Source organism: Myotis daubentonii, chromosome 18 (assembly GCF_963259705.1).
Source record: "Myotis daubentonii chromosome 18, mMyoDau2.1, whole genome shotgun sequence".
In the NCBI taxonomy this organism is placed as follows: domain Eukaryota; kingdom Metazoa; phylum Chordata; class Mammalia; order Chiroptera; family Vespertilionidae; genus Myotis; species Myotis daubentonii.
In genome coordinates this window covers 17,098,435-17,386,792 of record NC_081857.1, presented here as the reverse complement: position 1 = coordinate 17,386,792, position 288,358 = coordinate 17,098,435, and the positions used below count along the sequence as shown (strand labels likewise).

At 39.1% G+C, this 288,358-nt stretch overlaps 2 protein-coding genes and 1 pseudogene across 3 annotated transcripts; 2 read left to right on the top strand and 1 right to left on the bottom strand.

The window, feature by feature from the left end:
- The first annotated feature begins 33,173 nt into the window (after positions 1 to 33,173).
- LOC132220512 (ferritin light chain-like) lies at positions 33,174 to 34,039 on the top strand (annotated as a pseudogene).
- Positions 34,040 to 56,018: 21,979 nt separating this feature from the next.
- PTGS2 (prostaglandin-endoperoxide synthase 2) lies at positions 56,019 to 62,870 on the bottom strand. The gene is made up of 10 exons (XM_059675596.1): positions 62,670 to 62,870; positions 61,957 to 62,073; positions 61,694 to 61,837; positions 61,035 to 61,178; positions 60,428 to 60,609; positions 59,682 to 59,765; positions 59,310 to 59,556; positions 58,728 to 59,014; positions 58,217 to 58,364; positions 56,019 to 58,068 (listed from the first exon to the last, which is right to left on the bottom strand). Exons 1-10 carry the CDS (start codon positions 62,752 to 62,754, stop codon positions 57,659 to 57,661), a joined length of 1,848 nt encoding a protein of 615 aa, XP_059531579.1. The 5' UTR covers positions 62,755 to 62,870; the 3' UTR covers positions 56,019 to 57,658.
- An 81,373-nt stretch (positions 62,871 to 144,243) lies between these two features.
- PLA2G4A (phospholipase A2 group IVA) lies at positions 144,244 to 276,253 on the top strand. Of its 2 annotated transcripts, XM_059673257.1 has the most exons (18): positions 144,244 to 144,391; positions 169,248 to 169,350; positions 182,673 to 182,754; positions 204,556 to 204,704; positions 205,355 to 205,468; positions 217,834 to 217,871; positions 221,261 to 221,402; positions 230,258 to 230,394; positions 235,840 to 236,062; positions 237,001 to 237,115; positions 243,708 to 243,845; positions 243,928 to 244,020; positions 246,362 to 246,433; positions 251,132 to 251,374; positions 256,193 to 256,377; positions 264,768 to 264,963; positions 266,424 to 266,581; positions 275,641 to 276,253. In XM_059673257.1, exons 2-18 carry the CDS (start codon positions 169,318 to 169,320, stop codon positions 275,770 to 275,772), a joined length of 2,250 nt encoding a protein of 749 aa, XP_059529240.1. In that variant the 5' UTR covers positions 144,244 to 144,391; positions 169,248 to 169,317; the 3' UTR covers positions 275,773 to 276,253. The 2 variants fall into 2 exon arrangements, with proteins under 2 accessions (XP_059529240.1, XP_059529239.1); XM_059673256.1 differs by lacking the exons at positions 144,244 to 144,391; positions 169,248 to 169,350 and adding an exon at positions 182,394 to 182,552.
- Positions 276,254 to 288,358: the final 12,105 nt, after the last annotated feature.

Below are 288,358 nucleotides of genomic sequence, written 5' to 3'. Positions count from 1 at the left end.
TGGGTATGTGCCCTGATCGGGAATTGAACCGCAGCCTTTCAGTATACAGGATGATGTTCCAACCAATTGAGCAACACTGGGCAGGGATCCCCTCTGCCTTCTTAAACTGTACTTCAGTTTAAGATTCCTCTCCTTCATGCTCATAAAATGGGTGCCAAGTACACAGCAATTGCAAGAGAGGAAAAGAATGCCAATTCCAGAGTCCCCTCAAAGGAGTCAGGAAATATTTTTCGTATATACCTCACCTTATGTCTCACTGTTACCAACTGGGTCATCTGAACAAAAAACTTTGCACACGGTGTGAAATCATGCCAATTAGCTAGAGTTGAGCCAAATTCAAACCATAGCACCAGGAACGTGTGGATATTTAAACAAAAACCGGGATAGCTATTGAAAGAAACAAAATAGATGGTAGCTAGGCAATCATAATGTCCACTATATGTGGAACAAAAATTCAGGACAGAAGAAACAGCTTGGATAAAGTGACAAAAGAAAGAAAGAGCATGCCCTGGCCCTGGCCCTGGCCGGTGTGGCTTAGCTGGTTGGAGCGATGTCCCATGTACTGAAAGGCTATGAGTTCTATTCTTGGTCAGGGCACATACTGAGGTAGCAGGTGCGATCCCAGTTGGGGCATGTACAGAAGGCAACCAATCAATGTTCTCTCTCACATTAGGTTTACTCTCCCCCCCCCTTCCCCTCTCTTTAAAATTGATAAGCATATCCTTGGGTGAAGAGTAAGGAAAAAAAAAAAGAGCAGAGCCTGTTTAAACTGAATCTCTAAAATTGATATGGCTAGAACCCCGGAGGTGTAGTGGGAAGTGGAGCAAATGAAATTGGGAAGGAAGGCAGGGGCCAGCTCATAAAAGCATCGAAAAGGTAATGATAAGAGACATTATTCTGTAGCCATGGAAGGATTCTCTGAGCCAATAGTTAATTCTGAACCATTGAAGGATTTTAAGCAGAAGACTCTCATGGTGAAAATTATATTTTTGACAAATATTTATGGTAATATAGAGAAGAATGGAAAGGAGGAAGTTGAAACTGGGAGCAAAGAGAACTCTAATTTTGGATAACTGACCTAATACCTCTGAGTTTTATTTGTAATATGATAATAATTATACTTCCTTGCTATGAGGATTAAATGAGACAGGTAATATAGCAGGTAATGCAAACTTGGTCAAATTCATTATCTACACTAATAAAAGACAAAGATGCTAATTGACCGTACCTTTGCTATGCCCTAAGCCATGCCTGTCAGCCAATCAGAGTGACTATATGCAAATTAACCCAACCAAGATGGCAGCCGGCAGCCACGGAACTGGAGAAAGCCAGAGGCTTGGTTGCACGGGCGATGGAGGAAGCCAAGCTTCCCGACAGCACTGAGCTGGCTGAGGCCTCTACTCATGACAACAAAGTTTCAATTATAGAAGACAAATAAATCCCAGATACCTGCTTCCAGTCAGCTTCCACTGGGAGTTTGGGTGGCTGGGGGTTGTGGTCAGCCTGCAAACAGACATCGGCCCCTCACCCAGGCTGGCCAAATCCTCACGGGGTGAGGTTCCCCACTGAGGGGCTTAGCCAGCCTGCAAACGGCCCTCAGCCCCTCACCCAGACTGGCCAGGCACCCCAGCAGGACCCCCCACCCTGAAGGGGCTGTGGCCAGCCTGCAAACGACCCTCAGCCCCTCACCCAGGATGGCCAGGCACCCCAGTGGGGACCTCCACACTAGAGGAGCTGTGGCCAGCCTTCAAACAGCCATCAGCCCCTCACCCAGGCTGGCCAGGCATCCCAGTGGGGACCGCTACCCTGAAGGGGCTATGGCCAGCCTGCAAACAGTAATCAGCCCCTCAACCAGGCTAGCCAGGCACCCCAGGGGCGACCCCTACCCTGAAGGGGCTGTGGCCAGCCTGCAAACAGCCATCAACCTCTCACCCAGGCTGGTCAGGCACCCCAGGGGGGACCCCCACCCTGAAGGGGCTGTGGCCAGCCTGAAAACAGACATCAGCCCCTCACCCAGGCTGGCCAGGCACTCCTATATAATAAAAGGGTAATATGCAAATTGACCCTAACAGCAGAATGACTGGGAATGACTGGTCACTATGACACACACTGACCACTAGGAGGCAGATGCTCATTGCAGGAGCTGCCCCCTGGTGGTCAGTGCGCTCCCACGGGGGGAGCTCTGCTCATCCACAAGCCAGGCTGATGGCTGCCAGTACAGCAGTGGTGGTGGGAGCCTCTCCTTCCTCCACAGAAGCGCTAAGGATGTCCGACTGCAGCTTAGGCCTGCTCCCTGCTGTCAAGTGGACATCCCCCAAGGGCTCCCGGGCTGACAGAGGGATGTCTGACTGCCAACTTGGGCCCGATCCCCCAGGGAGCGAGCCTAAGCCAGCAGGTGGTCATCCATCGAGGGGTCCCAGACTGCGAGAGGGCACAGGCCGGGCTGAGGGACACCCCCGAGTGCACACATTTTTGTGCACCGGGCCTCTAGTCTTAAATAAGAGTCCATTTTCTCTCTAGTGCACATGGCATGATTAGATGGTACTATGTTTATCAAAAGTACAGTGTAACTGAAGGAAACAATCATACCATGTCACTATTATTGATTATTTGTAATAGAGGAGATGAAGAGAAGTAGAGAGGGTTGAAGATATATCTCAGAGAAAGAATCAGCAGGGTTTTCTGATAGTTTAGATATAGAGAGTATGGAGAATGGAGAAATCAATTAAGCCTCCTAGAGTTTTTGGTGTGAGCAACGGGATAGATTGTGATTTTTTTCTACTGAGATAGGAAAGCTTGGGGTAGAGGTGTGAACCAGGTGTTATTTTATGCTTTTAATATTTTAAATTTGAAAGGTTGATAAGATACACAAATCGAAATGCCAGGGAAGAAATTGGATGTGCAAATCTGGAGCTTAATGGAGAAGTCTTCGGAAATACAGATACGGGATTTGACAACACATCTGTAGCAGTTACACCAAGGGAACTGTGAGATAAGCTGGGGAGAGCCTGGGAAGGGAGACTGCAGAATCTGAAGACATCTACCCTCTAGGAGTTTAGTAAGGGTGGAGAACTCAGCAATGGAGACTGAGGAGGAGAAGGCAATGAGGTAAGGAAAAAAGTCAGGAGCTTGTGAATTTGGGAGAGGAAAGGAGTGATCAGCTGTGTCAAACTCCCAGGAGAGGCTAGGTGAGGTGAATACCAAATCCACTGTGTTGAACAGTATCCAGCTTTGGATGTCCTTAACTAAAGCAGGGCTAGCGGACTTCTGGGTATGGAATTCAGATAGAAGTGGGCTGGTAAGGGAATGGGAAATGAGGAACTGCAGGCAATATAAGTAGACAATTTAAAAAACCACATTGTAGAGAGGGAAGAGCTGATCCATATTTTAAAAATCTCTACAACAAAGGAAATCTTTCAAAGAGAGCTGAGAAATCAGATAGGATCTAAGACAGAATGTAATAATAGGAAGATTTTGTTGTTGCTTTAGGGTAAGAATTCTAAAAGATAATTGCCCATTGATGGAAATGATGCAGCTGGAGAGAAAGGAGCTAATAAATAAGGGAGCAAAGGCTCGGAGCAGATGTGAGTTCTCAGACCCAGGCTACAAGTGAGAGATTAGCTTTGAGGGGGCTGGACACATCCGGCCTTGTAGCAGAAGGGAAGATGCAAGAGATGATTCAGAGGCAGAGGGGCATACAGGTTTGGGGGGAAGATCAGGGAGTGCTTGACCGATCACTTCATTGCTTGACTTGGCACGTTGGGACATTTCAGATGGACAAATCTATGGGTTTGGACAAACGTATAGTGACATATGTCCATCATTATAGCCTACATAATATTTTCACTACCCTAAAATTCTCTGTGCTACGTCACTCTCTCACTGCCACCCTGGCAACCATTGTTCTTTTCACTGTATCCATAGTTTTGCCTTTTCCACAATATCATCTAGTTGGAATCATACATTTTGTATAACAGTCCTTTATCAATGGGTTTTTGGGAAATATTTTCTCTCAGTCTGTGGCTTGTCTTCTCATTCTCTTGATATTGTCTTTTGCAGAGTAGAAGGTTTAATTTTAACAAAGTCTAGATTATCAATTATTTCTTTCATGGATTGTGTCTTTGGTGTTATGTCTAAAAAGGCATCACTATACCCTAGTCATATAGATTTTTCTCCTATGTTATCCTCTAGGAATTTTATAGTTTTGTGTTTTACATTTAGGTATATGATCCATTTGATTTTATTTTTGTGAAGAGTATAAGGTTTATGTCTAGGTTATTTTTTTCTTTTTCTTTTTGCATGTGGATGTCCAGTTGTTTTAGCATCATTTGCTGAAGAGACTTTCTTTCCTTATTGTATTGCCTTTGCTTCTTTGTCAAAGATCAGTTGACTCTATTTGTGTGGGTCTGTTCTGGGCTCTCTGTTCTGTTCTTTTAACCTATTTGTCTGTTATTTTTCCAATATCTGAGATATATGAAATGTAAATGGGGCATCACTATCTCACAGCTTTGAAAATCATCAGAACATTAACCCAAAAGAAACTGTAGTTTTAGAACCAGAACCAGGCAAACTCTGTGGGTCCAAGCAACATTATCTGGAACAGAGAGACAGAGGAACAGAGATCATAGCTGATCCCCCTGTGATTGTGAATGGCTCACTTAACCTCTCTGAACTTAAACTATATCTTCTATAAAGCAAAGATCATTATACCTGTCTTGAACAGCAATTATAAATAATAGCAATAAAGCACTAGAGTGGCAAGTTCATGGTAAACTCAGTAACTACTACAGCTAATACTATTACTACTACTACTATTAATCCTCCTCCTACTACTTATTGGCAGTTTTGGATACTTTGGTTAAAATGTATACCGAAGGACTTTTTATTTTGATGATGACCATGAGCATATTTATAGATGTTACTTACCCATGACAAAGACTTGTCATTTTCTCTTCTTTCTAATTAATGTGAGAAACTGTGGGTAGAAAACTAAAATACCAGTCTTTGTAGCTAAAAATCATCTTAAGCAGTGATTCTGTGTTTGTATTTCCCCGTTTCCCACAATTATCGCTGTATACTCTAATGATAAGTAGTATGATACAAAGCATGGGTTTTTATCCTTTTTTCGCCCTTTAACTGTCCAAAACATCCATTTTATTAACATCCTATGAAATATTTTTTTTTTCATTATATAACACCTGAATGTTGCCCAAACTAAATTTGCTAGTGACATCAACAAATACGGATTTATTTTATAAGGGACTTTACTCAGGAAGAATCAAAATAATATGTAATCATTAAAAATGTTGTACACTGCCGAAACCGGTTTGGCTCAGTGGATAGAGCGTCGGCCTGCGGACTGAAAGGTCCCAGGTTCGATTCCGGTCAAGGGCATGTACCTGGGTTGCGGGCATATCCCCAGTAGGAGATGTGCAGGAGGCAGCTGATCGATGTTTCTCTCTCATCGATGTTTCTAACTCTCTATCTCTCTCCCTTCCTCTCTGTAAAAAATCAATAAAATATATTTTTTAAAAAATGTTGTACACTAAACTATTCTAATTTGTAAACATGCATGTTGCACTTGTTAAATCTTAGTAAAGTCCAGCTATGTTTTATTTATCTTTTAGGCTCTGGTTCAAATGCTTCAAATAAGACAGCATTGAAATCAATGCTGTTTCTTATACTCTTTTAATGTTTATATGTCGCTGTTTGGAGTCAGTGATGGTTGCCTAGTAAACTACATTGCCATTTAATATAAATGCTTAAAATATGACTAATAAACTGCCTAGGCTATAGTGGAAGCTTAATTAGTAGTTTGAACTAGTTAAAACACTTTCCTTCTGAGGATTCATAGCCGTCATGATTTATGCAGTGAGCCTTTCACTCATTGTTCTTCCTATCTGGAAGGCTTTCCTGTGTACTCAGTTAACCTCTGCTTCTCTCTCAGATCTCAGCTAAGAAAACACTTCCTTAGGGAAGACTTCCTGACCCTCCCCAGCCTAAGACAGGTCCCTTGTTACACTTTCCATTAGTACTGAATATCCAATGTCCTGACCAGCAATCAAACCTGAGACCCTTCAGTGCACAGGCCGACACCTAAGCACTGAGCAATGCGGGCCAGAGCCCTAGAAAAATATATTTGTTTACATACACATATAAAGTACATTACAATATTTGGGCCATTAGTATTTTTTGTTGTCCTTATTGAGTTTGGGTTATTAGTCACTGTGGTGCTTAGTAACTTAACTAAAAGAAATGTATTCCACTACCAACAAATCCTATATAGCTTGCCAAGGATTTGGTCCTGCGTTTCCTAATGTAGTGAGACAAATTTTAAAATAAAACAGTGCCATGAGTAACAGTTTCTCATAAACCCTTTCTAAGATAAAGGGATAAAAAGAAACCAAAACATATAAATGAAAAAATTAATCATAGCAACAAGAATTATTGTGCAAATATATATTTTTAAAATATATTTTTATTGATTTCAGAGAGGAAGGAAGAGGAAGAGAGAGCTAGAAACATCAATGATGATAGAGAATCATTGATTGGCTGCCTCTTGCATGCCCCTACTGGGAATTAAGCCCACAATCCGGGTATGTGTGCTTGACCAAAATCGAACCTGGGATCTTTCAATCCACAGGCCAACGCTCTATCCATTGAGCCAAACTGGCTGGGGCATATTGTGCAAATATTAACATGGTGTTGTCAATGCATATTCATTACATGAAAAAATTGTTGAAAAGGTAATAGTAAATGAAAAGAATTTGGTTGAAAAATTTCATATTCTATAAAATTTTAGTTTTGTCAAATATACATATATCAGAATGATTAAGAAAGACTAGAAAGTAATGTTATTATGGGTGATTATTATTTTCTTATTTGTACCTTGGCAAAATTCATTAAAATTAGTATCTGATGCATTTTTTATCAGAATAAAATAATGAATATTCTTACTCCTATTTCAGAAAACCTTCCTTATTTCATCTCAAAGCTATAAAAATGAATTAACTTCTTAAAACTTTTCACCTTCTACCCCACAACCACTTCTTCCATAGATTATTCTTTATTCATGATCTATAAAAATTAATCTTTTCAAAATGTAAACTCTTACTTTTCCAAATAATATCCTTTAAAATAAGTGTTATGCTTAACTTCATAACTAAGGTCTCATAGCTTTAGCAATGGAATAGCGTATGAAAGAAAAAAATGTTGGGTTTCATAATAAAAAATGTCTTCTAAAAAGTAATTAAAAATCTTTTTAAGTGTTAGTTGACATTTTGAAATATTTTGTTTGAAATTATTTTGTTTGATTATATTAACCACGGAGTCTAACCAGGAAGTTTAATGGTTTACCATCATGTTTTCTTTTTTAAAAATAGTTGACACTATTACAGATGTCCTTTGTTACTCCCACCCCTTTCCCTCCTCCACCCAGCCCCAGCCCTCCCTTCCCACCTCTGGCCTTCACCACATTGTTGTCTGTGTACCATTCCATTTTCAGTAAAATACAAACTCCTTACGATACCCTGGGTTCTGCCTTCTTCATCAGGCACAGTTCATACCTCTCTCCTTGTTCCCAATGTTGCAGATACTCTGGACTCTCTTCTGTTCTTTGAATAAACTCAAACTCTTTTGCTTCTCCAGGTCTTAGTATTTGCTGTTCCTTATATATGAAACCCATTTACCAGGCTTTTTCACATGGCTGGAGCTGTATCTCAATTCAAACGTCAGCTTTCAGAGACATTGCATGCTATTATATTACCCTGTCTGTTTCTTTCTCAGCTCTTATCACAGTTTAGTTAACTTGCTTAAATTTACTTTTTGTGTATTGCTTTGTTTCCTCAGTAGGAAGTGAGCCCTATGAGATAAAGAAAGTTGTCCTTCATTTCCCTAGGGTCAAGAATCTTGACTGGTAGAGAATAAGGTAGAGACCCAACAAATATTTCTTTATTTGAGTGTATAAATATTAGGTGATGGCTTTCCCTACCTTCCAAACCTCATATTATAAGGAACTTGAATATAAAAAGAAAATTGCGCAGATGAACTTTAAGTAATTTCTGAAATTTAGCCAAAGAACTTTGAGTTTCAACAAGAATACAGCTGGATTATAAAGTTCTCATAAAATAAGTATAAGAGATGGAAAAATCTAACCACTACAACATATTTCCAAATGTGTTAGGATGTCACAAAATTCCATAGGAATCCTAATATTTATTCTGAAAGATTTTTTTGCAGTTACTTCTGTACTTTTTAATTTTAGAGTCACATGCACAGATTACAGCAAAAGTCTCCTTCTTCTTTATCAATTGCAAATATACTTATATTTAGAAATACTTCCCTGATCTCCACTATGTGTTTCTTTGTCTTACAGTATTTACATGGACATGATTTATACCTATGATTACACCATGGCTTATTTGTGACTTTTGTTTGGATATACCCTTTATTTATTTGTCTAGCTACATGGGGATTTTTCCACCACAATGGAAGCATTTGGGATTTTCCAATCTTTAGTCCTCAAATAGTTCCCTTTAAATTTCTCATAATTAAATAATTACATTGTGGGATGGCCCCATGACCCCTTTCTATAAATGGCATACTAGAAAACACCTGGCAAGAAGTATTGTCAGTGTCACTACAGTCTTTCTTCATGCTTGGTGACTCACAAGTAACGACCCAAACACCAGTAAAGGAGAAGCTACCCAACCTAACTATAAAATTGTCTTGTAGCCGAAACCTGTTTGGCTCAGTGGATAGAGCATCCGACTGTGGACTGAAAGGTCCCGGGTTCGATTCCGGTCAAGGGCATGTACCTGGGTTGCGGGCACATCCCCAGTAGGAGATGTGCAGGAGGCAGCTGATCGATGTTTCTCTCATCGGTGTTTCTAACTCTCTATCTCTCTCCCTTTCTCTCTGTAAAAAATCAATAAAATATATTTAAAAAATAAAAATAAAAAAATAAAATTGTCTTGTAGCTGTAGCTGTCTTGGCAAAGTTCCTATTTCCTGTTTATGCAAAATACATTAATTCTTAGTTTCCTATAACACTATAGGCTTTGTGTCAACATGCTTTATAATATGATGACTTAATATATGATGAAATGCAATGTATGCCTAACTCTAACAGAAGTTACCTTCCATGTTAACTATTTAAATTTTTTTTTTAAGAAAGAAGTTTTATAGGGAGTGTGCAGAGTTGGAAATCCCCATTAGATTAGGAGTTTAATGAGAAATTCAAAATGTAGTGGATGAGGCTATTGCCCCTCACTTGTCCTATGAAAATAATTTATGCCATGAATTTCTCTTCCTTATCAGAAGTCAACATAAGGAAGATTATTTAATAAAGTTCCAAAGTTTGAACAATAAAATATTTGTCCAAAATAAAAGTGAAGGTAGCATTCATACAAACAAGATGAGTTTTTAACCCTTAAGCACTAGTTTAATCTTCTTAAATTGCATCAAATTTCTCCAAAATTTTAGTTCTCTCAGAGTAAACTAAGGATAAGAAAGTATCCAGAACTTTAAATAAAGTAGGTTTGGTAAAGAGTCTGACAAAAGGTTGATTAAAGATGATGGCACTGACTTTGTTCCTGAGAGGACACTTTAAACTTCTCTGAGTGAACACACTAAACTTCCCAGACCCGTTGGAAATTGTCTCTTGAACCCAAGTCTCTTAGCCATTTTAAGTTTGGGGAATACATATCCAGGGACTTAAAAGCACAAAAGGATTTGTGGCTCCATAATAGTCATAAAGATAAGATAAAATGATGACTAGAAAAACAATAAATTAAAAAATCATTAAAAAGGAATAAGTTTAGAATGTTAAAAATTTCCTGATGTTTCCCTAGAACATAAGTATGTATGACTCTCCAGGTGAGGACTGTAATGTACTGATTTTTCTAAATGTAATGGACCATGGAACAATTTTGTCTTGGGACATTTGATGAGAATAGTGCCTCAAAGACTAGCCTTTATTAAATTCTGCTGTGATGTCAATCTTTTCTTATTCAGGTATTGATTGGCCTATTTTTAAGATATTTTTTCTCTTTGATCACCATCTAATTCATATTGCTAATGGTACCAACAGGTCATTTAAACTAAACCACAGCCAAAGAAGAGATACAATCTAAAATAGTTTATTTTGCTAATTATTTGTAGCTCTGGCTTTTGGTTTTGATTTTTAATTTTTTTGACTGGGTGAATTGGACACTTGTTTGATTGACTGTTCAGAAACAGCACCCTCGCTTTTTGAGCAAACTTTCACTCTCTTTTTTCTGGGAATTGCCCTTCCTTCTCCACCACAGCATGGGAACTGTGCTGTTCTTACAGTGAGATCCTGCCTCTTGGCCAGAATTGTGAGATTGTAGGTAAAAAAAAAAAAAATAGTAATTAAAAAATCAGAAAAAGAGAGAACAGTTACTGACTGAATGAATAAACTTCAACCTCGGGCTCTGTTGCCAGTAATGTTCTGTCATATACACTTGGAAACAAGAAAAGTAAGCAGGAGATAGGGAGGAAGAACAACGGGTGGGGGGCAGGGGGGATGCAGGCAGAAATAGAGATAGAGATAGATAGAGAGGTAGATACATAGGTAGATAGATAGATAGATAGATAGATAGATAGATAGATAGATAGATAGATATAGATTGATTGATTGATAGATAAGGAAGAATTAGAGGAGGTGGAGGAGAGAAGAAGAGCAATGAAGCAGTTTCAGAGATAAACAAAGATGAATATTGGGAGAGACTCTGGAGTTAAATTCCCATTTCAGTTGGCTTGAGGCAGCCATAGCCTGTCCTTACGTTCTATGAGAAAATAATACAGTCCCCTTTTTGCTTAACTAGCTAGAGTCCATTTTACTTATAACCAAAAGAATTATAATTATCCTATCTAAGCATAAACAATTGAAGTATTGAGTCAAATCAGAGCCATTACATCTAATTTACAGCAATCATGCTATCCATAGAAAATTCAGATTTTATTTTTTCAACTAGCATTTAATATTTGAATCGAGATCCTTTTAATAGGTACAGTTTGCAGAAAATCCTAGATGAGCTATTATTTTGAGGAAATGAATCTTTAATCAATTAAGAAGAATATTGAGTATATACTTTCATTTTAAAACCCTCATCTTTAATTTCGTCGGCTTTTGCTGCCTTGCTGTTGTCCATATGTGTGCCAGGCAATAAGAATAAGAAGCGGTTGCATTCTAGGTGGAGATAATGAAGTAACAGTATAGCAGCATGGTCCGCTGCACCCGGTAATGTGAGTCTCTGAGAGCCAGAGACTTTGGGAGCACAATGGCAGAAGGCTTTAGAAAAAAGACGAGATTTGAACACAAACTTGAGCGATGCTTAATAGAAAAAGGGAAGGAGGCATTCCAGGAGAGTTACCAGTATGGAGAAAGGCAGAGAGATGAAAGCGAATAGCATGTTCCAGAAATGGTGGATGGACTATTTTGACTAGGATATAAGAAACTTGAATGATATGAAAGTGGAAAGATTGGTTGGAAACAGATTGTAAAATAGTCATAGGCAATGGAAATCAGTAGGTTTTCATCCAATAGAGGGACACATATTTGTGTGTGTGTGTGTGTGTGTGTGTGTGTGTGTGTGTGTGTGTGTGTGTGTTTTAAGATAACTTTGGGGTTATCATGAATGATGCAGATGGGAAGATACTGGACAAAATGTATTATTGTTGATTATTGAAGACATGACGAATGACCAAACTGAGGCTACAACAGCGGAATTCATGAGAAGGATTGTATTTCAGGGCATAGTGTAATAACTGATGTTGGAAGTTTGAGAATGAAAGAAAAGTTGACATTGTCTGAGGTCCTTCAACAGCCAAGTACATGGATGATGATATTAACAGAAGCATAATGAGAACTGAATGAGTACGGAATGGAAGCTGGTTTTGAACATGTCAGATTGAGATGCTTTGGAATAACCCAGGTTTACATATACAGTAAGCAGTTAGATATACAGTGGGGCCTTGACTTACGAGTGTCCCGACTAACGAGTTTTTCGAGATACGAGCTGTCTCTCAGCCGATTTTTTGCTTTGAGTTGTGAGCTAAAATTCGGGTTACGAGCCAGCTTCAGATACCCCACCGCTAGTTGGCGCAGCGAACGTCACAGTGAATGCCACAACATCATCCCAGCATCATGTGTCTCACTCGTTCACTTTGTGATTTGACATATGAGTAATTTGAGTTACGAGCTCCATCACGGAACAAATTAAACTCGTTAAGTCAAGGCCCCACTGTACTGTATAGTAACAAATACTCTCCTTGTTATAGAAGTGATGGGGGCTAGAATTACAAGACATGGAAATCATTACCCTCATCTGAGGAACACAGCAGGAAGAAAACCAGGAGAGAATAACTAGCAAAGACAAGAGAAACAGACTTTCAATGAGATGGTACCAAAGATTCAACTCCAAGGTCAAGCAAAATGAAAGTTGAAAAGTCCCAGTGAGTCAGGCTATGAGACCTCTCCATTATGATCAAATGCAGGGTGAAGGAGGACACACTGGACTTAATGTGCTAGCATAAGAGTAGTCTATGGAGGGTTTTCTCTTTTCTGTGAAACAAAAAAGTCTGTTTGTGGAGCCTATATATCTCTTGGATTCTCCAGAAGATTCAAACATGTTGAGGTTGTCTGTAAGACTGGATTGGAAATACTACCCAAAAGGAGTTTATTTGGGTAAGTAACTGAGGGATCACCAGCAACAGTATTCATTCTATAAATGAGTGAGTCAGCCCCAAGTCAAAGGGTCATTGTCACAATGGAAGGGTAATTCTGACTAAAGCTGGGGATGTGCTGTTGAGCTTGTCCCTTTATTTTACACTTGTCCCCACACACTTGTGCAAGAACCCCAAAAGAGGAGATGATAAAAATAAAAGAGATGTATTTTAAAACTTGAGGGGACAAAGGAACACTTCCTTGTATCCTATGCAATAGAGTGTAGCAAAGCTATGGGTTAGGGGAAATTTCTCCATGTGAGGCTGCTTTTGGAGCAGGTCGAGTTATGGACCCAGCACAATACCTGGAAAAGAGGGGAAGCAGGAGATATACCACAGTCAGAGAGGGCACAACAGGAACCAGAGTGGGGGAGGGGGGGCGGGAGCAGCCCTGCGGTTTGTGTGCTATTGTGAAGCAGGAACACCACAAACTCAGGTGCTTCCAAGGCTGAGATGGGGAACCTGGAGCCCCTACATTTGTGGCTGAGAGACAGAGGCAGAAAAATGCTGTTTCATTACGATTTTTATGGCTTTTCTTCTTGTTTAATGGAAATGCTCTACTTGGCCCTGTTTTTAAAATGGAGGTGTATGATTATTTTCATCTAAACAACTTAAATAAGAAAAAGAGATTCCTACCACTTTTCCTTCACCCAAATCAGGGGAGATTCATGAGAGTCAGCTCGTGTATTTTCTAGAAATTCTAAACAAATTACACTATAGTTAAAAAAAAAATGCTGTCTTGTTCATGTACTTTATTTCGATGTTGCATAGCTGGAAGTTTTATCTTCTCATTTAGCAGGTCCTTTATAGTCTTTAGTGTTAAATCACACTATCTGTTGCTATTCAACACGTTAGAAGTAACATTATAATAATCTGTAATTGCAGGGCTTTGCATAGATCTCAAAAGCTATCATTCCAACACCACACAGATAATACATTAACATAATATTATGCATTTTTATTTCTTTAAAAAGTGAATTTTACTCATCACATTACCTTGTCACATCCCATTTAATGTGGACCTAGAAATAGGAAAAGATTTCAGACTAGCAAATTGTTACACTTCAATAAGGACAGCTACCCTTATTTATGTGACTCAGTTGGGGAAATGTTTACTATTACACTAGACTCTGACATTTAATAAACTGGATAGATCAGGGGGAGGAGATAAATTCCAGTGAAGCAAGGAAATAGAGACAGAATGACATGAGCAAGATTATCATCAGATTAGAAAATAATCTCTTTCCTTGTCATCTAGGGAATAAAAGGAGTGCATGAACAGCTGAAACTTGTCATAACAAAGCAAGGCATGTGAATACTATCTCAAAAGCCACATTAATTTGCACAAAATAGGGAAAAATGAAAAAAATATGGTAATAGCTCTGGGTTGGTTAGAGCATCCATCCTGATATGCCAAATTTGCGGGTTTGATCCCTGGTCAGGACACATACAAGAATCAACCAATGAATGCATAAATAAGTGGTACAACAAATCGACATATTTCTCTGTCTCTCTCCCTAAAATCAATAAATATTTTTTTTAAAATAAGGAAACAAATAAATTGCATGGAAATTATGATTTGACTATCACAATTTTATAGTTAAAGATAATTTAATCTTAGCAATTTCCTTTGTAAAAAAATGCTATTTCCTAGCATTAGTTACAAGACTTCCTGAGTACTCTGAACATAATGAAAATTACTATATTCTTAGCATTTTTAAGATATAGTGAATATTTATTGGTTTGTGGCTGCACAAAATCTTCTACTTCTAACAAGAGATTTACTTTTAGGGGATTAACCTTTTCCTCCTTGGATAGAATCTTACTGGACAGTAATCAGTCGGCTTTGCCCTTCTCAGCCAAAAGTTGAGCACCGTTTGAACACTGAACAAGTACTTGTAGAGACTCTACTCTGACTGGGCTGTGTGCTAGGTACCTAGACTTTTAGATTTTTTCAGCCTTGATTAAAATTAGGCATTTCACACAAATCGCGCCATTTACATGCTATTACTTTCTAAATTGATCTTGAATGAGGTATGAAGAATGGGACTTTATTCATTCCATTGCTGATGCCTTCGTGCTCCCAGAAAGTTTCTGTATTTCCTACGTGTAGCCCTCAAAGATGTGCTTTGGTTCTTGAGTTTTCCTTAGCCTTCCTATAGGTTTTGTGATCTCCGACTGCCCTTTCAATATACTCCGATTTCTTAGCTTTAAAAAATCTGCCAATCAAGACTGGAACTTTTACCCTCTTTCCTTATCATAACCCCACGGTCTTGATTCCTCACTGTCTCTTCAGAGAAGTTTTCTGTACTTAGCAACAAAGGACTCCAGCTGATACCTACACTAAACCTTCCAAATGTGATCAAAGGGAAGACAACTATTTATTTATTCAGCACAAAAATATGGAGTACTTATTGTGTGCTAGTGACATAGTAATGGACAGACATTTGGATGGCGAACAAGCAAAACTTGGCTCTTTTCCTCTAAAAGCTTATAGTTTTCCTATATCATGGTGGCTCCGTGGTGTGTTAATATTCTGGGAAGAATTAGAAACCGGGAATGTGAAAAAAGAGTGGGAAGTGACAGAGAGGATTCCAGACTGAGGCTATAATAAAGGAAGAGGATAGAGGTTGTGTGGCTAATTAGCAGTTTTTTAAATGAAAGGAACTATGCGTGTAGATTCTAATAAAAAATAATTATGTATTTATGTGTCTAATTATTTCCCAGACGTGCTCCAGCTTTCTGCTCCTCATATCAAGTCCTTAATTCAGGTTCTCATGACTAAATGCTGAATTCATTAGCTTCGTCTAGTCCAGTGATACTATTCATCTAGAAACCATCCTTCCGTACACTACTCCTAGCTCAACTTTCACATCACAGTACTTCCAGGATTGTCTTTCTACTACGCAAACAGTTTATAATTAGTTTATAATTGAGTTTTCCTTAGCCTTCCTATAGGTTTTGTGATCTCCGACTGCCCTTTCAATATACTCCGATTTCTTAGTTTTAAAAAATCTGCCAATCAAGACTGGAACTTTTACCCTCTTTCTTAAGATGTTTCAGTAGCTCTTCATTGCCTGTGTAATATATGTGTGACATACAAAGAACTTTAATAATATGACATCCATCTGCTTATTCCATTATTACAGGAGGAGGCAGAATTGGAACCTAGGACTTTAATATTTAACAAAAGGCAATAGTAATACCTTATGTAAAGTTAAAAAAATATAAAGAAGAAGTACAGGAAGAAAATTAAAGAAAAAGAAGTCTTAACCATATTGTGGGAGCATTAAGGGAAAAACAATGAATTGCGTGGTGGAGTGAGGAAAGGATTTCATTTTGGCTGGTCAGTAATTTTCCCTGAGACTAAAAAGAAGACTAAGAAAGTGCACTTAAAAAAAAAAAGTGCATTCACACCCATAGCAGGTTCTTTTTGTTGTTGTTTAAATATTTTTATTGGTTTCAGAGAGGAAGGGAGAGGGAGAGAGAGATGGAAACATCAATGATGAGAGAGAATCATTGATCAGCTGCTTTCCTGCATGCCCCCCACTGGGGATGGAGCCTGCAGCCCATGCCCCAGTCGGGCACTTACAGCATTTTGAAATAGGATGGAGGGCAATGGATGGGGCTTGTCAGGGTTTGGGAAGGAGCAGGAGCTGAGTTGATTTAGGAGAGTTAAAAGTGTTTGGGCAAGTTTTGTGTGGAGTCAATAGGGATGCATTAAGGGGTGAGAGAGGATTCCAAGCATCAAGGGAGAAGGAGCTGGAGTTGGCAGGACCCATGGTGTGTGTGGTCATCAGAGTCCAGCTCAGATGGGAAGATACTCCAGGGCCAGGGCCAGGGCAGGCAGATAATCTCCAGATAAGGCTTTTAATAACCATTTTTGGGGAAATACACTTTCTATAAAGTTGAATGTAGTTTTAGAGTTGTAGTTTTAGGATTTTTTACGAAGTAGATTTTCAGGATAGAGCTGCCATGAGTCTGTTAGGAGCAGACTTGGGTGCCAAATGTGATTATTTAGTGTCTGGCAAGTGAGACACATGCAGTATAGACAAGATGCATTTTCCAGCCTATCCTATGCTATAAAGGAAACATAGGCAGTTTGTGGATGGGGGAAGTGGTGAAGTGATTGAAAGCACTTCGGGACTTGTGCAATACAAAGCCATTGTCACAGAAAACTCTAAATGCGTTTTAATCTTCAAATGCCGAGTTACACATAGGATTGTGCAAGGGCAGTGTCAGAAGGATTCCAGCCAGACAGCCATAATCATCCTGACGTACCTTGAGTCCTCTGCTTTTGTTGCTCCCAGGGACAAAGAGGAAGTATTTTGTTGTGAAAATCTGGCTTTTTGTGAAGAGACGAGGAAAACTGCATGCACATTTTAATTCAAGAATTTAATCTCAGCTGGCAAAAGCATCTCTCATTTAGTAGGGATTGAGGAATTTTAAAAAACATTTGTCCATGGGCTTAACTAATGATTCATTCACTTATTATTAGTATACTTGTTCATCCTTGAGTTTGAATGATGTGCTCAGTGGTGTTGGCTCCTCACATCCCTTTCTCAGTCAGAAACAGCCCAGCTTGCCCCAATATGAGTTAAGCCATTCACTATGTGAGAATGTACTGATTTAATTTCCACCATAAAAATTATGCATGTGCCCGGCCAGTGTGGTTCAGTGGTTGTGTGTCAACCCATGCATGAACCAGGAGGTCCAGGTTCAATTCCGGTCAGGGCACATGGCCAGGCTATGGCCTCTATCCCCAGTAGGGGGCGTGCAGGAGGCAGCTGATAAATGATTCTCTCTCATTATTGATGTTTCTATCTCTCTTCCTTCCTCTCTGAAATCAATAAAAATATATTTTTTTAAAAAAATATAAATGCTGTGTCCATTCCTCACGTTTCCTTATAGCTTTCAGACAAAATTAACCCAAATAAATCTGTACAAAGTAAATTCAAGCAACATTGATATCATTAATTTAATTGGGTGAGCAATGTTATGCTGCTCACAATGGGAAATCGGTGTTGACTGCTATGGCCCAGGTCCTTTTGCACTTGACAAGCTTACTAGTAGATGACCTTGTGCCATCTGTTGACTCACTTCTACTTGAAATTTTCTCACACTGTCTCACAGGAGGGTAGCAGAGCGTAATGGGTAAGGGTAGAGCCTCTAGAGCTAGACTGTCTGCGTGGCTTCACTTCTGCTTCTGCTACTACTTATTGGCTTTATGACCTTGGTCAAGTTACTTGACCATTTTGTGATGCAGTTCCATGGCTGGAAAATGGGAACAATAATAGTCCCTACAGCGTTGGGTTGTGATGACTTGATGAGTTAATAAGCTTGAAGAATAGAACATAAAATATTCAATGCATTATAACGGTTATTATTTAGACTCTAGGTTGTGATGTCATTTGGCATACACATACAATTTAATTTTTATAAACCAGGGTGGTGGCTTTGTAATGTGTCAACTTGGCTAGCCTGACCCACATTTCCCAGAAGGGCCCTTCTTGTATGTTTCTGGTTAGGCTAAGGCAGAAGAGATATTCTTGTGCAATATTTGAAAGGCAGAAGTGAAGCAGCGATTATTTTGTAGCTCACACACATTGTCAGTTATATTCTGGTTCACCCAATTTGTGTCAGTCAGTGGCCAGGCCTACAACTTCTCCACCTTCTCTTGGATGCTCCTACAGCTTCTGTGATTCCTGGGACAGGTGTATTTGTTTAGTTCCAGGGTGAAGCTGCCAACTACTCCAGGACACTCACTTGGCTAAGGCAGAGGCAATAAGAACTAACACTAGATTCAGTCCATTCTTGCAGCTTCCAGCTTGTGCTTAGGGGTTCTCCCCCATAAGCTTATTCTTGGTCTCCCTGATGATAGATTCATCTTTTCTCCCTCACTGCCTGCCTCATGGATTTTAAGCTCCAGCATCCACTGAAAAGACAAGGAACTTATAGAGACTGCTTCATAAACAGCTCCCTCAATTGTATAAGGTCAAATCTCTGTAAAAAGATAAATCGATAGATGATAGATAGATAGATAGATAGATAGATAGATAGATAGATAGACAGACAATAGATAGATCCCTAATAGTTGTGATTCTCTGATCAAACGCCAGGGATAATTAAAATAGTTTCATCTCACAACATGATCATAAATGAAAACATGAGCAAGCCCTATCCGGTTTGGCTCAGTGGATAGAGCATCAGCCCGTGGACTGAAGGGTCCCAGGTTCAATTCCGGTGAAGGGCATGTACCTCGGTTGCAGGCTCGATCCCCGGCCCCACTAGTCAGGGGTGTGCGGGAGGCAACCAACCAATGTGTCTCTCACATCTGATGCTGCTGCTTTCTCTCTCTCTCTCTCTCTCTCTCTCTCTCTCTCTCTCTCTCTCCTCCCCCTCCTCTTCCTCCTCCTCCTCCTCCTCTTCCTCCTCCCTTCCACTCACTCTAAAAATCAATGGAAAAATATCCTCGGGTGAGGATTAACAAAACAAACAAACAAACAATAAAAACTATGGACAATAAAATCATGTGGTACATCTGGTTATAAGGTGGGAAGTCATAAAATCAACACTAATAAAAGAGAAAAATGGTAATTGGCGTACGAGCTACCCTTTTCATTGGCTAATCAGGGCTATATGCAAATTAATTGCCAACTGAGATTGGCAGTTAACTGACAACTAAGATTGGCAGTTAACTGACAACAAGATGGCGGTTAATTTGCATATGTAGGCACAATGCAGGGAGGCGAAAGGGAAAGCAGGAAGAAGCCCCCTGCCACTGACAGTGATTGGAAACCCAGGGGGGAGCTAAGAGCTGGGGGGCAGGGCAAAGGCGGCCCTGGGGCCGCCTTTGCCCTGCCCCCCAGCCATGATCGGAGAATCAGGTGCCTTTTCCGCCCTGGCCAGTGATAGCAGGAAGTAGGGGTGGAGCCAGCGATGGGAGCTGGGCACGGTCGAAGCTGGCAGTCCCGGGAGCTAGGGGTCCCTTGCCTGGGCCTAAAGCGGAGCCCACGATCGCGGGGCCGCTGCCACTGCGGGTCCCCGCTGCCCGAGCCGGACGCCTCAGCCAGAGGCATCAGGCCTGGGCTGGGGGCAGAACCAGTGATGGGGGGAAATGAGGGTCCCCGCTGCCCAGGCCTGACGCCTCAGCCAGAGGCGTCAGGCCTGGGCAAGGGGCCGATCCTGCGATTGGAGGGTGATGGGGGTCAACGCCTGAGGGCTCCCAGTATGTGAGAGGGGGCAGGCTGGGCTGAGGGACATTTCCCCCCCCACACACACACACACCCAGTGCACGAATTTCGTGCACCGGGCCCCTAGTCTAGAATAAAATTATATTTTGGATGATTATGAAAATAAAAATTCACAATTTAAAAATTTTCATAAGGTACCCTAGATTATGTTGAATGATATTGCTGTAATTCATTCTTATTTGATCCTCTCCATAGAAAGTTTTTTGAGAACTTAGACAATTCTCACACTCCTTATCCCATTTTTACCACCTTCCTTTGTAGCAGACACTGTAGCCTAAAGCTTTTCTGAAAAAACATCAGAAATAAGATTCCTAAACTCTTCTCTCAGTCTCCAAACTTATCTCCTAATTCAAAGGAATCCCACCTCTCTCTCACTAACTCATTCTTGTTCCATTCAATCATTTAAAAATAACTAGATGTGGGTTGTTTTTATGCATACACACACAACTCACTGTCTTGCCTAAAGGAGCTGTGTTTCTAGAGAAGAGCTAGCAAACTGACAATGACAATACAGTGTGTTTGAGTGCCATGGTGGAGCCATGCCAGGACTGTCATAGAAGAGGATTTCAACCCATAGAGGGCGCTGGAGAGAGCTTTCTAGAGAGGGAATACTTGAGTTGAATATCAAAACATAAATGAGGCTTAGCACTTCCTATCATAAGAATGCATGTAATACTATATGTAATACTTTAAACAACAAAAGGAAAAAATATACAAACTAATATCTAAAAAACTGAAATGTTAACATTTTTATCATGAACTTTTATATAAAATTTAGGTTATGTTAAAGTTTACATAGATATAGGGGTGAGGGGGAGTTAAAAATTTCTTAAATACATTTTATATGCCTAGAACTTTTCATATAAATAAAAGGAAAAAAAAGAATGCACGTCCCAAACAGGAACTGCTCCTTAATCCTGGGTCCTGTGAGAGGAAAATATGTGGAACAGAGCCACAGTGGTTGATATGTGGAAACATGAGGAAAATTTGATATTTGTTTTGAGTCCCTAAGACGTTTGAGTTGTCACTTCAGCCAAGCTGATTAATGTAAAATTTGGTAGTGGACTTGAAGTACTGCTATTACCAAGTACTTAAATGAGGGGGTACCTGATTCAGATTTGTATTTAAGATTGATCACATTACCAAGTTTTGGACACAAGATAATGCTTTTATAACAAGTTTAAACATCTTTTCAGCACTCTCTCAATGTCAGTAGTTTTAGGTCTTCTTAAGTATTTGGCATGTGGCCTAAAGAGAGCAGTTTATTATAATTTTTCTAATGAATTTTTACTCTCATCCTCTTCTTTTGACCATTACTTAGTTCTCATGGGCATACAGATTTTCATACCTATTTTGTAACTATAAAACTTAGATATTTATCTCTTAAAAGTTACCATGCAATGTATGGGTAACTGTAGTAGAGCTCAGGAAGTATGTCTCAGCGCTGCGGCTGATGCAATGGTGTGAGCACACTCCACCATGACATGCTTCCTCGGCACACCAGAAAGTAGCAACGCCGGCCTGAACTAACTCCTAGAGCCACGTGCACAGTACCTCAGCCTTTCAGCCATTGGTCGCCTATAGCAATGTGTCTCCCTCTGATTGGTCGCCTATAGCAACGTGTCTCCATCTGATTGGTCGCCTATAGCAACGTGTCTCCCTCTGATTGGTCCCCTCATGCTATATATACCCCTGTAGTTCCTCAATTAAACGGATCTGTGTCAATGAACCTGGTCCCCGGGGTCGTGCATGCAGACGCCCTAGTGCGTTGGGGCCCTGTCGTCCTCACCCCCGAGGGACCCACTGCTTCAGGTAACTAGACAAAAATTATTAATATGTGACTGTTCTTAGGCTTTCTCCTTTTCATGCACACTACAAAAGGCTTTGTCCTGTCCACTTGGTATCTAAAGACTATTCTGCAGAATCTGGAGTTCCCCTTTTGTTTTTGGGGACAACATAAACAAAACTCAGAATTCTTATTTTCCTATTCTCCTTTGACTATAACACTGTACCCAACTGAACCATGTGGGTAATGTAGGTTAACATGCTTGTTAGCTTACCCCTTTCTGACCTTCAGCCCATCCCTGACCCCTATTCCTAAGTTTACCTGAGCCACACAGTCTCTTTTCCCATCCTCAAGTATAGCTTCATCTGATTTCCCAGCCCTAATCCTGACCATGCCCAATCTTTGAACCTCACTTCATTTCACAAACTTACTCTGTGTCTTAATGGGGAAATTCAAGAATGGGGTTTAGATGTGGGTAGAGATTAAAGTGTTTGTGGCAAAAGTTATTGAATAAATTTTTTAAAATAGAGGGCTTTTTTAAGGTTTTACCAAATACAACAGAAAGTTCTTATTACAATGTCAAAACTTCCACATCAAATACTTTCTTTTATTTCTTTCTGCTTTTTTCACTTAGGAATGCTTCTCTGTAATTTGAAATAAATCTTTACAGGAGCATATCTGAGGTCTCTGGATTTTGCCCTGAGACTCTTTTTAAAAAAAAAAAAAATTAAATTCTTCATTGTTTAAAGTATTACATGAGTCTCCTTTTTCCCCCATTGGCCACTCCCCTTTAGACTCTTATGTGCTGTCCATAGGAAACTGACCTGAGACTTAAAGTTTAGCAGAGAGCAGAGCATTCATATTGGATCTGAAGACTGGTAATCTTAACCAACACTATGTAGATTGGTCAAAAAATTTAATAAAGCAACTAATTAAAATAATTCAATCCTAACAAAATAACATTAACTTGAGCTAATTCATATCTGTGTTTCATAAAATCAAAGTTTAAGAAACAAAGTTCAAGGACTAGTCCATGCCAATTATATTAGATTTTTTTTTTTTTTTTTAGCATCACACCATTTAAAAGTCACAGATTTAGAAAGGTCTTTAATTCTCACTCCTCCTGGAACAGCCTGAACACCTATCTCAAAGCCTTCTCCATCAAAACCCCCACCCGTCTTTCCTTTCTTTCCTCTGTAGCCATTCCAAGGATAAAAATCTAAGCAAACTTCTTTTGAGTCAGTGTCTTTTTCTCAGCTGAGTGTCTACAATTCTCTTTATCTACTTGCCCACGTTGGCGTTACGGTTCAGCAAAGCTTTGTTCCTTAGTTTGTCTATTTCTTAGTGACGTAGAGGTATTAAAATCTAAACGCACATTCTGAACATAGTCTTAGGCCAATGAATAATAGTCATATCTACCACATCCCAGTGCCAATGACGCTAGGTCTCTGGAACGTGGCTGTACTTATTTTCAATTATTTTTCTGATTGTGGGCTCACATTGTACTACTCTTCTGCCACTGCTTATAAAATCATTTACAGATCGCTTTATAGATGACATCTTTGAGTGGTATCTCTCAGATTAAAAATGCTTTTTAAAAAAATGATAACATTTTTTTTAACCCTCCCTAATTAGGAATATTTAATGGCATCTGTCCTTTTTGGGATGTTCAGTAAAACTGGTATGCTGTTGCTATTTTAGGGCAACCCCACTGTCAGTCGCTTAGCATGTTTATAAAACATGCAGTACTTTATCTGTGCGTTTATTAACAGAAGCCAGAACCGCTCATGTGCTCCTGGCAGGAGGTGCCAGGGCCCTTCTACCTATCACTCATCCTCAATTTATAAAGCAACCTGGAATTTTTCAGGGTGGGTCTTAATGCTTCTTTCAAATTTTAAATCCTCTTCTGAAATTCCTTATCTACACAAAGCCAAAACAAAGAGTAATACAGTGAACCAGGTTAACTGACTTAACCAGGAAAATTCATTTGCACCTTTTACTTTTGAAATATTGGAAAAATTTCAAGAAGATTAAATAGAGTCATCTTATAATGTGTTTTGAACACTTTCGGATCAAATTACTGAATATTGCCTTCCTAATTTTCATTTTATAAACTTGCATTCTAGTTGTTCAAGGAAACAAATTTTTCACTTTCATGCAATATGACTCTTAATGAAAGTATTAGCTTTTCTTTCAAACCATTTATTTACTTTTTTTTTCTCCTTGAAAGACTTTATTTTCTTGATAATGATTTTACTAGCCAAACAAAATATTTTTCTAATATAAAAAAAGATCATTCATTTAAGTAAAATTTATTATAGAAGCCAATAGTAAAATATATAGGCCTTGAAGTACTTTTTATTAGTTTTAATATACTAATTGAATAGCATATATTCAGTATAAAATATAACAGTATAACATTGAGAGTGGAAACAAACCCCCTCCCCCTGTCAACCTAATGGGAAAATGTTAAATAACAAGTGTTTATAATGCAATTTAATCTTTTTTTTTTTCAATTTAATAATTTAGCAAACCTCCATTGATCCCTCAGATCTTTTATCATTATTTCTAAAGCAAATATGTTAGAAAAATAAACAAGAAGAGTATGAAACAAAAAAGTGAGTGCTAACAAATTTTCCTAATTTTCTCTCACTTATTAAAAACTTCCTAAAAGTGTGACATTTCTTAAATCTACTCTCAGCTTGCTGGCCTGGAGCATTCTGAGAGAACACCAGTTTCTATCAGGTAATGAAAACAAACAGTTTACACAGACCAGCATGTGGTAGTAGCAAGATGCACCCATGTCTTCTGATGATCCTCTGGCTTTTTCCACTTATCTCCACTTTAAAAAATAAATCAATCAATCAGTGATTCTTTTGACCTCCATACAAACTGAACTTCAGGTATAGACTTAGGTAAATATATCCTACAGACCCTTTTGGGTCAATGCAGTAGAATCATGATCCAAGTGAAGATGTGTCTAAGGAAAGTCATTCAAGAAATTTATATCTTGTCCAAAAGTGGACCTTTTATTCCTTTAAACATCTGTCTATTCAGTGCTCATTACATCCCAGGCAGTAAGCACTGGGAAACTGCCGGGAGCCGGTCCATCCTTGCTGTTTCAAGGGACCTGGCATATATGGCATATGGTTCTTAATATGTTTGCTCACCTTCTTGGCGCTGTGTTTTAACCAAGGTCACCTCTCCAAGAAAGGTTGAATCCCCAGGTAGGGATTCTCCCCTGAAGTTAGGGAGGGAATAAAACCCCTCAACTAAGTGCCAGGCGGGTAATTAATCACTTTAACTAGGAACAATCATGCTTAAGCTACATAATCTTTACTCCCTGGAATGGAGATAAGAAACGCTCTAACCTTTGTAATAGAGATTGATAGGATTGAGTCAACTGGTATAAATACAGATGTAACAAGACAGAAAGAGACAGAACTCAGAACACAGAACCTACACTCAGAACCTAGGCACAGAACCTACACAGAATGTTCTCTAGAGACAGAAGAACTTCGCTGGAGAGAACATGGCAAAAGATCTTGGACAGAAACTGGCCTCAGAACCTAGAGACAGAACCTAGCGAGAGAACATGGCAAAAGATCCTGGACTGAACCTGACTACAGAAATTGGCAAGAGAACCTGACTAGAACCTGGTGACCGAACCTGGCTGGAGATCTCAGACAGAACCTGGCTGGAGAACCTAGCGAGGGAACATGGCCACAGAACCTGGCTGGAGACCCGAAGCAGAACCTCTCTGGAGATCGAGACCAGAACTTGGCTGGAGATCCTGGCTAGGCTGCTGATCAACTGAACGCTGTCTCCGTGTCCTTCCTTGGAACATGGACATAGAACCTGGCTGGAGATCCTAACCAGAACCTCTCTGGAGATCCAGACCAGAACTTGGCTCGAGATCCTGGCTAGGCTGCTGATCAACTGAACGCTGTCTCCATGTCATTCCTTCTTCGCCGACTCCGTCCATACCTTTGGGGACCCCTGGACCTGCTGGGGTTGGACCCCAGCAGGAAACCCATGATGAACAACAGACAGTCTCTACTGCCTCAAGCTCTTATACTCTAGTGAGGAAGATAAAGGAGAAAGCAAAAAGCAAATACTGTGATACAGTGAATTAAATATTATCCTTTGGAATTGCATATGGAAGGAAGAGGAGATTTCAAGATAATGTTAGCAGGGTCCTTGAATAGGGTGGGCTAGGGTGGGGTGGGGGAGAGGAATGGCTAGGAGAGGGCATAGGGTAATGGAAGGCTACTTCTGCTGCTGTAACAAAGGCTAAGGAAACAGTGACTGAAGCAGATTCAATTCACTTCATTTTCACCTAAAGTCCTAAGGTAGGTGGTACATGGCCAATAGGGCAGGTTGTCCCATAGAGTTCACCAGGGTCCTCAGGTGTGGCTTCTACATTGTGTTCCAAGGTGACTGTTCCACATTTGACAAGCAGGAAATGGAGAATGTGAAGGTTGGATATACTCTGTTTTTTAAAAAACCTGATTAATTCTGTTCACATCCCTTAGCCAGAACCTAGTTACATGGTCATACCCAGCTACAAAGAAAGCTAAGGAATAGAATCTCCTGCTCTTCAGCTGTGTTTCTACCTGAAACTTCTATTATGATAGGACCAGAGAAGAGACATTAAGGCACAAGTGGTCTCTGCCAAAGTCTGGCACTTCGATGGCCCCAAATCTGAGTGCACTGCCTTTTCACACACAGCACATTCACCCTTACACAAGGGAGCACGGACAATTATATCAATAACTTTAGCCATAAAATTATAGACTAGATGTAGGTATTATCCCAAAGTAGATTTGGAGGGAAAAGATAAATGTTGTTTTTGCCCCTTTTAAGGTGAGTGAGAATCAAGAATATTTCAATGTTAAGCAAAAAGGGTAAGTAGGAATTGAGAAGTTGAAATGTCAGAGAAAAGAGAAAAAACTAATGGAAGATGATTCTTGAGGGCAAGAAGGGATGGAATCCATAAGAGATGTAAAAGGAATGGCAGCGGATGAGAAATAGGACACCTTTTCCAATGTTGGAGAAGAGATAGTAAAAGATGGGTTCAGGGGTGGGCAAACTTTTTGACTCGAGGGCCACAATGGGTTCTTAAACTGGACCGGAGGGCCGGAACAAAAGCATGGGTGGAGTGTTTGTGTGAACTAATATAAATTCAAAGTAAACATCATTACATAAAAGGGTACAGTCTTTTTTTTTTTTTTTAATTCATTTCAAACGGGCCGGATCCGGCCCGCAGGCCGTAGTTTGCCCACGGCTGGTTTAGATGCAGTAAGATTGTAGATGATGAGGCATGAGATTGAAAGAAGCCTACTAATATTTAAAATTTTTATTCCATATATACACATAGAAAAGGTTCTTTAAATTTAGAGACATGTAGTAAGTTATGGGGTTCATGAGGAGTTGAGAATATTTGATTCTATACTAAACACAGATCAGTAGCCTTCCAGTAAAACAGATTAAGTCTTTCAGTTGCCAGGGAGTGGGAGGGAAAAGATGCTGAGAATGCGTATTACCAGTTTCCTAGGGCTGCCATAATGACATTTTACAAACTGGATATTAGAACAACAGAAATTTATTGTCTCATAGTTCTGGGGGCAAAAGTCCAAAATCACAGTGTCCACAAGACCATGCTCCCCGTGAAGGAACCAGGAATGGGTCTGTTCTAGCCCTCTCTCCTAGTTTCTGGTAGGTCCTTCATATATGGCAGCATAATTCCAGTCTTCACATGGCATTCTCCCTGTGTGTATGTCTCTTTTCAAACTTCCACTTTTTTATAAGGACACTAATCAGATTATAGGCCCATAGTACTCTAGTATGACATCATCTTAACTATATCTGCAATCTTATTTCTCAGTAAGTTCACATTCTGAAGTAGCGGGGGTCAGAACTTCAACATATGAATTGAAGGGCTGGGGAAGGACACAATTCAACTGTAACAGAGTGGTTCTCCTACACATAAGGGGATGGAAAGTTTTCAATAGTGAATCCTCTAATTCAGGAAGGGAGCTAATACCAATTAGATGCAGTTGAAAATAGAGTGGCAGAGATGGAGAGTGGAGTTATCTAGTAAAGATAATAATGCTTATACCCTAGGGTCATTATAAGGATTAAAGGAGACTACTAGTATAATATAAGACATTTAACAGTGAACCAAGAATATATGAAAAGCACTTGATAAATTAGTTAGGGATCCTGGCTTCCTTTCAATAGATAGCTACTACTATAAAAATAACACTGATCATAATAGTATTCTTCAATTTATTCATCACTTCATTGATAATTTATGAACTCACATCTGTGCTAGGCCCTCTGTTAAGAGTAGGAATATAAAGTACATTAAAATCAAATATTTGTTTAATGGATGAATGAATGATATTATCATCTAATTGATCAGAAAGGCATGTTGACAATTATGGGCCAGTGAAGCAAGTGCAGAAAGGCATACAAAGACCTATGGGAAGAACTGGAGGGCGAGGCATGACTTCAGCAAGACATAATAGTTAAATATTTGCCTATGCCGGCGCACCATTGGAGTGGTAGAAAATAGGCCACATTACTGATAAGTTTTGCAACGTTGGCTCAGTTACTTCATAGAGATTGACAGTGAGTGTACTATCTCTTCCCAAACTATGGTAGCATGTTTTTATATTGGCAGTTCCAAAAGCTAAGTGGTTGATTTCTCCAGTTTTAGAAGGTGTGAGTCAGAATATAGCTTTAAAGAAGAAAATAGAACCCATGCTACGTTATTAATAATATTTGAATGAGAATCCTTATGAAGCACATTAAGGTTTGAAAACGTAAAGTTTTTTATTACAAAGAAAGAGAACACATGGTCATGTTCATGGAAGCTCAGACAGTGAATAACACCTACAGCTAACTCTTGAAGCAAAGACAATAGTAATTTTTTTTACTCCTTTCCTTCCCTACCTCTTAAAGTCACACGTGCAGTGTCCCTTTCTTGGCCTGATGAAATCTGAGTAGAAAGGATATTTGCCACATCCACACAGAAACTCGATAAACCACACTGGCTCTTCCTGTCTCGCTGATCAAGAAACATTGCCAGGGTGGTGGTGCCTCAACAGTCTGCATTTCTAAGTGGCAACAATTGCCAAATACATGCACACACCTACATCACACATGTGAGTGAGAAATAAACTTTTATTGTGCTATAAACCGCTTATTTGGGGATTGTTTGTTCATGCAGCATAACCTAGCACATTCAACTGATATAGTAATTGAATGTTAAGCTAGCACTGGTATCTTTTGTGTATCAGTATCTTCGAGGGCACAATTTAGAAGCTATATTTTTCTTTCCCTCTTATCTTGAAATCATATTCAATTAATAGATGACAGAAAGGACCTCTTAATATTTATGAAGAATTTCAGGTTTGTCACCTCCTTAAACTATACAAACATTTTTGAGTTTTGGTGGCCATGCATTTTTTTTATCTGAAGAGAACTGTTCATAGTTTTTTTTCTGGTTCTTCTACAAGCCCATAACCCATACACAATTAAGAATAACCATTCTAGGAGCCCGAATTTGTAAATTCCTGCTTCAGCGCACAGTTGCATGACAACTTAACTTTAACTAGTAAACAGTAGCTAGTCAGGATATGAGTTGGAGAGAATGCTGTTTTGGAGAGTTTAATGAAGAGTAACTTTGTACAGATCTGTAAATTTATTAATACCCTGTGTTGACGTAAGAAATGTCCAAACCTGTAGACGATTTGCATAATAGTTTAGTTGAGCCAATCTGACAACAATTGCCAGGAAGCAAGATCTCAAATGTTCCACAGACTGACAGTTTTGCAGTTTGTTTATACCTTGGGAATTTAGGAGGGGAAGTAAGGGAAGTTGCATGAAGGTGGGAGAAAGCAAAGTACAGGATAGTTAACAAGATTACATGCCTCTATTGAGGGTGGTTACACCCTCCAGGGGTCTGGAAACGACAGTTACTTTTGTCATTTCACAGGTGTGTTAACCTAGAATGCATAGAAACAATGGACAGGGCATGCTTAAGGTAAAGATAAACCATTTACTAAAGAAATTATATGCTTGAACCCTGGCCAGTGTGGCTCAGTGGTAGAGCATTGGCCCATGCATGAAATGGTTGCTGGTTCGATTCCTGGTCAAGGGGCATGTACCTGGTTTGCAGGTGCATTCCCAGGCCCCAGGTTGGGATGCAACCAATCAATGTGTCTCTCTCACATAGATGTCTCTCTGTTTCTCTCTTTCTCTCCCCGTCCCTCCCTTCCACTCTCTCTAAAAATCAATGGGAAAAATATCCTTGGGTGAGGATTAGCAAAACACTTTTGTTGTTATCTTCATAGTCTTTCCGTTACTGTCAGGTATCATTATGCTGATTTCACACACACAAAAAAATTAACTTTTTTTCTTTTTCTGGGTTTTCATGTCATAGGAGGCCTTCCATGTTTGTATATGTAGAAATATTCATTGATGATTAATCACTATATTTTATTGATTAGTTGAGAGCTAAACCAATAAACAAGGTCTTTTTTTAAAAACAAAACAAAACACCTTTCTATTATCCAAAGCTCTTGTGTCTAGGGAGGGATCATAGTTTCAGAATGTTGGGCCTCTCTAGCTAGTTTCTAAAAACATACATTTTTGGCCCAGCTGGTGTGGCTCAGTGGTTGAGCATTGACCTATGATCCAGGAGGTCACAGTTCAATTCTCCATCAGGACACATGCCAGGGTTGTGGGCTAGATCCCTGGTAGGGGGCCTGCCGGAGGCAGCCAATCAATTATTCTCTGTCACCATTGATGTTTTTATTTCTCTCCCTTTCTCTCTGAAATCAATAAAAATATATTAAAAAAATAAAAAACAAAGGGGATAGAAAGAATAGGAAGAAATCAAGGGACCAAAAAACAAAAAACCAAACAAACAACAAAGAAAGATTAGGACACTTAGCTTCTTCACCCATTCCAGAAAGAGATCACTCCTTGTCTTTTGGGGCAATCCAGCCCTGTCTAGGGTTGTGTGTGTGTGTGTGTGTGTGTGTGTGTGTGTGTGTGTGTTTAACGCATCCGTTAATTTTTAATTGATTTCAGAGAGGACACATTTAACTGTGTTTCTATGTAATAATGCACTGCACACGTCAACTGTATATTGTTAATTTAAGCTTTATTAAATATACATCAATATCATGAATGACCATGTTGAAGGAACAACTGGGAATTTGATATGAAAATGTGCTTACCTGTAGTCCAGTGCAGGATTTTCATCAAAGGCCGCTTTTCTTGTTGGGAGGATCACTTATTCATAGGTCCATGTTTGTCCGGTTACGTCCCATATTTCAACATCTCTAATGTCATTGGTGGAAATTTTTATCTGGATAATTGTTCAAAAGGTTTTATTTATTTGCTTAAAAGACATGTGGAATGAGGTTAATAAAATAGAAAAGAAAAGAGCAAAGGGAGAAAAGAAAATATAAATATCCTAAATGAAAATGTATGTAGTCAAACTTCACATTTATCTCAGAAATTCCTGGCATACAAGGAAAAAAAGAGGAAAATATGGTCAGTCACAACAGGGCTTCCTAACCTATCATATCATAGTACAAACAACATTATCATTATTTTAATGGACGTGGTGGAAAAGAAAGGAACCCCTGGGATCCAGCTAACCTGAGAGCTGAGAGGATCAATATTTGGACACACCCATAAACACCCTGGGGTGCACTCGTGAGCCACAGCATCATAGCTGGAAAATCTGTTACATAGTTCACATTGCCAGACGTTAATTAGTGTAATAATTTGCTATTAGTAAAGAGGATTTTGTTTGCACGATTGTTTGGTTTTCACTGTTTCTAGGCATGGCCTTATCCTATGTGGCAGGTTACAGCATCATCCAGTTTTCCAAAGGAATTTCTGAGAGTAAGAGATGTAGGGCTTTCTTCCCTGCCTTCTAATAGAAAAGCCATAACGTTTCCCTTGGGGAGTACGAAGACCAGCCAGGTCTTCAGCCACGGCAATGAAGTATGAGTGTGTTCTGCCATTGCCCTGCCCTTCAAACCCTATGAATGGCCTGGAAGGGCAGGGCACTGCAACTTTGATGCCTGCAGGAAAATGGAGACACATTTTTATGTAAATGTAGACTTTCGAATACTGAACCAATATGCCTGCTTCCAAGTTGTGCAAGTTGTAACTGGCAGTATTTTGGAAACAAACCTGCAGGTATAATCAGCTACTAAGATACATAAGCAGAATATGTGGAAAATGTTTTTCTCCTAGAGGGCCTTGTGAGGGGTGTGGAGAGGAGCTTTTCAAATGAGGGAGACACCAAATCCTGTTGCCATGCAGGGCTGTGAACAACAGTATACACACTCCTGAGGGCTTTTCTTTAGAGGATCTGGGTTGGAATGAGAACAGCAGATGTCACATCCAATAGTTGCCATTGAAAAGCAGAGAAGCTAACCCAAGCCCAGAAGTTTCACGTCAACAGGTAGCTTAGCTGAAAGTTAGGGGAACATCATTATAAGTGCTAGTATTTATTACGTAGGTAGGTGATATTTCTTCTGGACACTTTTTTTTTTTACTACTTTGGTTTGAAGTAATGTGATATGTCCTTAAAAATACATTTTTATATTCTGCTTTGTGATGTTGGGGCTGGGACTTGGCTAATTTCATTTCTCAGATTCCTTTACCTGCTAGTTACTTGTTAAATTCTATCAGTGGGTAAATAGAAGGGAAAAGGAAGGAAGAGAGGAATTTCCGTTCCTTTTTTCAGTTCCTACCTCCTCACTCCAGCAGCAGGGGCTGCTGCTCCAGGCTCCGGCTTCTTCCTGAACTCATCGTGTTACTAAGAGGAACCAGCAACTCCCATGACAAATCCCTTGGCAGATAGAGTGACGCTTGTTCTGTTGCACCGACTTAACTAGGCTGTACCTCCCGGGCTATCTGTAACTTGCCAGTCACATCTGCTCCTCAGAAGCCCACACCCCAGTTGTGGAGAGTTTCCCAACAGCTTGGAGTACCAGGTCTACAGGGGTCATCTCCGTGAACTTCTGTGTCCCTACCCCCTGTCCTTTTTTCTGTATCTATAGCAGTTATAATCTCCTTTTTGCTCTTTAAACCTTCCCATGCTTATGGAAAGAGTTCCCTGGATTAATTAATCTGCCTTAGAAATACCCAGTGTGCTTTCTATTTACACAGGCCACAGGGCCCTTCACCAACTGCTGCAGTCAGAGAATGACCTCAATTGGTCAAGCCTGGGGCATGCCTACTTCCGTAGCTGGGGGCATGATTTTTTGCTAGAAAAGGAATAGCTAGGGAGAATGGCATTATGGACAGCTACTGAGCAATAATCATCATAAAGAGTCGTCATAAAAAATAGCTTTGGGCAGCGCACTCGGAGGTCCCAGATCTGTCTCTTGCTTCAACAGTGTTTGGACGGAACAGACCCAGGGACGCCCCTTCTTCCAGCCTCCGGCCACTCTCCTGCGTCTCATCCACTCACCACCTTCAGCACCACCCCCAGGACCAGCCAACACCGTTTTTTTTTCTACCTTAAACTCCTTATTGCCGAACAACCATGAGCTCCCAAATTCGTCAGAATTATTCCACCGAGGTGGAGGCTGCGGTCAACCGCCTGGCCAACCTGCATCCCGGGCCTCCTACACCTACCTCTCTCTGGGCTACTATTTCGACCGTGATGATGTGGCTCTGGAGCATGTGGGCCACTTCTTCCGCGAGTTGGCGGAGAAGAAGCGCAAGGGCGCTGAGCATCTCCTAAAGTTGCAGAACAAGCGTGGCAGCCGCATTCTCTTCCAGAATGTGCAGAAACCTTCCGAAGATGAGTGGGGCAAAACTCAGGACGCCATGGAAGCCGCCCTGGCCTTGGAGAAGAACCTGAACCAGGCCCTTTTGGATCTGCATGCCCTGGCTTCTACCCGTGTAGACCCTCATCTCTGCGACTTCCTGGAGAACCACTTCCTGGATGAGGAGGTGAAACTCATCAAGAAGATGGGCCACCACCTGACTAACATCCGCAGGCTGGCCGGCCCCCAGGCTGGGCTGGGCGAGTATCTCTTTGAGAGGCTCACCCTCAAGCACGACTAGGAGCCTTTGGAGCCCAGAGGCCTTTCCGAAGCGCCCCCCCCTCCGCCCCCCCCCGCCTCCCGCACCCTCCTGGCATCTCTGGCTTTTACCGGAGCCTCTTCCCGAAACTACTAGCCATTCCTTTAACCACCCTGGAGCCCTCACCCTGGACCAAATGAGACAATAAAGCTTTTTGCAAAAAATAAATAAATAAAAATAAATAAATAAATAATAGCTTTGTAATTTGTAATGGTCCACTGGGGAAATGAGGAAGAAGAAGATAGCAGGAAGGAAAGAAAGGAGAATAAGGGAATTTTGTTCTGAGATGGACATGCATGTTAAAGTGCTGATGGGAAGAGTTAAAGTTATGGGTATAAGTAAAGAGGCAGGGAAAGAAGAGATAATGGATGATGATGGGCTCAAAAGAGGGCTGAAACCAGATCTTGAATAGGAGGAGGGGTACACTGGCTACAATAGGAGTGAAGGAGGCTACAGTGGACCCGGGTGCAGGGACATCTGCTAGGAATAATAGGAGGAACTTGTTGGAGTTCACCTCTGCTAGCCTGTGTTTTCTCTATTAAGGTAAAGGTAGGCCATTTTCAGGGAGCAAGGGGAAGAATGAGTCTAGGCCAGAAGTTTGAAGAGAGAAAGAAGGTATGAAGAAGCCCTCTTGGAAAGGAGAGAGCAAGTTGGTCAGAGAAACACAATGGAATTACCAGGACTTAAAAAAAAAATTAAAATTGATTTCAGAGAGGAAGGGAGAGGGAGAGAGAAATGGAAACATCAATGATGAGAGAGAAGCATTGATCGAGCTGCCTCCTGCACGTCCCACACTGGGGATGGAGCCCGCAACCTGGGAATGTGTCCTGACCTGGAATTGAACTGTGACCGACTGGTTCATAAGTTGATGCTCAACCACTGAGCCATGCTGGCTGGGCAAGATTACCAGCACTATTGAAGGCACATTTGAATTTAGAAATCGTGAATTTGTAAGTGTACCAGCTTCCTTTCCTGTGTGGCTTTTTCATTTAAATTCTGACCATTTGTTTATTCTGGAAAAGAAGAGAACAAAAGGCAGAAGGGAGCTAAAGAAAAGAGTTGCAGTAGAGACACTGAGGACTGGAGAGCCTAAGGAGTTACAGGTGTGGTCCCATTGAGGGCATTCACACGAGCCATTTGAAGGAAGAAGGATATGGCCACAGAGCAGAGTGTTTGATTCAATAGTCTGATGGCTTATCAAGGTGATGATCATAGAAGTGGGCCCGTAAGGTAGAGTGGAGGAAAATTTATTGAAGAGAATTTCAAGGAAATTTTTAATTGCTAGGATAAGGCCTTGTGTATATATTCCATGCTTTATACATTCAACATTTATTTTTTTCCAGTTAAATTGTGAGTCCACTGAGAGCTGGTACTGTTTCTAAAATATATTTTTGTTCACCTAGAGCAGTGGTTCTCAACCTTCCTAATGCCGTGACCCTTTAATACAGTTCCTCATGTTGTGGTGACCCCCAATTTCATTGTTAAAAATTGAACATAATTAAAGCATAGTGATTCATCACAAAAACAATATGTAATTATATATGTGTTTTATGATGGTCTTAGGCGACCCCTGTGAAAGGGTCATTTGACCCCCAAGGGGGCCGCGACCCACAGGTTGAGAACCGCTGACCTAGAGCATCACAAAAGTTCCTCCTCAATAGAATACTTTGATAAAACACTATTCTAATGAAATAGTAAAAGTGGCAATTATAGGAATTTTTTTGACCTGCTAAATTGCCTTCAGGAAGATATGATTATTATGTTTTGCAGGTGTAGCATCTGGAGAAGGTAAATTACTTACTCAAAATGAGCTAACTTCAAATGTATAGAAACCTAGTTGACTTAAAAGAGAACACATTCTTCTGAATTTGTTGGAACACAAAACATTGCCTCCCCTGCCCCTACATGGATTTGTAAAATCAGTAACAAAATGGCTACTAATGGGCATAAAGTGTAGGCTCAAAGGGGCATGGTGCTGAGTGCAGTGACAGTCCAACCACTGGTGACTTGAGGGAAATAGGAAGTGTAAATGACTCCCATGTTGTCATCTTTCCTGTTTCAAAACCACAGGAATGGTGATGCTCTTCTCCTTTGCGCACCATTCCCCCGTCACCCCTCTTCCTTACTCCTATGCAACATTTCAGTTGCACCAGCCCTCTTTGCCTCATGTCCACCATGTCTGATCCCCTCCCCACACAGCCTCCTGAGACTTGACAGGTTTGGATTAAGCTATCAATGAATCAGTGCTTAGATAATTTTAAAAGTCACTCTTGTAAAGTCATGTTTCTTCAGAGTGACGTCCACATGGTAGCAGCTTGCATGTCCCACCTGTTCCTACGGCTGACTGCATTCATCTTGCTCAGAAACAGTTCATTTGTGAGTCGGTCACTCACTCTTGAGGTGGATTGAAAGTTATTTATAAAAGTGAAAGACCCAAAGTTTTCAAATTATTTACTTAAAAAAATAAATTTGAGAGGAAACAACTGAAATGTCTTTCAATGGGTGAATGGCCAAGCAAACATGGGTACATCCATGCAATGGAATACTGCTCAGCTAGAAAAAGGAATGAACTACAGTATTGTTCCTTAGAATGTCTTAAATGAATCTAAGGACATTATGCTTAGTGAAAAAAATCTAGTCTCAAAAGTTTACACACTATATGATTCCATTTACATAACATTCTTGAAATGGCAGGACAATAAAGATGGAGACTAGATTAGAGGACAGGGATGAGGTAGGAAGGTGAGACTATAAAAGAGGAGCATGAGGAGTTCCTATATGCTAATGGAACACTTTGGTGTCTTTTTTTTTTTTACCACCACACATAAAATTTTTCTTGTGATGAAAATTCTTAAGATCTACTCTCTTAGGAATTTTCAAATATGTAATACAGTATTGTTAACTATAGTCACTATGCTGTACATTACATTCCTAGGACTTATTTATTTTATAACTGGAAGTTTGTACCTTTTGACTTCTTTTGGACATTTCACCTACCCTTTACCCACTGTCTCTGGCAACCACCAATCAGTTCTTTGTATTTATGAGTTCAGTGTTTGTTTTAGATTCCACGTATACTAGTAAGTGAGATCATATGGTAGTTTTTCTGTATCACTTATTTCACTTAGCATAGTGCCCTTTCCAACCATGTTGTTTCAAATGGCAGGATTTCCTTTTTTATGGCTGAATAATATTCGTGTGTGTGTTTGTGTGTGTGTGTGTGTGTGTGTGTTTTCACATTTTCTTTTTCCATTCATCCATTGATGAACACTTAGATTGTTGCCATGTCTTGGCTTTGTAAATAATGCTGCAATGAACACGGGTGTGCAGATGCCTTTTTGAGTTAGTGTCTTTTTTCTTTTGGATGTAAATTCATAGAAGTGGAATTGCCAGATTATATGTCAATTCTATTTTTAAGTTTTTGAGGAGCCTTCATACTTTTTGCTACAGTGGTTGTACCAATTTATAATTCTACCAACAGTGTATAAGTTTTCCATTTTCTCCATGTTATTTACAACACTTGTTATTTTTTTGTTTTGTTTCTTGATAATTGCCATTCTAACAGTTGTGAGGAGATATCTCATTGTGGTTTTGATTTGCATTTTTCCAATGATTAGTGATGTTACGCACCTTTTCATGCGCCTATATGTATGTATGTACATTAGCCATCTGTATGTCTCCTTGGGAAAATATGTATTCTGATCCTCTGCCCACTTAAAAAATTTTACTAGATTTATTAGGGTAACATTGGTTAATACAGCTTTATAATACATCTGTAAACTCTATTTTGTTCTTACTATCTGAAGTCTAGTCTCCTTCTGTTTCCATGTATCTGACCCCCTTTTACCTTCTTCATCCTCTTCCCAGTTTTAATTAGATTTTTTTGTTTTGTTATTGAGTTGTATGAGTAGTTCTGTATGTTGATTGTGATGGAGACTACATGAAACTGTATATGTATAAATTGCACAGAAGTCTACACACAGAGACCAGCAAATGAGTGCATATAAAAACTAGTGATAACTAAATAAGGTGTGTAATCTAATTAGCAGTTGTGTTTGTCAGGATTCTTCAGAGAAACAGAAACAGAACCAATAGGATATATAATCTATTATTAGGCATTGGCTCATGCAATTATGGATCTATTACTAGGTATTGGCTCGTGCAACTATCAAGAAACCCCATGGCCTGCCATTTGGAAGCTGAAGACACAGGAAAGCTGGTGGTGTAGTTCAAAGGCCTGAAAACTAGGGGAACCAACTCCCATCTACCAGTGACTGGGTTTGACTGAACATTCCAGACCCTGTCTGCTTGTCTGCTTGTCTGCTTGGCCCTCAGGTAACTCTTCATTATTCATTTCTACTGCACTGGATAATGGTCTGGGACAAGGTCTGTACTTTCTGATAATGTTATTTGCATGCCACTCCCAGCTTAATAACCTTTTCTTGTAGGACCCTTCCTTTGTCCACTATTTTGAATTCAGTAATACTGCCCATATTCTCTCTTGGAGTAGGAGTACAATATTTTCTATCATAACACTGACCGCACTTTGTATTCATGCAATGCTTGCTTGTTTGCACATTTAAGTCCATCTCCCTACTAGACAGTTAGCCCAATGAGGGAAGAGACTATAGTATTTCCTTCCATAAGTGGGAAGCAAGCCATGTGTATGCATGTGCCTAGAGTGCACTCAGCAGTGGGAAAAGCAAGGACAAAGGACCTGAGGTGGGAGATTTCCTGAAAGCTTGTTGAAGAGTATTGAGGTCAATGTGGTTATGTAAAGTGAGCACCATGGAAACCATAAGAAATGAGGACAAAGAGGTGACTGGAAGATGATTTAGCGTCTTGTAGACCTATAATCATCAGAGGTGCAAAGAAGGAGTGATTGTTCTTTTTGCACGTTAATAGCCGCTCTCTCAGTATGGCTTTTACTCTATGTGAGATGGGACATCTCTGAAGGGTTTTAAGCAGAAATACATGATTTGACGTGTTTTAAGCAAAATTCTATTTTCTGATGTCTGAATATCTCTTTAAATTAAACAAACTTGAAGGGAAAAGAGGGGTTATATTTATTGGCCCCCTAAAATCTGCTATGTGTTGTTTTGTATAATTTCCTTTAGTTCCATTATTTACCATATTTAACAAATTAAGAAACTAAAGCTTAGGGAGGTTACAAAAAAAATACCCAAGGTCTTATAATTAGTAAATTGCAAATTTATGTTGTAAACCTAGATCTGCTAACCTCAAAGCTCACTCATTCTCTGAACCACTCTGCTCTCCTTTGGAACATAATCCTTGGAAGGAGATAAGGCTGTAGAAGGAGGAAGGGGGCGGTCTTCAGATTGTCAAAGATGTTGTGTTCTCTATATAGTACATGATTATATATTTTATCAGTCTTCTATCAGTCTGGCTTCCCTTCCCTTTCCTGCTCAGGTTATCATAGTATCTTCTCCCCAGGCCTGGGGTGGGCACCTGATATGTATCTGGCTTGTCAGAGTGACTCATTCATTCACCTATTCTGCCATGATTGAGCTGAGGATGAGCATGTGATTCCAACCAGGCCAACCGGAGGCTTTCATCTTGGTTTTTATTGAAACTAGAGAGCAGGATTTCTGTTCTGGGTGGTGGAGATGAAAGTATATAATCTTTATTTCTTCATGGGGAAACCAATTCACAATGGGAAAAAAATAATCTGGGTTGGCACTCTCCATTGGCAGTCAACTCAAGATGCTTTGCAATATAACCCAGAGCAGAGGTGCAAAGAAGGAGTGACTGTTCTTTTTGCAGATTAATATTAGCTATCTCAATCTGAAGTAAAAGATTTGTAAGTGAGTAGAATCTCTCTACCAGCAATAAGGTTTCTAAAGAAAGTTGATCTCCTCTACACTACATTTGGATTGAAGACCTTCATCTACTATTCTTCCCCTCATTCCATAAAATCAACAAACATTAAGATCCTTCTCTTTATAAAGTCAGTGGGATCAGAGCAAAAGAGATGCCCACACCTGTAACTGATAAGAATCCAAATAGTAGATAGATCCACAGTGGGTAGACAGTGCTTGTCACACCCCTGCCACTAGAGAATCTCCATCACATTAAGGTTTAATCCAGTCCTCTCTGTGGCCTATGAGGCCTTGGATGACCCAGCACAAGGCTTCCTTTCTGACCTCATCTTCTACTGTTTCCTTCCTGTTCACTCCACTCCAACCAACTGGGCTCCTTGCTGTTCCTCAAACACTCTGAGCACTCCCACTTCAGAATGCTTGCACATTCTGTTTCCTCTTTCTGAAACACCTTTCTCTCAGACACCCACATGACTCTCTCACTTCTTGCAAGTCTCTGTTCAGATGTCACCACATAATTGAGATCTTTACTGCACTCCCTTAATCAATAAACTAACCTAACTGAAATGTTATTTTTTCTAGTACTTATCACTACCTATTTATTTATTGCTTAATTGTCTGTCTCTGAAAGCAAGGACTCTATTGCTTTGGCCACTGTAGAACTCCCTACACCCTCCTGCATATAGTAGTGAGTGCTCAATAATTATTCTTTGATTGGATTAGTGAACATAAGTGTGCCATTTGTTGTGACATTATGATACTAATTGATTTGTAATTATTGCTGAATTATTCTGAGTTCCTTGTGTCTTTTTATTCTTACACTAGAGGCCCAGTGCACGAATTCATGCATGGATGGGGTCCCTTGGCCTGCCCGGTGTTTGGGGTCAATTGGGGGGAGGGGCGGCCAGCTGGGGGGCGGGACTGAGGAAGCTTGGCCAGCTGGGGGAGGGACTGCGGGAGCTTGGCCAGCAGAGGGGAGGGACCACAGGAGGTTGGCTTGGGGGAGGGACCACGGGAAGTTGGTTGGTCACAGGAGGTTGGTTGGCCACAGGAGGTTAGCTGTGGGAGTGCACTGACCACCAGGGGTCAGCTCCTACATTGAGCATCTGCCTCCTGGTGGTCAGTGCGCATCATAGCACCAGTCGTTTGGTCGTTCGGTCATTTGGTTGTTCGGTTGCTTAGGCTTTTATATATATAGATTAACATCACTAAATATTTTTCTTTTCTAAAATAAGTCAGGCACACACACACACACATACACAAGTGTAAGAACCACTGACTTGGTAGAGTGGTAAACATAGTTAAAATCATTTGGTGATTAAGTGAAGGATAGAATTAAGGGAGATAAAAATGTAAACAGATAATTATAATTCAAGCTTTGAATGCTGAAAGGTAAAATTAGACAAGTGGAAATGGACAAAGGTGCATATTAAAAATGTTAGGTAGTAATATCAGCAGAACTTAGAAATGTTTGTCAGGGATGAGTTTAAGGAATAATCAAGGATGACTTCATATTTCTAGGTTAGGCTAAATGGTTAGTGATACTGTTACTATTAAGGGGGAGGGGAGAGAGAAAAGAAAAGAGAGAGAGAGAAAACCAGAGAGGGTGATAATAATCATGAAATTAGTTTTAACAAGACTGACGAGGTAATGGAAAATGACCAATTGACCACTGGACACATGAGGCTGAAGGTCTGTGGATTCAGATTTTGGTGTCAGTCTAACAATTCACCAGGCTCTAAAAACAAAATCATCACTATCCCTCCAAAATTGCCCCTGTTCTCTTTTCTGTGTTACCTCTAGATCAGTGGTCAGCAACCTGTGGTCCGCGGACCACTGGTGGTCCATGAGGTCCAAAAGGTTGGTGACCACTGCTCTAGAGTGATTATTCAGGATTCACTGTCTTATGAATGGAAAAATGTGAAGTAACTTCTTTTTTTTTACTTATTTTTAAATTAAGTATGACTGTACTGAAATCTTATCATAAGAAAAATTATTTGAACCATTATTGCTCCCCTGAGCAAACCCTTTTAGCATTTAGTTTTTTTCTTTTAGGATTAATCTTCATATTCCTAGATATCATGCTTATACTATTTCTTGATTTATCAATTTTACACATATTCTATTAATTTCCTGTAATGCAGATGAGTTTTTTGCTTTTTTATTCTTTGTTCTTTCCCATTATCCCAATCTAACTTTTTACAATTTTGGTTCAGTCAACAGTGTTTACATTACTGTGACTCTATAAAAGACTCAGAACCAGTTGTGTACTGAGAGCCTAATTAGTTCTCCTTCTTTGCCCCAAATTTAGTTTTTCCTTCAGCCAAATTTACTGAGCTTTTTCATTTGCTTAAAAAATATCTATGCTTCATTTTTGCAAATATTCCATCCTGTTTATTATATTGCTATCAATATTATTTTCTAAAATCTCAAACATGTCAAATAATCTCTCAATTCTATATTTTTTTTCTGGAGACTCAATCCCCAAACCTGCTGAGTGTCTCACCCTGGTTCTTTAAGCTTCACCATCAATGTGGAACTGGATTTTATTACTGCTGTATTGGATACCTTGTTTAAAAAGACCCATTATTTTCTTGAGAGAGAGAGAGAGAGAGAGAGAGAGAGAGAGAGAGTATTAGAACTGTCAATAATAGGAGAGAATCATTGATCAGCTGCCTGCTGCACGCCCCACACAGGGGGATTGAGCACGCAACCTGGGCATGTGCCCTGACCAGGAATTGAACTGTGACCTCCTGGCTCCTGGTTCATAGGTTGATACTCAACCACTGCACCATATTGGCCAGTCTGATCTTATTCTAACTGCAGCAATCCTCTATTAGCTTCCTGTGAACAAGTACTTAAAGGTCATTTAATTTCACTTCCAGTTTTTAGCTCTTGAACATCTGAAAGTCTTATTTAGCCTCACATTTGATTGAGAATTGGCTATCTATAGAACTTCATCTTGAAATTCTTCCCTCAAAATGTAAAAGGTGTATTTCTACTGATTCCTGGTGTCGAGAGCTGTTCCTGTGAAGTCCAATACCATCTAATTTTCTCTCTTTTAATTGTAACTTACTTCTCTTACTTCCAGAAATTTTTCTTTCACTTCTTCATCACCAGTGTTCCAAAATTTCATAACATTATGGTTTCTGTCTGTTTTCATTTCTGGGCAGTACTCATGAACTCCTTTTCACTATAGAACATCTTTCTTATAATTTAAGCAAAATTCCCCTGTATTTTTGTTGTTTTCTTTTTCTAAACTTCCTTTTTATTAGAAGTTAGCTCTCCTGGATTTCTCTAATTCTTTCATCTTTTCTGTTCCATTTTCCTCACATATCTTTTATTCTACTTTCCAGAAGATTATCTTGAGTTTAGCTTTCCACACATACTGAATTCTTTACTGTTATAATATCATGTTTACTTTCCACAACTTTTAAAATTTGATAATTGGTTTATTTTCACAGTATTATCTTTTGTTTGAAGAGTTAGAATTTCTCATCTGAACATACCAACTAAGATAGGGATTTTGCTAAGTGAAGTCTACAGAGATTGTGGGAGTGAACCATGATATGTTTTAGCTAACCTGCCTAACTCATGCCCCTGCCTTCTCTGCTGCCTCTTAGCTATTGGCCCAAGGAGTTTTCACTTCTGCTCTATTTTTAGAAAGGTGAACTCCTGATGCACCGAAGGCCTAAATGTGAAATGCAAGACTATACAAGCAGTAAAATAGAATGTAGACCTTAGAGTGAGGGAGTTTGTGGCAAGACAAACAATAAAGAATTCATAGTTCTGACTTCATAAAAAAGCAAAATTTCTGTTCAAGTGAAGATAATATTGTAATGTTCTAATATACCAAAATTTTAGGAATCTGGATGGTGAGAATTTATGAGCAGGAAGAAAGAAAACTTGTAAGAGGATCTATTGACTGAAATAAAATTGAGGAATAAGCGATTAGGCCTATATGAGGTAGGAGTGTAACAATGTGTGAGTTAAGGTGGGAGAGAATTATTGGTGCGGAAGTCAATGGAAAGATCATGGGTTAAATTTTTTGAGCTAGTGCAGTGCTAAATGATAATAAAGGTTCCCTTGGAAAGGGGTGGATGTTGGATGAAATGCAGTAGAACTAAAAATCATAGACCATTGAACTGGGTTATCTACACAATCCCCATAATCTCTTAAAAGATGGGTAGGAATTGTGAGGAAATGAAAGACTGAGCCATATATCAAAATCCTCAATGTCTAAATAAAGATTGTCCAAGGATGATACGGACACCTTTAGGATTAGCTACTTTATTCAAAGAAATATCTCGTCATACTCAACTATAACTAATACTGGTTATTTATAAATGGCAACTCTTAGGATCAATGTAGGAGAAATATTTTTAAACAAAGGATCATTATATTGTATTTAATATAACCATATTTCTCCTCTATTTAATTTATCTATTTAGCAGACATCTTATGTAGTGTCAAAAATTTCCACTTCCTTACTTAACTGACTGTTGTTTAATATTTCAACCTCTTAACTTGTATGCAGATCTTAGTGTATCAGAGAATTCAGGGTAAAAGAAGATGAAAACGTGGGGAAAGCCTCTGAGATATGACAAGCAATCTTTTAAATCTAGGAAATTTTGTAAATTTTCCACAGATTTACAGAAGTCTTGCAATTATTTACATATCATCTGATTGCCTGGTCTGCTCCAGGTTAGGCTGACCCACTTCCTGGTTTGATAAAGATTGCTTGGAAGTCAAGAAAACACTGGCAAGATTAATGAGATTCATTCAGAGGAAGTACTTGACTCATTTTCTTTATGTTTCTTTATAAACATTTCCACGCCTATTCTTTACCTAAACCATTCACACAATTCTTGCCTCCCACCCCTCCAAAAAAATACCCCACTAACATTACAAAAACAAATTTATATTCTGGTTCTCCATGGATGGTCCTATGTCTGTAATCAGTGCCCACAATAGGTGAAGATTTTAAGAACTGTTTTTCTTTTTTCCTCTCTAGTCTGAGCAGGTCTGCCTAGGGCAGGCTGGCCAGTAGTGTGTGGGTTCTTGACTTTTCCCAAAAAAAGTTTCACAACACAAGCCCAGGTGGATTTTATTTTAAATTAAAAATAATTTTTCTTATTGATTTCAGAGAGGAAGGGAGATGGAGAGAGAGATAAGAACATCAGTGATGTGAGAGAATCATTGATCAACTGCCTAATGCACACAACCCCCACTGGGGATTGAGCCTGCAACCTGGGCATGTGCCCTGACTGGAAATCAAACCTTGACCTCCTGGTTCATAGGTCAAAGCTCAACCACTGAGCCATGCTGACAGGCCAGGTGAATTTTAGAGGATGTTTAATAAAGCTGAGGACAATGAAACAAGGAAGGGCTGGGGAAATGAGCCCAGGCTGGTCGGCTTTGGCTCACTAAGAAGTCAGAGAAAAGGGGCCCTTTGGGAGAGATTCAGGGTGTTTGTCCTGGATGAACTGCGGCTGCCCATTGCTCCCTGGTTGCAAGCCTCGTGGAGTCCCTTAGAGATTACAGATGCAAGCCTGTGGGAAGAATGGTGGAGGAGGCTCGTGCCAGCTCCTGGGAGGGAGAGCTCAGGCTGGGTCCTTTATCTTGAAACTTTTATTTCTCTCTTGCAGGCAGGAATCTTAGGGGAGGTCTTAGGGGAGGATTTCAATAGAATATTCATCAGCCTTATGCTGATGTACCACAATGAGATTTATTCTCTTAACTTCATCTTTCCTTGGGTGTGGTTGGCACAAATGGCACTAATTGGATTTCTGCTATGTCTCTCTGAGTAGGTGATTTAAGCTACTTACCCTCTGGTAGGGGAGAAGTGCAAATCATTTACTTGTGTCCCTGGTTTAGGGAAAATAGTCTTTTCTAGATGGCTGCAAACTACTGTTTTCACTGTCTGTCTCAGTTTCCCTATTCCGCTTGTCCTAGATTACTGGCCTGTCTCAATAACATGCAGTAAAAGTAATCCTGCCTGGTATACACCTTCCTTCAATCCTGCTGTTTGATTCTTCTTCTTACTCTATAGTCTATTAACCTTAATGACTTCCCTAAAAGCCCCGTTTCCAAATATAGCCACACAAGGGATTAGAATTTTTTTTCAATAACAGTTTACATTCAATATTACTTTGTATTAATTTCAGGTGTTCAGCATAGGGTTAGATATTCATATATTTTAAGGGTTATGATTATAACATATGGATTTGGAGGGGACACAAACAGTCCATAACACCAACACCCTCACTTTATAAAGTAGAAAAAGATCCAGAGAGAATGATAGAAATTCAAGATTAAAAAAGACCCAAACCTTGTTAAGATTAACCATTCCCCTGATGTTTTCTACCAAAACCTTTTAAATAAGTTGATAAAGTACATTCATGGCAAACTTGATCTCTTAGTTACTTGATTCTCAGTTGAAAGCTCTTTCTATGTTATTACTACCCTCTCTCCTTGTATACTTACTCTTTAATCTTTTCTAATTGTTACTGATTTCCTTTTACTGCAGGAATATCTATTACCCTACATTTAAAAAATAATTTTTATTTTTCAATTACAGTTGACATTTAATATTATATTAGTTTCAGGTGTACACTGTAGTATACAGATGGTTGTTCTGTAGATTACTTGTATTTTTAATGTGGTTGTGTGAGGATTAGAGTATTGCATTTACCTACACCACCATCTTGACCAGAAGACCTATTGCCCTACATCAAGCATGTCAAACTCAAAGGCTAACAGAGGCCAAATAAATGAGGCATGTGGCCCGCAGGCCATGAGTTTGACACGCTTGCCCTACATTCTTAACTTGGATCATGTTCAGAGGCCTAAAGAACTGTCTGAAGTTTTATGACAATTTTTGTGTTGTGGTTATTTGTTATTTTAGGTCTATAGCTTTGATCAGATTCTCAAAATAATCTGATAGCAAAAGAGTCCATCCTCTAAGCCATGTATCCCACCAAAGTGACTTAATCATATCAAAAGTTTTTTCAATGTTAGATGTGATATATCTACTCAGTTAAATCCCAGTAAGGAGTGTGTGTATGTGTGTGTATGTATGTATGTATGTAGGTATATGTGTGTGTGTGTGTATCCTATGTATTAAAAGCCTAATAAGCAAATTGTCTCAACCAGGAGTTCGACAGAGTTTGACTCCTCGCTATGACGTGCACTGACCACCAGGGGGTGGCGCGGAACATGGCAGGCGTCAGTGATGCAGGCTGGTAACAGGTGGCAGTGGAGTCGCTGCTGGTCCCAATGGGCCTGACGAGAGTGGGACTGTAGCGGGATGGTGGAGCGGTGGTGCCAGGCCAGTGTGGGTGCGAGCGGGGAACCGATCACTGCACAGACGGCAACCAGCAGCAGCAGCAGAGGGCAGGGCTGCCGCCCAACTCCCAGGTGCTGAGGGAGTCAGGTGGGGGGCCCAGCCCCGATTGATCACCCCCTACACGGGATGGTGGATGTGAGGGGGCGGTGCTGACACTTCCATTACAGAGAAAGGGCAAATAGCAATATTAAAATATTTCTTCTAATTATTTTCCTTTCAATGTTCACAAATCCGTGCACCAGGCCACTAGTATATATATAATTTTTGCTTATATATTTTTATTTTTTAATATGTATACACTCTAAAAGAATGATGTAAATCAGATTAATTATATATCACCTTACATTAGTTACCTTTTTGTTTGTGGTTACAACACTTGAGATCTACTCTTCACAAATTTCAAGTATATAATATACTAGAGGCCCAGTGCATGGTGGGGGTCCCTTGGCCTGGCCTGCGCCCTCTCGCAATCCAGGACCCCTTGGGGGATGTCAGACTACCGGTTTCAGGTTTCAGCCCGATCCCTGCAGGCCAGGCTGAGGGACCCCACTGGTACATTTGTGCACTGGGCCTCTAATATGCATATAAGATCTTTGGTTAATCTCTTCCTACCCTCCCCTCTCCCCCCTTCCCTCTGAGATTCATCAGTCTGTTCCATGTTTCCATGCCTGTGCATTGAGCATCTGCCCCCTGGTGGTCAGTGCTCATCATAGCTACCGGTCATACAGTCAAACGATCGAATGTTCGAACAGTCGCTTAGGCATATATATCCTATCTAATAAAAGAGAAAAATGGTAATTGGCGTACGACGATACCCTTTTCATTGGCTAATCAGGGCTATATGCAAATTAACTGCCAATCTTAGTTGACAGTTAACTGCCAACAAGATGGCGGTTAATTTGCATATGTAGGCACAATGCAGGGAGGCGAAAGGGAAAGCAGGAAGAAGCCCCCTGCCACTGACAGTGATCAGAAACCCAGGGGGGAGCTAAGAGCTGGGGGGCAGGGCCAAGGTGCCTTTTCCGCCCTGGCCAGTGATAGCAGGAAGTAGGGGTGGAGCCAGCGATGGGAGCTGGGCACAGTTGGTCGAAGCTGGCAGTCCCGGGAGCTAGGGGTCCCTTGCCTGGGCCTAAAGCGGAGCCCACGATCGCGGGGCCGCTGCAGCTGTGGGTCCCCGCTGCCCGGGCCGGACGCCTCAGCCAAAGGTGTTAGGCCTGGGCAGGGGCGGAGCCTGCAACCATGGGGAGCTGGGGGTCCCCTGCCCAGGCCTGACACCTCTGCCAGATGCCTCAGGCCTGGTCAAGGGGCCGATCCGGTGATTGGTGATCGGAGGGTGATGAGGGTCAACTCCTCTGGCCGAGGCATCAGGCCTGGGTGGGGGGCGGAGCCGGGGATTGGGGGGATATGATGGTCCCCTTGCCCAGGCCTGAAGCCTGGGTCAGAGGTGTCAGGCTTGGGCGGGGGGTGGAGCAAGCGATCAGAGGGAGATGGGGGTCCCCTGCCCAGGCATGATTCCTGGGCCAGAGGCCTCAGGCCTGGGCGGGGGCCAGAGCCAGTGATCAGGGGGAGATGGGGGTCCCCTGTCCAAGCCTGACACTTCTGGCGGAGGCGTCAGGCCTGGGCAAGGGGCCGATCCTGCGATTGGAGGGTGATGGGGGTCAACGCCTGAGGGCTCCCAGTATATGAGAGGGGGCAGGCTGGGCTGAGGGACACTCCCCCGCCACACACACACCCAGTGCACGAATTTCGTGCACCGGGCCCCTAGTATATATATATAGTAATTAACTACAGTCATCACTCTGTACATTAGGTTTCCAGAATTTATTAATCTAGTAACTGAAATTTTGTGCCCTTTGATCAATATCTCCCTTTATGACTTCTCTTTCCCCCAGACTCTGTTAATCATAGTATGGAATATTTTGGTTGTTTTCAGTATTAAGCTTCACTCCAAGAATAGGAAAAGGAATACCACAGTTCTGTAATAAAGAAAGAGAGGATGATAAAGAGTTTATTGAGCCTACAGGTTTTCCTGACTCTAGAAATCAATATTTTTTCACTTCACCATGTTGTGATAGTCCCCAGTTTGATGTGCTTCCTCCTTCTGGATCTTATTAAAGCTGTAGGGTACTGGACATGAAGCATGTAATCAGTTTTTTTCTCATTCTGAGCTGACATTAAGTTGGGGAAAGGAGGAAGTTTAGTGGTGCTGCACTTATTTTACAAGTGGGCAAGTGAAGGCTTTCATTTTCAATTTTCATTTTGAGAAGAAAATTATAAATTCTTCTTTAATAGCCCCCTCCAATCCACAAAAGAAAAAAAAGACTAGAGTTAATTTCAAGCAAGATTCATCAGAGAGTGAGCAGACAGGTGTAAAATGTAATCAACTTTATAGTCAGTATTTGCAGAGAAAATTTCCCCCAAAGGAAGATCTCTGAAGAAATTCAATGATAACTAGAGGAGCTTAAAGACTGTACTTAAAGCAAATATGTAAGATAAGATTTAAGACAAATAAGTAATAAGGACATTAAAGTAAGACACACACACTCTGCTAGTCTCTGTGGGATGCAGAAACAGGGACCATAACATTAACATGTAGCAGAAGGAGACCGAGTTCAATATGTTGTATACAATATATAGTGAGTAAATTATACATACTTCCCATCATAAGAGGTGGGCCCCATTACTCCCAATTTATTCTTCTCTTGTCCTTCTTAACTAATGTATTAGTGTTTTATTGCTGCTATAACGAATTACCTCAAGCATGGTGGTTTTAACAATACAAATTTATTATCTTACAGGTCCGTAGTTCAGAAGTCCTAAATAGGCCACATTTGTCCAAAATCAAGCCTTGCATTACTTTCTGGAGGCTCTAGGGGAGAATAAGTTTCTTGCCCTTTCAAGCTCCTAGAGGCTCCCCATATTCTGGGTCCCCTACCCTCTACCATTTTCAAAGCCAGTTGGTAGCTGGTCTTTTTCATATTCTGTCACCCTTACATTGGCTCTTCTGCCTTCCTCTTTCACACTTAAGGACTCTTATGATTGCATTGGGTAATCCAGGATAATTTCTTTATTTTAAGGTCAAATGAATTGCAGCCTTAATTCCATCTGAAGCTTTTATTGCTCCTTGTTATATAATATATGGCAAATTCTGGGCATTAGGAACTAAATAACTTTAGAGGAGGGCATGATTCTGTCTAGCACAACTACCAAGTTTATAAAACACTCTAGTCCAGCTGGCGTGGCTCAGTGTTTGAGTGTCGACCTGTGAACCAGGAGGTCACAGTTCGATTCCTGGTTAGGGCACATGCCTGGGTTGCAGGCTGATCCCTGGTGTGGGGTGTGCAGGAGGCAGCTGATCAATGGTTCTCTCTTATCATTGATGTTTCTATCCCTCGCTCCCTCTCCCTTCATCTCTGAAATCAATGAATATACTAATATGTGTATGTGTATATGTATATGTATATATTTTGAAAAGAACACTCTAGGTAATGTTTTTCATCATAGTCTGACAGGGCAGACTTTTCCTGAGCTGTAAAGCCTCTTATCTCCAGTCCCTTGTATCCACTAAACCAGTGGTCGGCAAACTCATTAGTCAACAGAGCCAAATATCAACAGTACAACGATTGAAATTTCTTTTGAGAGCCAAATTTTTTAAACGTAAACTATATAGGTAGGTACATTGTTATTAACTTAATTAGGGTACTCCTAAGGCTTAGGAAGAGCCACACTCAAGGGGCCACGAGCGGCATGTGGCTCGCGAGCTGCAGTTTGCCGACCACGGCACTAAACCAATTGAGAAACAAAGAACTATATTAAGTTACCACAGGATATGTGGATATTAATTTAGGAGTCTTATATAAGAAGAGGAAGTATGTAGCCTTCTCATAGTATCACTGAAGAAAATAAAACCAAAGAGATTCCTAGTTCCCAATGTCACAGAAAGCTAATATTAGAGGCTCATATTACATCCACTTTCTCTGATTTATATTCTTAATGCAGTATTATTATTAACACTATTTATTGTGATTGCAACAATAAAAAATAAGAAGTAATTTGCCTTTATTTATAATTTGGAATAGAACAATAAAAATAGCTACCTTGCCCGGCAGGGCGTGGCTCAGTGGTTGAGAGTTGACCTAGGAACCAGGAGGTCACAGTTTACTTCCTGGTCAGGGCACATGCCCTGGTTGCAGTCTTGATCCCCAGTACGAGGTGTGCAGGAGGCAGCTAGTCCATGATCCTCTCTCATCATTGATGCTTCTATTTCTCTCTTCCTCTCCCTTCTCTGAATCAATGAATAAATATATATATGTATATATATAATATCTATATCTATATATCGAACTTACATTGTATGACAATCCTGTTCCCAATTTATCATATATATATATATATATATATATATATATATATATATATCCTATCTAATAAAAGAGAAAAATGGTAATTGGCGTACGACGATACCCTTTTCATTGGCTAATCAGGGCTATATGCAAATTAACTGCCAACAAGATGGCAGTTAATTTGCATATGTAGGCACAATGCAGGGAGGCGAAAGGGAAAGCAGGAAGAAGCCCCCTGCCACTGACAGTGATTGGAAACCTAGGGGGAGCTAAGAGCTGGGGGGCAGGGCAAAGGCGGCCCTGGGGCCGCTTTTGCTGCCCTGGCCAGTGATAGCAGGAAGTAGGGGTGGAGCCAGCGATGGGAGCTGGGCATGGTCGAAGCTGGCAGTCCCGGGAGCTAGGGGTCCCTTGCCTGGTCCTAAAGCGAAGCCCACAATCGCGGGGCCGCTGCAGCTGCGGGTCCCCGCTGCCCGGGCCGGACGCCTAGGCCAGAGGCGTTAGGCCTGGGCAGGGGCGGAGCCTGCAACCACGGGGAGCTGGGGGTCCCCTGCCCAGGCCTGACACCTCTGCCAGATGCCTCAGGCCTGGTCAAGGGGCCGATCCGGTGATTGGTGATCGGAGGGTGATGAGGGTCAACTCCTCTGGCCGAGGCATCAGGCCTGGGTGGGGGGCGGAGCCGGGGATTGGGGGGATATGATGGTCCCCTTGCCCAGGCCTGAAGCCTGGGTCAGAGGCGTCAGGCTTGGGCGGGGGGTGGAGCAAGCAATCAGAGGGAGATGCGTCAGGCCTGGGCAAGGGGCAGATCCTGCGATTGGAGGGTGATGGGGGTCAACGCCTGAGAGCTCCCAGTATGTGAGAGGGGGCAGGCTGGGCTGAGGGACACTCCACACACACACACACAGACACACACACACACACACACACACACACACACCCAGTGCACGAATTTCGTGCACCGGGCCCCTAGTATATATATATATATAATTGATTTCAGAGAGAAAGGGAGAGGGAGAGATAGAAACATCAATGATGACAGAGAATCATGGAGTAGCTGCCTCCTGTACACCCCTACTGGGGATAGAGCCTGCCACCTGGGCATATGCCCTTGATTGGAATTGAACTCAGGACCCTTCAGTCTGCAGGCTGGCGCTCTATCCACTGAACCAAACCAGCTAGGGCCTAATTTATCTTTTAAAGGTAAGGAATATGAGGTCTGCTATTAACCACACTTACAGAAAGTGGCAGAGCCCAGGTTTGCCCAATTCCAAAGCCCATGCGCTGGCTGGAAGCATATAGGCAGCCTACCACCATGCTGTTTATCAGGAATGTGAAAAGTCATGTTCCTGAATGAAGTGATTTAGTCTAGAAATTCACAATTGTTTTTATAATTCTCAAGGATACCTCTATTTCAAGGGAGGCTCTAAATTTCTAAAAATGAAATAGAAGTCATGTTCTAATGACTTTGAATTCACTTTATTAACAATATTTATAAGATATACCCCCTTTTAAACAAATAAAGATAATCAATATGGTAAAAGGGAGAGCTGTATCAAAGTATTTGGTATAAACTTAGCAAAGCTGGAGATTTAATAAAATTATACTGTTTCTAACATTCAAAGTCTCTCTCTCTCTCTCTCTCTCTCTCTCTCTCTCTCTCTCTCTCTCTCTCTCTCTCTCTGCAACAGGCACCTTTCATCTTAAACAGCATTTCAGATAACACAACATTTAGAACATTTCTTAATAGTGATAAATCATGATAAATCAAGTCTGAGTAAAATATAGCATGACAATGTTACAGAAAATTTACATTTTAAATGGTTTTCAGGGTGTGGATGAAAGAAACATTCTTGTCTTTTTGCATCATCTCCAACTATTTTTGTCTTAAGGAGAAAGAATGTTAACCCATTGGTCTTTTTTCCTTGCTGCGTTCAGAATACTATGTAAGTAGAGAACACTCCTTCAAGAGCAGGTAAAATACACCCCACCCTGGTTTTGCGAATGTTGTCATCAGGAACAGATGTTGAGTAATAGCCAGAGAAAGTCACGCTATGCTTCTACATCACCTGTTAAGATCAGCCAGGTACAACAAAGGGCAAGGGAATGCTCTCTCCAGTCTTTTTTCTTTTAAATAATTCTTTATTGTTGAAAGTATTACATTTGCCTCATTTTTTCCCCATTGACCCCCTCCAGCCCGCCCCTGACCCCCGCCCCAGGTCCTTACCGCCCATGGACACAGACAATGGGACTATTCCAGTTTTTTAAATTTATTATGAATAAAGTCTCTATGATCATTCATGTGCAGATTTTTGCATGGGTATAGGTTTTTATTTATCTGGTATAAATGGCCAAGAGTACAATTACTGGGTTGTATGATGTGGTTGGCAAAATAATGGTTTTCCAAAGATGTCCATGTCCTAATCTCTAGAAGCTGTGAACATGTTGCTTTACATGGCAAAAAGGACTTTGTATATGTGAAAGAATTAAGGATCATGAGGAAGGGACATTTTCCTGGATTATCATCATGGGCCCAAAGTAATCAAAAAGGGCCATTTTGGGAGGGAGGCAAGAGGGTCAGAGTCAGAGATATTAGAAGATACTACCCTACTGGCTTTGATGACAGAGAAAGGGACTGTGAGGCAAAGGATGCAGGTGGCCTTGGGAAGCTGGAACATTGAGTCAGAGTCTCCCTGAGAGTGCCCAGAAGAAACACAGTCCTACTGATACCTTGAGTTTCACTCATAAGATCTATTTCTTACGTCTGACATCCAGAAATGTAGATATAAATTGTTTTTTAAAGCCAGTATGCTTGCAATAATTTGTTATAGCATCACTAGAAAACTGATATATATGGTAAGTAAATTTTCAGTTTTAGAAGAAACCACCAAACTAATTTTCAGAGCAGATAGTTCTGGTGTTTTTTGTGTGTGTTTTTTTTAAGGTTTTACTCTTTACTCAAGAATCAACACATATTTTACTTCTTTCATAAAGCCTCTTCTTATTTATTTGAGCAAACCTGAAGAAACATGGCTGGAGTACAGTGCACAAAGGTGGAAAATTGTAGTGGATGAGATCAGATAGATAAGCAGGGGACAGATCAGTGAGACCCTCATAAGATAGGATAAAGTGTTCAGATTTATCCATTGTGTAACAGGAAGCCACCAGAAGATTTCAAACAAGGGAGGGGCATATGATTTATGTTTGAAAATGACCACTCTCATAAGTAGAATAGTTTGGAGCACAGCAGTAATAGAAGAGGGAAAACTAATTAAGAAAATAATGCATTGACTAGGTCAGCAGTAGTGGAGTTAGAGAAAAGTGACAGATTTAGGATTTATCTGTAGGATATAGGCCATAAGATTGCTGCTAAATTGGCTATGGGCATGAAGAAAAGAGGGGTTCTTGATAACCAGGGGATGGTGATATCCTTAACTTTGGAATATTATTACTTTGGGTATATGGTGCTGAGAGGGAAGAGATGTAAAATAAGTCATGATTTATGTATTTGAGTAGAAAAGTTATCAATGGACAATTAGAGGTTGGTTCTAGAGACATAAATTTGGGTGTGATTAATTAGTGTTTCAGTTTATGAGCTTGGATAGGATTCACCTGGAAGAGTCCAGTTAAAGGAGAGGGGGAACAAAATACTTGAATTTATAGATATAATCGGATGAAGAGTTTTAAAACTATCTGAGTAGTAGCACTCTGTGAAAGTAGAGAAAGACCAGGAGGGGATCAAATCATAAGACAATTGTGTTAAATGCTACTGAGAAGTCAAACAGATTAGGAGGATGGACAAAATTAGTTAAGCTGTGCCAGTTAAGTACAATGGAAGGAGGTAGTCATAATGATTGGCAAAGGAATCTGAGCTAGGTGCATAAATTAGGAAATGTGGAGTTAATGGGGTGAAAAATACTGAAGTGATAAGGGTGATGGGTCAGTAGGCCTAGTGAAACTAGAGTTAGAAGTTAGAGTGGGAGTACTCAAATAGGTGAGCTGTAGGTGTTGGTAAAAAAGGAGGATACTTGAAATCAAGATTTGGATAGTAATTAATGATGATGAGATCAAAGTATATATGACCTTGGGAAATACGCATCAGAGGCATGGAGAAGGCTAAGGAAGAAAGAGGCCAGGCAGAATGGTACTATGTGGTCCATTTGGATATTGAAATTATCAAGATGTCAAGCGTAGGGAGGGTACAACAAAAGCCAAAGAGCCAGGTATCAATGATTTGCCCAACTAATTATAAAATCTCCCTCTTTAAACTTCCTTTTTAATTTTGTACCTTCTTAGTAATTCTTTTCTTATTCTTTGCTTTTATGTTTTTTTTTCCTTCTAGATTAGGCATTGAAAACAAGTTTTTTGCTATATTCTGTAGCATGAAGCACATGTTTTCCATATGATGTGGCAGTGAATAAGATTATAAATAGTGATCCTATGAAGCCTCTGTATGACTGAGGGCAGAACCACTTCATTAAAGGCCAGTCTAGTTTGGAATAGGTGGCAAAATACAAAACAATGGTTTACTTTAATATAACCCTTTAGAGAAATCATACGCCATTTGACAAAGATATATAGAAACAGTCCAAATTTATTTTAGAGGAGATTTTTCAATTCTTTAGTATAAAAATAAACAAACTTATCTCAACACTTGTACTTTACATAAATTTAAATACAGTCTGAGGCACCAAAACATTCACATACACATTCTGAATTCCTGGGTTCAGACAGCAAGTTGATGTTAATAACAACTTAGTTTTAAATTAGGGAAGTTAACAGTTTTTATGCAAGCCCTTCTAACATTGACTATTTCTTTTTCTAACCTTTTAAACATAAAATCTTAAAGAAAATTTCCCTGAGTTATTTCTCTTTAATGAGATTTCATCATTTCCCCTCTACCCACGAGACATGCTCTTAATTAATTACATAAATACTAATGTTATCCATAATCAGTGCTTGATTAAAAATATTAAAATCTACAGTACTTTGACTAATGTCTCTTCAATAAGTTATAATGGAATGAATTAATGTAGCATCCACCGGTCCTTAAAAAACATATAAAAGGTCAGTTTTATGGCACTTCCAGGCTGATAAGACACAGACACAATGTTCTATGGGCTGGTGTATAGGTGAATCTTAATGACATAAATTCCAACCTTATAACTCAATGTACCACAGTTGGGTTCCTGAAAAATAATTCACACCTTAATCCAATAATTTCTCTTGTAGTTTTCAAAATTCAAAGAGGTAATCCCAAAGAAGAGATAGCGAGGCTTCGACCCAGTTTATAACAATAATGTCCTAACAAAACATAAATAATAATCCTCAATAAATTAAGTAATGTACAGTACCAGAAAATGTCAGCTGACAATGAGATGTGGGTAAGAAGAAGCATTATCTTCCTGGGAACTATTCAGGAATAGTGTGCTTTTGTTTTTAAAGGAAAAGGACATTCCTTAGAGTAGGAATATAAAGCTCTTCTTGTCAAGAACCCCTTACAGTTCTTTCTAAGTCTCTTTGTAGCTTCTTCAGTTACACATAGTTAAAATTAAATATAAAGTTCTCTGTCTTTCACTTAACATGTGAGCACACCTTTTTATCAAGGCCGTTTTTTTTTTGGTTTTTTTTTGAGAGCTTTTGTTTTCTTTTATTCTTCTTAAGAGGAGCTAAATAGTAGTCCTGATCTGAGGTTTTCCTGAAAACTTGCAGAAGTTCAGATAAGAAAATATAGGTAGAGTCCAAAGAAAGATGAACTCATATCTTGAAACCAGAGAAACAAAATAGAAGAAGTAAGCTGATGAGAAGAGCTCCTCTTAGCAGAATGGCTAGAAGAAAATCAAAGGACCAGTGTGCAGGTAGTTGCTTCCAATGTATCGTGGAAGATACACTGTAAGAATCAGAATGGAGAAAGAAATGTGCAGCATTTTGCCATCTTGTAACAGCATTTAAATATTCATCTTGTAACAGCATTTAAATATGTGGCTCTTACTGTAAGTCTAAACTGAAATTCAAGTAAAAAGATGTCAAATGACATGTTTTTCCCTTTAACTCGGAGAAAAGACATCTTTAAATCATTGACACAAAAATCTTCACAAGGATAACCTAACCCCCTTTTTCCTTAACAGAAGTTAAGTCACATAAGGAGTTTAATATAAATATTAAATAATTAAAAGAAATCATTCATATAAATAAATAAATATGATCAATAGGCTTCTACAGTTCAGCTGAACGTCCTTTTAGTAGTACGGTAGGATTGATATCCTCCAGTCCAGAGTGGGAGGGGGTCGCATTGATGGTGACTGTCTTGGTGGGCTGTGGGTCCCCAACACTGAACGAAGTAGAGGGGCAGCCTTTCACGTTATTGCAGATGAGAGACTGAATGGAGGCAGTGTTGATGATTTTAAAACCCACTTCACCGCCAAAAGTGCTAGGCTTCCAGTAGTGAGGAGAACATATAGGATTGCCCATCAGTCCTTTCAAGGAAAAGGGGGCTCCAAGTTCTACCATGGTCTCACCAAAGATGCTATTTGGGCGAGGCTCTTCTACCAGAAGGGCAGGGTACAGCTCCATGGCGTCAATGTCACCATAGAGCGCTTCTAACTCCGCAGCCATTTCCTTCTCTCCTGTGAAGGTGACAGAGACAAGAGACACAACCGATGTAAATTTTTACAAAATGCAACAAAATAGTTTTACCCCTTTACTCAATCTGCTTCCAACTTCTGTGTTGTTTGCACTAGGCTCTTTGAATCTTGTCAGCTTAGAAACACTCACCTGTAAGTTCTTCAAATGATTCATAGGGCTTCATCCGAAAGCGTTTGCGGTACTCGTTCAGAGACTGGTATCTCATGTGTCTGCTCTGCTCAATTGAGGCCTTGGCTACTTTTCGTACTGCAACGGGAAGATTTCGACCGCCAGCCACCTGGGGAAAAGGAATTACATTATAAAACAACGTTTTCAGGCATATTTACAATTTCTATCTTAAAAGCCTTCCTTGGTACAAAGTAACTAAGACCTATGCTCCCAACTGAGACCTAAACTATTCAAGTTTGAAATGTTCATTTCTATCATCTCCAAGATTATAGAAAGTTTTTAAAAATACCTATAGCTAAGGTGTGATTACATGTTGCCATTTGATAACTGTAGACTCAAAGCTTTGACTTTTCAAAAAATGTTAGGCTTCTTATTTCTAGAAGAGAATTTAATTAGCAAACTAATTACTTTTCTTTAGTGAGTAAACAGACTAGTCCTCTGTTTTATTTTGTTTTTCAGTAGTAATGCTTACCCTGCCAGCATTTTGCTTGCTGAATGATTCAACAAACTGGGCAAGCCCATGGTCCATTAATAAAGAATTGTTGTAGAGAAACTGTTGATAGCTGTACTCCTGGTCATCAATGTGAAAGGAGTCAGGCAGAAGGGGATGCCAGTGGTAGAGAGTGTTAAACTCAGCAGCGATGCGGTTTTGGTACTGGAATTGTTGGTTGAAAAGCAGCTCTGGGTCAAACTTCAGTTTGAAGTGATAGCCACTCAAGTGTTGTACATAGTCTTCAATCACAATCTTAATAGTTTCTCCTATTTGCACAAAATAAAACATTTAGAACATTAATTCTTTCTGATCATTAACTTTCAAGCAACCAAAATGCAATTTTGTTGATGTGCTATTCTCTCACTTCTACTTTTTCATTTTTACCATGAATACAAAAGACAGTTCTATATTATAATCATGCTCATGGATTAAGTTAATATGGAGCATGTAATTTTATATTCACCACATTCCCCCAGAATGACTTAAAACATAGCAAAGGTAAAGGACTCGTTTTCTCCAGGGAAGATGGTTGTATTGAAATTATTTTCTTCTCTTCCTTACCTATCAGTATTAGCCTGCTTGTCTGGAACAACCGCTCATCATCCCATTCTGGATGCTCCTGCTTAAGCACATCACACACTCTGTTATGTTCGCGCAGCCAAATGGTGGCATACATCATCAGACCAGGCACCAGACCAAACACCTCCTGGCCCACGGCAAACTGCAGGTGTTCAGGGACATGAGGCGGGTAGATCATCTCAGCCTGGGTATCTTTGACTGTGGGAGGATATACCTCTCCATCAATTACCTAAAAAACAATGGTAATAAATAAACATTACCTTAAAAGTTAAGAAATACATTTCAACCAGAGATTTAAAAATATAAGCAAAGGGGTAAATCATAGCTAATTCTTAATGTTCAAATGGGACAGACCTGGTATTTCAGTTTTCCATCCTTGAAAAGGCGCAGTTTATGCTGTCTATCCAAAGTTTCACCATAAACATGATTTAAATCCACCTGGAAAATTATAAAAAAAATTCAGTTTGCTATTATTGAAGTTGGTCTTATATAAAGCATCCATGATATCATTTATTATTAAACTATTTGATGATTTAGCTTGCTTCAATGAAAGATATTCAATAAAACACCTTTTTCATAGCCACAAAATACTAAGTTAATATGTTTATCTATTGAAGCGACAAACCTATATATGTCTCTTGTGTTTAAAGGCATTAGTATCTCCTGTGCAGCTTATTAATATATCATATGCTTTGGTATAATGATATGGATATTTCCTTTAAAAGGCATCAGCAAATGTATTATTGATATAAAATTCTTAATAAATGAATTGAAACCCAAAATATAATGCTGCAAAAATTTCACCTTATCATATTTAAAGCAGCATAATCAGGGTACAAACATGTAGAAACATGTTTTCAAAGACATAACTTTGGCAGTGCTAATATTTTGAACTAAATATGAGCCAAATTATAAATATCTGTGTGTGTGTTTGTGTGTTTACTTAACCAGTGAGTTAAAATGAAACTCCACTAAAAATTTTATAGACAGGACACTTTTCAAAAAGAGGGTGAATTATTTGGTGTGGCAAATAAATACATGGTCTTCAATGTTAGCACCTCACTATGATTAGCTATATTTCTGATTTAGTTCTATCTTACCCCATGACCCAGTCCTTTAGTGAAAGCTGGTCCTCGCTTATGATCTGTCTTGAAAAACTGATGGGTGAAGTGCTGGGCAAAGAATGCAAACATCAAATTTGTGCCCTGGGGATCAGGAATGAACTCTCTTCTTATCATAAATTTATCCAGGATCATGTCTGAATCAGGAAGCTCTTTCTTCCCTGAAAAAACGAGAAAGCCAAGAATTCATCCATATATTCAAGGAAGCAGATAGTATACTGTCAATTCACCAGGGCCTTCCTCCCTTACAGGAGAAATAAGTTGTGACCATAATCATAATATAAAGACAGTTCGAAGACACCAGGAAGCAACTTCTTATTTAATAATTTTATCTGCTGTTTAACTAGTATGAGTCCAGTTTTAATGAAAGAATTCAAAAGCATTAAGATATTCCCTTTCATAAAATAGTCTACATGGACTCACAGTTTCAAAAAAATCTCCATAGATCTCCATTAAGAAAGGAAGAATTAGACTTTTATTAGCAAATAAATGATAATGTAGGGTCAAATGTTCTAAGTAGCAATCCACTCCTCCCCCCCCCCTTCCTCCCATTTCAATGCATCTCTCACTGCCTCCTCTCACTCACCTTTCACACCCATGGGAGTCGGGCAGTCATCAGCCACAGGAGGAAGAGCTCTGGTATAATAGGAGAGATTCGAAAAGGCTTCCCAGCTTTTATAGCTGTAGTGTGCATTATACGTTGGTGGGCTGTCAATCAAATCTGATCTGGCTGAAATTTTCAAGAGAAAAAATTTTGTTTAATTTGTTCCCATATGCAAGGCAAATCAATATTCATTTTTAAAATTGTAAAATGTGCAAAATAGCACCAGAGATTGAATTTAATTCCAACTATGATACTCTTTCAAAACATGTACACTTTTAATTCTAATTGAATTTAAAAGAGTGATTCATTAAAATGCATCTTTAAGAAAGTATATATACTTTACACAAGACCAAATGGTCTACCATCTTGATTTTTCAAGTAACCATCCAAGAAGCTTGGGAAAGATGTGCAGAATTGTAAGCAAAATTCTGACTGTGAGATAAAACTTTATAAACTGGGTGGGACTGAAATGTCTATATTTTTTGCCATTAAGATAGTAGACACACTAAAAAAGTACATTTAAAATCATTTTGACAAGGTTGGAAATATGTTTTTGGATTAGGTTTAGTAATCTGGAGTATTATAAAAACAATTTTTTTCCTTTGAGGAAACTGAAAACCTTAGAAAGATAATGTACTTACATGTCAGCACATATTTCATAATTGCATTTCTCAGGAAGGGAATATTATTGATAATGTCCCAGGCTCCCTTGAAGTGGGTAAGTATGTAGTGCACCGTGTTTGGAGTGGGTTTCAGGAGTAATTTTATTCTTGTCATAAATTCAGCTGCAATGAGAGAAAAAAAGGATGGCGAAATTAATGGGGCATATTAGAAGATGCAAATCTGTAAAATGACAACTGTATATATCCACCTTCCAAATGAGGGCACCCAAAGGCAAACTTACGTATTGAACAGTTTTCCCCGTAGAATCCTGTTCGAGTACAGTCACACGTATACTGGTCAAATCCAACACTCATACATACACCTCTGTTTTGGCAGGGGTTGGAACAGCAAGGATTTGCTACAATAAAAGTAAGGACAGTGAATTCTAAATAAGGATAATGGATATCATGTCGCTAAGCTTTTTCGCAGTAACGTTTTAGATGTTCAATTCAGCATTAAGGAGATCAAATAAGTAGCTCTCTCAAAATTAAAACGGATAGATCTAGGGAAACTCGCAAAGTAAAAACAGCTTACTTTTACAAACACTTCGCCCATCTGAAAAACAAAAACAAAAACCTGGGCTTTCCTGAGAAGGAAAGCACTAACTGGGGTATTTAAAACAGTTACTCCCACTCAGTAGCAGTGGGTACCACACACAAGCATTCCACATACATTGACCTCATCCTGTCTCATTAAAACGACAACCTGCAACTCAGTATCACTATTCCTATTGAGCAGTTGAGCAAAGAGACCCAGACCCATAAGACTGGTTCATGATAATCAGAGCTGGTGGCAAAGGTGGGATATCTACCCAGTTCTTCGGCGGTCAAGTGGTCCAATTTCTTGACAAAGTCTACAGACTCCCAATTCCGAGAGTGCTAAGAGTGAGGGGCCAGGGCAAGTCCGAATGGAGACTTGCGGGGCAGAACGGGGCGCGGGGCGCCAGGTACCCACCTGCAGCGCAGAGAGCCAGGGCTGCGCAGAGCAGCAGGGCGCGGACGAACATCTGTGCGGTGGGGAGCCCGGCTTGTGCGCTCATTCAGTGGATTGCGCAGGAGGATCGCTGGATGGAGCTGGAGGAGCGCTGGCGGGATTCCTGGGCGTACTCTGTGAGCGCTCTCTCGAGTCCTTTGACAACTGGAAGCAAATGGAGAGAACCTTCCTTTTATTCGTAAAAACTAGACCACGTCACGCTATGACTGGCTTTCCGCCTTTCCTACCCGCCCAACACCCCTCACCCCACCCCCCAACCCCCGCCCACTTAAAAATTGCGTAAGACCCGGGTCAGGGCAGGATTACCCACGCAAATGACAAAATCAGGGACTCGGGAAGCTGCTCTTTCTCTCTCGGCTTCCCCAAGGTGGGCGCAAATCCGATTGCCACCCCCTCGACACCCCATCCCCACTCCTATCTTTACCCTTTCCCCTCCATCCCTCCCCCCACCCCCACCCCCAGTTCCTCTGTCCCTGAGCTCCGGTTTTCGCCTTTTCCCAGCCTTAAGTGGCTGGACTAGGTTCGTCTGCTGGCAGGAGCGCCTGGGGGTTCCGGAGCGCACGTAGGGAATCCCCTCCCTCCCCCCTCCAGCGTCGCAGCGTCACCGCCGCCTTGTCTGGGTCCCCAGGTCTTTGGAAAGCCTGGGAAGTTGCAATCCCAACAGACCCAGACAGTCAAAGCCAGGAAAGACTGGCACGCTTTACACGTGTCATGTATTTCAAACATGTCAGGTTTCATTTTCATGACAACCTCATGCCTCTGACACTTTTAAGAATGTTATGTAGCTGAATTAAATATAATAGCTATAGTGAGTGTACATATCTGTAACTTCTCTTCATAGCTAAATTGTGTTTACCACAGGAAATACTGTTCTCCGCACCACCATCTGCTCCTTGCTTTTTGGAGACGAAGGAGGTAAATCCCTCTCCACAAGACGGCTCCTAAGCAGTTATCCAGTAAATCCTCAATTTGAGCCGGAGATGTATTCCCTCCTATTTCCTCTCCTTTCAAGGGTCCAGGACCTCCGGGGATGCTAAATGTGCAAAACATCTGCTTTAATGCATGTATTTCTTTGCGTGTGGTTTCCACCTTTTTGGTCACCAGCCCTTCACAGGAGATACAAACAAGAGGAGAGTTTAAAGGTGCCGGAGTCCATTCATTGTCTTCACTAGCTGAGTTTAGACAGAGACCCCCCCAAAAGCTAGTAACCTTTGAAGTCCTAGCAAAGGTCAGAACTGTGCACCACCCAGTTAATTTAGGTAATAATAGTTGAAGCATCCCCACCTTAGTTCCCTTAATTCCTTAGATACTTATGTAGATCCTTGTTGATTATTGTTAATCAGATACTCTGCCTACTCCCAGAAATCTATTGATGAGCTAATCAGATACTTTGTCTATTCCTGGAAATTGTTTGCTGATCTGGGTGTCATTGAAACCTCCTTACCCTAAGGGCTACTCCAGATCAATAAAAGATTGGAGCAGCCTGAGCAGTGGGGGAAGTCCTTTGGGACTTGCCGCCTGGTCCCCCAATATTGCAAAATTATCTCGTGTCTTTTTCTCTCATTTGTTGTGCGGCTCCTCTTTCAGATACCGAACCCTACTCCACGCAGAACGTGGAGGGAGTCTTACTCGACATAAAGGGTGTTTTATTTTTTTTGGGGGGGGGGTCGGTCTTCTCTGCCCATTTTTCCAAGATGAGATGTGACAGTGGATCAAGGTATAAGACTGCATTTAGGGACTAATTTTCTATTGTTTTGGAACATAGTTTGATGATTTGGATGGAATGGATGTAAAGGAAGGGTGATTTTTAACAATTTTGAACTTTCTCATCCTTTGTTTTTTGTTGAATAGCTATCTTTTGGTGGTGAGGGGAGAGGTGTGTGAAGGTGAACTAGTAAAAAAAGAAATTAGCAGTAGCAAAGTGGAAGAATAAAATGTTCAATGAAGCCATACGTTCTTAACATTGATGGAAAAGTACTGCATAACACCTGAAATAAAACCACATCAGGTACCACAATTTGTAGAAATCTTAAATAAAATAAAAAAAAGATACACTTGGAATTTTTTTATCCTATTGCTCAATCGACACATCTGATTCTACATGAGATACAACTGACTAAAATTCCATTTCGTCCAGGAAACATTGCTGTCTTCTAGTCATATTTAATCTTTCCATCTGTGATACTCCCATTTATTGTACAATCTTACATGAGTTTCAACTAAGAGCATAGGTCTTTAAAACAACCCTTTTAATCCAATTTTCTGTTTTTATTTTAAGTGAGCAAGTTGTATCTACTCAAATTTTAAATTGATTTTTAGGACTCCTGTTTCAAGCTTAGTTAGATGCCTTGTAAGAATCCATGCTCTGACTCTGAGAGTGTACTAAATTTTTACATGGTAATCCTGCATTCATTTTGAAGGTGGCATCATTATTAAACTCCTCATCAGGTCTTAATTGTATACCTGCTATGTATAGAGGTGTGTTCTGTTGTTGGCTGAGACTGAATTCCAAGGTGAGGACAAACCAAGGCATAGAGAATATTCATGTTTAGACTACTTGGAACTTGAAGAAATGGAAATCTGTCCCATAGTGGAAATTCAATAAAAACATCTATTTGGTTAAATGTCTTGGTTTAATCTGTAACTTTTGTAGCACAGTAGAGTGAAGAGAGTTTAATATACCTGTGCAGCCAGGAAAGAGTTCAAGGAAAAATGACACTTTAAGGTTGGACAAAGTGTTTGTTTGTTTGTTTGTTTTTAAAATATATCTGGCCCTAGCAGGCTTGTCTCAGTGGATAGAGCGTCGGTCTGTGGACTGAGGGGTCCCGGGTTCGATTCCAGCCAAGGGCACATGCCTGGGTTGTGGGCTCAATCCCTGGTAGGGGATGTGCAGGAGGCAGCCCATCAGTGATTCTCTCTTATCACGCATGTTTCTATCTCTCTCTCCTTCCCCCTTCCTCTCTGAAATAAAGAAATATGTTTTTAAATATAATAAAATAAAATAAATTTGTGTTAATTTCAGGGAGGAAGAGAGAGGGAGAGAAAGAGAAACATCAATGATGAGAGAGAATCATTGATCACGAGCCTCCTGCACACACACACTACCCCCCCCCCCCCCCCCCCCGGGATTGAATCCAAAGCCCAGGCATGTGCCCTGACCTGGCATTGAACCATGACCTGGTTCATAGATAGATGCTCAACCACTGAGACACACTAGCTGGGCACTAAACCTGTTTTATTTGGAAAAGTAATGTGATGAGTACTGTGCCATGATATACCCTAGAAAATCAGGTTTTGATTATGTAAAAATTATAGCTCTCACTTTTATATATAGTTAGTGTTTCTGTGTATATTTAGATAAATATATGTATCTGTTGTACTTCTTTTATTAGTCTCTGAAATTTGTTGGGAAATCATCTATTTGAAGGGAAAATCTTCCAGAGTATTCTGTTGCTTTTTACTGCCCCTCTTCTGCTACTTGAATTTTTATCAACTTCTTTTTCTCTATGACACTGTGAAGATAACTAGGTAGATCTTATGTCTGACATTATAATGTTCTTAAAAGGCTACATGTGCGGTGCTCATTTTAGATTTAACTTTCATGAATAGGCTGAGAAAAGGAATAAAATTGTTATTAATAGAAGTGATAAGCCATTCCTAGAAGTTAAAAGAAAATTGACAAAAGACTCTCACTACCCAAAATTCCAAATGAGCTAACATCTTTAAGAAAGACATTTTTTTTATTGCTCTTATGGAGTGCTGCCACTCAGACACGGAAGGATGCTTACATCCATCATCTGGGGTAAGGAGTTTCTTTCCATTTCCCTCCCTTCTACTTTGGTTGATTTGGGGACTCACTCAGAGAGAGTTGAGATTGCCCATAGTTGTTTTCATTCATGGCATCCTGGCTGGAAAAAGAGCTTTGCCATCTTGCATCAGCATTATTCTTAAAAGATAGTTTACCAAACTTATGCCACAGAGTATGTCTGTTCCTTTAAGGGTAGAAATGCTACTTATAAAGGACTATTTTAGTCCTTTAGTAAGTCTTGGTTATGTACCCAGTCCTGGCTACACAAGAAAAATTCTAAGGCTATAAATAAAGGTATATCCTATAGAATAAAAGGCTAATATGCAAATTGACTGAACAGTGGAATGCCCAGTTGCTATGACATGCACTGACCACCAGGGGCAGACACTCAGTGCAGGAGCTGCCCCAGGTAGTCAGTGTGTTCCCACAGGGGGAGCGCTGCTCAGCCAGAAGCCGGGCTCACGGCTGGCGAGTGCAGTGGTGGTGGCGGGAGCCTCTCCTGCCTCCGCAGCAGCGCTAAGGGTGTCTGACTGCTGGTTTAGGCCTGCTCCCCGGAGGCAGGGCTGAGGGACACCCCCCTCCCCCACCAGTGCACAAATTTTGTGCACTGGGCCTCTAGTATATATATAAAAATTTAAAAAGATATCCTTGTCGTATAAAACAATAAAGAAGTACCAAATAGGTTGGGATCCAGGCCAGCTTCACACACACGCGCCCCCAGCCCACTCGCCCCTCGTGAGGCGTCCCCTCCCCCTCCCCCTCTCCCTCTCCCTCCCCCTTCTCCTTCCCCTCCCCCGCCCACACACCCGGCTCTCCATCCCGCGCCCTTGAAAAACCCGCTGGGGGGGGGGGGGGCACCGGAAGCCGCCTGCCCGCGGAATGCGGAGTGGAAGGACGCCCAGGGGCCAGGGCGTGCCCCCCCCCCCCCCATGGGCAGAGGAGTCGCCCGGGGAGAGCGGCCGTGGTCAGAGGGGGACCCCGCTGGGAGCTGGAGCTGAGAGAAAGGAGGAGAGTCAGCGCCCGGGGCTCCTGGGCGGATGCGGGAGCAGCCGGAGGGCTGGCTAGGCAGAGGGCGGGTGTGGGAGGGAGGATTCCCTCTGCGGAGCGGCCCGGTGGCCCCAGGCGGCAGTCACCCCAGAACCAGGTCGGCGCTTGGCTCCAGCCCTCCGCTCCATTGCGGTCAGGCACGTGCAGGGTGCAGCTGGAAACCCCATGGAGGCGGGCAGGCGCCCATCCAGGATTCTCTGTCATCATCGATGTCTCTCTCCCTCTCCCTCCCTCTCTGAAAGCAATAAAATATATTTAAAAAGTAAACCATGAAGCAGGCAGGGTCCCCGTGAGGGAGGTGGGGAAAAAAAAAGTAGCCCTAGCCGGTTTGGCTCCGTGGATAGAGCGTCAGCATGTACCTTGGTTGTGGCACATCCCCAGTGCGGGGTGTGCAGGAGGCAGCTGATCGATCCGATGTTTCTAACTCTCTATCTCTCTCCCTTCCTCTCTGTAAAAAAATCAATAAAATATATTTTTAAAAAAACTCCACTTTTGTGAGTTTTACTTCCTGAAGCTCTTCCAGGTTGTCACAGTGAATAGAAGAAGAAAAAAACAATCCTTTTAGATAGTTGGCAGGGGAAGGGGAAAAGAAACCATTTTGAAATATGCCAGAATATTTTGTTCTATTTAATAAGGCCTGCACTCAAGAGAAACTTTTACCAAAGCCTAAACTATTGGGATTTTATCAGAGTTTAATTGACCTGGGGGAAAGGAAATACCCAACTTCAGTGCCCTTTAGCCTTCCACATGTGAGAAGGGAGAAACTCAGATGCCCCTCTGGCCATCTGTTCCATATAAGGTGTGGGAGTGGGGGACTGAGAACCACTTGTGACATTCACTCAGAAGCATAGAGTCACTAAAAGACGGGCCCTAATTATAGGAATATAGAAAGCACCTCCCCCCCCCCCCCCTTACCAAGGGCCTATTTTCCAGAGTTCCTTTTACCCAGTAATCCAACGTCCAGCTTTCAACAAAAATTTGCAAAGCAAGCTAACTGGTGAAAAATAAAAATAAATCAATAAATAAACTAAGAAAACACGATTGGAAGAGACAGAACACATATCTGAACCAGACTGAGATATGGCAAAGATATTGGAAATATGAGACGATGAATTTAAAACAACCATGATTAATATGCTAGGGTGCTAATGGAAACAGTAGACAACACGCAAGAACAGATGGGTAATTTAAGCAGAAAGATGGAAATTCTAAGCAAGGATCAAAAAGAAATACTTGAGATCAAAAACACTATAACAGAAATGAAGAATGCCTTTGATGGGCAAGTGAGTGGAGTAGACATGGCTGAGTGAAGAATTTCTAAGGATTAGGGATGTCAATAAAAACTTCCAACATTGAAAAGCAAAGAGGAAAAAAAGTACTGAAAAAACCGAACAATATCCAGAACTGAAAAAGTGTAACATATGTGTAATGGGACTATGAGGAGAGGAAAGAAATGGATGCAATATTTGAGGCAATATTGACTGAGAATTCCCCAAATTAATTTCAGACACCAAACCACAGATCTAGAAAGCTCTGAGAACATGAAATAGAAAAGTGTCAGTAAAACACAAAGATGTATCATAATCAAACTGCATAAAATGAGATAAAGATAAAATATTGAAAGTGGCTAGAAGAAAAAATATCTTACTGTAGAGGAACAAAGAATGATATCCTGCTTCTCCTCAGAAACCATGCAAGCAAGAAGAGAAAAGAATAAAATATTTAAAATGTTGAAACAAACAGAAAATATCATCAACCCAGAATTCTGTCCCTGGGAAATTATCCTTTAAAAGTGAAGGAAAACAATGATCTCGGACAAACAAAAATTAAGGGAATTTGTGGCAACTAGATCTGCCTTGCAAGAAATATTAAAAGAAGTTATTCAGAGAGAAGGAAAATACATCAGAAACTCTGATCTACAAAAAGAAAGGAAGATAATTAGAGAAAGAATGATTGAAAGTTGTAAAAAAGACTTATTTTTCTTATTCTTTTTAACTGTCATCCAAGGATATAGTTTTATTGATTTTAGAGAGAGGAAGGAAGGCAAAGAAAGAAATACATCAATGTGAGAGGGAAACATTGATCAGTTGCCTCCCACACATGCCCCAACCAGGGACCAAACCCACAACCTAGGTACATGCCCTGACCAGGAATCAAATCCACAACCTTTTGGTATACAGGGTGACACTCCAACCAACTGAGCACCTGGCCAGGCTATTTTTCTTATTCTCAATTGATCTAACACATAATAGTTTGTTCCCAATAATAATGAACTATGGACTTTGGATGATAATATGTTCCTGTACTAGATTCATCAGTTGAAACAAGTGTACCATTGTGGTAATGATGTTGAGAGTGGAGGACATGAGGGAGAGGGGTTAGGGGGTAAATGGGAACTCTGTACTTCCTGCTCAGTTTTGCTGTGACTTTAAACTGCTCAAAAAAAAAAAAAAAAATGAGCCCTACACGGTCTGGCTAAGTGGATAGAGCATCAGCATGTGGACTCAAGGGTCTCAGGTTTGATTCCGGTCAAGGGCATGTACCTTGGTTGCGGGCACATCTCCAGTACAGGGTGTGCAGGAGGCAGCTGATCGATGTTTCTCTCTCATGGATGTTTCTAACTCTCTATCCCTCTCCCTTCCTCTCTGTAAAAAAATCAATAAAATATATTTTAAAAAATGAACATTTACTAACTGCAAAAAGAATCCTAGCCTGTAAATAAGGACTTTTGAGTTTAGCTCTTTTCTTTCTTTCTTGTTCACATGTTTATTCTATCCCCTCACAGATGTCTCCCTGCATTTAGTGATGTAAGAAAACAGGTTGCCCCACATGTGCCACAGGACTGTTTTGCTGAAAGCCATGCATATTTGTTTGCCTAGGAATCATAATCATTGGTAAAATTCTTTAAGGTTAAATGCTACAGGCAGAATAGTATCAGATACTCATTTCTTAACCAAGTTCTCCCTCTGCCCTAGGGACAATGATTCCCTTGCAAAAATCTGAAGAACTTATTCTTTGCCTCATCCCTTTCATGTTAAGAAATAGTACTCACGTAAGGCCTTTTCCTCACTTTTTTGAAAGGACTCTCTTGTCTTAGAAGTTTGCATATTTTCCATTTGCTTCATCAAGAACTTCAGGGGTTCTTACCCCTAAAGCTATATCTCTACCCTGTAATCTAATCTGAATCTTAGTGGTACACCCACTCTTCCCTGTATTTCACACCACTCTTTCAGCTGTCCCCTGGATCTTTTCAAATGACCATACTGAAAACCAAACTCAGTTTCAACAAAAAGATATTTTCCTTTAATATTCTCCATAGGAGTTAACCGGCTTGTTGTGGAGCGCGAGTGACAGAATGACCAGAACTCCAGACTGATTAAAATTTAGAGAGCCTTTATTGACTGGCCAGTGTCTGCTCCTCCACTCGGGAAGCCCAAGAGAGAAGTGGCCCCGACCATCTGCAGAGTCCAATATTTAAAGGTGACAACTACATCCGTGCTCAGGTTCCCATAGCAAGCAAAGCCAAGTTACAAAAGCTCATTGCGTAGTTTTAGCCAAGCTATTCATCCTCCTCCTGTTATTCATTTCTGGGTAACGGAAAGGTCAGGACTATTCTTAATTTTGATCTGTTTGTTCTTTGTGGGCCGATGCTCAGGTGTGGGAGCTCAGTTCCTAGAAACTTTGCACAGGCTGTCAGGCTGCTGAGGTGGCTAGGGAAGTAAGCAGGCCTAAACATTTTCCTGCTCTGTGACATTCCCCACTGGTTTTTGGGCGACTTCCCTGGCCATTTTATCTGCGAAGGCGTTTCCCCGTGCCTCCGGGGTGTCAGTTGACTTGATGTCCTTGTCCTTTGCAGTGTATGACTGCCACGCCTTCGGCATCCAAAGGGCCGCAGGAGGGTAAGGATTTCTGGGACATTTTTGAGTTCCTTCCCTCCTGATGTTAGGAGTCCCCTTTCTTGGTATAAGGCCCCGTGAACGTGAACAGTGGCAAATGCATATCGGCTGTCTGCCTTTCCCTTCCCCCACCGTAGTGCTTGGGTGAGGGCTATTAGCTCTGCCTTCTGAGCTAATGTCCCACGCCCTAGTGCCTGCACCCAGATTACCTTGTCAGCTGTCACGACCTCTGCTCCTGCATACCTGGTCCCTTCGACCACAAAGCTGCTTCCATCAGTGTATAGGGTCTCGTCAGGGTCTGGCAGGGGCTGGTCTGTCACGGTTTGTGCTCAAAATATTAAATAAATGACTATGAATATATAATGATCAAGACAAAATTGATATAAAAATGTTGACTAGATAAAATCATTTTAAATACTCATGTAGTTTTGTTGTTGTTAATCCTCACCTGATGATATTTTTCCATTGATTTTTAGAGAGAGTGGAAAGGAGGGGGAGAGAGAAAGAGAAACATTGATGTGAGAGAGACACATTGATTGGTTGCCTCCTGCCTGTGCCCTGACCAGGGCTGGGGATTGAGCCTGCAAGCGAGGTGCCTGCCCTTGACCAGAATCCAACTTGGGACCCTTCAGTGTGTGGGCCAATGCTCTGTCCACTGAGCCAAACTGGTAGGGCAGTACTCATGTATTTTTAAAAATTCTCACAATAAACAAAATTAAAAGGAAAATTACACAAAGAGAATTTATTTGGGAAATAATTTTGATATTTATTAAATAAAGAAAAATTGCAAATGAAAAAGATCAAGCATACCAATAGGTAAATAGGCAAAGGCCATGATCAACTAAATCAACAAAGAATTGTTTAATAATCAGAAGATAAAATTAGTTTGTACCAAGAAGTAAAGAAATGCCAATAAAACCAAGAGATCATTTTTCCTGAAAATTTGATAATTTAATAATAAAATAGTGTTCATACATTGAGTTATGTTTATATACCAAGAACTGTTACACTTTTTATATATTTACATACATAACTGAAATAGAGTAAAGATAGTCACTGTTAGAAATGTTCTCAGAACGTGAGAAGGCCAGTATGCCTGATGGGAAGGGAGTCAAGGAGATCTTGGGAAATGAGGTCTTTGAGACAGTGGTATCTAATAGCTAGCAGGCACTTTTTTTTTTTAAGAGTGGCTATCTCTTAGTGGGACTTAAGGTCATTTTTATTTTCAGCTTTGTGCTCATCTCTATGTCTGTATTTTCTAAATGCATGTGTATTACTTTATAAAGAAAAAGTATGTTAATAAAAATTTATTCTTGCCCAGCTGGTGTGGTTCAGTGGTTGAGCGTTGAGCTATGAACCAGGAGGTGATGGTTCGATTCCTGGTCAGAGTACGTGCCCAGGTTGTGGGCTCGATCCCAAGTGTTGGCATGCAGGAGGCAGCCAATCAGTGATTCTCTCTCATCATTGATGTTTCTATTTCTCCATCTCCCTTCCTCTCAGAAATCAATAAAATAAAAGAAAACTTAAAAAAAAATTTATTTAGAAATGAAACATCACCTCTTTGGGATAGTACATTGTGTTCTGTTACATACAAAGAATGCCTAATTCTCTTTATAAATAACAAAGCACTTCTTTTCAGTATATTTATTATATTTTTTATTTTTAAAATCTTTATTGTTGAAAGTATAACATAGCTCCCCTCCCCCCCACCATTGACCTCTTCTAGCCTACTCCCAACCTCCTCCCCCCCCCGCCCCCCCACATCCCAGGCCCTCACCTCCCCATTGTCTGTGTCCACGGGTTATGCATATATGTATACAAGTTCATTGGTTGATCTATTTATATTTCTTCCTTCCATTTTCTTATCATGTACTTCTTATCTGCATAACCTAATTTGATGTACTCTAAAATATTTCAGTCTTCTTATATCAAAAAATCCCATTGTTATTTCCGACATAGCTTAATGAAAGAAACATTTAATATGAGAGATTGACCTTACAACTTGGACAAGTCTTATATTTGTTATTCCTCAGTCTCTTCATCAGTTGGTAATGATGATAAGTAAAACATATAGACTCCTTTGAATTACCAGAAGACATCTAAATCCAGTATGTTTAGGCTTCCTGAAATCTATGACTTGAGGTGCAATCTGGTAATAGTTGTGTCATGCCATTGAGACTTTGCATGCCTTTACATTTCCACTCTTCCATTTTTATCTTTCTAATTATTATTCTTTGAGCTATTCTCAGCTCAATCCTTGGGCTGCTGGTGATTGGAAAAAATTTTCTTGCCTACAGAAATGATCACAGGCTGATATGACATTCAGCAGTCCAGAATGTGTCTCCTTTTTTTGTGTGGTTTCAAAAACCAAAATTCCATTTAGGTCTTACATTCTTCATTGGGCATTTAAGCAAAACCTTACTCTGTAAATCAGTTGTTTTTATTTATAAGTGACTCATGTAATTTACTTTAGAAGCAAGTGAAAAAAATTCTATTTAAAGAGAGCCTCGCTACCAACTTCCTTTCCAATTTTTAAATGTAAAAATTGATTTAGAAAAACAAAGTAAAAATGGCAAAGTGACTTAATGAGTGCATTTAATATTTTCTAGATCATTTATTGGTTTGTTTGGTTTTTTTTTTTGCAAAATTTAACTTCAAGTAATCTTAGTACATTGAGGCAAATCTTATATCTATTTTATATTTTTTCATTCTATGCAATATCTGTCCTTTTTGATTGCTATATATGTTTTCACAAAATACTTACTAGGTGTCTTCTGTGAATAGGAGATATAAAGCTTATATCTGACTCAAAATTCTGAGCTTGGTTTTGAATTAATCAGACAGTGAAGGACTGGTTTGATCAGAGGACCAAGGCCACACAGCTAGTGAATTACAACTCTGAGATTTAATTATTCTCATATTTGCTTTTCCAGCCATATGAAATAAGCTACACAGCAGCAGTAGGACTCTATGTGGTTAAGAGTATGGGCTCTGGATTTAGGTTCTGCTCAATTGTTGTCTGGCCTTGGAAAAATTACTTCATTTCTCTGCCCTTTAGCTTTCTTACCTGCAAGTGGGGAGAAAAATATGATGATGGACATGAAACACCTAGAATTGTGCCTAGCATATAGTTAACACTCTGTAAATCTTAGGTGTTTTATATTGATATATATTTAGATGTTATTACTATTCATCACAGATGAAATCTATTTTGCTCTTTCTGTATGCAAGCCCTGGGTGAGGCACTCTTCACACATGCTCTAATGTCCTAGTGTTCAGCGTCTCTCTGCATTCATGAAACTATGTGGTGAGTTCAACTGCTCTAAGGGTGGCTTCTAATACTTCAAGTTAGTCTCCCATAGGAGGGATCCAAGGAAATTCAACCATGTAGTATGGTTGGTGGCTAACACCTTTGCTGGGTTGTTAGAAATGTTTTATTTTAATGCATTCATATTTGTCAAATTTTTTATATGGCTTCTGTGGTTTGAATATAAAGAATGGCCTCCCCACTAAAATATTTCATGGTTTCATATAAAACTGTTACTTTTTCATTTTATTTGCATTAAATATTTGATACATTTGGAATTTATCATCCTCTAATGAATTAGGTAGGAATATGGTCCTTTTTTCTTTATCAAATAGTCAAACAGTTGCCAATACAGATAACCAAACTATCCATATATTGCATAGCTTGCCATTTTTCACTATTGCAAAATGTGTGTGTGTGTGTGTGTGTGTGTGTGTATGTATATATATTCCTCTGTCTCTTTGAGTCTTTTTCTGAATGCCTCTATTGTATTGTTCTTTTCACTTGCTAATGTTGTACTGCTTTAATAACTGTAATTATATAACATACTTAAATATCTGATAGGACTAATATTTCATTACTTATTTATTTACCTGTTTTTCCTATCTTTATTTTTCCTTTTTTTTTTTTTAGAAATAATGTGTTTTTTTAAAAATATTTTTTATTGATTTTTTTTTACAGAGAGGAAGGGAGAGGGATAGAGAGTTAGAAACATCGATGAGAGAGAAACATCGATCAGCTGCCTCCTGCACACCTCCTACCAGGGATGTGCCCGCAAACAAGGTACATGCCCTTGACCGGAATCGAACCTGGGACCCTTCAGTCCGCAGGCCGGTGCTCTATCCACTGAGCCAAACTGGTTAGGGCTATTTTTCTACATAAATTTTATAGTAGGTTTTCTTGTTCTCTCAAAAAACATATTTGTATTTCAATGAGATTGTGTTGTATTTATTAAATAACTTTACAACTGAACAACCCTGAACCATCCTTTCCAAAAAAAAAAAAAGTATGCATTGTTATTTATTTTACTTTATTTAATGTCTTTGGCCATAGTTTTCATCACATAATTCTTACACATTTAAGTTTTTTTCTATATGTTTCTGTTGCTATTCTAAGTCAACTCTTTTCTTTACTGCATTTTCTCAAGTGGTTGTAAGGAAAGTCAGTTTTTGAAAAGTTGTTGCTGTTGATATTTGCCGAAACCGGTTTGACTCAGTGGATAGAGCGTCGGCCTGCGGACTGAAAGGTCCCGGGTTCGATTCCGGTCAAGGGCATGTACCTGGGTTGCGGGCACATCCTCAGTGGGAGATGTGCAGGAGGCAGCTGATAGATGTTTCTCTCTCATCGATGTTTCTAACTCTCTATCTCTCTCCCTTCCTCTCTGTAAAAAATCAATAAAATATATTTAATAATAAAAAAAGTTGCTGCTGTTGATATTTGTCTATTTCATTTGTATCTAGCCAGCTTAATGATTTTTTATTATGTCAGTTGATGCTCTTGAGTTTATAGATATATAATCATACCATCTGAAATAAGTGACATTTTCTCTCTTAGTCTTCAATTGTTATGACTCTTCTTTTTTTCTAATTACTTTGTCCAGTTCTTCAAAAAATGTATGGTAGTTATTAGCTATGATACAATTTGAGTTTTAATAAAAGTGTATTTGTATTTTATAATGTTAAAGTAACTATCCTTTCAGTTTTATGAAGATTATTTTGAATCAGTAATGGATGTTTAATTTTATCACATGTCTTTTGGGCATCTATAATGATGACTAAATGGCTTATTTCCTTTGCCCTTTTAATTATATTAATTATAGCAATAAATTTCCTAATAGTGAAGAGCTTCTTTTGGAAAACCCCTCTGAGTCAAGGTGAATCATTTTTTTAATAAGCTGCTGCTATTAAATGAATTTTACATGAGCATTGATAACATATGTGAGATGGACCTATACTTTTAAAAGACATCTGTGCCAGCTTTTCTTACCAATGCTTTATTTTGTATTGTATATTGGTGTGGAAGAAATGGAAACTTATTGTCACGGGAGTAGAAAATGGATTCACGAAAGCATTTGGGAGTCTCAGAGAATCTCTCAGAATACTGAGAACTAGAGTAGGAGGCTACCCTCTCCAGGGTGGTTTGGAGAAGACAGCACTCTGCCAATACTGCCAAGGCATCAGACATAATCTTGAACGGCCCCTACAAGAAATGCATGGCCGCCCAATGGCGCCACAGAATCGGATTCCATTGTTGCCTCTGGAGATCAGAAATGGCTGCAATTCTGCTGCCTGTTGTCAGATTTTCTTTGACAGGTTTCTGGTCCTTGAGTCGCTGGCTGACTTCCAGTCACACTGTGTACAGGAGTTTAAATATTAAATTTTCCCGCCTATGCAGTGGTCATGCCTATTCTGGTCATTGACTCGTTCCCAGGTCTGACTGACAGACAGGTAAGTTACCTTCCCACCTCATCCAGACCTTACTGGGCATGTACCTATTGTTCAGTCCCTTCCCCCAGCATTGGCAGGGAACAGATTTTAAGAATGTTAACTTCAGCATACATATTAACTAGAATTCAGCATTCATTCAGAGGTTTTGTTTTTCCTTTTGAGGCAAAATTATAGCACATAGTGAACAAAAATCTTAAGTGTATCTTAATTGAAGTTTGACAAATTGGTACACTGGTGTAATGCAGACCATGTTAAGATATAGAATGTTACCATCAACTTGAAAAGTTCTTTCATGCCCCTTCCCAGTCAGTTTTCACCTCTTCACCCTTAGAAGCATACATTATTCTGATACTTTTCCATAGTTGGTAAAAGTGATTCTTCATTTTTATTTGGCCTTTACTATAATAAAATTTTCTTTTTTTATTTAATGCTTTCTGTCTTGTATTCAATTTTATTTGATATTAATATTTTTACCAGTATTTTATTTTTCTTTGCACTTGCCTGCCATGTCATCTCTGTTTTCTTCCTTAAATTTTTAAAAATATGTGTTTTACATATTGCAAATAGTCAGTTATGTTTTAATAACTAACTGGAGTCATATATCTTCTACTTAACTTTTAGACAACAAATGTACTTAGCTCTGATAAATTTTGAAATATCTTTCCAAAATGCTTTTGATTCCTCATGGCATTTATAGTTCAGTGATTCTAAAATTGTGTCTATGTGTTATTAGTATCTGGTAATAACAATTCATTTTCTAATTTGAGAAATATAATCTAGAAGAATGGATGTCTATTTTTGTTGATCCCCAAATTTTCCTGTTTTTGGAATACCTGGTTAGTCATAGAATATATTGGAAACTAAATATATGTAAATACACATTTAAAGTAATAAAAGACAAGAGTCATATAGTATAGAAGATGGAGTTAAATAATATAACAACTTATTACATTCTTCAAACCTCATGATACTTAATTTCTCAGCAGCATAAGTTGCTTTTTAAAACTGTCCTTTTCTTGGACTTTTTTAAACAACCATCTCATGGCCTCTCTCCCATATCTCTGACTATTCATCACGCATCTTTTTAGGTTCATCTTCACCCGTCTTGTATTGAATTTCCTTCACACTTGATCTTAGGCCCTCTTTTTTCCTTTCTTTGCCCTCTCCCCAGGCTCAATTATATGCAGATAGTTCAGATATTTACATCTCTATCTAGTTCAGACTCCTCTGAGCTCCAAAGTTGAATATCTAAAGATCTACAATTTTCACTTGAATGCTACAGTGATACCTCAAACTTGGCATGTCCTTCTTGGAACTCATGGTTTAAGCACCAGCTGCCCTTTCCCTACCCACCACACCAAATCTGCCTGTCTTTGTTCACCTTTTGAACTAATTGTAGACTTTGTTATTTTGCTTCCTAATATCTTCAGTATTTGTGTGATTTATTTCCTTTAGATTTACTACCACTATCTTGGCTCAAGCCATAATCTCTTTCTTTTTGGCTTCCTTCTATATATTATTTCTTGCAACCAGAATGAGCTTTTTCAAATAAAAATTTGACAAGTCATCCCCTTGTTTAAAACCCTTCAATGTTTGTAGATGCTTTTAGGATAAAGAAAAAACTCTTCACATAGTCTACAAGGTGTCACCTACTTCCCATCTCAGCTTCCTCTCTATTACTCATACTCTCTCTCTTTTTTTTCTTTATTGATTAAGGTATTACATGTCCTTATCTCCCCATTGTCCCCCCCATCCCCTACTCATGCCCTCACCCCCTGGTGTCTGTGTCCATTGGTTAGGCTTATATGCATACATACAAGTCCTTTGGTTGATTCTTAGGATTGAATATTTATATAGACTCTTCTTTTTGCCTGGCATATTATTCCTAGGAACCCCTCTTAACCTAATTAATTTTATTTATCCTTCAAACTGCATTTGGTGTCAGTTTATCATGAAAGCCTTCTAATTATAATCCCTTGTATTAGGGTTCTCCAGAGAAACAGAACCAATAGAATATATACAGAGAGATTAATTGTAAGATATTAGCTCATGTTATTATGGAAGCTGAGAAGTCCCATGATTTGCTGGAAACCCAAGAAAGCTGCTAGTGCTCTGAGGACCAGTAGCACTGAGGACAGGAGAAGAGCAATGTCTGAGCTCAACCAGTTAGAGGAACTGGCATCCGAACTTCCTCCATCTTTTCATTCTTCTCGGGCTCTTGATGGGTTGGATGATGCCCATCCACCAATTCAAATATTAATCTCTTCTAGAAACACGTTTATAGCCATACCCAGAAATTATGTTTAGTCAGATATATGGGCATTTCATGACACAGTGGCCCTAACTTTTATGTGTTCTGTGGCCCAAGTTGACATAGAAATAAACCATGACACCCCTCATGGCACTGTATACCTTTTCTTCATGGTGCTACAACAGTTACACTTTTGCACTTATTAGTGTGATTATTTGAGTAAGAACCATCTCTCCAACTAGACTGTAAGTTTCTTAAGGAGGACCATGATGGCTTTATTCACCACTGTATTCTTACATGTATACTCCATCTAGTGATTGAGTGAATAATTGAAAGGGTGATAAAGGAGTATGAGTTTTATCCATGTAGATATTAAATGATCACATTGAAACTTAACATTACAAATGCCTCATTGTAACAGATAAACTGTCTACAAAAATGGTGGGTTCTCTGCAACATGCATTACATGTGAATTTATAACTGTACATTTTTATAATTGTGTGGGTGAGCTTCTCCTGCCTATGTTTTTATTGAAAAAGGTTAAGTTGTATAATCTCCTACTTGAAAATTACATTTACACTAACTATCATTAGAAAAGATGATTCACTTCAGTCAAATGATCTATATTCAGAAGTCCAGTCTTGAGAAATAAGTAAACAACTATGGTCCTGAAAGAGAAAATCTAATGATTCACACAATGCTGTATATTTCCACTCTATTCACTTCGTGTGGCATTAATCAGAATCAACAATTTTATGGTTCCCAAGTACGTCACTGCCATAATCACATTAACTTTGAGAGCAGCTTCAATGACAACATATATCATAGTTGCAACAAATACGAATATGTAGAAAAATAATATGTGGAGTGAAAATATTTACACAGACTTAAGTTCCAATTCTGGCTTTATAATTTATAAATTCTTACGTGTCAGTTTCCTTTAACTTGGGAAAAGTAATTTCTCATTGTGTTGCTGTGATAAATTGCTTACAAGGGCTTGGCCTAGTTTCTGTCTCATAGAAGCCAGTTAATACATGTTCCCTCTACTCCATCATTATTTTAAAGTAAAAAAAAAAAAGAGAGAGAGAGAGAAATGTTTATATTCTATGAGTGAATTGAGGATTTCTAAATATGGCTGATTATCAGTATCACCTGAGAAGCCTTTATAAAAAGGTAGATTCCCAAACTCTATGGTGGTACAGACTCTACAGGTTTGGAATGGAGCCCAGAAACCTATGGTTTTCCAAAGTTCTACAGGTGTTTCTGATGACGAACCAAACATTTCCACATGTGCTAGGGCATTGCACTCTTTTTATAACTGCCATTTTTGTGATGAGCCTGGTACTTTATTTCCATTACTCCCAATAATGGAATAATAATTCCATAACATTTATGTGGTACGGAACAATTGAATTTGTCCAAGTTAGGTTATGAATTAAGTGCTGATGGGCTCCAAAACTCATTTTCTTTTTTATTCTATATGGCATCTCTCTCTCTCTCTCAATCATTTAAAAATTCATTATTGGTAACTTACTCAAATTCTGTACGTTCAGTAGAATCTAAGATTGTATGTGAGAACTTGTCCTATGCAGGGAACATGAGGCAATGTTATGGAATAAGTAGTACCAAAGTCTTGGTGGAAGACCAAGGATGTATCCACTCCTGACATTCTAGCTTTGTGGCTTTAGACAAATCTATTAATTTGTCTGAGTTTTAGTTCCCTCAATTATAAAACACAGATAATACATGAGATTACAAGACTTTTGCCATGAGATTTATTATGATAATGAGATAATGTAATATAAAATGACATGAATATAAGGTGGTCTTATTATCTGAGTTTGTTAATCTTGTCATCATCCTATGTAATAAAAGCCTAATATGCAAAGTGTCCCCTCAACCGGGAGTTCAACCAGGAGTTCGGCCAGAGGACGGGGTTGGCCAGCCAACCTCCTGTGGCCCTTCCCCCTGGCCAGCCCTGCCTCGGCCAGCAGCCGCTAGGTGCCGGGAGCCAGTCCATCCTTGCTGTTTCAAGGGACCTGGCATATATGGCATACTGTTCTCAATATGTTTGCTCACCTTCTTGGCACTATGTGTTTTAACCAAGGTCACCTCTCTGAGAAAGGTTGTTTCCCCAGGTAGGGATTTCCCCCTGAAGTTAGGGAGGGAATAACACCCCTTAACTAAGTGCCAGGTGGGTAATTAATCACTTTAACTACGAACAATCATGCTTAAGCTACATAATCTTAGCTCCCTGGAATGGAGATGATAAACGCCCTAACCTTTGGAATAGAGATTGATAGGATTGGAATCAACTGGTATAAATACAGATGTAACAAGACAACAGGACACAGAACCTAGACACAGAACCTAGACACAGAACCTACACAGAACCTAGACACAGAACCTACACAGTACCTAGAGACAGAAGAACTTCGCTGGAGAGAACATGGCAAAAGATCCTGGACAGAAACTGGCCACAGAACCTAGAGACAGAACCTAGAGACAGAACATGGCAAAAGATCCTGGACAGAAACTGACCACAGAACCTAGAGACAGAACCTAGCGAGAGAACATGGAAAAAGATCCTGGACAGAACCTGGCTACAGAACCTGCATAGAACATGGCAAGAGAACCTGACTAGAACCTGGTGACTGAACCTGGCTGGAGAACCTAGCAAGAGAACATGGACACAGAACCTGGCTGGAGATCCTAACCAGAACTTCGCTGTAGATCCAGGACAGAACTTGGCTGGAGATCATGGATAGAACCTGGCAGGAGAACCTCTCTATGCTGATCAACTGAACGCTGCCTCCGTGTCCTTCCTTCTTTGCTGACTCCGTCCACACCTTTGGAGACCCCTGGACCTGCTGGGGTTGGACCCCAGCAGCTAGGGACCCTACCCGTGCACAGATTTTGTGTACTGGGCCTCTACTATATATATATATATATATGTGTGTGTGTATGTGTGTGTATATATAGCCACTTCTTGTTAGTTTGGGAATTAAGGAATAAAGCATCACCATTAAGCATTTAAGTGTATATATATATATATATATATATATATATATATATATATACACACACACACACACACACACACACACACACATATATATATATACATATATATATATATATATATATATATATATATATATACACACTAGAGGCCCGGTGCACAAAAATTTGTACACTCGGAGGGAAGGGAGGGCCCCTCAGCCTGGCCTGCGCCCTCTCGCAGTCTGGGACCCCTCGGGAGATAACGACCTGTTGGCTTAGGCCTGCTCCCGGGTGGCAGAGGGCAGGCCCAATCCCTAGGTGCAGCCCCTGGTCTGGCTCAGAGCAGGGCCGATTGGGGAGTTGGGGCGCCGCCCCCTGTCATGCACAGAGCAGGGCGGATAGGGAGGTTGCGATGCCACCCTCAGTCACGCTCAGGGTAGGGCCGATTGGGGGGTTGGGGCACCGTCCCCTGTCACACTCAAGGCAGGGTTGATGGGGAGGTTGCTGCACCATCCCCTGTCACGCACAGAGCAGGGCCAATCAGGGGGTTGGGGCGCTGCCCCCTGTCACGCACAGAGCAGGGCCCATCAGGGGGGTTGGGGCTCCGTACCCTGTCACGCACAGAGCAGGGTTGATCAGGGGGTTGGGGAGCTCCCCCCTGTCACACACAGAGCTGCAGGGCGATCAGGGGTTTTGGGCGCTGCCCCCTGTCACGCTGATCCCGGTGCTGGGAGGCATATTACCCTTTTACTTGATAGGATAGAGGCCTGGTGCACAGGTAGGGGCCAGCTGGTTTGCCCTGAAGGGTGTCCTGGATCAGGGTGGGGGTCCCCACTGGGGTGCCTGGCCAGCCTGGATGAGGGGATGATGGCTGTTTGCAGCTGGTCACACACCTCAGGGTGGGGGTCCCGCCTGGGTGCCTGGCCAGCCTGGTTTAGGGGCTGAGGGCTGTTTTCAGGCTGGCGGGTGACTGAAGCTCCCAACCACTCCTTTTTTTCTTTTTTTGTCTTTTTTATTCTGGGCCAGCTTTAGCTCTGAGGCTTGGCTCCAGCTCTTAGGCCTCCGCTGCTGAAAGCAGGTATCTGGTTTTTCTGGGTTCTATAATCGAAACACTGTTTCAACTCCTGCTCTGAGATCCCTGCTGGCTGAAAGCAGGTTTCTGGGGTTTTGTTTAGCTTCTATATTTGTAACAATGTTTCAAACTGCAAGCTCAGAGGCCGGCAGCGGCAGGCAGAGGCCGTCACTGAAGCAAGCAAGCCTCATGTTTGCTTCAAGCTGCCTGGCTGCCGGCCGCCATCTTGGCTGGCAGTTAATTTGCATATCGCCCTGATTAGCCATTGGGAAGGGTAGCGGAGGTATGGCTAATTACCATGTTCCTCTTTTATTTCTTTTGGGTGCTAAGTAATGAAAGATACGGATGCTAGTTTTCCAGGAACGTTGCCTGTTCCTGAGATAAACAGAAGCCACATCCTTTCTAGATAAAGAATGAGGAAGAAAGTTTGCTGGGGAGGGGGTGGGTACTGGACATTTTTACATTAGCCAGTTACATAACGTAATACTTAGTTTATAAGGAATAGGAGAGAGGGGAACCCTTGACTAAACTTGCCACTTTTGGGGACATGCTAGGTTAAAAAACTAAAGTCTAGAAATCATAGATGGTTTCGATTTTTCAGAGGCTTCTTGAAGGTTTGAGGAGAGAAGTCCCCTGACAACTTTAAGCTGTATATTTTATTTTATTTATTTATTTATTTAATATATTTTATTGATTTTTTACAGAGAGGAAGGGAGAGAGATAGAGAGTTAGAAACATCAATGAGAGAGAAACATCGATCAGCTGCCTCCTGCACATCTCCTACTGGGGATGTGCCCGCAACCCAGGTACATGCCCTTGACCGGAATTGAACCTGGGACCTTTTAGTCCGCAGGCCGATGCTCTATCCACTGAGCCAAACCGGTTTTGGCTAAGCTGTATATTTTAAAGTGTATATTCTTATCTTTATGTTAAGTCAGTATAGTAACTTTTAAAAAATTGATGGTGATGGGCAACAGAAAAATAAAGATTTCAGCCTTCAGTAAAGATCAGTTGCCACCATCCCCAAGTATCTAACAGTTTTATATGAAAATTTAGAATGGTTGAAACTTTTTGATAAACTTCCTGTAACTTTCATATCTACTTTATTTTTTTTTAAATATATTTTATTGATTTTTTACAGAGAAGAAGGGAGAGAGATAGAGAGCTAGAAACATTGATGAGAGAGAAACATCGATCAGCTGCCTCCTGCACACCTCCCACTGGGGATGTGCCCGCAACCCAGGTACATGCCCTTGACCGGAATCGAACCCGGGACCCTTGAGTCCGCAGGCCGACGCTCTATCCACTGAGCCAAACTGGTTTCGGCATCATATCTACTTTAAAACAAAATCTAAGAGAAAGAACTGATTAGAATTAGTTCCAATCAGAGAAATATTGGAAATATCTTTAAGATTTATCTGGCTCAACTGGTAGACACCAAATTTCCTGTGACTGAGTTTATCTTCTTTAGGAAACTAAGTGAAATAAACCATCTGGAATCTTCCAAGTGTGATTATCTCATGGGATGATAACCTCAAGATAAAATTATACGTAAAAATACAATTCATCGGAAATGATGAAACAGAGAGAAAGAGGCTGGTAAGGGGAATAAAATATCTTACATATACTGAAATGCTGATATGTCATTTTTTGAAGGATATAACATCATAATGTTGAATAGTAAAGCTGAGATGGATGTTTTTCTTACTGTGCCTTAATTTTTCATTAAAGGATGATGATTAACTATAAAATATTTAGTTTCTTAATTACCTTCACTACATAATATTTATCAAATGCTCACTAACCTGGGTTTTAACTTCTTAGAGTTTTCATTGTCTAAGAAAATATATCTTCCTTAAAATGTCTTAGACGATAGTAAGAGAATTAATTTTTTTTTAAAATATATTTTATTGATTTTTTACAGAGAGGAAGGGAGAGAGATAGAGAGTTAGAAACATCGATGAGAGAGAAACATCGATCAGCTGCCTCCTGCACATCTCCTACTGGGGATATGCCCGCAACCCAGGTACATGCCCTTGACCGGAATCGAACCTGGGACCTTTCAGTCCGCAGGCCGACGCTCTATCTACTGAGCCAAACCGGTTTCGGCGAGAATTAATTTTTTAAATAGTAGTTTTCATTGTGTATGAAGTTTAGAGTGAGATTTTTTTTTGGCATATGTTAACTATGGGGAAAGGAGGCACTAATAAAAATTCAATTTTTAGGCAAGGTGCCCAGTGTGTGTGGTATCAGGACATGACTTTTCAGGAAGACAGCAATAGAGTTTCAAACCCCAGATCCGAATGAATAGGGAATGAATAATGTGAGGGAACTGTGAGGGATGCTGTGTTTGGCAAGCCTGCTGCCTGGCGATTTGATATTTCAGGAAAATCAGCAAAGAAGAAGTAAGGTTTTAATTCATTCAGTGGGCAGTCTCTCAGGATCACAACACTGTGAGGAGGAGGCATGGTTGGCAAGAAGAAATTAGAACCTCAGGCCTATGAGGGCGAGGCTCTGGATAATTCTTCTATTATTAGTAGACAGACTCTGCTCCAAAGTGCAGTGTAGTTATGAACCTTCAGACAAGTGTGTTGAACTTGCCTAACATGATAGACCCTGGTTTTGAACCTTGGCCCCACTAGGTCAACAGCTTGTTGACCTTATTCTTTTTTGACTTTACTCACTTGAATTCTTCACAGTAATCTTTTTAAAAAGTATATATTTTTATTGATTTCAGAGAGGAAGGGAGAGGGAGAGAGAGATAGAAACATCAATAATGAGAATCATTGATGAGCTGCCTCCTGCATGCTCCCTTCTGGGATCGAGCTCACAACCTGAGCATGTGCTCTTGACCGGAATCAAACCTGGGACCCTTCAATCTGCAGGCCAACGCTCTATCCACTGAGCCAAACTGGCTAGGACTTTATAGTAGTCTTAAATAAGTAACAATTAATTTATCTTTTTTTTCCAAAATAAAGATTATAACTTAATTTACAGAATATTTTGCGTATTTAATATCATAATATATGAGAATTGTCTGGTGCCTATAACTTTACGACTGATATAGGCCAATTCATGAAATACAGAAAGAAACCAAAGAAACCCTGAAGCAACAAGTTGCTGCTTCACACAACCCTGATCCTTGCCCTTACCTATACTTATATTTGTTTTGTTTTCTATTAGATATAGTGCTATTCTCTACCTTCAAGCCATAGAATTGGTTTTGGTACTTGATTTATCCCTTTTTCTTTTTCAACTTGAACCCATTCCTCTTTTTGGGATTCCTCCTACCTTCCTATCCTCTGGATAGAAGGTAGCAGTGTGGGCAAACTTCTCCGGGATTCTCCCAAAACCCTTGGTACATGTCTATTGTCTACACAAGAAAGTACTCTGCACAACTCTTTGCTGCATTCTGAAGGACTGTGTGGAGGACATTTCTTAGGACATTATTTCTTGCTTTCAACATAAAGTGACATTTGGGAAATTCATTTAAAACTAAGTCCTAGGAAAAGATTATCTAAAACACTGTAATGTTTTCTCCATTTTGCTAACAAAAGAGGTGAAATTTATAATCTAGCTCTTTCTTTTTTGTTTGCCAGGAACTTTAAAATGAAATATGAAATAGCAACTATGCATGAACATATGCCCTACATATTTGGATTTCTGATTCTGACACACTAATTTAATTCATATTTACTTGATGTTGACTTTTTCAGATTCACTTTAAATTTTACCCTTTTATTCTAGGTAGTTTTCCCCCCCCTAAAAATTCCATTTGGATCCTTTGCAGGAAGAAATAGGAGATAAGAAAACAAATGATTACCTCATGCTGTCATTCTTATCGCTCTAACAGTAATTTTAATGTGTTATTTCCTCCACGAGGCCTTAAATCTATTTTAAAACTTATATTTATATTCTCTGAATCACTTATTACAAGCCAATACGAAGCATATGTGTGTTGCATGAAAGAATGATAAGTAGCCCCATTACTGGGAAAGGCAGGTCCTGGGTACTCAGTGCCATTCGTTCATTTATTCACCTAAGCTCTTAAACAACCACTTTGTGTCAAACACTCCTCTTAAGTGCTGGGGATATATTAACGTAATAGAACATTTGAAAGATTATTAGGACTTCTAGGACAGGATGAATGCCCTTTAATGGTAGGTGGGAAATTCAGGACAGGAAATTGGGACAAGGGCTGCCTCGTTTGAGCATGCAATGGTAAGAACAATTAGACAAATATATATATTGAGAGTGAATGCACTAAGAAACATACGCAAAGCCAAGCCTCTCAGGCTTTTGTGTCATACACAAGAATATAATTGATCACAAAGGGCTAAGATCCATAATAGATAAAGAATTCCTAAACATCAAAAAGATCAACAACTTAATAAACATGGACAAACAGGCATTTTACAGAAGAAATACAAATAGCCCATAAAAATATGGGAATCTCCAACTTCTTTATTATAGGGTATATGCAAATTGTAAATCCAATGTTCTACCTTTGAAATCCATCATATTGCCAAAACTTAAAAAGTCATTATCTTGCGGGCAAGGATATAGAACAAATCTGTTTGTGGTTAGAGGATCTGTCCCTCTAATTTCAATAAAAACCACCGAAACATTGAAAGGCAACATTGTTTTAGGATTGAAAGAAACTGTTTGGAAAACGACAATGAGACACAGTATTCATAAGACTTTGTACCACAAGAATAAGATATAGGTCTGTTTTATGTTTGTTTCACTGTTTTATCCCTATCATTTGCTACAATCTTTATATATATGGATGGAGTCTCCAATAAGTCTTTGTTGAATTATAACTAATAAAAATTAACTTCAAGTGAAAGAAGTCCAACTTTATACATTTTTTGAAAATATATTTTATTGATTTTTCACAGAGAGGAAGGGAGAGAGATAGAGAGTTAGAAACATCGATGAGAGAGAAACATCGACCAGCTGCCTCCTGCACATCTCCCACTGGGGATGTGCCCGCAACCCAGGTACATGCCCTTGACCGGAATCGAACCTGGGACCTTTCAGTCCGCAGGCTGACGCTCTATCCACTGAGCCAAACCGGTTTCGGCCAACTTTATACATTTTGAATGAGAATGCATTATCTCTTGAAAGAGGTTTATAGCATAATTTGTGTTTTTCCATTCTTATTTGAACGTGGTGAAAACTTGGGAAGTGGAAAATTCCAAATCCTTGGAGATAGTTTTTAAAAAATTATTTGATTAATAAAATTGTGTGATTTTAATCATCTCATTCAAAGGTTTATTGCTACTGATACACTCTAGCTGTTCTTACATTATAAATAGTGGAGGGAAAATTTAAAGCTTAGCTTAACAGTGATTGTAGAAAGGAAATGGTTTTAATGAAACTCTACATGGACTTTTCCTCATGCAATATTTTGGTTTATTCAGTCTCATATAGTGGATGTAGCACTGAGTTCTATCTTGCTTACTTGCCCCTGCCACCAAGTTCTGTGTAATTTTGTTTTCTTAACTTCTCTGGGTCCTTGTTTTCTCACGGGCCAGGTAAGACTCTTATGGCCTCTTACCTCTGTACAAATGCAACATATTGGCTTTTCTACAAGGCTGTGTTGGCAGAAGGAAACTTATTTATTGAATGTGTATTGTATACATTGAATTTAGTTAGGATTCATTTAGGACCTTAGGATAACATTGCAATAGTCAAAGATGTCCCAAATTATAATTTAAATAGTATATTTTATCTTTAGTGCATCCTTATCCTTCTCAGGATTCTTCCTCTGTGCTTCCATTGTGTTTCAGATTATCTTGTTGGATCATTGGCCAGACATTTGAGGGCTTTTTATTGCCTAACTCTCCTCTAAAATAAATAAATTAAGAAATCCCATAATAAAAATCTTACTGGAGTAAAAATGTAAATTTCCAGTTTATTCATTGATGTATGATACATCTGTAATACATTTGCATGACATTACCCAATGCCCTTTCCCCCAAATTGCTACAAATCCAAATCTGTTCCTCTTTTAAAGTTCAACTCAAATGTCACATCTTTCTGAAATCTGTGTCCTTTAGTTTCCTTCTTTTTTATTTCTTATCTCTTTTCTCTTTTTTTCTTGTTACCTGGCTTGCAAACTATCACTCAATTATTATCTTCATGAGGGCAGATACCATACCTTTTTAACTTCCTAAGCCAAATGCATTCTGACATTAAAAATAAGCACTCAAGCCTGACCAGCATGGCTCAGTGGTTGACTGTCAACCTATGAACCAGGAGGTCACAGTTCGATTCCTGGTCAGGGCACATGCCAGGGTTGCAGCTCGATTCCCAATGGGGGGTGTGTGCAGGAGGCAGTCAATCAATGATTTCTCTCATCATTGATGTTTCTATCTCTCTCTTCCTCTCTGAAATCAATAAAAATATATTTATAAAAGTAAGCACTCATATATACTAAATAAATGGATAAATTAGTGAATTAAGTAGGCAAATGGATTCTTTACTGTCTGAAGAAGTTTTTCTTTGGTACTTTCCCCTTTCCAGATACTTATCCAACATACCTTTTATTTCTAGTAGGCCCTATGATTTGTACCTGTTGGAAAGACAAATCTGAAATTGAAAGGTAAAACTTGTGTTTTAGCCCAAGATATTTCTGAATGAATGAATGAATAAATAAATAAAATAATCAAACCTTTTTCTAGATATTTATGAAGTCTTCGAAATTTCATTTGCCCTCTACTGGTATTTCCGTTAATCACAAATGAGGCTGGGTTGAGCGGGGTCTATTCTAAATACAATGAGAATTATGAATTTGTTTTGGTAGATAATAAATGTTCATAATGCTCTGACTTCAAGGGGGAGCTTAAGGAAACATAGTTTCTATTAGGTCTAGAGCTTTTGGTGAGGGTAGTAAAGAAATGTAAAGAGAATTGAGCTGCAGTCCTTTTCTTCAAATCTTCCTCTTGCACGTCTGTCTCAAGGAATTCTTGTGGAATTCTAGGCAGCCTGTGGGTAAGTTCATGTTCAAAGTGATCGTTCCTGTTCTTGTAAAACCAAGAAAGAACTGGAGTAGAGCCCAAAGAAAATACTGTATAGGCCTGAGGTTATCTAAGATAAATGAAACCAAACTACATTAGGGTGGAATGGGATTGGGGTTTGGACCCAAGACTTGAGCTAAAATTAAGAAGAGATTAAATTTCATTGGTTTGTATGATATGTTTCTTACCTTTTTAGCTGTGGTATAATTCACTTTTGCAAATGGCTAGTCAAGAGTTAGTGGATTTGTGCTTAATTACTTCTCCCAGGAGACATAACTAATAGGATGTCTTGGTACTTTTTTGGATGAAAGAGTGATGTGAAAACTGAGCTGGGGAGATTAGTTTTGTAGCAATGTTCAGGGACGATTGAAAGAGGCTAACACTGGAGCTGGAAAATCAACCAGAAGTTGTTTTGTTAACAGAGAATATGGTAATGATGAATCAAACCAGTGAGTTAATGGGAGTGAAGATAAGAAAAATTATAGGAAGAGGGTACTGTAATTGCATAAACACAGGGAAATAAACATAATAACAAATATTTGGTGTAATTTACCCATTATGCAATAGACTAGATTGCAGACACAAAGTTTACTTTCAGCTTAAGGAAAAGTTTGAAGAAGTTTCAAAATATGTGTTATTTCTAAGTAAAATATATAACACACATTATCTTAGTTTACTATGTTTCTTTCTTTTTTTAAATATATTTTATTGATTTTTTACAGAGAGGAAGGGAGAGAGATAGAGAGTTGGAAACATCGATGAGAGAGAAACATCAATCAGTTGCCTCCTGCACACCTCCTACTGGGGATATGCCCGCAACCAAGGTACATGTCCTTGACTGGAGTTGAACCTGGGACCTTTCAGTCTGCAGGCCGATGCTCTAGCCACTGAGCCAAACCAGTTAGGGCAGTTTACTATGCTTCTTAATTTTACATTCCTTCTATATTTATTTATTATTCTTTTATCCATTATTAAGATAAAAATACATGTTGATTTAATATGAATTTAAATCAACCACTAGTGTAATTGTGATTGGTAGATCAGAAAAGTTTATAAAGTAACTAGAATAGAAGCTAGCACAGAGTAAGTAATCTATAAACGTTAGTTATCTCCATGCTTGGTGCCTTTTTTGTTGATGTTGTTAATCCTCAACCAAGAATATTTTGCATTGATTTTTAGAGAGAGTAGAAGGGAGGGTGAGAGACAGAGAGAGAAAAAAAATCGATGTGACAGAGACACATTGACCGGCTGCCTTCCGCATTCGCCTTGATTAGGGCCATGAATCAAGCCTGCAACTGCAATAAGTTTCCTTAAAGGAATTGAACCCGAGACTCTGCAGTCCATGGGCTGACATTCTACCCACTGAGCGAGACCAGCTAGGGCACTTGGTGCCTTTTAAAAGCACTGTTAAGTTGGGACTAGATATATCTCCATTTAGACAAAAACTTGAAGCAAAAGGGGCCACCTAATCCCAAATTCCAAAAGGAGCTGATCCCCTTTTATAGGAATTCAAAGAAGATAGTTTCCTGTCCTTAGCTCCTCACCCCCTTTCAGAAATAAAATGGTGAAAAGTGAAGTAGCTTAGAGTTGATGGAAATTGAGGGTTTGTCTGAGGCAAACTATTGTGTTATGCAGTCCATCCATGTCAAGGGGTACAATGGGAGGGCGTCCTTTCCCTTCACTTTAAGCACAATGAGAGAGGATTTGTGAAGATCACTCGCAGAACTTTGTGTGGATCTCTTGGGTTAAAGAGACATAGAGAGTTTTTTCGATTAATTCATAGAAAAGGAAGTTCATAGGACAGAAGCTGGCTAAAACCCTCCCTGCAGGAAGAGCTGAGGAATGTTTGAGAACTGAAGCCTCCTGAGAGTAGGTCAGGATGTTTTTTGTTTGTTTGTTTGTTTTGTTTTTAAGGATCAGATTTAGAATCTAAAGTAGAAATTTTATCCTGGAATTGTTTTGAAAGAGATCCACTAGAGAAGGCTTCTTATAAGAGCCAGAGAGACAAACTCAGCAGAAAAATCCTGAAATGAACTTTTGGATGCAGAGGGGTCATGTGTTGTGATAAAGAGTGTTGCCTGAATCAAAGGAGGTGCAACATGATAAGCCCCACTAGAGCTCCCCGGAGGAAAACACACCATTTTTAACTCTGGCATCAGACAGAAGAGACCAATAGCAGATAATACTGGTGTCAGTCAAGCAGGACTTTTCTTATCTCTCACCTCTGCTAGCTATCCCTTCTTCGACCCCGGGCCTACTTAATGGAAGAAGGAAAATAAAAATCCTATTGGGATTTCTACTTCCAACCATGGTAGACTAGGAAATTGAGCTAATCCTCCCCTGCGAACAAAGAATGCATGGTCAAAATATTTTAATACGATCTCCTTAATGACATGAGAAAACTACAAGGCATTGAAGATGTCTAGGGCCAACGTCTGAGAGAAGAAGAAAACAGATAGCTAAATCCAGCATTCGGGGCTGCTTTTTTCTTAGAGGTATCCACTAACTCCAGAAAAGGTGACTGAGAGGATAAGATGGAAACTAGATTTGGACAGTCTCTCAGAAAGATCAAATCTGTATAAATATAATGGAAATTGATAAGCTGATTTAAAACTTACATGAAAATACTAAAGACCAAGAGTAGGCAAAACAAGCTTGAAGAAGAATAAAGTTGAAAACAAATACTGCCTTACTATAAAGTATTTGGTCTTGGTTTAGACATATAACAATCGATCAATGAACCAGAAGAGACAACCTAGAAGTTGACTCACACATATATCACTTGGCTTTTTTTTTTTTTTTTACAAAGGTGCCAATATAATTTAATAAATGATGCTAGAGCCAACTGGATAGATACTGTACAAAATCTTATACATTATAGGCCTAAAGGTAAGGATTAAAATTACAAAGCTCTTGATAAAAACAGAATGCCTTCTTGACAATGGGATGGACAAAGATTTCTTGTCAGGAGAATGATCCCAGTTCTGAAGACAGAGGTGTAAGCAGAATGAAAGTGACGAAGAGGATAAATCTGGGGTAAACCTAAATGGAATGACTGCATAAAACAACAAGAACAATAATAATATATTTGGGAATATATAATAATTGAGTTAAAATATAAGATAACAATGTAAATTAGGAGGAAAGTAAATGAAGGTAAGAAATCAGGTTTATATTAAACTTTAATGATACAAGGGTAATTCTAGGTTTACCACTGAAACTGTGTTAAAAGAGCCCATAGTGAGGAAAGAAATGGAATAATTTTTCAAAATTTGTTCTAGAAAAACAATAAATGATTTTCTGAAAATAAACACACTGTTGCCCTTCTGCATACACAGCATTCCTAAAGCTGGTGCCAAAGAGAGAGTTTACATGGGTAGCATGGCATGAAAATTATTAACCAGGGATTTCTTACTGTAAAAACTTCTTTCTACCAACATTAAATTGACATAAATATAAATAAATTACTCAGAGAGAAGCAAACCAAGACAATAAATGAGAAAGGAATATATAAAAGAGACAGAGCAAGTATAAAATGAATTAAAAAAGAGGTAGATTTAACATGCATATGTCAGTAATTACATTACAGAATAGATAAATCACAAACTCCAATTGAAGAACAGAGAATGTCAGATTGGATAAAAATACAAAAGGTAACTATATACGGTTTACAATACAAATATGAAGATACAGAAGTATTGGGAGTAAAAGGATGGATAAAGTTATCCTATTAAAAAACCCAAAAGATTATTATAGTAATATTATTAAATTAAGTGGAATTTAAGACAAAAACTTACCATAGATAAAGAGGAACAGTTCATATGAAGTTCTGTTTGTTAAGGTAGAATTACTCTAGTTTGAATGCACCTAGCAACATACTTCAAAATATATGAAGCAAAAATGTGCAGAGGTCTAAGGGGAAATAGGCAAATGCACAATATTGTAAGAGACTTAACACATTTCTATATTAAAGAAGGAGCAGACAATAAAATAGTTATTGGTATTTTTTTTACCTATCTCACCTTGAGGAAATCCCTCTAAGTCAATTTGTATAGCTCTAACTCTTCATTTCAATGTCTGAATAATGGCTTATTGTATGCATGTATCCCTGTGTGGCTTATCCTCTATTGATGGAAATATTCAATTATTTGCAATGTAAAACACATTGATCATGAAAGGAGTTGCTATGACTCATGTACTGAATCATTGAGATGAGTTCTGTCATGTAGTTGTTGCATTGTTTTAGAATATTTAATGTATTGCTGGCAAGAAAAGGGAGACTTTTAGGAGCCTCTCCCAACCACACCTTCAGCAGCATCTTTTGGGTGGTTAGTGACAGTCCTTGTACAGCTATCTACTGCTCTGAGGGTGAAAAAAGGAGGGGGTGGTGGATCAATAGTTGGCCAGTAGGAGAGGTAGTGTATCTTTAATGCCAAAACGCCACTTTGCAAAGTGGAAAAATAAACCATGTTTTTGGCATTAGACCCTACTTATTTTCCTTGATTCAATTTGAAAGAACCTTCTTTCTTTTTCAACTATTTTTTTGTTTTCTATTGCTTATACTCAAAATTCTATTACATAGTATTCAAATAATCAAACCTTTGGCCCAATCTGTCTTCCAAATCTTCTATCTTATATTATGTTCTTGCCAACTAGAACACTTCATCTTTTCCCAACATGTTCTTTCCTCAGCTTGGTACGTCCTCTCATCTACCTCTGTTGATATCAGCTCAAGGGCCAGCGTCTTCAAAGCCTTCTCTGTCTCTGGCTTCATTCTCAATAGAGATCTCCCCTCCTCTGAACTCATTTCATACATTAAATCTCTTGCATGATTTCTCACATACTCTATTTGGGCTCTGTGACAAACTGATTGCATGTCTTATTTTCTCTGTTAACTTATTAAACTTGTTAAAAAATAAAGCATCTCTTAGTCTTTAAATGGGATTAGCATACTGCCTTCATATATTTTATGCTCAGGAATATTGTTTAAACTAATGAATTAGGATTATAAACTAAAATGGGTATAAGGTAGTTGTACTTTTAGGTAAATACATAAGAACACAAATAAGAGGAACATCATTACCCTGCCTAATGGATTGTGAAGTCATAGCTAATTAGCTGTGATTACCAGTAACCATGGAAAATGTAAAAGGCTATTTGATTTTCAGAAGTACAAAAAATACTCAGATTAATTAATTCACATAGAAAACAAAATATCAAAATAAATGTATTTGGTTTAGATGAACTAATCCATTGAAATACCCTTCTTTTTTTAAAAATTTTTTTTTGTTGATTTCAGAGAAAAAGGGGAAGGAAGAGAGAGATAGAAACATCAATGATGAGAGAGAATCATTAATCGGCTGCCTCCTGCATGCCCCACACCTGGGATTGAGCCTGCAACCCAGGCATATGCCCTGACTGGGCATTGAACCTTGACCTCCTGGTTCATAGGTTGATGCTCAACCACTGAGCCACGCAGGCTGAACGAAATACACTTCTTTATGTTAAAATTTTTTTATTTTACTTATTTTTTAAATATATTTTGTTGATTTTTACAGAGAGGAAGGGAGAGGGATAGAGAGTTAGAAACATTGATGAGAGAAACATTGATCAGCTGCCCCCTGCACTCCCCCTATTGGGGATTAAGCCCGCAATCAAGGTACATGCTTTTGAACAGAATCAAACTTGGAACCCTTCAGTTCGTGGGCCGATGCTCTATCCACTGAGCAAAACCGGTTAGGACAATGTTAAAATTTTTTTAGAAAATTCTTCCAGGAATGGGCTAGCTAGACTCTAGCCAGCCGTGGGCAAACTACGGCCTGCGGGCGGGATCCGGCCCGTTTGAAATGAATAAAACTAAAAAAAAAAAAAAAAAGACCATACCCTTTTATGTAATGATGTTTACTTTGAATTTATATTAGTGCACACAAACACTCCATCCATGCTTTTGTTCCGGCCCTCCGGTCCAGTTTAAGAACCCATTGTGGCCCTCAAGTCAGAAAGTTTCCCACCCCTGCTAGCCGCTAGAGCATTGAGACTATTTTATCTCTGGGTCTGGCAAGACCATTCATCTAATGCTTTCTTTGTTTGTGTATTTTAGCTGTTCACTAGGCATATTATATATAAGAGATTAGCCTTAGATCTAAAATAATTCATATGCACAATTCTCAGTGGCTTATGTATTTTTTAGAAAAAAAAGGTAAATGTCTTTTGGTTAATTATACAATCATTGTAACATCTTTTTAAAATCCACATTCTACATTTGCTTTTTTAAGATGCCTTTTACATGGACATTTAAAAACCCAGAAAATTTGGAGAATTGTATTAATTATACAAACTCAGATTAATGAACCTTTTATATAGATATTAATTAAATGGCCACCCTCCAGTAAAGATCATTCACAACTGGACTATGAGATAATAGACTGGATTGTGAAGTGCTTGAAGCCAAAGGTCATGTTCATGTTAGTCTGAATTCCTGGTTTCTGGTGCAAAATTGATGTTCAATAAATGTTTACTGAATCGACAATGCGTGATTGAATAGGTGAATGAATGGTAATGTTACACTTCCTGCTAGCTGTAGAATTGGAAGTAACATACCTGTCAGTAGAGCAAAACAATAAGCTTCATCGCCAATTGTTAGACTGAAATTAAATTCTGAATATGATAGAGACTGCTTCAAGTAATTATCCAATGACATTTTATGAAGTATGATTAGTTTTAATGGGGAGAAATTTTATTTTTATGCTTTCTCCACCTTTTACTTCCATTAGGTGTTTAAGAACTTGTTTCTACTTGGCCATACTTTGACTTTTGGTCAATGATGATTCAGATGGGCACCCGTAGATGATTCAGAGGTATGTGCTACACCTAGGTGACCTATCATTTGCAGAATCTTTCCAGTTCTGACAGTGCCCAGTTTTGTGTAGAATGTGAATCTTATTAAGCCACAGATGTATGACTACTGGCCAGCAGGAACTCATTTATTGCACTTGTAAAATTAATTTATAAAATACTAACCTTTATGTGGAAGCCCCAGAATTGTTAAAAAATGTGAGGGTCAGGAATGGGCATTTCTTCTCCATTCCTTCATGCATGATAAAAGATAGTTTATGAAATCTGTCATATTTTTATTCTAAAACTATCGTTATCATTGTCACTCATTATTTGACACTAATTATCCATTATTTACAGAGTCCTATATAAACAATTGACAAAATAGAAATCCCACTTCTGAGGGGATTAAAATCTAATTGGGAATTAGCTTTTAAAAGTTAAAATCTAATTGGGAATTTCATGATACAATGCCAAAAAGTGAGATAGCAATACATTTATCTTTGTATTGAGTTCTAAATGAATGTGCCTAAACTATTTCCTGTGATAAGGTGGTAACTGGGTATCTATCTAGTTGCTAGCTACATTCAATTTGATCAAACTTATTAGTGTTTTAGGCTTTTTTATGAACAATATTAATAGCTGTCACAGTACTTAATTCTGGACCACATCTAGGAAAAGTCCTGTTACATTGAATACTGCCACCTGGATGCAAGAGTGGTCATTAGATAGGAGCCACCTTAAATTTCTAATGTTATATTTATGAACTTTCTTAAAGCTATACATTTTCCCCCTCATCTCAATGGAAGTTCCTGACATTTATTTCCTCCACTTGTAATTTAGATCCCACTTTCTCCTTCCTTCATAGGAAGGTCACCTCTCCAGCATCCTTCTTCCAGTTCCTTCCCATAAACATTTAGGTATACTCAAGTCAATTTCTTATCTAAGATAAGAAAATTCCTCTCCACCTGATAGCCCTGACTGGGAATCTAATCATGACCTCCTGGTTCATAGGTCAACACTGAACCACTGAGCAACACTGACTGGGCTCACCCGAAGGTTTTGAAATTGCCCTTGTACTTATCTATCTTCTTCTCTAAATTATCTATGCCTCGAAGGCAACAACTTGAGTGTGATCACTATTATTCCTTACAAAATAACTGGCAAAGAGAAGAGACAATATTTGGCAAATGAAACTTAATTGAATTGCCTATAGTGTGTGCCAAAGAGCCATCCCTGCCAGGTTAAAAAAAAAAAAAAAAAGGGTGGGTAACAGGGAGTAGCCAGATCTAGCAAGTATCAATGACACATCCTTGGATGACAAAGACTCATATTTTTACATCAGTTGGTTTAATGTCGATTCAGAGAAACTTGTTATGACAATACAAAATGAACAAAGAAGAAATCAAAGAAGAAATCAAAAGAGACCTTTAAATAAATGAAAATGAGACTGTAACAACTCAAAATCTATGGTAATGTAGGTAACAACTCAAAATCCACAGCAAATGTCCTTCAATAATCAGCATATTAAAAAAACTCTACAAGGATTATCATTTCTATTATCTCAGGTTTTGTATAGTTAGCTGATTGTTGCCCTTTCTCTAGAGCTATTAGGACATCAATAAAATCCCAAGTTAACATGCTATTTTAGTATTGTTTGATACTTTGATATATTAATCCCTAATGTAGAGCATTAAACCAATGACTACATTTATTGATGGGGAGAGCAGAAGGGAGGAGTAGTTAGCTTTTCTTTATTGACTTCTCTGTTGTTCAATTTGATACATGAACTAGTATTCTTCATGGAATATTTTTAATTCAAAAATGTAGTAAAGAATGATTACAGAAATGTCAATCCAGACAAAATTTACTTATCATCAATGGGGAACTACCTCTTAGTGGATATTAACTTTAGACTTTCTTTTAAGGAATTATGTAAGAAATAAATATTATAAAAAGAAAAGAAAGAAATATTGTAGATGGAAAAGAAACAATTGCTTAAAATTTACATTTATATTTAAAGCTCCATCTGTGAATTAGTTAAATAGATTTATAGTGTCCTAGGATGGTACAAGTTTGTAAGGTTTTAAAACTGTATTTTAGTCTTAGTTAATCAGTAATTTTTTTGCTATGTTGGTTCTTTTTCAGTTATATTTTTTTCCATGAGTAGGAGCTCTCAGAGGAATAATTATTTATGGTTTTGAAAATTGCTAGCTGGCAACTATTTATATTCATTAACTGCTAAACACTCAGAGGGAATATGTGCTTCGGGGAACCGGGGTAATTGTCCACACTAACCAAGAACAGTGATAAAACGTATGACAAATAAGACTTTCCACTTCTACTTCCCTTGTAGGAAGTTTATTAGCCTTTACAACCACGATGATGTTAGGAACCAGCACTTATTAAAAACCACTTTGTGTTGAAATACTGCCAACTTCATGCCAGCTTGAGACTGAAGGGACTGGTTGGCATTAAGCTAGTGGAGTCACCTTTAAGCTTCACTTGAGGAGCCACTACAGCAGTGAACCAGTTCATGAGAGAGCTAAGGCAGCCAGTATTTTCTAAACATTTCAGGAGTGTTTAAGAGTCTTGGTGAAAGGCTTAGCTCATCACAAGGTATTTCAGAAGTGAGGGTGTTGACAATATAACACAGGGCCCAGGCTTTGATCCGAAAGCAACTGGTATTTTGTTTATTACGACAGAGAAATTTAAAGGTGTTACCTTTCTATAGATGTCTGTGATAAAGCAGTTATGTACATAAAATAGATATAAAATTGACTATAGTTAAGTGTAAAGATTGCAGAAATTTGGGGAAGTCATTAAAGCTTTTTGAGTCTCATTTACCTTATCTCTAGTCAATGGGGCAAAAATGCAAGTCTCACAGATCCCCATAAGAAAAATAAAAAACAATGTATTTTATTGATATTTTAAAGAGAGGAAGGGAGAGGGATAGAAAGTTAGAAACATCGATGATGAGAGAGAAACATCAATCAGCTGCCTCCTGCACTGCGGGAAGTCATCCACTGTCTTCACTAGCAGAGAGGTGTGGACAAGGATCCCGGAAGGCGGGCGACCCTTGAGCTCTGGCAATGGTCAGGGCTGTGCACCCACTGTTAGTCCAGACAATGGTAGCTGAAGCAACTTCCCCATTTACTATTATGTAAATCCTTGCTGACGGGCTAGTCTGCCTGTTACTGAAAATTGCGTGCCTAAGGGCCATGAGTGTATCCCAAGCCAATAAAAGGTTGGCGAGGCCTGAGCACCAGTGGAAGTCCTTCCCCTTGAGTTGGACTTGCTTACCTGGCCCCCAGTATTTCCAAATTATCTCTTGTCTCTTCTCTTTCATTTGTGTGCGGCTCCTCTTTCAGATCCTGAACCCTGAACCACGCGGGATGTGGGGGAACAAACATTACACACTGCACACCCCTCACTAGGGATGTGCCTGCAACCAAGGTACATGCCCTTGACTGGAATTGAACCTGGGACTCTTTAGTCTGCAGACCGATGCTCTATCCACTGAGCCAAACTGGTTAGGGCTTAAAATACTTCTAAAAATGTAAAGCATCCCTGGCTGGTTTTGCTTAGTGGATAGAGCATCAGCCTGCGGACTGAAGGGTTGCATTTTGGATTCTGGTCAAGGGCATGTACCTCTCTTGCAAGTTTGATCCTCAGCCTGGTCAGGGGCGTGTGCAGTAGGCAACCAATCAATGTGTCTCACATCAATGTTTTTCTCTCCCTACCTCTCCCCTTCCCTTTCAATCTCTCTAAAACTCAATGGAGACCGAGCCAGGTTGGCTCAGTGGATAGAGCGTCAGCCTGAAGACTGAAGGGTCCTGGGTTCAATTACGGTCAAGGGCACATACCCGGGTTGCAGGCTTGATCCCCAGTAAAGGGCATGCAGGAGGCAGCCAATCAATGATTCTCTCTCATTATTGATGTTTCTCTCTCCCTCTCCCTCTCTGAAAGCAATAAAAATAATAATGAAAAAAATTAATGGGAAAAATATCCTCAAGTGATGAGTAACAACAGCAAAAAACACACACACAATGAAAATGAAAACTGAGGCAGCAATCAGATGAAACCAACTAGATGGTAAATACTTAAAAAAAAAAGAAAGAAAAGTTGTAGAGCACATGTTGGATCTTTTTTTCTGATATATTATCTGGAAGGTAAAGGAGAAGAGCAGATTAGCTTTTCATCTTCTCTTTTGACTACTTTTGCACCTAATCCATGGGATAATACCAGTAAAAAGGATTGCTAAGTTGTTTTAATCATGAACAAAACCATCCATTGCTAGTCTTCTCCAAAAAACCTGAAACAAATGACTCAGTAGAAACCTCTGTGTTTTCTGGGTTTGCTTTAGTATATAAAAACTGTGGATTTGCAAAGACACTAGATTATAAATATTTAACTTAATACAAGGCATTTGAATTGGTAGTCCATTAAACACATCTGCATGATTAGTGCCAAATTGGACATTTTATTGCACATTCATTTCTCCCCTTGGATATCAGAATATAAACCCAAACTCCTGTTTCCAATGTATTTATGCATGTTTGTGTATGTCTATGTGGGTTTGAGTGTTTGGTACTTAGCAGATTTCCACCCCTCCTCTCACCTCCCCAAGCAGACATTCAACAACTACTTCCAAGGATTTGTACTTATCATGACTAAACTAATGTTAAGAACAACATTTATGATGGAAAACAAATATCTTTCCTGTAAAAAGAAATGTCTAAAAATCTTTTGAAAAATATAATTTCTTTAGACCAGAAATGGTGACTATATGTAGCAAAAGTTTCAGGTAAGTAAAATTTTTGAATGTGCATGAGCTCAGATTTTGCACCTGCATGATGCAATTATAAATGTGTGACTTTTTCTCCTTACGTGTCGCATACTGTTGAGGAAAGAGTGAAATAGGAAATATATACAATGTAGTCACTGAAATTAAGTAACATCATGGAGATGGGGACATGAGGAAAGTCTATTTTTATTCTGACTAGCCTGGAAACTTACACTTTTAAAACTTTTCAGTCCTGTGTCAATGCCTGGGTATCCATCTGGATATATGCTAAGCCCCAGATAACCCTGTAATTATCTAGCTGTGGGACGGTGTATCTAGACCGCTTGACATCCCCCTGACATACATTATCCAGACTGCCAGTCATCTGACTAATAACCATCCTGGACCAAGAATGCAGGACTGATTGTCTCCAGAATCCACGTTTTACTATAAGAACTTTAACCTTTTCTTTCTTCTTCAGAACACTTCTACATTTTTGCCTAGCCATGTTCAAAGTTTGCAAACTCTAAGACCCTTCAGTAAATCTTTCTCATTCATTTCTAGCCAAAGCCTTTGGACTCCTTTTGAGTTTGTTCCACACAGTTCATGTGTCAATCACAGACGGACCAAATCTTTATATTCCTTTCTCTGTGTTTTTTGTTTTGTTTTGTTTTTCCTTTTCCAATACATACGAGGCATGTGTATTTTTCCTTGTTGAGAAATCAGCTATTTTTTATATATTTCTTTCTAAATTTAAAAATAGAAAGGAAAATTTCAAAACATCAGAGTCTTACAAAATATATAGCTGAAATATGTATATAAAATATGGCACTAAAATGTTCATAGTCATTATAAATGTGTATGCATTAACTGCTAAGTTACCAAACTCATATTCAGCAACACAGTTATGATGACTAATAACAAAATCAGAACTTTTAATAAGCAGTATGGTATTCTCTGATGTGGTCATGAAAATAAATCAGGTGTTCACATGCCCAAGGTGAGTGCTAATAGGTGCCTCCCAAATTCTTGCACGACCCTTACTTCCCCTGGGAAAATATGAAGGAAGGGATAGAAATACAGAGGACAGCGATGTAACTTGAATTTTGAATCTCCTTGCTTTTCACAAACTTAAATCAGCTTATTGCTTCTCATTTGATACATTGATTGATGCCTTTCAGGGGGCTAGCCATCAGTGTGGTGTCAACATCAAGTTCTAGTCTAAATCAAAGCTTTTAAAACTAGGAACTAGTTGAGAAAATTAATTGGTTACTACAGCATTGAAAGCAATTTATTGGCTGCCTAAGATCTACTGAATAGTATGTGGCAAACCTAGGTCAAGAAACAGGGCATTTCAGCTTAAAATCCTTTAGTTGCCAAGTAATAGAATTTAGATTCAGCATTATTCACATCTCTCCCAGAAAAGCAAAGCTATACAAAGCATGGGGGGCGGGGCAGGGCAGGGGCGGGGTCCCGGGTCTTGCGCGATTTCGAATGACGAAAAAGAATTTCTGAGGGTGGGGCACAGGTAGTTTTTAAAAGATCCTTAGGCAATTCGAATGCACGGCCAGGATTGGGAATCATTGACTAACTTTTACTCGTTTTTTTAAGCCCCTCTTTAAGATCATACTTTTTCCGGAAACTATTTTTGATACTCTCCCTTCTGTACCTTTTAATTTCTTGAAAGATACGCAGAATCTTGTAGTAAGACAATGAAGAATTAAAAAGAAAGAGGGAAAGTAAATGTTTAAGAACCGTGTGCCAATTTAGTCACCCTTACTCATTCAATAAAATCGTGAGTGTCTACGCGATGTTAGTCATTGCACGAGGTGATGGGTAAAACTAACATGATTGAGAAATGATGCTTGGAGTTTTCCATCTATTAAAGAGATTCATGTATAAACAAGTTATTACAAGATAACTTGTTTACTATAAGTTACAGTACTATATATATCTTGTGCTTCATATTACATTACAAAAGAAAGATTTTGTTGTTGTTGTCACTTAGAACACTGGTTCTCAAACTTTTATGCAAACTGGGAACACCTGAGGAACTTATAACGTGGTGCTTTATTGCTCTCTGGGCCCCATACCCAGAGATTCTCATTTGGTTTGGTTTGGAATCAGAATTTAAAACAAAACAAAATAGCACAATGCCTCCCTCGGTTATTTCAATGCATAGCACTGGAATGGAGGCACTGGCCTGACAGATGTCAAAGGTGCATTTGGGAGACAGGTTGAATGCTGGGCAAACAAGACTTAGTGAAGCCTTAATGAATTCAAGGCAGAAGATCTGGGAATGAACACACTGAATGACTTAAAGGCTCTCCTTAAAGGTTCTCTGTGATCCAGTGGAAGGGAAATCTTTAGAAGTATTCTTTGGCAACGAAATACAGAATGGAACACAGGAGCAGATACCTGAGATCAACTTGTCATTAGGCACAGTAGCCACAGTGCTTAGGGTCCCAAGAAAATATTTTAATTTCCTTTAAACGTAGGGAGAAATAAAATGAACTTTTAGGTCAAAGAAAATGTTTTAATATGAGTGAAGAGTGAAGCTAGGGAATACATAGAGTGAAGCCATTTTAACCAAGTTCCTAAAATTATTAACATTATGAAGGTTGAAGCATGAAGAAAAACTTCACTCTTGTTCTAACTAGCATGGCAGTGGAAACTTTTAAAAACTTTTCAGTCCTGTATCAATGCCTGAATATACATCTGGACCTCCAGACCTTCTAATTATCCCCTGAAGGGCTCACACATACATCCAACCTGACATCCATTATCCAAACTGCCAGGACTGACCATATCTGGGACCCGTTTGCTGGACACCGGGCATCCACCATCCTGATTGCCTGGCATCTGACTCATAACCATCCTGGACCAATCTTAGGGTGTGAATACAGAACCGATTATTCTCTGGAATGCACTTTTTACTATAATAACATATAACTTTTCTTTCTTCTTTGGAGTACTTCTGGGTTTTTGCCTGTGTTCCCGGTTTGCAAACTCCAAGACCCTTGAATACATCTCTTTCATTTATATCTTTTTTTTTTTTTAAATACATTTTTATTGATTTCAGAGAGGAAGGGAAAGGGAGAGAGAGAAAGAAACATCAATGATGAGCCTGCAACCTAGGCATGTGCCCTGACCAGGATCGAACCATGACCTCTGGTTCATAAGTTGATGCTCAACCACTGAGCCACACATGCTGGGCCTGTATCATTAATTTCTAACAAAGCCTCTGGACTCTCTTTTGAGTTTGTTGGAAAAATATGACTGTTCAAGAAAATACCAAGGCCTCAGGAAGAAACCATTATTCCTTGAACTTTAATTTTGAACAAGACTTTGGATGTTACAGAATGTGCTGTACTCATTCTTCCGCAGGAGCTGGAAGACGTGCATACCAGCATTGGCCACACATCTAAGAAACCTGAAGAATGTACACTATTCAGTCTCAAATCCGTGATAACTGTTGTCCATAAACTTTTTGTTAACCAATCCATCTGTTTATATTTAAAATATTTGTCCTTTATCTCAAATATGATCAGGCTAAATATCTGGCTGCTCATTTGTATTTTCCAGGAATTACCAAGTTCCAAAGTGCTATTGCAGCTGGGCCATTTGTGTAAAGGCTGGTTCTATTAAAGAAAGGGGAGAATTTGAGTTATTTTTAACCTATGAGCAAGTTATTTTTAATTGAGTCCCTAAAGAGAAGTTACATTAATTGTAAAATGGTCCACCCCATTTGAACCTTAACATCATTTGCTAGTGTCACTTCACCAGAAATTATGCTATTGCTTTTTACAAAATATATAGCTGTGGGTCAAAAATGATCTCCTCGCCTGGCGTGGCTCAGTGTTTGAGCATTGACCCATGAACCAGGAGGTCATGGTTTGATTCCCGGTCAGGGCACATGCCCGGGTTGCGGGCTCAATCCCCAGTGTGGGGTCTGCAGGAGCAGCGACTGATGATTCTCTCGCATCATTGATGTTTCCATCTTTCTCTCTCTTCCTCTCCCTTCCTCTTTGAAAGCAATAAAAGTATATTTTAAAAATGATCTCAAAAAGTAGCTACTAAACTGAGATTGGGAAGGCAGGAGAATGTGTTCATCTGAGTTGAGAGTTTCACCGTTGCTATAGGAAGGTCTGGAGAAGGACATAATGGAAGAATGGATCAGGTAGAATTAAAAAAGAAAAAAAAAGAATGAAAAACTGGATGTTCCTAAAGAAGTACACTTGAGCACTAACGTCATCTGACAGGCTGTGCGTCAATGTGACAGCATGGAATGAGTGGACCTTTAGGTTCCAGTGGAAATTTGGTATGACATCAGGTCCAGCTCTGAGAATGCTAAATAGTTTTTAGGCTGACTTGGAATAAGTGCCTAAGGGCATTTTCTGAAGAAAGCTCCAGAGAAGATGAAAATAGTCCATGACCACAGAGATGCACAATAAAGTAATAGTAATTTCAAGTAGTATGATGAATGATTGCAATAGAGGCAGGGGAAGAGTGATGGGCCTACTGGACTCATTGGCACAGTTTTGTGTATCAGTGATGTGAGACATTAGGACATTCTTTTTAAAAAAATTCATCTTTATTGTTGAAAGTATTACAGATGTCCCATTTGTTTGTAGGGTTTTTCCCCCCATTGACCCCCTCCATCCCATACCCACCTCTCCCAGGCCTTTACCACTCTGGTCAGGGGTTATGCATATAAGTTCTCCGGTTAATCATTCCCCTCCCATGCCCCGCACCCCCACCTTCCCTCTGAAATTTGTGAGTCTGTTCCATTTTTCTATGTCTCTGAATCTATTTTATTTATCAGTTTATTTTGTTCATTAGATTCCACATATGACTGAGATCATGTGATATGTATCTTTCTCTGACTGGCTTATTTTGCTTAGCATGATACTCTCCAGGTCCATCTATGCTGTTGCAAATGCTAAGAGTTCTTTCTTTTTTATAGCTGCATAGTATTCCATTGTGGAAATGTACCACAGCTTTTTTATTCGTTCATCTGTTAATAGGCACTTGTACATTCTTAATGTTAAAGGGAAATTATTAGCCTTCTGTGTAGGGAATGAAACATACAGAGAATTAGGGCTAAAAGATACGTTGGAGGTCATTACACAAAGCATCTCATTATTCAGGTGAAAGAAGCAGCATAGTGCAGTGGTTAAGAACATCGACTCTGGGCTCAGACTACCTGGGTATTTGAGTTCTATCACTTATTAAGCTACCTAACCCTTCTGTGTTTCAGTCTTTCCAATGGTAGAGCATGGGTGATATATTGTATCTTCTTTCTTGTTAGAATTAAATGAGTTAAGACAAATGGAATGCTTAGAACAATTAGCTGGCATGTAATGACTGCTCAATAAATTCTACCTATGTTTATTTACATTCCAGAAACTTGGGTATGCATTAGTAGGTGTAGACTGACTTATCTCCAGATTTCCAATACTTTTCCACACTGACCTTATTGGTATTTATACATCAGTTAAGTAATGGAACTTTGAGTCTTAGTTCTATTTTTGCCTTTTAAGTTTTGGGGGGTTTGGGTTGTTTTCTGTTTCTTGTATAATTATATTGACTCATATATTAGAAAAATAGTTAATTTCTTGTTCAATAAACTCAACTTCATTCTAAAGACTATTTAGAAGCTATTATATCTGTATCAATGGCAAAACTGACTAAGGCAACCAGTGCACTGAAATCTCTGATTATTATGATTGACAAACTCTCCGAGATTGTTTCTAAGTGATGGTGCATGAGGTAAGGCTTGTGTGTTCCTAAACTAAAGCTCAGTGTGTACTTTCTTTGTGATTAAGATATGTTTCCTGGTTGGAGGTAATGTCCCCCCATGACAATTGATAAGATTATGGATGACATTCTCTAAATCCATAAATGTTGATACTAGTAGAAATGCTACAGGAAGGGAAAGCAATACACCAGTAATATGTGTCTACCTCTCCATCATGGGGAGAGGGGGTTCAATACAAGCAATCTGTCATGTCACCAGATGATCACTCTGGTAAATGGTGCCATATAGAGGCCTTTGCATTGGTCTCTGCGATTGGCAAATTGGGCACTTGGCAGTGATTAACCAGATTGGCCTTCCTGAGTGGAAGTCTATGTTGTTGACCCTTTTCATGGTTTCTATCCTTGCTCCCTGGTCACTTTGTACATGAACACTTTGAGTGAAACTGGTGAGGTTGTTAAAAGAGTCTCACTGACATCCTGGTAAGAACCATTCTTCTGGTGAACATGTCCTTTGGATAAAAAATCCTCATACTCTTGTGCTTATCTTAGATGTTCATTCTCAAATCTCATTTTCTAATCTTCTTGTTACAAACTTCTAATTTTGTTCTTTTAAAGTCTCTGTCCAATTAGCTGACCCAGCTGGTGACTTGGCAAATAAACCTCCCAACTCTATTGTCCTTCATATTTCCTGTTGGTGTCTCCCATCAGCTAAACCATCTGAAAGTGAGAGGGGGTCTGTGAGTAGGCTCATGAGTCAGGTTCCCAAGGCACATGATGGGAAAGGGGGAAGGGTCTATCCCGAAGGTTCCATCTGTTAACCTGAGATTTCGTTCTGATACAAAGCACTACAGTTATTTTGATTGTTCCTTTGTGAAAAAGAAGCTTGCGTGCACGCATGCATATGCATTGCACCTTGTACGTTTTTATTTAGATGAAAGATAGAAATAAGATGTCAGTAAGCCAATGGTAAAGTAAAGATGAGTACAGTAAAACAGTTTCAGAGAAAGACCAGTATCTTAGAGTTACAGATGGAGATAAGATCTAGTGAAATAAACACAGGCTTTAGAGCAGCGGTTCTCAACCTGTGGGTCGCGACCCCTTTGGGGGTCGAACGATCCTTTCACAGGGGTCGCCTAAGACCATCGGAAAACACATATATAATCATATTGTTTTTGTGATTAATCACTATGCTTTAATTATGTTCAATTTGTAACAATGAAATTGGGGGTCACCACAACATGAGCAACTGTATTTTGGGTCGCTGCATTAGGAAGGTTGAGAACCACTGGTTTAGAGTTAGGAGCGCTGGTTTGGAAATCTGCATTTACCATAAAATAAATTTACTTTTAGTGCACATAAAATTTTCATCAAAATGGACCATATTATGGGCTATAAAATAAGTCTCAATGAATTTCAAAAGATTGAAATCATACAGAGTATATTATCTGACCAATGGTACTAAATTGGAAGACAACAGCAGTAAATTTTAAAAAACACCCAAATACGTGGAAATTATATATCTTGCTCCTAAACCCCTGATATGGATTAAAGAAGAAATCACAAAGGCAATTAGAAAATATCTTAAACTAAATAATATCTTAAACACAACATGAAGCAGCTAAAGCATTGCTTAGAGGAAATTTTATATTTTAAAATAATTATATTAGAAAAGAAGGAAAGCTTAAAATAATTTTCCTAAGCATTCAGTTTAGGAAACTAGAAAAATAAGTGCAAACAGAACACAAAGTAAGTAGAAAGGAGGAAACAATAAAAATAAAAGGAGATAAATAGAAGACAGATCAATCATAGAGGACCATCAATGAGAGCTGTTTCTTTGAACAAGTCAGTAACACTGACAAGGCTCTGCCTAGTCTGACGAAGAAAAGACAATGGGGACACAAAATAACAATATTGGTAATATAAGATCTGTGGACATTAAAAAGTAAATAATGGACTATTATGGATAACTCTATTCCAATACATGTGACAACTTAAATGAAACAAATTATTTAAAGACAAATTTTCAAAATTATCAAAAACATAGAGTTTGTCTATTAAATAATTTGAATTAAAAAATCTTCAATATTCCCACAAAGAAAACTGCAAGCTCAAATTATTTCACTGGTTAATTTTAGGAAGAAATAATTCAATCCTAAGTATTTTTTTTTCCAGAAACTGGAAGGAAAGGGAATACTTTGCAGTTTATAGAATGAGATCAATACTACTCTGACATCACAACCAAACAAAATCATTGCAAGGAAACTACAGACCAATAATCACCATCTTGGATACAAATAGCCTTCACAATATATAAGCAAGTCAAATCAAGAATATATAAAAATAATATTTATCATGATCAGGTAGATGCAAGATCAATTCAACATCCAAAAAATCAATGTCACCTCAATTGTACTGTAAATTTTATGGCTTGCGGATGGTTCTGAAAAGGAGATTAAGGGGTAAGAATGTGTCAATGCTTATATAGTACTAGGGGAAAAATGCAGCAAGAGAGGCCAACTATTTCTGGTAGGTAAAATGTTCCAGTCACTTGGAAGAACATATTTTCTGTTTAAATAGGGCCCATATTTATTCCTATACTGTTTTTAGGGATCTTATTCTGTTTGGACTTGACAATTTGATCAGTCTCCCTCTTGTTGTGGAGCATGGTGGCAATTGCTGTCTAATACTTTAACCCTGCTGACTTGCTTCTGTCATTATTTGCTTGCTAAAATAATAGAAAAGTTATTTTGATTTTCTGAATTATATAAATCATCCCATTCAATTGAATATCCTATTGATTGTCATTTGAATACCCCATTGGTTGTGGTCATACTGGTTTTAGAAAACACATTCCTCTGTACGTGGAGACCAGGACTGCACAATTACTCTAAATTGCCTCAGTGGCTCCAGATAACATGTTCCTGTTGACTCAGTGGTCCCAAGACCCGATGGCTCCAGATAATGCATTCCTGTCGACTCAGTGGTCCCAAGACCAGAAACTATAATTAATCTTTGTAGATAACTAATCGGCTCAATCTAGCTTCTGTAACAAACTGCTTTTTTGCTAACCAGATTCCTCATTCCTAACCCTGAGATGTAATCAACACCTTTGTGATTTTTGCCTAGATAAATCTGGTGTTGCGGCCATCTTATCACTATGAGATTTGGAGAGCAAAATGCCCCCTCGTAGTCCCGGCTTTGAAATAAATGTGACTACTTAATTCGACTTCTTGAGGTGTCCTTGTGTGATTTGTGGCTTACATTACAACAATTGTGAGAGTAATCTGTCTTGATTGTTCTATGAATGCTTGAAAATAGACCCTATCTACCAGGATTTGACTCTTGTCTTGTAGTATCTTGTAAAACTGTATGATAGGTCAAAATATATAAGTGGGAAGATGAAAGTTGAGAAATCAGTTAGCTAAGTGAATAATTGAGATTTCTATTTTATTTGATGTTTTCCCTGTTACAGCTTTAAATATAGAATTTATATGGTTCTATTTGAAAACAAAGCCTTTTAATTTAACTAGTCCTTTACCATTTCCTACTATTCTGGGATTCACAATCTAACAATGCAAACAGAAATGTTGACAAAGCAAACAACTAGAGTGTAAATTGATAAACTTCAATTAGACAATTTTTCTAAAGTGACCACTTTTAACCCTCTACTATTTTTGTTCTGTTCTTCTCTCTGATGATTGCTTGTGCATCTCTTTGAGTACCAAGGATCATGCTTCTGGAAACCCACGTCATGGTTGCACTTGTGAATGTAGGTGGTGTGTTCTCTGGTCACTACCTCGCTGATGGTAGAACAGCCCTTCTTCTTTTCACCTCCCTCCTTTGTGGGAGCCATGATGCCAGGGCCCAGTACAAGTAGAAACTAAGCTGAAAAATACAATAGAAATACATGGAAATTTGAAATTAAAATCTCTAGGAGAAATCAGGACAGCACCTTTGGAAAGAAGGACATATTTAATCTTTGGAAAACCTCAGCAATGAAAATGTTTGTGTGTTGGGAATGAATTAGGCTTTCACAATGTCCTGGGCACTTTTAAAATTCTCTTCAGACCCACTGTTGACTGGGCGGAAGAGAAGAGCTTTTAGTGTCCCGTGTAATCTCTCCCTGCTTTACTGGTATCTGTGTTTGCAGACCTCTGCAAACAGTCCCAGGCAGTTTCTGGGAGAAGCCTTCTTAAACTGCAAGTCATCTGGAAGGGCACTGAAGACCTCACTTGACATATGAGGGATGAGACTAGATGATCCACCATTGCTGGTTATAATGAACTCTGATTCAATGTATGTGTATGTGCCAGTGGTTCTCAACCTTCCTAATGCCGCGACCCTTTAATACAGTTCCTCATGTTGTGGTGACCCCAACCATAAAATTATTTTCATTGTTACTTCATACCTGTAATTTTGCTACTGTTATGAATCGTAATGTAAATATCTGATATGCAGGATGTATTTAGGCGACCCCTGTGAAAGGGTCGTTCGACCCCCAAAGGGGTCGCGACCCACAGGTTGAGAACCGCTGGTATATGCTTATCTTAAGTCCACAATACATCCTTTCTTTTTTTAAAAAATATTTTTATTGATTTCAGAGAAGAAGGGAGAGGGAGAGGAAGATAGAAACATTAATGATGAGAGAGAATCATTGATTGGTTGCCTCCTGCACGCCCCCCTCGGGGATTGAGCCCGCAACCCAGGCATGTGCCCTTGACCAGAATCGAACCCGGGACCCTTTAGCCCGCAGGCTGACGCACTATCCATTGAGTCAAGCCAGTTAGGGCCATGCTTTCTTTAAAACTTCTTTTAGAAAACATTACATTTACTTTACTATGTATGCCTCCTGAATTTAAAAATCTGTAAATTAAATTACAATTTCAGAAGAGAATTTCCACAAAACACATAACCAAATTAGGGCAGAAGCTATGCAACAATAATCCCTTTACATGAGAAGCCCATGCTAACAGATGGAGAGGCAGTCAGAAGTTTTTTTTGTTTTTTTGTTTTTTGATTGCTCGGTATTTCTTGCTGTTTGCTTCAGGCTGGTTGCAGCTAGAGTGATTATGTGACAGACTGCATCTGGTCCTGTCTTTTCCTGCCTGTGGGTAAGCCCTCTGTATCCCGAGGGATTTAGGAACCATAGCACCTGCTAGAAAACAGGTTAAGTGAGCCTTCAGGGCAGAGAGCAGGTGCAGGGAAGTCCTGTGGTTGGGAGTTAGAAAGGAATCTCCAAGGTCATTTAGTAAAAATCTCCCATTTTTCAGATAAGGACACTGAGATTCAGAGTTGCCCAAGGCTACATAGAAAGTGCACAGCAATCTGAGACTACTATTTTGGGGGAAATTTACATCATTATATTTTCTTCATTGACTCATGATTTACTTAGAAGTTAAGTTCCAAATACATGGAGATTATAAAATAGTTATTAGCTATATCAATATCTTAATATAAGGTCAGAGGATTTATTTTAGTATTTAAAAATTTTTGAGACCCCTTTTATAGTCTAGAATATGGATAACTTTTTGTAAATGTTTTTGCTTAAAATTTTATCTGGTGTAACATTAATACAGCTATATGTACTTTATTTTGATTGTTGTTTGCATGGTACACAACTGATTAGAAAATATTTGTAAGATGTACCTCTAAGACTTATTTTGTTAATTTAAAAATAGCTTCTAAAATATAGGCAAAAGTACAATTATGCCTTTTGGAATGGGAACAAGGTTCACAATACATGAATGAACAAACAGAACATCTACTACACGAAGTAGTACTAAATAGCATGTTCTTGTGTATATGTGGGAGAATGTGTATGTGTATTTATCAGGGTAAAGGTACACATCCAGATGTTTTGAGTAGTTTGTCCTGGGTAATGAAATTTTGGTAATTTTTCTTTTCTTTTTTTCTATTTATCTTCTAATTTTCTAAAATGAGATTCACATTTTGTGTTTTTAAAAATCTTTTTTAAAGTTTAAGAAATAGAAAAGAGTGTCAAATGCATAAAGAGAAATAAAGTTATATCTAGATGGAGAGAACTTTGGCCTTCAATATCTTTAACAAGAATAGTTTCAATAAGAGTGTGAGGCTGATGTTAGATGATAATGGACTTTAGAGTAGGAGGAACAAATTACTTTTTCATTGACTATGAAGGACATGAAAGGTGTGAAAACGAAAAGGCAGAGGCTAATTTGATTTTTATTTAGATTGAGAGGGATGTTACCATGTTTGTAGACAAAAGGGAAGAAGGAAAATGGAAATAGAAAGGCCAGTTCTTGGAGCCAGACAGAGAGAGGACTCAGGGCTGGTCTTTCTGTTAATTCCAAAAATTAATTTGATACGAATCATAAGCCTAAATGCAAAAGCCACAGCTATGAAGCACCTGGAAGCATAGGAGGATAGATTTGCAGATTTGTGCTAGGAAAATATTTCCTAAAAATGACACAGAAATTAAAAAAAAAACTTAAAAGAATGATAGATTAAATGCTAAAATTTAAAACTTCTGCTCAGCAAGAAACATTACTAAACAAATGAACACACAAACCATAGACAGGGATAAAAACATGACACATATATTTGAGGAAAGGACTGGTATTCAGAAATATACAAAGAATTTCAAGTTTTGATAATAAAAAGATAACCAACCTGATATAAAAATGGACAAAAGACTTAACAAATATTTCACAATAATGATCTATGAATGGCCAATAAGAACATGAAAATGTGTTCAACATCCTTACTTATGAGAAAAATGCAAATTTAAACTACCATGTGAAATCACTACAAAGCCATAATGAAATGAAAAGACTTGTAATTGAATGTTGATGAATTTTAATGCAATTAGAACTCATTGAAAGGAGTGAAAATGGCATAAGTGTTTTGGAAAATTGTTTGGTAGGTTTTGAAAGATGTAAATATACATCTACCTTATGATCTAGCAAGTCTATTTTGAGGTTTCTATTCAAGAGAAACAAAACTATATGTCTAAAAAACTTATACAAAGACATTCATAGCAACTTTATTTATAATAGACCAAACCTGGAAATAGTCTAGATTTCCATTAATAGAAGAATGAATAAAAAATATACAATGAAACAGCACACAGCTATAAAACAGAATAAATGATAGATGCATGCAGCAACATTATACAGAGTGACCAAATCCTGACATAAAGAAATATATATATATATATATGTCATAAAATAAGAAAAACTACTATATGATGGTTATGGAAATCCGAACAAAGTGGTCAGGAAGAGATTGACAAGAAAGAGGCATAAGGGAATTTCTAGGGCTATGATAGGATGTAAGTTATATGAATTTATCCACTTTTCAAAACTGATGATACTGTACTCTAAGGCATATCTAATTCACTGCAGCAAAATATACCTCAATAAAAAATTTTTAATGGCACAAAGCAAATACTAATGGGAAATTAGCATTTACAATATTAGATACTTTAATTTTTCTTTGGATATTCTACCAGGCAGGCCTTCTACACTATTGTAAAGGCCTTCTCTTGCCCCTCACCACCTCAAATCCTTCAAGGTCTTAAGTTTTTCTCTTCTTACTCAGTAGGAGATCAATGCAGAACGGAGAATGCCTGGCATCCAACCTGAAAGTCAAGATATAGTTTACTCTAGTGAGTCAGTGGAAATGCCAGAAGACCTCCTTTGCGCTATTGCTTTCCGACTTTACCAATCTATCATTATTAGGCTACCCTCAACTATGACTCAGTACACTTATATTACAACAGATTGCCCAGTATCATTCAGGGATTGGCCACCAAGTCTGCTAAGATGCATTTCTTCCTGGTTCATTGACTACTGTTTTTTTGTGGTCACAGTGGTCTTGCGTGACATGCGTGACATTTCTTCTGGCAGAAATGTTAAAGTCATAAGATTTATGTATAATTTGTGATGCAGGTTTTTGTTACAATTCATTCTTGTCACTTTCTCTTTGATCACGTGGTTCACGAGGAGAGATGATTGGTAGCTTTTAGTTTCCTAGGTTACAAATAAAAAGTCTACTTTAGTATCCTGTTGTGTTTTGCATTATGCTTTCTATGTTATTATTTACTCACTGTATGAGATTGACAAAATAGTGCTAATAAGCAACCCACTGTACCATAAACATTGTGCCCTAAGTTAACAGTATATCTGAACTCTGGGACCAAACATTTTCTTTGGGTTTTATACAGATATAGTCTATAGAGAGAAGATTCGGAATCTGAAAAAATTTGCTATAATTTCTGAGTATATGCATCGATTTAAAAAAAGAGATTTTTTTTCTGGGAAAGTTTGAATATGGTACCAAATTGCTGAGTATTACCACAGTTTCCAGGAGGCACTTCCTGTCCTTAGTGTGCGGCTTAACATTGTTTAGGTTTATAGCATGTAAGCAAACATTTGTCGACCTGGATTGTTTTGGTTACGCAGGGAACAAACAGATAAGTGAAGTGGGTTCTAATATCTATTCATTCAACATCCTGTGAGAATTAAATGTTTGAGGGGTTCTTTGTTTCCTGGAAATTCTTGTACTTACGAATCTTTAAAGAGAAAATAAAAGAACAGGTCAATGGATAAACTCAGGTGTAGCTGAACTGCAGTAATGACCTCTATTAGTGATCTGGCTGCGGAGATTGAATTTGCCTGAAGCTTACTCTCTCTGGGATTTATATGCTTGAGCTTTCTGGAACATGTTTTCCATTCAGAACTAAACACAGTTTTTATTATTTAATATTTATGTATCTGGGCAGCCAAAGCCTGCTGGAACTGACTCCCGGTGTGTTGACAGGTAAGGTTGATTGAAAGACACAAGCCAGAGATTTATAACATCATCTCTTCCACAATGTCTTCTCTGTTCCCCAATTTACACCACCCCTATATTATGCTCATATTATTAGATTTGCACTTATTAATGCATTGTATTTATTTTTGTAACAGTTTTTTTTAGCTATGACTCATATATCATAAAATTCACCCCTTTAAAGTGTACACATTGGTGGTGCTTAATATATTCCCAGAGATATATATTACTATAATCTAATTTTAGAACATTTGAACACCCCAAAAAGAAACCCCAGACCCATTAGTAGTACCTAATCCATTTTCCTCCTCCTCCAGCCTCTGGAACCACTAGTCTAATTTTGTCTTTATAGATTTGCCTATTTTGGGACATTTCTATAAATGTAATCATATCATATGTGATCTTTTGTGACTGGCTTCTTTCATGAATATAATGTTTTCAAAATTCATCTATGTGGTAGCATTTAGTACTTCATTCCCTGTTATTGCTAAATAATGTTTCATTATATTCACATACCACATTTTGTTTATCTATTTATCAGTTGATGGCTTTTTGGGTCATTTCTACTTTTTTGCTATAATGAATAAAATTGCTATGAAGATTTGTGTACAAGACTTTTTGTGAACATGTGTTTTTAGTTCTCTTGGGTAGATATCTAGGAAGGAAATTACTGGAAAATATGATAATTCTGTGTTTAACATTTTGAGGAACCGCCAAACTGTTTTCCATAGTGACTGCATTGCTTTACATTTCCACCAACAGCAAATGAAAGTACCAGTTTCTTCTCATCCTTGCCAACACTCATTACTGTCTGTCACCTTGATTATAGCCATCCTGTTGTCCATGAATTGGCATCTCATTGTCATTGTGACTTACATTTCCCTAATGACTAATGATTTTGAGCATCTTTTTATGAACTTATTGATCATTTGTATTTCTTCTCTGGAGAAATGTCTATTCAGTTCCTTTGCCAATTTTTAATTGGGTTATTTGACTTTTTATTATTGAATTATGAGAGGTTTTTTAAAATTATATTTTGGATAAAAGCCCATTATCTAATATCTGACTTACAAGCACACTGCATTTAAAATATTGTGTCCACTCCCAATTATGACTTCCTAGAAGATAAGGGTGACTTCTTGCTTCCCCACATTCTTCAGATTTATTCACTAAACCTGTTAGGAAATGTGTGTAATTCATTAAAAACAGAGTTGCTATAGACACAGTTGAAAAGTTGAAGTAAATAATGTATGTTGTTACCTTATCTGCCACTGAGTTTGTATTTTTCTGCTTTTCTAAACATCACCATTTCTGGAGTAACAACTTTAATGCCTCTCAGGCAATGGTTATAGTTCCTTCACTGCCACTCTTACACTGGTTCTCTCTAGGCTGGCAGATACCTTCAGGTATTTGTCTCCCTTTAAAAACTGTCTGTCAAGAGTAGGGATCGTGCTATGTTCATCTTTGTCACCAATGTTGCCAATGCCTTCATGCTATTTCTCAGACTTCCTGAGCATCCTGGTGCATTGCCTCTCCCCCTCAGCATCAGAGTCCCTGGTAGCCAGAAACAGAAATAGAATCTGCTTAAATTAAGCCGGTAGACATTTACTGTAAGGATAGGCAGAACCAATCAGAGATGGACAGTCAACCTTCCAGGTAAATATCCCCACAAAACCAAGCACAGAGGAGGAAAGATAAATTCCCCAAATGAGAGGATGCTCTTAGGAAAGGTGAATAAATTCTGAATAATAGATGCAACTAAATATTCTCTATTATTCACTTTCTGTTCTTCTCTATACCATTGCACCAAATGCTATTCTCTCAGGATGTCTATTAAATATTACAGTTTTATCTAAGAATGATAATTAATAAAACCTAATCCTTCAAATACACTTTAGTGTTACTATGTGATAACTCCCTCTTAGGGGTGCTTGACCACTACATGGTGAAACAGGATCTACTGAGGTGCTGAGGGAGCCAGATGAGAGAAGGCACCATGCACGGCATTCAAAAGATAGCAATGTATATCATTACACTAGTCTTTGATCAACATACCTGCAAATCTTTGTCACGAATCAAAGGCTGATTCACTACAATTGCTTCCATTGTTGCCAAATTATTGCTTTGAGGACAATTAGAAGAAGGAAATGGGTAGAGATGCCATTGTTCCTTTAATCCTTGTTCATTTCCTCACATTGGCTTTTGGATTGCAGCTGTCCACATTACTGGACTCAGATCAGTAGCTTCAAGCTGACCAGTCTGAAAGTGTTATCACATTTACTGTGTTCAATTAGAAACATACTTTAAAACAAAATATCTCTTATATTTTTCTTGCTCCTGCCAAACAAGGTTTTAGCTACCCAATGACTTTTAATTTATGTTTGTTTGACTGATGGTATTTTAATAGGAGATATCTAGGCACACAATTATGTGTTTTCTTCCTCTGTCTTACAAACTCCTTTCATTCTAAACTCTGGCATAAAGTAGACACTATAGTTTCAGAGTAAGATTAGAATCTTGCAGCAAAGGACGAACTCCTAAGAATAGTATTGTATTGACTTTAATCTTTTAGCAATTTGGAAAGACATTTAATTCTTGAAGTAGTTTCCTAAATATTCCTGACCTTGAAGATTACCAAATAATTTTTACTTAATTATTTTTAAATACATTATTTTTATAAGATGCAAGATAATTTTATTAAATGCTACAAAAAAATCACAAATATTTAAATATGTATTCGATAATTACATTTGAGATAACCAATGTACATTTTGGGATAAAAAATGTTATATTTTAATATAAAAATGAATACACTATAAAACATTAAAATTACTTCTTACAACTTGCTCTTTGGTTGCCTTTCTGGAGTCTAATGACCCCACTGTTGAACAAAACAAAGAAATATAAATAAATGAGAAAAGTTATGAAACATGGCAAGTGCAACAAAAGAAAAAATTTAAATCTCAAAGTTAATTAAAAACATCAACGATCAGTGACCAAGGAGGTTGGATTCACAAAGTAAAGCAATTTTTTTTTCTTCCTTTTCTTGTGCTGCTAGTATAATAAAAACTTGGGTGAAGAGGAAGTTATGAGAGGCGAATATAGGAAACACACACAAGAAATGCCTAAATAAAGTACTTACATGATCTGGATTGAAAAATACCAAAAGATAATAATGATATATTTTCTTTTAATTCCTTACTTGGCCTACTAGATCAAAAGATCATTTAACTTGTGATGCATTCTAAATCTGCTTTCTAATGGACTATTTGGCAAAAGTCAGGAGGGACAACTTTCTCTTTATTGAACTCAAAGGGAATTTATTTGCTTTTATTGTTTAAGATAACAAAATATTAAATACTCTAAGAAAAAGGTATCAAACAAAAATATTTTTCTGTTGTTTCTTTTATACTTTACCTAAGGTAAAATTAAGAATAACTATCAAACATCAATCCTACTGGTTCCTTCGTTCACTGCCTGTGAAATTGCTTTCTTTGTTGGAAAGGTGTTTTCTTTCCAATCAGTTATAACTTTTCTTTTTTACTTAGGGTTTGAAGAGGCAGGCTTCTTCTCTTCTCTAGTAGAAGTATTAGAGCTACCAGTGGCAATTTGTAATGCTCCTCTTCTTCCATGTGAAAGAACTGTCATGTAACAAATAACTGCGACCATTGCTATTGACCTACCAGAGAGAATTATCTAAAGGTCTTCAGGAATATCTCCCAATTCAGAAATGTGGAGTCTAGACACTCTGATCAGTAGTGATGGGGAATGTCTCTTTTGTGAGGTTTCAGCCTCTCTTCACATAGCCTTGAGCTGCCCTCGCTGAGGGAAGTTTTGACAGTAACATTTCTGTTCCTCTGTATTGATTCTCCTCACCCTTAGAGAGAATACTTCTGATTGTTTAACTTGCACTGGGTGAGCAGGAGCAACATTTTTTCAATGAGCAAAATTGTACTGTTAAAGATAGGTGCCCTGTTTTGGCCATTTTCATATTTCTACTCTTGGTTCTCCTGAACTATGACTATCAGAACTCAGATATTAATCTTAGTGCATTATAATATGTACTGGAAAACAATATAGGGGAGGAGAAACTTTCACTTACCCTCGAGGTTCTTTGGGCTGGTCGTGTAATCAAATAGACATGGGATAGATTGGCAAGGGAAAGTAACCACATTTAATACATACATGTGTATGGGAACCCCACATACATGATCCAGAGACCCCATATGCGCAATAGGTTCAGAGACAGAAAGGGGACATGGGTATAAAAGACAACCTGAGCTAGGGATGAGGTAAGGTGCATTCGTGTGGGGAAGCACAGGACTTGGTTGGAAAGTTTGTAAGGAGGAAACTCCAAAAGGTCAGAACCTCCAGGGGGAGGTGGCTGAAGGCTCCACCCCTGCCTGGACTTTTCCAAATAAGTCTGAGCCCCGGGGTGTTTACTGGAATCTTTATGCTTAACATTCAGACGTCCTTGCTTAAAGGACACTGCAGACAAATGTGTCTTCTCAAGAATGCTTACCCTGCTGGCATATTGGGGCTTTCAATAGGTCATTGCAGAATAAGAAGACCAGATGTTTAATTAAGAAAACTTTGTCCTGCATAAAGATAGGCTGAAAGGAGTGGTCTCTCTGATAATGTCCCATCATAGGCAAGGCCCCTAATTCAAGTTCTTTCAGGTAGTCAAGGGAGGGGCAGAAGTTTCTCCTGAGCCACAGCTAAAGTTGCCCCAAGCTCAAACAATCCAATACCACAGAAGCACATCTTGGGGTGACTAGCTCAAGCCATACTAACAAGTCACACTTTATCAAAATAGTCTATCATTTGAAGTACTTATGAAAGCACAACGGAGACCCCGTTGGAACAATGCAGCCGCATGCACCGCAATTACGTCTTCTGAGTGAGCAAGGTTTTACTATGCAGTATGCGTGTCAGAGGCCTGGGTCCCCATAACAGGATATTGCAGTTTGGCAATTCCCCTGGAGAAAGGGAAATAATCATGTTGTTACTCTTTAACCATGAACAAGCTTTGAAATGACTGAATAGGGTATTCAGAAACCTAATGAATTATGCTGTTTCAAGGCAGAACACAGTTACTACGCAGTCATTTTCTGAAGGGGACTCAAGGTTATTCACACTACGGCCTCTGTGTGGTATTGACCAGGATCCACGGTGAAGCCACATGACAGTATAAATGGTTTGAAATAACTATGTTCAAGCAATGGGAACACAAACTGCTCACTATGTGAACCCTCTTTGACAACATACAGTGAATCAACTCATCCTCAAAACGTTCACAAGCATCTAATATTGATACTTGCATGGTCTTTCAGGTCTTGTTATCTATGTTGAATAGATAGAAAATATAAATTACTTAACTTGCCTGTGTGTTTATAGGTGAATTATTGGATGCAAAGTTGGGTTTTTAAAAAAGAAAACTTTATTCCATACTTATAGATTCCTTTCCTTCGGAAACATCAACCTTTATTCAAAAGTTTATGAATTCTCCTAATCTGTTCCCTTGTGTGGGGGAGGAAGAATTTTCCTCCCTTGTGTGGGGGAGGAATTTTCCTCCACCCCCCTAAATTCTTTCATCTGCTCTAAGATTTAAATCAATGTAAGGCAGATTAACAAGAGAAAATAATCAAATTTAGTTACAGACATATCCATGGCAACTGCACATTCATGAGAGAGCCAGAGACCCCACAGACACCAGAGGTTCCAAGACAGAAAGGGGAAATGAAGTATATATAACATTCTGAGCTAACAATGAGGTCAGGCACCTTGGGTCACTGTGGTATGGAAAGAAGAGCAGATAATCAGTAATGAGTACCAGTAATGAGTAGTTTGCCCTGCCCTATAGCTGGTCACGTGGTTATCTCTGATAATCTCTTATGAGCAAGGCCCCTAATTCAAATTCCTCTAGGTAGTTAAGGGTGGACAGAAGTTTCTCTTGAGCCCACGGGGTCTTGGTTACCTCTAGGTGAAAATAATTTGCCTATCACAGAGACTCATCTTGAGTGTCTCATTCTGAAACGCCACACCTGGATCCAGGTTGGCTGGCCCCCTTGAGGAATAATAACACCAAGCTGATGGAAATTGTTTCCATATTCAAAGTAAGTCATGGATGGGCCAGAACTATGTGTATCTACTAATGCAAAAGGCATGATGCAATTAGTTCACTTTCTACCTTCCCTTAAACACATATGTTGCTCCATTTGGTTGCACTGCAATCATCTGCAGGAGTTGGTAGTAGGTGAGAACAACTTGAGTGCAGAAACCCCGCTTCCTGGTGTCCAATGGTACAAAGAGAATGGGTAGAGTTCAGGCTTTCCCCTCACTATTCCTCTTCAAATAGTGTTTTTTTTTTCTCCGCTAATTATTTTAGGTTAAAAAAAAATTTGCAAGTTGTTTTCTCTTATATTTGCCTCCTGCTAAGCATTTAAAATTTATTCTTAATGTGATATTTTAAAAATTAAAATGGAAAAACCTTATAGCCTTATGCTCCTCACTCTACACCTCACCGTCACCTCTGTGTTTCAGTGGACCCAGAGCCTCCTCCTTGGTTGTGGGAGATTTCCCAGCTCTCCATCGGGCATACAAGATTCAACTATAGAGTACATCTGTATCTCTTACTACTTGATTGGCATTGTATAGAGGAAAACCTTTATTTGTAGTAACATGCCCACTTAAAGTTCTTATATCACTACATTCTGCAATGCTCCTTATTACATGAAAAAGTCTATAGTTTTTTCTGAGCTGATTTTTTATTTTTGGTTTATTTTGAAAAGCATGAGAAAGTTGATTCAATCATATTTTAAAATGAGTTGCTTTTTGTGACGGTGATAAATAAGGACGTGTTGTATAATATAAGCTAAGAATTTTAAATAAATTTATTGCAACATTGTGATTTATTATATATATATACACATATATACACACATACATATACACATATGAATGTATATTTTACATATATTTTGTCGTCATCCTTAATTCCTACCTTAGAGCTTCCAAACTCTTGGAATTTCCTGCGCAATGAGAGTAAAGGGAACATCTTTTATGCAATATTTGGTCTCTTGTCCTCAGTTCCTGAAAACTTTCAGAGCCTTAAAGGTGAAATGGGTATCTTGTTATTCATAACAAGCACTTCCCACTGCCACAGGGTTTATGTTAACGAGGTAATTTTTGCAAACCATCTATGGATGGAGACTGGTTGCCTAGGGAACCAACCATGCATAGAGGGTTAGACATCTCAGTCCCATCCTGTTTTCCTGGGATGGGGCAAGGGCTAGAGGTTGAACCAAACCCCAGTGGCCAATGGGTTAATCAATCAGGCCCATGTAATGAAGCCTCCATAAAAACCTAAAAAGAGGGAGTTGGGGGCAGCAGGGTTTCCACGGTGGGGACCGCAGCACTGCCTGGTTCCACTGTGTCAGGCCCCAAACTCCAGGAGGACAAAGGGTCCTTTGTTTGGGACCCTTGTAGCCCTTCCTCTGGCTGATAATCAGTATGCTTTAATATTCCTCCTAATAAATCAGTATTGAATGAGTGAGTAAATAGGTTTTCCTGAGTTCGGTGAGCCACTCTTGCAAATTAATTGAACCCAAGGAAGGGGTCATGGGAACTTTCACTTTGTAACCAGCTGGTCAGAAGCACAGGCATCTGAAGTGGAAGGCAGTCCTGTGGGACTGAGTCCTTTACCAGTGGGATCTAATTCGGTCTTCTGGGTAGATAGTGTCAGAATTTACTTGAATTTACAACCTAGTTTCTGGTTTTTGAGAAATGCTTGTTGGTGTGGGAGAGACTATGCGCAGGTGCACGCGCACACACACGTTGGATTTGGATCCAGGAACCTAATTTAATTTTCTACAGACGTCTGAGAAGGTAGTTCTGAAAATAAAAACAAAACGTTAAATGAATGAAAGGAAATGAAGTGAGAAGAGTCACAGATGTCATGGATGAATTTCATGTGAATGCTTTGTTCATTTAAAGACTTCTGCAACTACAGGAGCTTATTAAATGATAAGAAGGCTAGTGCTGTGTCACCCCCTGCTGACCTGTGAGAAAATGTATGCCATCACCCTACAGCATTTATTCTGACACAAGCCTTTTCCCATCTGTCATTATAATGACCAGTGACGCATTATGTTCCTTCATTCAGATCACAATGAAAGTTGGTAACTGCGGGAAAGTTTAAAAATTGGTTTGAGACCCCTTGCACATTTTAAAATAATTTTTAAAATTGCTTTTCAGAGAGAGAGGAAGGGAGAGGAATAGAGATAGAAACATAGATGAGAGAGAAACATCATTGATTGAGCTGCCTTCTGCATGTCCCATTCTGGGACTCGAGCTCAAAACACAGGCATGTGCCCTTGGCTGGAATGGAATCAGTGACCTCTTGGTTCATGGGTCAATGCTCAACCATTGAGCCACTTTGGCCTGGCCCCTTGCATGTTTTTACCCTATACTCTTAGATTCTATGACAGCAAAACTGTCCTGCAATTCAACCAGTTCTAGACATAAATGTGCTGTCTTAGAATTACACTGTATTGCCAACTCTGGATAATCCTAAATTATTTAAACCAATTTTATAGACCAGTTTTACAAAACAGAAACTACGCTTAGTAAACAAAATAGACAAAACAATACAGTACTAGGTCTAGAGAAATTAGTTTTTTATTTGCTGGGAGTTTTTTGTGTGTGTGTCATTTGTTTGTTTGTTTATAGGCTAGACCAGCCGTGGGCAAACTATGGCCCGCTTTGAAATGAATAAAACTAAAAAAAAAAAAAAAAAAAGACCATACCCTTTTATGTAACGATGTTTACTTTGAATTTATATTAGTTCACACAAACACTCCATCCATGCTTTTGTTCTGGCCCTCCGGTCCAGTTTAAGAACCCATTGTGGCCCTCGAGTCAAAAAGTTTGCCCACCCCTGGGCTAGACCATATAGATTAGAGTGATTGGTACACACAAATGTCTCCATAGGATCTAAAAATCTTTTCTATTTTCATTGCCCAAAAGTATCAAAGGCTCATTTATTAAACACTTCCATAGGGGAATGTCTAACCCAATAGTTTCAAAATTTGATTTAGCTCTGGATTTTCTTTTAATGGACACAGATCTGAGATCATTTTATGCACTTTGAAATTCTTCCTTTAATTCTCTAAAACACCTAAAAGTCAGTGATTTGCATTATGCAACACTTAAAGAAAATATGGAAGCTGGAACTAGAATTTCATTGTAAGCGTACATAAACATCTTGGAGACAAGAAATGGATCTGATTAAAATGGCTGTGCCACCAGGTAGGCATAATTTTCTATAAACCCTTTGGTTAATCCCTTTGCCAGTTGGAGGAATTTGTGTTAAGAACTGGGGGAATTTCATTCTGTTCACAGTATCCCCCAAATTTTGGCTTTATTAGCATTTACCAGGGCATATCATTTAAATGTATATATTTTAAATTTCAAGTTACTGCGAGCCTTTACTCAATGTGTTCTGTTGGAAAGTATTTTCATGACATTATAGTGTCAGTGTAAGCAATGTCCAAACCTGTAGAGAATTTTTATAAGTTTACTTGAGCCAAACGGACAACAATTGCTGGGATTGAGAGTTAGCTCCAAACAATGGTATGCGATCCATTGGTAGTAGATTAAGGGGACAGGAGCAAGCTAATCAGGGGAACCTCTGAGATTGGATAAAGAGGAGAGACAGACACTATTTCTTCTACATTGGTGAGTAGAGGACAATAAACATTTATAGCACATAGATGGTATGTGGGCAACAAGATAACAAATGAGGGTTCTGAGGTCTTGCGCTCTGGTGGGAAATTGTGTCCCGAGGGGTCTGGAAAAGGGCATCTCTCTGACGTTCCAAAGGTATGTTATCTTAAATGTAGAAAGGCAAAAGACAGTCCAATGAATATAAATACTGATGTTTGTTAAGGAAGCTATAGACCTAGGACGTGACTACCCACCATGACTAGCTTTTAGTTAGGAATGTTTATGTCAGACCATCCTACGTGGTTACTTTCGGTCAGTGAGTTTATGAAGCCTGCTGTGCTGACCTCCCCTGAGCTTGTCAGGTTTAGTATGTGGCTCCTTTCCCCCTCCTCCCCCGCCCCGCACAATAGTCGATCTTCTTCTTCCACTTTGGCACATTTACATTTGTCATTGAAGTAAGAAAATATGTTAAATTCAGATTTAAAGTAATTCCGTGCTTAGAATGAGACCTGGCACACAGGAGGAGCTATAAGCCTGAGCTATTATCAGGATGCTCTGCAGCAACAGTGATCAGAACGTGATACATGGATACCCAGAGATCCCTAAATCCTATCAGGAAGTTGCCAAGGCAAAACATTTTCATAACAAGACTAAGGTATTATGTGCCTATTATTTAGTTAAGCATTACTAGGAGTCATTGTGCTCCACTATTAGTACTGATTCTAATATTATAGTTATTAAATGCTTTACCACCATGCACTCTCAGTTTTAAAAAAGTCATTGTCACTTAAGTATGCCCTCTATGAAGTAGTGAAATCTAGTAATTTTATTAAATTTCAACTCTTGAGTGCATGTATTTTTAATATCCTGTGTGATGAAATCTGATACATCCTGAAATATGACGATGTCTTAAAGAAAAGCACAACAGACTAATGATGGTTATTGAGACTTTACTTTTTAGCATTTATTTTCTCAAAATGAATGAAGTGAGCATGTCACTTCAAGGAAAATAGCTAACAATGTTTGTTGCCAATCATAACATTCAAAGTTAGAAATGAATATTAGAACTTTGACGATTTTTTCCTACTTTATTTCTGACCAGCTGCCAAATTGTATGTCTCTTCTACTTAAAGTTGTTTCACTTTTGTCCTTTTCTCCCCCCCCACCCCCCCCACCCCCCCACCCCCCCCACCCCCCCACCCCCCCCCACCCCCCCAGCCCTTCTCTGGTGCTCATCACCTCATGCCTGGATTCTGTAGCAGCTTCTTAGCTGATGTCTATGCTTGTAGGCTCATTAAAAACCTGACGAAAGCAGTGATTTGATCTTCTGAGCACAAAACCCTCCAGGGGCTCACCATTAACTATACAATAGAGTTCCTCAGCCTAGCATTCAGGAACATTCAACACTATTATATTCCCCAGACTACGGACTCAGAACATTTTTGTCTACAGTTCATCATGAGCCGTTTATTTCAGGTAAGGAAGTTTTCCCACTGTCGTGCATACAACATGCTTATTATTAAAACTGGAGCTTTACTTTTCTTACCCCCCACACACGAATGTCCCCTCCTTCTTCTCGTTACAGATCCCGTTCTCACTCCTTGTCAAGTCCCAACTCTTCTGTGAACTATGCTTTTTTCTTTTCTTGTAACACTGGAAAATGAAACTATCAGTGAGTGTTATAATTAGAATGCTTCCCCTGTGCCTCAAATCCTAATGCTAGGTAATGTGGGAGACTTGGAGCAGAGGATAATGCACTATTTTTTCACTGTTGAGAGGCAGTGTGGTAAGCAGTAGGCTTTGGAGTTAGAAGACCAATTTCAAACTGCAGTTACGGTGAAAAGAATTTAGTCAGCTCATTTCAACATTTTAATTTGGTTTTTCTCATATATATATATATATATATATAATGGAAATGATCATAACATCCATCTTATAGGATCATTGTAGGATCAAAGAAGAGAATGTCCCTTGAAAATGATAAATCTCCATAAGAATGTTTATTATTATTATTGCTATTATTGTTTATTGTTACTATTGCTCTTGTTTCTTGTGTGTATGTATTTTTATACATCAATTAGGGGGACAAGCTTTTGGAAGGGAAGTGTTGAGTTGTTCTTCACTTTTGAATTTCTCCTTAGTAATTAGTCTTAATAAAAATCTGAATATGCTGAAACCGGTTTGGCTCAGTGGATAGAGCGTCGGCCTGCGGACTGAAAGGTCCCGGGTTCGATTCCGGTCAAGGGCATGTACCTGGGTTGCGGGCACTTCCCCAGTGGGGGATGTGCAGGAGGCAGCTGATTGATATTTCTCTCTCATCGATGTTTCTAACTCTCTATCTCTCTCCCTTCCTCTCTGTAAAAAATCAATAAAAAGTATATTAAAAAAAATCTGAATAAGACTAAGTATATATGTAAATTTTTACCATAGGAGAAATTAGGAGGGCTATGGTAACTCACAAGTAAATTTTTATTTTGTTAAGAAAAATAATACAGGGGGAAGGTTAGCAGTGTGAAGATTAATGCAGCTTTTATTGAGTGATGAAAGTAGTCTTACTACTAAAATCTTTGAACCACAAGAATTTTTAAAAAGATTCTAAAATAAATAATTTATAGCTGATCAAGGGAGAATGAGGTCAAAATTCTTCAGGGAAATAATGAACCAGAAAAGAGGAGACTTAGGTATGAGTCAACATGCAAAATTAATCTATAATAGAAAGTAAGTTTAGCTAAATTCTGGGCAGATAGCATACTTCTTGCACAAAATACATACTAAAGAGATTAAAGCTGAAGTCAGCTATATACTTAAGCCCCTAATATTCAATCAACTGAAGGTTTGGAAGCTTATATGAAAGATTGTGGTACTATAAGGAAACAAGTATAAAATTAATAAATTTTCAGTGCTTATAAATTATAAGAAATGCTATTAAATTTCTAACAACAATATGCTGTCTTGAATTATCACATACTATAACTAAAATTAAATTCTTATGCCATGAGGAAGATCAAGGTATGAGTAGACTGGTAAGAAAAGGAGTTCAGTACCATATATGTGCATAAATGTGCAAATAGAGAAATAGAGCAAATGAGCCTGATAAAACATGAGGAAACCATAGTGTGCACCTAAGAGGCTAATGTCCTGCCTGTTTCCTTTTCACTGCCTTTCTCCAACTTTTCTACCTACACCTACTTGCCCCCTTTGTGCAGTGTTCAGGTCTGCTTTCGATTCTGGAACCAAATAAAAAAAAATATGTAATGAGCCCTAAGTTAATAGTTTGTTGGCTCAGCCTCAAGTAAGAGCTTTTACTAATCCCTCTCTGATAGCTAGTTCTCATCTTCTGCCTCTCTCTAAAAATCAATGGAAAAATATCCTTGCGTGAGGATAAACAAACAAACAACAGGCGATTGTATTGGAACAGTGCTCCCGAAGCCACATCCCAAACATTTCCAAACCTGGCAAACCCAAAAATGCATTTAATGAGACTTTATTTATCTTTATTATTTATTTGTTTATTATATTTTAATTTAATTAATTTATTTTTTTTTCTAATGAGACTTTAAGTTCCGTCATTTATTTTCCTACTCAATAGCTCCTAAATTAATTATCTTTCGTATCTAGTTCTAGGGCCACAAGTCTAATTTGTCATAACTCCACAACTGGAAGACTGCGATAAACTCCTAACTGCTCTCTGTGTAATGCAGCCTGTAGACAGTAGCCAGAGTAGAGAGAATGATTATCTCAAAGTTCATTTCCAATACAGCACATTACATGTAATCTTATCACTCAAAAACGTCAAGGGCTCTCCATTGCCTACTTAATCAAAAAAGTTCACAGCAATCAGGAACTGCCCGCTTCCTGGCAGGAAGTTGTCCTTCATGCACACGTATCTGGGAGTTGGACACCATCCCTGCTGTGATCCTGGGCAAAATGGATAGGACATGTGTGGTCGTGAGAAGAATCCAACGTTGTTTCTCAGCCTTGCCCGTCACAAGGAGAAGCACCTTGATGCTGCTCTTTATTGATTCTGAGCTGCACTTTAATTATCTCTAAAGCACAGATGATTTCACTGTCCACTGCACTGACTTGCTATGAGAATGCACAGACATAATGTTAGGAAACACCTGGCATGTATTAGACACACTTATATCTTTTCACTACTATTATCTATATATGTAAAACCCTAATACGCAAATAGACCAAACAGTGGAACAACTGAACAACCAGTCGCTATGACGTGCGCTGACCACCAGGGGGCATGCGTGGAACATAGTGGGTGTCGGCCACAGTGGGATGGTGGACCAGGTGAGTAGGGGCTCCAGACCAAGGCGGAACGCGGGTCGCTGTCATCGGGGCGAGCTTCTGGTGGTTACTGAAAATTCTTTGCTCTCACGAGCTGCGGTGCCACAGGGCACTCGCACCCACTGGAGCCGCTGCTCGCAACTGCTGCCGGTGCCCAGCGCTGGCCCAGATCACTTGGCATCGTCAGCGGATGCAAGTGACAGCTACCGGCCCTGATTGCCCCTTGAGGGCTTCTCCATCTCCCCCTGCTCCTGAGGGGCTATCAAGGCAGCAGCTGCCATTGGCACCCGCTGATAGTGCCAGCCCCACTTGCACCCGCTGCTGGCACTGGCCCCATCAGCACATGGGAGTGGTGGTGGTGGGAGCAGGGTTGCTGCCAGACAGGCGACTGGGGGCCACGGTGGGAGGAACTGGGCAGGAGCACGGAGGATGAGCCAAGGCCCACCCCTGTGCCCACCACAGTTCCTTATGAGGTGCATGAATTCGTGCACTGGGCCCCTAGTTTTATATATTTACTCTGTCTAAATTCGCAAAGCCATATTTTACTCATTCTCTCATTCATTTATTTAGTCAAAAATCATATATGAGTACTTCCTGTGTCAGAGGGGGAGAGAGAAAGAGAGGAACATAGATGTGAGAGAGACACATCCATTGGTTGCCTCCTGCATGTGCCCTGACCAGGATGGGGATGAACCTGCAACCCAGGTATGTGACCTTGACCAGGAATTGAACTCGTGGCCCTTCAGGCCCTAGGCTGACACTCTAACCATTGAAACACACTGGTCAGGGCTGGGTTTATTTATTTATTTATTTATTTTTTTTAATTGCTTGGGTTGGGGCTAACTTTCTATTGTGGTGTCCTCCACAATTATCATTTGATAAAAGTCTTGTTCTGCTCACTTAATGCAATCAATTCAGTATAGCACACCTTCAGAAATGGCTAAGAAACCTTGCTGGCATCTATCATCTAGTTGAGATATGTTGCAATCTCAAACATTCATTCTAGAACAGCTGTGGGCAAACTACGGCCCACGGGCCGGATCCGGCCCATTTGAAATGAATAAAACTATTGAAAAAAAAAGACTGTACCCTTTTATGTAATGATGTTTACTTTGAATTTATATTAGTTCACATAAACACTCCATCCATGCTTTTGTTCCGGCCCTCCGGTCCAGTTTAAGAACCCATTGTGGCCCTTGAGTCAAAAAGTTTGCCCACCTCTGTTCTAGAACCTCAGTATGGGACATAGCAGCATAGCAGTTTGTTAATTATGCCCCAGAATTCATTGTGCCTTATCTTAAAAAGAAGTTCAATCAGAATTTGGGAAGTATGAGTTGGTAACACAAAGAAAAAACATGATCAGAAGACACAAAATATCATATTTGAAATACAGAGTAGTGGAGCTTTGGAAGTTGGGATACTAATTAGTCACAATGTATTTTGAGTTAATGAAGAGAAATTGTTGAAACCAATAGCCAGAGTTTAATAATTTTAAAAAGCAATAAGAGAAAAGGGCTTAAAAGGCTATGCAGACAGAATTCATTCATTTGAAAATATTTATCAAATACCAATTACTAACATATTCAGGTATTATGTTAGTCATTAAACTGCAGAACACAAAAGAGATACCCCCATCCTCCCAGAGCATACAGTCTAGAGCTAAAGGGATGTGGGCATTGCATAAATGTTTACAAGTTTTTATTTTTTTATTTTTTTTTTAAAATATATTTTATTGATTTTTTACAGAGAGGAAGGGAGAGAGATAGAGAGTTAGAAACATCGATGAGAGAGAAACATCGATTAGCTGCCTCTTGCACATCTCCTACTGGGGATGTGCCCGCAACCCAGGTACATGCCCTTGACCGGAATCGAACCTGGGACCTTTCAGTCCGCAGGCCGACGCTCTATCCACTGAGCCAAACCGGTTTCGGCTGTTTACAAGTTTTTAAATATGTAGAAATGCAAGTGAAATGGAAGGAAAAGGAGAGAAGCTTGAGTTTGAATAGAGGAAGAGGGGTGTCGACCTGGCAACATTTTTAAAGGAAAACGTCATCTTTAAGTTGAAAATTGAAGGTTATATAGGTGTTAGCAAAGCAGAGGTGTTGGGAGAGGTATGGGAAAGGAAGGTAGCTAGATGTTTGAGACATTATTGGACTTGAAAGAAGTCCATTTAGCTTTGGAGTAAAAAGAAGCAGATGAAACTTACTTGAATCAGCATATTTTGACCCTATGTCAAAGAGAAAAGGTGGCATCCAAAGGAAGTGGGAGCCATTGAAGGAAAGTGACAAAAGACTTGTGTACTGAGGTGATCATGACCGTGTTGGCCAGTGTAGGAAAGGAAATGAGTGACAGTGGGGAACATGTATGTGTATATCTGTATGTGCCTCATGGAAAACTTGCTCTAAATCTGGGTGGAAAGAAATGCTATTTGTTAGATTGTGTTAACTGAAGAAAGTGCAAGGGGAAGTTTAGGGTAACGATTAATCACAGTGTAATGCTGCCTGGTGAAGACTTTTCTTCTTGGTGACAACAGTTGCTGTGAGAATGCAGAGATTTCTGCTGCTGGGAGGTTTTAAGAGAGCTAGGGCTCTAAACCACGGTCCCCAGACTTTAGATATCAAAGATCAGGAAATCACTTCCCTCTCCCCTCCAATAAAGAGTAACCCAAATAAAACTTTGAAATGCCATTTTAACCCCACAATTTAACAAGGATACAATCTCACAATAAATGGTAACCTTTCTACTTCCTCTGAAATGACAACATTTCTGTGCATATGATTTTCTAGATTGTTCACAAAGCTATCACATCTTGTCACATCCACAGTGGCACAGAGACTGAATTTTGTAAACCTCAACTCCACCTGTTGCAGAGGTAGGATAAAAATCAGTGCTACCTTTACCTGTGAATAAGGTCATTTAAGATAGAAATGCAACATAATTCCACAGCTGTGCTTGTTAGGATAGACTAAAAGGAGGCTTAATCTCTTTAACTGAGAAAGCTGTATTAGTTTCTTATTCATTGGAGGAGGGCAAGTGTTTCCCAGAATATCCCTTTGCTTGATGGCTACTAATTTGTAAGTATACCCCTAGAAGAAACAACACAATTCTAATGAGTCACCATACTTTCACATAAGGCTTTTGAAAGTAACCTCAGAATAGGAACAGAAATAGAAACCTATTTTGACTTCCCTGATTTGTGGTATTTTTCTAAGGGACATACAAATAAAATAGCTGCATATAGACTAATTAGGATTGAAGATGTTTAGAAAATAAAGGTCCAGTGAATATCTCTGAAAATATTTCATTTGACAGAAGTTAAGTTTTTAGTTTTACACATAAGAAGGTGAAAAGCAGTCATAAGTGAGGATAAAATTTTGATGAGTAATGACTCCTTTTTCACTTTTTTCTTAATTATAGTATTGTATTTGGTGGAAGAGAGACTCGGTAACAGGCAAATGTCTTTTTCATCTCGATGTAAAGTAGGCTTGTCAGGTTAGTCTTGATATGGAGAAGACCAGCACCCCTTCCACTAGCATAACAAGAAGAATTTTCCCAAAATAAACCGATGGGACTACTTCAAACTAAAAAACTTATGCACAGCAAATAAATAAATAAATAAATAAATAAATAAATAATTAACAAAATGAAAAGACAACCTATAGAATGGTTGTAAGGCTCCATTGATTTATCTGTGAATGGGCAATGAGAAATGACAATAGAAAAAGATACATAATTTAAGGTCAAATGTTTGATTTAAATCTGACTCTCATGTTCAATCTTGGGTAAATCACCTACTTTCTGAGAGTCTACAGTTTCCTCTCCTTCCAGTGGGATGATAACGATGTAGGCTGGGACCATGTCACTCACCCCGGTTCATCCCAGAGGTTACATGCCGCTCCAGTGTATGGCTCCCAAATATGGGCAAGACGTTCTTCCATAAGCACTAATGTTTAACCATCTGAGGACTTAAAAGCAGAGAACACATTTTATAATCCCCAATCTCTTTTTTTGTGCTCCCAAATTATTTTTACAACTCAGGTGGCAAAACTGCTGCCAAATAGGAATAAACCGATTTACTTAATCCGATGTAAATTAATGAGGCAAACAGCAATTTGAAGTGTCAATTTTAAATCTTAATAAAACATTATTAAATACACACCATGTGCAAGTCATTAGGTCCTTCATGCTAAGTTGAATCTCTGAATTATCTTCCCCCCATGTGTGGGGTCTGGTTTATTCCTGTATTGACTTTTGTCAAATGGTTTCAACCCTCCTTTTCCATCTTAATAAGCCTCCTCCTCTATGAGGCACGTCCTTTCTTCTTAACACAGTCATCTTTGGTTTTCTCCCTCCACGCATCGCTATTTCCAGTCTATCCTGCTGCCTTCCTGAATATCAGTTTAAAATCTCATTCCCCTGCTAAGATCAAGAAACCAACACCCATCTCCCAAAATAATCAACACCCACCAAATGAAAACAAAACAGTGCAACACACCACTACCGTCTTCGATACCTGAAAAGTTTCTTATTTACTACAGGAAATGTCAAAATCCTTTCGTCTGTTATTCAAGAATTTTTAAAGTCTCACCCCCAACATACATTTCTAAACTTCCTTCCTCCTAGTCTCCCCAGAAACTTTCCTCTTTCCTCAGCTTTGCCTGTGCACTTCCTGCTGACCATTAAATTTCCTGCCTTTGCCTTTTTGTGCTTAAAGCATAACTACCCACCAAATTCCATTCCTAATTTCATGGCCCAATTTAGAGTTTAGATTCAATTATCTTTCTGTCCTCCCCGTAGCACTTCCTGTTTCAGATGCTAATAATGGCTTTTGTGATACGAATCTTTCACAACTTTCTGTGCTTGTTGTACTTGCTGTTTCTTCTGTTTGGAACATTCTTTCCACACTCAGACTCATGGCTGGTTGCTCTGGACTGGCCTTTCTTGGACATGTTTTTTTGTTTGTTGTTGTTTTAAAGTCATTATCTTGTTTATCTTGTTCCTACTCTCCCCTGTCCACTAGAATATAAGTTCCATGAAAACATTGGCCTTGTCTATTCCGTTTGCTCTTTCTGCAGTGCCTAACTATATGCTAGACCAGCGGTTCTCAACCTGTGGGTCGCGACCCCTTTGGGGATCGAACGACCCTTTCACAGGGGTCGCCTAAGACCATCGTAAAACACATATATAATTACATATTGTTTTTGTGATTAATCACTATGCTTTAATTATGTTCAATTTGTAACAATGAAATTGGGGGTCACCACAACATGAGGAACTGTATTAAAGGGTCGCGTCATTAAGAAGGTTGAGAACCACTGTTATGTTTTCAGATGTTCCCAAGAACCAATATTGGCACAGAAGCAGCAGACAACCTTATTTTGAAGGGATGAAGAGACTTGGCCAATGGGCCAGTAATAACTTGAGCTTACTGACTTTAACTTTTGCCTCCCCAAGTAAGTTACAAATATTTTAAAGGATCTCCCAGCCAAGGCATTTAAAAATCATTGTGACTGATTAATCAAATGAACAAATATTTATTAGGTGATTGGATGCTAATTATTATAAGCATATTATATCCAAAGAATGCTGTGTAAGGGTTGATGAAATATTCCAAAACAAATGACCATATATAATTTAAATCATGCATGTATTTTCAAGTCAGAAAGAGTATTAAGGAAAATAGAAATATCTAGAAAACCAAATGAAAGGGAGATTGTTTTTCTAGAACTGTTGTAGATAGCAAAAATAGTCAGACCCTCTTCCTCCTATTTTAGTGAGAAATCAAACTATTATCTGATATTGCAGTGCTTCATTAACTGTAGCAAATTATGAGCAAGAATGGACATACAAATATTTAGGACATTAATTTTTTAATTCAATTCTTGGACCAGTCTGCTATTCTCAGGAAAGTAAAAATATCTCAGTAGGAGACTAATTCAGAACTATATAAATATATTATGTTAGTAATGTTTTCCTTAATGGTCCCATCTATATGAGTAAAACAGTTGGACCATTTTGATAATTTTTGAATGAATTTTATTAGGGTGAATACTTTTGTTTTTATTTTTTCTTAGCAATTTTTGGAATTTTGTTGTAGTTTTTTTTAAAAAATATATTTTTATTGACTTCAGAGAAGAAGGGAGAGGGAGGAAGAGAGAGATAAAAAACACCAATGATGAGAGAGAATCATCAATTGGCTGCCTCCTGCACGCCCACCATTGAGGAACAAGCCTGCAACCTGGGCATGTGTCCTGACCAGGAATCGAACCATGACCTCCTGGTTCATAGGTCAATGCTCAACTACTGAGCCATGTCAGTTGGGATGTAGTTTCGAATTATCTAAAATTTAATTCACCCTAAAAAATAAATTTGGGGCAAACTGGGATTCAATGACATTAAATTCTAGTATGTGCCTTCTTTGCCATTTGGGTGAAGATTCAGAGTGACTTTGTGCTCCCAATCAGAGAAAGATCATATATATATATATATATATATATATATATATATATATATATATATATATATATATGTATATATAATTTATATCTCCTATCTAATAATAGACAAACATGGTAATTAACTGTACCTCTGACACGCTTCCCATTGGCTAATCAGGGCAATATGCAAATTAACTGCCAACCAAGATGGCGGCTGGCAGACATGCAGCTGAAGCGAACAGGAGGCTTGCTTGCTCCAGTGAAGGAGGAAGCCAAGGTTCCCCGCCTGCCGCTGCTGGGCTCTGAGCTTGCACTCTAAGAAACAATGTTGCAATTATAGAAGCTAAACAAACCCCATGCTTTCAGCCAGCCAGCCAGCTGGAGTTGCAATAGTGTTTCAATTATAGAAGCCAAACAAACCAGATACCTGCTTTCAGCAGCCGAGGTCTCAGAGCTGGAGCCGAGCCTCAGAGCTAAAGCCGGCTCTCAGTTCCAGTGACAGCCATAGAAGGTAAATAAATCCCAGAATAAAAAAAGAAAAAAGAAAAAAAGGAGAGGTTGGGAGCTTCAGTCACCCGCCAGCCTGAAAACGGCCCTCAGCCCCTCACCCAGACTGGCCAGGCACCACAGTGGGGACCCCCACCCTGAAGGGGGTGTGACCAGCTGCAAACAGCCATCATCCCCTCATTCAGGCTGGCCAGGCACCCAAGCGGAACCCCCACCCTGATCCAGGAAACCCTTTAGGGCAAACCAGCCGGCCCCCACCCGTGCACCAGGCCTCTATCCTATATAGTAAAAGGGCAATATGCCTCCCAGCACCGGGATCAGCGGAGCCTCCCAGCACCGGGATCAGCGGAGCAGCAAGGCCTCACTGCCCTGGTGTCAAGCGGAGCTGGGAGGCCTCCCAGCACTGGGATCAGCGGAGCCGCGAGGTCTCCTGGCCCCTGGAGCAGCGTGACAGGGGGCAGTGCCCAAACCCCCTGATCGCCCTGCAGCTCTGTGTGTGACAGGGGGCGGGGCCACAACCTCCCTATCCACCCTGCTCTGTTCGTGACAGGGGAAGGTGCCTCAACCCCCTGATTGGCCCTGCTCTGTGTGTGACGGGGTGGAGCCGCAACCTCCCCATCGGCCCAGCCCTGAGTGTGATAGGGGGGAGTGCCCCAACCCCCTGATCGGCCCTGCTCTGTGTGTGACAGGGAGCGGTGCCCCAACTCCCCAATTGGCCCTGCTCTGAGTCTGACCAGGGGCTACACCTAGGGATTGGGCCTGCCCTCTGCCACCCGGGAGCGGGCCTAAGCCAGCAGGTCGTTATCTCCCGAGGGGTCCCAGACTGTGAGAGGGCACAAGTGGGGCTGAGGGACACCGCCCCCCCTCCCCCGCCAGTGCACAAATTTTTGTGCACCGGGCCTCTAGTAAAATAATAAAAGCATAATATGCTAATTAGACCAGGCATCCTTCTGGATGTCTTTCTGTATAACCTTCTGGACGAAGCCACAGTGGCGGGGACTGAGGCAGAGGCGGCCACCGCGGCGGTGAGGGCTGAGCCACTTGCATGAATTTCATGCATTGGGCCTCTAGTATACTAGTATCTAAAAGCCAAGCGACTGAATGACTGAAACAACTGGTCGCTATGACGTGCACTGCACCGGCCAACCTCCCGTGGCCCCTCCCTCTGGCTGGCCCCGATTGGCCCCAATGGGGGCAGGCCTGCTGGACCCCACTTGTACATGAATTCATGCACCGGGCCTCTAATCTATATTATAAAAGGCCTGTGGCCGTAACGCTGTAATGACCAAACAACTAGTCATTAGGAGGTACATTGATGGGTCTCGTGGTGCGGCAGGTCTGGGGTCCCACGGCAGCACAGTGGGTCTGAGTCTCACGTGGTTTTGTGAGCTGGGCCTCTAGTATATACATAAAATGAAGAAATACATGTAGATTTTCAAAGAGAAATTGTTGGACTCGACAATATATTTGAAAAATCAAATTAGGAAAAAAAAGCAAAAGTACTTTTGAAGCTGCTTAGCCACGGATTTGATAAATATTATTACCTCAGTCTTATGAAAACCATCTAATGACATCAGAGCTCAGTTACTTGAGGAACTCTGAACATTCACTTAGCAGTAATCTTCCCACTCAGAATTACTTTCTAAAAAAGAATATGGGCTCAGCCTCTCTCATGTAACATCAGTAGGTTTAAAGTCCAAGAATACAAGTATTTTTAAAGGCCTGTAAAGTGCCTGCAAGTTAGTTTCTGAGCTGTGTAATTGGGCTTGTGCCCATTCTGACAGAATTGCTGAAATTAAGCAGGCACTGGCTTTACCAAGTTTAGAGGGAGCTTGAAGAGTAGAAAACAACTTGCTGAATTATTGCCCCAAGTAGGTAAGATGAATCAGGACAACATGGCTCTGTCAGATGTTTCTGAATATGGTTTGTCTGTAGTCAAAATATTCTGTGTATTGAGTCATGAATGGTTGACTGTATGACCTTTCCATGTGTACAATACACATTTGTAATTTGTGATGAAATCTGAAGGGATCCTGATTTAATTTTCACTTCTATTTTATCTGCAAAATAAAAAAATATTTTTAAGGTATAGTTGTATAAGTTAATAGGCAGTGGAGAAAACTTCATGGTATGAGTACAACAGCGGAATGATCTGACTTGCATTGTAGGCAAATTTATTTGAGAATGAAGCATAGAGTGATTTTAAGAGGAAACAGAACTGCAGGAGAAAAGCCCTTAGGATAGTATACGTTAAGTAATGATAATGTATTAGTAATACATTAGTAATGTAATAGAGTAGAACTGTATTTTCGCAATAAAATGAAAAGGGAAATGTAGATATAAAAAATCTAATTTTCGAAACCCAAAGATGAATGAAGGAATTGGGGTGGGTAGGAGGGGCAAGACAGTGGCCATCATTGGTGAGGAAGGGAGCAGTTGTAGGTTCCTAGCTGTGGTGCTTAGGGGTTTTTATTTTCTATCACTGGCTCCCGTGTGTTATAGTCAGGGACTTGGCTGACTTGGGACAAAGCTGAAAAGATAATCAAACAAAACTTGCTATAAGAGACAGTATATGCTGAGAAATTGTGGGCTTTGGAGTCAGGCAGACTTGTTTGAAAGCCTGCCTGTGTGTGCTCAGGTAATATTAGGATTCTAAATAAAGGTGATCATGCCTAATTTCATGAATATAGTGGTTGTGATACTGAAAATGTAGTGATAATACAAAGTACTTAGCTCGCTATAAGAAGTAACAATATTACTAGTGCTTTATTCAGTATAGTTCTCTTAATACTTTTTATTGGAAAATTGAAGATTGAAAAGTTTAACAGAGTAGTAATAATCTGCCTAACATTTTTCAATTAAAAAAGAAGAATTGAGAGAAAATTATTACTTTCACTTTTCAGGTCAAAATATTATTGCAACTGTATGGATATAGTAAATTTACACTGAAAGTACAAGTGATAATTACTAGCAGATACTTAGCTATTAAAATATAGTTCTTACTGTTTGTAGATACTCTGTCCCTAGATCTGTGCTTTCATCATGGCATCTAATATTTAAACTCATTGTAAGTACATTTTAATTAGGGTTCATTTCACTCTTCTCTCTGAATAGCTTCATATTTCCAGGAATTTTATTAGCGCGGAGAGGGGTTGTAAAAATAACTCTCTCTTCTTTAGTAAAGGTGAAAATCACAGTGGCCAGGAGGAGAGTGCTATTTGAGGGTCAGGTTGAAGATATCTTTCAATCAATATCATGGACAACACCTTCAATAAACATCGTTTGAGCTCCTAATGTGTTATGGACTTGTGGTTGAGGTTTGGGGGTCAGTGAGGGTTTACTAAAATTAAGAAGGCTAAGTCACCTGCCAACATGGAGCATAAAATATTTTTTCTTGTACAGCCAAGTATAATACAAATGGATCAATGTTCTAAAAAGTATTAAAGTGGAAGGATTATTTATACTGGAAAAAGGAGTGGGTAGAGAAATTTCTACACAAGCTAGTAATTGAGCTAAGCCTTCCAGGATGAGTAGGATTAGTTCAGTGGAATTTAAGGGAAAGCTGTGCAAGGAGAATGGTCTCTGTGTTGAAGGAAAGATGAGGAGATGGGGGTCAATTAGCTGGATGCCAAAATAGTTCATAGGTGAGAATTACTTCAGTTTTCTTTGATTCAAGGTGTCTTAACTAACTTGATTTTGCTAATGCATAAAGAGAAGAATGACTCATATTAATGGTATTCACAGACAGATAAATAGTAAGAACTTATTATTTTACCATAAAGAAACTTTTTTATGGACCATAATACTCAAGCATAGCAGTGGATAAGAGGGACAGATAATTATAAGCAAATTATTTAATTGGTGGCCATTGAGAATCTTCTCTGATTATGTCCATCCACAGTCTGGATTAGATTTCCCTATCAGCTCTCTCTTAGCACCCAAATAGAATGCTGATTAGCATACTGGCTATTTTCATTGGATGCATGGGTTTAACTATCAGTTGTATCTCATTATTCGTGTCCAAGTTTATCAGAAATAAATCACTTTCATGTAGTTAGAGAGTACAGGATAGGTAAGATCATAACAAAGTGAATAGAAGCAACTGCATATAAAGTGAGAAAAACCAATCATGAAAACATAAGGTTCTTCTTTTCTGCTTTTTGAGCCAGTAGGTACTTCCTTGTTAGTTACCATGACCAGTTCTGAGGCTGTTCCTTTTGCGTACTTGTCCAGTGCTAAAATTAGCTTATTACTCTCAGTCTTTTTTTTTTTAAATATATTTTATTGATTTTTTACAGAGCGGAAGGGAGAGAGATAGAGAGTTAGAAACATCGATGAGAGAGAAACATCGATCAGCTGCCTCCTGCACATCTCCTACTGGGGATGTGCCCACAACCCAGGTACATGCCCTTGACCGGAATCGAACCTGGGACCTTTCAGTCCGCAAGCTGACGCTCTATCCACTGAGCCAAACCGGTTTCGGCGACTCTCAGTCTTAAATTATAAATTGTTAATTAACAGCAAACAGTATAAAAAAACTCATTGGCGACAATGCAAAAGGTGGATTGGATTTAAATTAGAGGCTGCTACAATTGCTCAGTTCCAGTTGATTTTCAACTGAATTCCTCCTCCTAACTGATCTTCATTGATGGACAGACACAGGGAAGAGGGATCTTCAGACCTAATGGATCCTACCACTGGAGGCAGGCTATAAGAGCAGTGTCTCTCTTACCTAAGGTGGGGGCAGAGGTTCTTGGAGCCAGTAGGCTAGTGCTGGAAATATTTTTTGATGGGTGTGGGGGAGGATGGACAAAGTAAAGGCAGTAAATCCGAACTTGGGCTATCCATCTAGGGGTCTATGTGGACAATGAGATCATAGGCAGGGAGCCAAAATGCTTGTGGGCATGGAGGCCACAGAACCACAGAATGGGGAAATGGGAGATGTTCTGCACCAGTTACATGAGAGGCATGCTTGCAGAAGCTTCTCTTCGCTACAAGCATGGAGACAAGTCAGCCTAACTTGGTAAGACCAGAAAGGCCAACATCATCCCATAAGTTTTAACTATCACCATAACATACTCTGAAATCTTCTTTAAAAGCATTTAATCAAACATTTTTCTTATCTTCAACATGTAACACGCTATTGGACAACCTCTTCAAATACTGAGAGCTACAACCTTTTATCATCAAACCCATGGGAGCATGCGAGGCTGCTTTTCAAGGGAGTCTTTCTTTGTCAGTTTTAGGATGAATGTGCCCTGAAAACATGTTCTTTCACCAATTGTACCTGGAGCAAAAGGTGAAAAACAACAGTGTGCTCTGGGCTCCTCTCTTTAGCACATATCCGCTCTTAAGAAATTCAGGGTCTTCTTTGGAAAGAGAAAGAGTTTGATTCCCATTAGACACTTCTGGCCTTTTTTTGCAGGACGGAGAGATTTATAACATCTCAGGTTGAATTTATGGTAGAAAACAAAAAACAAAAAGGAGTTGAATCTTGGGCTCTAGAAGATGGAAAATCCAGAAAATTTAATGATGGCATCTGCAGAAATTATATTATTTGAAAATGTTATAAGAAAGCTAAAAGAATGTGCTCGGTATTAAAGGCAAAAATAGAAGATAATGGGTTTGAAAAAAAGATATACTAAATTAATCTTTAAAGACACTAAGCCGCCGAACCGGTTTGGCTCAGTGGATAGAGCGCCAGCCTGCGGACTCAAGGGTCCCAGGTTCGATTCTGGTCAAGGGCATGTACCTTGGTTGCGGGCACATCCCCAGTGGGGGGCGTGCAGGAGGCAGCTGATCGATGTTTCTCTCTCATCAATGTTTCTGACTCTCTGTCCCTCTCCCTTCTTCTCTGTAAAAAATCAATAAAATATATTTAAAAAAAAAATAAAGACACTAAGCCATTCTTGTGAGATTTGGATAAATTTAAACGGTACACCTTCTTTGTTACAGTCATAACATTTGAACTTACATTGCAAAACGGCAGTTCAATCAGATTTGGTTCTCCCCTAACTCTTAACATATATGCATTATGGTCGCTGGTATGCCTTTAATCTTACAGTTACAAACAGTTATCAATTCAGGTGTTTTAAGTTTGGGGAGGAAATATTTGAACAAATTTGATTTTTAAAGTGTTCTTATAATGAACTCATTTTCTATTCTGGGTATTCAACTTTGCCTTTTTAAGAATTCGAAAATGCTCTAGGTTATTCATCTTTTCAATCTAGTTCTTGCTTGTTTGGAAAAAAAGAGGAAGCAGTAACTACTTAAGGACAAGGAGTACTTACACACACACACACACACACACACACACACACACACACACACACGCAAGCGCGCGCGCGCCAGCCAGCCAGCATCCATGTAATTTGGGACCGGTTAACGCACACATTGTTTAAGTATGTGTTCTGACTTCAAACTCCTTGTTCTGGTAAGTCATCATTTACAGTAGGATGCCAGCATCTGCAGGAACAGTGCTTTCCCTCGCTTCCTCTTTCATTCCACCTTAAAACATCTGCGAAGGCTAAAGGAAACCAGCCCACGTCTTAGCCCCTCCCACCAAGGATTAGACTTAAACTTCACTGTGGCCCCGGCTGAAAAAGGATCCTGACAGAAAGCTAGAGGCATAAAGGATCCCGAAGAAGCTCTTGTAACTCTGGGAACTGTAAGCAATATATTTACTCTACCTCCGCCCTGCTCTGCTCCCCGCTCCCACCCTCCTTAGCTTCTAGTTTGTATCTTAACTTGGAAGGAGGAAAGGACACGGGGAAATCTAGTCTTCACTGCGTTTTAAAAAGTCCGCCCCTCCTCTGCCTTTTGAAATGAGACAGATCAGGGAATCTTAATTATCTTCTGACAAATGCCAGTTTGATTTCCGGGGTCTAAATGCACCGTGGAGTCAAAAGATAAAGTGTTCCTTCACTTACAGCAGCGAAAGAGCCAACCCAACATTCGAAAGGCAGCGAGGTGGCGCTTATTAGGGCTCCACGTGATGCCACCCCATGGTCACAGATCCCCAATAACTTGAGCAGCGTGCATTTTGACAGCCCTGATGCTCTTTAGTTACAGAATTTGGGGACTCATTTATGTTTTGATGAAGAAGTAGTCATTTTGGTTACTTATGCATTCCTGGGTATTTAATGTGTTGCAGTGTTATGTAGAAAAAAAAGACAATACTGAAAAATTAATTGTAAAACAGCCGGTATTCTGATTCGATTCGCCCTTTCTCTAACTTGGTGGACATGCCAGGAGAACAGAACTCCAGGCTAGACACTGGAAAAGATTTGTCCGAATAACGATAACGTTAAGTTTCAAGTGTGAATATTATTTTAGTAATTTTGTTTTCGAAGCAGTAAAAATGGCATTGAATTTGAAATAATAGTGGCTTAACATAGCTAGGTCTCCTTCAGCTTATAATAATTTCAGTCTTAAAAATAATGATTTTTCACTTCAAAAACTAGAACAAGAAATGCTCTTCCTATTGGTTGATGATGTAAGCATTTATTCAACTGAGGCAGATAGAGAGGGCACACCATTCGGATGGATGTCTAAGTTATGATATTTGCGTGTTTAACTCTTTCAAGGACAATTTGTGTTTGGGTTTGTTTCTGTTTATTGCATAAATGTGAAAATGTAGCCTAAGATATTTGCAGGGGATAGCGGTGAAACTAACCCTGTTAAGAGTTTTAAAATTATATTCTAAAGGTCCCTACACCTTGCCAATCAAGTTTGATGCTGGGATAAAAAAAAAAAGACAACCACAGTTATTTGCTTCTTTCATTGAGCAGAGAAAGAGTTACATTTTAAATTAAGCAATAATTGTGAAATGCCTAGAGAAGTGTTTTATCTGCATTTGTTCACAGCAGCTTTACAGACTTCCCGTAGGGGAAGCACATTTTATGGGACTAAGAAATATATTCAATCATTTTCCTTTTCTTAGTTAAACATAAGTGATCACTTTTGAAGTATTTTGCACGTATGTTTAATTAGGAAAAGGAAAACGATTGAATAGATTTCTTAGTACCTGAAGAAGTTCACAACATAGAGATAATTTGGCCTATTTTAACCCATCGGTATCATTCTTGGTTGTCACTGCTTAGAAAGCAGAGTCATGAAACCAAATTATTTGCATATTAAAAATAAGTTCCAAGAATAAAAAAGAGGAAGACAGAATTAGCTGTGGTTCCTTTTCCTCTCATAGGCCTTTCATTGACCATCAATTTTTCTTCCTCCTCTTGCTTGCAGACTTTATAGCTTTAGTTATTCTCAACTCTTTTTTTAAGTCACAGACCCTTTTACAAGTATTATGAAAGCTGTAGACCCTTCCCCGGAATAAAGCTCGCATACTGTCCTCCAACATGCACCAATTTGGAAACAGCTTTAGGACGTTCATACTCCCCCCGCCCCCCCACCCCAAACAATTAATGTCGCGTGAAAGTGTTGTACTTCTTAGAACTTTGGAATTTTCTGATAATATCAAATAATTACCAAATCATTTTATTTATAAGTAAAGAACTGCCTAATAATGACTATTGATTGCAGTGCTCACATTGTTCACTTATTCGTCAGGGTGCTGGAACTCTAAGCAGTTTGGTGTAATGGAAAAACGACTTGCCTGGAAACCAAGTGACCTAGATTCTAGACTTAGCCCCACTAATGACTAATTGGGCAATATTAGAAAAATATTGTTATTTTTCTGTAACATCTGATACCTTTTGTTGCTGAATGCAGTAAGTAAAACATAGTAGGAAAACAAGGCGTAAGTCATTTTTAATTGGATTGTGGGTTGTCTAGGTTTGCTCTTTTATTCTAAAATTCCTAACCATATTTCCCAGCATGATTATGTTTTATGATATTTTCATTTATTCCAAAGATAATTCATGTTCACTGCTTAAAATTCATTCAGTATAGTAAATTGCAAAGAAGTACAGTGAAAAATTACCTATTACCCCCTAAAGGGATAACCATTTTCAAAATGTCATTCTTTCATTTATTCAATCAACAAATATTTATTGAGTAACTAGCATGCATCAGCAGAGAGACAGGAATTCCTGTATGCACATCCGTTTATACTTCTAGGCATTTTCCTATACATGCACGCACATGTAGATATTATAAAATTGTGATCATACTTGCTAAAAGGTAAACCGAGGCATATTAAACATTTTAAGAGTTTTTGGAGCAAAAATCAGTTGAAATGAGGCAGTGAAAAATGGAAAGTAGTTAGGAAAGGGTCACCTGCAGGATCTAGGGGCAGAGACTTTTATAGAAAAAGTAGAAGCAAAGTAAGGAAATTATTGACTGGCTATAGCTTAAAGCTTAGTTGGCTGTTTGTGATTGGTTGTCCTTAGGTTTCAAAGTTGTAACTTTGAGGCATTTACAGGTTTAAGATTTTGATTTGCTTATGTAGGCCGCCATGACAATGAAGCCGCCTCAGACTAATTGCCTCCTCATTTAATTAATTTAACACACCATTCATACTGTTTTATAACATACTTCCTCTTCAATCATGGAATTTTCTCTTAAAACATGAGTTTTTTTGTATTCATGCATTATTTTGTATTTATTTATATCTTAAACAAATATCATTGAGTTCCTACTATATGTTACACACTGTGTGAGCGATGCTAGGCTACACATGAGCAAGAGCATGGGTCTCACTATGATGTAATTTTAGTCTGTGGAAATGTACTGGCCAATTGTAAGTTGTTAGATATTTAGGTAGGTTACAGATTTCTACTATTATAAATAATGTTTCATCTGGGACCTCTTATATAAATGTTTGTATACCTCTTTGCTTATTTCCTTTGTATAGATTCTTACAAGCGTATGTATGTTCCAGGTTCTATCAAAAGTTCTGCTATCTTACAGGTTGTGAGATAAGCCAATAATTGTTTTAGCAAAACGTTCTTTTCTCAACTGTAGAATAGAAATAATAATACTTGGTTATTTGGAGGATTCCTAAAAATATTTAGCAATATGTTATGGAATGCTAGTTATTATTTTTGGCATTTTGTTCTTAAGACAGATTGTATCCATTTATAAGTAGTATAAGAGGGTAGAATTTCCCCAAACCAACATTGTGTTATCACTCAAACACAACAAACAGCAAATTAAAATGTTAGATAATTGTTATACTAAAATGGCATTTTGTTTCAATTTGTATTTCTTCCAGAAATAAGGTTGAACAATTTTCAAAGTAGCTGATATCTGATAAAGTGGGGGGTCTTCTTCCCCACCGGGTGCTGCTGGGGGTGGACTTCTTATGCTATCCCAAGAAAAATAATTTTCTGAGACTTACACAGGAGAATCAATAACTTTTATTCACATGGAGTTAAATCCCTTTGCATTTCCAAAGTCCCATTTCCCTTAGTCCAGTAGAAGAAGTGTAGCTGGCTTTCAATAAAGCTAAAATCAAAGCCAGTGTCACGAGTTCTCCATGTTGGAGCCAGGTCCAGTATATCATCAGGCTAGTTGCAGTACATCAGTCCATTGGGTGTGGGGGTCCTCATAGCCGTGGGCCACATGGTAGAATGCCAGGAAGCCAAGAATGAGCCATGAGCCAAGTGTGCCAAGAGGAAAGTGAACTTCTTTGTTCAGGGGATTATATATCCCAAATTTCCTCGAATTTACAGTGGACATGCCCATTCTGGCCAATGACCTCTGTTCCCAAGGGTGACTGATAGTAACCTTCCCTAATCATCCCTACTTTACCGGGCACATGTCTATCTTCCCTTTGTCCAGACTCCAGCCCCTTTCCCCCAATGTTTTGCAGGGAATATGCCTATAATGTCTGGCCTTCTCTTTGCTCCTTTTTTATTATTAATAACTAGAGGCCCGGTGCACAAAAATTTGTGCACTCGGGGGGGAGGGGGTCCCTCAGACCGGCCTGTGCCCTCTCGAAGTCTGGGACCCCTCCGGAGATAACGCCCTGCTGGCTTTGGCCTCCTCCCGGTGGCAGAGGGCAGGCCCAATCCCTAGGTGCAGCCCCTGGTCGGGTTCAGAGCAGGGCCGATTGGGGAGTTGGGGTGCCGCCCCCTGTCATACACAGAGAAGGGCGATCGGGAGGTAGTGATTCCACCTTCAGTCACGCTCAGGGTAGGGCCGATTGGGGGGTTGGGGCACCATCCTCTGTCACACTCAAGGCAGGGTCGATGGGGAGGTTGTGGTGCCACCCCCTGTCACTCACACAGCAGGGCCAATCAGGGGGTTGGGGCATTTCCCCCTGTCACTCACAGAGCAGGGCCCATCAGGGGGGTTGGGGCTCTGTACCCTGTCATGCACAGAGCAGGGCCAATCAGGGGGTTGGGGCGCAGCCCCCTGTCACCCACAGAGCAGGGCCAATCAGGGGGTTGGGGCGCCGCCACTCTCACATACAGGGCAGGGCCCATGGGGGGGGGAGAGGGGGGGCGCCGCACCCTGTCACACACAGAGCCACAGGGCGATCAGGGGGTTTGGGCGCTGCCCCCTGTCACGCTGATCCCGGTGCCGGGAGGCCTCGCGGCTCTGCTGATCCTGGTGCTGGGAGGCATATTACCCTTTTTTTTAGGGTAGAGGCCTGGTTTATGGGTGGGTGCTGGCTGGTTTGCCCTGAAGGGTGTCCTGGATCAGGGTGGGGGTCCCCACTGGGGTGCCTGGCCAGCCTGGGTGAGGGCATGATGGCTGTTTGCAGCTGGTCACACACCCTTCAGGGTGGGGGGCCCTCACTGGGGTGCCTGGCCAGTCTGGGTGAGGAGCTGAGGGCTGTTTTCAGGCTGGGGGTGACTGAAACTCCCAACCGCTCCTTTTTTTCTTTTTCTTTTTTTATTCTGGGCCAGCTTTAGCTTTGAGGCTTGGCTCCAGCTCTTAGGCCTTCGCTGCTGAAAGTAGGTTTCTGGCCTTAGCTTACAATGTTGTGATCCTGCTGCCTGAAGCCCGGCAGGTTTCTGGGGTTTTGTTTAGCTTCTATGTTTGTTACATAGTTGCTTGCAGCTCAGAGGCCTGCAGCGGCCAGCGGGGAACGTTGGAGTCCTCCGTCACTGAAGCAAGCAAGCCTCATGTTCGCTTCAAGCTGCCTGGCTGCCGGCCACCATCTTGGCTGACAGTTAATTTGCATATTGCCCTGATTAGCCAATGGGAAGGGTAGCGGTCGTATGCCAATTACCATGTTTCTCTTTTATTAGATAGGATTAGCTAGTTACATTGATATCAGAGCCACTTAGATGTCTATGTTTATGAATTGCCTCTTTCAATGGGGGTTTTAAATATTTTCTTCAGTTTTAATTTCTAATTCGATAAATATCAATAGACATAGCTCACATAATCAAAGGCCCTTTGGAGTCCCCCATTTTGAAGAGTGTTAGAGGTCAAAATTAAAGCTAAATTTTGAACTAGAAATAGAAATTCTGGAAACATTGCTTTTCTCAGTTTTGGAGGATTGACCTTCTCGTTTCCTAAAGCCCTTTCTTTAAAAATGAGTGAGATGCATTGAAAAATGAAAGCAAGTCATATGTATTCTCATAGACTGTCATATTCTACAAAATTAGGGAAATTGAAGAGGGTTTCGAAAATACTTGTAGAATGTCCCACACCTCTGGGAACATCCAGATTTGCTTAATGTAGATAAGGACCAAGGGTTACATGATGATTCCTTGTAAAGGTTTCATTAAAAAAATAGTATCCATGTTTGTTACGAACCAACTTAAAATGAATTTAATTTTAGTCAACTCTTCCTCTTCTACTCTGATAATTTGGGCAGTGACAGTTGGGTGAACCAAAAAGTTGGTTCTTGTGTTTTTTTCAAAGGAGATAGTAAGTAGAGCAGATATTTTGTAAGTTCTGGTATTTTGGTACCAACACCTGCCTGAGAAAAAGAGATGTACCAAATATTTGCTGCTCTTGCTAAGTGATTCTGGTTTTTGATTCTCTCTGATTCTTAGTCCACCCTTACAACATTCTTTGAAAATACAGTTTATCTCTCCTTTATACACATATGAAATAACTTAAATAATTGACTGTTCACCAGAAGTAGATTTATAGGCCATACTACTAGTCCAATCACTTATTTAATGAATTCAAATGACTAGAGAAACTCAACAAATACCTGTAAGTGATCCTTATCAGTTTAACAACCTTAGCACAAGCAGTTGTAAATAAATCAGCTTATCCCCTTTCCTTAAACTTTCTCCTCATTTGATTGTTTTGGAGTCTGCAGGGAAATTTGGGTATTTTAGATAACAGTATGTTTTGAATTAGGATACAAATATGTAATTTGTTTGTAATATGTGTAATTTCAGTATTCAGTAGTATAGAAAACTCGTATATTTATAATACTCAGCTTATACATGCTTAGTTTTTCATTTTGTTATTACCTAATTTACAATATGTTCTCTGATTATGTATTTTGAAAAAAAATATCACAGGGCCAATATTTTTCATTTGCACAGCATTTATGGCTTATGAAGAGATTGCTTGAGAACTTCATTCCCAAAATAACTCAGTAAGTTAGTAGAGCAGGTAGTCACATTTTACAGATCTGAAAAGAGAAATATGGAAACATCAAATGGCTTACTTAATGTCTAATCATGATTTCCATTTTGATGCATTGTGTATGCTTCAGTTAATTACCTGATTAATTGCTTTGTATTTTCAGTTTTGATGCGTGTTATTTTTAAGGCCACCAACCTCTTCCTATTTGTGTTAATATCAGAAAAATTGTTGGGGAAGGAACATCCAGATGGTACAGGTTTCCATATTAACTCACTTATTCTTCTCTTTTAACTGGATTACTGATTGACCTAATAGAGGAAGTTGCACAGACATTTAAGAATGATTGAGAAAGTAGTGTATGATCTACAATTTTGTATTTGAGAACTATTTAGCACTTTATATAGCTATACGCCACTTTAAGAAGATAAAGTAGCCTGGCCGGTGTGGCTCAGTGGTTGAGCATCAATCTATGAACCAGGAGGTCACCTATGAATCAGGAGGTCATGGTTTGAACCAGGAGGTCATGGTTCGATTCTCCATCAGGGCACATATGCCCAGGTTGTGGGCTTGATCCCCTATAGGGGGTGTGCAGGAGGCAACCAATTGATGATTCTCTCTCATCATTGATATTGCTTTCTTCCCCTCTCCCTTCCTCTTTGAAATCAATAAAAAATATATTGTAAAAAAAGATAAAGTATGTAACATTTTATCTAAAAATACAAAATAGACATATTATGAGTTATATATGAAGTGCTAATTTTACTAGAGGCTTTATTTCCAGTTTGGATTAGAGCATTCTCTTAGAATATTCTAAGTATAACCTGAAGAGCCTATGACTCTTTTTGGCTCTTTTTATTAACCCTGGAAGTTGGCATAAAGCATTTGTATAAAAGTGATCGGTCTGATCTTGGATTAATCAGTTATAGAAAAAAATTATTTTACCTTTCTGAACAATTCAGTAGCTTCTGGTAAACTAGACATTCCTTTTCAGGATTAAAACTTACATTAGTTGTAAAATTGTTTATTATACATATGTAAACTTCATAATAAATAATACATAGAAGATCAAGTTTGAGTGCTAGATGCAACTGAGCCACTAGAAACATTAGGTCAGCAAATGGCTTCTGAGTTTCAGTCAGTAAACTGACAAACTTCCTCTTTGCCCCATAATTGAATATCCACAGCTTTAACAAGATTAGCAAGTTGAGTTCAGTCTGTAGGCAATGAGCTGGGATGTTGGGCCCCTTGTGGAAGGAGGTATTCTTGCTGAATTCTTGTGTCTGTAATTGTAGAAGAGACATTGTCCTCCTGGGATAGTCTGAGGGCAGATAAATGGTGTCTTCAGCTTTTCTTCAGGCTCTCATTTTTCAATTTATTAAAAAAAAAGGGTAATCTATTTTGTTGGTTTTTTACATGCAGTGTTTCATATGATATTATGAAAGTATTGAGAAAAATAATGTAGAGCAATTGTGTAAGAATTTATAGAAAAGCAAGTTGGGGGAAAGTGCCTAAAGATATATGCAGTTATGAGGACATTCTGCCAGCATCTATGATTAAGATTTCATAATAGCCATCAGTCCCTTGTGATATCTACCACAAACCTCAAACAGGTATCAACTTTCTTCCTATTCAACTGTCATGAAGAACAGGCACAGGAATTTAAAATTGATTGAGGTCATGAATTTATATCTCAAAGACATAACACCTAAGGCATTTCCATAGTTCATGGCACAGTCTTCTAAGTCACTACTTTTAATACACAATGGTAATTTATGTGCAGATAATTATTTAAAGTATTGTTATAGCCTTGATTCTTAGGAGAAGATGTTACTAGCATGTATTTTAGGAAGATTTCTCATAGCAAACATTCTAAATTAAAGAGATTTCTTGGTTAATGAAAGACTTAATTATAAAATAGTAAGATGTTTACTTCTAGTCAGCTACTGGGCACTTAATTTTTTGAGACTCATTTAGAATACATTGAAATTCTTAGTATTTAAATTATATTTTAGATTGACAAATTAACTTGGTTGACTAATACCTTATGAACTATTGTCACAATGAAAACAACTCTCAAAAAATTATAATATTCAGGGGGGAAATAATTTCTAAATACTATTTTACTTATATGTATAGTGTAGCTACGATAATAGTAAGAGAAATGTATCTTTTTAATACTTAAGAAAAGAAGAAATTTAGATAGCCTGTTCTCTTTTTCACTTAAGAATTATTTTACCTTTTGGGTGAAAAAATGTAGATGCTAATATCAACCAGGAATTATTGATCACTGGGCTTTGTGCATTTATTCCTTCACCAATTCAGTAAGTTTTAATGAACACTAAGCACATGCTAGGCATTGTGTTGCATTTAGGGCATACCTGGGTGAATAAAGCAAGTACAGTGATTAATTCCCTCTTGGAGGAGAGAGACAGTAATTAAGCAAACAATAAACAGATAATAAAGGAAGCAAATGGACTTCAATAGTAGAAAATAACTGGGAAGGTGAAGAATGGGAAGGTTTTGCTGAGAGGTAAAAGTTAAGCCAAGATGTGAGGGATGAGAAGCCATGCGCGAGAGGTGAAGGGAGTGAGAACAGGTGTGGCTCAAGGTGGAGGCTCCAGGCAGAGGACAGCATTTGCAAATAAACCTGCAAAGAAATGACCAGGAAATCAGATGGAAAACTAGGGATTGGAAGGAAAGGATGGAAAGTGGTTCCAGAGAAGCAGAGGGTAGAAAAGTGATGGCTACATTTGAAAACTTGGAGGCCATTCGCGATCTGGATTAAGAACAGCTTCAGTGGACAGAATAGGACGAGAAGGAAGTGGAAGTGAGATGGTAAGTGGATGGGAAGTGAGGGCTGGAGGATATTGGATACAGTTTGAGCAAATGGCCCTTCCCAGATATCTGTCAGTGAAACAGCATAAAAATGGAGACATGGAGGGCAAAGGAATATGGAGTAGAGGGAGACTAACAGGTTTGCTGATCAGATTATGCAGTAAAAACTAAAGTTTGATGATTCAGGGGAAAAAAAAAAGTCATGGATATCAGAGTGAAGTACTTGAGGAGGAGAGAGGGATTTTTCAGCCAGAGTGACACGTGTGGGGCCAGGTCTGTATCAGGAGGAGGAACTGCCTACATTGTGTACATGTAGAGGAGTTTGCAGATCTGGTGGTGGGAAGATGAGAAACTTCCCTCTGGTGCCTTCTGTTTTCTCAGAGAAGGGAGATGAGGTCATCAGCTAAAAGTGGGTTGGAGGGGGTTGGAGTGAGAGACTTGGCAGTGGTTCTCAACCTTCTGGCCCTTTAAAACAGTTCCTCATGTTGTGTCCCCCAACCATAAAATTATTTTCGTTGCTACTTCATAACTGTAATTTTGCTAATGTTATGAATTGTAATGTAAATATCTGATATGCAGAAGGGCCGTTCGACAGCCAAAGGGGTCGCGACCCACAGGTTGAGAACCGCTGCTTTAGGGGAAGAAGAAAGTCATTTTCTAGAGTGGGAATGCAAGTTCGCTAGAAAAGGTTGGAATGATGCTGGGTAGTGTTGAGAGCCTCTGAGTTTAGAGAATGTCAACCTAAAAATGCCAGGTTATGTGGCTTTTCTCCAGTTGTGTTAAAATGCTAGGAGCAAACCCAGATAAGCTAGAATGGCTGAGTTCTTTTAGAGTGGGAGGTTGGAAGAAAAAGAAGGAAGGAAAAAAAGAAAGAAGAAAGAAAGAAAGAAAGAAAGAAAGAAAGAAAGAAAGAAAGAAAGAAAGAAAGAAAGAAAGAAAGAAAGAAAAAGAAAGAAAAAGAAACAGAGAAAGAAAGAAAGAAAGAAAGAAAGAAAGAAAGAAAGAAAGAAAGAAAGAAAGGAGAGAGGGAGAAGGGGGGAGGGAGGGAGGGAGGGAAGGAAGGAGGGAGAGAAAGAGAGGAAGGGGAAGGGAAGGAGGAAGGAAGGAAGGAAGGAAGGAAGGAAGGAAGGAAGGGAGGGAGGAAGGGAGGAGGGAAGGAGGGAGGGGAGAAGGAAATACTTTCTATTTTGCAGGAGCTCTTAATCCTGCAAAAGACTGGGTTTCCTGTGCATTTCAAAAGTGAACTGGCATTCACAGTATCTGGAAGCATACTTCAAACCTTCTTATCCCCTGACAAAGGAATGGTGAACTTGACTCCTATTATAGGCTTCCCACTCCAGTACTGCAGAATGCGGGTCTAGTTGAACTTCACAGTTAACACCTGAGGTGTGCAGGTATATGGCTTTGCTGATATTCTACCATTCCTGCCATATTTCCTGTCCATTTTTTCTGCTTCAAGACCATAGTCAACATTCCTGCTTTAACCACAAGAGCAGTCTCACGCTCATGAAACATTAAAGCCAGTATGACCATTTTCTTGGGGGTTTTCCCAGGACTGTTTACTTTAGAAAAAAAATATATGGCTTTTCCTGCTGTGGCAATCTCCAGTGCGTCATGCAAAAAGGCAGCAATTCAGGAGGGAGTGGAAGCCTCAACAAAGCACAAACGCGCCCCAGGGGATAATAGTTTGAACTGTCTGGTCTGGAGAGAGAGAGAGAGAGAGAGAGAGAGAGAGAGAGAGAGAGAGAGAGAGAGAGAGAGAGAGAGGGAGAGTTGTAGAAATAATGTGCTTCTCAAAATACACCCCTTTTCTTAGCCTTTTGTGCCACATTGTTAGATATATTTAAAAAGTGTTAACACCCAGTACGTCACCATTAGCAGTTTCTTTTAGGTAGAAGGTGAAATGTTATTCATTTTCTGAAAATGAACATAATATAGTTTACACTTGTCGATGGGATATTACTCCATAATGTTTTGAGTGGGAAGAGGAATTTTGGAAACCATCCACTTAGTGTTTGTAAGTAAACATCGGATATCTGTGATTCAAACCTAGAGAAGTATAAACGATGAAAATGATTCTTTTAAAGCCTTATTTGATGAATTGTAGAGATAAATTCAGTTATTCAGTTCCCTCAAATTCATATCTTGAGCTTCTCAACAAACAATAACTTGAAACTTAAAATTTGGGTCAAATTAAAATTTACCGATATGTTCTGTTTCGTTTTGGCTATGTTTCCTTTTATTCGGGAAGTGAGTGGGTTGCTGGTAGCTTACAAAGAGTACCTGGGTGAGAGTGAAGAGATGTGTTCAGCCCTCCCCCCCCCACCCCCCACTCCCGATATTCCCAGTACCCACCTGGCCCCGTACCTAGTTAACACGATGTTATTGACTATACTCCCTCCCTATGCTGTAATTTACGTCTCCGAGATTATTCCGTAACTAGCAATGTATACTTAATCCCTTCACCTTTTGCACTTAGCCCCTCAACCACGCCTCCCCTCTGTCAACCATCAGTCTGTTCTATTTTGTTTATTTTGTTCTTTAGATTCCACACTCTGTAAAGTACACGATTGTCTAACCAATATGCTGTACATCTGAAACTAACACGGAAGAATCGTGAAAGTAAAGTGTAATTGAAAAAAATAAATAAAAGAAAGCGGTTTCCCTAACTGGGTGGGCTTGGATATATTTGTTCACATCTTTAGGCCCCAGGTACACACTTGCACACTGAAGTTCTGTCTAGGTGGCAATTATGAATATTTTCTTCTAGTTCCAAAATTGCGTGACTTGCACTATAGCCTAAATGGCTGCTTGTTTGTGGCCACCAAGAGGTGAAACAATGGAAAATAACAACAAATCAGAGAGAATAACAATAAATCGAGGAAAGAAAATTAGGAAACTGGCTTCTGGCCAGGAGACATTCTTGCTTTGTTCATAATGTAACTGTGAGCCAGGCCAGCCAGTGTCCTAGCCTGTAAAATAGGTTCACCTGGACTAGGCTCAACTCCACAGTCCTAGTTTAGGAGCGTGTGCTATCACACCTGGGCCTCTCTGGCTGGCTGTGTCCCTCCCTCCCCAAACAGGATTTTTCTCCGTTAACAATTGTATGCTTCTTTGTTTAAATGCTCTGTTTATATTATCAGTGTGTTACAGACTGAATTGTGTCCCCATCCTCTGTCCCCGCCGACCCATTCATGAGTTGAAGCCGTAACCCACCCCACCCCCACCACCAGTGACTGCATTTGGAGGTAGAGCCTTAAAAGAGGTGATAGAGTTAGGACCTTAGGATGAGCCCTAAAGCAAGCCGTCTGGTGCCCTCCTAAGAAGAGGAAATTTGGATACACAGCAGATAGCATGATATGTGGGCACAGGGGAAAGACCATGTGAGGACACAGGGAGAAGGTGGCCAATGAAAGAGGCCTCAGAGGAAACCAAATCTGCGGACACTTTGGTCTTAGATTTCCAGCCCCTGGAGCCGTGAAAGTTTCTGTTGCTTGAAACTACCTAGTCCAGTGATGGCGAACCTTTTGAGCTCGGCGTGTCAACATTTTGAAAAACCCTAACTTAACTCTGGTGCCATGTCACATATAGAAATTTTTTGATATTTGCAACCATAGTAAAACAAAGACTTATATTTTTGATATTTATTTTATATATTTAAATGCCATTTAACAAAGAAAAATCAACCAAAAAAAATGAGTTCATGTGTCACCTCTGACACGCGTGTCATAGGTTCGCCATCACTGATCCTAGTCTGTAGGATTTTATTTTGGCAGCCTCAGCAAACTAATACAAAGCACCCTTTCCATTGTGCTGGCTCTCTGCTAAGACTCTTAACATTCTTGCATATTGTATAATGTCTTTAAATCCCTCTTGTCCTTGAGGGTAGAGTGGCAGAACTATATAGAAAGAAAGAATTTGGTACGAGGCCGAGTGTCAGGATGCCAGGGCCGGCTCAGCACCTGTCGACACAGATGACCTGGGAAAGTTTCTTAGTCTTCCTGGGAGAGAGCATTCTCTTTAGAGTGTGGCTAAGGGCACTGTCTGCCTCAGTCTGAGTTGTCAATTGACAAATCACTTAACCTTCCTAAAGGTTAAGTTTTTAATCTCTAAAATGTCTATGGTAATCCCTCTGTTGTTACAAAGATGAAGTGAGATGGTGTATATAAATCCCTTAGTACAGTACCTGGCACCTTGGAAATGTTGAATAAGTATGAACTTTTATTTATTTACTTTGAAATATATTTTTATTGATTTCAGAGAGGAAGGGAGAGGGAGAGAGAGATAGAAACATCAATGATGAGAGAGAATCATTGATTGGTTGCCTGCTGCACACCCCACACTGGGGATCAAGCCTGCAACCCAGGCATGTGCCCTGACTAGGAATCGAACCCTGACCTCCTGGTTCATAGGTCAACACTCAATCGCTGAGCCACGCTGGCCGGGCCGAACTTTTAAAATAATTTAGCAATTGCTAAGATATCTTCCAGTTTGTCATTCCAGGTTCTACAAATGGGCTCTACCTCCCCTTGATGATTTCTCAACAACAAGACCTCATCTATGGTCTGGCCATTTTCTCCAAAACACCATACAAATTCCCAAGTTTGTTCATTCATCCTTCAATCAATAGTCGTTGCATGATCACATCAGGGCCCAATAGGAATACAGGGAGAGAGAAACAGACTCCCTTCATGTTGCAGACATGCACTCCACATGATGGTAATATAGTCTATATATAACATTGTGGTTGGAGACATCAAGGAGAAATACAGGGGTCTTAACCCAGTAGACAGGTTAAAAGATGGTTTACTTCTGAGAGAGTGTATTACAGGGAACCCTGACGGACAGGCAGAGACTAGCCTATAGAGCAGCGGTTCTCAACCTGTGGGCCGCGACCATCGGAAAACACATATAGCATATCAGATATTTACATTACGATTCATAACAGTAGCAACATTACAGTTATGAAGTAGCAACGAAAATAATTTTATGGTTGGGGGTCACCACAACATAAGGAACTGTATTAAAGGGTCGCGGCGTTAGGAAGGTTGAGAACCACTGCTATAGAGAATGTGTGTGTAGGGGGGGACGGGGGCAGCACTAGTAAGAGAGTGCAGTGGGATGGAACCTCTGGTGTGGCTGCCACTTCCTGCTTCTGGCCTTTCCAGAGGGGGAGGAAATCTTCCCCAATTTCCCTTTCTGTACAGCTAAGCCCATTCATGGCTTCAAATATCAGCTTAGTTACTTACCTTTCCTATCGGGCCTTTTCCATTTTTAAAAAAATATATTTTATTGATTTTTTTACAGAGAGGAAGGGAGAGGGATAGAGAGTTAGAAACATCGATGAGAGAGAAACATCGATCAGCTGCCTCCTACACACTCCCTACTGGGGATGTGCCCGCAACCAAGGTACATGCCCTTGACCGGAATCGAACCTGGGACCCTGGAGTCCGCAGGTTGATGCTCTATCCCAGTGGTTCTCACCCTTCCTAATGCCGAGACCCTTTAATACAGTTCCTCATGTTGTGGTGACCCCCAACCATAAAATTATTTTCATTGCCACTTCATAACTGTAATTTTGCTACTGTTATGAATCGTAATGTAAATATCTGATATACAGGATGTATTTTCATTGTTACAAATTGAACATACTTAAAGTATAGTGATTAATCACAAAAACAATATGTAATTATATATGTGTTTTCCAATGGTCTTAGGCGACCCCTGTGAAAGGGTCTTTCAACCCCCAAAGGGGTCATGACCCACAGGTTGAGAACCACTGATCTATCCACTGAGCCAAACCGGTTAGGGCGGGCCTTTTCCATTTTAAACCAGCTAAATGTTTCCCCTCTCCCAAACTCTGGTAGATAATCCATATATATTTGTCTGTTTAAATAATGAACTTTCAATAATACAACTTTGAGACTAAGAAATAATTATGGAGCAGAAAAAGTCCATTCACCAAGAATAGCGTGGACATCATCCACAAGGACCAGGCATCTGTGGGACACAGGAGACAGGTTCTATGCTGCTGGGTGCCTGGCTTATGAAACAGACCTCATTAATGGGTTCCTTCGCTTTTAGATTGCCTTGGGAACAGGAGAGCTCTCTTAACAGACTTTCCGTACTAAACTGAGAGTGTAACTTAAGAGACATTTTTCATATCAAGCAGCTCATTTACTTACCTTAGTTCCTGTTGTTTCTTAATTTTTCTGTGCCTGTTAGTGATATCAAACTCTTTGCTTAGCCTAGGTTTCTAAAAATAGTACCAGCAAAATAATTTAAGAGTTTACAACTTTAGTGATACCATAAGTAGCTATATCCTATCTAATAAAAGAGAAACATGGTAATTAGTGTACGACCGCTACCCTTCCCATTGGCTAATCAGGGCGATATGCAAATTAACTGCCAGCCAAGATGGTGGCCGGCAGCCAGGCAGCTTGAAACTAACATGAGGCTTGCTTGCTTCAGCGACGGAGGACTCCAACGTTCCCCGCCTGCCACTGCAGGCCTCTGAGCTGCAACTCTAAGCAACAAATATAGAAGCTAAACAAAACCCCAGAAACCTGCTTTAGTCTACCGGGCTTCAACCAGCAGGATCGCAACATTGTAAACAAAGGCCAGATACCTGCTTTCAGCAGTGGAGGCCTAAGCTAAAGCTGGCCCAGAATAAAAAAGAAAAAAAGGAGCAGTTGGGAGCTTCAGTCACTAGCCAGCCTGAAAACAGCCCTCAGCCCCTCACCCAGACTGGCCAGGCACCCCAGTGGGGACCCCCACCCTGAAGGGTGTGTGACCAGCTGCAAGCAGCCATCATCCCCTCACCCAGGCTGGCCAGGCACCCCAGGGGGGACCCCCACCCTGATCCAGGACACCCTTCAAGGCAAACCAGCCAGGCCCAACCCGTGCACTAGGCCTCTATCCTATATAGTAAAAGGGTAATATGCCCCCCAGCACCGGGATCAGCGGAGCCGAGAGGCCTCCCGGCACCGGGATCAGTGTGACAGGGGGCAGTGCCCAAACCCCCTGATCGCCCTGTGGCTCTGTGTGTGACAGGGGGTGGGGCCACAACCTCCCTATCCGCCCTGCTCTGTTCGTGACAGGGGAAGGCGCCCCAACCCCCTGATCAGCCCTGCTCTGTGCCTGATAGAGGGGAGCTCCCCAACCCCCTGATCACCCTGAGGCTCTGTGTGTGACTGGGTGCGGTGCCCCAACCCTCTGATTGGCCCTGCTCTGTGTGTGACAGGGGGCAGCGCCCCAATCCCCTGATTGGCACTACTCTGTGTGTGACGGGGTAGAGCCATAACCTCCCCATCAGCCCTGCCCTGAGTGTGACAGTGGCGGCTCCCCAACCCCCTGATCGGCTCTGCTCTGTGGGTGATAGAGGGCGGCGCCCTCACCCCCTGATCCACCCTGCTCTGTGCATGACAGGGGGCGGTGCCCCAATTCCCCAATCGGCCCTGCTCTGAGCCCGACCAGGGGCTGCACCTAGGGATTGGGCCTGCCCTCTGCCACCCGGGAGCTGGCCTAAGCCAGCAGGTCGTTATCTCCCGAAGGGTCCCAGACTGCGAGAGGGCACAGGCCGGGTTGAGGGACCTCCCCCTCCCCCCCGAGTGCACAAATTTTTGTGCACCGGGCCTCTAGTATTGATATAAAAAAAGATGATGATGGATACAATAGTGCACCCCCTAAATATCTCTCTATAGAGAAAGCTTTGAATTTGGAAGCAGACAAGTCAGAGTCCTAATATTCTTTATTTAAAAAATTGTAATGGAGCAGAAACAGCAATTTTTTAAATCTCTATGAAAAGACATTGTCAAATATGAAAAAGTCATTGTAAAAGAATACTCAACAAATTTGCCTACTTGATTTTGTTAGAAATCTCCAAAGAGTCAAATAATTCTCAGGAAGTTGAGGCAGTTTGGGGGAAAGCATCAGTTTCATAAACAACAATAATATTAACAAACTAGAGGCCTGGTGCACAGATTCGTGCACCAGTGGGGTCCCTTGGCCTGGCCTGTGTCCTCTTGCAATCCGGGACCCCTCAGGGGATGTTGGAGAGCAGATTTCAGCCCGATCCCGCAGGCCAGGCTGAGGGACCCCACCAGTGCATGAATCCGTGCACCAGGCCTCTAGTATGCATATAAGATCTTTGGTTAATCTCTTCCCGCCCTCCCCCCTGCAGCAATGTAACCCACAGTCAATTCTGTGAGGAAACAGCAACCTAACCCACAGCCAATTCTGCGAGGAGTTGAGCTCCCTCCTCCCTCCTCCCTTCTCTCTGGGTCTGGGGTGCGGGTGAAGCAGATTTGGGGCCAACAGTGCCCCAGCAGCAACCTAACCCACAGCAGATTCTGTGAGGAATTGGGCTCCCTCCTCTATTGGTTGGAACATCTGCCCCCTGGTGGTCATTGCATGTCATAGCTACTGGGAGAACGGTTGGATGGTTGCTTAGGCTTTTATATATATAAACTAGAGGCCCAGTGCACAAAATTCATACACTGGGGGGGGGGGCGTTCCCTCAGCCTGGCCTGTGCCCTCTCACAGTTCAGGAGTCCTCGGAGGATGGGGGATGCCTGACTGACGGCTTAAGGCCTGCTCCCTTAAGCTGTCAGTCGGACATCCTTAGTGCTACCACAGAGGTGGGAGAGGCTCCTTGCCACCACCACTGGACTCACCAGCCATAAGCCTGGCTTCTGGCTGAGTGGCACTCCCCCTGTGGGACCACACTGACCACCAGGGGGCAGCTCCTTCATTGAATGTCTGCCCCCTGGTGGTCAGTGTGTGTCATAGCAACCGGTCGTTCCACCATTTGGTTGATTAGCATATTAGCCTTTTATTATATAGGATGATACTTTGATGTATTTATGACCTACTAGGTACTAGGCTTGATGATGGACATACATTTTCTCATTTCATCCTCCCACTGTCTCTCTGAAGTGTGGGGGTCGTTTCCCCATTTTACAGATAAGGAAGCTGAGGATCAGGATCACATGGGCCCAGAAAGGAGGAGATAGGCTTGGACTTCACTCAGTCTGGCTCCAGGAGAGGAGCCTGCCACCGCGTCAGGGCTGAACCTCTCATTGCCTCCTCTGGTCTGTTACACAATGGAAGGGAGGGAATGAGAAAGGGACCCTTTCCTCCAGATACCACAATCTAATAATAGCCCCTTCTCTTCCTGTTGTCCTATCACCCTCTGCAGGGAAGGAGAGTTGATGAAACCCTCCATCGGTGCTTCTGGCTCTGGTTCACTTTTCCCCATCTTGCCCTGACAACATGACTAAAGGGGTTTGGGACAGACCACACATTGTTAAGCATTCATTGAGAGCCAATAGTTGCATTGCATGGACAAGTGTGTGTTGAAAAACGTATCCAAACTTCCTGCTCATTAGTGTTCAGGAAGTATCTAATTACAGGGCAGCAAAAAAAAAAGTAAAAAAAAAAGGAACCATAAAATTCTTGCTTCAGACTTAAAAGACTGTACACTCACCAAGAATAGTTATTCAGCTCAGTTATAAAAAACAAAAAAACCCAAAACTACTGTTTTATGCGCATTCATGAGAGTGGTTGTGCAACCTTGTTGTAATAAGGTTTCCAGGACTGAGCTAATTGTGGGGAAAAAGCATTTTCTTTATTTAATGTGGCTAGCTTGACAGAAATGTCTTAATTCCATAGAAACCTAAAATATCTGCTGCTACTATTAACAGATTAGGAGGGAAAAGGATGAATGGGTGCCTATTTGTAACGGGAATTGAAAAGGCCGTCATTGTCTGGCAATCAGGACCAATGATTATCCTGAAGAAAGTGAACTTTAGCCAAGATGACCGCTTTGTTACTTCTTTCAAACATGACTGTGGAATGAAAATTCTCTATATATGAATATATCTGTATTATTTTTTAATTTGTCAATTACAATTGATAGTCAATATTATTTTATATTAGTTTCAGGTGTACAGCATAGTGGTTTGATATTTATGTAATACTAGGGACCCAGTGCACGAATTCGTGCACCTTGAAAGGAACTGTGGGCTGCGAGGCTAGGGTGAGCATAGGGGCAGGTCTTGGCCCATCCTCCGCGCCCCTGCTCAGCCCCTCCTGCTGCGACTCCCGGGCCCCTGTCTGCTGGCAGCCCTGCTCCCACCACCGCGGCTCCCATGCACTAATGGCACCGGCCCGCTCACATTCGCTGACGGCATGGAGCAATTGGGGCCAGCGTCTGTAGCGGATGCTAGCAGCGGCTGCTGCCCTGATTGCTCCTCAGGAGTAAGGGGAGGTGGAGAAGCTCTCAGGGGTGATCAGGGCTGGCAGCCACCGCTTGCACCCACTGATGGTGCCGAGTGATTGGGACCGGCGCCGGGCACTAGCAGCAGGTACAAGCAAGGCCAGTGCTGGCAGTGGGTGCAAGCAGTGGCTCCGGTGCCGGCAGCAGGTGCTAGCGCTGGGCAGGACTGCGGTGTGCAGGAGCAAAGAATTTTCAGTAACCACCAGAGGCTCGCCCCCATGACAGTGACCGACACCCTGCATTGATCTGGCGCTCTCGCTCACCTGCTCCACCATTCTGCCACAACCAACACCTGCCATGTTCCACACATGCCCCCTGGTGGTCAGCGCACATCATAGCGACTGGTTGTTCGGTTGTTCCAGTTGTTCCACTGTGTATTTGCATATTAGCCTTTTATTATATAGGATATGAAGTGATCTCCCCGGTAAGTGTAGTGCTCACCTGGCACCATACATAGTTATTACCGTATTATTGACTATATCCCCTATGCTGTAGTTTACATCCCCATGACTATTTTGTAACCACTGTTAAGACCTGTGGAAGTGGACTGCAGGATGCTTTGGGGCTATAAAGGAAAGTACAGAACCCCAGCTAGAATCTAGATGTATTGGTACATGGCAAATAATACAGGGGAAGAGATCTCAGAAAAATACTCGAAACATCCATGAGAGAATCAGCCTTAACATGCACCAGGCTCAGAGGTCACAAAGCTAGCTTATAAATAGTACAGTGAAGTAATAACTTTATTTTACCTTCAATATTCTCTAACCATGAAGGGTTAAAACCAGAGCTATCAAGCTTAGAAGGTGGATGAAGAGGAATGGAGAAATCAATGACCTCCCTTTCCCTATAGGACTATAGGCTCTAGCTTGGGGAAGAAAAAAAAACTTCAATTCTAAATCAAACTTAATTTTGGATGAATACAGAGGCCCAGTATTTTAATATCTGAATTCATTTTTATATATCTATATATCTATGTATTTATACCTATACCTATAGCTATGTGAGTGTGTGTGTGTGTGTGTGTGTGTGTGTGTGTGTGTGTATACAACATAATTGTTAACAGAAAAGTTCTGAGGCTGACTGAGGTTTTAGCAAGGTAGGAAAAGTGCTAGCCCTGGATGCATTTAAAGAAAAAAAGAGAGTTTATCTAAGATTCAGTGTCTTGGATCATGTTTGCTTAATATCGATCATGTAGTTTCTAACCTAGTAGACCTGGACAGTTAGCTGTCCTAATGATATTTTCTGCTTTGGGCTTTAATATTGGGGTAGCATCTGTCCAGGTCTTGCTGCAAGATACAGTAGTTATATTAGTGGTTACAGTGAGGATGCGAATCCAGTAGTTATGCTGGAATTGTTGGAAATGAGAAGACAAAGTCGCTGCCAGCAAACTTCGGGCACCAGCAACACATTTCCTCTAAACATTTTGATTACTGGTCTCATCCCTTCTGGAATTTCACTTGGTCTGCTTTTTATGTTTTTAATTAGAGATTGGTATTTAACATTCTTTGATATTAAGAATAGTTGGGAGTGAATAAGACAGGCACCAAATTAGAATGCCAGTACTATTATATGAATTCCCTTCATATATAAGCCTATATTGACTAATATTTATCCATCTATCTATCCATCCGTACAACAAATACCTATCCTGAAGCTACTATAATTTAGGCACTTCAGTAGACACTGGGGAAAACTGTAGAAACAAGATAAATGTGGTCCTGACTTTATGCATCTTTAGTTCTTTAGGAAAGGCAGACAATGTGTAAGTGGAATGAAAGGCGTGAAGAACTGCAAAGTGCAAATGGAGCCAGTAACAGGCAGACCACACCTACCCTACAGGTCATGGAAGGCTTCTCTGTGCAAGTGGCATTTAAGCTGAGTCCTAAAGCATGAGCTTTATTTAGGTGAACAATAGTTGCCTGCAAGGCCCTACATGATCTGCCCCACCTATATTTCCAACGTCATCAGAAGCTACATTTGCTTTTGCTGACCATTCACCAGCCACTCCTCTTCTCTCAATTCCTCAAAAGGCCTGCTGGGAACACTATATTCTAAACCCACTCCCTCTCCACCCTCTGTGGCCAGCTCCATTTCATATCTCAGGCCTCAGGTTACTCTCTAGTTCTGCTTTTTTGCTTGTTCCCACCATTTCATACATCTTTATTTGTAATAGTTTCAGACACGTCTTGGATTAGTTGTTTTCTGACTGCCCATTAGAAATGTAAGTTCCAAAGGAAAAGGAAATGTATCTAATTCATTCCTGTTTGCCTCTCCAGACCCTGGAATGCTTGACCGAACAGTAGTTATGTCTTAAATATTTGTTGAGTAAATGGATAGATGGAAGAAGTAGGTTACAGTCCTGAGTGGAAGAGAGTATGACACATTTGAATAAACGAGAGAAAACAGTATAGTTGCCACACTGAAAGAAAAGAGGAGAGTTGGGGATAAGGCAGGGGAAGTAGATAGAAATCCAATCTTGAAGTCTTTTAGGCCAATATTTTCAAACTTCTACTAGTGGGTCATGAAATCAATTTAGTGGGCTGCTACTAGATGTACACAAATGAAATAGATCCAAAAGCAGGGTACATTGTTCTTAGTAAATCAGAAAATGTCCATATTTTATTTATATACGTATATATATGTGTGTGTATGTGTGTGTGTGTGTGTGTGTTTATGTATATATATCTATATATAGCTATATATGTATATATATATCCCAAAAATGTATACACACACAGACACACATATATATAATATTTGTGTATTATATAATATATATTATATATATTGTATATAATATATATATATTATATTTGTGTATTATATTGTGATGTAAAAAGTTTTTTTCTGTTTTGGTTTGCAGTAAATAGATATGAAAGCCACAGTTGTAGGCCATGTTAAGGATTTCTGATTTTGTAGTAAAGGAATAGGAAATCATTGAAACTATTTTCACAGAGGAGTAGGTTCCAAGATTCCTTTCCAACTCTAAACATTAATCATTGAAAGTGGTATTACTTTTAGCAATGTGTGAGCATGGAATACCATTCTAGGCTGCCTTTAATGCCATGCCTAGATTACCTTATTATGCTTTTGAAGGCAGAAGCTATGCCTTATGCACTATTGCATTGCCAGTGCCTACCTGAAATTAAGATTCTAGTCACAACAGGAATTACGACAGACAGTACATCTTTCAAAGTAAATGTGTAGTTATTAGTGGTCAGTCCCTGCAATCTTGATCAGAAAATGGAAGCTAAAATGCATTTAGTATCTATGGTTGGATAGGTGCCTTGCACAGTAATGAACTCATTAGTCCTTACTACAACTTTTAAGATAGTGATAGTCACATTGATGGCAGAGTAACCTGGGTCTTATAGAATGTGAAATTAGAGTTTGAATCAAGGTCTTTCTGATCCCATTATTTCACCAAATAATGCTGCTTCAGTGGACAAAGATTTTGAAACCCCAACAAAGAAGATATTACAGGTGGCAAATAAGCATGTAAAAAGGTGCAACACATCATATGTCATCAGGGAGTGGAAATTAAAATAGCAATGAGATACTACTATACACCTATTAAAATGGCCAAAAATCCAGAACATTGACAATATCCAATGCTGGTGAGAATGTGGAGCAACAGGGACTCTCATTCATTGCTGATGGGAATTCAACATGGTACAGCCACTTTGGAGGACAGTTTGGCAGTTTTTTTTGTAAAACTAAACATACTCTTATCATACAGTTCAGTAATCATGCTCCTTCATATTTACCAAAGTAGTTGAAAACTATCTCCACGCAAAATCTTGCACACAAATGTTTCTAGCAGCTTTATTCACAATCACCAAAATTTTGTAGCAACCAAGATGTCCTTCAGTAGGTGAATGGATAAATACACTGTGTACATGTAGAAATGGAATAAGTTAAAAATAAATGAGTTTTCAAGACATAAAAAGACATGGAGAAAACTTAAAATGCATATTACTAAGTGGAAGGAGGTAATCTGAAAATGCTATCTATACACTGTATAATTCCAATTGTGTGACATTTTGGAAAAGATGAAACTATGGACACAGTAGAAAGGTGGGTGGTTGCCAGAGATTGGGGGCGGGGGCAGGGAAGGATGAATAGGAAGAGCACAGAGGATTTTTAGGGCAGTGAAAATACTTTTATGATACTATAATAATGGATACATGCCATTATACATTTGTCAAAACTCATTGAATGTACAACACCGAGTGAATCCTAAGGTAAACTGTACACTTTGGATGATTATTTGCCCATGTAGGTTCATCAGTTGTGACAAATGTACCACTCTGGTAGGGGATGCTGATAATGGGGGAGGGTAATAATTGTAGAAGAAAAAGTATCAGAGTTTTTTTTTTTTCATTACAATATCTCTTACTTAACTGCTCCCAAATTAAACTGGTTCCTTAGAATGAACAAATCTTTCTTTTAAAATGTCACCACTAAAGTTGAAATTCAGCATGAATATATTTTTTAAATTCTTAACAAGTAGCTATGGTGAAAAAATATTCCTTTCTTATCATGAATTTGCATAATACTGACCCAGATGAGAAAGCAAACAACGGCATGTGGCTTTTTTTGTTATAAACAGTACGAGAAATAATTTGCATTTTCCGTAATTTCAATGAATTTCTCATAAAACACTTGGCAAATTCAAAAAAGTCCTGGAGTTTCTTAGTAATTACTCACCGAATAAATTTGAACAAATAAATATGGGAATTAAACAGTACTATCAAAATAATGTTTGTCCTTTCCCGAAGTTCTATGTGTAAACCAACTCTTATAAACAATTAGGGGACTCAGTCTATCTGGTCCCCTTGGGTAGCCTTTTCCGTCCTAAGGTTCATACCCATCATCATTCCAGTCTTGGAACTACATCCAAGAGGAAGCTTAACAATGATTGTTTATTTTGTAGGTTGTAACGAAGCTAGAGTGCCAGCGAAGGCCTTTGAAGTGTGAAGAGATTTCCTGTAGTTGAAACCAGAATGTCGTTTATAGATCCTTATCAGCACATTATAGTAAGTCATTTGCTGTTTATATATACTTCTGGGACTGAATATTGCTGGTGTTGATTGTAAAGTAAAACTCTATGACAAACCCTGGATTTTTTTTTTTTTTTAATGAACTTAATGTGGAACAGATAGGCTACAAATCAAGATAAAACTAGCCCAGTTCTTTTCATCACTGCAAGTTTCTCTAAAAAGAATTACTCAGAGGGAAAAAATACCAAGACATCTGCAACAGTATTGAACTTTCATGGAACAAGAAAAAAATGTAGTTATCACCTAGCAATGATCAACCTGCATATGTTATATCCGTCACATGAATTGGTGGGGAGAAGATAAAAGAGCTATTTTTTAAAATATATTTTTAATTGATTTCAGAGAGGAAAGGAGAGGGGGAGAGAGATAGAAACATCAATGATGAGAGAGAATCAGTGATTGGCTGCCTCTTGCACACCTACTATTGGGGATCGAGCCTGCAACCTGGGCATATGCTCTTGACGGGAATCGAACCCAGGACCCTTCAGTCTGCAGGCTGACGCTTTATCCACTGAGCCAAACCGCCTAGGGAAAGATAAAAGAACCATTGAGTTGCAGATTATATTTTGATACCCATTTCCAGGGTAATTGATTCTGTAACCTTTCCCTTAGTTAGAAATATTTAAACAAACTTTTCTATGTGCCAGAAGCCGGTCCATCCTTGCTGCTTGACACAGTCGCTGCAGGATAGAAACATCTGCACAGCATATGTTTCAAGGGACCTGGCGTATATAGCATACTGTTCTTAATATGTTTGCTCCCCTTAGCGCTGTGTGTTTTAACCAAGGTCACCTCTCCGAGAAAGGTTGTTTCCCCAGGTAGGGATTTTTCCCTGAAGTTAGGGAGGGGATGAAACTCCTTAACTAAGTGCCAGGCTACCCGGGTAGTTAATCACTTTAACTACAAACAATCATGCTTAAGCTACATAATCCCTGGAATGGAGATAAGAAACACCCTAACCTTTGTAATAGAAATTGACAGGATTAAAATCAACTGGTATAAATACGGATGTAACAAGACAATAAAAGCAGAACCTCTCTGGAGATCCAGACCAGAACTTGGCTGGAGATCCTGGCTGGAGATCCTGGCTAGGCTGCTGATCAACTGAACACTGTCTCCGTGTCCTTCCTTCTTCGCCGACTCCGTCTACGCCTTTGGGAACCCCTGGACCTGCTGGGGTTGGACCCCGGCATCTATGGATGGTTTATTTTTGTAAAAGAGTTGAGTGATTCAAATTTTAGGATGTAATTTTCCAAACTTCATTGGAAGTATACCTTTTTTCTTCTGATAAAAATTAAATAAAAGAGGAGAAATTTCTTTGCTGAATTTAACACTAGAGATCCAGTTAGGTTTATAGGGACTAGAAATAAATGTTATGGATATTAAGGATCCACGGTCTTATTTTTACTTAAAACGAAACACCATTCTTTAACCCCACATCCTCTCTGGCTACCATCCTTTCTCCGTCCCTGCTCAGTGTTAGGGTTCTTTGCAGCTCCTTCTTCCTCTCTGTTCACAATTTGAATCACTGAAAACTGATCTCAGCTCTTCCACTTTACAGAAAGGTCTCATTTGGTGAATCCAATACTCTTTAGTTCCCCCATCCCACCTCTACCCCTACCTCTGCTGCTCATTCACCTCTTCTTGAAAGTCTCCTCAGTTTTCTCTGGTTCTGTTTCACTTTCTTGCTGTTGATTCCTTCTCAGTTTTCTTTGAAAGTTTATCTTTCTATTTGACTTTTTAATATTGAAATATAACATCCCACACATGAAACCATCATCCAGGTAAAAATACACAACATTTTAAGTACCCTGAAGAGTTGCTCATGTCTCTTCCAGTCAAACTCCACAAAGGTAACCAATATTTGATTTCTATTGTTATAGACTAGAGGCCTGGTGCATGAAATTTGTGCACTCGAGTAGGGTCCCTCAGCCTGGCCTGCACCCTCTCACAGTCTGGGAGCCCTCAGGGGATGTCTGACTGACTAAGGGGAGCAGGCCTAAGTCAGCAGTTGGACATTCTTAGCGCTGCGGCGGGGGCTCCCGCCACCACCACTGCACTTGCCAGCCATGAGTCTGGCTTCTGGCTGAGCAGCGCTCCCCCTGTGGGATCGGGCCCAAACTGGCTCTTCAACATCCCCCGAGGGGTCCCAGATTGCGAGAAGGTGCAGGCCAGGCTGAGGGACCCCACAGGTGCACGATCGGGGCCAGGGAGAGACGCGGGAGATTGGCCAGCCGGGGAGGGACTGCGGGAGGGCTCCAGTGTGTGTCCGGCCTGTCTCACTCAGTCCTGATCAGCCGGACCCCAGTAGCAAGCTAATCTACTGGTCAGAGCGTCTGCCCCCTGGTGGTCAGTGCATATCATAGTTACTGGTCGACCGGTCAACTGTCTGCCCCTGGTGATCAGTGCATGTCATAGCGAGCAGTTGATCGGCCTTAGCATATCATTAGCTTATTACACTTTTATTGGTTGAACATCTCACCAGTCGACTGGACACTTAGCATATTAGGCTTTTATTATATAGGATACGTTTTGCTGTTCTTGACCTTCATATAGCTGTTTGTATTCAACATTATATCTGTGTGACTCATTCATGTTTTTGCGGTAGCAGGATTTCACACTTTTACATTGCCATGTAGTAGTATTTCATTATTTGAATATACTATAAGCTATTTATCTAGTCCACTGATAACTGTCAACTCCTCACTGAATGGCAATGGTGCCTTTGCTAAAAATCAAGCAGCCATATATGTGACCTGATTTCTATTTTGTTCTGTTAGTCATTCAATCTGTGTTTGCCCAGTACCAATCTATGTTAATTTCTCTAGCTTTGAAATGTGTCTATGTAAATTCTCCAACTTTTACTTCTTGGAGATTGTTTTGGCTATTTTCAGTACTCTGCATTTTCATATAAATTTTGGAATCAATTTATCAATTACACACAAACATACACACACACAACTGCTGAGATTTTTATCGGTACTGTTATAAGTCTATAGATCAGTTAGGGGAGAGATGACAATGATAATAATATTGCATCTTCCAATTCATTAACAACCCATGAATCTAATCCAAAACAAATGTTAGATTATCTTTAATTCTCTCAGTAGTGTATTGTAGTTTTCAATGAGAAATCTTTTGTTTCTTTTTTTAGATGTGCTTCTTGTTAGTTAATGTTTTAGTGTCACTCTAAAGATAATTAAAAAATTTAATTTTCTGAATATTGTATTTATATAGAAGTATAATTGATTTTTTTGTCGATACAATCAATGTATTGAATTTCTTTATAATTCTAGTTGTTTGTGGATTCTTTTGGGTTTTCAGCTTACACATTCCTGTTATCTATAAATAATGCCAGATGTATTTCTTCTGCATAATTTTTTGATTGTAATGATTATGGACTAGTATATTATCTATTTTGATCCATGTTTCATATACAAAAATATAGTTCATATTTGGTTTTGTTTTATGAATTTTGAATATATTTTATTAGTGCATGTAACTTCTGAATTATATATATTTCTGTTTAATTGATATTTTATCATTATGAAAGGTCTTTTTTAAAAAATCTCTAACAATGACTTTGTTTTTAATTTTACTTTGTATCTTGTTAATATAATCCCTTCTAGTTTCTTCGATTACTATATGCATCCTTTTACTTTTGATTTATGTTTTTCCTTCTTTTTAAAGTGTTATCCTTATGAAAAGCATATAATGATGGTTTAAAATGAGGTAACTATTGTTTTTTGAAAACAGTATCCTACTTCCCTTTCACAGTTATGGTTTTTCTATAGATGAATCTAAACAATGAAGGTATATCATTTTCAGTTGTTGTTTTTTCATAGTGATTAAGTTTTCTGTATCTTATATGCAGATTCATTTTTCTCAGCCCCAACCTCCAGAGAAGTATGTGAAAACCACATGTCTATCACATTTTCTTCACCTTTCCCAGCATTGGAGTTGGACACTCAACCAGTATTTTAATTTATAGCCCTTTTAGATGAAGAGATCCTAAGAGCCTTATAGGTTTCTTCATTCTTCTTGTTCTTGCTGTGTATGTAGGGGGAAAAAACTGTGTGCTATGTGTATGTAAATTTTTGTGTGTGACAACATTCCCTGTTGTTTTCACAGAATGATACTTTTCAAAACATATACACAAGCACACTCAGCACAAATCAATTTTAGTAAAGAAGGAAAGTGGGGAAAGCTAAGCCAGTTAGTTAGTCATGAACAGTGCCAGACAGGCCAACACAGTTTTGGCTGCCTCGAGGCACAGAGGATTGACTCCTGGTCCTGCCTGTGATGCAGTGACATGCTGGAGAATCCTGTGGACTAAAGCAGCAGATTCAGCAAGCAAGTTCTTTTGCTCCCAGTGATACCGGCTTTTAAGAAAGTGGTAGAAGCCCGGTTGTAGTGGCTCAGTGGCTGAGCATCAGCCTATGAACCAGGAGGTCCTGGGTTTGATTCCCAGTCAGGGCACAGGCCCAGGTTGTGAGCTTGATCCCCAGCAAGGGGCCTGCAGGATGTGTCTCTCTCATCAATGTTTCTATCTCTCTCCTTCTCTCTATCTCTCTGAAATCAATAAAAGTATATATTTTTTAAAAAAGAATGTAGTAGAAAATAGAGGGATAACCATATGGCATAGTTCAGTGCTTCCCAATTTGCAGACTATTTGTGTCTCCATGACTTACTAAAGTTCTTTGGGGCCAGAGAGACATCCACGTTACAAGGATAGATCATTGCAAAGTATAAAATATTTATAAAAATTTCCATCTTTTACTCTAAAAACATGAGTCACTTTCCTGGAGTGAAAAGAAAACAAAGCCACGCCTCTTCCCACCACCTATGAGCAGTCTAGGGGCCCTGCCCCAGGTCCCCACGTCCACAGAAACAAAGGCTGTCTTCACATCAGACAGACACTCGGATACACCAGCATGACCGCTTGCTTCCACACAGGGGCCTCTGAAAAATGTCATTGTAGGATGATGAGAAATTTTACCAAAAAATTATGAAGATATTTTTCTAGATTATTACGGTAACAGAGGGTGGGGGGAAACGCTGGGTAAGTAATCAAAGAACTAGTGTTCCAGTGGGCAGTTTCGGCTTCAGTTACGTGCTCATAAGCACTTGAATTCTGCGTTTTAGCTGCTGCGTGCGGAAAACAGGGTATGAATAGTACCTGCTGTGTCTGTTTCACAGGGCTTTTATAAAAAAATAAATTATGTGTACAAAAGCATTCTTTAGTAACTTAATTAGGTAAGGCATTCCCGGGAGACATCAGGAGATGAGATACTGCTACTGGGAAATCCAAAATATAAAGGCAATAGAAGCACTATTGCACCAGCACAGCACTGTGCAAAAGGTAATGTTGAGTTTTATGGCAAATAGTATAATTTTTGTGAGCATTAGCAAATTCCAGAAAGTGAGCACAAGAACAGTTAAGTGATCATCTTTAAACCTTTCCTACTACCAGCCAATTCCCACCCCAAGCCTCTAACCTGAGGCCAAAGCATACACGTTTATTTTATTATTATATATTTTTATTAAAGAAGAGGGAGAGGGAGAGAGAGATAGAAACACCAGTGATGAGAGAGAATCATTGATTGGCTGCCTCCTGCATGCCCCACGCTGGGGATAGAGCCTGCATGTTCCCTGGCCGGGAATTGAACCATGACCTCCTGGTTCATAGGTCCATGCTCAACCACTAAGCTAAGCCAGTTTGGCCAAAGTTATTTACAGTAACATCCAGGTTTCTGCTTCTCCACCACAGATCATAGGTCAGAAAGCCCTAGAAAGTCACCAAGTTTACCTTTCAGTTCTTGAATTTCTATTTGGTTCTTTAAAAAATTTTCTCAGCCATTTTTTTTAAAACCAGTTTCCAGTTCCATATGGTCATAGTTAAGCTCGACTTCCATTTCCTTGAACTCTAGTGTGGCTATTTCTGGGGTGGGTCTGTTTTTGTGCCCATTAATTAATTGTGCTGGTTTACTCTCTTGGAGTCATACCTCCTCATGCTCCTAATTATCTTTGATTTTGCTAAACATGATCATGAAAAATTATCTGTAGAAATAATTCCTCAGAGATCATTTTATTTGCTTCTGTCAGGCTTCCAGGGAAGCTAGAAATCTGGGACAGATGTAGCCCCAGTTTTAGGTTAGCTGTTTTCTGGGCTCCCTCGATGACACTAAACTGGGCTGCCAGACATGGAAGGGCTGTTTATAGTTATTCCTGTCGTACAGTCTATGGAGTTTTCAACTTGAAACAAGTGGGTGGTTTCTTAGGGTTCTCCTCCATCAGATTTGTTTTGTAATTGTTCTTCTGGTTCTTTTTGTAACAGTAGAACTTTTAACAGATTAAGACAATCATCAAATTGATTTTGTATAAATTGACTGATTCTTTTTTCCAATGTCTAATCATTTTAGTTACAGATGTCAACATAATTCTCCAGAATGAATTTAATATAGTAGCTGTTTTCATAATGACTGGGTTATTGTAATATTGAAAAGAAAAAGGGCTGCGGTCTTTGGAAAAGATTATAGATAAAGAAAGACCCTCAAAGTAAGGTAATCCAAGACCTGAAGGCAAGGCTTAATCTTGGTGACTAAGTCAGTATATTGAGCTTATATTTGACATCTCAATTGAAATATGGCATCTCGTTTGGCCAACTACCAACTAGCATTGTGCTGAGTCATTAGTTTCCCCGGGAACACTGTTGTGGATTCAATAATATCATCTCTTTTGGCGCTATTCCTGAGACATAATGAAAAGTCTCCTATTCAGGTCAGAAGCTAGCCCTGCTCATCCTACTTTGAAATTTTATGTGATATTGGCCCCCAGGAACATGACAAGGATTATCAAAAAAGTATTTGGATAGTCATTGATTGAAACTGAGCACTTTTGTACTTACTTTATAGATACTCTCGTATTAATCCTTACAGCTCCTAGAGATTGGTATGATTTTGATACCTCTGTTTTGAAAATAATTTTCTTAAGATACACGGTGTTTTCAAAATGAACTTGTAAAAACCAAGAAGGTGGTTGGTTTGCTCCTTATAGTATTTCATTTTATAATGTTAAGAAGACAGAATCGAGGCTGATGGAAGTAAAAGCAAATTTAAATGCAGAGCTGAATGATAGACAAAATAACCCAATTAATAGAGTTCAGATCCACTACAGTCTGAGTGTCTAATTTCCCAGTATCTCATAAACATTAAAAGTTAAACTTGAATTATAACCCAGTCTTGCTTGCTGTTCCCAAGGTTTTACTCTTTCTATATTCCTTTACTTTCACAGAGAATAATAATACCAATACCCAATACCTTTAATAGTAAAAAAAAAAAAAATACTGTTTCCATTTATTAAAGTGGTATAGAAAGTTACCACCTATTCTGTCTATTGTATCTGTAGTGGATCTGAACTCTATTAATTGGGTTATTTTGTCTATCATTCAGCTCTGCAACTTATCCTTAACTGTACAACTTATCCTTAACTGTAAGTAATAATACCTACTTTATAAGGTTTTGGGGAAAATTAAATGAAAATTTATATCTACTAGAATGTCTAGCATAGGGCTTATACTCAATGAATCCTTATAATAACAATATCTTTCTCAGTATATGTTATTAATAATCATCTGATGTGGAGAAGCACGGGACTTGGTTGGAAAGTCTGTAAGGAGGAGTCTCCAAAAGGTCTGGGGCCTCTTAAGGGGGCCTTGCTGAAGGCGGCAGCCCAGGCCTTGACTTTTCCAAGCAAGTCTGAGCCCCCAGGTGTTTTGCTGGAATCTCTATGTTTAGTCTTTTAGACCCAACCTTGTAGAAGCAAGTGCTTTCTCAAGGATACTTACCCTGCTGATTGTATCTAGAGGCTAATTTTAGTTCAAGCTGTTGTTACAGTAAAAGTCTAAGGAGGCAGGCAATCATGGCTGCTTGGTGCCTATAGCCAAGCAGTCCCTTAGCCTCTCTTTCACAGAAACTTGTGTCAGAGTAATCCATTCATCCATCGCTCGGGATCTGATGGTCCGTCCCAGCAATCTGACATGAATAGATGTGCAGCAATTTCAAAAATTGTGTTAAATAATAGGCCAGAATATTACTAATAATTTTTATTTTACATGGGAGTTTTTTTTGGCATTTGAAAGCCCATGTGGTATTAGAAGTTCTAGGATATGAAAAAAAGATCATAAATGATTTGGAGTGGTGTGTTATGACATATCATAATTATTAAGTTCACTTTAGTGGAGAAAGCAAATTCTTAAGTTGGGCTTCAAGAGCACCTACTTATTCTCTTTCAAACCCAGGAATTATTTGTCTAGAATTTTTTTCTTGCATGTGAATGTCTAGTTGTTCCAGCATCATTTTCTAAAAAAACTATCTTATCTCCATTATATTGTGCTTTGCTCCTTTATCAAAGATCAGTGACTATATTTATGTCATTCTATTTCTGGGCTTTCTATTTCATTCCATTGATCTATTTGTATATTATTTAACCAATATTATACTGTTTTGATTACTGTACAATTATAATAAGTCTTGAAGTCAAGTAACATCATTCCTCTGACTTTGGTCTTTTCCTTAATATTGTGCTTGGCTATTCTGGGTTCTTTTCCTTCCTATATCAACTTTAAAATCATTTTGTTGATATTCACAAAATAACCTGCCGAGATTTTGATTGGGATTGTATTGAATCTATAGAGCAAATTGGGAAGGACTAATAATCTTGACAACATTCAGTCTTCTGTCTACGAACATAAAATACCTCTCTAATTATTTAGATCCTCATTGCTTTCCTCATATAGACCTCTTACATTTTAAAAATATGTTGTGATTTTCCTCATATAGACCTTTTGCATTTAAAAAATATTTATACATAAATTTTTCATTTTGGGGAAGTGTGCTAATGTAAGTGGTATTATGTTTTTATTTTTTTGTTAATCTTCACCCAAGGATATTTTTCCACTGACTTTTAGTGAGAGTAGAAGGGAGGGGGAGAGACAGAGAGAAAAATATCAATGTAGAGAGACACATTGATTGGTTGCCTCCTGCATGCTCCCCAATCAGGGCCAGGGATCAAGCCTTGACTGGAATTGAACCTGGGACCATGCAGTCAATGACTCGATGCTCTATTCACTGAGCCAAACTGGTTAGGACAATGTTATTATGTTTTAAATTTCAGATTCCACATGTTCATTTTTTGTATATAGGAAAAAGATTGACTTTTGCATATTAACCTTATATTCTACAACCTTGCTATAATTACTTATTAATTCCAGAAGTTTTAAAAAACAGTTCTATTGTGTTTTCTACATAGACAATGAGGCCATCTGTGAACAAAGACAGTTTTATTTCTTCCTTCACAATCTGTATATATTTTATTTCCTTTTCTTGTCTTATTGCATTAGCTGGATACCTAGTAATAATGCCAAAAAGGAGTGGGAAGAGCAAATATCCTTGTCTTGTTCCTATTCTTTATAGGAAAGCTTTTAGTTTTATGCCATTAAGTATTGTATTGGCTGTAGATTTGTTTTAGATTTTTTTTTTTTTATCAAGTTGAGGAAGTTCCCATCATTTCTAAATTGCTGGGAGTTTTTATCATGAATAGGTGTTGAATTTTATCAAATAATGTTTCTGCATCAATTAACATGATCATGTGATTTTTCTTCTTTAGCCTGTTGATGTGATGAATTATATTAAATTGATTTTTTTTTTTTTTAAATATATTTTATTGATTTTTTACAGAGAGGAAGGGAGAGAGATAGAGAGTTAGAAACATCGATGAGAGAGAAACATCGATCAGCTGCCTCCTGCACATCTCCCACTGGGGATATGCCCGCAACCCAGGTACATGCCCTTGACCGGAATCAAACCTGGGACCTTCCAGTCCGCAGGCCGACGCTCTATCCACTGAGCCAAACCGGTTTCGGCATTAAATTGATTTTTTAATGCACAATCAGCCTTGCCCACCTAGGATAAATCCCACTTGGTTGTGGTTATTATTTCTTATATATATTGTTGAATTTTATTTGGTGAGAATTTTTACATCTATGTTTATGGGAGATATTGGTCTATAGTTTCCTTTTCTGGAAAGGCCTCTGTCTGATTTTGTTATCAGGGTAATGTGGCTTCATAGAATGAGTTAGGAACTACTTCCTCTGCTTCTATCTTTTGGGAGAGATTGAAGAATATTGGTGTAATTTCTTCCTTACGTGTCTGGTAGAATTTATCAGTGAATCCATCTCGGCCTGGTGCTTTCTGTTTTGGAAGGTTAAATATTGATTTGATTTCTTTATAGACATAGGCATATTCCAATTGTCTTGCTACTTGTGTGACTTTGGGCAGATTATATCTTTCAAGAAATTGGTTCATTTATTCTAGGTTATAAAATTGTGAGTTGAGAGTTGTTCATAGTATTCCTTTATTATTTTTTTAATGTCCATAGGACCTGAGGTGATCTTCCCTCATTTATTTATATTTGTAATTTTTATTCTCTCTATATTTTTTTCTTATTTACCTAGCTAAAGGCTTATGAATTTCATTCATCTTTTCAAAGAACCAACTTTTGGTTTCATTGATTTTCTTTATTTCCGTTTTCAATTTTATTTATTTCAGCTCTAATTTTTACTATTTTTCTTCTGCTTACTTTGGACATAATTTTTCTAGTTTCCTAAAAAGTAGGGACTTAGATGATTAATTTTAGATCTTTTTTTCCATATATACAGGATATCTCAAAAGTGTATATACTACTTAAAGCTGATAGCTCAATCAATGTTTCTTTCTTTTCAGGTTTAACCCATTGGAATTAATTATTACTCAAAATCTGTATACATTTTTAGGGACACCCTATATATGACATGTGTGATATATTTTATTTAATACTATAAATTTCCCTCTAAGCACTACATTCACTGAATCCCCAAAATTTTTGTCATTGTTTCACTTTCTTTTTTTCTTTTTTCTTTTTTAAATATATTTTATTTATTTTTGCAGAGAGGAAGGGAGAGGGATATAGAATAAGAAACATCGATGAGAGAGAAACATCAATCAGCTGCCTCCTGCACAACTCCTACTGGGGATGTGCCCACAACCAAGGTACATGCCCTTGACCGGAATCGAATCTGGGACCCTTCAGTCTGCAGGCAGATGCTCTATCCACTGAGCCAAACCAGTTAGGGCCATAGTTTCACTTTCATTTAGTTCCAAATATTTAAAACTTCTGAGACTTCTTCTTTGATATGTGTTTAGAAGTATTGTTGTAATGTACCCCGCGAATCACACAAGGACGCCTCAAGAAGTCGAATTAAAAAGTCATATTTATTGCAAATACGGGACTATGAGGGGGCATTTCGCTCTCCCAGATCTCATAGTGCCCGCCCCAGCCCCAATACCAGATTTATATAGGCAAAGATCACAAAGGTATTGATTACATCCCAAGGTTTGGAATGAGGAACCTGGTTTGCAAAAAAAGCAGTTTACAGAAGCAGAAGCAGTTTACTTAAGCATGTTACCTAAATTACAGTTTTTGGGTCTCCTGAACACAGAGTCAACAGGGACATGTTACTGGAGCCCTCTGACCTTGGGATAATTGTGCTGTCCTTCCCAGGTAAAGGAAAATGTGCTTTCTAAGACCAGTATGACCACAACCAATGGGATATTCACATTACAATCAATAGGGTATTTAATCAAATGGGATGATTTATATAATTCAGAAAATCAAAATAACTTTGCTATTATTTTAGCAAGCAAATAAGTACAGAAACCAAGCAGCAGGGTTAGAGTTAAACTACAGTTTCTACCTGAGATGATTGCTACCATACTTCAGTATATTATTTAACCTCTAAGTACTTTGTGATTTTCCAGCTATCATTCTGTTACTGATTTCTAGTTTAATGCCTCTTTGGTCTGAGAGTTAGATGCTGTATGATTGTTCCACGTGAGCTTAAGACTAATGTGTATTCTGCCCATTGCTGAATGAAATATTTTGTTGATGGTAATTATATCTAGTTGGTTGATGGTGTTGTTGAGTTTAATTATGTGCTTATTGATTTTCTGCCTGCTGGATCTGTCCATTTCTGATAGAGCAGCATTGAAGTCTCTAATTATGGTAATGATTCCCCCCCCCCCTCCCTCTTTCTTTCTTTCTGATGTGGGGAGTACATGCATGTAATTTTTAGCTGTAGTATAAGGCCACACACTTTTTAAAAAAGGATTCATGTTTTTTTCATGATTGATAATTTCATTTATGTAGCATAAAACTTTGGCTACACAGAGGTGATTCTCTGCCCTTTGGTTATATTATGAATCTGGATATTAATTACTCTATCAATAGAGAGAGATCTTCAGAAAATGTTGAAGGCTGTATAACTTTTGATCCCACTAATGCTGGTCTTTATGACTTGTTTTTATAATATTTTTTCTGCCTGTTTGTTTTTAGATTATTTTTATTTACTCGTCAGTATTAGTAGTATCTTAGCTTCTTTTGAATTACTATGGACTTTTTAACCAGTTAAGCAATTCTGTTAAAATAAGAATGGTAGGAGTAGCTCATAAATGTGGGCCACTTCAACGATTACACAAAAATGCTTGAGCTTTAGATAAAGACTCATAATCTTTTCTGTTGCTCAGAGAACTATGTGAGCCCCTGTTTTGTTTGATAGAGTTATTTAATAACTAGTTTCTAGTTAGGTATTTAATAAAGTCTCCGACCTGTTGACATTTATGATGTGCATGCAAACTACTAGGCTAATCGAAACTCTTGACATTGCTGCAAGTGGTTTGTGACAAATGCATTGCATTTCATAGAAGCAGTTACCTGCTCTTGCCTTCGGTCCAGAGGATTTTTGAATACTGCTCGGGGAATGTCTTGCCAAACAAGACTTTCATTCAACAGTAACGATGAAAACAAACAAACCTAAATAATGCAAACATCTTGCACGGACCTTGCTGTTCTAAGGCAGGGCTTAGTCATCCAGCACAAAGCCTGATTGTGCTCCTCGAAGGCTGCAGTCCTGATTTACATTTTTCCCCAAGCGCTTGATAAACCTGACAGCAGGGAGGTCCTAGTAGTCGAGCGGTAGGGACACTTTAAAGCGTGATCCGTGATCCAAACGCCTCACTGATTCTGAGATGGGAGAGAGGAGAGGATCCAAAAAGGAACAGCCCGCGGATCAAAGCATGTTTCTGGTATGCACACGACTTCCTCCCAACTGGAATATTTTTACATTAGTCTCGGGGAAACGAGACCAATTTACTTGGAGTCTCTATTGGAAGTTTGTTTTTAACTCACTTTCCTTCTCTTTCCAGGTGGAGCACCAGTATTCCCACAAGTTCACGGTAGTGGTGTTACGTGCCACCAAAGTGACAAAGGGCGCCTTCGGTGACCTGCGTAAGTGCCTTTGTCTACTTTTCTGTTGCAGAGTTGCTTGAGTTCCTCGATCAGCCAGGGCTGTCTCTTTAAATGTGTTATCTTCTCCTCTGATGCCCTGATAGCTGTTGGAATATCATTTTACCTTCACTTTAGTTCCGAGGACTTGGAGTCACACAGAATGACTGTCTGATGACATACAGATCTTTGGAATTCAAAGAAATTCTGTTTAACTCTATTTGGAAAGAGAGCTAAATTGACTTTGAACAAGCCGCCTCTGTGAGGTATTGTGGCTATAGGATAAAATTTTAAAAAATGCAGTTTCTCTAGTTTTGTGCCTTTGACTGTGTTTAGTGCGTGTGGAAATAGTTTCAGAAATTGGTGTAGGACAGTTGAAAATGATGTGAGCGAGATCCTGGGAATAATGTTGAATTCACTTGTTGGCAGTGTCCTTCTCCATGTTCTGAAAAGCCATTTTCCAGGCTAATCCGACTACTGGAATGGCTGGGGGTCTTTGAGGTGGGAATGCAAAGAAAGATGGGTAACTATGACGATGATGGATTTCGTGAAACATGGGAAAGGCAATTACCCCGCAGAACAGGTTTTGGAGAAAGGAGGGAGAATTCAATTTGTCAGGCTGGGGAACAGGGAAGGCTTCCCTGGCGGGACGTCATTTAAACTGGGGCTTGAAGGACGAGCATGTGGATGGCGAGAACAGGACGAAGTCCCGGGGACCACAGCATGTTCAAGGGGGGAGAGGAGCAGCGCGCTTGTAAGGAATGCAGGCAGATATGGAGGACACGTACTAATATGACGAAGACTGAGATTTTATCAGAGACTCAGTGGGAAGACTCTGCTGGCATTTGAGTCATGAATCACATGATTGGATCTTCATTTGAATAAATGTTTGTTCTGTGCCGAGTCTGTTAAATGTATTGGAGGTGAAGGTGGAATGTACTTTTGACGTTGAAGGCTAGGAGGGACTTGAGCTTGTTGTAATCACGATGAAAATGGGTCAATAGAGAGAGGTTAAATACTAAGAAAAGCAGAATGCTAGCTCTGTGCTCAAGACTTGGGTGAATGAGGAAGGCTGTCTGGGAAGTCACTAAAAGTGAGAGAAGGAAAGAGGTGAACAGGCCGTGATGAGTTTGGGTGCTCAACCACTGAGCCACACTGGCCAGGCTGGATCTGCTTTCTTAACTACTTCCCCATAGGCTGCAGGCACCTTGGATCTCGGTGACAGTAAAACTGCAGTTGATAATAAAGTTTTCTCTGTGAGCATATGAAATGAAACACTCGTCCTTGGTCTCAGACCTCATTTTATAACCAAATGAAGCAGCTGGCACGCTGTGCTGACTTCCTCATTGAGTTTCTGCTCCTTTTAAATGGTGTTGGGGAAAATATACATCACTCTGATAATGGAGGGTAGTCTCAGAATTCAGAACTGGATAGAGGCATGTTTCATTCCCTAAGATGAAACCAGAAAATGAATACCAGAGTGGTGTTTGTTTTTAATATATGTTTATTGATTTCAGAGAGGAAGAGAGAGGGAGAGAGAGATAGAAACATCAATGATGAGAGAGAATCACTGATCGGCTGCCTCCTACACACCTCCTACCAGGGATCGAGCCCGCAGCCCTGGCATATGCCCTGACTGGGAATGGAACCATGACAGCCTGGTTCATAGGTCAATGCTCAGCCACTGAGCCACACTGGCCGGGCCCATAGTGTTTTTGAAATGACAAAATGCATACCTTGATAGGTACGTTTCGTAGCCTAATTATGCATATGTGCTGAGGATTCTTGTCTGATCTCATTGGACACACTAACCTCTTTCTCCTTACAAAATTAGCATCATAAACATTAGGGCTTCTAAGCTTCTAAGGATAGTTGTAGCATTGCAGAGAGGTCTGCTTTCCTTAGGTATTCAGGAGACAATAGATCTTAATGCCATCATTTAAATGATAAAAAATAAATACACTTGGCAGAACTGTGAACTCACTGTATTTAAACCAATTTTTATGAGATCCTATTGTTTAATGTCTTAAGGGACTGTTAAGATTTTCTTGAGAACAAACCTTCAGCTTCTGTTTTTCATATCTGTATCTGTGCGCAAATGATGTTCTATTTCAGATAAACTCATAGCAACATCTGTATCAAGTTCCTAATTTTTAAACGTCTGGGTCATTTGCAGGTCTGAGGCTGACCTAATCTCCCCAAACAGTGGCTCTCAAACATTAAGGTCTACGTGAATCACCAGGGGATCTTGTTCAGAATGCACTTTCTGACTCAGTGGGTCTGGGGAGTAGATTCTAACATCCAAATGATGCAGACACTATGGATACATGGGCCACATTTTGGGAGATAGGATCTAGGCAATTTCTTCTATTCTGTGTTTGCTTAGACTGAGTCTAGACAGCTTATGAGCAGAGAAGACTTTAAATATTTTAAAATGGAACAAAGATTCTAAGGTTTTTGTTTTTTGCTGAATTCACTTTATAAAAGGAAACCATAAATGACTTAATACTTAATGACTTAATACTTTTTATTTTAAAAACTCTTATAGAGGATTAATGACCTGACTTGATACATTATCATTGAGAAGAATAATAGAAATATAATCATGATTTTAGCAGATCACAAGCAATAAAAAAAGTAGGGAATATCTTTTCATTGCCTCAAAGGTCGCAATGTATATTTCAAGTTAAATGATCAAATGTATGGACTGTATATAAATGCATTATTTCCCTCATGCAACAAAGATATCCTACATACTTATTTTAGTATGACTTAATTCTCCCTCTTCCTCATTTGTGGTTTGGTGATATTTGAGACATAAGTTAAACCCAGGCAGGGTAAATCTAGGTGCTGGTTTCATTGAGCTGTGGCATTGGGAAATATTCTTTTCCTTTCCTCTGCGAGGGGCTTTGGTTGAGATGTGACACACCTGCGCTGTGCTGTGTGTTGACTGCATAGAGTTTACATAAATGCTTATTATTGAAAACGGGGCTGTTCTCCAAAACGGAAGTTTAAATTGTCAACTTGCACCTATTGTCAGAGGGTATAAGTACAAAAACCGGGTGATTCAAATGGAATGGGAGATTTAAAAATGCTGTGCTGATTCTTGAAGAACCTTGGGGTTATACCATCTTGTGGTATTGAGCCAAGAAGAAACACATTGGGGCTTCACTTGTTTTTCAGCGACATGTGGTCTAGGGTGAATTCCCAACAGTACTGGCGTGGGACTGGTAAGGCAAGGGATGAATATGGGGCATCTGTAAGATGACTAGAAGTAAACATGGAAGCCCCTTTGCAAATTGATTTTTACTACATATTCATATATAAACTAGCTATCAAGCACTAAATATTGGCATGTATTCCATTTCTTTTGTTGCTTTTTCTGTCTCTGCAGTCCTATGGAGCAATTACTCTGAGTTAACACATCACAGTGCAGTGAAATGGATAGTTTCCACATTACTCTGGTCCATGAAATCTTACTCACGTGGTTATTCTAAATCTCATTAATTTGGACTCTGAGTCCCCGCTCACTAAAATAGGTGGGAGAGTGTGGGTGATCTCCCCTCTCCAAGGTCTCACAGGTGTTCTAGGTACTTAGAGTTGCCTATAAATTAGGAGGAGGGCCTGTTGTAAGGCTTGGTGGCTACCGTCATTGGCATCAGACCTTCGGGTAAATGTTCGCATGGGTTCTGGATTCCACTTTTGGCATTTCCACTGAAATGCCTCTCAGAGTAGTCTTCCGAGTGATCATACACCACACCAGAGAGACCTTACCACGTTGTTCAAGGTAACAGTGCGTTCAGTCCAGCCTTCATGGCCATCCTGTAGTTACCAGCCCATGCCCAATGCACAAGGATCATGGTTTTCCAACACTTGTAACACCTTAAGAAAATCCAAACCCACATACGTTTTAGGAAAGGTAACCCTCTTTCCTCCATTCTTGCCTCTCCAATGCAATAGCCTCAATCTTTTCACCTCTGGGACCACCCAGAGGAATAAACCTCTTGAAAAGAAATAACTATCAACACAAATTGTTAATAATTCCCTGGAAAGAAGCTTAGAACTCAACCTTCCCATTTGTCAATATTGGGCAAGAGGCAGGGTGTTGGATATGTATGAAGAGAAATATCATCTACTTAATCATTTGAGAATCTTCAGCAGCAGCAAGAGCAATGTAGAAATTAGTATGAAAATGTTATCCCCTCGAAGAGCCATCCTTGAATTCCACAGTGATCAGAATCTCCAGGGAAGAAGCAGAGTATATGAAAAAATGTTTTCCAGAGCCAAATACTCCTCACTAGTTCTGTGTCCTTGGGAGAGTTTTCTCTCTGTCTTTCTCTCATCTAAGAGATGTTGTGAGAATTTGATGAGTTGACATATGTGAAGCACTTACATGCCTGGTGCACAATAAGTGCTCAATAAATATTACCTCTTATTGTTAAAATATTTCATATATCAACATAAGACATTTATTTGTTAAATATAACCTTAATATGAGCCAAAGAATATTCTTTTTTTAAAAATATATTTTATTGATTTTTTACAGAGAGGAAGGGAGATAGAGAGTTAGAAACATCGATGAGAGAGAAACATTGATCAGCTGCCTCCTGCACATCTCCCACTAGGGATGTGCCCACAACCAAGGTATATGCCCCTGGCCGGAATCGAACCCGGGACCCTTCAGTCCACAGGCCAATGCTCTATCCACTGAGCCAAACCGGTTTCGGCCAAAGAATATTCTTTATGTGCACAGGGATAATTTTTAGTTTTTCACCTTCCAGACAAGAAATATCCATCATGAATTTCCATGTTGAGCTAATTAATAGATTCTTCTTTTTCAGCTTGAGAGAAACAAATGGTGAGATGATACTTCCATTGTCTAATCTGATACTCCTGGGCACAGTTCACCTCTGGCCTGCCTTGACAGCTGTCCAGACTTCTGTTTGGCACCTGTCAGATGGGAGTCTAATCATACACATGTAAGATTTGAACCTGTGTCTCATACTTATTTATTTATTTATTTATTTATTTATTTATTTATTTATTATCACATATGAGCATTTATTCCAAGAATGCCTGCAGTATTGGGGAGCAGCAAGTCATCCATGAAAATATGCTCTGCATGCCCATAAGCCAGCTGCTTATATGGGGTAGAAGGATAAAGATTACATGGGGAAGTAGGCAAAAGGAATAAGAATGGGTATTTTAGGCATGGGGAAGTAGGCACAAGAAATAAAAATGGGTAGAATGGTTACAGATTACAGGCAGTCCTGGGCAGGGTGGCGCCTCTGGGAACTCCATTGTTTCTTTTGGCAGCAAGGTTATTAATCTTTCCATGATGATAGGCAATTCTTGGATGAGAATGGACTGCATTTCATGGTTAACTCCCAAGTCCCCTTAGCTCCCAGGTGCCTGCGCATACAACTCCCAGCCAGATCAGAATATGCTTTCTTTCATCGGAATGAAACAATATAGTTAACAGAATATGATCTTACTCACTTTTTAGAAAATAGACCCTTAGCCTGAGTCTGGCAAAATAATAAGATCTCAGAGAACTTTGGATAAATAAAAGTATATGTAATTATATTTTTTTCTTGGATAGTGCTTCCTTCTTCTTCTTCTTCTTCTTTTTTTTTTTTTTTTTTTTTTTTTTTGCCTTGCTAGAGTGAGAATTTAAAAAAATTATTTTGTACTTCATTTCTTGGAGTACGAATACCTTTGGTTATGTCTACCCATAGCTTTCTAGAATTTTCCTGGGTTTCAATGGACAGAAACTTTGTGACACTTTTGAATTAATCTAAGCAATCTCTTTTGGATTAATTATGGTTTGTCAAATGATTTTTTTTAATATATTTTATTGAGTTTTTACAGAGAGGAAAGGAGAGAGATAGAGAGTTAGAAACATCGATGAGAGAGAAACATCGATCAGCTGCCTCCTGCACACTCCCCACTGGGGATGTGCCCGCAACCAAGGTACATGCCCTTGACCGGAATCGAACCTGGGACCTTTCAGTCCATAGGCCGACGCTCTATCCACTGAGCCAAACCGGTTTTGGCTGTCAAATGATTTTTAATAAATGGCACTGCTATTGGCCTCAAGCCACCTGCCACCCTTAAGTATACCTTTTCTGGACCAGATATTTTCCTAGCATTAGCCCTCAGGTTCTGATGGAACATGAGTTTTGGTTTACTAACATTTTTGGAATATTTTGAGTACCCACCCCAGATTTTAAAAATTCTAAGTATAACGAAATAATTTTCCACTGGGCTTTTTATAAAAGATAATTTTTAAATGAGTAAAGTGTTCCAGAACACACATCTATCTCTCATCTCATATCTTGTACTTATTTTCTATGTAGTAGGGAAATAAAATGTGTTAGGAAGGCACAACTGTTCCTCACTGATGTAGAATGTTATGTAGTTCGTTAAGTTGTAAAACAGTTTTATGAGTACAGTTAGTCCTTTTCTTCTCCATTTAAATTTTATTCGATTTTGTGATTTGCTTTGAATGTGTGTGTTTGTATTCTTTTGGTCTGGCGAATACAGTGAATAATACTGTCCTGTGATATTTTGATAATATCAATTGATCACTGGGTGGATTTTCACCACATTTATTCAATAAATAAACAGAGCTATATTCCAGTTGTATATTTGGTAGCAATGCTTTGTTGAGATAATAAAAACAGGTTCCTGTCAAAACAAAGAGAATATCACCACACTAATAGGGACACGAGTCACCTGTTCTCTCTTTTTTTTTTTTCCAAGACCGATCAGTGATGGATCCTACCCATTTAAATCATTGCATTTATGTTTTATACTCGAGCTTCTTCATTTTAAAATACTTTTTGAATTTTTCACATATATACTTTTACATGTTAATGTTCTATCAAGTGAAGGAAAGCCTTGATTTAAAGCTGAGTGATATGCAGCCACTTTTCATATGCTAAGTAAATTCTCTTTGCCAAAAGTCATATGCTATTTCTATATTGAAAAGGTGAGATTAATATCTAGTGATATTAAATTTAAAAATAGGTTAATTTTTTTTAAGAAAGGGACATATCTGCTGCTCCAAAAATGTAAGCATTTATGTGAAAACTATATGCTATTTTAGTATACTTTAACACTTTATTAAACATAAAAATTGTGTGGTATCAAGATTGAAATAATTAATTTAATTTGTCCACTGAGCTTGAGTCAGAGGGTTGTTGTAAATCTTACTGACTCCTTAGAAGCACTTTTCGATTCTCACTCCTCAGTTAATATGTTTTTTATGAAATATTTTAGATAAAATTCTAGGCAAAATGATTTGAAATTGTGTACAGGTGTAATACAAATCTCTAGATGCAAAATGAAATAATGATTTTGAAATTTGGAAAAGAAGTGTTAGAGAAATATAACACAGTGCTTATTCCAGCAAGGCTCTGTTATTAATATCACATCAATAAATGCTGAGCATCTGCTAAGCACTTAATATTCATTCTCTGCCTTAAAGCATTGCAACAGACACAAACATAGTACTTATGGCAAATAACTTTATTTAGTGCCTATTTCATACCACAGGGAAGTGTGTCTAATGGTTAGAGCAAGGACTCTGAAACTGGCTTGCTTGGGTTCAACTCTCCCATTATTTATTAACCACATGAATTTGGGCAAGTTAGGTCTTAATTTCCTCCACTGTTAAGTGGGGGTAATAATTATACCTTCCTCATAGGTTTTGTTTTAGGAGGATGAAGTGAGACTATGGAGTGCTTAGAAAAGTACTTGGCACCTAGTGTATGCAATATGTCTGTTAAATAAATAAACAAAAATGCTAAGCAAAGTTCTTAGGACTTTATATTATACTTCATTTATTCACTTCAGTAACACAATGAGATATGTGCTATTGTTAAATTTTACAGATGTAGAAATTTATTTAAAGACACTAAGTAAAAAATCCAAAATCACACAGCTATTATGTTTTAGGGCTACAACTGACACGTGTCTCACCCTCATGTCTAATTGTACAGCAGCTTTGCTTTTGAGCTACTGATGGTCTAGCTGGGAGGATGAAATGGGTGGAAATAAATTTTTGGAAAACCAACCGAAGAGAGTATATACTCAGAAATTGTGCATTTAGATTATACAGTGTCACTGATTTTTACATTGTTGGCAGTAAGCTTCTAAGAAGACTTTGCCACTTGAATAGATATTAAGAGTTTTATAACTTAGAGTTTTCATATGTGGAAGCATGTGGGACATTTCAATTTGGGGAAAAATCATAAGAAAAGGTTGTAAAAATGGGATTGACTTAGTATGTCTAATACACATTACTTAGGGAACTCCGCTATTTTTAATGGTTCATGCTAGTGGATAAATGTCGGATAGCGAGGTTGGTGCCTTGCTTTAGTGCAGTGGTTCTAAACTGTGGGTTGATTTTATCTCCCAGGGCACATTCAGCAATATCTGGAGATGTTTTTAGTTGTCATAATTGGGGGACCCTACTGGCATCTAATGGGGAGAAGCCAAAGACAGGACCCCAGAGCCAAAAATGATTCAGCCCAAAATGTCAGCAATGCCAAGCTTGAGAACTCAAGGTTTTAATGAAAATGAAGTTACTTTTGCATAGAGTGTAACGCACATATATAGTTAAACCCATACATGTAAAATTAATAATATAAACACGTTTTATAATATTAAATAAGCACTTCTGGAGAATTACTTCTCCAACCTAACCAGATTCCAAGAAACATCCTTGAATTATAAACATTTAAAACATTCCAGGCACAGATACTGATATGAAAGGTATTTTTATTTTTTTCCAAAAAGGTATCATTGAGATTTGAATAAAAGGGCAGGACAGGCAAAAACAAAAAATTCAGTTCTGTTTTAGATCTACATTTTCCTTTCTTTGTGTTGTTTTGAATATATCTTTCTCTGTTTTTTTCATGAATATCAGCATTTTTTACAATACACTGTAAGTAATTTTTACTGTATGCAGGTGGTAGCCCACTTCATTAATGTACTAAGTCAATGCATTAAATCAATTGAGAGTACTAGATGATATTGGTCTTTTCCCCTAACATCCATTTGTCTGGTGGTACATTCTGGTAGTTTCATGTCCCTTTACCAAAGGAGACATGTGACCTGAGATAACACTAATCTAGATTTGAGGCTGTGAGAAAGAGGAAAACAAAAAAAGAGTTCAAATTGGAGATGCTGCTTGGTAGAACAATTTCACAACAGTGTTGGTAAAACTGCTTTGTACTTCAAATGAGAAAGGTATTCTTTGATTATTTGAGTTCCTGGACAATGCTGTTGCTATTGTAAAGGCATTGCTCTTCTCTTTTCAGTATATACAGACTCACCGCCTTCCAGCTGCTGTATGTCCAGCAATTTGCAGGGACTGCCCATCCGCATCTGGAGCCATAACAGTTCCAGGTGTTTTTTTTTAATCTTTATTGTTGAAAGTATTACATACATTGCTCCCCCCTCCCCCCCCCCCATTGACCTCTCTAGCCCATACCCACCCCTCACCCCAGGCCTTCACCATCCTATTGTCTATGTCCATGGGTCACCCGTGTATGTGTACAAGTTCTTTGGTTGATCTCTTCCCACCCATCCACCCTCCCCTGAGGTTTGATGTCTGTTCCAGGCCTCTGTGTCTCTGGGTCTTACACAGCTGTAGAAAAGAAAGAACTCTTACCATTTGCAACAGCGTGGATGGACCTGGAGACTGGTATGCTAAGCGAAATAAGCCAGCCAGAGAAAGACAAGTGTCACATGATCTCACTCATATGTGTAATCTAATGAACAAAATAAACTGATGAACTCTGATCCAGAGACATAGAAGCATGGAACAGTTCTGGAGGGAGCAGGGTCTGCCATCTATAAACAAGTACCTCAGCACTCTACCCTATTCCTTAGCATTATGAAGGGAGGCAAACTGGGACTCGAGGATTTTAAAAGTGCATTTAGCATTTATTATTTGGAAATAAAGTTTAAATACAAATGCACTTGGAAGAAATGACTGGCATAGATATATATTAGAAGGAAAATAAATGGAGTGGGACAAAGAGCCTGGAAGGTGGGGACATATTGTCTAAGAGTAAAAAGAAGTTAGAGAGGCGTGACTGTTGTGCCTACGATAAAGGTCACCTCTTCTACAGTATTGCTTGGGGCTAGCCCGTCATCCATTATTTCAATAATATTTATTATGTCTGACTTTGTGCTAGACTCTTAGAGTAGTGAATAGGAAAGGTCTGGTTCCTGCCATCATGGAGTTTACAGTATAATAGAGGCAGAAATAAGAGTTCTTAGTGTTGGTATAGATCAGTGATGGCGAACCTTTTGAGCTTGGCGTGTCAGCATTTTGAAAAACCCTAACTTAACTCTGGTGCCGTGCCACATATAGAAATTTTTTGATATTTGCAACCATAGTAAAACAAAGACTTATATTTTTGATATTTATTTTATATATTTAAATGCCATTTAACAAAGAAAAATCAACCAAAAAAATGAGTTCGTGTGTCACCTCTGACACGCGTGTCATAGGTTCGCCATCACTGGTATAGATGAAGGGGCAGGAATTTGGCTTCAAAAAGACAAAGTTAACGACCTCACTCAACTTGCTAAGTGCCTCTGAGTCTCAGTTTCAGCAATCTGAGGCTTTCAGTGCAATTATTTTCATTTTATACAGATGGATATAGATGAGGCCTCTAGGGAATATAGTTTACAATGGGCGGTTTTACCTGATAGGAAAACAGAACAACTAGTTGACTAGGGTGTGTGAACTAGATAAGAAAAACAGAGAGAGAACATTTCATTCCACTCATCCTTTAAGTGTACAGTCTGTGGATCCTTATCTTGGATATTCTGAGGGCAAGGACATGTTGAATAATGTTTAGTTATCAGCTAAAACGGCAGAAGAAAACATAGATATGCTCAAGTAAAAGAGAAGCAATGTTCCCTTAGGCAGAACAAAGGCTTCTGCCCTCAAGAAGACTGTGTGAAATGTTTGGAATGTGTGAATTTTGGAGATGCTGCTTGGCCTACCTGTTGACTTGGAGAGTGGCATTCAAGTGCATGGTGCAGGAGGATCACTGACTGCAAGCGACCCAGGGTCTGGTGGTGGGAGCCCTTCCAGGGCTTTCTCACCATGGTTAAGCCTGCCTTCAGAGGCAGTGAAGGTCAAAAGTGTGTTTCACAAAGACAGTGGTGGTGGCATATTGGAAAGTGGCTCCACTGTGAGAAAATGAGCAACTATGAGATTATATGAACGGTGCAGGTGAGGAGTGGTGCTTAGTTGAAACGAGCCAGTGATAATTCAAGAGGAATTGAGGAGCCAGAGGTGAAATAGGCACAAGCATTAGAAGTGAAGTAAGTACAACTTGGAGACAGATTGAACTTAGGAGCCATGAGGAAAAGAGGACAACGCTCATGTTTCTAGCCATGGCAACTAGAAATGATGGTGCCATTAAATAAAATAGGGAAATTGGGGAAAAGTACAGTGTTTTACTTTTAGTATTTTGGGTCGGTATTTTGCTTTGGTTTTCTTTTGTTATACATTTAAGGAAAGGAAGATGGGGAAAATACATTCCTGTGAGGTATTTTCAAGGTACTTACTAGGTATGCGAGGTATTTTTAAGGCTTTCAAGAGCAGATTGAAGATCTCAGAGTAGAGGTGGGGCTCACAGAAGTGGCTTAGAGAGACAATATTTTATACACAAGCCAGAGCCAATTTTGGATTTTCTTTAAAGATTCAGAATGGTTATAAAACATGGAGCCTCTTTCAAATGCATTACTCAGCATGAGATTATATATGGACCTGTAATTAGGAATCTTGTGTTTCTTGTGTTTGTGCCACCTCCTCCTTGCAGCCTTGAGGAAATGAAGGAGTGCATGATGGCTGTCATTTAAACCTTAAGGTGATGGCTTTTGAAGGATCTGAGATTAATTAGATTACAGGATTGTTGCTGCCATGGGACCTTATTTGAAGCAAAGGGTTTAAGTTGCTACTGGGGGTGTGTGTGTGCATATCCAGTTTCTTCAGACTATCTACATACATGTGATAATTCCTCTTCAAATTGTTTTTTTTTCTTTTTTCTAATGTATTTTGTTGATTTTTTACAGAGAGGAAGGGAGAGGGGTAGAGAGTTTGAAACATCGATCAGCGCCTCCTGCACATCCCCTCCCCCACCGGGGATGTGACCGCAACCAAGATACATGCCCTTAACCGGAATCGAACCTGGGATCCTTCAGTCCGCAGGCCCACACTCTCTCCACTGAGCCAAACCGGTTAGGGCTTCAAATTGTTTTTGACTACATGAACATTACATTTTTTAAAAGGTTCGCCCCCTTTTTCTAATAGAGACCTGTAAGAGATAAGAAGAGAAAGTCCACAATTTAGTGTAAATTGAAGGAGGGAGGGAGTTACAATGATAAAAGACAAAAGATAAAAGATACAACGAGGAAACATCTAGACTCTAGATTCTAGAGAATCAGGGATTCACAAAATATGATATTTTGGGCACAAAAGTAGAGAATTGCCAAAGGTGTTGCATATATGCCAAATAAAGTTGAAAATTGAGAAAAAGCTCATTGAGTGGTCATCAGACTAAAATAACTGATAGCAAGAAATATTCAAAGTGATGAAAAGCAAGAACCTACAACCAAGATTACTTTACCCAGCAAAGCTATCATTCAGAATTAAAGGTCAGATAAAGAGCTTCACAGATAAGAAAAAGCTAAAAGAGTTCATCACCACAAAACCAGTATTATATGAAATGCTGGAAGGTATTCTTTAAGAAAAGGAAGAAGAAGAAAAAGGTAAAGATAAAAATTATGAACAACAAATACACATCTATCAACAAGTGAATCTATAAATCAAGTGAATAAAAAATCTGATGAACAGAATAAACTGGTGAATATAATAGAATCGGGGGCATAGAAAGGGAGTGGACTGACAATTCTCAGGGGGAAAGGGGTGTGGGGTGTGCAGGAAGAGACTGGACAAAAATCATACACATATGGATGAGTACAGTGTGGGGAGGGGTGTTAAGGGCTGAGGTTGGGGTGGGAACCGGATGCAGGGGAGCTATGGGGGGAAAAAGAGGAACAACTGTAATAATCTGAACAATAAAGATTTAATTTAAAAAAATCGATAAAAATATTTAAAAAAATAAAAAATAATATAAAATAATTGATAGCAGAGCACTCATTTCCACAAAGAGCAATTTAGAAAACAGGTTAAATTAATCTAAAAGTGTCCAAAGGATTGAAAGTTGCTGAATGAACTGGGATTTGAGGGACCAAGATCTCAGGGAGAGAAGTCACTGAAGTAGTGTTCTGCACTCCATTTCCCCTCTGACCACTGCTGAGTCTAGCTAGGCTTGGGGGGGTGATAGGGATGTAGGAAGTAGCCAAGCACTGAAGAGGCAGAGAAAAACAGAGCTTTGGCAATTTCAAAAGGACTTGGGGACAAAAAAGCTTGGTTTCAGGACCAAATCCGTTAAGATTTGTTGGGCAAGATCCCCTAGATCAGCGGTTCTCAACCTGTGGGTCGCGAGCCCTTTGGTGGTCAAAGGACCCTTTCACAGGGGTCGCCTAAGACCATCCTGCATATCAGATATTTACATTATGATTCATAACAGTAGCAACATCTACACTAATAAAAGAGAAAAATGGTAATTGGCGTACGACGATACCCTTTTCATGGGCTAATTAGGGCTATATGCAAATTAACTGCCAACTAAGATTGGCAGTTAACTGCCAACAAGATGGCGGTTAATTTGCATATGTAGGCACAATGCAGGGAGGTGAAAGGGAAAGCAGGAAGAATCCCCCTGCCACTGACAGTGATCGGAAACCCAGGGGGGAGCTGGAGAATCAGGCGCCTTTGCCGCCCTGGCCAGTGATAGCAGGAAGTAGGGGTGGAGCCAGCGATGGGAGCTGGACACGGTCGAAGCTGGCAGTCCCGGGAGCTAGGGGTCCCTTGCCTGGGCCTAAAGCAGAGCCCACGATCGCGGGGCCGCTGCAGCTGCGGCCCGAGCCGGACGCCTCAGCCAGAGGCGTTAGGCCTGGGCAGGGGCGGAGCCTGCAACCGCGGGGAGCTGGGGATCCCCTGCCCAGGCCTGACACCTCTGCCGGAGGCCTCAGGCCTGGTCAAGGGGCCGATGTGGTGATTGGTGATCGGAGGGTGATGAGGGTCAACTCCTCTGGCCGAGGCATCAGGCCTGGGCGGGGGGCTGAGCCGGGGATTGGGGGGATATGATGGTCCCCTTGCCCAGGCCTGAAGCCTGGGTCAGAGGCATCAGGCTTGAGCGGGGGGTGGAGCAAGCGATCAGAGGGAGATGGGGGTCCCCTGCCCAGGCATGATTCCTGGGCCAGAGGCCTCAGGCCTGGGCGGGGGCCAGAGCCAGTGATTGTGGGGACATGGGGGTCCCCTGTCCAAGCCTGACACCTCTGGCAGAGGTGTCAGGCCTGGGCAAGGGGCCGATCCTGCGATTGGAGGGTGATGGGGGTCAACGCCTGAGGGCTCCCAGTATGTGAGAGGGGGCAGGCTGGGCTGAGGAACACTCCCGCCCACCCCCCCACACCCAGTGCACGAATTTCGTGCACCGGGCCCCTAGTTACAGTTATGAAGTAGCAATGAAAATAATTTTATGGTTGGGTCACAACATGAGGAACTGTATTTAAAGGTCCAGAAGGTTGAGAACCACTGCCCTAGATAAAGGGAAGCATAGAGAATCCTGGGAGTCAGTGCCTTCATCATGTGCACAAGCCAAATTCTTTTTTCTGAATATATTTTTTATTGATTTCAGAGAGGAAGGGGAGGCAGAGAGAGGTAGAAACATCAATGGTGAGAATCACATTGATTGGCTGCCTTCTGTACACCCCCTACTAGGGATTGAGCCCACAACCTGGACATATGCCCTGACCAGGAATTGAACCATGACCTCCTGGTTCAATGGTCAGTGCTCAACCACTGAGCCTCAGTGGTAGGGCTGGACTGGATAAACATTTTTAAATTTTTATTTTATTAATTTTTTTACAGAGAGGAAGGGAGAGAGATAGAGAAAAAAACATCGATCAGCTGCTTCCTGCACACCCCCTACTGGCTATGTGCCTGCAACCAAGGTACTTGCCCTTGACTGGAATCGAACCTGGGACCTTTGAGTCCACAGGCAGATGCTCTATCCACTGAGCCAAACCGGTTAGGGCTAAACATTTTTTAAAAAATATATCTTATTGATTTTTTACAGAGAGGAAGGGAGAGGGATAGACAGAAACATCGATGAGAGAGATACATCGATCAGCTGCCTCCTGCACGCCCCCTACTGGGGATGTGCCCACAACCAAGGTACATGCCCTTGACTGGAATCGAACCCGGGACCCTTCAGTCCACAGGCCGATGCTCTATCCACTGAGCCAGACTGGCCAGGGCTGGATAAACATTTTATTGAACATTCATACAATGGAACAGTTTATATCAAAGTAGTGAATATATGTGTCGATATGGATGAATCTCACAGGCTTAGTAGTGAGCAAAAGAACCGGACCCAGGAATATATACTGATTCTATTTATGTAAAGATAAAAAACAGGTAAAAATATTTTATGGCGATAGGTGGCAGGGGAGTGTTCACCCTTCGGGGCAGGGGTTGGGGATGGGACTTGAGAGAATTTTCTGGAGGGCTGGTAATGATCCATATTTTGGTCTGGGTGGTGATATCATGGGTGAGTTCACTTTATGAAAATTCAACAAGTGCACAGCTACAATTTTCTAACTTTACTAAATGTGTCCTCTCTTAATAAAAACTTTACATTAAAAAAGAACTAAACTGTTTTTGAAATGTATGCATTTATAGTAGGCTTAACCATTTTCCTAGGGTGTTTACCAGTACCTCAGTGAACCTAGTATAGGAAGGTTGGCAATCATCAAAACTACGTTTTTAAACCTTTAACTTTAGAAGCTTTAAGTTTTCCATGTAATTACCATGATCATGAAATCATAGATATTTCAAAGGGGTGAGTACATTGGAGAATAGTATCAGAGGCATTTCTTTCAACAAATGGCTCTTTAATTTTTGGTCTCGTTATGGCATTTCTACTCTGATGGTAAGTGAAGCAGAAAGCTTGACTATCAGCCCATCAACTTGAACAGATTTCCAACTAACACGCCCACATGAACTTTATTCTTGGATTTGTTTTCATCTGGCCTCTTGAAAATGTATTTAATGGTTGGAGAGAAAAAGAAGTGAATTACTGGGCTTGCTTAATATAGTCTATGAGCAGAATAACTCCAGGACAGAAGGCCAGTAAGGCTGTTGACTTTTCAATGCTAAATTGTTTCTTCTTTTTAGTGGGTGTTATTATGCCATCATTCTTTAGTTGATTCTAATAAAATACGTTAAAATCCAATTTTTAAAAAACTTGTGTGCACGAGAATTACCTGGCTAAGTTGTTAAATAAAGAATGCATTTGCAAACCCATGCTGAAGACTGATGGAAGAAACACCACAGGTGATTCTGTGAAGTTAGTTTAGTGAATTGCATTTTTGAGAAACACTGCTTTAACACTAGAAAGACTGAAATTTAGTATATAGCTATATTGCCCAAAAGCAGTCAAAATGACTGCATTGTGAAAGAATAATATCAGAGCACTCTTCACTTATGTTCCTTAGCTTTTCCAATAACTCACTTCTATTCGACATTTCTTTCATGAATTTAGGGCGCAAAAGAAATAAAATAAACAACTTATTAGAACAAGTATCACTGCATAAAGATTCGAATAACAAGTACTAGTTTAGCTTATTGAGCAACTGCAACTTATCAAGTATCGACAATTTATCATGTACTTGTATGTTATCATGTGACGGTAATCGAAAAAAAGTGAAAACTGTTATTTCAATACAGAACCGAACTGGTCATATAAGAAATTTACTCAATTCAATAATAAGAGTCATTGATTATTTAAAATTTTCCCAAGCAGTCAAAATGACTGCTTTTGGGCAATATAGGTATAATATATATATATATATATATATATATATATATATATATATATATATATATACCGGAAATGAAGGAGGGGGGAGGTAACTACAATTATTAATAAACGCATTTATATGTTGTACAAAAAGTCACAAAATTCTAAGTCATTGTGTCCTTATATACATAATTGTTTTTCTAATTGAAATTAAAAAGCAGTCAAAATGACTTCCTTCGGCAATCTAGTGTTAAGCATTAGAGTACCATAGCTAACAGAATGTGAGGGTTTGAATTTGGGGGAGACTTTTCCTATAGGGATTTTTTGCTGTTTAACACACTAATCATAACAGGTTATGGGTCATCTTTATTTGAAGCAAAGGGTTTAAGTTGCTACTGAGCAAAGTGGATGTGAGAAAGCAGAACTTGGAGTTTAGAAGTTGCCATCAGCTTTTAATCATATATTATTTCTCAGGCAAAGCTGACAAATGGACCTGTTATTAATTAGGGTGCTCTTGAGTTAGTGAGGCTTATGAAACGTTTTATAAACCTGGAATTCGGAAGCTACTCCGATGCATATAGTGGAATCATGTGGGATCCACAAAGACCTGTATCCCACACCCCCAACATTTTTGTTCAGCAAGACTTAGATAAAGGACTTTGTCTACAGATTACATGTTTGCTTTACCACCGGTTTGGCTGGAACTAATCAAGGTAAAGCTGAAACCATGACTCAACCCCCAATTACCCAAAGGCATTGATTCACAAAGCCATGAAATAAATAAACCGGAGGGGGGGAAAAAACACAGATCTCTTTATCTACATTTGACTTTTCCTTAATGCAGATCTAGGAACTTCTCTAAAGCATTGGGCTAAGTTTTGCTGTCGAAATGGGCTGCTTTCCCTTTTCAAAGCTGTCACATGTTACCATGCCAATGAAGATTACAGATTATACTAGTACAAAGGAAATGAGCTATAGGGTTATGGCAATCCAATTTAAACTAGCCTCTTAAACTTCTTTGCATCCTGCAATGCCTGCCGCTGCTACCGATGTTTCTCAGAGAGCACAGATTAGCAATGATGCAGGTGGCAGCATCAAAGTGTGCAGCTGTCAGTGATATTTCGCTGCCCGGCACCCTCTGATGTCTTAACTTTGAAGTCTCTTGCTAATGAAGCAAGAGGAACTAGAAATACTAGCACTAGTGAGGAAAAAATTTAGAATATTGACTTTATTTAAAAGTAAAAATAAGAGTCCAAAGTGACAGCTTTGAGGATTTCAAATTTTTTTTCTTTAAGTCCCATTGTCCTGACTGGTTTGGCTCAGTGGATAGAAAGTCAGCCCATGAACTGAAGGGTCCTGGGTTTGATTGTGGTCAAGGGCATGTACCTCTCAGTTGCAGGCTCTTCCCCGGCCTTAGTTGAGGCATGTGCGGGAGGCAACCAATCAATGTTTCTCTCTTTATTTCCCCTCTCACTCTCTCTAAAAAATAAATGATAATAAATAAGAATAAAAATAAATAAATAAATAAATAAATACATGAATAAATAGGCTCGTTCATGTTTTGACACATAAACATAGTGTTGGCATCTAGAGCATATGACTCACTGAGAGGCCAGAATGGCTGAGAAGATGCTTATATCACTGGGTGACTTATGCCACTTCAACATGTGCATTCTTTTCCTTTCCGGTTCCTCCCAAGGAACTTCACTTTCTGCTTTCTCTTTCTTATATGGCCCCAGAAAACCTCTCCCTTCACCTCTTCCAAGATTCAAATGAAGACCAAGCCTCAAAAGGCAATTCCTCCACTTATGGTTGGAGTTTATTTGTGTTTAATAATCTGGGTGACTGAGTTACTAGTCACTGGCTTAATGTACCTACTTGTCTCCCATTTAGTCTTGCCTCTAAAATTAGGCTATTAGCATTTGACTCACTTCCATAATTCAGATCTGCAGTTTTGTGTTTGGCTCCCAGTCAAACTGCTCCTTGATGAGCAGTGCCTGGCGTACAGTAGGCATTCAAATATTTGTTGAATGAATGAATGGTGTTTACCATCTTCATGCCACCCCTTGCCCCACACATTTTTTGTTTTTTGCTTGGTTTCATTTTTTCTAATATTTCAGGGAAATATATTAGCAGCATTAGCCCCATGAGAAAGTACCAGGCCAATGGAATGATGAAGAGCTACATTTTGTACATTTAATGTAAAGTGCCAATTGAATATTCTCTTTAAAAGCACATGTTTACTTCTAATCAAAAGTGGAAAAATATTTTTCTTCATCATCTTCTACCACTTGCTATTCTAAACATGTAATTTTACTTCTGGTTTGCAACCTGAGCACTGGTGACATGGTGGAAGGATGGGGAAGGTGCAATCATCTGGTTGAGGAGGTGGGTAGTCCTCTGCTCTGGCCCATGCCCTTTGCCATCCTTCCTGCTCAGCCTTTGTGTTTTCTAGTTTCTCTCCTATGATCCTGTTGAGAGATACAGTAATCCTCCATTTTTCATGGGCATATGTTCCAAGAACCGCAGCAGATGCCTGAAACTGGTGGATAATACTGACCTCTATATATACTATGTTTTTTCTTATATGTACATGCATAACTTTTCACTTAAAGCAAACAATTTAAAGCTTCTCTTTGGCATATCCAAGTGGTCAGCATTACTATTCTTACACTTTGGGGCCGTTATTAAGTAAAATAAGAGCTACTTGAACATAAGCATTGTGGTACCATGTCAGTTGATCTGATAACCAAGGGCTACTAAGTGCCTTAGGGGTGGGGCGTGTACACACTGTGACTGTGCTGGACAAAGGGATGATTCATTTCCCAGGTGGGATGGAGCAGCAGAGTATGAGATTTCCTCACACTATTCAGAATGGTGTGCAATTGAAAACTTATGAATTGTTTATTTCGGAATTTTCCATTTCGTTTTTTTGGGTTGCAATTAACTGTGGGGAACTGAAAATGTGGAAAGTGAAATCATAAATAAGGGGTTAGAAATTGCATTATATAAATATATCAAACCAACACATTGTACACCTTACATATACACAATGTTATTGTCAATTATATCTTAACAAAATAAGCAAGTACATAATACAATTTCAATGTCTACTTATTTCTCTAAAATAGGATATCAAAAGTGTGAACAGAAGAGGACTTACAACAGTATTAGCTAGAATATTTGTTTAAAAATGCAGATCCCTAGTCCCACTACAGAGCTACTGATTATGGGTCTTAGGAGATGAAGATCAGGGGTCTGTATATTAACCAGCACCTTTGGCATTTATATTGCACTCTTGCTTTTGAGACTCAGCTGCCCTTGACCAATGATGCATAAGCTCCACGTGGGAAAATTAAATTAAAAACTTCCCCAAATGCTTACACCTCATTTGTAGATATTTCCACATTATAGTTAAAAAAAAAAAGCACACTTAAAAAAATACAATGACTGCATAAAGCAGCTCTATGTCTATATGCGTATGTTTAAAAATGAAGCAAAGGGGAATTGATTACATCATTTGATAACCACAACTATTGTTGAGGGATAACATGTACTTTTTAAAAATATATTTTTTTATTGATTTCAGAGAAGGAGGGAAGGAAGGAGAAAAGAGAGAGAGAGAGAGAGAGAGAGAGAGAGAGAGAGAGAGAGAGAGAGAGAGAGAAACATCAATGATGAGAATCATTGCTCAGCTGCCTTCTGCTCGCCCCCTACTGGGGATGTGCCCTTGACTGGAATCAAACCGGGGACCCTTCAGTCCGCAGGCTGATGCCAAACCAGCTAGGGCAACATGTACTTTTTTAAAAAGTTTTATTTGAAAACCAATCATGAATCAGAACCATTATTTTTGCTTTTCCTTGGTTTTCAATTTTTTGAATCTTTTTGTGTGAATCTCTGTACCACTTTTTCTCCCTCCCTACCCCTTACCCGTTTTCTTCTTCTCTAAAACTCTGAGTCCAGTTTCTCTTTCCATAGCGATCCATACCCTATGATCTCATCTTTAACAGTAGGAGCATGGTGTCATGAAGAGAATGATTTTCGCTGTCAGGTCTTGCTCGGCTACTTACTAGCTCTGTGATCCTGAATAGATTGTCTACCAGCTCTCAGCTCCTGTTGCCTCAGAGCTAAAACAAAGAACTTACCTTATCATGCTTTAGTGAGGTTTGAATGAGACTAATGTGTGTAAAGTGCTTAACAGGGATGTTAGCAGTCATATTCAATTATTGATTTTTGCGGTTATGAATTATAATGGTCACATGAGAAAGGATGTGTTAAAAAGAAAAGTTGAGTCCTTAAGTTAGGAGACAAATATTGTGATAGTTGTGAGGTTCTAAAGCTATAAAGATGAGCAAGACTTGGTCCTTGCCCTCAAGTTGTTGATTGTCTTGTAGGAAAAGACAGGTTATAATTTCATCCATAAAATATAGTGTGTGCAATGCTGTAAGATAATGAAGGATTCATTGAAATCAGGAAAGAGGTAGTGATCAATATTTTAAAGTTCAGGCTTGTTTGCCTTGCTGGGTGTATATACAGAGAAAATTTAAGTCTAGTAGTTGGACTGAGATGTTGACTATAGTGAACATGCGCTCTAAGTGGATGGAGGAATTCTGAATAAGTCACCGAAAAATGAATCCCTCTTATGGGACTCTTATGGAGGGCAGAGGCATAATATATAAAAAGTATAGAACCTATGATGCTCTTCTATTATGTACTATCTTGTTTTAGACATTTTGAATACTTCCTGCAGATTCATTGAAAATAACCTGACGTATTAATAAAAACAAATTAGGAAATGAATCACATTTGCCTCCTTCTCACTTGTGTTTAACGTCTGCAGTTGACACTCCAGATCCCTACGTGGAGCTTTTCATCTCCTCAACCCCTGACAGCAGGAAGAGAACAAGACACTTCAATAATGACATAAACCCAGTGTGGAATGAGACCTTTGAATTTATTTTGGATCCTAATCAGGAAAATGTTTTGGAGGTAAGTGAATCCTTTGGGGCCTGTTAGATAGTCAGCATTCATTTGAAGTTGATGCTTGAGTTTGTCCCCTTCCTGCCTTCGTTCTCCTCAGTTGCATATAGTGCAGTTCAGCTGGGCAGCATAGCAGACCTGCTTCTAAGTTGCGCATATCAAGTTATGGGCATCCAAATGGAAATGCAGTAGTTAGGTAGGAGTGAGAAGACTCTTTTATCCTCCCCATAGGCTCTGGAGAAAACATTTTCTGTTATAAAGATGAGGATCCAAATATAACAGAATAAAAATATTTTCAATTGCCTTTAAAGTAAGGTAAAATAAATTTTCCCCAAAAGGTTGCATTGATTTTCTATAGTAATTTCTTTCTCATATTCCAAAATAGCATTTGTCCTGTGAGGGAATAAATTTCCACTTTTCAACACACAATAATGAGTAGATCAATTAGGAAAATGAAAAAAAAATTATCATTTTATTTGAAAATATAGTATTCAGAAAGAAAAAACAAATATTGTTACCAGTTGAATATTAAAGATCTTACATGTCTGTCACACGTCATTTGAGAACTTTATTTTTTTAATGTGGTTGAGATTTTAGCTGTAAGTTTTAGAGATCCAACGGAAACTTAAATGTGTGCTCTATTTTTTGTATTCTTTTAGATCACATTGATGGATGCTAATTATGTTATGGATGAAACTCTGGGGACAGCAACATTTCCCATATCTTCTATGAAAGTAGGAGAGAAGAAAGAGGTTCCTTTTATTTTCAACCAAGTAAGTAATGCAGCAGAATTAATTTTTCAACTTTTTATCAGATAAAATGTATTTTCTCTTGAAAGTTGGGTTTGATACTTGAAGATTTATGTAGTATATGTTTAGTTATTTCTCTTTTTTAAAATATCTTTATTGATTTCAGAGAGGGAGAGGGAGAGAGAGATAGAAACATCATAGAGAGAGTCATTGATAGGCTGCCTCCTGCACGCCCCCTCCTGGGGATTGAGCCCACAACCTGGGCATGTGCCCTGACCGGGAATCGAACCATGACCTCCTGGTTCATAGGTTGATGCTCAACCACTGAGCCACGCCGGCTGGGCTGTATTTAGTTATTTCTTTATGAGAATGTTTGTTTGTTTTTTAATAAAAAATTTTGTTTTGCTTTTTACTTCCTGTCCTAATCTTCTATTATTCTGATATATATGAACTTTGGTTGAGACATTATCTACAAAAGACATTCATCTCTTTTGCTGCTTCAAATGATGACACTGAGATTAAGCAATGGCTGTGGACTCCATTGGCACATTTAACACAAAACATTTGGGAGGATAAAGGAAGATGTAAACTCTGAGAGTACTGCTACCCAGAGAGAGAATGACTGAGTGAACACAAAGAAAACTGTTGGGATATCCAAACTATTCAAAAATTACATGTTTAGTAATAAATTAAGCCTGTGTAGAGGAGTATTTCTGTCTTAAATAATCCTCAAATAATTAGAGCCTAAGGATAAAGAGGTCAGCTGAATGCTCATGAGGTTATTGTTATCTTTATGTTTCTAGGTTTGCTGCATTCTTGTTTATTTATTTACTTATTTATTTATTTGCTTTAAAAAATTAAATTGGAGTGACATTGGCTAATAAAATTATGTAGGTTTCAAGATTACAATTCTACGATACATCATCTGTATGCTGATTGCCACCACCCACAGTCAAATATTCTTCTGTCATCATATATTTGACCCCCTTAAGTTACCCCTGGTAATCACTATTTTCTGTGTCTGAGTTTTTATTAGTTTGGTTTTTTGTTGTTCATTTATTGCTTTCAGTTTTATATCCCACATATGAGTGAAATATGGTTCTTGATTTTTTTCTACTATTTCGCTTAGCATGATAATTTCAAGATCCATCCATGTTGTCACAAATGGCAGTTTCATCTTTTCCTTTGGCTGAGTAGTATTTCATTATTTATGCACACCATATCTTCTTCATCGAGTCATCTATCGAAGGGCACTTTGGCTGTTTCTAAGTCTTGGCCACCATGCAAAATGCTGCAAGAAACACAGGGCTGCATATATCTTTGCGAATAAATGTTTTCAAAATTTTTGGATAGATATCCAGAAAAAAGGTTGCTGGGTTGAATGGTAACCTTATTCTTAATTTTTTGAGGAGCCTCCTTACTGTTTTTCATAGTGGCTGTACTAGTTTGCATTCTTACCAGTAGTGAATGAGAGTTCCTTTTCCTCCACAACCTCTCCAACACTTCTTATTACTTATCTTGTTGATAATAGCCATTCAACAGGTATGAGATGGTATCTCATTATAGTTTTGATTTGCATTTCCCTAATAGCTAGTGAAATTGAGCATCTATTCATGTTCCTGTTGGCCTTTTGTATGTCTTCTTGGGAGAAGTGGCTGTTCACGTCCTCTGCCCATTTTTTAATTGTATTGTTTGGTGTTGAGTTGTATGAATTCTTTATTTATTTTGGATATTAACCCCTTGTTGGAGCTGTTGTTTGCATATATCTTCTTCCATTCTTTTGGTTGCCTTTTTTGTTCTGTTGGTCATTTCTTTTGCTGTGCAGATGCTTTTCAGTTTGATTTAGTCCCATTCATTTATTTATGTGTTTACTTCCCTTGCCTTTGGTGTCAAATTCATAAAATCCTCTCTAAGACCAAAGTTTATAAGTTTAGTACCTTTATTTTCTTCTATGTAATTTATAGTTTTGGGTCTTATATTTAGGTCTTTGATCCATTTTGAGTAAATTTTTTAATATGGGGACAAACAGTACTCTACCGTAGTTTTATTCTTTTGCATGTAGCTTTCCAATTTTTTCAGCACTGTTTATTGAAGAAGCTTTCTTTTATCCATTGCATATTTTTGGCTCTTTTGGAAAAAAATTATTTGCCCACATTCATGTGGCTTATCTCTCAATTCTGTTCCATTGGTCTGTGTGTCTGTTTTTTTGCCAATACCATGCTGTTTTGATTATTGTCACTTTGTAGCATAATTTGAAGTCAAGGGAGTGTGACACCTCTGGTTTCATTCTCCCCTACCCCCACCCCCACCCCCACCCCCGCAGGATTGCTTTGGCTACTCAGGGTCTTTTGTGGTTCCATACAAATCTGATGATTTTTGTTCTATTGCTTTAAAAAGTGTCATTGTGACTTTGATGTGGATTGCATTAAATCTGTATATTGCTTTGGGTAAGATGGCCATCTCAACTATGTTGATTCTTCCAGTCCATGAACACAGAATGTCTTTCCATTTCTTTGTGTCTTTTTAAATCTCTTTTAAAAATGCTTTGTAGTTTTCAGTATATAGGTTCTTCACATCATTCGTTAAGCTTATTCCCAGGTATTTTATTCTTTTTGTTGGAACTTTCTTTTTCATTTCTTTTTCTGAAATTTCATTGTTAGTATATAGGAATACAATAGATTTTTATATATTGACTTTGTATTACTGCATGTGTTTATTGTTTCTAATAGTTTTTTGGTGGAGTTTTTAGGATTTTCTATACAAAGAATCATTATCTTCAAAAAGTGACAGTTTTACTTCTTCATTCCAAATTTTGGATGCCTTTTATTTCTTTCTCTTGCCTGATTGATCTGGCTAAGACTTGAGGTGAGGGTTGGAATGGGAAGTAGATGAGGGAGATATATGCATGTGCTGAAAAGAACCTACTATACAGTGAGGTTACTATCAATGACTTATGTACAGACTACAGTTTCAAGACTAAATAAAGGCAGACTGTGTTGTGAGAGGAGGAGTACAGGGATAGTGCTGCAACACTAGGTGATTTTGAACATGTTGAGCATGAACATAATGGTTAATACCTTGGTTTTTGAAGCCAAGCACTTTGGTGTGTAAATTCCAGCTCTGTTTCTTACCAACTATTTCATCCTGGGAAAATCAGTTAGCTCCTCTGTGCCTCAATTTACTCAACTGTAAAGTGGAGATAATATTTCATAGAAGAGTTAGGATTTACATATAATATATACACTGAGTGGCCAGATATTATGACCGGCCAGATTATTATGACCACCCCATCAATACTTCATTGACACGTCCCAAAATACTGAATATTGAAAACTTCCTAAGCAAATACTCTCAAGGTTTTATTATTATTATTATTTGCATAACTAATTCACTTCATTGTACTGATGGGGTAGTCATAATAATCTGGCCGGTCATAATCATCTGGCCACTCAGTGTATATATATCATATAATCTGTATTACATTTATATATTTACATGTCTAATATAATTTAATGTAATTTATATGAAATGTAGATTGCATGTTACTTTATATTTATTAACTATACAGTTTATTTTATAGTAAATATCCTATCTAATAATAGACAAACAGGGTAATTGACCGTGCCTTCGCTACACTTCCCATTGGCTAATCAGCGAGATATGCAAATTAACCGCCAACAAAGATGGCGGTTAATTTGCATATGTAGGTGCAAAGCGGCGGAGCAAAGACTGGAGGCAGCTCCAGCTGGAGCAGCGAAGGCTTTGAAGGCAGCTCCGGCTGGAGCAGCGAAGGCTTTGAAGGTGGCTCTGGCCGGAGCGGAGACCTGGGTCCCCGGTGCCGAAGGAAAACCGGTGCAGGCAGCCAGGGGAAGGGAAGGCCTATTGCACAAATCTTTTCGTGCAACAGGCCTCTAGTATAATAATAATTGGTTATAGAAATATACATATGAATAGTATGCACTCATAGATGTGTGAAAACATACATATAGTGCTTACAACAGTTCCTGGTACATGTAAGTACTATGTAAATGTTGTTTTTATTGTTGCTGTTATTATACTTTGAGAAAAAGGTAGAATTTCAGCAGGCAGAGAAGCTGTCATGGCCATTCTAAGCAGAGAAGACTGCAAAAGCATGGAGTCTTAAAATAGAAAGCAAGTTTGGGCATGGCAAGTTACAGGGTTTGGCGGCTACATGTTGGTGAGTAGTAGGGTAAAGAGGTGGAAGGCTAACTTCCGCAGACCTTACCTATGACATGTTGCTGAGATCAGTCCTCAGTAAAGTTTTTGAGGGCTCTGTAAGCATGAATTGGCCTTTCCAAAAAATAATGTTATTTCCGCCCTTCAGTCTATGACACAAAGACTGATTATAAGAAAAGATATTGTAGGAAAACATGCATTTCCTCTCCCCCTGTCATTTCCGAAGATTAGGTGTGTAACCCCAAGGCCTTCTACATTCCAGAATTTAAAGTAGCTTACGTAATTATTTTCCTTAGAGTGCCTGAGAAAAAAGCTAGCCAACTTTTTTTATTACTCTGTTCTCCAAAGTCCTTTGCAGTTTTTATCTGGATGACAGTTCTTGAGCTGGGGACCTGTGATGGTAGTGGAGGGGAAGGTAAATGCCTCATGGCCAGTTGGAGAGCCTTGACCTTCCCCAGATCGTGTGTCCTGCCCTCTGCCAGCCATCCAGCCTCTCCTCATTTCTGAATCCCTGTCTTTCAGAAGGGGACAATCTTCCTTCTACAGTGTTCATAGAGGCTGTAAGAGAGGACAGGCTGTGAAAAAACAAATTCTTCAAGCCAAGACATTATTAGCAAAAATTCCTTCAAAATTTTGTCATCTAAAAGTTAATACTGAGTCAACAGGGAGTGATTTCTGCAGCCAGGAGCCAGCTGGAAGAAAAATAGGAGCCTCAAGTGGAGAATGCAAGACTCCCAAGGGCCCGCTCTGCCCCCTTAGGGTCGAAACCGGGAACCTGGAGACCCAAACCTCCCTCTAGGATGTTCGAGTTGTCATTCTTTCTAGCTGATTCTTACTTTCTTCAGCTCTAAAGTGAAGGTTTCCATTAACTTACTTCTAAGACCTTTTCTAATTTATAAAATTTTGTGATCTAGAAAGAATACTTTCTTCTTTATTTGAACATTTTATCCCAAAGTCTTCGATTCCTCCCATTTTGAGGGTATAGAAACAAAATAATCATAATACAATAATGAAAATCTTTATTCTATAACTTCAAAATACTGAACAGTGAATGGATTATTTTTTAATATGAGAATTTAAGCTTTTATCGGGCACCTAAAACTTTACTACATATTAAGAAAACTATAAAAAAAAGTTCTCTTTTCAAGGAACTAATAATCTGGAAATAAGTAGACCTTCATGTGTAAATTGATAATTAGTATAATAAACAGTATCATGAGGCATCCATTCATTGATTTACTTACTTGTGAGTTGTTATTAAACACGTGTTATTTCCCAGGCAATGTCCTAGGAGATGGGCAAGCAGCAGGGGACATGATAGATGATGTCCTGGTTCCCAGGAGCTTGCATTCATGGGGAAGGCAAATAAGCAACAAAAAGCAAAGAGATAATGAACACAGCATCGGCCAGGATAAATACGATGAAGAAAATAAAATGGAGGTGATAGAGAACAGTTGGTGGGTAATTACTAATGAAGTTTATCTTGTCAGGGTAGGCCTCTCAAAAATATTGTATTTTCCCCAAAAACTTTATTATTAAAGTTTTTAAACATATAAAAAGTTGAAAGATTTGTAAATTAAAAACGCTTATAATTGCTGCCCTTACTCTACAATAAACATTGTACTGTATTTGCTTTGCCACCTATGTCTCCATCTACCCATCAGTCAAACCATCTTACTTTTCTGATGTGTTTAAAAACAAGCTGCAGACATTATGCTTCATCCCTAAACACTTCAGCATATTTACTAGAGTGTAGTATTTGCATACTAAATTTTAAAGTGCCCGGTAAATAATGCTGACGATCTGTACAATAAGAGTTACAAGATGGAATTATTCACTAATTTCACAAACAACTATTGATCACCTACTGAGTGGCAGACAGTCTATAGGCACTTCCTATTCAGCGATGAACAAAACCAAGAATTCCCGCCCTCCTGGAACTTATGTTACTTAGTAAGATCAACAAGAAGCTAGATAAATAAAATATACTTGTGTTAGATAGTGATAATAAGTGCAAAATAAACCAGGAAGGAGAGGAGAGAATATATAGTAAAAGGGGTTGCAAGTTAAGTTTAAAAACTGTGACTAAGAAAAGCATCCCTGATGATATCTGAGGGCAGAAAGGCCCTGAAGGAGTTTGCCCGGCATGTTGACTATCAGCAAGGGTGAGAGTATGGCTGGAACATAAAGGTCATAGGGAGAATGACAAGTGATGAGGACATAGAGGCCAAGGAGGACAGGGATGTAGCAGACAATTGTGGGTTATAGTGGGTATCAATGGCATAATCTTGTCCTTAAAGGAAGGATGCAGTTGGACCACTGAAGGGCTGGAAGGCCATTCTAGTGGAGAGAGCAGCCTGAGCCTTTGCTCATAGTCACGGGGCCAGACAGGACAGGCGTGTTCGGGAAACAGTGTCTAGACGTGATGGAGCAGAACATTCATGCATGAAGGGAGAACAGGTACATTGGGGATCAGATAATAGCAGAGCTCAAATCAAGATGTTGGAATTTGGATGTTATCTTACTGACAGCAATGAGTCATGGAAGGTTTTTGACAGGTAATGGGGAACTTAGGGCAAACGGGATTTGGCTTCTTTCTCAGAAGTGTTAGTAAGCAAAAAGTTAGTAGGTAAAACAATGCAGAGAGCGTTTCATACTGAAAACGAAAAGTTGACGCAGCGTTAGCAGACTTCTGTGGAAAGTGATGAGTCTGAGGAGTACAGGGTGACTTAAGGAAAATAAGTGTAGCTTCTTACAGCTTTAATGTGTCACTAAGAGCTGAATGGGACGATTGCTTAGTGGCAGTGAGGGTCAGCTGACATTGGGAAGCAGGAATTTATAAAGGGTCCAGCTCTTCCTGAGACTATGATTTATCACTCACCTCAACTTTAGAATTTTTAATTTTTATTTTATTTTATTTTATTTTATTTTATTTTTATTTATTTATTTATTTATTTTTTAGGAGAAAACCAAATATAGGGCTAGATCCACAGGGTTGGTTTTCCAGCTAGCATGTATAAAATCTGGGTGAGGTTGTGTTTGTTGGAGCCATGAGACTGAAGAACGAACATCAGAGTTGTCTTTTGAGAGACACTGGTGGGACCCACTGTCTTCGACCCCAGGTTCAGCATCAGACAGCCATGCCTGGGTTGGAATCATGATTCTGCTACTTCTTCCCTGTATGATGTTGGACAAGTTTGTTTGTTTTTTCTATGCATCCTCTGTAAAGCAGGGTTATATATATAGATAGTGCCTATCTCTTAGGATTGTCATGGTTAAATGAGTTAATGCATGGACACTTTTGGAAAACAGAGAAAAATTGCACTTCTTCATTCTCTAGATGAAAAATCAGATTGTTTTGGCCAATATTATGAAGAATGTAGCCTCTAAATTTACATTATATGGTGTTTCAATTTGCCATCTTTATTGAGAAATTAGTGTTAATGTTTAAAAATGGTCATATCTCATGGCTTCTATTATATCTAATTTTGGCTGATGTTTTTTTATTATTATTACTTACTAATGATTGCAACTTGAAAGTGAATAGATAGTTCTATAGAAGAGATAGTGGCAAAGCTTTAAAAAAATGGTAATTTTGATGGTGAATTCAGAATATAAAGATAATATCAAGATGATTGTATTGGAAAACTATGTATTGATGTGTGAAGACAAAGACTACAATTCACCTAAGAGAATGAGACAAAGCAGGGTTTGGAGAGGAAACAGGAGAATGTTATCATTTTGTGAGAAATTTGAGAAATCTTTGGCTAAGATGTGATGCCATCACATTGATATAGAGCCGAGTTCAAATGTAGGCCCAATAATTCCTGGCTTTAAGAGAGGATGCATTTTTATTTTGGGATACTAGCAATAGGAGCTTAAGTGATTCTTTTTTTTTTTTTTTGACACTTGTGCAATTTATAAGTTTTAAATTTTAGGGCATTTTAGAATGTTCTTGTGTCCTTGGGGTCCATGATTGTACCTAAATTTCTTCAGGGAGTAGAACACCATTGCATACCCAGGCTGACGCACATCAGCTACTTGAATCATTTTTGGATAAATGGATAAATGATTACACTTATGGGAAATACAGAAAACCTGGGAAGTGCTCAGATGGGTGTGACGAAAGTGAATGAAATTTAAAAGAGTGAAAAACTAGAGCGTCTGAGAGATTCCCATTTGAAGAAAGTGTATTTTGGTTACATAGTAGTGCTTTAGGAAATTGTTATTTCATATGGTAGCTAATGACTACAAGCTCTTTCAGAATCTCCAATGTCCACTGGGAAGGAAAAAGGACCTTAAATTAAGGAAAGAAAGCTATCACCCAATGTAAGGAGGAAAACTCAGTGTGATAGAGTGGAACGTGGCTAGAAGGGAAGAGTGTATTTTTAATCTTTGACGTCTTTGAAGATGATCTGGAATATTTGGGGCTGGAGGTGGGGGGGGGGGGAGGCACAATTATCCTGAATTCTTGGGTGATAGATTAGATTATTTCTGGTAGTAAATACTAATTTTATTTTATGAGGAAATCACACGTTAACTGGACTTACTATGGTAATCATTTTGCAATATATACAAATATCAAATCTTTATGTTATACAGCTGAACCTCATATTTTATGTCAATTATATCTCAATAAAAGAATAAACGTTAGTGTTATAGAAAATCATATGTATTTTAAAAATGATTTTCAAAGTATTTTACTCAATTTTAAACATGTAAAATTTATTTAGCTGTGACCTAGCTGGTATTGGCAGGGTTGTCATTTCTGTGTGCACCTCCTTGTTAGAGCCACATCTGGTTTAAAATTATTTAACTGTTTGCATCTTTTTGCAATAATAATTTTAAAGGACCTTCTTAATGCCAGGCTCTATGCTTATTACCTTAGCTTCATTGTTTCAAAATGATCCTGGAAAATTTTGCAAAAGTATTAGTGGGTTAAATAATTTCAAAATTAATTATGTCTGAGATGGCTTTTTGTGTTTTTATTTTTTTAGTAGTTTCTCTGCTCTAGTTCCTCACCCCCACAATGAAACACCTCCCTTTGCAAGCATCTACAATTGTTCTCATGCTGGAATTCAAAGAAGAGAATGTTGTTTCCCCACAAGAATGTACAATGAGTACAGCCAGGTCTTGCATTTATAGTTCCTAGAAGAGGTGGAATTCTTCTCATTTGTTCTGAACTAAATATGATGGGGTGGGGGAGAACTGGGGAAATTTGGTCACCTTTCCTTCTGAGTGCCTTGATTAAGATGAGCAACCTGGTTGACTGACATGGAGAGATGCTTCATGCAGTGTGTGGGAAGAAGTTTACAATTACTGTGTAATGCTGCAAAGGAAGTGCATATTTTTATGGCTATTTTATCTGAATCACATGTTGCAAGTAAAAGGTGTGGAGAGATGGTGAATATCAGCCTCCCAGCATGTCTGAACGGAGTGCACCAAGTGGGAGAGTTTACTACTTCCTCCTGATTGTGGGTGATCCACTTGGGCAGCGGGCGGAAGTAAGGACCAGAACCATGGCAGCACATCCTGTTTTCCTCCAAATGGCAGGAAGATCCTGTGTCTTCTCTTCTCTCATCCCACCTCCATTTAAAGAGTCTTATCAGTCTGTATAAGACTGTGAATGATGTAGCCAAGAAACGTGGATGGACGTGGAAGGGACATAATGATCAGACACAGAGCATAGTTGATTTTTCTTTGTACTTATTAAGTTGTGAGGACAAATAGGCATCAGATATATTCAGGCATTGAATACTTTAATAAATAAACTGCAGGGGGGCTTGCCAGTTGGGGAGCCAGCTTTTCTCTGACCACTTTCTGTTAGGAGGTGACATCTTAGAATAGGAAGCCTATTCCAGCTTTGGATCTTCCATTTATTAGAAAACTCCATATTGAGTTGTAATATTGTGGGGTTTTTAAAAATGTCTATTCTCCCATGGTGCTTTTGACCTCGCAAGATAAAAACAGTAAACCTAATCTCATTTTAATAGCAGCTTTCCTGTATTTATTTACTTATCTATTTATTTACCTATTTATTTATTGCAACAGACTATGCTTTTACCCATGTCTTGTTTTTCTTACTAAACATCTAAAGTAATCTCATCCTTTGTAATTCTTTTCTTTTTCTTTTTTAAATATTTGTATTGATTTCAGAGAGGAAAGGAGAGGGAGAGACAGAAACATCAATGATGGGAGAGAATCATTGATTGGCTGCCTCCTGCACGCTCCCTACTGGGGATCAAGCTTGCAACCTGGGCATGTGCCCTTGACCTGAATTGAACCTGGGACCCTTCAGTCCACAGGTTGATGCTCTATCCACCGGCTAGGGCTATAATATTTTTTCATTTCCTCTTTGGCAAAGACTCCATTTGAAATTTTGAAATGAGGAATAGACATAATGTGTTGGGATGTGATCTAAGCAGTGCTTTCATTAGTAGAACAGTGATTGCATTAATTGTTTACAAGTCATTCACATTTTTTATTTATAACTGAACTATGATTCATCTGAGTATGTTAAAAAATAAAAACCATTTTATTAGGGTTCTTGATGATTTATTAACTTCAAAGTAATATTTAAATGCTACTTTGATGAATGGAGCTTCATAGCGTTCGTTCCATACCTAACAAAAACTATCTGGGTTGGGCCAGTCCATGATTTTATCTCGAGAAATAATGAGATGTTCTTGGTAAGAAAAGGTTGCCTAATGTTCTTCCTCTCACATACACATGCACAGTAATTCAACAAATATTTATTGATTATGTGTTATATGCCAAATGCCGTGCAATGAACTAGAAATAGAGACCTATATAAGACAGAACTTACAATTTAGTGGGAAAGGCAAATTTTTGTACAGATGATTACAATACCTTTTTCTTACTCATAAAATTCAGTACTAAGAATTATGCATGAACTTATTATAACCTTTTGAAAGGCTCCTTCTGGTTTGTTTTTTTCCAATCCCCTGAAACCATAAAGAAAACAAAACCAAATATCTATAGCACTTTATGTTAGTTCTAAAAATATCCTCTTCATGTTTGAAGAGGTATATTCTAGTTTTGTTCTATTTGAAGATATTGAAAAGGTTAACTCTAACTATATTCTTATAGTAACCAATATTAAAAAAAATAATAGCACCATCTCACAATTGTGTAACAACCTTCCAAACACATTCTCATTTGGTTCTTATGGTTATACTAGAGGTCCAGTGCACGAATTCGTGCATGGGCGGGGTCCCTTGGTCTGGCCAGCGATTGGACCGATTGCGGCCTTCTCGCCCAGTCCTGATCAGGGCCAATTGGGGCCAATTGGGGCTGGCTCCCATGGGGGAGGTACCATGGGAGGTTGGCCTTGGGAGCCCACTGACCACCAGGGGGCAGCTCCTGTGTTGAGCTTCTACCCCTGGTGGTCAGTGTACATCATAGCAACAGTCTACCAGTCATAATGGTCAATTAGGCTTTTATTTATATAGATTATTTATAACTAATGGCAAGGAGAGTGTTGATAAGGTCTTTCTATACAATAGGTTCATAGTATTGGAAAGACATCTTTTAATATCCCTTCTGCTTTGTGGATATTAGGCACTGTCTTTTCCATTGGTGGGATGGGGTTCTCCCGTAAGTTTGGCTGGCTTACATAGTGTTGACAAAATAAAAACCTGAGCCCCACATTGCACTTGGAGATGTTTCTTGACCTGACCACAGTTGGTTGGTCCCTAGGTCCTTGGAGAGGTGTTCTGTCTTGTTCACTACAGCCCGCACACGTTGCAAATACACACCTAGGCTTCCTTTAATCTTCCAACCACTTCAGCCTCTGGTTTGGAGGCCTGGGCACAGCTCTTGAATGACAGACTCAACATCTTTATAGGTTTTAGAGCTCAGACAAGTTTTATGTTTTGTGAAGTAATGATTGTAGAACTATATTTCATTTTAGTGAGTGAAGAAAAATGCCATACAGAGGTAATTCTTATGTTTGCTAAAAATGACTTTAAGTAGATTTATATTGTGAAAAATAGCAAAAAAATTATTGAAATATACCTGTAATTTAAGGTCTTCATGGAACTATGTCACTTTTATTCTTAGGGTTTTTGTTTAGGTTAAAAATAATCTGCCACTCAACAATTATTTTGACTTTGTTTGCATTATGTGTAACACACATCTATTTATGACCTAACCTAATAAATCTCTTACAGGTCACTGAATTGATTTTGGAAATGTCCCTTGAAGTTTGGTAAGCACATTAATTTTGTTGGGTGGAAGATATTGTGAGAGCTCCATTGATTTATTTTGTTAAAAAGTATACTTTTTAGGCCTGGGGCTGTACGTGGGAGTGGGCTAGAAGGGGCCAATGGGGGAACAGGAGGATATATGTAATACTTTCAATAATAATGATTAAAAACATAATAAAATAAAAAGTATACTTTTAATATATGAAATAATTATAAAAGCTTTTTGGCTATCAAAATGCACTAAATGTACTTTGTTTTTCTTTAGCTCCCTTTTAATAGTTACAACATTAAAAAATAAATCTAATATTCTTTGATTAATTTTCCCATTGTTTGCTGGTTAAATAATAGATGTCAAAAATAAGGGCTTTTTAGAAAGGGTCCTCCCTTATTTTTCTATTCCAATAGCAATGAATACAGTTATTTAAGCCTATTTTTCATTGTTGATTTAGATAGAAATTCAAAAACACAAAAGTGAACAGGAAAACTAGAAAGAGGAAAATCTGAAAATTGAGACCAATTTGTCATAGTAATCGGCAGGACTAAAAATGGTCAAGTTCCATGAAAGGATGTTGCTCTTTCAAAGTGGGTTCTAAGAAATGAAAGTTGGAAAGTCATTTATTTATTTTCAAAGGGTGACTCTGAGGGGAGTCAGGCCTGTCTTGGGAATGAGCTGATTTCTGATCCAGTGCAGGATTCAGACCTCACCTCCCTCAACCTCTCTTTGTACTTTCCTGTTGAAGTGGGTTTTACCAAAGTTACTAGTACACATTTTATTTATACAAACGTCACATAAATGAGTGTCACATTCTCTTGTGATTTTCCAAATGTATGATAATGATGCCCTGGCATTCAGTTTAGACATCTCTTTCTCTTATTTTAATCTCTGGAACAAGTTGACTTTGTAAATGATTGGCATAAATTACCACAGTCCCTCAGTTTATGCGAGGAAATGTCAAAGGACATTTCAAGTTACTGTGTTGCATCATTTTGCATTACATTAACTCTTACTTAAAAGTGATTTATTTTGGCATGAGATTAAAAATATTTTTATTTGACTATGAAGTAATGCTATTTATTTTCCTGGGAAAAGGTCTTCACTGGTATATTTAAGACCATTATAAAACCCAGTTATAAAAGATGCAGAAAAGAATCACAAGTAGTGTACATATGTGTCCAGAAGCAATTTATTATATATTTACAATGAACTTTAATCAAACCCTGTTTTTATATGTTAACTTATATCTTGATTTTAAATGGAAATGTTTTCTTTAAAGAAAAATTCAATTTCCCATAGAATATCTTCCATTAAATATAAGATAGAATTTTTAAAAAGAAAGCAAACTAATTAAAGGTAATACCTAAGAGAAAGAAAGTTACTAAAGTCACTAAAATAACATATTTATAAAATTCAGCATTTAAAATTTTTCTTCCAGATATTTCATACTGATATCTTCTAAACATCTATGTTCATTGCTCTGTTTATAGATTTCTTAAAAAAATCATGCTTCTTATTGTTAGTGTAAGTTAATGATTATCATTGTACAATACAAAAAGCATGAGTCCCAGAATGAGAAGTCCTGGATTTAAATCTATTACCTGCTAATTATGTTAATGGTTGAAACATTTCTAATCACTTTTTTTTTTACTCATTTGTAAGAGAAGAAAAGAGTACTTTATATCTATTATGATTTAATAAGATGGTGTTTTTTTCCTAAAGATCATATATTATAGGAAACTTTTCCACATATACACCACATGTTCATAGTGGTACTGTTGTAATAGTTAAAAATGAATTGGAAGCAACGTCAATGTTCATGGATAAGCAAATCATGCTACATTCATATGTTGAAAATAGTCCACAATAGTAAAAATATTTGAATTACTTCTAGCTACATAAACAGAGATGAATCTCAAAAACAAAATGTTCAATGAAAAAAATAATTTGCAGTATACATACAGTTGGCAGCATTTATATAAAAAAATTAAACCTGAAAAATGACTCTTAGGGACATAAATATATATTGTAAAAATATAAAGAAATTTATTGAAATAAAGAGCAAATTTAAGATAGTAGTTACTTCTGAGGAGTGAAAAGGAAAGAAATTGAGGAGGATTCAGAGACAACTGTGCAGGTAAGATTTTTATTTCTTTAAGTGATTAGAATTTAACATATTATAATAAATAATAATAATAGAAAAGAGTTTACCCCAAGACTTGACTTTAAAAATGCTAATTTACTATCTTATTTTCCCCACCTTATTACATAATCTTCATAATAATAAAATGTAATAAATGTGTAATTCAATGCTAAGATATAGTATAATTTAATAACCTTATTATATGATAATACAGTTAAATGATCTTTTCAGTTTCTTCCCTTAAGGTAGATATCCAGAAATAGAATTACTAGGTCAAAGGAAATACACATTTTAATTATTTTTGGTGCTCATTGCCTAATTGCTTTTCAAAAGTGTTTTTACAAATTTATATTTTCAAAATATATGCATGAGAATAACAGTGTTACTTTACCTTTTCCAGTAGTAGAAAGTAGATATTTTAAAAATTTTTGAATTATTAATTTAATAATAACTCTACTTTATAATTTTGCTAATGAAATTAAATATTTATTCTTCTATTCATCATTACTACTCATACTTACTCTTTTATGAGTTACCTATACTTATTCTTTGGGAAGTTGTAGTAAAAATATTTGCAATGATCAAATATCACTATAGAATACGCTGTCCGGAGGCCTTACATTTTTTTTCCTCTCATTCTATGTCTACAAGGAAGAAATATACTGCATTAACAGAAATGAGCCTTAAATTTAACTCTCTTAAGGGAAGAGCTTACTTTTATGAGTGTTAAAGACAATATTTTTTTAGAAAGGTATATAATTTAATTTAAGATTTCTTACTGTGTCAAATTGATCTAGACAGGTTCTTTTTGATTCTTTCCTTTTTTCTTTTTTGGACAGTATTGCAGATGTACTGTATTGCAGATGTCCTCATCTTCCCACCCCTTTTGCCCACTCCACTCAGCAAGAATATACCCACTCCTGTGTTCATAACAGCATTACTTAAATAGGTTTCTTTTCTGAAGCGCATCCCTAAAGTGCTATTACTATCATAACATGCAATCGGTCAGGAGCTGTTTGGTTGCTTGTTTATTTTTTCCTAAAACATCTTATACTTATTGTTTTCTGAAAACCTGCCTTGAAACACGCATGGAGATAGTCATCATTTTATACTCTGCTTCAGGTCTCCCTATAGGAAATGGCTCGAGGGAAGCAGTGAGCCTATATCAGTGTAGCTACTGGGAACCTGTGGGAGACCAAATGATATATAAGAAGGCTGGGACCTACGCTCACGTCTCTCTGTTTTATATACAGTTCATCCCCAGACCTCCGATTTAGTATGGCTTTGTGTGACCAGGAGAAAGCTTTCAGATACCAGAGAAAAGAAAACGTAAAGGAAAACATGAAGAAACTCCTGGGTCTGAAGAATAGTGAAAGCTTGTGTTCTACACGTGATGTGAGTTATAAATTTTTCAAATGTTATTGCAATTTAACTGTATACTTCCTCCCCAATTTTTCCCAAATTTGAAAACATTAAGATAGAGCATTTTGTCTGCAGCTTTTTGAGATAAGGTAAGGTAAGCGTTTCATAAACGGAAACTCTTTGAGGAAGGTCATCACAAATGCTGCCCAAATTTGGAAATGTTTATCAGATATTGCTATTAAAAGAGGCATAGGCATGCTTATGCACAAACAAGATGATCATTTCATTAGTAGGGAAAGTTTAATGTCAGATATAAAAAGATCATTGAATTAACCTTAAGGTAGACTAAGATTAAACAACTGTGTAATCATTATTGAACAAGAAGAAGATGTTACAAATCTTGTTAATGATAATACAATTAAAAAATAGATAGATGTGAATAGGGAAGATGAAAGGAAATGTCCTAAATTCTTAGTGTTTTATAGCAGAAAGTTAAAAGATAACATCCAAAATAATGATCTCTACATTTTAATGTTTTTCATAATACTAATTATAGAGATCTTAAAATTACAATATTTTTGTGAACAAATATTGAAAATACAATCCTTTAGTTGTACTTTATCTTCTTTTTCTTTCCTTAAATTCCAGTAAAGTAATAATCCAGTTTTTGGCTGTTTATTCATTTACTATCTCTTCATCTATCTATCCATCCATCCATCCATCATTCATTTATCCAAACATCCATCCAAACATTCATTTATTGTTTTATCTTCCTATCTGAAATCTACAAAAAAATGCTACTATATTTAATTGTATTCTGTTGCATATTTGAAAGTTGCTCAGAGAGTAGATCTTAAAAGTCCTTATCACAAGAAAAAATTTTTTAACTACCTTGAGATGGATGTTAACTAGACTTATTGTGGTGATCAGTTCACAATATATACAAATAGTGAATCATTTTGTACAACTGAAACTAATATAATGTTATATGTTAATTATACCTCCATAAAAATTAAAAAAACAAATTCCTACATTTTTATCAAATGGTATGATGAAATTCCTTCTTAGTGGTATATCAGCTAATTTTTTATTTATTTCTTTGAACTTTCTGTTAATTGAATATTTTTTTTATTTTATTTTTTTAAAATATATTTTATTGATTTTTTACAGAGAGGAAGGGAGAGAGATAGAGAGTTAGAAACATCGATGAGAGCGCCGAATCCTAACCACTAGACCACCAGGGACTAGAAACATTGATGAGAAACATCGATCAGCTGCCTCCTGCACACCCCCCACTGGGGATGTGCCCGCAACCAAGGTACATGCCCTTGACCGGAATCGAACCTAGGACCTTTCAGTCCATAGGCTGACGCTCTACCCACCGAGCCAAACTAGCTAGGGCAATTGAATATTTTAAATGAATATAATTTATTTTTAGAAAGATAATATTTGTATAAAAAGCATAAGTAAATACATATATACATATATTGACATACATGTACACACAGATAAAGATTCAAGATTATTACTTTATTTTTAGAAATATAATATTTGTATAAAAATCATAAGTAAATATATATACAGATGTTCCCATATATGCACACACAGTCAGGGATTCAATATTATTGTAAATTAATTTGTAAATTGTCTTGTGAATACAATTAGAAATGAGACATGGATTCTGAGTAAGGGAGCCAGATGAGCACGAGGTCCCACACGTGGTCTCGGAATGTGTTTGCAGGTGTGCGTGGAGGTGGGGGTAGGGTGGGAAGCTAATCTGCTGGGGCTGGAATGGCTGTTATGGGAGCAGACTCGGAGATAAAATGTTGCTCACGGAGAATTTTTGCTAAAAGGAAGCTGAGAGGAGAAGTGAAACCTCCATTGAAGTTTCTATTTTTTTAAAAAAGGACTGGACTTCTCTTCCATCCAGTCTTGCTGTCACCATACAGATCCCTGGTGGCACTTGTGGTTGATTATGGTCTCAGGTTAATTAGTCCTTGAAAACACTTCCTTCTCTGCATATTACTCAGATGTTTTTGCCTTTCTGGGAAACACTTTTTTCCCTATAGTAAACCTTCCAGCAGCAATTCTACCTTTTTGGGTCCCTTAAAGTGAGAGTGAGTTTATTAGTGAAGCAATGAGACAGAGAGTGGCTCCTCCCCAGTCAGAGCAGCCTCTCTTCAGTGGAATTTGCTTCCTTTACTGAGGTCATTTAGTGGGAGGGGGTGTAGGGTATTCAATGAGGGGGAGGAATATTCAGGATCTTCCTGGGGAAGGGGTGATTTTTCAGAGGAGCTCCATAAACCATTTTGTGTCCTTATACGGGCTTTAGTTTTCCAATCATGCCAGTGTGTAGTGTGTCCTTTAGCATGCTAATGTATAATGAATGTATAATGAGGCCAGAGTTACTGCTAGGTGAAATTAGTTACCTTGTTGGATCAAGCTAATCTCTGCCGGTTTTAAGCATCTGGTCTAATCCAATGGCATATGGTCTTCTCAACAGTTCCTGTAGCTTCTTAAAAAATATATATTTTTATTGACTTCAGGGAGGAAGGGAGAGGGAGAGAGAAAAAGAGGAATATCAATGATGAGAGAGAAGCATTCATCAGCTGCCTCCTGCACGCCCCCTACTGGGGATCGAGCCCGAAATCCCAGGCATGTGTCCTGACCAGAAATGGAACCTGGGACCCTTCAGTCCACAGGCCAACACTATCCACTGAGCCAAACCGGCTGGGGCTTGTTCCTGTAGTTCTTATTGACTGCTGCTGTTCCACCACATCCCCATGTCAGTAGGATTGACATACCTAATACCCTATGCATAGCCTTTGGCTCTTCCCTCTGAGTTCAGTGGAAGAAATCACCCGCCCTTTTCTTTCAAGTGCAGGTCCACATCAGATGTGGATTGCAAACCCCAGTTAGGAACTCCGTATGTCAATTGTTCAGTCTCCCCAGGGCCACTCCCCACCTATATTGTCTGCCTCTCTACCTCTGTATGAATTGTTCCTATTAAAATATAAATATGTTCTAAACTCTGATATAAAGAGAAAAAAGGAACAAAAAGAAGACACCCCCCCCCCCCCCCCGGATTGTACATTACCTTCTTCTTTCTGCTCTGCTTCTCTCATCGTCACACACAGACTTCTCCAAAGTTTCCTACACAATCTCACTCTACTTCCTCACTCTCCTCAGGTTTCCGCCCTCACTATTCCAGCTGCAGCTGCGCAACTGGTCACCGGTACTAACTAATAAATGCAAAAAGGCTCTTCGTCAGGACCTGTCTTACCCAACCTGCAGTTGCAAATGACAAATGTCTTCCTTCCTTTCGGAACATTCTCCGCCCTTCTCTCACTACCTTCTCCTTGTTTTATCGGGCCTCTTTGGTTCCCTTTGCCAGATCATCTTCCCCTGCCTGTTATTTAAACAGAGGAGTTTTCATGACTCAGTCCTGGGCCATCTTTCTCCTCAAGCTGCTCTCTTCTTGGGAATTCTCTCTCTGTCCCATGATGCCACCCAACACCTGTGTGCTATGAACTTTCCCATATTTATCAACAACTTAGAATCTCTCTTCTGAGCTTCAACTTGAATGTCTATACCCCTGTTTGGCTTCTTCACTAGTGTTTCTCACACCTCAAACTCAGCATGTCCAAACCTGAAAGTCAGATCCTATATCTTCTACTAGGCCTGTCCTCACTCCCCCACTTCCTGTTCACACTGAATTCAGAGGGATCTTTTAAAAATAGAAATCTGATTCTATCAAACCCAAGTTTTAAATCTTTCCATTGCTCTAGGGCAGGGGTGGGGAACCTTTGTTCTGCCAAGGGCCATTTGGATAATTATAAAATCATTCTCAGACCATACAAAATTATCAACCTAAAAACTAGCCTTCTGTATTTGGTCAAACATTTAATTAACTCACCCCTAATGCCTTGGCAGGGCCAGACCAAATGATTTCCCAGGCGTAGGTAATGTGGCCTCAGGGCCAAACGTTCCCTACCCTTGTTCTAGGAATTGGCCTCACAGCATCTTTCCAGGTTCATTTTTTGCCAATTTGTCCCAAATTCATTGCCCCTCCCCACTAGGTGCCCCTTAGGTCAATGTCTCCACAGAACCCTTGCCCAAGTATTACTCTTGCAGACATTTCTTCTTACTGCGTTGTGCTTCCCCTGTACCATCCCTCTCCTCCCCACCCGCTTTTCTGATAACTAACACCCTCCCATTCTTTAATACGTGCATATGTCACTTCTGAGACTTTCTCCCTCCTCAGCTCTTCCCCCCCTCCTAAGTACAAGTTAGTTCTCAGTTATATTCTCTTATGGCACAAATATGCATGTTATCTTTCTAGCATTCGCCACAATCATACTTAAAAATCACTTGTACAAATTTATTCATTTCATGGTTGTTCTTTCCGTTAGAATGTAAACTGCACGAGGACCAGGACAGGGTCTGTGTTATTCGCCTTTATATTCCCAGCACCTATCAGGGTACAGATTTAAGCAGTGGCTCGGCATTGTATGCATGGGATGAATTGGTTAGAAAGACAGATATCAGGGGCTCAAAATTGGGGAACCCTAGAATCAGGATTTAGGAGGAGGTACAGGTTGAGGAGAAGGTTTGGGTGAAAAGAGTCCAGTTTGAGCTGTTTAGTTAGAAATGTATGTGAGGCAGTTTGGTGCAGATGTCAAGTTGGCCTGTTCTTAGGTTGTCCTTTTCAAAAGTTGCTATTGCACCCCTTGGCATTCCTTGTTTTGTGGAAAGGGGTCTTCCTGGAAAAAATAAAATTTTGCCTAATATTCATACAAATTGGCTTTTTTCTTATTTTTTTGCAACAGTTGGAGAATGGGGTAATTATAGTTTTCTCTGGGATATTCTTAAAAAATATAAAATTCATGTTTTTGGAAGCAGTTCCTAGAATTAAAACATTTGTTGTTGTTGTTTGGTCTTAGTCTAGACTTTTTTCTCTTGGCAGAAAAAAAATCAGTTTAGAAATACTCAGCACCACCCATTCCCATAACACAAGTAACATTTCCCCATTTTTATGTTACTCCTTGGCCAAGGGTGCCTTCAGCTCCCACTTCCCTCGCTTCTGCCAAGATCCTCACTTTCTTTTCAGTCCTGCTGATAGCATCTGTAAGGTCTGGAGGAGCATGCTGTTGTGGAAGCTTATTACACAAAGAACAGTTCTACCCAATTTTCAGTGCAGAGACTATGACTGTCTTCTTTACAGTTTTCAACAAACAAACAGCATCCAGTTAGGACCTCACTTTTTCACAGAACTAGAACAAATAATCCTCACACTTATGTGGAACCACAGAAGACCCTGAATAGCCAAAGCAATCTTTACAAAGAAGAACAAAGTTGGAGGTATCACACTCCCTAATTTCAAACCATAGTACATGGTTATAGTTGTCAAACCAGTATGGTACTGGTACAAAAACAGACATAGATCAATGGAACGGAATAGAGAGCCCAGAAATAAACCCATGCTTATATGGTCAATGAATCTTCTACAAAGGAAGCAAGAGTACACAATGGGAAAAAGACTGTCTCTTTTATAAATGATGTTGGGAAAACTGGACAGATACATGCAAAAAAAAAATGAAACTGGACCACTTTCTTACACCATATACAAAAATAAAGCTCAAAATGGATTAAAGTCTTAAATATAAGACCTGAAACCATGAAACTTCAGAAGAAAATACAGGCAGTAGACTTTTTGACATTAGTCTTTGAAATATTTTTTTATATTTCTCCTCTAGCAAAAACAGAAAAAGCAAAAATAAACAAATGGGACTCCATCACTCTAAAACATTTTCATACAGTGAAGAAAATAATCAAATAAAACAAAAAAGGCAACTGATTGAATAGAAGATATTTCCAAATGACATATCCAGTACGAAATTATTATCCAAAATATATAAAGAACGTATACAACTCAACATAAAAAACACAATCCAAGGATTTGAATAGATATTTTTCCAGAGAAGACATACAGATGGCCAACAGACACATGAAAAGATGCTCAAAATTAATCATTAGGGAAATGCAAATCAAAACCACATGAGATATCTCCTCACATATGTCAGAATGGCTATTATAAAAAGACAAAAACAGCCCTAGCTGATTTGGCTTAGTGGATAGAGCCTTGGCCTTCAGACTGAAGGGTCCTGGGCTCGATTCCAGTCAAGGAACTGCATTATTGACTCTCCTGGTAATGACAGCAACATCTTTTATGAGCAAAGCTAGAAACCCTAACAGTCTAACCACATGCCTTCCTCTTTTGCTCCTAATATCGAATCTGGTCACCAAATGTTAAAGGTTCTCCTTGTAAATGTACCTTTGATTCTATGTACCTGTTTATAAGCTTAGCTTTCTGAGTAGAGGGGAGAAGGGATCATTATATTCTATTCACATCCAGAAGAAGATAAAAAAAAGTGGGATTATTAGAGATAAGATAGCACTGTTAAAAGTACTTGAGCTCATCTATGCACATGCACTCTGTGATTTGTATGTTTATTTTGAAAATTAGATTTTTGTTACTAATATAGACAAAATCTGATAGCAATATGACTATTTTGATATAACTCGAATTAGATACTCCAGCCACAGCATCCTTTCTCCGTTCAAGTTCTGCTCCTCCAACCATGGAACTTGTTTGTTCATCTCTTCAAAAGCTCTGGGTTGCTTCTTGACCTGATATCTTTTACTCCATTAACTGCTGTCTTCCATCTATAATTTTTCCTTGATAATTATTATTATTAGAAAACAATGTCAAACAATATGCACTCTTCTCCCCAGTAATGTGACTCTACCGTTGCACCAGCCTCTGTCTGTCCAGTAGATATTTCCATCCACTCTGCTCCCTCTTTCCTGTTCCTTTCCTGTCCCCCACTCTGCTTTGTCCTCAGCAGGCGCTGATTTTCCCAGATGTTGGATTGCACTCACCATGTCCCTGATGCCCTAGGGCAGTTGTTATCAAACTTTTTGCTCTCAGATATTCTTGACACACTTAAAAAAAATCAGACACTTCTAAGAGATTGGGTTTATATGGGTTAAATCGATATAAATATCTACTACATTAAAAACTACAACTGAGAACATTTATTAAAATATGTATTTTAAGCCGAAACCGGTTTGCCTCAGTGGATAGAGCATTGGCCTGCGGACTGAAAGGTCCTGGGTTCGATTCCAGTCAAGGGCATGTACCTTGGTTGCAGGCACATCTCCAGTGGGAGGTGTGCAGGAGGCAGCTGATCGATGTTTCTCTCTCATCGATGTTTCTAGCTCTCTATCTCTCTCCCTTCCTCTCTGTAAAAAAATCAATAAAATATATTTTAAAAAATGTATTTTAAATAAGTCAATTTCATATTACTATAAATAACATATTTTATGAAGATAACAGTATTTTCCAAAGCAAAAATAAGGTGAGAAGAGCAATTTTTACAAGCATCTTCATTGTTTGACTTAACAGAAGACTGCTGAATTCTTGAATTGCTCTTGAATTCAGTCTGTTGCTATATTGCACAACGTGTGTTCTCTGGAAAACTCGATCACACTCATGAGAGAATGAGAATGAAAAAAAAGGCAAATAACACCTTAGTGTTAGTATAAAAATAGTTAGACTTTGTGGACCCCCTGAAGGCTATGCACACTTTGAGCGCTGGTGCCTTAGGGTAGAGAAAAATAACCTGCTATCTTAGGCAATAGTGGTTTGGGACCACAAAAAAGAAATAACATTCTCTTCCTCTCCAAACAAACACTCTTGTGCTTTAGTCATGTTACAGGCAGTCTGTGCTTCTCCATTTTTACGGCAAAAGCCCTCCATTGGCTCATGTTGCTTTTATTTCCAGAACAGCCTCCTTCCCCGTCTACATCCCTCCCTGTTGCGTAACTGCATTCAAAGTTAAGCTCAGATTTCCCCTTTGTCCGTGCAGCTTCTCCGCCACTGTAATTCCTCTGATTGCAACTGACCATGCCTTCCGGACCTCACGCATTCCTAGCCTGTGCGCTATGCACACCAGCGCAAGCCTGGATGCAGGAGCCTGGGGTTCGGCTCCTGACTCTGCTACCTCATTGGTTGCTGACCCTGAACAAGTTTTCAGGGTCTTAGTTCCAAGTGCCTTCAATTCCTCATCTATAAAATGGAAACATCATAGGGATTTTTAAAAGATTAAATGAGTCAATTTCTGTAAAACACTAAGAACAGTTCCTGTGTGATAGTAAGAGCTTCATGAGTATATCTATCCCTATTCTTATTGTCATAATTTTATATTTCTATAAACTACATTCTCCTATTCCTCCCATGAAACATAGAGACCACTTACTCAGATTTATTGAATGAATTCAAGAATAAAGCAATAACTTTTGTAGGTCTTAAGTTTATTAAATTCTGTTTTCTGGCTTGAATAATGGCATATATTTTGAAATGAGTCAGCATAGAGGAGCGATAAGAATTCTCGGCCAGGAAGGCCAGGTACTTACTCCACTGCAGATTACCAGCTAATACATATTAGGCAAGTAATATCGTCCTTTTGGAATTTCCATCTGTAAAATGAACAAATCCTTTTTTTGCTCACCATACGGGATTTTTGAGGGCGTCAAATTAAAAACGTGCTCTCAAAAGCAAACCAAAAACTGCAAACGGCCGAGGATTGTCATTGTTATCAAGTGAACTGTTTGGTCATTTTGATAATACCTGCTTTGTGATATACATTAATTCTTGATTCTCTTATATGAAATATTATTTTCTTTTTAAAAATTAGGCACTGTCATGGTGTAAGTGAATGTAATCCTTTATTGCCAAATGTGGAACATATAACATACAAATTGAAACTAAGCCAAAATATATTTTGTAAATTACTTTGCAAATGATCTGTGCTTTGTCATTCCAGGTGCCTGTGGTGGCCATCCTGGGCTCAGGTGGGGGTTTCCGAGCCATGGTGGGATTCTCCGGTGTGATAGAGGCACTGTATGAATCCGGAATTTTAGATTGTGCTACCTACATCGCTGGTCTTTCTGGTTCCACGTGGTTAGTATATGTTTTTAAATCTTAGTTTTATTATCCTAAATGTTTAGCATTTACCTACCTGAAATATTAGGGGGGGAAAGGAGTTTTAGAAAAGTGGACATTAACTTTGAATTATTGAAATGTTCCAGCTTGATGCAATAATTTACATCTTAAATATGTTTTTTTTAAATTATATTTTATTGATTTTTTTACAGAGAAGAAGAGAGAGGGATAGAGAGTTAGAAACATCGATGAGAGAGAAACATTGATCAGCTGCCTCCTGCACACCTCCTACTGGGGATGTGCCCACAACCAAGGTACATGCCCTTGACGGAATCGAACCCCGGGACCCTTCAGTCCGCAGGCCAACGCTCTATCCACTGAGCCAAACCGGTCAGGACTTAAATATGTTTTTTAAGGCAAGTTCATGCCTAATGATGGACTCTTGCCATAAATCAATTCCCTTTAAACCTCTTTGTTGCATAAAATGCAGTGAAACAAGTTAAAAAAAATATTGATTGTAATAATCTATATATATAAAGAGGTAATATGCTAATCGGTGTCACAGTCACAACCAATAAGGAGGAGGCTGCCTGCGCGCACCTGGCAGTGTGTTGCTCCCAGAGATGGGGTGGAAGCAGGGGGGCACCCAGAGGAGGCCCGTGCCCAGGAAGGCGGGGATGAGAGCCAATAGCACCCCCCTCACCAGTCCTTCGCCACCCACCGCTCCCACTCAGAGCACCGCGCCACTCACCTGCCTGGGGAAGGAGCACAGCACAGCAGACAGGAGGTTTCCATGCTGCCATGATGGGGCGGAGCCCCCGCCTTGCTCCAGAGATAGGGAGGAAGTGGGGAGGTGCTCAGAGAAAGTGGGCCCAGCCTGAGGCGACTTGAGGGACTGAGAGCAGGCTTGAAGCAGCCAGAGAAGGCCAGAGGGGTCGGGGGGCTGGGCCAGGCCCGCTCTGTGTGGAGAGGTTTGGGTGTCAAGGCAGGGCGGCGGGCGGGCGGGCGGGCGGGTGGATAGGTGGGTGGGCTTTGCGATTTCGCTCGCTGGGCTCCTAGTTATATATAAATAGCACAGAGGTGGAATAACATACTCCACCCATAGTTAATTCAATTCTTTCAGAATTTGCTGAATTGCAATCTTTCAGTGATTATGTCTAAGTCTACATGATTCACTAGGTATTCATATTCTTCTTTAGGGCAAATAGAATGAAACCTTTATATACAGGAGAAGGAAAACAACTTTTGACTGCAGAAATGCAATAAATTTCACTGATTTGTATTTAACTAATTATGAAACCAATCCTTTAAATGTATTTAAGCTCAGTTAAACTTGGATAGAGAGTAATAGCACATTTATGTATATATACAATATTTGTACACCAAAGATTCACTTTTCTAAATATAGGAACATTTTCAGAAGAGACTACACACATTTTGGTTTGCCTACCTCACATAAGCACACTGAACATCAAACATCAGTCCTTGCTTAGATGTCTCGAATAAAGGTGTCACCTTATTACAAATGTCTGACTTTGACTTTTAAGGCTGTTTAGTCACTCAGCCATAGTAAAGCCTATCTGTCATAATGTTGTATTATATACTAGGGGCCCGGTGCACGAAATTCGTGCACTGGGTGTGTGTGGGGGGGAGTGTCCCTCAGCCCAGCCTGCCCCCTCTCACATACTGGGAGCCCTCAGGCGTTGACCCCCATCACCCTCCAATCGCAGGATCGGCCCCTTGACCAGGCCTGACACCTCTGGCCTAGGCGTCCGACCCGGGCAGCAGGGACCTGCAGTGGCAGCGGGGGGGTGCCGCGATCGCGCGGGCTCCGCCCCTGGCCCTGCAGGACGCCTCTGGCTGAGGCGTCCGGCCCGGGCAGCGGGGACCCGCAGCTGCAGTGGCCCCACGATCGTGGGCTTCGCTTTAGGCCCAGGCAAGGGACCCCTAGCTCCCGGGATTGCCAGCTTGACCGTGCCCAGCTCCCATTGCTGGCTCCACCCCTACTTCCTGTTATCACTGGCCAGGGCAGAAAAGGCACCTGATTCTCTGATCATGGCTGGGGGGCTCTTAGCTCCCCCCTGGGTTTCCAATCACTGTCAGTGGCAGGGGGCTTCTTCCTGCTTTCCCTTTCGCCTCCCTGCATTGTGCCTACATATGCAAATTAACCGCCATCTTGTTGGCAGTTAACTGCCAATCTTAGTTGGCAGTTAATTTGAATATAGCCCTGATTAGCCAATGAAAAGGGTAGCTCGTACGCCAATTACCATTTTTCTCTTTTATTAGTGTTGATGTCTAGCATTTTAAAATGTCAGTGCCTTCTCAGCCTGTGACATGGATAGTAGCTTTCTATCATTTTTTCAAAAGAATTTGACTCAGAAACCAAGGGATTTGTCCAAGATTACTCACAGATCCAGTATATAAACCCAGGCTTTGATTCCCTATTCTAGGAATCTTTCAACTAAACCATAGTCTTCTCCTGACAGCTGTTCATTCTACATAGAAGTTCACATTTTAAGAATCTATCGTTTCTTAAACATCTTGAACCAGATTCTTTAGCCTAAAAACAAAAACCTAGACCCGTGGTTGCCACTTTCTTGGTATGTTCCCTTAAAGTAATTTCTCTCTTTTGAAACAAGGGCAGCCCATCATTATTCTTTTCCTTGAAGGAAAGAGCAGACACCTGCCTGTTTAATGAGTATGTGAGGGGAAAAACTTGGACCCTTAGATTAATTCACCTATTCAGGCATTTTGTTACTCCTCTTGGGGGAGTTCATTCTCCATGTTCACTCTCTGTTAGATCCCTGTGGTCCATCACTGACTAAAACATTGCGAGAAGCTTAATTCTTAAACCCCTGTCATAAGGAAAGACTAGGCCTTGAGTGCTGATTTAGGGCTATGATGGTGTGCGGGCTTAATTGGAGCTTCAATAATTGCTTTGGTTGTAGATTTGGGGAAACATCTTACATTCTCCTGACAGAGTTCTGAAAACAAGTCCTGCAAAATGTCATTTAAAGGGAGCTTTAACTATTACAGGTCGATCATTTAAATATTAAAGGCCACATATTTACATATGTATACATAAACTCCTACTCTATCTTTCAATGTCTAACTTCCTCGATGATTCGCCTTCTCTTATTTATTCCATTTCCTGAAAGGCCATTCACTCCTTAAATCCTTACTAATCGATTTTCATGCAGAAACCACCTAATTTCCAACTATGGCGGTGCCTTTTGAAGTTTTTATTCCTCTTGATTTTGGTGGCATCATGGAGGATGAGGTTGGAGGTTGAGACGTTTCAACACTGAGGGGTCCCTTTGTCAAATCTCTCCCACCACAACTTTTTGAGTTGGTTGTATCCTCTCTGGTTGCTCTCTCCTCCACATTGTCTGTTACTGCTTCGGCTGCTCTTCTCCTTAATGGGAGCTTTCCTCCAGGACCTGCCTTCCATTTTATTATAGCTACGCATCCTCCCTTGGTAATTTTAGCACCTTCTACCACTTCAGTTATTACCACCAGTAATTTAATTCGTGAAACTCTAGAACATTCCAAAAGTTAATGGACCAAAAAAAGGAAGATAACTTTAATGGGCAACGCAAAGTAGCCGTCAGAAAAGAGAATCAACAGAAAGATGAGTTCCAGAGGTCGAGGGTGAAGAGTGTTTTATGAAGTAGTGGGTATTTTAATAGAGTAAAAATCTGAGCGAAGCTTAGTTTAGAACTGAGTTTGGATATCATGAGTGGTTTTAGCAAGAGTCACTAGATATAGTAAATAAAGGTGACATTTGGTCATGAAATTACAAATAACAAACAAATAGAAGATGAAAGGAAAAAAGGTGGAACATGAACATATTAGTTCAACAATGGCAATATAGAACCAGAGAAAGGTTTTTGTTTTGTTTTCAGAATTTAAGAGATATGAGCATTTTTGTACAAGTGTGAGATGAAGGAAATAGTGTAGACCAATAGATGAAAGATAGAGAAATAGGTGGCCCTAACCGGTTTGGTTCAGTGGATAGAGCATCAGCCTGTGAACTGAAGGGTCCTGGGTTTGATTCCAGGCAAGAGCACATGCCCGGGTACTGGGGACATGCAGGAGGCAGCTGATAAATGATTCTCTGTCATCATTGATGTTTCTATCTCTCTCCCTCTCCCTTCCTCTCTGAAACCAATAAAAATACATTTTTTTAAAAAAAAGAAATAGATGGATCATGGATAGAAAAAGATTCAGGTGAAGACAGGACAGGACAGGACAAGATAGAAAGCACAAAAGCTGTTAACCCTGTAGAGAAGAGACACTTCCTGGGACGGAAGAAGAGGTGGAAGAGGTGGTCCAGATGATTCATGTAACCATTCTCTCTTGAAAATTACAAGTGAGGAGGTAAAAAGTTCAAAGGAAGGAATTCGGAAAGAATTAAAAAAACAAATTACACTCTGTGTTGTGTAAGTTTATATTGGGCTGATCCATGACCATGACTTGGCACGAGAATGAGGTAATACGGAAGTGTCTGGAGAAGACCTGGACCTCCCAATAAGTTTTCTGCAATCACAAAAGAGAATTTTATGTAGAACAAAAGCTTTATTGTGACTGCTACTACCTTTAGGATAATTATTTCTGAAATTGTTTTTGGATGATACTTGTTATTCATTAAATATATATTAGCCAACCAGGAGAACCAACATGAGTGAATTAAGAGAATCAGGACAGTAATCCTGTGTTCTCTTCCTCAGCTCAACTCAGTACAGCTATTCATATGTAGCATCATAAGAGGCTATTGGATGTGGACTGGCATGTGTATGGCAATACCATCTACAGAGAAATGAGATCAGCTCTGTATCTATAGACAGTGGGGCCCAATTCATTAAACTGATGAATATTTCAGGAATTCCTCTGGCTAATGGCCAAGAATCTTCACAAGAAAGCAAATCATCAGATTTGTGTCCTCAGAAATTCTGAGACCTACAATTGGCAAGTCTTGGGATTCTGCCTAGTTGGCCAGTGGATGATTAAAAACCACATTTGTCAGCCTTAGACATTTACAGTAATCATACAGCATCATTGAAGGTCAAATCATCAAATTGCTTGACTAGTATTAATTATATCCAGACAAGTCATTTAATTTTCATGACTCCAGTGTGTTGTGTCATCAGTCTCTGGTAGTCTGCTGGGATGCCCATTCCTAGAGACTAGACAGTGGACAGTAGGCCAGTAGGGAATCCTCCCCTCTGGAGTGTGCATGGGAAATCCAGTGTTTCCTCTGAGACCTCTACTTCGCTTCCACTGAAGACCAGCTTCTTTCTGATTTATTCATTCTTTCCTTAAATGGGTTAATAGGATCAATCAGCTAATTAAGTTAACCAAGGCTACCATCCTTTATTTTTCTTATGCCAGAGAATGCCTGCTTTCTTTGGAGATTATGTAATGCCCTTCCTCTTTATGAATTATCTTTTGTTTTCTTTACAGGTATATGTCAACCTTATATTCTCACCCAGATTTCCCAGAGAAAGGGCCAAAAGAGATTAATGAAGAGCTAATGAAAAATGTTAGCTACAACCCCCTTTTACTTCTCACACCACAGAAAGTTAAAAGATATGTTGAGTCTTTATGGAAGAAGAAAAGGTCTGGACAACCTGTCACCTTTGCTGATATCTTTGGGATGTTAATAGGAGAAACACTAATTCACAATGTAAGCTATAGCTCAATCTATAATCCTTTGAATGCAATAGACTATGTTTATCATAATGTTTTAAATAAAACTAAATATGATTCAACTTATCTTATCAACACTGTGTACTGAGAGCACATAGTTCCTGCCAGATATAACTCTTCTACATTTCAAACTAGAGCTTACTAATTCATTTTGTATATCAGTTTCAATGTAGGGGAGTATTTTGTATGCCTTTTCTTTGGAAAGAAAAGTATATCTTTAACTCTTGACTGGCCATTCCTCTAAATGGGAAGCTTTTTAGATAAGGAGAAGAATGCAAGAAATATTTTAATGGTAGGGGGAAATGGAGGTTGTCTGGACAGTCAGAAAACAGAATAAATCACGCAGAACAAACTCATTTAATGACCACAGTGTGACATTTCATTGGAAGATAAATCAGGGGAGACAGAATCTGTGCCAGGGAATCTGGGGCTAAATTCTTTCTGGGCTCCATAGCTGCCAAATCTTTCTCCACTTCAAAAGTAGGCATAGTCCCTTGAGATCTGGTTGTTTTTAGAATGAAGGCAATTACTTTCTTAGAGGTTTCTTTTTGTTAATTCATGACCCAGGGATTTCTTCGAGTAATAAGAATTATTTCTATTAGAAAAAATTTAAGTGTCTTGATTGGAAGTACTATTTTTTAAAATACATTTTTATTTATTTCAGAGAAGAAGGGAGAGGGAGAGAGAGATAGAAACATCAATGATGAGAGAGAATCATTGATTGGCTGCCTCCTGCATACCCCCTATTGGGTATCGACCCCACAATCCCAGGCACTTGCCCTGACTATGGCCTCCTGGTTCATAGGTCAACATTCAACCACTGTGCCACACCAGCCTGGAAGTACTATTTTAAATAGTTTTCTACCTGTATCTGTTTGTATATTTAAGCCATTTCTTTTTTTCTTATGTGGACAGAGAATGAACATGACCTTGAGTAGTTTGAAGGAAAAAGTCAATACGGCCCAATGTCCTTTACCTCTTTTCACCTGTCTGCACGTCAAGCCTGATGTTTCAGAACTGATGTTTGCAGGTATGTCGCTTACTCTTTCAGAACATTTCCGGGAACCTTTGAACTGTGGCTTCCAATGATTTTCTGTAGAGGAAGCCATTTCAGTTGCTTATTTTAATATATTTTCTGTAGCATAAAAACATTTGAAAATATAAAGCTAGATGATTTTCTGGTAGTACAGAATATTCCAGAAAACTGGTTACTAATATATCTTCATTGGCATTAGTGAACTAAAAAATAAATGATAAAAAAAGTAAATCATAAATATAATCAATCATTCAATTTTAATTACTCATTTCTAAAAGCTGTTCAACAGGGTAGTATGCCTAGTGCTTTCAGGCAATGCATATTCTCTTGCTTGCTGCTGAAATTTTTATTAAATTAGGTAATATGATACGTGTTTATTAATTTTTATAATTCAGCACCTGAAATGTACTAATCTATACCTGTGGCAGCTGGTGAACAAAATGCCTCATTTCATTAAGTCTCAGATGTAAACACGTGTTTCTTCGGGAGCTTCACTTCTCATTCTGCGCTCTAAACTTTTGTGACATAGTTCTGGGGGCTTCTGCCCATTCCGCTCTGCAGTGTGATAGCATTTCTGGCTGTGGCTGGTAAGGTCTCTTGTATTTTTAGGAAAAGTATCGTAGTGACATCATTCACACACAATGAGCTTAAAAAAATCGCTGTGAATGGCATGTAATTAACAAATTCATACCCACAATCCTTTTGCAGTTTTATCAGTTCTCACTTTTTGTCCTCAACTGATTATTCTCAGGCAAGAATTTCAAGTAGTTTATAAAAAGTGATGCATCAGGAACCACTGTTGATCAATGATATTGACTAAAATGTTTATCATGCTTATGGTTCAGAAAGCATTTCTATTTATTATCTTATTCAACTTTTACTACAAATTAGGGAGGGAGATATTTTTAACAATGCTTCACAAAAGAAAAAAAAATATCAGAAAAAATAAAACATTAAATGATTTGCATATTGCTATGGAAAGTAAATAACAGAGCTGAGACTTGGTCTCAAAAATCCTTTGATTGCTGATTATGTAGAATGTAGCATGCCAGGGCTAAGCTAGAACAACCCTTCCCCACCAGAGAACATTGCCCTTGTTCTATAACAACTTATAACCTGTTTGAGAAATGTACAATAATTATTAAAGATGTTAAGGCCCAAGAAAGAACAGAATGTTACTATGTCCTGTTCTCCTAAGTTTCATAACATCTTTTAGCCTCAGTTTCCACATCTGTTAAAACACTGAGACTCTCTTCATAGTGTTTCACTAAATAAATGAGATAAAGTATGTAATATATTTAAGTTTCAATAAATCTTAACAAGTTAGAGTGTTCTATGAAATCTGTATGACAAAAGTCAGATGTCTTCATCTTAAAGATGAATAGAATTTGTATAAGAAATGCATTTGAATATTAATGAGAGTAAGGCAATGCAGTAGGAGTCTACAGTAACCATGGTGTTCTCAGCAACAATAAGGAACCACACCTTGACTGTAATGGAGTTCATAGGGATTTTTTATCACACAAAAAAGTAAGTTCCATGATTAAATCGTTTTTGTTTTTTGCTTTCCCATAGCTGTTGTCTTGTGATGTCTTGTAATGTTTGGAAATTGGCTAATAAATACCAGTAGCATGCTAGTCAAATCTGTGCATAGCCAAATAAGCTGTCTTTCACCCTAGAAACAATGATATGGTCAAACAAGCACTAATCTAATTTGGAACTCTTGTCCTCTAAGATGAAATAACTTGAGTGGGTCATTTAACTTCTTTGATTCTTATTTTCCTCATTATTTAAAAAAAAGGTTTATCTTACAGAGACATTACAACAATCTCATGAGATATGCATGCCACTGAATATGATAAAAAAAAATTCTATATAATAAAAGTCTAATATGCAAATTATCCCCTCGACCCAGAATTTGACCGGGAGTTCAATCAGGGGGCGGGACTGGCGGCAGTGGCAGGTGGCTGGAGGAAGGGAGGCATCCCGGCTGGTAGCCAGCAGCAGCTAGGGACCCTACCCGTGCACAAATTTCGTGCACTGAGCCTCTAGTAAAAATATAGTAGGTTAATCACTTATTATGATAATTATGACTTCAGAGTCTTTTTATTCTGAACTTTTAATCAACTGCCATTCTCAACAGAAAGTCTGACTAACATAATTAAAGATTTAATTATATTTCAGTAAGTGACTATTTAGGATTTTTCACCCAGAGTAAGAAAAGGCTGTTTTATGTTCCATTAGTAGTCTTAGAACCTAGATATGTGTGATTTGGGCCATCTGCCTAGCTTCCATGTTGTTACTGAGATAAGAGATACACCATTAACCTTCATTGTTAAGCTTTTGTGATAAGGAGGTTCAAGCTGTTTCTTCCAACAGAGTTGGACAAAGCCATCAAACATCAGTTATGTGGATCTTAAACCCAGATAAGACATTCAAAGATGCACGACATGAAGGTTTAAGTCACTTGAGTTATTGAGGGGGAAAAAGGTGGAGTCATATCTATGCTTTATGCCTTTGAAATTTTCTTAGATGAAAAATAGATATTCAAGGGGGAAAAGGGGAAATATCTCCATTTTATTTTTAAAAATCAAAGAAGCTTATTAGCTTACAGAAGTGTTACCAACTTTACTTCAACAATATCAGAGAATGTTTTTCTTCCCTCTTAGAATAATTTTAAACATTTTCCCCTTTTTTGAAGATTTTAAACAGATAAACATTATTTGTTTAAACTATTAAATATTTTTGACTCCTCCACTTCACTACACTGCCTACGGGATTTACAACTTTCATTTTCCAAATATCCACTGGTCAGTAAATTGCATTTACTGAGCACAACTTATGGACTCAACATCAGGTTAAGTTCTTTCACAGACACTAAAGGAGTAGAACTGTGGTACAATCCCATTAACAAGACAAAAATAAAATATAAAAAATTAATGAGCCATACACATAAAATATTGTCCGTCAAAGTGTGTAGAGCTGACATAAGTGTAAGCTATCAAAGATATTTAGTATAGTCATAGAAATGACCTCATGGAAAGATCTATCATACAGAGGTGAAAAGTCATCTTTGAGTGAAACAGTATGAGGAAATGCTGAGAAGGGAAGCCGACGGTATGCTTTGGGGAGCGATTGAAAAACACTAGCCTTGGTATGAACTGGTGAAGCGTAGGTGGTACATTTAGGAAAACCATTAGTGCAAAACAGCAGAAAATCTGAATTCCAGGCAGGAATGTTTTTATTCAGTTATGATGATAATGGGAAATAGTTACTGCTTTGGGGAAGAGCAATATAATTCTTTATGTAGTGTTTTCTGAAAAATGTCTTTTGGTGATTCACGTGGGTCGATTGGCAAAGATAGAAACTGGAAGCCATGATATCACTGTGTTTTTGTAATAAGGTCCTGAAACTAGGGAGGTTCTGATAAGGAAAGAGTGGAGGAGATAAGAGTGAAAAGCCTGAGGGTGACAGGTGAGATGTGCTGATGATTCAATGTGAGTGCTTTTTCACTTGAAATAATTTTTTTCCCCCTGGGCTGTGATAATGTGATTTACAGAAGCAGGTGAGCTAGACAGGGAGGGGAAGTGATGCATTCTTTTCCCGGCAATGGTAGTGGGATGTGATGACAGCATACCCAAGCACCCCACGAAGTTGGAAACAGGTGGAGGGAGGTGCAGCAGAAAGGTTTACATTTGAAATGTATGGGCTAACAGCAAAGGAATAATAGTCAAATGCTGCCATGGCAAGTTCTTAAGGAAGGTTTAGGCAGCAAATCTTCCCTCTTGAGAAAGTCTATAATTATCATGGGCACAAGCCACAGCATTAACACAGAACAGATCGCTAGAGAAATTATTATGCGTCAGTACCCAAGATAGGGATGTGAAATTCAGAGATAGGAAATTATTTCGGGTGATATAGAATTTTCCTAACAGCCCCTGATTCATCGCTAGTCATGTCTCGCTAACTCCTTGTAAATCACTATGAAACATACCACTGCCTGGTAAAGGGTATATGTGCCCTTGGCCTTGCTTGAGCTATAAATGTGTTGTCATTCACAATTGTGATTTCATTATCTCCTTCACAAAAGTAGAATTTCAGCTGAGTAAATAATAAATGGACATCCACCATTCCTTTTCCAACACTTTGGGGATGGATATTTTGGAATTCAGAATATTTTAGATTTTAAAGTTTAAAAAATACTTAAAGTGTATATTGCATAATATTCTCATTGGGGCCTTATAATTACAGAGAGTGATTTCTCCAGGAGAATGTATCAATATTTAGATTGAGTGGGCTAAATAAAGATTCTGCCTCACATCATTTTAAGACTTTTTTTTAAAAAAATAGAGTGAATTCAGGCCAGGTTTTACCACCGCAATTGGTAGCAAAAAAACCGTGTGGATTTTGGAGTTGTTTGAATTTGGGATTGTTGAGTAAGGCATATGTAGTCATGTTATAATTTCAGAAAGGAAAAATTAAAGAAAAATAAGAAGGGCAGAGGGTTATTGGTGATACAGGGGTGGATGGTGGTGGGACTTACAGGAGGATGGTAACAAAGACCTTGAACTCAAGGTTACTAAGAAGCAGCCTTATAATTGCAGAAGGGAGTAGCAAGCATGAAGGCACCAGGGTGGGAATGAGCTTGGTCCCTATGGGGAACATTAAGAAGGCTTGTGTGACTGACGTGGTGAAGCAAGACAAAACGTGACAGGTGATTGATTAGGGCATCTGGTCAGACAGGGAGCATGAGCCAGACCCTCATGAAGCCTTGCTAGCCATGTGTTTATTTTCAGTGTAATGGGAGGTCAGTGGAAAGCTTTCAACTGGCATCAGTGCGCTGTGACTTACATTTTTAAGAATTCTTTCTGGCTACAGGGTATAAAAAAGATAGTAAGGGAATAGAGAAGAGACATTTTAGGAGGCTGTTGTGGAGACCCAGGGGAGAGAATATGGTGGGCTGGACAGAATGGTTGTGGTGGAAAAATGGATAAGTGGCCATTTCCTAACCATATCTGATGATGGAGCCTATAGAACTTGATATTTTGTATGTGAAATATAAGGGAAAGAGAACAATCAAGGATAATTTTAAAGTACGAACAGTGAATATATGAACGGTAGTACTATTTCCCAAGAAAGGGAAGACCGAGAGAGCGGCAAGTGCAAGAAATGGAAATCAGAAACTTAGAACTCTTTTTTGATACATTAGGATTGAGACAATAATTAGACATATTATAGCCATGGACATACAGAAGTATAATTTGGCCCCCATTTATTTCGTGATTAAAATGTGCTATGCCTTCTGGGTTCTTCGCATTTCTTAACTCAGATCCTCACAATAATTCTACAAACTTTCTACTGTTTTTATTCACATTTTACAGATTAGGGAACTAAAACACAGAGAACACAAATAATCTACACAAGATTGCACAGTTATTAAACAGAAAAATGGGATTTGAATCCAGGGCTCTGACTCCAGAGCCTTAGCTCTTAGAAAGTATACTCTATTGACCCTCTGCCTTGTGTTTCTTGAGACATTCAACATAAAAACTTGGCATTGAGCCCTAGCTGGTTTGGCTCAGTGGATAGAACATCCGTCTGTGGACTGAAAGGTCCCAGGTTCAATTCTGGTCAAGGGCACATGCCTGGGTTGTGGGCTCGATCCTTAGTAGGGGGCATGCAGGAGGCAGCCAATCAATGATTCTCTCTCATCATTAATGCTTCTCTCTCCCTCCCTCCCCATTCCTCTCTGAAATCAATAATATATATATATATATATATATATATATATATATATATATATATATATATATATATACAAAAAACCTTGGCATTTTAATCGGGTCAGTTAGTATAATGGTTAAGGAACAAAATTAAAAGATGACGAAAAGGCAAATGTTAGAAACACTCCATTTTCATAATCTGCTTGCATTACCAGAAACGTTTAATTTCTTTTGTCTCCTTCATGGATTTTAAATATGGACTTATAAAAAATGTCTGAGTTTTTAAATGCAAAAGGTTACTCGATTTGTGAAAATTAGAAGGGACCCTTTTGTGTTTGTGTATCTTATTCATCCAATAGAGGCCTGGTGCAGGAAATCCGTGCACTTCACTTGGGGGGGTGGGGGTGCAGCTCCCCTGCCCGGCCTGGACCCTCTCACAGTCCACAGTCTGGGAACCCTCAGGGGATGTCTGACTGCCACTTGCAAGCTCGCCAGCGGTGAGCCTGGCTCAGGGCTTCTGGCTGAGCGCCACTCCCCCTGTGGGAGTGCACTGACCACCAGGGGGCATCTCCTACGAGCGTCTCCCCGCTGGTGGTCATTGCGCGTCATAGTGACCGGTCATTCCTCCGTTCAGTCTATTTGCATTTAGTCTTTTCTTATATAGGATTAGTTCCCTCCCCCATCCAACTTCTAGACAATGCCATACACATAATAGGCATGTGCTTAATTTTTAAAAAATATTTTTAAAAATTTTTAAATTTTTAAATAAATGAATGAGAATAATCACTGTTGAAGTGATCTATAACTGTGCACATTTCTGTAATATTTTCTATGAATGGATTGAATTTTTTTAATGCTTTCAGATTGGGTTGAATTCACTCCATATGAGATCGGCATGGCAAAATATGGTACTTTCATGACTCCTGACTTATTTGGAAGCAAATTTTTTATGGGGAAAGTTGTAAAGAAATATGAAGAAAACCCCTTGCATTTCTTAATGGGTAAGTGGTCAAAATCTAGTTTGTCTGACAGTTTTAAACTTCGGTGCATTCTAAGTTATTCTCTGTTTTTGCTTTATTATAGGTGTCTGGGGCAGTGCCTTTTCTATATTGTTCAACAGAGTCTTGGGAGTTTCCAGCTCACAAAATAAAGGTTCCACAATGGAGGAAGAATTAGGTATTGTAAAAATGTGCTTAAAATGATAACTATGCTGTATTGATAAATTGCATTAACATGTATATATAGAGAAAATTAAATCAGCATAAAAATTTTCATTTCTAAAGTTACCGATAAGTTGGTTGAATCAGCCTAAATTTTTCCTAGGAATAATATGTCCATTACTTAATTGCAGAGCCACATTCTCTAAGGATAACAACAAGGCAGAGTGTATACTGCTGAAATGTTCTGACTTCATTTGTGTAAATGATCATTAAATCCAAGATATTATCAACTCTAATTTTGTGGAAATGACTAACTCTTCTCTGAATTATGTGAAGATTTCAGAGGGGAAAAAGAGAAAAGAATGAAAGTACCACAGGTTACGGGGCTTGCTTCTCTGTACACTTTATCTGTTGAATAATCCAGATAAACCCAAGGCTTGTTATTTTTCCCCTCCAAAGGCAGGAAGAGAATAGGACTGAAATAACACATCTGAAGGTGGGTGCGACAATGGCTGGAGGCCAAGGAAAAGGAGACTGTTTACACTAAATCTTCTTGAGAATATTCTTTGGTGTGAGGAGTCCCCTTGGAGGCCAGTGGTTTGGCAGTTTATTTACTTGTTCTGTGTGTCAGACTTAGGGGGACTATGGTGAACTTGAGAACCCTGGTCAGCAGGATGCCTGTTACCTCAGATTACAGAAGGGTTTCCAGAAATGAGACCAAAGAGGTGACTGAGGGGAATTGGAAGACTCCTGGTGGCTCTTTCATCTGCTGGCCAACCAAAGTCTACCTCTTAAAGGGTGCCCCCCCCCCCTCCACTTCTAAAGGAAGACTTAAAGGTACATTGGACCACAATCAGATAAAGTAAAATGAAATAGATACATTTAGAATATTTAGTTATTTATATCATAAAAATTTCCTTATGAAGAAGGCAATATTTTGCAAACCATCTTCTTAAATGATAGTATCAAATATGACCCCAAAAATGTTTAAAGAAAGAAAATGTTGTCCTGCCTAAAAGACAACTAATGCATATAACACTGGAATGGACCATTACTTATATGCCCCATTACTTCTCTACAACAAAATTACTAGTACTTTCTGTAATAGTCATGAAATGAATAATAATGTTAGCCAGAGAATATTTTCCTTTAATGAATTTCATATGTGTGATATTACCAGTAAAATGAAAGAAATTTAAAAATTAAAAAGTCAATCTACTGCTTCAAGCATTTATTATCCCTTCAATTATATAATCTAGGTCATTTAAATACCTGATATTTATTTATAGTAAACATATGCAGAATAATATGTTATATCTATATTTCTCTGAGTTTAAAGCCCCCCAATGATTCTATTACTAAAAATTATGAATTTGGAGTCAGTTTCTTAAAAAAGTTGATTGACTAATGGAAGAAAAAATAAGTTACTATATAGAGAGTGGTTTTATATGTGTCCAAAGGAGTTTTGATTTTTCTATGAATGATGATTAAAAAGAATGGTCTATGTACCTATGATTTAGGTGCTTTTTACTTGAAAAAAAGACCAGTGATTGTTATAGCTTTTACTCCTGTCGTTGTTTTAAGGATTTGTAGTTTCTATTTTAGTTTTTAAAACTACTCTCTTACTATGTTCTGAGGAAGCACAAATTCTCAGCACAAAAGGCACATTTCAACAGAAAATTTTCAGTGTTATTGAAATTAAAAGATACCTTATTTTAGTCGCTTTCATTTATTTTGATGAAACTGCTCTGCAGCCCCCTGTAGATTTTGGGTTCACCCTGCATTTACCTTCTTCACAAGCACCACTTAAGCATATTTGATTGAAGAAAAAAAATACTTTTGTATAATGAGAAGCTTCTTATAATTAAGCTATTCTTTCTGTCAGAATGAAGATAAACAAAAATCTTCCCTTTAAATCATGAATGAATAAATTTTAAATTAACTTTTCCTCTCCTGGGAAATTTTTTTTCCCAATGAAAAATTGATCTAAATGTATGCCAATTATTGATCTAAATGTATTCTAGTAATCTAACAGGTCTCACTCTGTGGGTTTGCTGAGGTTACTTCCATATGGTAAATTTATATATTTTAAATGATTTCAGAGAGAAAGGGAGAGGGAGAGAGAGATAGAAACATCAATGATGAGAGAAAATCATTGATCAGCTGCCTCCTGGAGCCTGCTGGGGATCCAGCCTGCAAACTGGGCATGTGCCCTGACTGAGAATTGAACTGTGACCTCCTGGTTCATAGGTCAATGCTCAACCACTGACCCACACTAGCCAGGCCCCCATATAGTAAATTTAATTGTGAGTCTTGGCACCTGAAATCCTTTAATTGTTTTTGCTTTCTTTCCACAGAAAATATTACAGCAAAGCACATTGTGAGCAATGATAGCTCGGATAGTGATGATGAATCACAAGAACCCAAAGGTAAGTGTGCTGGGACCTTCTCTGGCAGAAGTCCATGGGGAAAGGATGCTGCCCCTGACCTGTCACTCCAGGTGCTCATGGCAATCTCTGCTTAAGGCTCTGAGCAATAGCGTCGTAGCTTTCCATTGAGAGAGAGAATTGATGCTGTATGTGTAATAACATATGCAACACAGAAATATCCCTTCTTTCTTGTTTAAAACCTCAAAAATATTATCAGTTGAACAAATGGAGAACAAACTGAGACGTTAGAATTACTAAATTCTGTTTTCAATCTGATTATTGAACTGAGCTTTCAGCACGGAAATTGTGGTTTGGGAGCACCTTTACCTGGCTCTTTTTTAAAAAAAAAAATCTAAATTTTATCTTTGAAAAATATATTGTTAAATAACATGTGAAAAATTATATTCTCACTCCATCCTGAGCGTTTATCCCATTGCCAACATTCTGTGTCTTAGGAAGGAATCAAGTTGGGTAGAACTATGGAGAACTCTTGGTTACATGTATTGCTTCGTGGTATAAATGAGTCCCTTTACTTTTTGACAAGACAGCTTTTGGCTTGGTGTGGATCAGGAGAGTCAGTGATGGAGGGAGGGCAGGGAGAGGCAAAGATCAAGCATATTTGTTGCCAATGTGCTAAAATGGAGTGTTTCTACATTTTTGACAAAGTGTTTGACACAACCATTTATACAAAAACAAAACATAGCAAACATCAAACAAACAAAAGTTAAACAGCTTTGATAACAACTGGGTGAACAAGTCCTATTACAGTCTGAATACAGATTTTAAAAGGCACTAAGTGCTTTCTTGTCCAAAACATAAGGAATTCCACCTGCCATGTCATAGATAACAGAAGAGCCTGTTTTATCCTTGCTGAATTAACACTACAATTAAAATTCTCTTTCATAACTGGGCTGTTACTTCCTCATAAGATGAGTCTGTGCACATCAGAGGGCCTACTCTGGGCAACGCAGCTGCACAGGCCCGTAGCTTGCTTAGTGTGCAGTTTCTTGTGAAAATGTAAAAAGGAGACCTTCCTTGGACAGACAAAGCTCTTGACCAGGCACAAGATGGCCAGTGGCGTACAATCTGGGATTCAGTCCGTGTTTGCCTACTGTCCTCCTGACTTATGTAGCCAATAATTTGCCTAAGGATATATGGCCGCTCAGGTAATTAGGCAAGAACCCCATTTGAAAGAACCCTGCTCTGGGAGGAACTGAGTCTAAATTCTGCTCCTTTATATTGGTAATTTTAATTATTTTGGTTGTTCAGGTCTTTATTTATTTTTTTGGTTTTGAATTTTCTTTTAATGAAGGGAGCTAGCCAGTACACTGGGGAGAGAGAGTATATGCCTAGCATGTTCAGAATTAATCATGTCATGATTTAGGGACGATCAAGTAGATGTAATAATGGTTTGTCACTTATTAAGTACATTGCTACAGAGGATCAGTACATTTGATCATCTCTGAAGTACTGGATGATTATCTTAAGGCTGATAAGTTTAAGAACCAATTGAATATGACTTTGATTTAGTATCAGTCTAGATTGGAGAATAATATTCAGGATGTTTTTGAGGATTTTTTTATTAGATCTTAATATTCATTTATTTCATTCTAAATAGACTTTATTTTTTAGAGTAGTTTTAAATTACAGCAAAATTGAGTAAAAAGTACAGAGTTCCCATATATCCCCTGCACCTCCTCCCTCCACCCATCCCACACACACACTGCTTCTCCCACTATCAACATTCTATAGTGGAGTGGTACAACAGTTGAACCTACACTGATACATCATCACTACCCAAAATCCAAACTTTAGGCTTCACTCTTGATATTCTGTATATTTTCACAAATTTAAATGACATGTACCTACCATTATAGCATCATACAGAGTAGTTTCACTGCCCTGAAAGTCCTCTATGCTCTGTTTATTCATCCCTCTGCCCCCCCGTTCCCAACTCCTGGCAACCACTGATCTTTTCACCATCCTCATAGGATTGTCTTTCCCAAAATGCCATATATTTGGGATCATACGCTATGTAGCCTTTCCATATTGGCTTCTTTCACTTAGTAATATGCAGTTAAGTTTCCTTCATGTCTTCTCATGGTTTGATGGCTCATTTCTTTTGAGTGCTGAATGATAGTTCACTGTCTGGATGTACCACAGTTTATCCACTCATCCACTGAAGAATATCTTGGTCACTTCCAAGTTTGGGCAATTATGAATAAAGATGCTATAAATATCCCTATTCAAAGTTTTGTGTGGATGTAAGTTTTCAGCTCCTTTGGGTAAAAACCAAGAAGTGTAATTGCTGAATCATAGGATAGAAGTATAATTTAGTTTTGTAAGAAACTTTCAAACTACTATCTTTAGTAACTGTACCATTTTTGCATTCCCACTAGCAATGGATGAGTGTTTCTGTTGCTCAACATCGGTGCAGCATTCGGTACTGTTAGTATTTTGGATTTGGACATTTTCAATAAATATGTAGGTTAACTCCTTGTTGCTTTAGTTTGCATTTCCCTGATGACATATGATGTGGAGCATCTTCTCATATGCTTACTTGCCATCTGTATATCTTCTACTGAGGTCTTTTGCCCATTTTTAAATTGGGAAGTTTGTCTTAAATATATTTTGGATAATAGTCCTTCATCAGATGTATCTTTTGAAAATATTTTCTCCCAGTCAATGGCTTTCTTTTCATTCTCTTCAAGCTCCTTCATTTTTATTCATGTGATTTTTTTAAAAAATATATTCCATTGATCTTCCACAGAGAGGAAGGGAGAGGGACAGAGAGCCAGAAACATCGATGAGAGAGAAACATCAATCAGCTGCCTCCTGCACACTCCCTACTGGGTATGTGCCCGCAACCAAGGCACATGCCCTTGACCGGAATCAAACCCGGGACCCTTGAGTCCGTAGGCCGATGCTCTATCCACTGAGCCAAACCGGCCAGGGCTTATTCATATGATTTTGAGTAAGGTCTTTAGGCATTTTTCAACGTTAGTTTCTTTAAACTTATGCTGGCATCACTTTTACTTGCTCTCATAGAATTGTTGTAATCATCAAATCAGAAAATGCATACAAAGGACTTTAAGTTGTAAAAGGCAGCAAATAGAAATAGCTAGTAAGCAATGGGATGTCATTTATCTGTTGACTGCTGGGGTTGTGCCACAAATGATGCCATTTCCACATATATCACAAGGAAAGGAGACCCTCTGCTATTACAGAAGTGGAATTTATCTCATAAATATAATAGTGATGATGATGATGATGGAGCAGCTCCAAATCTTTGGAAAATAATTGAATATCTTATTCATCTCCTGTGTACCTAGAGATATAAATCATTAATTTTGAAGCCTGATTTGCTCTAGCAAAAGATTTTTTTTTTCTAGCAAAAGATTTTATCATACTTGGCATTAGAAAAATGTAGGAGTAGAAAAGAGTATGTTTGTTTTTTAGTGAATATGTAGTCATCTGGATTGGTTCCTGAAAGATCACTTCATTTACTTGGTAGTTAAGCTAATCTTTGAGAAAATAAAAAAACAGTATTTATTGTGGTTTATGTGTGTTTAGTTAACATTTATTGGAAATTATGAAATTTGAGCATAGATTCTCTTTTCTCTCAAAACACGGAGAGAGAGAGAGAGAGAGAGAGAGAGAGAGTGTTAGTTTTATGTATGTTTATTTACAGAGTTCCCTGAAATCTGAGCAAAAGGGATTTAGGCAGGTGGGAATCACACTGTACCATACAGTGTTCTCAGATTTGGATTGCGAATGAATAATATTGACACGGATAATTATTCTGTTGCTTCTGCTGCTGCTACCACTATTTCTACTACTAAATAGTGTTTATTAAAAATTGATGGCAGGCCAGGCACTTTACTAAGGAATTTACATGAATGCACTAACTCAGTTAATCCTCACAACAACCCTACAGAGTTTTCTGTTGAGGGAATGAAGGCTGAAAGGGTTAACTAACTAGGAAACAGGGGAGAATCTAGGCAGTCTGACTATGGAGCCAATGCTCTAAGTAACTACCCAACATAGCTTCCCAGTAGCAGTGATGTGTACATAGGTTTTAAGGAAAAAGTGACGAAAAGCCGCTTCTTTGGGAAGATTGCTGAATTTTAAAACATTTTAAAGCATGTGTTTAAATTACAGAGTTTTAAAAGCCAAACTCTATAAGTAGCGATGCAATGACAGTTTATAAGGGTGTTTATTGAGCAGGAAATATATGTTGAATCCTTCCGTTGTCTGTGTTCAGTTTACATGATTTCTGGAAGTTTACTAAACAGGAGAGAGAAGGAAACTTAGGAAATAAAGACAATAAGGTACTGTGGATTTTCCCTGTGTGTGTGTTGTGTGTTTATTTGTGTTTGTGTAAATAAGGCAAAAAAAGAGAAAAGGACAGGGGAAGGGGAGAAAGAAGAAAAGTTTGCCTAAAAAAATCTAAGATTAGACCACGTGACACTGTCAACAATGCAATCTTAGACTAGCTATAGGTAAAGGGTAAAGCAAGAACAATTTAAGGACCAAAATAGTTAACTGAAATATTTAGTGTATTAACTTATGCAAATAAACATTTGTTAAATCAAAAGCCATAGAGCTTCACTGTTAATTTTGACATTCAGTTGCCCAAAGATGATTTAAAAAAAATGAATTTTGGAATCTGTATAATGATGCTTTCTTTTTCCTTAGGTACTGAAGCTGAAGATGCTGAAGAGGAATATCAAAATGATAATCAAGCAAGTTGGGTCCAGCGTATGATAATGGCCTTGATGAGTGACTCAACACTATTCAATACCAGAGAAGGACGTGCTGGGAAGGTGCACAACTTCATGTTGGGCTTGAATCTCAATACATCCTACCCCCTGTCTCCTTTCAGAGACTTTGACACACAGGAGTCCTGGGAGGAAGATGAATTGGATGCAGCTGTAACAGGTAAGTACAGAAAATGTAACCCGTGGAAGCTAATTCAGGAGATCTTCCTTCCTTATTCAGTGGTTCTCAACCTTGGCTGCACATTGGAATCACCTGGGAATCTTTTTAAAACCCTGATTTCTGGGCCTCATTCCGGAGGCCTCATTCTGGGCCGGAATGAGGCCCAGAAATCAGGATTTTAAAAAAAGATTCCCAGGTGATTCTAATGTGCAGCCAAGGTTGAGAAACACTGGTTTAGACAGTTACAAAAACATGCATTTAGTATGTGTGGGGCTTCAAATAACTGTTGTTGTATTGGGTTTTATTTTCGGAAAAATACATTGGACAGGAAGTAGCATAATCATGTCAGCATAGAACATTTTCATTGAAATATTGAGACAGACCTTAGATCTTCTCTCTATTGGTCAAGTTTCACTCACAGAAAAGAGGAACCCCACTCCCTTGTTTAACTGAAAGGGGCTTAAAGCAGGAAATTAGATGTTTACAAAAATGTTCCCAGGCTTGGAAGAACAAGCTCCAGACGGAGCTTCCAGAAATGATTTCAAAAACACATCAGAATAACCCCCGTTTGGTCAGTGTCGAGCTTATTCAAATGCATTATTTACAGACCAACATTGCTAAAAATGATGGGAGGAGATTTTTGACTTTCGTGGTAAACAATGCAATATTCAGATGATGTATCATAGAATTGTACACTTGAAATCTCTACAATTTCATTAACCAATATCACCCCACACATTTAATAAGAATGCTTATGTTGTTTCAAAAGCAACAACAACAACCAATTGCATTTTAGACTGAACTTACTGAACTGAAAAGTCCTTTTTCAGGCAATGTTCTTACTAAGAGAGACCCTGTTTATCTCGCTCTGGATATTTCCACGTTTTAGGATTACCCTGTGTTTGGAATGAAAGGTTAAAACAAACGCCCCCACAACTGTGCCTGGCAATAGAAAAGGCAGAAACATAACCTCTGTCTCATTTCCTTCCTCAAATCTCACGTGGGTGTTTCTCCTTGGCCAGCGACCAGTCTCAGCAGATTCAGACTGGAGCTGTAAGGGAGTCTGGTAACCTTGGTCCTGAGCCTGACTCTCCAGTCCAGGGCAGTCATACATGAGATGCAGTGGGTAGTGTGGAGTGAAGTTTGCCAGTCTGCAGTGCCCGTCAGGCTGTTGTATCTGGCCCTCTGTTCTCAGAAATGTTAGTTCACTTTCTTAAGGCCAGCTGGCAAGAAGCCACTCACTCTCAGCCAAATCCCAAGAATAATTCTTTTTATTCTTCTGTGCATCCATGTTTCAAATTAAAAGTTAAATTTACCTTGGTGACTAATCAATACTAATAATCTTTCTCATAATAATCCTGTCATCTTAAATTTTTCTACTTCATCACACCATCATTTTCCTTTAACCGCCCAAATGTCAATTCTCAGTCATTTCTGCCTAAGGACATTGACTGGATGCTATAAAAAATGTCAATGGTATTTTTCCAAAAAACTTTCTACTACTCTTTGGTTAAGCATCATACCTATACAATAGAATTAGAACAAGGCTTTTGATGTTGTTGTTTTGGTAGTGCTGTTCCGGTGTGTTGCTTGAGCATAATGGAAATTGCAAAAAGAAAAGTTACCTCTGTTATTTAAACAAGAGGAGTAGAACTTACTATACCTTGTGTTATGTTTATGGCATTAAAGCCTCAGATAATAGGTTATGTCTGGTTATATACCTTCAATCCAAACCCTTTCCTGTACAGTAGAATGGAAGTCGATTTGTGATAAAGTCAATGTCTATTTTTAAATTCATCCACCCCCCCCCAAAAAATACCTGACCTTACAATCTGTGACATTATTTTTTTAAGTTGTGACACTTGATTATATTCATTTCCATTATAACATCAGTTAAATGTGTCTTCTTCAGAAACGTAGGCTTTATGGATGAATGATGATGGGCTTTCAAATAAACTTAGCTTTGTAGAGTATTTAGACTCCCTAAAAAGATTCTTAAGTAATTTTTACTCCACAGTAACGGAAGATTACAGAAGATAGTTCTCATCTTTGCCTAAAATGACTCAGCGGAGCTAGAGTGGAGACAGGCCTCTTGACATTCCTCAAAGCCTTTCCCTTCTGCTACACTCCCTTCCCCCTGGCCCTCAGTTTTATTAGTCATTGTCTTGCTGATGTAAAAATGGACGTTTCCTCTGTGTGTACTTTATTACATCTGTTTTACGTTATTGCTGTGATCGCATCACCCAGCGTGGCTCCTTGTGGTTTGCACAGCACGCTTGCCTTCTGCACTTGTGCACTCCACATTTTAACAACTTCCTGGGAGTTTGTCAATTTTTTATGTAGATTCAGAAGTGTTATTTAAACAAGAGAAGTAGAATTACTATACCTTGTGTTATGTTTATGGCGTCAATGTCTGGTTATATATACCTTCAATACAAACCCTAGGGTTGCTAGGTGAAATATAGCATTCTCAGTTAAGTTTGAATTTCAAATTTGTTGAGATATTTTGAAATGCTTTAATCTAAATTTGTTTTAAATTCATGATCTTTGGAAAGAACTTTACATTTTATTCCTTAGAGTGTCTATTGTTAAAATTCTATTTCACTCAGTTTGCATTTATCTATTTGGAAAAAAAATGTACATAATATATTGATTTTAATCAGAAATCCAGATGAGTCTGTGTCAAGTTTATTCAAATTCATTATATACAGACTAACATTGCTAAAAATGACTGCATTTTAGACTGAATTTGTTGAATTCAAAAGTGATATTTCAGGCAATGTCCTTACTAAGATGTACCCTGTTTATCTCTCTCCAGTTACCTTACATTTTAAGATTACCATGTGTATGAGATGAAAAGTTAAAGGATTTAACATAAACTGTAATCATCTTGGTTCATTTAATTTTTATTAAAACTCCTATGTATTATACAGTTAAAATACCATACTTTTTATTTTTATTTTTACACTCCCCACTATGCAAAACAAGACTTGATATTTTTATCTAGTCTATATATTATGTTGGGAAAATCTTATATTTTCGTTTACCTTATGATTTTTTGTACCAATTAAAATATGAGCATCTTAGAATAAAACCATCTTTTAACATATAATGAGAAAAATTAGTGCCTTGTTTTTGTCCCTATTTCTACACCTTGCAGACAATCTTTTGAAAACAAGATGATAAAACCCCCTCATTTGTTTACTTCAAAATAGTTGTATACGGGTAGAAACTAATTTTGGAGGAACTGTCCATTAGTTACATGACTTCTTCTCTGTTTACTTTTGTGTTTACCCTATTTACTGTGACATACACCATCTGGAATAAGAAATTGAGACACGAGTTCATTCAGGCCAGAGTTCAAAACACAAACTTCCAAATATTTGTGCATCCTAAATGGAATCTGTGTGATATATTTATAAAATGACCTTCGAAAATGTTCATGGCTGACCCACTGTAAGGAAACAGTCATAATTATAAAACATAGCGTGTTTCCATACCTATCCAAAAATCAGATGAACTCATTTCAGGTTTGAAAACCATGTATGTTTTGAATTATGGGAGGACATCCTTCCATAGTGGCATTTTTAAATGCTCCATGATATTTTAGCAGATGTTATATATAAATGGGGTTCAAGTTCAAATAAATTTGGAAAAACTAACAACTTCATCCCCTTCTTCATAGTGCAATGGGATTCTCTAATGAGTTTGAGAAGTTCTACTTAAAAGGGCCTCGTGTATAGCACTTTAAAGGCAGACTTACATTGGGATCTGGCTGGGCTATTTATTGGCTGCACAATCTTGAGCAGTTACATAGTATCAGCCTTAGTAAACAATGATAGGAAAGTCAAGTAAAACTAAAACCCAACAACCTTGATCCTGATGGAACTGCAGGTTAGGGAGAATGCAACCATCTTCACGTTTTATTCCAAGTCACTTACAAAATAGAAATAATAGTGATACCTATGTGAGGATTAAGTAGCATCTTCATTTTTTAAAAAGTGCTCTAAGTCCAAGGTATAGTAAGGAGAACGGGGAACACACAATATAATTGCCCATTACTTTAAGCTGTCGAATCTTATATTTCTCAAACCTGCTTGATCATGGAATTCTTATTTTGTGTATAGAATATCTGGTGATATTTTGCAAAACTATATGCTTTGAAACATACCTTTCTGTCAATTTATCTAGAGGTTGGAATCATGGTGTTTAGCTACATGCCAGAGTTGGGAATTGGTCCACATACTAGTAATGATTTTCTCTCAAATGTAATCTTGGATTTAAAAGAGGATTATTTTCTTGAACTCCCATCACCATTAATGGAGAGGTGCAGTGTGATACCCATTCAGACTCTGCCACTCCCCAGTTGTATCACTTGAGAGATTAATTTATTCTGTCTTCTATTTATAGATTTCCTCTACCTCACACATCTGTAATAAGACTTAAATAAGATAATGTATGAGGTACTGTGTTTAAACCAGTAAAGACCCATGTAATGCTAATAGAGGGATCATGCTGCACAGCTTAGAATTAATACCAAGGCCTGAACAATGTACTTTCCATGCATTATCTTACTTAATCCCCCAACAACTTATTGGATAGATTCTTTTACCCTGATGTTACAGATGAAGAAACTAAGAGCTAAAGACAATCATTAATTTATTAATTGCTGAAGTTGGAGTCATGCCCAGCTCTGTTTGTCTTCAAAGCCTAGCCATATGGAATTCTATCTTACGTGTTTATATAATAAATTATTTTTATTCCCTAAGTAATGTTAAATGGTTGTTTAATTCATTCTTTCTTTTTTCCTTTTAAAAGATCCTGATGAATTTGAGCAAATATATGAGCCTCTGGATGTCAAAAGTAAAAAGATTCATATAGTGGATAGTGGCCTCACATTTAACCTGCCTTACCCCTTGATCCTGAGGCCTCAGAGGGGAGTTGATCTCATCATCTCCTTTGACTTTTCTGCAAGGCCAAGTGACTCTAGCCCTCCATTCAAGGTAAGAAGAATTTATGTAGCATCCTATTATCTACCACACTAGAGGCCCATTGCACGAAGATTTGTGCAATAGGCCTTCCTTCCCCTGGCTGCCGGCACCGGTTTTCTTTCGGCACCTGGGCTGGGACCCAGGCCTTTGGTCTGGCTGCAGCGGAGAAGCCAAGCCTCTTCAGTCTTCAGTTGTCTTCAGTCTTCAGTAGTCTTCAGTCTTTGCTCTGCGCCTGCATATGCAAATTAATCGCCATCTTTGTTAGGTTAATTTGCATACGCATCCTGATTGGCTGGTGGCTGTAGCGGAGTGACAGCAATTTGCATGTTTCTCTTTTATTAGTGTAGATTCCTTTGCATGCCTTGTGAATATCTTGATCCTCTTGATTCCAATTTCTTATCTCATTATCCTCTCCTGCTTAAAAGAACTTTTTAATGATAACCCTTCACCCACATTAAAATTCATAGTCCTGAGCAGGACAAGAATGATGCAATATATCTGAAGTTCAAGAAGCAACTTAGGCTGAGATTTGGGAATTAGCAGGAAAAAGATAATTAAAACCATGTATTCTGTGAGAAGATAAGAGAACATAAAATAGTATCTTGAAGATTCAACAGCAATATCAGGGGAAAAGGAGGCAGATCAAGGAAGGGAGTAATGTTATGAAAACCAACTGCAGATACTCAACAAGGAAGTTCTTGGTGAACTGGCCAAGAGAAGTTTCAATAGGGTTGTGAGCACACAAATCATACTGCTGTGACTTGAGGGATGAGTGGAAATTAAGAAAATACAGTTCTATAGACTATCCAGGAAGAAGAAGATGGACTGTATCTGGAGAACAGGAAAAGTGTGTGTGTGTGGAGGGTTGGGTTGTTAATAGAAAAGACTTGAGCATGCAGATGGCTGGGAGTCATTAATGAAGATGTTATTGAAGAATGGAGAGATGACGTATACAATAGGGTCACATCCCAGAGAAGGTTACAGGGGTGAGGAGATGTAAAATTACAGGTGGAGAGTAGTATGAAAACATCCATATTGGAGCAAGAGGGAAGGGAGGAAATAATGGCTGTGGAAGGAGGTTTGTAGTTGGCCATGGAGAAAGGAAGTTAAGAAACTACTCATCTGATGACTTCTAACTTTGATAGGAATTAGTTATCTTTGTAGAATGAGAGGATGGGGTTAGTGAAGCCAGGGGTACGGGGAGAATAAAAGTCTGCCTCTGTGAAAAAAAGAGAAAAAAAGTTCTGAATAGGCAATAGAGAAAGATTGCTGGGCTGCCCTGCGGCCTCACCCAAGTGAGACTGTGACTGTTAACATTCCCTCCACCTGAAACACCTCAAACTGTCTTCAGACTCATCTTGAATGTTATCTTTCGTGACCTCCACAGGTACAGCTTCAGAATGAAACACTTAGTAAATTCTACAAATACAGCAGTTTTCATGGTGTACTGTCTGTTTATTTACATATATATTTATACTAGAGACCCAGTGCACAAAATCGTACATGGGTAGGGTCCCTGTCGGCTGCCGGCTGCTGGCTAGGGCCTCCCTTCATTCCATGCCGCCCCCTGGTGGTCAGCACACGTCATAGCAAGCAATCGAACTCCTGGTTGGTTGAACTCCCGAGGGGACACTTTGCATATTAGGCTTTTATATATATAGATGTATGTATGTGTGTGTTGTTTCCACTGTCGGTGAACTCCATGGGTACTCAAACACTATTTGTGTGTTTTTTAATTGTGTATTTTGTCCTAATTGCCTTATAAAAGCCAGCCAAAATATATAGGAAACATTTTTTGGGGGTAAATGAATGAAATGCTGTAAGAGAGATGGAGGTCATCTACATTTGATAGATTAGGAAATGGAAACTCATAAAGATGAAGTGAAATGGTCCATGATCTTGAATCAGGACATCAGTGATAACCTTTGTCCTCTGACACTTGGCTTCCTTTCTATTATACTATGATTAAACTGCTCTCAAGACTAATAATGGTTATAACTCTCTAATATTTATAAAATCTCATATTTTTAAAATGCTTTCAGATTATGTCTTGAGCCAGTTAGTATTCAGCCAAGTAGATAAGGATTGGTGAGATAAGTGATCTCTTCACATCCGTAAATTAAATAAGACAACGGGCAAAAAAAGCCTAGCCCAGGACCTGCCTGGAGAAATGCTAAGTAAGAAATGGTCAAGCTGGACCCAATTGCCAGGCTCCACAATGAGAACTGAATGCTTTTTCCCATCACCAGCTGCATCTGTACACACTGCACTTGTACTTGTTTCTGCTCTGTGTTCCACAGTCAATGGTAAAACATGGTTCTTGATCTCCATAACATTTTAGCTTTGGGGGTGGGGGGAGAATCTTATACATAACATACATTTTGAAGGAAACCAAGAAATTTACTGTAAAAATAGTTATTTGGGTTTACATAAGTATTTAACAGTGCTTTACTTTTTAGATATAATTAATAAGGTTTAGAAATTGATGAGAAATATGCATGAAGTCCATTGATAGGAGATTTGTATAAGAATGCATTGGTGTGCATCAAAGTAGATGAGCAGGGAAATAAATGGAACAGGTTGGAAAAGTCACAGAGATGGTACAGAGATGGCAATGAGCACATTGGAGAACCTGAGCATGAGCTAATTAGAAGTGATAGAGATAAACCTCCCATTAGAAGGGCGTTAGGGGAGAATTTAAAATTGGATGATAGAAAAGAGAGACTCAATGAAGGGTTTCCAGCAGAAAAATGACTTCATGAAATTGGAATTATAGGATGATTAATCTGAGAATGGAGAGTGGAGGGCAAAAGATTAAGATTAAGAAGGCTTCACTGTAATCCAAGCATATACTAATGAGGCACCACGCCAGAGTGGGTGACTATGAAAACTAAGAGCAGGCTGCCCTGAGCAGCAGTGGGAGGTAAATTTCAGTAGATGATTCTGAGACCACAGCTTAGAAGCTAGTTCTGGGGATAAATAGCTATTATCCCCAGAACTAGTGGGAGTTGAATGTCAGTGCCACCATTTTATATGTAAATCAGAGTTCTGCCTCTTCTAAGAGCTGCTGTTGAAAGAAAGTGTTATTTATTTTTATTTTATGGTTTTATTGAATTTATTGGGGTAACATTGGTTAATAAAATTATACAGGTTACAGGTATACAATTCCATAATACATAATCTGTGTTCACAATACAATAGAGAGCCCAGAAATAAACCCACGTCTTTATGGTCAATTAATATTTGACAAAGGAGGCAAGAACATACAATAAGGTAAAGATAGTCTATTCAATAAATGGTGTTGGGAAAATTGGAAGAAAGTTTTAGAATATAGTTTTGTATCTCTAAAAAGAATGACTGTAGTTTGTGAGCTTATAACTGTACTTTGATTATTTCTAATTAAGAAGGATATGTGCTCACTGTAAAAAATTTGGAAATTTAGACTATATCTCAAGTGCTTGTGCTATTTGTAAACAACAGCTGCTGATATTTTGGTATTTTCTTTTAGTCCCTCTTATTATTATTATTGTGTCTGTGTGTGTGTGTGTGTGTGTGTGTGTGTGTGTGTGTTTGTGTGAGCACCAGGATCATATAGCTTTGCACACTGCTTCTTTCTACTTAAAATTATATCAGGAATTCTTTTCCCATGCCAGTAAAAAAATTTTAAACGTTATAAACACAGCATGATATTTCTATTGTGAATATGCAAAAATTTATTTAACAATGCTTTACTTTTTAGATATAATTAATAAGGTTTAGAAATTGATGAGAAATATACATGAAGTCTTTTGGAAGGAGGGGAGAAATTCCAATGTAATAACTGGATATATGCAATATGATCTTATTAAGGTGACTAAATCATGAATAATTTTCTATTTTTGAGACTGAAATATGAATATCATTTGTAATTAAAAAAACAAGCAGCAAATCATAGCCTGGCTAGTGTGGCTTAGTGGTTGAGCATCAACCTATGAACCAGGAGGTCATGGTTCAATTCCCGGTCAGGGTACATGCCCAGGTTGCTAGCTCGATCCCCAGTGGGAGGCATGCAGGAGGCAGCCAATCAATGATTCTCTGTCATCATTGATGTTTCTCTCTCTCTCCCTCTCCCTTTCTCTCTGAAATCAATAAACATATTTTTAAAAAAGCAAACCATAAATGCTAGGCAAAATATTAGAACCATTAACTTTATTTCACAGCTACTATTATTAGCATTTCATAAGTATAATTTTCAGATCTTGTCAGGGAGATAGAAAATGATGGATATCTTGGCTTTTGATAAAGGCAACCATTTTATTTATTATATCTGTATTGTAACTGGCCTTGAAAGTTGATGACATCAATGTCAGTAATACTATTTTTTTTAAATTAGTAGACACACACCCTAATAAATAGTTCAGATATAAAGAGCCTGATGAATCTCAGTAATACTCTTATTATTTGATTTTTTAAAAAGCAGCTCTGTGTTTCACTTTGTCATTTCTTTTTGTTAAACATTTAATAAGTTAGATATATGCCATGCAAATTTAGCTTACCATTAGGGTCCATTCAGGAATTATTCTAATAGGATTATCCTTTAATGTTGGCCATGAATGTAAGCCAGGGTCTTTATCTACAAAATAATCAGATTGTGAAATTAGAAAAACAAAACAAAACACCTTTGGATCTTTTGAGAAACAAGTAAGGAAGATAGGAGGATTCAGAGCTTGCAATTAGATACTTTCCCCTTTCACCTTACTAAATTTTATAGAGAGTAATAGATTAGAGTTATTGTGCTGTAAATTATGTTATTGTACATTATGTTGCCATATATCTAGCTCAGTTTTTCAGTGCTCTTTTAAATGCTTAATGAACAGAATCCAGAACAATGAGTTCATTCTCTTAAAAATAAAAGGAAAGAAGGAGGGAGAAAAGAAAAGAAAGAGGCAGTGAGATAAGGAGAACGTGAAGAGAGAAGGAAGGAAAATTTGAGCCAGTCTTCACAAAATGAAAGAAGTATTACATATATCCCCTTTTTTCCCCCATTGACCTCTTCTAGGTGCCCCTCCACCCCACCTCAGGCCTTCACCATCCTGTTGTCAGTGTCCATAGGTTACACATATATGCATACAAGTTCTTTGGTTGATCTCTTCCTATCCACCCATCCTTCCCCTGCCTGTAACCTCTTAGTGAAGAAAAACTAACGAGAACTGCAAAATGTTGTGTAAATTCTATTCACAATTAGACATAGAAAATTATTTTCATGCACGTTGCTTTACAAAGCTCTTGGATCCTAATACCAGCATCCTTTTATTAGAAATGAGAATGGCAAAAAACATAGAATAATGACTTCTAAATTATAGTTTTTACCTTTTGTATCTTATGTTAGTTGCTTCAATAATTTTTAAAGATTCTGTAAATGTATTTACATATGTATACTTCATAACTGTCCCTAATCTAAAAATTGCTTTAAAATAATGAGAAACATCTTAGAAAGTGCATATCCTAGGTTTGTACAGAGAAAATACTCATATAAAGAAAAGCTAATTTATAATAATAGATATAAATATATTTCTTATTTATAAATAGGTAAAAATATATCCCATTCATACTATAGTTTAATTATATTTCTGTTATTTAGATTGTCTTCTGTCTTTCAAGATGTTTTATTAATTCTCAAAAATGAGCACAAACATTTTATAGGGTATTACTCTGAAGGATACTATCAAATTGTTATCTCCACAGAAAATAATTTCAGTTAGTACTATGTAAATTTACCATGAATTAATCTCTGGAAATCTGAAGCATCTGAGGTGTCGAGTAACAACCAAGATGGAGAGTTATCCTAGAACACAGTTCTGGCATATTGCTCTAATTTGTGGAGCCTTCTTTTCAAACTCATCTGCTCCACTCATAGTCTGTGTCCTTGTTTCTGTCTTTACAAGCAGAGAAATGAGACATCCTAGAGGAGATGGTTTTTCCATCCTGTAATCTTTATAGTCACTGGTTTTAATCGCTTCCACATCAGGATCATATAAGGAAAGGGAAAGTTTCCATCACTTCCGAATTCCAGCGTGAAATATCTATCTAAAAATAGCCTGGCCTTTTACCTCATTCAATCCCCCTTTTCCTCTTTCTCCACACATCCACACATCCTTGGTCATCCTCTTGAGTCATGTTTGTAAACACTGGAAAGCTCTTTTTTTCTCTTTGGTCTCACGCAATTGATCCACACTGTGAACTTTTGCTTTTATTTTGATGCTGAAGAGTCTTGAATGAATACCAGTGCTAGATAAGCAACAAGCTGAGTAATTCAACTGAATGGGGAAAAGGAGTCAGTGCTAAAAGTTTTCTCAAGTTTCAAGCAAGGAAGTGTTAATATGCATGGGGTTTTCAGTGAAATAGAATCAAATAGGAGTGGGCAAAAGTAGGTTTCCAGTTGTGAGTATGTGAAACACAGTTTATTCTTGTGTTATTGTTTAATGATTGTATTAATTTTCCGTATGAACAACTATAAAGCTACTTTTGCTCACTCTGTATTTAGTTTAGTAATTTATGAAACAAATGCTTTAATGTACTTTAATGCTTGAATATAAGATTTAATATTAAATCTTTTGTTCTACCATATGTTTATTTCTTTGTGAGTGGTTTTCAGGGAGAATTTTTAAATCCATGACATTCCATAAGCATAAAGAACAGTGACAATCCAAAGAACAGTGACAATCCTATTACTCTCTATAAAATATCCAATGAAAAGGATATTTTTCTCTAAATTTAAGGTGCTATTTTAAAGTACTTCTTTTCTGCCCCAGGTGATTCGGCTCAGTGGATAGAGTGTCCCAGGTCAAGGGCACATGCCCAGGTTTCAGGCTCGATCCCTAGTAGGGGGCATGCAGGAGGCAACTGATCAATGATTCTCTCTCATCATTGATGTTTATCTCTATTGTTCCCTCTCCCTTCCTCTCTGAAATCAATAAAAATATATTTTTAAAAAACCTAAAGTACTTTTTTAAAATAGAAATTACTGAGGTTTTGAAAATACATTAGCTTAGTTACTCCTCACAGCAATCCAGAGAAAGGTAATATCATTAACTTTATTTTATAGGCTATAAAATGAGATGCAGAGAGATAAGGAAGAGGTGAGATATACATGCAGTGGGTTTGGGAGCCCATGATTTCAGGGATAGTGGATAGCCTGGTCCCTGTTTGTTTGGTTGTCATTTATGATCTCCATTGTACCAATAGCGGAGTATCGCTGCATACTTCAGCCCTCAAAGAATTCTAATAGCAATCTTATGAGATATGTATTATTATAACCATCCTTATTTTATATTTGAGGGTATTGAGTGTGGAAACATTCAGAAATGTGCCCAAGGTCACATAGCTCACACTTGAACTCAGACAGTCTGGCCCCAGCGCCTGTTTCTGACTTGTCCCACTCCCCCGTAAGCTGATATAAATAGAAATAAGTTCTGTTCGCTGCACCTCTCCGTGTTGATTTATATTCTCCAGTTTAAATGTAATATGTGTGTGTGCTTACTCATTGCCTTAGTCAGCCTCGATGCAGAAAGACACTGAAAATCTTAGTGGCCAACAACAAATGCGTATTTCTTGGGTCACGTTCCATGTCTGCAGCTACAGATCAGCTGCTCTGGCTCTGTCCCAATTGTCTTCTCATTCTGGTGGGGAGGTCTAATCCTCTCCCCAGGAAGGGAGCCTAGCGTGTGAAAACAATCGCACAATCCTCCCCGCTCCTGGTACCTCTGTACCGCCCACACTTGGCCACTGCACATGTAATGATAACATGGCCAGAAGCTCAACTTCTTGTCATAAGCAGAAACAACCATGCCCCCTCCAAAAAAAAAAAAAAAAAAAAAAAAGCAAACAACTACCAAAAAAGTCAAGCAGAATAACTCAACTATTTTTGTATATATAAAAGTTATGATCATTTGTTGTGTGGAAATGACATAGGTAAAATATTTTTGCATACATAACATTTATTAATTATTATTAGTTGTGTGTAGATGATATAGGTAAAAATTCAGTAACAGGTTCATTGACTCCTCAGGGTTAAAAAACATTCACAGGGCTTATAAATGCCCAGAATCCATACTGTTTTTTTCTCTTGTAGCAATTACATCTATATAATTTCATTCAGTTCAGCTCATTCATAAAATTTCCAGTGCCTCCTATGGAGCTAGCTGTGAACCAAGAATTAACATAACAGGACTGAGGTTGTTCACGGAGTGCTTTTAAGGTTTTTGAGAATGATGAGCTTTCTGGGAGGAGGGTCCTGGTTTGTCTTAGCGAGAAGCACAGTGCTAGCACATAGTACACACCTAGTGAATATTGAATGATGGCCAGATCAGCCGAACAAATGAAGACCGAAACTTCCCAAATGCATCTTTCCCTCTCTTCCATAGGAACTTCTGCTTGCAGAAAAGTGGGCTAAAATGAACAAGCTCCCCTTCCCCAAGATCGACCCTAATGTGTTTGATCGAGAAGGACTAAAGGAGTGCTATGTCTTTAAACCCAAGAACTCTGATATGGACAAGGATTGCCCAACTGTCATCCACTTTGTTCTGGCCAACATCAACTTCAGAAAGTACAAGGCTCCAGGTACGTGGGGAATAGGTTGTATTCTGCAAAGGAGAAATCTGGTAAAGGAGCAAGACTGATAGTAAGTTGGTCCACACTGGCACTTGCTGTACCGGCTGTTACAACTTTGAACGTTTCCCTTCCCTTGATGAATAGCTGCTATCCCGAGACCCTCCAGTGCTCCCCATCTTTCTCACTCCTTGATCCCCTGGGTTCTTCACCGTCCAGAAACTGGAGGGTTAATAACTGGCTCAACTAGCTCTGCAAAATCTCTGGGGCTTTACTCCAAAAAGCCCCAATTATGTTTGCTGTGATTGGTTGGGGCCCTTATCATAAGGGTTTGTTAAATATTTTGAATATAACCATTTAAGGGAGCCCTTATTTCATAACAAATCTTACAGAGGTTCTGGGAATTTGAGCTGACCACAAGATGAATGTAATTGAGCAGCACAACATGGTTTTCATCCATGTTGCCAGGTTATATTCCATAGAAAAAGAATCAAGTTCAAAGCAAGTCATCCTGTCGTACCACAACTTGAGGAGCCATAAACTCTTTAGTTTCCTGGAAAATATTGATTAACCAAAGGAGGTCTGGAGACTGACAGGCAGGATCCTTAAGGCCTAAAAATCAGACTATTTTTACGACCAGAATATATAGCTGTAAAAAAATAGTCCTGGAGGACGTAACAGGGGACTATGGAGAAGAAAGTGATCTTTTTATAGATGGTAGAGGGAGACAGAGAAAGGATCGATAGGGATGGGAGTTTTTATGACTCAAAGTTCTTAAACAGTGAGTGGAATACTTGAAACCTAGAGAATTTTCTATCGCTGTTAATTCTCAAGGCTGATTAGGGGATTTCTGTGGCATGAAGGCAATTAGATAGTGTTTGGTTTTGGGTTCCTCCAAAAGCTGATTCTGAGCAAAGGATTCAAGTGCATATAGTGTGTTTGCGTGAACTAGGGAACTTTGATAAGGAACTGACAGCAAAAGATGTGTCAGAGAGTCGGCTACGAGGAAGAGACTTTATCCTGCTGGGAAACGCTAGGAAATGGAATAGAACTTACGCTGCAGAATCGTCCTTCCCCTTACACAGGAAAAGGCAAGGAACTCAGGTGTTTAAAGCCTAAGTCCTTAGGGTCTTTGGTTGACTGGTGCCTGGGAGGAGTGATTTATCAGTTTCCAGCCTTGTGCTAATGAGCTAATCAGACTTCCACAGTTGTGGGGGTGGGGGCTGGGTGGGGGACAGAAGGCCCTTGGGCACAGAGGTACAAACCCTGGCAATTGGAAGTTGCCCAGTCAAAACACAGAAGTCCTCACCCAGGCAATATGTTGGGGACACAACAGTGTATATACAGATTACATGACCTCAATGGGGGCTCCCCATGTTATGTTCATGACTCTTTGTATGTTTCATTCCCTGGGTTTTAGAGATATTTTGTAGTTTTCCAAATATTCCACTTGAGACTCTTTTGATATTTAGGTGTTCCAAGAGAAACTAAGGAAGAGAAAGAAATAGCTGATTTTGATATTTTTGACGACCCTGAATCACCATTTTCAACCTTTAACTTTCAATATCCAAATCAAGCATTCAAGAGGCTGCATGATCTGATGTACTTCAATACCCTGAACAACATTGATGTAAGTATCTCCTCCGATCATTGACAATGTCAAATATTTCATATCACATGACCATACCAGTACTTCTTTTTAATTAATTAAAAATAAAAACAAGGTTTATGAATAACACCACCCAAATTGCACCATTTTATTTTTGATGAATTATTTTATTAATCTCCAGAAGAACCCTATAAAATTCACAAATAAGAAAATCAATGCCTCCACCTGGACAGAGCCTACATTTTATACTATTATTTTATTGGCGGGTTGGTTAATACTCAGTTTCTTTCCCAGATATCTAATGTATTTGTAATATGGCAAAATAAATTAGAAGTAGGAAGAAAAGCGATAAAAATAAATGTAAAAGTAGAAAAGTGATCATAACCAGAAGAGCGGTTAATGAATTTTAAGTGTCTTTATTTTTCTGGATCTTAGGAATGTCGCCAAAAGTAGCAGCTTTCTCATTTTTTAGCCCTTGAGATATCAAGTTTGCTTTGATTTGGAAACTTTAGAAACAGATTATTCTCTTCAGTATCATTCTGATCATTTCTATATCTGCTGCTAAGATGCTGTGCCCACGTGTGAAATTCTTTAGTTGCTAACTCACCATTAAGGAACATTGTTGTGTAATTGGAATCGTGTTGGCTTCTTGTTCCAAATCATAGTGTCTGCAAAGTTATGATCAGTTGTGAAAGCCAAAGTTCATTAGCCCGATTGGATTTTGCACATTCGAAAATAAGAAAACAGAGAAAAAAGAAGGAAATTAAATGGAGAGGGAAAAGCATCATATATAATTTGCCAATCTTTTTGGAGACTGTGTGAATGGCTCAAAAGAACACGCTGTGTGTGGCTGACTGTTCTTTGTATCTGAGATTTAATTGGGTTTTGTGAGCTAATAGACTTCTGGCACATCTAGTTTGCTTGTTTGTTTAGTTTGGCCTGAGACTAATAATGATCAATTATGTACAGTTATACTGTAATCTGTTTATTAACCAATACCTTTAACTTTTGTAAATGTAGGAAATTTTCCCCAATAAATTTCAGTTCCTGCAACTTTTTAAAAATATAGATTTTTATTGACTTCAGAGAGGAAGGGAGAGAGAGATAGAAACATCAATGATGAGAGAGTATCATTGATCAATCTGCTGCCTCCTGCATGCCCCACACTGGATATTGAGCCCAAAACCCAGGTATGTGCCCTGACTGGGAATTGAACTGTGACCTCCTGGTTCATAGGTTGACACTCAATCACTGAGCCATGCCAGCTGCACCTTTTAAAATGCTTTCTTGTTAGCCCTTCATTATGAATAATATGTGATAATTAATGTAGAGCATGCTTAACAAATTTTATAGCATATGTCAATTTCTAAATGTATTTATTCCTTTTTTATCTCACAAGCAGTGGACATTTGAAATCCCTATGCTACATTATTTCTGTTGCGATGATGAAAATATAAAGAATATTAAGAGAAAATCAGTACTTTAATCTATGATTTATAAAAAGCAAACATTTCCAAATAGAGTTGTTTTATAAAACCCCTGCAGTTAAAAGAAACTAAGGGATCATATCAGAGTAAAACTATTTTTCTGGTATGAAACCAATAAACTAAAAACTAAATATTCCTTGGGATGAAATGTATTATACTTGACAAGTTACCCTCAAATGGAAAAAAATATATTGTAGGAATATATAAATTCTTTATTGCACTTGAGAAAATAAAAGGTACACACACATATTGGGGGGGGCACAAAAGTAGGTTTAAAGAAGATAAAAAATATGAAAAAATAAATAATAATAATAGAATAAACTGTGTTTCTCGTACTCACAACTATAAACCTATTTTTCCTACCCCTGTGTATACATGTGTGTGAATATATATATATATATATATATATATATATATATATATATATATGACTATATATGTAGCTTAAACATCTGTATTTCTCTCATTGTTTTCAGTTCTGGCTTATATAAAACCTGCTAAACTATTTGCTATAAAAATGATATAGTTTTATTTATATATTTTACAAACAGTCTTCAAAGTGGTGTTTGACAGAGATGATAAAGTTAAAGCCTGAACAAAAATTGACTGAGTTCCCAGGTAACTGTCCTGCCTGTTGATTCTTCACAAACCATTGAATTAAGTAGATTTTCATTGTTTCCAAAAACTTTCCCCGCACAGCATGTATATAGAAGCAAGGTCACGGGCTTTATATCATGTTTAGATCTCAGACAGGCTACTTGGGTGACTTTGAATAAGGTACTTAAACTTTTTGGGCCGCAGTTGACTGTTCTCTAAAACAGGTGTAGCAGCATCTATCATAACGGCTGTGGTGAATCTTTAATCAAGTGATGTATGAACAGTGCCTGACAAACAGAAGCTGCTCATTAAATGGGAACCTTACCTATGTGTGTCTGTATTCTATACCATGATGGATATACCTCAAGATCTTTGCCAAGCCCAGAATTAAGAATATAAACTGGCCCAGCCAGCATGGCTCAGAGGTTGAACTTTGATCTAAGAACCAGGAGGTCATGGGATTTTGTGTGTGTGTGTTTAATTTTTTAAATTGATTTCAGAGAGGAAGGGAGAGGGAGAGAGAGATAGAAACATCAATGATGAGAGAGAACCATTGATCAGCTGCCTCTTGCACGCCCCCTACTGGGGTTCAAGCCCAGAACCCAGGCAGGTACCCTTGACCAGAATCGAACCCTGACCTCCTGGTTCATAGGTCAATGTTCAACCACTGAGCCATGCTGGCGGGGCCAGGAGATCATGGTTTGATTCTTGGGCAGGGCACATGCCTGGGTTGCAGGCTCGATCCCCAGTGTGGGACGTAAAGGAGACAGCGATCAATGATTCTCTTATCATTTATGTTTCTATCTCTCTCTCCCTCTCCCTTCCTCTCTGAAATCAATAAAAGTATATTTTTTAAAAAAGAGAATATAGGCAGGTCTGCATAAGTAATACCAGTCTGGGCAGTAAATAAATATTGTTTGAATGAATAAATATAGGCTTCCTCTTAAATTATATGACCATTGAAACTTGTGTTCAAGTAATTCCTGGGTGTGTGTGTGTGTGTGTGTGTGTGTGCATATGAGTGCACCTCACACCCAGGTAAAACTTCCAGTTTTCACTGACATTTTCTCTCTCCCTTGATAACTCTTCCTTGTACCTACTTTTTACTGAAAAAATGTATTTTATCAGAACCAAAGCTTCTTGATAAGTGATGATAAAAAGCAACGAAACTGCTGGGGTAGGATGCTGGAGACTCCCTCAGGCTCAGTCTTTAGCTAAATCACTCATTCCCACACCATTTGAATAGAGCAGGTGACTAATCCACACCAGCAACACACACATTTGCTTGCTGTGGACTGTCAGAGCTGCTTGAAACTGGACACGGCATATAAACTCTTCTCATGCAGAGACACTCGACTGCCAACCCCTTATGAGGACACTTTTCAAGTTTGAGGCCAAGGCAAACTTTCATCTTCAATTCACATGCGGGCATAAATTTCCACTCTGCAGAGGCTACGCTGTCTCTGACAGCTTTATGCTTCTGCTGCTGCGTTTTTCCTCAGCGATCCTGGCTGGCCCGCTATGGGGAAGCTGGATTCCTGAATTCCATTCATCTTCAGAAAGCCTCTGCTCTGCCAGTGCTCACTCGTGACAGCAGCCTGGGTCCGTTTTTGGCATCAGGCTTCTGGCTTACTCAACTTTCCCAGATTCCTTTCCCCTGAGCATCGCCTGAGTGCTTGCACCCTGGCAGTATTTCGTGCAACCTAACATACGGTGACTTCTACTAGAGACGTGTGGTATGTGGGAAATGCGGAGCCTTTGGAGTCAGACCAAACTGGGTGTTCCGATGCTTGCTTGCCACCTCTTGGCTGCGTGATCTTGGGCATGTAGGTTAACCTTTCCAAATTGTACCTTCCCCGTTTGTCAGGGGAAACAATGCTACCTGTCTTACAGATCAGAGTGAGGATTAACTAAAACAGTATCATTTAAGGGCATCTAAGAGACACTCAATAAACTGAAGCAGCTAATGGGATAATGACAATAATTGTTATCATTGTTCACAGTACCTTCTGCTCTTAACTATAGATGTAAACCCATGGAAAACAATGACTTGCCTTCTTTACCCCGTATCCTCCAGAGATACTGAGCACAATGCCTGGCACCTAAATTACGCAGTAACGTTTTTGTGAATGATTTTTTAAATGTCATTGACTTATCAGCAGAAAATGGTGAAGAATTTAATGTGTTAGGAGGAGGGGATAGCAAGGGCCAGGATACAGCCTGGAGGCAGAGCTCCTGACCATGGAGAATCTGCACAGAGTGTCTGCCTGGCCAGGGAGTGGAGCCGCTGGCTCTGCTCATGCACCACTAACTTTCATCTGGAGGGAATATGACCTCTAGGATCTCTAGGACCTAGTTGATTCAGCCATCACAAGAAAATGTACTGCTATGCAGTCCCTCTCATTCAATTTATCAATTCGATAGGCACGTTCTATGTTGTGTGTGAGTTTATTCAGCATATGTCAATAACGATAATAATGAGCTTTTAAAATTTCTTTTCAAACAATTCTATAAGGTGCTAAACATTAGATGCTAATTAAAAGGAAGAAAAGCACATATCCAGAAGTATTGGTACTTCTTAATTTGATATTTCGTCATCATAATGAGTGTCTAGGTACAAGTTAAAAAGTTTTTATCTTTTCAAAAAAATTTTAGAAGCTTTAAAATATCATGGCCTAAGATATTAGGCCCAAATTCATCCACCTTTAATGCTTCCTGTAGTCTCTTTCCATCCTATTTCTTCATTAATTCAACACATTTATTGAGCATCTACTGTGATAGGCACTGTTTTAGGAAAGAGGGGTGTCACAGTACATGATACAAAACAACAACAACAAAAATACAAGGAAGTTTTGAGTTCTTCATATATTCCAGATGTTTCCTAGATATGCCATGACCTTCCATCTTCAGCCTTTTTATAAGTTATCCTTCTACTGAGAATGCCCAGTCTTTCTACTCTACTGATAAAATCTTATCTGTCCTTTAATTCACCCCAAGACTCATTGTCCCCATGAGTTAATCCTTATCCTGTTTAATTCAACCTTTAATGATAACCTTCTGTGGACTCATTAATTTTACAAATATTTATTGTTTCCCTTCCATGTTCTAAATGTGGGGGTCAAAAATGATGAGACATAAAAGGTCGCTGCTTCCACAACACCAGTATTCATTGGGAAGGCAGACATTAACCAGAAAATTCTCAGTAATTTAGATCAGTATACCCTCTTGTATTTTTCTATATTTGTAATTTTTATTTCTTTCTCCAAATAAATACTGTAACTTCCTCTTTGGGCTCATTTTTAATTTTTCTGTTGTAATTTAACATTCGCTTGTGGGTTATTTCCAAACTCACTGTTCTAAATATGTTCCTTTTGGGGAGAAGATCACATTTTACATGTTTTCTTTTCTTGTTCTCTGCCCTTATTGCCAAAGATTTAAATGTTCTGGAACAACACTCACGAGGCTAGTGAATGGCACAAGTGAGGAATGACACGTGCCATATGTAGGGACAGGCAGTGGGGATACAAGGGTTAATGCTAGGGTAACTGGCAGAGAGGATTTGGAATCTCAGTGGATTTCAGGGGTGAATGAAAGAGGAAAGTAGATAGAAACACTACTTAAGAATGCTTCTAATTATGAAAAACCAGGAAGATTCAAATATGACATATTGCTTTTTGGGGGGCATCAAGTTGTACCATGTATCATGCTGGAAGTTTTCAATTTAGCAACGGATATAGTGCTAGGTTTAGCCTCTTTGGTTTATATCACACAGAATTATAAATCATAGCATATTGGTGTTTTTTGCAGTAATCCGAAAAAAAAATCTGGTTAATGGTTTTATAGTATTAATATGCCACCTAGTGGTTCAACTTGCACATTCTCATTGCATATGATTTGGGTGTCTCTGAATTGTGTAAATATTAATTTTCATTTATAAAAATGTCCTGTTTCCTAGAAACACCTGCCAAGGTCCAATTATGGTAAATGCACTAACTATTGATAATGATACTGCTGAAGTTTTGTGCTCATGAATTCATGCTAAAGAAATCGACAGTCTTTATCAATATAAATCTCCCCTTTAATCTTTTATAGGTTAAAACTTTTGAGGTGTTTGGAAATAGCTGATTTTTATTTTACTTGGTACTTCTCTGTAATTAGAGTTGATGCGTCTTGTGCTGCTGTGTTGAAGGAGAAACCAACTGAAAAGTTGGTGATTTGATCTCCAGAAAGGAAGGGAGATAATTTTTCCTTTAAAAAATTTTTTTTAAATTGCAGTTGAAATAGTATTTTTGGTGTCGATGTGGCTTCTTCTTTATATCCTTAGTTCTAGGAGTTCCCTTCAGCTAGTCTTCAGATGTTTCTCCAGGTTGATTGTTCTATAAATTAGTTGTAATTCTGATGTGGTCCTGGGAGAAGGCATGTACAATGTTTACCTACTCCGCCACTTGACCAGAAGCACAGGCGGGGAGATTATTAAAAGAAGGTGTAGTAAGGCCCTTGCTGGGTAACTCATTTGTTTAGAACGTCGTCCCAATATGAAAAGGTTGTGGAGTTCAATCCCTGGAGTCCCCAGTCAGAGCACATATAAGAACCAATCAATGGCCCAGCCCATGTGGATCAGTGATTGAGAATAAACTTATGAACCAGGTGGTCCTAGTTCAATTCCCAATCAGGGCACATGCCTGGGTTGTGGGCTTGATCCCCAGTAGGGGGCGTGTAGGAGTCAGCTGATCATTGTCATTAATGTTTCTATCTCTTCCTCTCTCTTCCCCCTCTGAAATCAACAAAAATATATTTTTAAAAAGAGAATCAACCAATGAATGCATATGTAAGTGAAACAACAAATCGATATTTCTCTCTTTCTTCCTCTATCTCCCTCTTTCTCCCTTCCTCTCTCTCTCTCTCAAATCAATTGTTTTTTAAAGTGTTAACAGAAGACGTGCTAGGACACATTTAACCTCAGAATTGATTTGCTGACTTTTACCAAATAATAAGCCCACTATTGGCTATATTTAGTGATCTTGTTTCTAGTAAACTTTATAGCTTCACATCTAATTTAAAGCTCCCGATTGTCCTCACATATGTTCAGCTTGAAAATAACAAATAGACACTAGTATGGAATGTTGCCTATGTGCCAGGCACTGTGCAAAGTACTTTTTATAAATTATCCTCAATCCCTACAAAAGCCAAGGTTAGTATTATTATTCCCATTTTTGGAGAAGAGGAAACAGACTCAAGAATTTCAGCTAATTCCCCTTGATCTCACGTAGCCAAAAAGTGTTGCTCCTGGAGGCCCATGGTGAGGTCTCCTTCCCAGGCCGGAAGCCTCTTCCGTTGCAATAGAATGAATTGTGTTTCCCTTGCTCATGGGTAAATAGGGTCAGCAAATATCTTCTTGAAAAGACTCAGTAACATTTGAGCCCATTTTTCCCAGAAGACAATTATCCAGACAGGCTGGGCAGTAGGTTTACAGATGTTCATATGGAAACAATACAATAGTAAATAAATAATAATAATACAAGAATAAACTCTGTTTCATATACTCACAACTGTAAACCTACCTTTGCCCACCCCTGCATATATAAACTTAAAAATCATAAAGCAAATAAAGGTGTCACATTCCTGAGGTAAACTCCTTTCCACAGTACAACTGCTTGTTGTTTCAAGTTGCTGTTAGAGAACAGAGGAGCCTGCCCATCGGGCCTGACATAAAGTCGTAGAATATTCCTTGCATGTTACCACCGCCCAGGTCACACATCTCTCTTCCCCAGGCATTGAACCCGGCTTGTCCAGAGAGATTGGAGGTGGGGATGGGAAAGCCCCTCTGTGCGTACCTCTCCAAGGCCAAGTGGGCCACACCAGCTCTGGGAGGGAGGGGGCCATGGGATCCTAAACTGCTCAGACTCGCCACGTATTGCTCCCCATGGTAGAGGGCTTAACGACCTGTGGATAATACCTCAATGTTGCTTAGAGATCCTGGGGTAGAGATTAACGGGGATTGTAGGCTATCCCTGTGTCTTGTCTCTGTGTCCGGAAACTTCTATCTCAGGGTCAGTAAGATGAAATCCTGTAGTCCCATCCTGGGGAATGGGCCTTCCTGATGGTGACAGGGATCGAAAAAGGCAGCAGAGCCAAGACTGCAATCCATGCCTCTCTTCCGAGGCCCATTCCCATCGCTCTGCAACAACTTCTTCAGCCAAATCCCAAATGTTCCAGAAGTTTCTAACGAGGTTAACTTCATACCCAAGAAGCATATGATAATCGTAATAGCAGTTCTTAGAGTTTGCCGTCACCATTCGAGTATACGCAGAGAATGTTCTGAATAAAACATAGCCATCATAAATAAAAACTCAAAGCCCAGCGTTTTCTAGATAAAGGACAGCCATGTTTTATAACTGTATCTATTTAACTGAGGAAGCAGGGCAATTCGCCAGCAATGCCTTTTCTTTTCATTAGGCTTAGGGGAAGTCTGGTACTTCCCTGGCTCTTCATTTCCATTTGTCCACTAACTAAAGAACCCAAATTCTAGATTTAGTAATTGCTGTTTCTTCCCTCTTATCCTCTTCCCAGTGGAGGACAGAATGAAGCTAAATTTACCGTGTTAATACCGAGTACTTTATTCCCAATTTTTTAAAATTGTTTTATTGCTTAAAGTATTACAAAGAGTATTATATATGTCTCCTTTTCCCCCCTCTTTTTCTTTTTTGTTTTTCTCCTCCCCTTGACCTTCCCCTAGCTTTATTCCCAATTTTATCAGCACAAAATCTGGAACATTCCCAGGATAGTTTTTTCTCTGGTAGGAGCGGGAAGAATGTTTGAATATGAGCTTAACAAGAATGTAACGGTGAGATGTTGAATTTATATGACTCAGAGATTTCTTTCTCTATTTTAAAAATAATTCTATAATAAGATTAATTGGATTTTTGTTTTGAGCAATCAAATGTTTAAATGAGTTCAGGGCAGCACGAATGATACCCCTTTTGCCTCTATTTGCAGGTGATAAAGAATGCCATCCTTGAAAGCATTGAATACAGAAGACAGAATCCATCTCGTTGCTCTGTTTCCCTCAGTAACGTTGAGGCAAGAAGATTCTTCAACAAGGAATTTCTAAGCAAACCCCCAGCATAGTTTGTGTACTGGAAAGGGCCAGCAATTTCTGATGCTGAGGCAGTTTGAAATCCCATGACAACTGGATCAATAGCACAGCACAGACGTTAGTACTAATTATAAGAGGCTGATTGATTCTCAAATTTGCAGTTATTTATATAAAGCTGCATGAGAATAATACCCTTATAAGTTTGTTAGGTTAACAGATGATGTTGATTATGTAAAAATATACTCAGCTACATTTTCTATCAGTATGAATTTCCTGATGCAAATATAGGGACATAGACTATATTTTCAGACATTCCTCGCCAACTATGTTATGTGTCCTATTTTTATAATGTGGCTTCTGTTTAGAATATTTAACATGTCGATCTCAATAAGTTAGACTTTGCATTGCGTGTGAATGTTATTCACTGACTGGATTCATGCCACAAGACAACACTATTTTTATTTATATATGCATTTACACATTCATGAAATAAATACATTTGTTTACAAATTAGCATGAGGTAACTGTTATTATTTTTCATGAGATATTGCACTGTTGCTACAAAAGATCTCAGATTCATGGCTTTCAAACATAAAAGTTGTTCATCCTAAATTCAAATGTGAAACCTCTCATTTTAAATCAGTTATTTTTCTTGTGTATAAATTGTTGAACGAATGGTAATGGTATATATTTATTCAGCAAGGAGAAAAAATGTAACCACTTCTAGCTAAACCCTTTACTTTGCTGACATTATCCTGGACTGTGTGTCCTACAGAAAGCACCAGAGGAACACCCAGAAGAGTGGCAAGGGCTGAGTATGCAGGGCTTGTCTTAGGGACAGTCTGTATTGCAATAATACGGGCTTCCTTCTCCTTCCTTTGACTTGTCTTTCTTTAAGCTAGCTAATCATTTGTCTTTTTTTTTTCTTCTTCTTTCACTTTTCATTCACATGTCCACCCATGAGGAAAGACTAAAAACAAAAATAAAGAATGAGGGAACACTTGAAAGCTCAATTCTTTCATTGGTTGATTTAGGCACAGGACAAATGAGTGCTTACAACTGTTCATCAGGCACGTTGCAGGATCTGGGAATACAACAGCGGACAAACCTGACCAAAGCGCCTCTCTTCAAGGACCTGGCGTTCTAGTGGAGGTGACCGACGATAAGTAATTTTCTAGACGGTTAGAAGTGCTAAGGAGGACATTAAAGATGGGCAGGGAGGAGGTGGGAAGTGTTGGGTTATATAATTTTAAATGAGGTCCTGGAAAAGTTCATAATGAGAGGGTGACGTCAGAGTAAAGATGTGAAGAGGCAGGAGGGGCAGGACCTGCAGATGTTCAAGGGAACTGCATACCTGGCGGGAGGAACGGCAAACGCAAACGCTCGGGGGTGGAGCACCGTGTTCCAGGAACGAAGAGACCCACGTGCCCTGAGCAGAGCGGGTGATGATTCTTGGCGAGTTAATTATATGAGCGAAGAGTTTGAAAGAATGTATTAAATTCATGACATGCTTTGAGCACACAAAAAAAGAGGATTCTAGCCTCAACCTGTTATCATGGTATAATCTTAAGTATGAGGAGACAGCGAATGAATAAATCCCGTAGATTTTTTTTTGTCACTATCATGGGCTCTTGGGGGAAAGCAGGCATCTACCGATGTCCACGGCTGTACGCACACAAAGGACCCCATCACCGGAAGCCAGATATCTCAGGACTCACAGCCTCGCTTGGTGGGACTGTGGGAAATGCAACTGGAGACAACGAGGAGCCCGGGTTCGTGGAGGGTTCTGGAACCCGTTAAGCAGTAAGTTCAGATGGGGCCGGTTGTAGCCACTTGCTGCTGCTGCCTCCTGATTTTCGGGGTGGGCCCCTCCACACTGGACTCCATGCAGGTCTTTGGAGCCTGGCGCAGCTCCACCCGCCTGGTGAAGAAGTGGGAACCCCACACGTGCCTGGAAGCCTAGCTCAGGGTGACAGGAACTGGAACAGGGCACCAGGTCTCAGAAGCAGGGTCTCGGGAACACGAGGCACTTGCCTCATCGCAAACCCTCACCTACACAGGCGCACTTCCCCCTGAAGCAGAGCTGATGGATGCCGGGGCAGGACCTGGCAGGCAGGAGGGGAGGATTCTAGAAAGAGACACTCGGAACCCACAGGCAGCAAGTCCAAATGGTTCTGACTGTCCTTCACGTGCAGCTTCTGCCCCTGAGTGTGTTCGGGGAATGAACCTCCCTCCACAGCGCAGACGATGCAGGAGGCTGGGGACAGACCCCTGCTTCACAGGCCCGGAGGGCCCCACCCGCCCGGAGCAGGGGGGACAAGGGGACTTGCACGTGCGGACTGCGCATGCGCCAGCCGCTCACGTCAGCGTCACCGACCGGAAGCTGGCTTGGGTCGGGTCGGGGCAGGCGGGGCATGGGAGCAGGAAATGAGATACATGCAAGGCATCTATTCACCTGCCTCCACGCCCTGAACTACACACATGCGCAGACGCCCTCTGGACACGGCGGGAGCAAGGCCGGGAGGGCCCGCAGATCCCATCTAATGACAGACAGACACCCAGGAGCCCTGGCTGCTGGAGAGGCCGAGCACCGCAGGCACGTGGCCACCTGGGAACCGACTGTCGCCGGCTTGTAGCTGCCACCGCAGGTGCTTTTCCGGTTGGGCTGCCTTTGGACTGGAGACTCTGCAGGTTGCTCAGGCCCGGGAGGCCCAGGCGGGCCCCTGGAGAAGGAAGGGGTGAGTTCTGCGCTCGCGGGCCCGGGGTGGCAAGGCATCTGGAACCCGGACGGACATGGTCGGGCACAGGAGAGCTCTTGGGGGTCACGAGCTGGGGAGGGGCCCGGAGGGCGGCAGTGCGCCTTCTGATGTCACCGTGAGAAACTTGGTGGCTGGAGAAGCCAGGACGCCTCCAGACAGTGTGACTGTCGCCAGTTTACGCCCGAGTGTGATGTCAGGGATTGGGAGGGGAGGGAGGAGGCATGGGGATCCTCCCACTTGGAGAACATACAGGCGGCTGGGCTTGGGGGGTGGCGGGGGGGGGGGTCCCCAGCTCCACGGGCCTGGAAGCCCTGGCTGTCCAAAGCCGCTGAAGACGTGCATATTGCGCTTGCAGGGGTAGCCTCGTTCAGGCAGGCAGGGGTCACTGACCGAGGGGTGCAGTCAGTGGTGCAGGATTCGGGGACACAGGCCTCTGCCCGCCTCTGAGCTCTAAACAACACAGATGTGCACATTCGCCCAGAAGACGGAGCTGGAGGCGGGCTGGTGGGTGGGGTGTCATCTAAGAAGAGGCACCTGGGAGCCTGGTGTTTGGAAAACGGAGAGGTCCCTTAGGCTGCGAGTCCTCTTGGAGACTGATGATGGCATTTTGTAGCTGCTGCCTCAGGGTGATTTTAGGGGATGGCCCTCCTTCCTGGAGGCTTAGGAAGTGAGAATTGTGTATGCAGGAGCTGGGCAGTTAGAGGTCGCCAGGGACCTGGGACTAGGCAAGGGTCCGGCAGGCTCCGTCAAAGGATGAGTCCAGAAATACCCCCAGGGCAACATTCCCACTGACTGCAGAGTTCCAGGTTACTGGGCCCCTTGCTAGGAGAGTCAGGGAGGCAGTATTTTCATCTAAGAGACACCCAAGTGTGCTGGTTGCTGGCAGAACCGGGGACACCAACACCATCAGGCAGCAGGTCCAAATGAGAGTGACTGTCGCCAATTTGCAGCAGCTGCCCAGGGTGATTTTCTGGGGGTGAGCCCCTCCACCAGTGGTTCTCAACCTTCCTAATGCCGCGACCCTTTAATACAGTTCCTTATGTTGTGGTGACCCCCAACCATAAAATTATTTTTGTTGCTACTTCATAACTGTAATGTTGCTACTGTTATGAATCGTAATGTAAATATCTGATATGCAGGATGGTCTTAGGAGAGCCCTGTGAAAGGGTCATTCGACCCCCCAAAGGGGTCGCGGCCCACAGGTTGAGAACCGCTGCCCTCCACACTGAATACTATGCTAGGACTATGCCCCACCTCCCCAGGCCTGCAGGGTGCTGGCTGCCCCAGGCCCGCTGAAGGGGTGCATACCAAGCACGCACGTGCCATGCAGTTCAGGGCAGCTAAGGATCTGGAACCCAAAGGGTTAGGAGAAGCCCTTGCCTCCCACTGCATCCTGAAACTCTCTCCAGGCAGTCATCTGCAACAACCATGATGCTTACTCTATTCGCCTTCTCTCAGGGCTCTCAGAGAGGAAGGGCAAGGGAGAGAGAGATAGAAACATCAATGGCGACAGAGACTCATTGCACTTCCCCTCCTGGGGATCCAGCCCACAGCCTGGGTATGTGCCCTGCCCAGGAATCAAACTGTGACCTCCTGGTTCATAGGTTGATAACCACTGAGCCACACTGGTTGGGCCTGCTATTTTGTTTTTGACAGATTTAATTGATGGATCCCATATAACTTAAGGAAAATAAGAAATCATTAACTGTTAGTGAATAGGAAAATATTTATTCAGCATATAAAACATTAACTCACAAATCTTTAAGAAATATATTAATGTATACATGTAAGTAAATTTCTTAGTGTGACCAGTAGATGGCAGCATTCTTCAAAAAATTGTTCTACATTCACTTGTCTTCAGTGTTTTGTTTTTTAAGCAAATAGAGGATGTCCCCCCAAAAGTATACACACACTTTGAATAATTATAAAGGCAGTGTTTATTAAAATACATTTCATTGCCCTGGCTGGTTTGGCTCAGTGGATAGAGCATCAGCCTGCGGACTCAAGGGTCCCAGGTTCGATTCCGGTCAAGGGCATGTACCTTGGTTGCAGGCACATCTCCAGTTAGGGGGTGTGCAGGAGGCAACTGATCGATGTTTCTCTTTCATCGATGTTTCCAACTCTCTATCCCTCTCCCTTCCTTTCTGTAAAAAATAAAAAAAAATATTTAAAAAAAATACATTTCATTTTCAAAGTTGAGCTATCAGCTGTTAAAGTATGTATACTTTTTTGGGGGAAACCTTGTATAGTTTATTTCTCTAATGAGGTGGCTTCAGGACATATCTTGCACTTACACACGCACATATAATATTGTACAATTAGATTGCAATAATGTAACATATTTTCTTAAAAGGCATTCATTCAACCATTCTGTTGTCCATTTTGCTTTTTGCTGCAAAACAATTCGAAGATACACAGAAATAAAATGAATTAATGAGAAAAATTTCACAGGTTAATGAAAACCTAGAAGTGAATGACCTACTCAACGCACTGTAGAGAATCATCACCCAGTTTCTAACACTTTCTTAAACAGAGCTTTCACCAGGTTGTCCTTGAGTCTGGAACTTCCTTAAATTCCCAGCTATTCTGGGTGCTACCTGCCCTCACCCTTTCATCCTCCCCTTCATCATAAGGCAAAGATAAACCGTTTCTCCTCTGTGGTTCTTTCCTGCATCTTAGTTCCCTGTGCACATTTCCATTATATCACAGTCCCACTGCCCAATGATTTCTTTATCTGTCTCCCCATCTCCACTGCCCAATGATTTATTTCTTTATCTGTCTCCCCACTTCTGAGTTACAGGGACCTGTGCTTCGGTGATTCTTTGCTGAGTGAAACCCAAACTTACCTTTGTGTAAACTCTGCTGCCCATTGTACCAAGATACTCTTGGGCCTCAGATTCATCAACTCAAATTGTCTTCTGTACCCTCTCCACACACTTGCAGTGTTGGCCACACCCATATAGGTTCCAATGCTGAAACAAAATTTAGTGACAGGGTTTTAAACTCCCAGATTTTCTTATATTTTTGGTGGGAAACCTTTTTAGTGTAAAGTAATTATGTGAGTTTTGTAGCAATGGTGTCATAGAAAAAGATGCAGGTAAATAGTTTTATATTCAGAACTTTCTTGAACCCAATTTTTTTATTACTAACTAATGATAATAAAGCCAAATACTGTGACTTATGGAATTTGAAGAGGAAATTCCATAGAGGAAATATACCTTGGCAATACTTTTAAGAAGCTTTTATGAAATGAGTGTTGTCACCTGCTTCTCAAGGAGATAGACTTCTAGCCAATTTTAAAAGGCTAGCTAAACTTATTATATTGGTAGGTCTTGTGAGAAGTGAGCTATTTTGTTTGTGTATTGCATTTGGATTTTTTTGAAGGTCTATCCAATATTCGAATTACTATGAAATTACATTTAAAGCACCTCCTATAACTACAGATTCTGTTCTAATGCATTTAATTAATATATTTTGTATAATGAAGAGTCTTCAATAGGCCAAGATATTGCATCTCTAAATGAGAGGATGCAGTAAGTATAGGATGGTTATGCAGTGTTCGGATTGCCATAACGATCCTAATTCTGAACGAATGATTTAAGTAGACATTTTAGTTTAGGTGACAATTACAGTGTTTATTAGATTTAGAAAAAATCACTACGTTTTACTATATTACTGAAGCATGTGTTATATTGTGCTGGTAACAAGAAAAAGCCGAGTAACATTTAGAGTATTTCACAGTCTATAAAAAACTCTCTTAAATACTTTATTTCATTTTGCTTGATGCAACAGTCTCTGAAGATAGACAAGGTGAATATAATTTTTCATTTATTAAAAGATGGAACTAAAGACTCATGGTTTTAAGTGACTTGCTTGGCATTATGCAACATTAATCACATGACAGAGCTTAGCTTGCAGCCCTGGTCTCCTGACCTCTAACCCCACATGTTCTCCTAAGCACCCAGAGGTCCTGACCTGGAGCCAAGAGCTGAGGGGTTTGTGCCTCTTTCTGTCACTTAAGTGCCATATAAACATTGGCACCTAAATATTTTGAGTTTCATTTTTCTTGTTTGGTAAATGAGGATATTAACATCTACGTCTTCTATTTGACAAGATTGCCGTGAAAAAAACAACACCGAGAAGTTCTGATTGAGGTATTCATGGGATCTCTCAAAAATATATGTGTGCAATGTAATTGATCCTATAGACATGTGAAGTCAGGATCATTAATTATTGAGGGAGGGGTGCCTTTTAGTTATAGAGACCTAAGCTTAGATTATAGATTGTTTAAAGCATGGTACTGAAATCAGATAAAAGTAAATTTTAAAACTGCTCAGCCACTTACCAGTAGTGTGACTTTTGGCCTATTATGAATAATATTAATTACCACATGTGTCTATTTTAGGGGAACCTTTAAGTTAAATAATTGACAGCTTTTAAAATTTTACTTTAATTTGCAGTATAGAGAAGAGATTTTAATAGCTTCAAACTAATCCTGTTTTAGATTTTTTAAAAATATTTGGATGAAGCTTTAGGAAATTAGCTTCTATAACCACACTGTGTCACCCTTTACTTATTTAAGACTTTTCAGTTCCAATTGTCTCAGTAAATTGTGCTTTATAAAATGGAATACCGTATTAGTCATGGGGAATTAATTGTGTTTTCTTACCTTGTAAGAAACTTAATCGTTTACTACAAAGTTTCATAAAGATTAACATAGTAATCCCAAAGAATTGGGAAAAAATCACCTTGACATTGTAATACTAAATTTAGAAAACACAGTGGCTTCTTGCTTTTGATGGTGTGAAAATATGTGTGTGTACAAAACAACTTAGTAATGAAAGTGGAAAATCACCAAGATGCAGCAAACTACTTAAATAGCGCTCCCCACAAAACCCGGCATATCAACCTGCTGATTTGGTTCCCGTAGGGGCTCTGTCCATGACTTGACATATTGAATGACTGACTTATCAGGAATAGAAACAAAATGATAGTCCTTAACTGAGACGAGATGGACTCAAGCAATAAATATTCATTCATTAAGGACCTTATTATATTAAAATATTGAAATCTATTAAATCTGCAAGTCTCCATCAATGAGATGTTGCTTAGAAGTATTTCACTTTTTCCCCCCTAACTGAAAACTCTCAATGAATTATGTGGACAAGAAATAAGACAGTAAGACTGGGAATATTTAAACATTTCCAGACAGGGAGATCTGTGGGCTTGCTAGACAGTGAAGCAGCTGGGAGACCGACTTTCTCAGGGACCCTAACCTCGAGATGAGCCAGTGGGGTAGAGAAGGTCTCCTACTCTGCTTTTTCAGGCTAAAGGAAGGTTGGTGGAGGATCACCTGATTACGTGGCTCTGGAACATCTTGCAGAAATCTCTAAGACCCAGTTGCTCATGCTCTCAACACACACTTATTGAGCTTCTACCTTTTCAGTTACAGAGTATTGGACACTGAGCATGAAAATCCCATGCTTATCATTATTGCCTCAAGGAATACACACATGAGTGTGAGACTACACACTGGGAAAAATAACCATAATGTAAACCCAACTGTGGAAAGTCCCCAACAGAGTGTAATAAATACCTGCTGATTGTGAAGTTATTTCATCAGATACTCAAGCATCTATTATACATTTTTAAAAATCATAATATTTATTTAGCATTTGCTAAGCGCTCGGTGTCATGATAAATTCTTTATACAAATAATCCTAACTCTTATATATTATACTTTTTTTATCCCTATTTTAAAAGTTACAAAGGAAGATGGATTAATCCATCACAAACTGAGATCTGTCTAGTTCCAAAACTCCTGTCTTGAAACTCCAGTGCCAGACATTTTGAGTCCAGTTCCAGTGATATTTTCGCTCCCAACGGACAAAAGGAGCACCCAGTAAAACTGGTTACTTCTGTGTCCAGTGGTAGGAGAAAGGCACACAGACGGGCACGTTAAGCAATGGCACGATGAACAATATAGCTCATCAGACTTTCTTCTCATCACTCCTTTAGAATAGACTAGGACTGACCCCAACCTCATATGTTGGGCCACACCAATAATTCATTCATCACCTAAGTATTTTAATCGTTGTTTATGATTCTGTTTGGCTAGAGCAGTGGAGTCCACACAACATGATTTGCAGGGCCAGGCAACAAAGCCAGCAGAGCTTTTGTAAGGCAAGAAGTCAGTGTATGACAGGTGAGACAGATGTCAGCAGAAGTGACTCACGCAAAAAGATGGGTTTCTGTTGCATTCTGAATAATACCCAATGGCTCAAATGCCCATCACATGACCAGGTACTTCTTTAACCTCATCTTCTACCATTTTGCCCTTGAATGTTCTGTTCCAGCCACACGATCTGGAAATCTATCGAATCCTCTCTGGCGTCAGGACCTTTGCACATGCCTTTCTTTCTGCCTAGAATGCTCCTCACTCAAATACCAAAATGGTTAGTCTCCCTACTCCCTTCAGGTCTCTCTCCTCAGGGGATACTCATCATTGAGCATGACCACCCAATGGAAAGTAACAGTCATATGTCACTTCCCCCTCAGGCAACTTCATTTGTCTCCAAAAGACTCACCACCATCTAAATAATACACTATATGCCCGTTGACTTGTTTGATTGTTGGTATGTTCTGAGGTGCAGAGCTGGGCTTGCCTTGTCCACTTTTGTAACCTCAGTGCCCAAAATAATAAATTTTCGCTGGTGGAATGATTGTGATTATTTTGTTAGTAGTGTGGATAGATTCCCTCCCTTCCCACCTCCACCCTCCCCCCCCCCACACACACACATTTCCATTAAAGGACCATGGTGTATTTGGTTAAACAAATAACTTCAGAGCACTTACTGTATATGCTAGTCACAGTAATAGGTATTGGCACAACAGCAGTGATCAAGACATGTATTATACATGTTTGCAAGATTCTTCCCTCTCCTCTTTGGTTGATCTCATCCTCCTCCCTCTGGCCCTTCTACCTGATTCCCACTTAGGCTCCTGACATTTGATCATGCCCCTGTCCTGCTCTTGACTTCAACTTCACAATTCCCTCTCTTTTCATCAAGAGATGACAAAATTCCCTCTCTTGCTTCTTATCATTGATTCTACTGAAAATTCCAAATCCTGTTTGCTGTTACTCCAAGACCTGTAATATCAATCAATTAATCAAATAAACCTCCCTTTATAGTCTGCTAGTGGTATTTTAGCTGTCTGATCATTTCGTATATGCCTTTTCTGCCTACGCCATTGATAATTAACTCTATAAGATCATAACAAGCTGTGGGGATGGTGCCTTACAGTATGTAGATTTTTACACTTCCTCCCTAATCTCACTTATTTCACTTTCAAATAGGGCCTCACTGAGGTCTCTTGCTTGATAATGCAGTGCTAGAGGTGTGAGTACTGCTATTTAAAATGCTTCGCTTATTCTAACATGCATCAGTCACAGAATGGTTTAGTACACGTGGCAGGCTCCTCTTAAGTCCCTTCCTGGCATCTGGAGGAGAGAATCAGCATGGTAATCACAGCTGACTGTTTTTGCCTCAATTCTACAACTTAGAATTGTGAATGATGATTGTTTTTTGTTTTTTAAACATGTATATACTGCTTTCTATGTGCCAGACTCCATTCTAAATATTCACTCATTTAAAAATCAATACAATTCTGTGAGGTAGACTCTATTGTTATGCTCACTGTACAGATGTGGACCCAAACTTTTCTGATCAACAGAAAACTTAAGTAACTTGCCCAAGGTCGGCTAGGTAGGTAAGTGCCAGAGCTGGACTGTGACCCCCAGGGGACGTTTCTCCAGAGTCCATGTTCTGCTCTTAGAGCAGGGGTGGGGAACGCCCGAGGGCCATACAAGGCCCATGAAATCATTTGGTCTTGCTCTGCCAAGGCATTAGGGGTGAGTTAATTAAGTGTTTGACCAATATAGCAGGCTAACTTTTAAGCTGATAATTTTGTATGGCCCTCGAATTATGTTATAAATATCCAAATGCCCTTGGCAGAAAAAAAGGTCCCCCCCCACCTCTGTCATAGAAAGAAGTAAAGACTCTGTTACCCTAAGAAGATGCCTGAATATTTATTATATTTAAAAGTTTAGATTATTTTTTTCTCCCTCCCCAAATTATTCTCTTCTGATATTAAATTGGCATATAGATAGATAGATAGATAGATAGATAGATAGATAGATAGATAGATTATGAGAGGTTTCAACAGAAAAGGAATCTCTTGAAAGGATGCTGTGTAGTCCAAAGTATCTTCAAGAATTTTAAAGAATTCGTGAAAATGGGGCAGGAAGGAGAGAGACTAAGCAGTAAAACCACACCCCAGAATCAGACCAGTGGAGACATTCCTGCTGCTACTGGACATAGGATGCCAGAGCTTTCACTGCTGGGCACCACTGAGACACAATCATTGTTGCCATGGAAACTTGATGTTGCTGCTGCTGCTACCACCACTAACTAAATCGATTCTCCACTGTTCCTGCTTTTTCTGATTCAAGGTCTGGGCCAGTTCATCTAATTGGTCAATCTTAGGTCACAAGGCCATTTTGTGTCGCATTCTAGCTACATAGGAGGTTGGGAAAGCAAGTATCTTGTTTCTTCTAGACTTGCAGAATAAAATACAGGGGGCTTGATATTTGCAAAATTTGGGGGATGTAGTTATTAGGGAAATACTAAAACTTTAGTCACTGTTTATGTGAAATTTAAATTCAGCTGGGCACCCTATAGTGGTGTTACTTGTTATATCTGGCAACCCTGTTGCCTTCTTAATTTCTATATTCAATAGGAAACAAAAATTCATATGATGGACAATTTTCAAAACACAGGATGAGGTTCTCTATTGAGAAGAGACAAAAAGACTCTCCCTTCTAACATTTTTCCATGTCACAGCACAGCAATTTTGCACTGGGAGAAAAGGTGCTTTCTGGAATTAAACTAACACTCAAGCTATAACCAGATTTTTTAAAACCAGTTTTTACCCCAATATTGTATCACAGCCAAATTAATTTTCTACTAATTTGAGGTGATGTTTTGGGTAACATGCTTTTATTTCTAACATAAACCTTCTTTTCAATAACAAATGCACCCATTCCTAATCCTGAGGGGACATTTCACTGCTGCACCCTATTCCGGGTATAAACATATATATATAAGCACATTATATTGCAAATAAAATGTAAGCCAAGAAATCTATATCATAAAGAATCCCCTATATATCATTCACTGGATACCAATTTGATCTAATGTTGCATTGCATACATTTTTTTTTAGATCTATAATGCTTAAATTACAAAATAATCAATTAACTTTATCTTAAATAATTCATTTGGAAAGAATGAGAAAGTTACAAGTTACAAATTTGATTCAAGAAAAATAGGCAACTCATTCAGTCCATTTCAGAAATGTTTGCCTTTTCAAGTTAACATTTTTTTCTTGGCTATCCTTTGGCCATGAAAACATCTCTCAACTCACAGGCTCTTCTTACAGTGTGACCTTGTCACCCCCATCAGGATATAGAGGTGGTCTATGTCCCTTCCCCTTGAACCTGGTTGAATCTCTGTGCCTGTCATCATCTAGTGCAGAAGTGACGCTATGGGACTTCCAACATTAGGCCCTAAGGAGAGACAGCTTCCTCCTGGCTCTTTTTCTTGGGATGCTTTTGCTCTTCGAAGCCAGACTTCATCCAGTGAGGAAGCCCATGCCACATGCAGAGCCCTTGCAGAGGTGGTTCTGGCTGGCAAGCCTCGCTGACCGTCAGCAGTGACTACCACTCATGTGAGAAGGGAAGCCTTTGAGATGACACCACCGCATGGACCGCAACTTCAAGGAAGTCCACAGAGTAAGAC

Excerpts from the sequence above, each read along its gene's own strand:
- PTGS2 (XM_059675596.1), bottom strand. The coding sequence starts at position 62,754 with ATGAGCGCACAAGCCGGGCTCCCCACCGCACAGATGTTCGTCCGCGCC. Across the intron at positions 61,179-61,693 it reads TATGAAATATGTGCTGACAT|CCAGATCAGATTTGATTGAC; the intron begins GTAAGTACATTA and ends TGAAAATTTCAG. Across the intron at positions 58,069-58,216 it reads ATCATTTGAAGAACTTACAG|GAGAGAAGGAAATGGCTGCG; the intron begins GTGAGTGTTTCT and ends TCACCTTCACAG.
- PLA2G4A (XM_059673256.1), top strand. The coding sequence starts at position 182,496 with ATGGGAGAGAGGAGAGGATCCAAAAAGGAACAGCCCGCGGATCAAAGC. Across the intron at positions 256,378-264,767 it reads ACTCTAGCCCTCCATTCAAG|GAACTTCTGCTTGCAGAAAA; the intron begins GTAAGAAGAATT and ends TCTCTTCCATAG. Across the intron at positions 266,582-275,640 it reads ATACCCTGAACAACATTGAT|GTGATAAAGAATGCCATCCT; the intron begins GTAAGTATCTCC and ends CTCTATTTGCAG.